Source organism: Gymnodraco acuticeps, unplaced genomic scaffold (assembly GCF_902827175.1).
Source record: "Gymnodraco acuticeps unplaced genomic scaffold, fGymAcu1.1, whole genome shotgun sequence".
Taxonomy (NCBI): domain Eukaryota; kingdom Metazoa; phylum Chordata; class Actinopteri; order Perciformes; family Bathydraconidae; genus Gymnodraco; species Gymnodraco acuticeps.
The window spans coordinates 353073-641430 of record NW_022990856.1 but is presented as its reverse complement, the minus strand read 5'-3'; the positions used below and the strand labels follow the sequence as shown (position 1 = coordinate 641430).

The window sequence follows — 288358 nt, the reverse complement described above, 5'->3', positions numbered from 1 at the left end:
ATGGAGTTGTGTGGGCAAAAAAAATAAAGCAATGAAAGGTCGCTAATGACAAAAAATGCAAGCGCTCGAATTGAGTGAAATTTAAAAGAGTGAACATTCCTCTTCAAATGAAAATATCTTGTTTTGATCTCAAAACAGAAATTAGAGAATGACCTGGAGGAATGTAATCACGGCGACATCCCAAAGTACACAAGCATGACCGCTCTGCACTCTGTGGATCGATAAATACATTGAAACTTCTAATGATTGTGCAGAAAGAAAAGGTTTTTGGGACAAATGTGGTAAACACATTATTCTGTTTGACACTGTCCACATTGTCTGCAACTCCCACGTCCAAGATAAAATGTTTTTTGTCCATAAGGAACTGCTGCTGTTATCTGCTCTACATTAAGAATAACAAATGATAGAAAAGAAAGCAAAAATATTAAGAGACATTATGCAAGGACATTAGAGTTGTTTTTTTCCATGAAATAGATAATATAAGGTTAAGACCAAGTTAGGCACATGGAAAGAAAATGAAAGGAGGGCAATAAAAGGACCAAGGATGGGTTTTGTCTGAAGCAATAAATGATGTTTTATGAATGCTTTTTTATTTCTTCTTCTTTTTAGCCGTTGTCATTCCTCTCCTGAACCAGGAGCGGGACAAGGCCATCACTGTCTTACTGGTGAGTCCTCGCATTCATGGGCATACAATGCAATAACTGAATAAACCAAAGTAACAAAAGCAATCGTTACTGCTTACGTCATCACCTCCTCCTTTACGAAAAGTGGATATTAACTTTTGCAGCACATACTGTAGATCAGGGACGTGCACAGGTACGGGCTAATGTTGCCCGGGCAAAGGCCCGTTTGGCATTTTTGGCTGACCTGCCCCTCTGGAGAGAGCGAGAGTTTGTTTTTCTTTTTTCTGTTGTGGCCGAATCAACATGATAAGCCCACAATTAGTATTGTAGCGTCTCGCTGCGGGAAACACACTTTGTCAGCGCTGCCATCTGCCGGTGCGTTAAGACCACCTCAGTGTCGGATTTTGGAAATTTGATTTTGAGTTGTCTCATCATGGCAGTTAGAGTATAGGCGAAAACCCAGGGGACTTTACTTCCTCTTGATACCGTCGGTTATTTACAAAAAAAAACACCTAAATATAGCGTAGGCCTACTTGTTATTGTGCTTCTGTCTTTCTGTGTCTTCTCATCTTTAAACTCCCTCAACGGGGCCGCTCGCTCTCTTTTCTTGATCGCCCTCTCACAGGTGAACAGTTCAATGTCCCGCTTCATTGTAGGATTTCTGCCATGTCTCTACCACTTTAGTTTGACCATCTCTGTTATTAAGTTATAGAATACTAAATAAATAAGTAATTAGATTAATTAGACCGTCACTGCGCTCATAAAGAATGAGAATCAACACTTCTCTAACTTCTGGTCACTTTCCAAACAGTCTCAAGGAGGCAAGAGTAAACCCTCTCCTAAAGAAACCCACTCTCAACCCGTCTGATGTTATAAACTACAGGCCTGTCTCTCTCCTCCCGTTCCCGTCTAAATCACTTGAACGCGCTGTCTTTAAACAACTCTCCTGTTATCTCAATCAGAACAACCTTCTGGATCCGCACCAGTCTGGTTTCAAGGCAGGTCACTCCACAGAAACTGCTCTCATTGCTGTCACGGAGGAACTGCACACTGCCAAAACTGCATCCCTCTCCTCTGTCATCATCCTTTTGGACCTGTCTGCTGCATTCGACACGGTGAATCATCAGATCCTCCTTCGCACTCTCCAAAAACTTGGAGTTTCAGGCTCTGCACTTTCCCTCCTCACCTCATACCTGAAAGACCGTACCTACAGGGTGACTTGGAGAGGGTCTGAGTCCGACCCTTGTCAATTAACTACGGGGGTCCCTCAGGGCTCTGTTCTTGGTCCCCTCCTCTTCTCCCTGTACACAAACTCGCTCGGATCAGTCATTAGCCCGCATGGTTTTTCTTACCACTGCTACGCTGACGACACCCAATTAATTCTGTCCTTTCCCCCGCTCAGAGACCCAGGTCGTCGCACGCATCTCTGCTTGTCTAGCTGACATCTCTCAGTGGATGTCTGCTCACCACCTGAAGCTCAACCTTGACAAGACTGAGCTGCTCTTCCTCCCGGGAAAAGATTGTCCCACTCTTGACCTAACAATCAACATCGGCACCTCAGTTGTTTCCCCGACTCAGACTGCAAGGAATCTGGGTGTGACCCTAGATAACAACCTGTCCTTCACTGCAAACATCGCTGCTACAAACCCGTTGCTGCAGATACACGCTTTACAACATCAGGAAGATACGTCCCCAGCTGACTCAGAAAGCGACTCAGGTTCTGGTCCAGGCTCTCGTCATCTCACGCCTAGACTACTGCAACTCCCTCCTGGCTGGTCTACCTGCATGTGCCATCCGACCTCTGCAGCTCATCCAGAATGCAGCGGCTCGTCTGGTCTTCAACCTTCCTAAATTCTCCCACACCACTCCGCTCCTCCACTCCCTTTACTGGCTTCCGGTAACTGCTAGAATCCACTTCAAGACACTGGTACTTGCTTACCATGCTGCGAATGGATCTGGCCCTTCCTACATCCAGGACATGGTTAAACCGTACACCCCAGCGCGTGCACTACGCTCTGCATCAGCCAAACGACTCGTTGCGCCCTCGCTGCGAGGGGGACCCAAGTTCCCATCGGCGAAAACACGTGGGTTTGCTGTCCTGGCTCCAAGATGGTGGAATGAACTCCCCATTGACATCAGGACGGCAGATAGCTTGCACATCTTCCGGCGCAAACTGAAAACTCATCTCTTTCGACTCCACTTCGAGCGTTAGAACTATTAACGAAGCACTTTTTGTTACGGTGTGTGTAGGAAGCAGGACCCAAATGCAGATTTAAGTGACAAAAATAGTTCCTTTATTTCAAGGCTATATATACGTACAGACAGAACAGGACACTCACCGAAGACCACGTCAATACATAAGACAACCCGACAAAGAGAGACAGAAAACCCAGAACTTAAATACACCCAGGACTAATCACATAAACACGAGACAGGTGAGGAGGGAGGAGAAAACACAGAGGTACCAGGTGAACACAATCGGGTAATCGGGGAGGGAAACAGACAGAAAGCAAACAGGCAGGAAACGGGGTTGAACACTTTACAAAATAAAACAGGAAACCCAAAGATAGAAAAAGACAAGAAAAACACCAACACAGACAGATCCTAACACTTTTATACTAATAAAGGACTGGCTTACCTAAAGCCAGTTGAGTAGCACTTGAAATGTTTGGCTCTATGAAACCTGATGTACTTATATGATTCTGTTTTCTTCAAGGTTGTGTCTTCCTGGTCGAATGTACTTATTGTAAGTCGCTTTGGATAAAAGCGTCAGCTAAATGCAATGTAATGTAATGTAATGAATGATAATAATAAGAATAATGCATATTGAACTGGTTTCATTCATTAGTGAGTTTATTTAAGGTAATTAGTTAGAGGCCCTATTTTATCAGTATGTCTGCTCAGCAGTTACAATGGTCAAACTACATTAGAACAGAATTGTCCCCATTTTGTCTTTAATAGTTCCTAACATTAGATATTTTAATGAGATATGGATCGCAACACATTTTTTAAATCAAGTCACCGAATGCAAGTAGTCGCCTTATCTTAATTTGTTATGAGATGTGAATTACTGTTCAATTTAGTTGATGTAAAAATCATTTGGTTTATTTTACATTAAAAACAAGTTACAATTTTCAAAAGGTCTTGTGTTTTTTTTCAGGGGGAGGCCCTTTTTCCAGTTTAGAGCAATAGCCCCTCCAAATGTCTGTGCACGTCCCTGCTGTAGATGTATTTTTTGTGGTCTTGATGAACTCAAATGAAGAGTCCTGCTCATACTGAAACGTCTGTGTTTTGCAGGTGGGCTGTAATCCACTATCTGATCAGGATGAACTGCATCTCAACATGCTGGAGAAACACGTAAGCTCTCTTTATTCCTCTCTGCGGTCACTAATGTGCAACAGCACCTTGGTAACAGTAGCTAACTTGATGTGTGTAATAAAGCCTTTATCAGGAGTTAACATACAGCCTATGACAAGGTGTAATCTCTGTTGATTATCCAATAAGTGTTGGACACATCCTTTAAAGGTTATATTAAAAGCAAGTCATGAAACCAAAGACATCATTTAGGAAGTGAACTGCTTACAGAATGTAAAAGCTGCAAAACTCTCTTTTAATAAATAACTATATAATTAGCCCCGATGCTATGAGTTTTGAGAAGTCCTTGTCCCTTTCTTAAAAGAGGTAATGTCAAAATAGACCTTATTTCATCAATGACAATCAATCGCATTCGGACTCAGTATTGATTTTGTTGTGGTTATCTTTACTTTAATGGCATTTCCATTCATGTTAGATGATCTGGATTACCAGATTTAACAATCAAACAGTATTAGTCCGATGATTTTCTCTCTGAAATGTTTCTTGACCTTTACTCACTTTTCTCCGTGTGTTCCTTTATTTGTGAATGATGTCACAGGCCTCAGTGGCGTGTGCGCGAGTCCAGGCCATTCAGAAGTCCCACCAGAAGCCTCCCCTCAGCCCCTCTCTCTTACAGTCCCACAATGCACTGCTGCACCTCAACGTCTCAGACCAAGACTACAGCGAACTGGACCGCAACATTCTCCAACTCTGTGGTACGCACACGCACACACACACAGGCACGCACACACACAAATTGTTAATAACATACATAAATGCCTATTAAATTACCTCCTTATTCACTTTCTCTCATGCATCTTACATTTCCTGCGCCTTGTATATTCAAACACTAATCTGTGAGGCACACAATTACACACACACACAGACACACACACTTGTACAGTATGTGTGAGGTGAAGTATGTTAATAGAGAAAGCCTGGATAGAAAGCTTTATGCATTTAGATGGATCCGTCATTGGCACGCAGCGTGTTTGACAGCTCCTGTGTGAAAACGGAACGCTTGGCAAAAACACTGTTTACAATCTCATGCATAATGGAAGTTGTTCCTGTGCACATACACAATGTTGTTTACTCCATGGTAATTGTCTACAAATATAAGTCGTCTTTACCTTCCTCAGCCCTCAGCCTCCCCTTCCTGCTTCCCTGTCTAGCTCTTTCTTTCTGAATTAATCTGCAGTCCGGGCAGCCCTCTATCTCCTGTCTTGTCTTCATTATTAGTCCCTCTGTTGGCTGGTTTCCTTTCACCCTTCCCCGACCTCCCCGTCTCAATGCATCCCTCCCCGGATTGCTTTCTGTCCACTCGCGTACATGCTCTGCATTCCCCCTGTCTTCCTTAACGCCTATCTGACCTTGTGTCTCTTTTTTTTTGTACTCCCATCCATCTCTCTCTTCTCCCTTTCCACTTTCAGGTGAGCTCTTTGACCTTGATGCAGCCTCGCTCCAGCTCAAAGTCATCAATTATGTAAGTGCTCAAGATCTTTCATATGCTCCCTCACGCACACACACTGACACACAGTTAGAGACGTACAGTACATGCAAAACATTAAACCTGTCCGAGTCACTTTTTCTCCTCATCTTGTCATTTACCTATACCATAAGATTTGTATTACACAATCGCTTCATCAGTACCCCAAAGTATTGCCCCATCTCCATAGAAAGGTGGAGAAGGAGCTATCAGCTACAGTGTGTGTAGGAACCTGGCAACAATTTAAATGTATGGAATTATTCACTCATAAAGAAAACATGAAATGGAGAAGGAATAGCAGAGAGGGATTTGAAAGTTATACTGCGCCAAAGGGACAAAGACTCTCTAACTGGGCTTCAAAGAGCCTTACTGGCTGTACTCATATTCTTGTGAACATTTGTGTACTACTTGTTTAGCATGGAGGACTTAAGAAAAATGTATGTCCACTTCAAATATCAAGCGCTTTATATTCATTTGTTTGAGTGAGAATTTGCTTCTTTTCTTTGTGTTGTGTGTTATAAAACTTAATATTTTTGGTTTTGGTCAAAATATGCAACTTGAAAAGGATATTTTTGACTACAGATTAATTGACCATATAAAGATGTTTTAAAGACCAAATGATTAATTGATTAGTCTGGAAGCAATCATCCCTTGCAGCCCTCGTTTATACGTTATGTCAAGAAGGTCTATTTCTTTAGATTTAGGTATTCAAAATATATGCACATCTAATTGCAACATTTGAACTGATTTTGGTTAAATGTGGGTAAATGGTCCGTGTGAAGAGCAAAAGAGCATCTCTGAACCCGTTGGCTATCGTCTCAGATCGTTTTAACTTGTTTTAAATAACAAATACTCTTAACTGAGTGTAAACTGGTGTCTTGTGATACAATCAGGTCGTAGACATTGTCTCTCAACTCCAACTTAATCTTGCGTCTGACGTTGCTTGCGGACTGTAAACAATGATATGGCCAAATTATAGTAATCTGAAGTATTTGCTCTGAGATTGCAGTTTTTGAATTATTGTTATTATGTTAGAACATTATGTTTATCAGAATGTATAAATACAATTAGCAACTTCAGCATTTTTTGAAGTTATTTTGTCAGCTTTTTTCTCATTATGTTGTCATTTTATATATATATATATATGAGGAACTCATTTGCTGTTTACTGCAGTGATCGTAACGTCAGAACTGTTGAGAAATGATTGAAATGGTTTTAAAGTAATGTGTTCCTTTAAAAGAAAATTGAAGGTATTTTTCTGTGGAAAGGTAAAGTCTAAACAGTTATCGCCTTCCTGACCTTCCCTGCTACCATGGCGCCGCAGGACTGGATTCATGGGACAGAAAAACACTGCAGCAGCCATGCCGCCTGCATTTAAAGTGTTAGTCTTTGATGCCTCTAAACCTGAATTTGTAGTATTTTTCCTGCATCTGAAGGAAGGGAGAGGGAGAGGTTCTGGTGGTGCAAAAGACTGCAGGGATTTTATAATGTATTTTGGATCTGACATGATTTGTTTCGCCTGTTTATTGTTACATTTGTAAAGGGGGGTAAAGGGAGAGGGAGGGAGGAAAGGAAGCGTGAGATTGTTGCCACTGAGGAATTGTCAGTTTGTTGGGAAGAGCTTGGGGCGACTCTCATGGGATTAACTGTATTTGGGAAGGAAGAGGGTGGAGGGGTTTATTATATGTGGGTGCAGCAACTTGCTTTTGTGTTTATGTTTGTGATTGTGTGTTAGTTCACATTAGTGTGTGTGCCGGGGGCGAGTGTGTTGGCAGTGACTGGCGTATATGTCTTTCTTGCTTGTTCTCTATCCCGCTCTGTGGATTACGGAGAAGAATGATAAGGAAACGCTGCTCTTGTGACTTTGGGTGTGTGTGTGGGTGTGATCATGTAGATGCTTATGTACCTGCATTATTTTGCGTCATCATGAGTGATTTTCAGTCTATGAATGAAATGTTTCTCATCACAGACAGCAGCAGGAAGTTTGTTTTAAATCTGCGGACATTACAGAGCACAGCAGCAGCAGAGATACTGAGCGCACACACACTTCTACATTTAGCCTCACAGACATCTATGACCGATATCCACCTCTTTTTATGCATGCATTCTGAAAAAGAAACACAGAAAAAGCTCGATGAATTGCCAAAAAGTTTCATAACATATATGCAACAAAATGCAGTGAAAACTGATTCAGCAAATGTATGATGACGTACGTTCCCCCTGTGACTTGCATAACATATAATAACGTGGACAAATGTGCAATATTTTTAATTTCCCAGTTGAATGCATTCTTTAAATAAAAGCTAAATGTATTCAAGGTTTTAATGTTTGAGATTTAAGATAAGATAATACACCCTTTCAGCACTCATGTTTGTGTTCTCCTTCAGCTCCAGGAGAAGACTCAGTCGCAGTGTTCTTGTTTGCTACTGGTGTCCGAGGACAACCACCAGCTTTTCTGCCAGGTACACACACACACACACACGCACACAAATAAATGCCCTCTGCCAAATTAATGATGACTCAGATAATTAAACCGTGACCTTTGACCTCTGTGACCTTTAGGTTGTTGGAGACAAAGTCCTGGAGGAGGAGATCAGCTTCCCGGTGAGAAAACAAACACAAGAATTACTCACATATATTAATTTCCTCTTTTCACATTACCTACATTTTTGCCTTTTTTGATCATTTTGTGTAATTAGTTCACTGTGTAGTAAATGAGGCCTGCATTAGTAAGTGGCATAATCATTCACTTGTGTTTCTAAACCATGGAGGCCATTAGATGGTGTCATAGGGAGTGTTGTTGCCATTGTGTTGTTACCTATGGTTGTTACCCTGGGTTGTTTGACTGACAACGAAAGACACCCCTAAAAAATATAATCTTTTATAATCCCTGGCAGGGGTTGTAATTAAGACATTTGCACAAGTAATCACTTCTTTGGTTGCTTACAGTCCCCTTTCCCTGGTTGTGGTGCAGACAAAGCATTTTGAACAGGGTTTTCCACTATGGTGCAGAAAAAAAGCATGTACTCCGGCTAAATGATGTGTGAAATCTCAACAGTCATTGGAGCAGAGAGATATCTGGACACGAGAAAACACACCCTTGTTGGGTTAATTATGCTATTTTAACAAGGGAGGTAATAGACTTCGCTCTGAATAAACAAGCTTTATTTATATCTCCAGGGACTCACTGAGCAATCCTGGTTTCTTTCTGTCTCCGGCTCTCATTACACACATTTCCTTTATCTCTCTCTCTCGTTTTCTCTCCTCTCTCCAGCTGATGTTTGGACGCTTTGGTCAGGTTGTCGAGAAGAAGAAGTCTATCACTCTTCAGGACATCAGTGCCGTAAGGAAGCATTTCCTTTCTGTCCTTCTTTCTTACTTATCCATTCACACATTTCGCCTTTGTATTAACCTTATTGTTCTCTCTCATTCTCTCAGGAGGAGCGGAGGCAGCTGTCCAGCATGTTGGGCTGTGATATCTCCTCCATGCTTTGTGTCCCTGTGGTCAGCAGGGCGACTGGTCAGGTGGTGGCGTTAGCGTGCGCCTTCAACAAGCAGAATGGGCAAAGGTATGCAAGACAAACTGTTCACACAGTAAGCTATGACCTCCTACACCAAGGAGGTTATGTCATCATTGGTTGATCTGAATTAATGGGGGATACAGTAATTGTCTTTCCCCTTTTGTTAAGACTATAAGAGGCATTTGTGCGGCATTCATGTGGTTTTGGAATAATTGGAGAAAAAAATGGTTCCCCACACGCCAATGCAACCTATCAAAGGATCTGAGTATTAAAATACAACACATCTTCGTTGTGTTCGTCCAAGTTACGCACTGAAAATTGAAAGAAGGATTGGCCTTGGCAGAAATCACCGCTCCCCGAGTGCCATCTTAATTACATTCTGTTATCATTGGATCAAATTGAACCATTTCATGCAGAGTGTGTTCAAATGTGTTTATTAGGATAATAGCGTAAAGCTCCTCCGGCTAACCTTTAAAACTACAGTACTTTATCAACTGATGCTTATTGCTGACGTATATTCAAAATGCTGGGATGTCAGGGAGAAGATTATTTGGATTTTCATAATTCCTGAAGCACTGATTCATAGTGGACACAAAGATTTATCTAACAGCAGCTTATAGTATGCCAATGTATTCTGTCCATCTATTCATGCATCCATACGTCACCATCTCCACGTCAAGCTGCATACATTTCTGCTTATCTAATTATAGAAATGTCTGCTGATTTCTGATTAATTCATATATTTTATCTTCTTTTTCCCACAATCATACACACACTCACACTGGGGCTTACTCACACCCGAATACAGGTCAATCCCTCCTATTTCCATGCTCTCTCTCTCTCTCTCTCTCTTTCTCTCTCTCTCTCGACTAAGACAGATGAGAGGGGATCATGTTCTATAATATCCCCCTCTGCCGGTGGCACTGATGACAGAGCTGGCATCTCATTACCATAGTAACAGCAGCAGGATTATGGTGGCAACTGTGCCTAAAATGTGATACATTTATCCTTCGCTGTGAACGCAGTCATACAGATTTTAGTCGAGACATTTATCTCAAACATACATCCCCTCATTATATAGATTGCATATTTATATGCAGAGTAACTTGTCTCAGCCTGGCAACCTAAATCAGCCTGGTGCCCTAGGAAACACACGTGAACTGTTATATAGGAATCAGACCCTTTTGCAATTTCAGAGTCACATGTTTTCATGATAACCCCGCACCCTGAGTGTAAAAATGTCAGGACATTCAGTATACTGGAACTTGCTATATAACAGAGAGACAACCAATGCTGCTTGGTGCTCAAATGTGAAAACTGATTGAAAATGAAAATGTTGACAATATAATATCATCCCAGAGAATTTAACATTTTTGGTGTTTCTGCTGTTTAAATGTCTTCTGAAGCTAATTCAAAAACTGCTCTACAGAGATGCACTACTGTATTTGTTTTCTTTTGTCATGTTTCTCTTTCATAACATAGATTAACAGGGTTAGAGGTGCATTCTGTTGTGCAACCCTGTGTTGCATAATGACAATAGAAAATACTTGAAAAAGGCCAACACCAGTTGAGGTAGATGTTGATATTTGGCAGAAATGTTCAGAAGGCCATGTCGATTGCCTGTTGGATTTGTTTCTGAGGCAGGGTTTTGTTTTGTTTGTGCCCTTTGAGAAACTGCAGCCAACCCCATGGCAGCTTCACACAAGAGCAAACAGGTCACACACATTTTCCTAAAAAAGTTGTAATATCCACTGGTACCACAGAAAATAATTTTCCAGCTTGATTTACGAGACTGATAAGTATTGAGAGTGTGACCCTAAATGCCCTTAGATTGAGCTTCCCAGGCCTTTTTTCCTTCTCGGGTTAAATCATGCCTCCCTCGCTAGGATTCCTGGGAAAGAGTAAAATAATAAACCCTCAAGCTACACACTGCTCGGCACATCCACACAATACTACTACTGCCCTCTGTAGGCAAAAGGAGATAACTGCAGGAAATTACCAACATCACTGCAGATCATTTCATTCATCAGTCTTCATTTGCCTGCATGTCATTTCATTTAAAGACTCACAGTCCCATTCAGCACTTACAGGAAACCAGAGTTTGCTTCTGCTAGTACTGAAACGTGTATTGTTTTTACCCCAAGATGACAAAACATCCAAAGATATCACATTTATATGATATATATAAATAGATAAAACTGAAAAGGCATCACAGCCTCATTTTAAAGAAGCCAGAACAAATTAAATATTAAAGTTTTTGCTTGAAAAACGCTCCATAATCACAATTTTTCTAGATTAAAAAAAGTAGTTTACCATTTCTGCTACACATGTTGAAAACCTTTAGATATGTATTAATAACAAGGTACCTTGCTAGCTGAGGGGTTACAACTCATGCAACATTATTGCAATGTTCGATTGCAGCCTCTTCTCTCCCATTTCCAGTCCGTCTCTACACTGTCAGATAAATTAATATTAATATAAACAAGGGATCATAAAAAGTATTTATATTAAGAAAATCAAATTTATTTTGCGTCCTGAAGTAAATATTCAAGCTAAGTGTGTGTGTGTGTTCCCTGCCGCAGACACACAGAGGCAGATGAGCATGCGATCCAGCACTGTTTCTGCTACACTTCAACGGTCCTCACTTCAACTTTGGCCTTCCAGAAAGAGCAGAAACTCAAAGTGGACTGCCAGGTACTGCACATGCCCACACACACACTCACCCATACACACATTATATATGCCTCCATAAATATGCATGAAGTTAAAGAGCGTTCCGTGTCCCCTGTTTCTTCACCCAGGCACTCTTACAAGTGGCCAAAAATCTCTTCACACACTTGGGTAAGTTCTGCCAGTCTCTGTATGTGAAGAAAGAACGTTGTAGCATAATTTGCTTTAATAGCCCATATTTAAGTGATCGCCCAGTGAAGCGAATGGGGCATGTAATTGTATGTGACACTACCGAAAAGGTGATTACACCCATTATCATAACCATAAAATCAAAAGGGCATTGAAAGTGATGGCTCCACCTCTCTATCCTGTAATTATACTTAGTCATTTCGATTTCTATCTAACGGTAAGCACCAACTGCACAATAAGTCATTGAGGATTCATCGTGATTGCAGGTGCAAATAATTGATCCACCGGTACAGCAAATTGCCCTCTCACTGTACCCAACCGCTGATTACAAAAGCTCTTATCATCTTGTACCGCTGCTCACTGTATGATCTCTGTTTGTGTCTATCTGGGCTTTGCTTTTATTCCTTTAATTTCCTCCACTTTCCTTTTGTTTCCTCTCTCACCCACTCTCTCCCTCTCTCTCCTTTCAGATGATGTGTCAGTGCTGTTACAGGAAATTGTAGCGGAGGCCAGGAACCTCAGTGATGCCGAAATGTAAGACCTCTGATTCATCTTCAAAGGGATGCTTCAATGTGTGTGTGTGTGTGTGTGTGTGTGTGTGTGTGTGTGTGTGTGTGTGTGTGTGTGTGTGTGTGTGTGTGTGTGTGTGTGTGTGTGTGTGTGTGTGTGTGTGTGTGTGTGTGTGTGTGTGTGTGTGTGTGTGTGTGTGTGTGTGAATGTCTTCATCTCCATTTAAAAAGACTATCTGTGCAATTTGTTCTTAAGCGTCTTGCTGCATTTAAATAAAGTACAAAATGACCTGAGATGAAACAAGATAGAACATTCTAATTTTCTCCACTTTGCTTCATTCTCTGTCCCACCTCTAACTGTCTGTTGTCTTTCTGTTTCTACAGCTGTTCTGTGTTCCTGCTGGACCGAGTCAGTCATGAGTTGGTGGCTAAGGTGTTTGACGGAGGCGTGGTCAGTGACGAGGAGGTGAGACACATGTGCACACACACAGAGAGGTGCATGTGTCTTTCCTGTGACCTTTTAGAGGAGAGATATAATGTCTTTATTAGTGAGATGGCAGTCAAGATAGACAGGATGCGATGGAACGGAGAAATAGGGAATGACATTCAACAAAGGTCCCCATCCAGACTGGAATGCAGGATGTCGTCAGGGTCTTTTGTTGAGCATTTCCTGTCTGGCTGTACTGTCAACAATCAATTAAAAGCAATCGTGTAAAAGAAGCAAAGTGTCTCCTGATGACATAAGCAGTATGTGTGTGTGTGTGTGTGTGTGTGTGTGTGTGTGTGTGTGTGTGTGTGTGTGTGTGTGTGTGTGTGTGTGTGTGTGTGTGTGTGTGTGTGTGTGTGTGTGTGTGTGTGTGTGTGTGTGTGTGTGTGTGTGTGTGTGTGTGTGTGTGTGTGTGTGTGTGTGTGTGTGTGTGTGTGTGTGTGTGTGTGTGTGTGCAGAATGAGTTTCGCATTCCAGCAGATCAGGGTATTGCCGGTCACGTGGCGACCACAGGTCAGATTTTGAACATTAAGGACGCATACTCCCATCCTCTCTTCTACCGCGGTGTGGACGACAGCACAGGCTTCAAGACTCGCAACATCCTCTGCTTCCCCATCAAAGATGAGAGCAATGGTAGCAACAATGACTTATACACACACACACACAAACAAACACACACACTCTTCTACCTAACATACAAAAAAGTCACGCATTATTTTTTTCTATCTAAACTTTGTCATCAAATTGGAGCTAATGAGAAGAAAACTAATTTAAACAATACCATTAATTGGGAACGCAAAATGTCAAGGAAAATAAGTGAAAACATGCAAACAAATCATAATTATCCAAATAATCAGAAAAGACATAAATATGTAGGTAGGTTGTAGTTAACATTTTGAATTGCCAAAATGTCATTATTCTAGGTTAAAAGTTCAATATAAAAAACATTCCGCTACTCTTGGACAGTCTTTTCAAGCAACTCGGTACATCATAACTAAATCTTTTTCTGCTGTTCTTTTACAACATCTGTTATCTTTAATTGGAGTTATCTGCCCAGTTACCCCTGAGGAGTCCAATTAAGCCCTAATAATGAAAGAGTGAGGCTGCTAAGTATCAGATTCAGTATTTGCTCCTCTACAATACATTCCTCCTTTTCCTTTTTCCCTTTTAAAAAACGATGCTACATTTCCACAAAGGCTCTCTCTCTCAGAATAGCACAAAGAGTTGTTTCATAACTTTCTTTGCTCCTAAATGTTAAAGTGCTGAAGAGGCAACTAACTAGAAAACTCTTTGATCACGCTCCAGACTTTCGTGCTCCCGACTTCTTGCTGTATCCAAGCAGATTGACTTTAGATGCTCTGTGATATGTCTCTGTATAGAAAACGTTCCGATTGAGAGGTACAATTCAGATTTTTATTTTGTGCAATTGGGTTCAGCTGCAGTGTCTAATCAATTTAAATTAGTGGCTCTATTTTATTCAACGTCTGTTCTGCACTTTTGACGTCCTTGCCTTATTCATCAACTCTCTCAATTCACAACCTCACTGTACGTCCCACCTTTATTTTCCTCTTCATCTGTACTTCTCTCTTCTTCTCTTTTCTTTGAATCCTCATCTTTTAGAGGTGATTGGAGTCGCTGAGTTGGTGAATAAAATGAACGGGCCATGGTTCAACCGCTTCGACGAGGACCTTGCCATGGCTTTCTCCATCTACTGTGGTATCAGCCTCGCTCATGTACGTCTCTTCTCCGGCTGAAAGAACTGACACTCTATTCATTTTACATTTACTGCTCCAGCTTGTTCAATAGGCAACGACATCAGGTCATGGACAAGGCATGAAATAGTTTGCATTAAAGTCATAAGCTGCCTTTCACTTGTTTTTTATATGAGGAAACAGATAGGTCATGCTGTTAAGCAAGCTTATTAAGCATTGAGTACATCTACTACACATTTACATATGAATTAACAACCTAAATGTCTGAGTTCATGGAAGACAGCTTCTATCACTTTTTTTTATCATCTCAGCAATTTAAAAGTGAATTAATGCAGCATTTCTAAGTTACACATTCTTCTTCATACTCATTGTAAACAATCCTAGCTCATTATCTCCGCTTGGTTTTGATGAATAGCTCACAAAAACAATGTAATGTATAATATTGTAATCCCAATAGTAACCATTAATTAAATGTGACTGTGCGAGAGGAATTAAGGAAAAGTTTCTATATATAAATAATAGGCTTTCACACTAGTGTACTAAGAGTCCCTTTCTCCTTAAAAGAGTGATAGGTCTTTTGTTAGTGCTGTCAGAGAGATCAATCCTGTATGGGAAAATGGGATCAGTTCAGTTGGAGCGAAACGCTCATTCAAGGCAGAGCAGAGCAAAGCCTCCAGGGAAATCTTAAGAGATTCAGTCTATGATGGAGCTGAGTGGCTTCTATGGCGTAGTTCAGAGGCACTGACTGCTGCAAACCCATTAACACACATTCAGACGCTGGTGTATGCAGCCCATGAAGACGATGATGAAGATGGGCTGTCATGATACGTTTTTTAAAGTTTGAATTGATTTCTTATCCTTTGCAAGTATCACAATAATCCAATATTTAGTATCTTGATTAAAACACATGCTTTCATTCGCTGTTAAGCGTGTTTGCCGATAAAACTTTTTCATCATATTTGTCATTACTGCATTTTTTACCAGAACATAGAGGAAATGTTGATTAAAAATGATTCAACTGGATTTATTTATCTTCCCTTTAAAGAATGCCGATAAGCAGTCACACTTGATTTGAGTAATTTAAAGGATTCACATCTGATTTCACATAATGTGCCAAAAGAAAGGCACTGCATTAAATATAGAGATAAAGAAGAGACCATAGATAGAGAAAGGAAGGAGGGAAGGAAGTCTGAAGGAAAGAAGGAAGGGGGAAAGGAAGTAAGGAAAGAAGGATGGTAGGAAAAGAAGAGCTGATAGTCATAGTACAGCAGTGATGAGCATTTCTGTTCCACCTTCATATTTAGCAGCTCTTGCAGTGTCCTCTGAATAACTGCAGATACTCAATGGTTTATCTATAAACTGTAAAGATATTTCATATGAAAGCGTATTGCCTTCAAGGCAGCTCGTTAATATATATATTATTAATCAATGGTGTGTACAGTATGCTGTGACCGGTATCTAAAGGTTCGGCTGGATGATCTGTAATAAGCAGGAGACAACGCTTTGACTGCTGATTTTCTGAAGATATTCTTACAAATATTTGAAAAACTAGTGACAAAGTATAAATCATGCTCTTATGAATGCCAAAGACCGAGTCTACCAAGTGCTATTTTTCAAAATTGAGAAAAATGAAGAGTTCTTGCTTGCTGTATCTGAACTGTGCATCGTACAGTAGCCTGTAATATGTGACATAACTGTTGGTTTATTATCAAATTGTTTGTTTCTTTAGTCTCTGCTCTACAAGAGAGTCCATGAAGCTCAGTTCAGGTCCCACCTGGCCAATGAGATGATGATGTACCATATGAAGGTAAAATCACTATTGTGCATCTCACTTACTCTCGCTCAGAGGCGTGTTTTATTTACTGACACTGTCCGTATTATTTACCCAATATGATTCAGTATGTGTATGTTGCAGGTTTCAGAGGAAGAGGTTACTAAGCTGCTGGTGACGGGGGTTGAACCCGTGCTGGAGTTCCACCCGTGCTTTGCCGAGTTCACGTACACACCTCGCTCACTCCCTGATGACACCACGCCGCTGGTAAGAGACAGAGGTTCAGAGAAGATGTGATAGAAAAAAGAGAGACAACGAGAGATTAGATACACAGAGTGGAGGAAGCTCAAAGAAACAGAAACATTTGACTGATCCTGTTGTGTGTGTGTCTGCAGGGCATCCTCAGCATGTTTGAAGACATGGGTTTCATCAACACATACAAGATTGACCTGAACACTCTGGCCAGGTCTGACAACTCCATCAATTCATTGACACAATTTAAGATGTTGTGTGTATGAGTGTGTCCTCCAGTTGCTTTCAAATGTTATCTTACCTCATTATTTATTAAGAATACTTCCAGTTTTTGTTTTGTAGGTCCTTATTTTTCCATCATTATATCACACAAACTTCTTTCTAGATTGTTAAAGTTAAGTGCTTTTAGGTTTGATGTATTCTAATTATCATTGGTGTAATCCTCCCGATTGCAGTGAAGCATACAAGATGTAAGAATTAGGAGTTCGTACTGAGTGATTACACGGAGTGTCTCATCACAGTGAAGCTCTACCTAATAAGTAATACTACTACTACTACTACTACTAGTAAGTACTACCCTTATAAATGGTTTACGAATAGTTTGTAATTCATTTATTAATTAGATTGTGAACACTTTAAAAATCATTACTAAGCTTTTATAAGACATGAGATAAACAGGGTGACTGTGACCGGTTGCTTGCCAAATAGTGAGCCCACATCTATCTGTACTGCTAAGCCTTATATTGGCTACTTAGCTTACTTCGTCTTCTTCATCAGCCAGCATCCTTGGTATCTGTTGCTCACTGAGTTGATTCTCGCTAAGTAGCTAATATAAGGCTTAGTCATCTTGCCAAATAGTGAGCCTGTGTTGACGTATGAAAACTATGTTAGAACTGGTTTATAAATGGATCTTAATGATTAATAAAGTGTTTACAACCTAATTCATAACCTAATTATAAACCCTTTATGAATCATTTATAAGGGTAGTCTTATTGTAAAGTGGTACCAATTATTTTAATATACTGTTAACTTCAAGTCAAAATCGCTCCTTGCGTTGGGAGGTAGGAACATTTCCTGGTGCTGCGATTCAGCATTTCAGCAAAGTTATACATTTGTTTAAATTGAAAGTATTAAATAGAACCAAAACAAACCTTGAAGCTGGAAAATAATGAGTTTACATGTGCTAGATGTGGCATGCTGTGTTGTATTTGATAATAAAACTCCTGCTTTGGTGTCAGGTTCTGTTTGATGGTGAAGAAAGGCTACAGGGACCCCCCCTACCACAACTGGATGCACGCCTTCTCTGTCTCACACTTCTGCTACCTGCTCTACAAAAACCTAGGGCTATCCAACTACCTCGAGTAGGTGTAAAACGCTTGGTTACAGAAGTAGCTAAACGCAGTTGTTTTGATCGTTAACCCTCCTTCTCTCTTCTCTTTCTTTTAGGGAAATAGAGATTCTTGCTCTCTTTGTGTCCTGTATGTGCCATGACTTGGATCACCGTGGCACCAACAATTCTTTCCAAGTCGCCTCAGTAAGAGCATAAATTATGTTTTAGCCTTTTTAGAGGGCTTACAATGAAGCGTTGAAAATTATGGAAAGGGGTAATGAACCTCCTTAATAGGAAGTGTAGCAGAGTATCACTTTACCTGCAACATAAAAAAGGGCGACTACAAATGTAAATGTTTTAAGCTCAGGCTTTTAATATCAACAAATGATCATCGTGACGTCAGCGTCTCTCAGTCTGTGAATTCGCCCCAGTGAGATACTAGATGTCATTGTGTTATAAAAACATTTCGCACTGCTCCTCTGTAATCATGTTTAACCCTCCAGCACCTAAATGACGCACATACCAGCTCTTATTATGCAACAAAGGTCATCGTTTCAGCAGCTTCTTTTATGATTTTTCTTTTTCAATCTTTCATATTCAAGCTGACAAGTAGAGTTAAAGGATGTTATCAAATGATGTTGTTTCATTTGAATCAATATAATGTGTATACTGAAAGGATAGTGTTTCATTTGTCTGTCTGTTTCCATTTTCAGCAATCGGTGCTGGCTGCTCTCTACAGCTCAGAGGGATCTGTGATGGAGGTAAACTCACAACCAGTTACATCACAGGGATGTGGGAGAGCTGACTGGAAACAGAGCTCAAACAACATGATGTACCTGTATACAAATGTATTGTGAAAGGTCATGAATATATTAAGTTGAGAGGTGTTTTTTTGGTCCTTCCTATTTACACAAATGAGGAAATCAGAATATGAGAATCACCTCTGAATACAATGCAGTCAACAATACACTTAATATGACCACACTTCTAATGAGCGCATTCAATTGTGCAATATGTAGAATTAACCTTTGTAGAATTGTCCTATATTTGTTTGTTGCTTCCATGTTGATGAACTTCAGTATGTGTGATCTACTAATATTGTTTTGTGCTGATACGACACCTAGTGGCCAAACTCAAACTTGATTTCCATGCAGCAGTGATGAGGCACTGGGAGGCATGTAAACTGGTTTTGCTTGTTGTATTGCAACCTGACTTAACATTCCTTCAGAAGCAGCGATTTGAAATGTACTTACTTTCCCCATCATGCTTTATGTGCCTCACAGAGACATCACTTTGCCCAGGCCATCGCCATCCTGAACACTCACGGCTGCAACATCTTTGAGAAGTTCAACAGGAAGGTAAACTATTCAAATCTGACATTCGCAATTAACAAATGTCTCTTAATTATAATGAACATGTTCTTAATTCTGCTATCCAGCTATGTTTAAGCTTAAGTACATGTTGATGTTTTTTTAGGATTATACACGAATGCTGGATTTGATCAGAGACATCATTCTGGCTACAGACCTGGCTCACCACCTACGCATTTTCAAGGACTTGCAGAAGATGGCTGATGGTACGCCTCAGTAGTTCAGTATGCACAGACACATCTCTACTTTTGCTTTAAACTCACAACCATGAAAAGCAAAGGGAGGCTTTGTTCACATTTTTGGTGACAACAAACCAAGATTTTTCAATTTCTCCTCAAAAAATATGGGCTGATTTCTTTAGTGAAAAAATGCCAATTAAATACATGTTAGCAAACAAGTAGAACAACAATTGTAATCGTTTTTGGATTAAACAAGTAAATCAATGTCAATTTTGACGCAAATAAAACAAGACGGACTGTGACATTATAAACCAATTTCCTCTGCTGGCTCCCTAGTCGACCCAACACAAAAGGCTCATAGTTTTTCAGTTGTATTTTTCCTGGATCTGAGGGTCAAACTTGCAGCATTCATCACTAACAGTCTTAGTAATCCTATATTTTTATTGGACTATTTACCCTTTTGAAAAGGCCCTGGCTTACTGCACTCTTACATAAAATAATTGGCTGTAACCTCCTGGCCAGCAGTTTGCTACGCCTGAATGCAAACAATTATAAGTTATCCTGAGTGAAAGTCTCTTCTGTTGAATTATCGTGTGCTGTTAAAGTAACTCAAGGACATTAAAAGCTTCTAAATGACTTACTGAATGCCTTGCACCACAGTGTGTCACTTGTCAATTATGGATGTAAAATAGTTTAACCCAACACAGAATGGAAATATACAGTATTAAGATACCATTGAAGTATAATTTCTCCCTACCAAATCCACAAATTGCCTTGACCTAACATTCAATGTGGTACATTTTTGAGTACATTAAAATGCAATGAGTTTTGAAAAAATAAATATGAATCAGTTAAATGTCTTAAATCCTACTGAGGTGTGATGAACTCTAGAGTTATTACCAGTGGCTTTCATACGTTCTTCCAAAAGCTTTCATGTTACTACAGTATGCCTTTTAGTCATGTATTCTGTACCTGCTGTGTTTATTTATTTATTTTAGTTCATTATCTTTGCTTTTTATGCCTGTTTTTAAATGTCATTTAATAATGTATTTATGCTATATTTGTTCTTAAATGTCTTTTGTTTTTATTTTGTAAAGCACTTTGAATCGCCACGTGCTGAAAAGTGCTATATAAATAAAATTGCCTCGCCTCGCCTCGCCTTGCCTAGTTAAAATGTATGTCTGTTAATGCCGATAAAATAGAGTAACTATTTTGCATGTGTGTGTTTCAGATGGATACGATCCAAAAAACCGCAACCACCGCTCCATGCTGCTGTGCCTCTTGATGACATCGTGTGACCTGTCAGACCAAACTAAGGGCTGGAAAACCACTCGCAAGATTGCTGTCAGTTTATAGTCTCTGTCTACACCAATGTCTATATTTTACATTATAATGTGACATATGTAACCGCACATATAGCTGAGTGTGTTGTTGATGAACTTTAACACAAACAGATTTTTTGCATACGTCCATCCGTCATAACTTTAGAGAGTCCTGTTTATGTAAAAGAAAACAATATATGAATCAGAAGGCAGAGTTTGGGTCCTATCCTGTGAACAGCCTTGTATGTGTTTTGTGCTAAACACTTTTACAAATATTCAGCCATTTGTACACTCATGTATATGTGTCTCAGTCCAGAGATTGTCATTGTTTTAGTTCAATCATCCTTTTAATGTGAACAATGATTAATATTTAGTAATCAATGTATCACAACTTGCAAATTGCCCTGTCATTTCAAACAGTTTGTTGCAAGTTCATACAAAAAAAGTTTTAATGAAGTGAAAGGACTGCTGTAATGCAGTTTCAGAGCATGTATATCCTGTCACTGTTACTCATGCTGTATATTACTCTATAATGTTATTGCATCTCCTATTTTCAGCAGTGCATTCCTTACATTCTCCATTTCCCAATTACTACACAGTAAATTGATGCATTTATGTGACAATAAGGATCAGATATTCTTAGCTGTATTTTTGGAAACAACCTCTCTGTCTATGTACCCTTTATTCTCGATTCTGTGAAACTCCATTTTAGGATTATGCTTAATCTTGGTCTGCCCCCTTTCCAGTAGCAAAACCCTCCTCACCCTTGTCCTAAATCCTACACCCTAAACCCTAAATCTCCAAACACCTACAGTACAGCAAATTCACTATAATCCTTTCTCCCAAAACGGAAGCACATTTCTGTTTAATACAAGCTCTGGTCTATTTTGGTCTCAATTGGTACTTTCTTTTCTCAATGGCCAGAAAATGCTTGGGGATTAACAAAAACGCAATTTCACAAAATAATTAAATGTGATGATGACAAATGACAAATGATTCAGCAAAGTCAAATTAAGGTTATATTTGGATCAAATATTGAATACTTGTGTTTATTTTTAAAAACAAACATGTAAACAGAAAATTGGTCTGTCCCTAAAATATATAATTATGGAGGATTCCAGTTGATATTTGCTACTTTATTCTGGGACAATTCATAACTATATTTAATTAAGCTTTACCAACGTCACCATGAATATGAAACCGTATTAACAATAACAGATGTCTCTCTGTTTGTGTTCACAGGAGCTGATTTACAAAGAGTTCTTCTCTCAAGGAGATCTGGTATGTGCCAGTGTACATGGCCTGTTGAATGTTAAATCATTTAATAAGTATCTTAAGTGTTTGGTGTTTTATACATTAGAGAGCTCATTACTCGTCTGTGTGTGCAGGAAAAAGCCATGGGGAACAGGCCCAGTGAGATGATGGACCGAGAGAAAGCATACATCCCCGAACTACAGATAAGCTTCATGGAACATATCGCCATGCCAATTTACAAGTACGTACTAAGTGCTATAACATCCCACCTCTTCCCCTGAACCCTTTTATCTCAAACTACTTTGTATCAGGGGAAGGACTGACCTTTGTCCCAACATTGAAATTATTGAACAAAGGGAGATAACTGAAAGTATGAATCTCATTTCAACACGAACATATATAACTTTAAACTGGATTTGGATTGTCTTCAGTGAAAATGTGTTTTTGATCATTTAAAGCTACTCTAATCAAAATAATGATAATGATTTACTGTACAACTGATCAATGAAAAACCCACTGATAAAAAGCACTATTCTCCCTGAGCTTCACAGACCATTCTAGCTTCCTTTAGCTCATTGTTGTGGTTTTATGACCCCACAGTTTTACAGCTCTCGAAAAAACAAACTCACTGTTTGCCACCCAGTCAGAATCAAACAGCTGACACACCGACGTGTTGATGAAGACAGATATTTCCCTGTGGAGCAAGAAAGACCTGAAAAGAGAATGAATATTGTTCTGACATTCAGCCAGGCAGGCGGCCAGAGACTCCAAATGAATGATAATTTCGCTCACTGTCTGCTTTGTTTTGTAACATGTTCGCCATATTGACTTGATAAGTGACATTGTTTTATGTGGGACCTAATGCACTTCCCCAAAGTAGCCACAAATTGGATAATGCAGATTTAACTTAATTCGTGCTGTACACTATAGATCACTGTTAGAAATAAGATATGCAAGACATTAGAGTAAGATCAGTCTTTGCCACTTGAAATAAGCAACCAAAGGCAGACTAGTCTACAGCCAGTGAGTCAAAAAAGGATAATACAAACTAGAAGGGCAGTCTGAGAGCATAGAGCTTTGAAAAGCCTACAAAATAACCCCGTCATTTGGATCCACTCCAAAATGTAAAGAGCTCCTTCATTGGCAAATGCTACAACCTTTCAGCAAAACCAAGAAACTAAACCAAAAACAAAACCTTCTTGCTGGATGTAATAAATTACATTTTTACCTTTTTCAGAATATGAATTGACGTTAAATGGACTGCGTTTATATAGTGCTCTTTCATGTCTCATGGCATATACAATTCAGCGTTCACTCATTCACACACTCGTACAGAGGCTGCAATACAAGGTGCCAGCTGCTCAGGAAGACCACAATAAATACTTAGTTTTCCCGAGGTACTTGGGTTTATGACCTGTGCTTGATTTTAATATGAAATAAAATAAGATACAAAAAATAGAATAAAACTTTTTGAATTCATTTTTTTTTTACAAATGTGCGATAAACGATCAAATAAAGTAAAGTTATTTGTTGTACAATCATTAAAAGTTCAAATTAAATGTGCAATAAAAGGCAAAATAAAGTAAAATAGATGTTTATATAAACATTAAAATATGAAGTAAAAGTGTGCACATTGCACTACAATATATACAGTGCTGTATTAGTAGGTATAAGTTGTTTAAATACATTTTATTTGGGACTGTAAGGGGCAAAAATTGGGAAAATAGTTAGCCCTGGCACGCTAAAGATGTTTAAAATATCCCGTGGACACCTAACTTCAGAAAGTAGACCAAAGCCTCCTATTTTAACTCACATGCCAACAATGCCCTCTGTCATTCAGGCTCCTCTCTGAACTGTTTCCTTGTTTTCCAATATATAACAGGTGTATCACAATACAGTGGTGTTTTAGTTTTAATAAAAGTATTAATCAATTGTATTGGGACTGTAAAGACATGGCCAAATTCTTAACACGGGTGTGATAAAGATATTTTCTTGTAAAGTAATTACGTTAAAACCACACTTCGTTGTATATCAATAATCATATTTTTACTCGCCAACACTGCCCTCTGTCCTCCAGGCTCCTCTCTGAACTGTTTCCTGAGGCCACTGAGCTGTACATGAGAGTGGCGGCAAATCGAGAGCAGTGGACCAAAGTGTCCCACAAGTTCTCCGTCCGTGGGTTGCCTAGCAACAACAGCCTAGACTTCCTGGACCAGGAGTACGAGCTGCTGCAGTCCCAGGGCGCTTTCGGGAGCGACGACCACTGCATCAATGGGTGCCTGGAAGAAGAAGAAGGAGGGAGCGGTCAGTGACGACAGCGGGAAGCTTGAAGTTCTCTGTGGTCCAGTAAGAGGCCGAGGATACCTTTGGAGTGACCCAAGAGGGAGGGACCTCTCTGCTGTCCATCACCTAGATGTTTAGCTGGTCATGCAGAATGGACAGAACAAGTTTCAAACTAATTAAATCAGATGAGTGATTTGAAACGAGCAGATCCGTCTGAGCCGGTTCAGTGATTAGACGCCACATGTTGCTTGTGTCTCTGGTTCAGGAAAGCAGAAGGTGTTGACTTTTGTCTTTTTCAGAAGTTCTACTGGAAAAATGAGTTTTTAAACACAGGTCACAAGTTCATTCATAGAGCACTGGTCCTGATTAAGATTGTAAAAACACACACACACTGACAAACATATGTACATGTGCATACTGTGTCGACACACAACAGACAAAAAACAGTTCTTATGGAAAAGACTGCTTCAACATGTATCAGTGAGATAAAGTGCTATACTTTCTGTAAACTGTTTCATAATGGCTTATTTTGATTTCAATGGCTCAGCGTTGTTCACACACAAGCAGCTGCCATAGTCCCTCACCTGATGCTTATGAATGCATGCTGTATGGACACCTCATGTATTATTCCTTTATTCTATGTCAGTGTTGATTTCTCCATGGCTAAGAAATTAATGCAGTCCATTTTTTATACCATCACACACGATTTTTGTATTCAGCTCTTCAAAATATATTTAATTAATTCATCACCATGTTGTACGACAGAGATTTAGTTAATTTACTCACAGAGCGTTATAACCCTCATGTGTCCTCAATTTTGGGAAAATGTAACGGACAAATTGACAATCACTGATCAATGACAGAGTCACAGATCCCTGGCCATAACACCAACTTCATGCATTAAACGTTAAACACACACTCCCTGTGCATTAATCTGCATGTCACTGCATCAAGGATGCATCTAAACCTCAAATAAAGGTCGATCATGACCTAAAACACTTAATTTTTCTCTGTCATCCTTCCCACCCTCTGCCATCCTTCCTATTTTCTCGCACCGATCTCACTTCATTTTACTTTTAGTTGACTGACTTCCTCATAAACCACTTTAGATAGTGAGCAACCGAAGCCCTTTAAAAGATCCATCTCATCTGTTAGTGTAAATGTGCCAGAGTAGAGCGTGTTATATGGAGTGTGTCATTCAGTGTGTCATATGGATCTGCCTTATTGCGCATCTCTGCTGCCTTTCTTAGAGCTTTTAATATATGAAAATTGAAATAAAGAGTCTGTTTAATATGTATGTTGTATATTTGTTATAGACATAGTTTGAGTATCAATGTGGGGAATGAATGATCACAATGCTCAAAAAGATGTATATTTGTGAAATACCTGTGTGAAGACCTCAGATGTCACGTTCACTTCTTTCTATTTAAAATTATATATACCACCACCAGTGAATTATTAGGCAGACACATCAGCATTTTCAGTTATGAATGCACCCAAAAAATAGTTAAGAAGAAGGAACTCGAGATGTAGCCATCACAGAAATGACTGTCCTGAAAGCATTAACAGTTCACTATTGCTGCATCCAGAAATACAAATAATGTTAAGTTCTCAGATTGTGCCTCATATAGAACGGGGGCCATGGGGTTTTGTGTTACAATATGCCATATTCAGTTTTACTTAACAATATTTAAAATATGAAATGCTGCAGAGTTGGGGTAAAACAACCACGCAATAGTTACACAAAGAGTAACGTCTGAAAACAGTACTGCATGTAGGCAGTGTGTGGAGGGATGAGAATGAGAGAGCAAAGAAGTGGACGGATGAGTGGGTGAGCAGATAAGAGAGAGGACTGGCGGTAATGGAGATCAAGAAGAAACGCTGGTATTGATGATGATGCAGATGCAAACCTCCAGTGTTCATAATGAAAGTGAGGGTAGATGAAAGCAAAAATATTGCTATCATAGGATTTTAATAAATATATTTTTTTCCTTCAAAGGGTCTCACGAGGTTGCATTTGGGATGATGGTTAATTGGTAAGCAAAGAGGTTTGATTTATGTGTTATACACTTACTTTGGGATATGCATCAGTGCGATTGAATGCAATGGTTTGATCTGCCTTGGTCTTTTTTTACGATACATTTCTCAAAGGGCGTACAGATGTGTTTGTAGACTCTCTCTTACTCACATGTGGTTATCCCACTTTTATTCTTTTTAAACCACTGTTTCATATGTACCTGCCTTTTTAATGTGCAATACAAAGTGTCTGCCTCTGTGACGTTGCATAGATTCCTATGTAAATACCTATGCCTCTTGTTAAATTATTTTTAGCTCTGAGTTTTCAAAGGCATTTAAGTGTTAGTTCATGATGTTTCCATAAGAAGAAATCCAAATGCCTGTGACAAATGTAATCCTAAAATGCTTTTGAGTGTCCGGACCAGAGACAGTTTTCTATACTGAGTGTGTATCCGTCCCCTCTTTGTTTGTCATAGAGAGTCAGGGCTAACTGTGCCAAGCAAACATTGTCTACTTCCTGGCCAAGCTGCAAAGATATAAACAGGCATACCTACAGTTATTTTTGTTCTCTAATGTTGGTGTGAAGTCGAGGGCTGTGTTTCTATAAAACTTTTCTTCTGATACATTATCAAGAAATTATGAACACAATCTTTCCCATCATGACAGAACAGCAGGACTCTAACCTGTGAAGTAATGTCATTGTAATACAAATCTGTGACATAATTGTTAAAAGTGGCAAAAATAGAATTGCTGTAAATATCAAAGTTTTAAAAGAAATGTTACTTGATTGTCTTTCATTATTACAATGGGAGAATTCAATTTTTTAATGTATTTGAAGTGGTCCTGTTCTCTTTTTTTTCATGCCATTTTGAACAACCCCAAACTTTGACTATTAGAAAGAGGAGAGAACCACATGTGTATTTAGATGATACATATGATAATCTACCACAAATAATATCCCAATTTAATCTGAAATGTATACATGATTATACGGACAGCTAAATCCAGTCATCTGTTAATTATTTGTTTTGTTCTGAGTGCTGGTGGTCTTATTTTTCTTCAGATGTAAAGATCAAGGACATTTTTGACAAGAAGACAAATGGATGACATTTTGAGATTTTTTTTTCTTCCTTGGAATAAATCTGGTGAAAGGCTTCTGGGTTGCTGTCTCTAAAAGTGCACACAACACAACATGAAATGTAGCTTTAACATACTCTGCAATATTGCTTCCCTATGAACGTGTACTGAAAACACTCACTCCCACATACTGATACTGTATAAACATGGCCGGATTAACACACTGGAGGCCCCCTCCCCCAGCAAACAGCAACATCTCTTCTCCACATTCTGCATATCGTATGAAAAACCTTATAATAACTTGTTTGTACAGTATCTAACGCTTTCCTTAGGATGAGGTCCAAGTGAGTACATGCGTTTTTGCCAAGAATATAATGTTTTGTGCTCTTCGAACAAAGCAACTGATGTCAAATTAAATCAAACATAAATTTGACATTGCATGAAGCATTCTGCATGGATATTACACTAATGACATCAAAACATGTGTATGAAAATCTGAATTATGTATGAAACATCGTAATCTGAATAAGTAATAGGTAGTTATTAATTCTAAATGCGGAGGGATTAAAGTATGATATTGATCTTTGATAGATTTGTAGTGTAGTATGAATAGTTTACTCAAAATTGAGTTCTCAAGAAAGATTCAAGATAATCAGAATTGAAGTGGATTACAGTTTATGTTATATACTTATACTTAGTGACTTTCCATCCCTGTTATTATTAATATGTTTGTCGGATATATTCTTATCATTAAATTAACCATATGAGTACTTTTTCCATCTCTGTCAGATAACAGTGTTGATTTGATAACTATTAAAAAGAATTTATATTAATATTTTGTGCTGAATATAATTGGCGATAATGTAAATTATTCTTAAACATTTTAAAATGTAAACACAATTATAACACCAATAAAATGCAATATAATAAATAAGTTATAGGGTCCCATCTAATAAATAAATACATAATAAAAGGCATAAATAGTGTTCATGTACTTTCTTCATTCTTTGTTGGAATTCACAGGCAATGCAACATTAGACCTACATAGAGAGTGTGTGGTGGTTAAAGGTGGGGTAGGTAATCTTGGAGAAACCAGCTCGAGTGCGCAAGAATTTGAAAATACATACACAACCGGAAAAAATCTGCTACTTCCTCACCTTTTATGTCCGATTTTTATGTTTTTATGTCCTTTTATACAGGGCCGCCCCTCCCTACAGGCCAATCACGCAGGCTGCATGGGGCCCCGCCTTGCGCAGGGGGCCCCGCCCAGAGGGCCTCAGCTGCTGTGCGCAGTTCTCCGCTCAGTTCTCCGCGCACCCCCGGCTGACACGGGAGAGTGAGAGGTGACAAGGGGAGCACGTCTGTAACCCGACACCGTTGCAATGAATCGACATCTGACCAATCACGGCTTTGATACGGCCACTAGTGCAGGTGAAGAGATGTCGGTGAAAAGACAGTTTCAGTCCGGCGCAAGCTAGAGGGAAAAAAAACAAAACTTGAAGAAACTAGAGCATCACTCGAAGGTGGGTTATTGTCAAATGTACAACTTGCGAATGTTGTATAAGTCAAATTGCCAATTGCCATATTAAAACATCAGCTGCAATTCACGACATGAAGAAGGCAGTCTCTGCATAGAATATAGGCTAATGGAGATGCAGTTATTTCCAGCATTCTTTATTTAACATTCTTCAAGTATGTTATGCCTTTTATCTGCTAATGTACAGGAGGAAGAGTGATAAACTGTCTGTCTAGTTGGCTTACATAACAGTTAAAGGTTACAGCCTAAAAAACATGGAGCATTTTTCCCCCTTATATTCATTTTTATCTCAATTTGCACATTTCATGGTGATGCTCAGCCTCTCCCCTTAACTCCTAACAGTCATCATCATGTCAACCACAACACAGAGAAATACTGATAGCAATGTGTGAGTAGTTGTTGATACATTGCTGACAGAGGGAACTACATTTGAATACAGATTTAAGAAATATCAGTTTTTGAGCATGTCATAAGCATGTTTTGTTTTGACTATATTACAACTATATTATAATAAAATAATATAGTATTTATATTATTGATTATGATTATGATTATTATTATTAGTAGAAGTAGTTTATTTGCATTAATTATATTTTAATCTTTTTGAGGCTAGTATTTGGCAGGAAATGCAGACGTATTTACCTGTAAACGCATACTGAACGACATACATGCACAACCATTTACCTCACTGCATAAAAAAGTGCTGATAATAATAATAAACAGGAATTATATTTGCAAAGTAGCCTACTTTGTTTCCAAAATGTTTTTTTTTCACTCCTGTCGGTTGGGGGGGGGCCTCATCTCACAATGTCGCTTGGGGCCCCAAGTTGGCCAGGGGCGGCCCTGCTTTTATATATACAGTCTCTGTTCCTTACAGAGCCCCTCCTCCAACACACACGAACGCGCACATGACCAGGGCACGAGATACATTTGTGGACCGGTTAAAATGATTGGTGCTTTTTACAGTACTACGGCTTCCACAGATGACATTTTTTGATGGATTTGTTGTCATAACACTTAAGATATTCATTGCTATCGGGATGTTAAGAGCATTCCATGGAATATAACAAAAAGTGTATCTCGAGCCGGTTTCTCAAATTTACCTATCCCGCCTACGTCCGCGGAGCTGTTACGTTAAGCCCCCGCTGATTGGTCCAAATTGACCAATCCACGACTTCCTCACACACACACTCAGTGCAGGCAGCTCTGCTGATTTCTCCTCCCTGGCTGCAGGCTGATAACAGATCGCGGCGAAATTCTCTCTGCAGACCAGGGGCGTTGCCTGGACTTGGAAACATTCGGGGCTTAGCCCACAGTGGTGGCGCTACAGTCACATTTTCTACTGCAAGACTCTCCACACACAGATACACAATTGCGCCATCTGGTGTCACAAACGTGTGCCTGCATTAGCTTTGTTACGGCAATGCATTGTGGGAGATTCTCATAGCACGTGAGGATTTCTTGAGGGTAAGGTGCCTGTATTATCTCGGTGGACAAAATGTATGTTTTTATTTTATAAGGACAATAACGTACTGTTGTGTTTGTTTAGTTTAATGTTAATTGTTTAATGCTCACAGTCACAGCAACATGTTTTTTGTGTGATTGGTTTTATATGATTTATCAACGTGATCATCAATAGCTAATCTGAGCACCAGAACCCAGCTCACGTGTCCTTTTATGCTGTCCATTGAAATGCAGGAAAGTAATCACCAGCTCTGAGTGATCTGTTGCCGAGGGGACACTACACCGGAGTTACATAAGCAGAGATAAAGTGCTATTTTGAGGGAACTCACCTCCTCTGGGGTCCCCCAGGAAGAATTTTTTTTAATGTTGAAGTTAAAAGCATCAATCTTGTGCACTTTGAGAGCAACGTTAAGAGATATGGATACATCTCTCAACACCCATATGTCAACAAAAATCAAAGAATCAGAATCAGAAACGGGTTTATTATTTAAAAACACTTCATTTTCCAATTAAATCATAAACTATGTCAAATGATTAGAAGTTGTTAGTAATCAGATTAAACAGAAAAAAGGGATGGAAGGAGGAAATAATAATCCCTCATCACTTGCTGTTTGCGGTTGAAATTATCTCTTTTGCTGGCCAAACATGCTGGATGGAAAGCAGTGATGTCTCACTTGCCTTGGCCCTGTATCTGCAGTCCCTAAATCAGTCATGTTACTCATTGACTCTTGTCTGTTCTGGTGTTCCTGTTCATTGTTGTCTCCATTGTTGTTCTTGTCTGTTGTATCTCCTTCTTGTGTGTCCCTTTCTCCTGTTCTCCTTTCTTCATCCTCTACTCTGTTTGGCTCATCTGTGATGACTGTGTAGGTAAACACAAACAAGTATGTAAGTCAATCAGTTTCCAGCTCTGTCAAATAAATGAATTTCAAGATACACAAATGTGTCTTCATTAAAATGAGTGTCACCACACTCTTACAAAATGTAATACTAACCAATTGAAAATAGTTAAATGTACATCTCTTGTAGATATCACTGTTAGAGTAGTTATCTGCCAATAGGACATAATCATTCCTATACAAATGCAGTTTGAGTAATTCACTTAATATATTCACTTCATACTTTAATATAGTCATTTTCACTTGATACTCTAATATAGTCCTCTTTCTGCATTCAAAACTAAGGAAAGCTGTACAATTTGACATGATAATGAGGAAAAAAGGCCTCCGACAATGCAGATCATTTTGTGATCATATCAATTTTAAGATGGGGGTCAAGGCTTAATATTTGGGAGCATAGTGTCCCTTGCCCCCTTTCAGGAGCCCCACTGGATTAGCTTTGATCTGAAAGCTTGTTAGCTGGCTGTCCATCTCATAATGTACACATAGAAACTAGCTGTCAATAGGAATATCAATCAGAAGAATTATAATTTCATGCAAAAATCTGTCACAAAAAGAGGTTGCACATTTAAATTCAGGTGTTGTTATGGCAACGTCAGTGGCCAAACAGCCACATTTACTGCTGCAAATACGTTCAAACATGCTGTTGACACGTAAAGCAGTGGCAACTATGCCACCATTTCAGCTGACTTTTCCTCAGAAATACCGTCACATAACATCCATATATTTCAGTGCTAGGTTGATGCTTAGCTAAGCTAACTATGAAACACTTTAACTGACAGGACTCAGGATCAACTGTGTAATGTAAGGTAGCTTCTACATGTAGCTTCATGTCGAACACTGACAGTAAGTCAACATTTCCCAGAGAGCTTTCTTTGAAATCACCAGGTAACGCTAAAAAACACAACATTTAGATTTTATGACAAAGTGTTTATTTAATATATCTGGCTAGCTATAGCTACTTGCTAACGGTTTAGCTTACCCCCGCGATTCAAAGTAACGTCAACGTAGCTATAATTTATGCTTTGCTTACATGTTGACATAACTTGTAAGTTTACTGACATTTACATACCTTGTTCACCTGGCTCAGGTGGTGGCTCTGGGGTTGTTGTGTAAAGCCACCACTTGAGAATTGCCGTATTTTTTATTTAAAAAATGTCTAATGTCCATCTTCAGAAACTCCGCGTCCGCGGCTGAAAGTTTAAAGTGTAAACACTGTCACAGAGGAGAGGTCAGCCAATAAAACACGTTTATTTCCATGCAACTCTCGGATTGGTCTGGTGGTTGCCTCTGTTGCATTCACTGAACACGGGAAATTACAATTCTGCCATCCTCTAGGTAAAGTACGGTTAATGTATTATATTATTGAGGGAGAATTTGTCCGGGGCTAAAGAAAAAACATCCGGGGCTAAAGCCCCGGATGCCTACCCCAGGCGACGCCCATGCTGCAGACCCATTCTCACAGCGTTTATCAACCTTTTTCTTACTCAATATCAAGCCACACTTATTGTTTTTACTTCGGCTGTGACTTTGTGTGCTCAGGATGAGTTTGGCTGTGTTTCGCTGTGTATCGCTAAACAAGGAAATCACACCTCCACGGAGCTCAGCGCGATTCACAACGTCCCGACTGGTCCCGACCAATCGGAGCGCACTGTGCTCACAGGGAGGGGAGGGGGGGGGGGGAGAGCTGCAGCGAGCCGTTTAGTGGAGAAAGTGAATACTGCTGAATACACATACTTTAAAGAGATGCTGTATGCGAAACTTTAAAGAGATGCTGTATGCGAAACCAATGTGAGTTTGGAAAATTGCACAGTATTTTTCTATTTTAGTATACCTCAACAATGGAATTATGATCAGTGGAAATGGCCATGACACCTCTCCTTTAACATGAGTTCCACCTTCAACAGCTGCAACATTTAAATGATGCAATCATTGCGTGAATAATCTTACTTCAATAATAGAATATTTGCTATTCTGAAAAAAGGGATATTCTGCGTAACTAGTGCTTTTACGTAGTTTAGGCCTACTTTGTATGTTGTTGTAGAGGCCTACATGAACATTATTGATGCCTACTTTAACTTATCCATCCAAATCCAGTGCTGGAATTGGGCCGGTACTCACCGGTACGCAGTACCGGCACTTCTGGTTCTGACCCATGGAGTACCGGCACTTCTTGCTCAGTACCGGCATGCTGGCGGTACTCCGGTACTCATGCACCGTGCCAGTACTCAACACTCTCCCGCCGTTCTTATTATACATCCATATATATATATATACAGCCGCCCGGTACTCAGTAGATGCGTCATGAGGTGCCGAACGGACATTCTCATCGCTCTAACCGCTGGAGTTTCACAGCGGCTGTCAGCTGTTTACTCCTGTCATTCAAACAGAACGTGCTGGAGAGGGGGCGGGGCTTATCTTCTCCATGTAAATACTGTGGTGGAAACGACTATGTCAAAATTAACCTATTTTACCGTGATTTAATAGTAATACACGTTTCAAATAATAATAATAATAATGCCGAAGTAACAACATACTGAAAACTGTTAGTAAAACCATGTTTTAATGCTTTACAATTTACATACCTAGATGCACGTGTGTTGTGTTTATGCAGTGCAACTCCCACCCAGTGGGTGGCTATGTAGAGTGATAGAACAGAGCAGGCACGCCCCCGAGAGAAGGAAAGCAAGTCACGTCACAAATTAGCATTTCTAAAATGTTAGCGTGGATTAATAAAAAAGTGCAAAAAGACAGCGGTTGTCGCCGGAAGAAACTTCAAATACAGAGAATGCTGTGCCTGTGTTGGAAATTGTGTCTGATGGGGAGCTTTCTTTGGTTGATCCTCCTGCTCCAAGTTCTAGTGCATTAGCATTAGCACTAGCTCCGCCGCCTCCTCCAGAGCCTCTAACGTTAGCTGCTGCTGGCGCAACTGCCACCACCAACACCGGGCAAAGCGATGCACCTGACTGCTGGACAACGGACCAGGTGCAATATTTTTGCAAGACCAATGCATGGCTCCTTCTTAAAGATAAGAAGCTAGGATGTCGGATATGCAGAGATGTCAAATCTTTGGGAATACACACTGGACAAGGACTGAAACTGTCAACTGAATGGGGTGAGTGTGCAGTGTCTCATTTCGGTGTTGACAAGGGCAAACAACAAGCTAGCCTGAGAAAAAAAATCAAAGAACATAAAGAATCACAAGCCCATGTAAAAGCTGCTGACATCCTTACATCTGCTTCACGTGAAACTATTCAACATCAAGTGCAGTCTATGCATAAATCTGAATTAGACACCACTATCAGAGTTTTTCGAACGGCATATACAATTGGCAAACATAGCCGGCCATTCACAGACATGCCAATTGATTTGAATGTACAGAAACTGAATGGGCTGAACGTGGGCAGGGTTTTGCACTCCAATAAAACCTGTGGCGAAATCATCGACCACATAGCTCATGAGCTGAAGAAAAAAATGGCAAAAGACATTACAGAAAACCAAAGAAAACTCTGTGTTTTGGTCGATGAATCTACCACTATTAGTGGTAAAACGGTGCTTGTTGTGTGTCTACGCTCAGCATTAGCTGATGCTGAGCCCGAAACGTTTTTTTGGGAGCTGATCGAGTTGGATGGAACAACGGCTGATGACATCACAAAGGCGTTAATGGAGTGTCTTGGAAGAGATTTTAACGAGGACTTTTTAGGTCAGTGTTTCGTTTCTTTTGCATGTGATGGGGCTTCAGTCATGCTAGGGAAGAGAACAGGCGTTGCTACCCAGTTGTGTAGTAAATTCCCAAGCCTGTTTGTGTGGCACTGCTCCAATCATCGTCTAGAGCTGGCAGTTGGGGATGTGGTCAAGGAGGTCTCAGGGCTCAATCATTTCCAGATCTTTTTTGACAAACTCTATTCCTTGTTCCATGCCTCCCCCAAAAATCAGAGGCAGTTAGCGCAGTGTGCGCACGCAGTCGGACAGCGTCTCCTGGTGATAGGGCGTGTTTTGTCCATCCGCTGGGTGGCTTCAAGTGAAAGGAGCGTCAGAGCAGTCTGGGAAAACTACCGAGTGCTTCATGATCACTTCACAAATGCTGCAAACGACACGAGCAGGGATTCCAGAGACAGAGCAAAGTACAAGGGCCTGGATGATGTGCTCACATCTGCAACGTTTGTCAGCAATCTGGGACTGATGTACGATGCGCTCACAGAGCTCAGCGACCTCTCTCGGCAACTCCAAAAAAGAGAGATGACACTGCCTACAGCAGATAGGCTCTTAACTCGAGAAATACGAGTTTTTGAATCCATGGTCACCATGCCTGGCCCACACATGACTACAGTTCATACAGCTCTAGGTGAGAAGTCCTTCAAGGGTGTTGCCCTGCGTGAGAATGGCAGGCTTGTACAGATTCATGCAGGTCAGTTTTTCCGCAGTATGGTAGAGAATCTGAGACACAGAATGACTTCCACAACCTCCTCTCATGTCAGCACAAGAGAAATCCCATTACATGGCCGGGAGGCCCGGGACAATCAGCTAATCCAGGACATGAAAGTTATCCATCCTGGAAGTTGGCCTGAAGAGGAGTTAGACGTACAGTATGGGGACGTAGAGGTGCTACGTTTGTGCGAAGTGCTGAAAGTGGACAGAAGAGAGACTGTTCAGGGCTTTCGCGAATACAAGGAAACCAGGGCATCCCGTACACCTGCTGCCATGGAGCCTCTACTGAAAGCAGTCCGAACCATCGCTGTCTCCGCTAGTGAGTGTGAGCGGGCATTCAGCTGCATGAACGATATCCTTACTGCAAAAAGGAATGCTCTCTCTGTCAGCCGACTGTCCAGCCTGGTTTTCATTAAATGTAATGGACCATCACTAGGACAGTTCAATCCGGAACAGTAGGAACAGTATGTGAGGTCCTGGCTGGCAAAGGGAAGGAGAAGTGCTGATGAAAGAGCCTGTCCAGCTCCAGCCCCTGATACTGATGTCCCCAAGGCCTTCTGGAGCCTTTTCTAACAATGTGAAGTATATTGCAAAGCAGCTCACCCAGTGAGAAGACTTTTGGCATAATGTGCCGATTTGTACAGATCCTGGAGATAGAAGGACTTCAGACCAACCAGGGAGTTATCTGATCAGCTTGGTGTTCAATGTAACTCTTTACCATGGCTCAGACTTTGTTACTTGCAGTTACAGTTTCTCATTTTAGATTGTGCAAATTTTGCATTTGTTTTTACATGTTCTTTGTTCATGCTCTTTATCATTTTTCTGAGTTGGAAAGTTAGATTGCATCATAGTTTACTTTATACATATTTGTATTCTTCAGTGGTGAAGTATATTGCAAAGCAGCTCAGCCATGTGAGAAGACTTTTGGCACTTTTTCGTTTTTCGTTTTCTGAGTTGGAAAGTTAGATTGCATTCAAAATGTACAGAAATACTTAATTTTGTTAAAGCTTTTTATAAAAAATGCTTCTGACCAGAGCTTTGTTTCCTTGTCATTAATGTTGAACACCACCAGAGGGGCTCTCACCTGAAAGGTCTCTGCTTCATGTGTCTTCAGCAGAAGATCTAGACTTTGATTGCTATATTTTCAGTTAATATTGACCTTACTGAGCTTTAGCCATATCCGCTGCCTATCATAAAAAATGTTAAGTACAGTGAACCTTTCTAAAATATACAGTAGTAAAGAGACAAACCCACCAGCATTATAGTAGCCAAATTCTTGTTTGTGGGCTGTATATATAAAATTGACTTGAAAAAGTTGCTGATTTTAGAGTACTGGCACCTTTTTCATTCCAATTCAAGCACTGTCCAAATCACAGGCAATGCACATGCACCGGTAGACCTAAACGCGACCAACAACCAATCACATGAATCTCCCGCCCCCGACATACAAAGCAAAAAAAAACGATGATTTTATGCGAGCAATATATATATATATATAAACTCCCCAAACAGGCGAAAACCTACCAGTTTCACCCACTGTCTCTGCCACCTCCCTCCATGACTGGTTCTTCTGGTTTGTATCCCGGTAGGTGAAGAGGGTCTGGTCATACAAAACCGGGTGATTTTCTACGGCGACAATTAGTTTCTCCTCCATCTTTTTTTGAAATATAGAAATGAACGGCGGGATATCTCTCCCAGTTTAGACGCGGTTTGATTGGCTAGGGCTTGAGCTGTCAGCTTTTCAGAAACGGGATTTGATTGGCTGGCGCTGGCTACTCCGGCAAGCCCCAGGAAGTGCGCCGGAGTCTGATAAGAATATTCGTTGTGGCCAAACGGCGGTACTACACTTCCTTTAGGTTGCTGGGCCCGGAAACACTTTTTCCCATTGACTTACATTGGGAAAGAGTGGTCTGTAACTCGTTGGATTTTTTTTTTTTAAACTAAATAAACAACCCAGTATGAACACTTGTATAGCCCTTATTAAAAACATTCGTTCCTCAAGTTGTAAAAATTTGCTAATAACGTTATTCTGAGAGTTATTTCCCTCGGCATTATGAACGCGCATCTAACCCACGGGACCGCGCCGCCCGGCGCGTTCATGTTACGTGTTCAGCACTACATGCGTTTATCTTTACCCATGGATGCACAATAACAACGGACCCATATCGCCTTACCGCCATCCCACGGAGCTGTAATAATGGATATATTGCACGTGTTTGCTGTAATTCATCATTTGTAAAATATTATACTACATGGGCTATATGATGTAAATCTTGTACCGTAAATGTTGTATTAAATAAAGTTAATATTACCGACGTTAGATTAACGTCCCTGAAGCCAGGGGCGGATCTAGACAAATATTCATGGGGTGGCAAGAGGGTGGCAGGAGATTTTGAGGGGTGGCATCCCCTGACAGAAGTATATGCTGATTTAAATCGCAATCATATCAATCAATTAGGGGTGTAACGGTACCCGTACTGAAATTATTCGGTACGGGCCCTTCGGTTCGGTACACGTGTGTTCGGTACACGTGTGTACCGAACGAATTAGCGTTAAACGTAAAAAATTTAGAACATGAACAACTTTCTGGAAGTAATCTCAGGTATATATCATAGAGCGACCAAGTCATTTCATTGGACGAGAGGCATACTATGAGAGCTGGTCACAGGGATGCATTCAAATGTAGTCAGTAATTTGAGGAACTGTCGAAATGGCGAACGCAGATAAAGTTGAGCTCGAAAATCCTCCAGCATCATTGAAGTCTCCGGTTTTGGAACATTGTGGTTTCGCAGTTACGTATGACGGACAAAGACAGGTGGACCGAACCAAAGCTGCTTGTCGGCATTGTTCAACTAACATTGGTTACGCGGCTGGCAATACATCAAACTCATTTGAAAAGGCATCACCCGAATGTGAATATCACCGGTACCAAAAGAAAAAAGACTGAAGTGCAAACCCAACTCCCACTAGCATTTAAGCCTCCACCACTCGCAGAGAGTTCAGACCGAGCCAAAGCTATTACAAACGCCAAGTATCCTTATGTTGCCATGTTAGCAAAGCGCTACCTGGCTGTATCTGCTGCCACTGTCCCTAGAGAGGGTGTTCTCCACAGCAGGAGGCATTGTTAGTGCCAGCAGATCTGCCATTTCAGCAAGCAATATGGACAAGTTCATCTTTCTTTAAACAACATGAAAATACAATGACAAGCAAGTCCTAATGTCAAGCTGGCTGCTTAGGTACTAGTACAGTTCAAATACAGATTATTTCAGTTCATCGAAATGCTGCACCTTAATGTTTATTTTACTATATTTTGTATTTATTTGAATACTTTAGTCACAGTTTAATAATAATTTAAAAAAAAATTGTAATGTTTTGTGATAATTTTTTCTGCTGTACCGAAAACGTAACGAACCGAACCGAACCGTGACCTAAAAACCGAGGTAGGCCTACGTACCGAACCGAAATGTTTGTGAACCGTTACACCCCTACAATCAATGTTAACTTGGAAAGCCACCAGGGCTCGACATTAAGGACTGCCCGATGGCCCGGGGCCATCTAGTATTTAGCTCGGGCAATGAAGCCTCACCTGCTGGTTGCCCGATCGGGCAATCTATTATGCCAGTATCATGCAGCTCACGGATCCAGTAATGAGAGACCCGACAGTAAAACTAAACTTATCTATAACTAGTTTAGGTAGTTTGAGAGGTAATTAAAATAGCTACGTGTGATATTCTAACCTAAAGTGTGTGTTTTGTCCGCTCACCGCTGCATGTGATCATGCAGAGCTGCGTGTCGACTCGTCAGCAGCAGCTGATCTCTCCCGTCAGATTAGACTTCACTCGCGTTTATGTCCATATCGATCAGATCCAGCTAGTTCTAGCTAATGATATGACTACAAAGACACCTAAACAATAAGTGTCGCTATGCAACCGGATGAGGCCACAAAGTATAGCGCAGCATTATGCATTTGTTTACATGTCCACCGGAACCCCGAGGCATTACCAACAGATCAACGCACAATCAACCCATACAGGACTTCTCTTTCTCCACATTAAATGTTAGACATTAGAATTGACTATTCTTGTCTGTCACATAAGTGGCGCAACTGAAGCGGTATTGCGCTAAAGGGAAATTATTTTGACCGAAGATATTTAGATTTGCCGGCTAAGGGGAACTCTGACGTCGCCATTTTGTGTGCTTCGCGGATGCGCTCGGCTCCTCTCGACTGCTGCTCGGGTCTGCTCGGGTCTGCTCGGTCAGCTTCCGGATGAGGAGGCATTCGTTCGACCAATTTAGATAACATTACAAACATTTTTAACAGGGGCCATAATAGTGTAAATAATGTTTGTTTTGGCAGTTATAACTGAATGTAATGTTTTCTACTTTTTTTACATCTGGGAAGGCATTTGCCTTCATCAGATGGAAAGTGTCTTGAAAGTGTCTTGACCAACAGTATTTCTTAAAGCTATGCAGGGCATGCAAGCGAGCAAACACAAACAAGAACAAACAAACAAGTGAAATTAAAAATAAAATTGAAATTGTACAATATAATATTGTGGTGGTTCATCTTATAATTCAGTCTAGAGAATGCACCAGACAGCATCTAAGACCTGCAATGTCAAGGAGAGACTCTGAGGCATGAACTCAATTGCACGACACAGATAGTGTTCTCAAAAAATAAAGACTTTACTGGAATTTTGCACAGTAATCAAAACAAGGAAAACAAATATACTCTTTCGAGGAAAAACTAGCAAGTGATCAATGAGGTAGATCCGTGGGAAGTCCGTGAGGTAATCAGGAACGTGGGTCATAGTAAGACAACGAACTGACAATGAACAGGAGGAAGCTACCACAATATATACACAGGTAAAGGGGACACAGGTGGAAACAATCAGGGCGGGGAAAACAATCAAGGACACAGGAGACAGAAGGGGGCGGGGAGCGTGGAGGCCTGAAATGAGAGGGATGATTAATTAAGGGAATAAACATAAAGCACAGGGCAAAGGGACATGACAAAACTAACATAAAGAATACACTTTCACTATTAGTTTCCTAGACATGACAGTACCCCCCCTTCTAGGGACGGCTCCTGACGGCCCAGGCTCCTCTGAGTTGAGGCGGTCAAAATCCTCAATGAGGCTTTTATCTATGACGAAGCGGGAAGGAATCCATATCCGCTCCTCAGGACCATAACCCTTCCAGTCAACCAGTAACTGTCGCCCTCTACCCCTTTTCCGACTAGCCAATATCTTCTTGACGGTGTAAACCGGACCTCCATCAATCATCCGGGGGGGCGGGGGGGGTTTGGCGGTGGGAACCATAGCGCTCTCCTTCAAGGGTTTTAGTTTCCCTACATGGAAGGTGGGATGTACCTTCATGGACCTGGGAAGCCGTAGTCTCACTGAAACCGGGTTGATAACCTTGGTGACGGGAAAAGGACCCACAAACCGGGGAGCCAATTTACGGGAGAGTACGTGGAGGGGAAGGTCTCGTGTAGAAAGCCAGACTTTTTGGCCTGGCTGGTATACAGGAGCTGGTCGGCGTTTTCGGTCTGCTGCTCTTTTCACCAGTTGTGAATTCCTGCAGAGGATCTTCCTAGCCGCAGCCCACACGCGCCGACAACGCCTGACCAGCGCGTGGGCAGACAGGACCGTGACCTCCCTCTCCGTGGCTGGGAACAGTGGCGGCTGGTAGCCATAAACACAGTGAAATGGGGACAGGCCCGTGGCAGAAGTAGGGAGGATGTTGTGCGCATACTCAACCCAAGAGAGGTGCTCGCTCCAGGAGGATGGATTCTGGGACACCAAGCAGTGCAAACAGGTCTCCAGTTCTTGATTTAGGCGCTCTGTCTGGCCGTTAGACTCCGGATGGTATCCTGACGAGAGACTGACCGTGGCACCGATGAGGCGGCAGAACTCCTTCCAGAAGCGTGACACAAACTGGGGGCCCCGGTCGGAGACAATATCCTTTGGGAAACCATGAAGCCGAAACACATTATGCATCATGACCTCAGCCGTTTCCTTCGCTGAGGGCATCTTGGGAAAAGCAATGAAATGTGTCATTTTAGAAAAACGGTCCACTACCGTAAGAACTGTGGTTTTACCTCTAGAGAGGGGCAGGCCAGTGACGAAGTCCATGGAGATCTCTGACCAGGGTCTGTTGGGAATAGGGAGTGGTTGTAATAGTCCTATTCGCGCCCTGGAAGAGGTCTTGTTTCGAGCGCAGACAGGGCACGCCTCCACATACTCCTTCACCTCCTTCTCCATGGATGTCCACCAGAAACGTTGTTTTATGATGAACATAGTTCTCTTGACTCCAGGGTGACAGGTGAGCAGCGAAGTGTGAGCCCAGTGGATCACCTGTGGTCGCTCGGCCTCCTGAACGAAAAGCCGGTTAGGCGGGCAACCCCTTGGTGCAGGAGCTCCAGCATTGGCTCGTATTACCTCCTTCTCTACTGACCAAGTCAGCGCTCCTACCACCCGGTTTAATGGGATGATGGGTTCCGGCTCCTTGACTGCAGGCACAGGGTCAAACAGACGGGACAGAGCGTCAGGCTTGACATTCTGAGACCCCGGCCTGAAGGAAAGAACAAAGTCAAAACGGTTGAAAAACAAGGTCCACCTAGCCTGGCGGGACTTCAGTCTTTTGGCCTTTCTTATATATTCCAAGTTTTTGTGATCGGTCCAAACCACGAAAGGATGCTCGGCTCCCTCCAACCAATGCCTCCACTCTTCCAGTGCCAGCTTCACGGCCAGCAACTCACGGTTTCCCACGTCGTAATTTCTCTCTGCTGGGGAGAGCTTCCTGGACAGGAAAGCTCAGGGGTGAAGTTTGTTGTCCTTCTGTAGTCGCTGGGAGAGGACCGCTCCCACCCCTTCGTTGGAGGCATCCACTTCTACCACAAACTGATGAGTGGTGTCCGGCAAGGTGAGTATGGGAGCCGAGGTGAACATTCCTTTAAGCCGAGAAAAAGCCTCCTCAGCCTGAGGAGACCACAAAAAAGGCACTTGAGGGGACGTGAGGACATGAAGAGGGGCTGCAATAGCACTGAACCTCCGCACAAAACATCTGTAAAAATTTGCAAAGCCAAAAAACTGCTGCACTTTCTTACGAGAGTCAGGGGTACGCCAACAAGCTACTGCGCTAACCTTCTCTGGGTCCATCCTAACCTGACCTGGCGAAATGATGAAGCCCAAGAAAGTGACTGTCTCTACATGGAATTCGCATTTTTCTGCTTTGACAAACAACCTATTCTTGAGCAGCTCTTGTAGAACCTGGCGGACATGTTGTTTATGGGTGTCAAGGTCAGGGGAGTAGATCAGAATGTCGTCCAGATATACAAAAACGAAACGGTTCAGAAACTCCCTCAACACATCGTTGATCATAGCCTGGAATACAGCAGGAGCGTTTGATAATCCAAATGGCATTACACGGTATTCATAGTGGCCTGAAGGGGTGTTGAAACCCGTCTTCCATTCATCACCCTCCCTGATCCTGACTAAATGATAAGCATTACGCAGGTCTAACTTGGTGAAAACCTTGGCTCCCTGAAGCTGCTCGAAGGCTGACGAGATGAGAGGAAGGGGGTACCGGTTTTTAACCGTAATGTCATTGAGATGCGAGTAGTCAATACAGGGCCTAAGAGACCCATCCTTTTTCCCAACAAAAAAAAAACCCCGCTCCTGCTGGTGATGAGGAAGGGCGAATAAGGCCTGTTTTGAGGGAGGCATCAATATAGTCCTTCATGGCCTCTTTCTCAGGTCCTGAAATAGCATATAGTCGACCCTTAGGAATTGTAGACCCAGCAATCAGGTCGATAGCACAGTCATAGGGGCGGTGAGGCGGAAGAGTCAGAGCCTTGGATTTACTGAATACTTCACTTAAATCGTGGTAGCAGGAAGGGACTGAAAGAGCATCAGGAAAATATATTTCTGGGATAGTTCCCTGCCTAACCCTCCCAGTGTTACCTCTTCTGTCAATCTCTGCTACCTGCTTAACACAGTGATCTCTGCAATTCTTTCCCCACCCCTCCACCCTCCCAGATTGCCAATCAATGTGAGGGTTATGAAGTTTCAACCAGGGAAACCCCAAAATGAGTGGATGTTGGGCTGAATTAAACAAGTGAAATGACATTGTCTCGTGATGGTTATCATCACATCTTATTTCTAAAGGCTCTGTTTGGTGAGTCACTTTAAACAACAGCCGCCCATCGAGAGCACTCGCTTCAAGAGGCTGGGGTAGAGGTTTAGTTTTTATGTCCAGTTTTTTAACTAAACCCCAATCCATCAGACTTTCGTCTGCCCCTGAGTCAATGAGTGCACCATGAGTAACCACATTGTCTCTGATGTTTACCTGGATGCGGGTCAGGGTGCGAGGAGGAAAGTCAGAGGAAGAGATCCGGCTCACCAACGTACTCCTCTTTATTGGTGAGCCTCCTCTTTTACCGGACAAGCCGCTTGTGGATGTCCGCGCTGCCCGCAGTAGAAGCACAGACCCTCCTTTAATCGACGCTGACGTTCTGCCATCGAAAGCTTGGTGCGGCCCAACTGCATTGGCTCCTCCACGGAGCCAGGGGGCGCTGTTGTCCGGAACGCCGGTGAGGGGTGACGGGGCCTCCAAGAAGAAGTAGTATCCAGCGGCGAGCTTCTCCTCTGGGGAGGCGGATCAACCGCATCCTTGGATTTATTCCTTCTCCTCTCCGTCAAACGATTGTCTATCCGTATTGCCATGGATATGACAGAGTCCAAGTCAGCGGGCAGATCAAGAGGCGCCAGCTGGTCTTGTAGGGAATCCGAGAGACCGCTGACGAAAGCGTCAAACAATGCAGCGGAGTTCCAGCCGCTATCGGCTGCCATAGTCCGGAACTCGATGGCGTAGTCAGCCACACTCCGCTGATGTTGTTTCAGCTTAATCAGAGCCCGAGCTGCTTCCCTGCCCGGCGTGGTTTGATTGAAGATCTTTCTCATAGTGTCTATGAAGTTTTCCAGAGACCCGCAGATGGGGGAGCCTCGGGACCACTCTGCCGTAGCCCACGCTGCTGCTCGGCCAGAGAGATGGGAGATCATGAAAGCCACTTTGGAATTGTCCGTGGGAAAAGCAGCCGGTTGGTGGTGATAGTGTAACTCACACTGCACAATGAACGTCCGGCAGCCCTCCGAGTCTCCGGAGTATTTTTCGGGTGGAGCCAGACGCATGGAAGTACTGTGCGGCTCAGTAGACCGGTTGGGATCAGAACCGGTCGCCGCCGGAACCGGGGGAGTCGTGGGAGGAGAAGCAGCCTTCAGGTGAGTGAGCACACGCTGGACCTCAGCTGCCAGCAGATTCACCTGGGTTGTCACCGATGATTGTAGTTCCCCGTGGCTGTTGGATAGGTGCTGCACTCCGTGCTGTATGGCGGCCATCTGCTCTTCTTGTTGCCCAAGACGTTGGCCCTGAGAGCGGATGGCGTTCTTTAGCTGGTCTGAGTCGGCTGAGTTCATTTTAATGGTCAGTTCGTACTGTCAAGGAGAGACTCTGAGGCATGAACTCAATTGCACGACACAGATAGTGTTCTCAAAAAATAAAGACTTTACTGGAATTTTGCACAGTAATCAAAACAAGGAAAACAAATATACTCTTTCGAGGAAAACTAGCAAGTGATCAATGAGGTAGATCCGTGGGAAGTCCGTGAGGTAATCAGGAACGTGGGTCATAGTAAGACAACGAACTGACAATGAACAGGAGGAAGCTACCACAATATATACACAGGTAAAGGGGACACAGGTGGAAACAATCAGGGCGGGGAAAACAATCAAGGACGCAGGAGACAGAAGGGGGCGGGGAGCGTGGAGGCCTGAAATGAGAGGGATGATTAATTAAGGGAATAAACATAAAGCACAGGGCAAAGGGACATGACAAAACTAACATAAAGAATACACTTTCACTATTAGTTTCCTAGACATGACATGCAACGATCTAAATGTTCTAGGGGGAGGTCCCCCAAACCCTTCGTGCGTCATTTTGTCCGCGCGCATTTTTCAGGGCAATCTCTATTGGGCTCAGGGCCATCTGTAAATTAGCTTAGATGGCCCATAGGGCCATCTCCCAAAATCCTTAATGTCATGCACTGGCCACAATATTAATATTTTAACTCAATCACATAGGTGATATTATTGTGGCACATCAGTAAAGCCTTACATATAAGGTGGCAAACGTAATTTAATTAATTTTAACTGAACAATAACTGAATGAGTTTGTCTCACTCTTAGACGAGCAGGGGTACCAAATCTATGCAGACTGCTGCAATAAGTACATTAATTAAATGTCTCATCGATGTTTGTCTGAATGAATATGATACTATTAACAATCATATTATTCCTATCAGCTGTCAATCACTGTTAATAAATAATAATAATTTAAATTTTTTGATTTAATTTGTTAGCGTTTTTACAGGTGCTCAAAGACGCTTTACAGATATAGTGAAGAACTGTTATGATTCACATATTCATTTATTATTGAATAAACTATATTTTTTGGAGGAGTTAATGATGAATGTTCATCAAGATGCTTGCTCGCCCTCCTTCAAATTTGAAAACAAGTAATTATATTAGGGATGCACCGAATATTCGGCCACCGAAAATTATCGGCCGAAAATGGTTAAAAAGGCCCTTTCGGCTTTCGGCCGAAAGGGTTTTAGCACCGAAAAAATATCACCGAATGTCAGAACAGGCTTACGTTGGTAACCTAACGTGTTGTTGTGATGACGTAATAAAGACGCGGCGACCATGCTCGCGGCTGGCTCACAGGGGAGGGGGAACATTGACCTTTGTCATCGAGATTGCCCTGAGCCTTTAACAAATCGTATTAAATAATCTGATGACAGAACTGTAAACAGAATAGCTGAAATTTTAACAAACTAAATCAAAGTGGTTACTTTCTGTTGGCTGGGCAGTGTAGTTTTACACACCGTCTTATTTTACTTTCTCAGTACTTAAAACTGTTTTTTGGGGGCAGACCCCCTCAAAGAAAAAAATATATACACGCATACAAGGTCATCATTTTAACAGTTTGTTATTCTCATCGAGTCATCCGTGAGCAGAGCATCAAGTTGGCATGTCTATTACAGCTGAATGCGGCGATTACTATTTTGTTCAGCAAAACGCCTCACAAACTTATTAAGATCAACAGCTGTAGTGCGTTTTGATTCAATGCTGAGTACAGCCAAACTGACAGTCTCTTCTCTGTCATTGTAGACCGCAAATACCTCATTCCTTCAGTGCTTGGGTCCGAATGCTTCTCGTTTTGCGCCGTCCCCCGGTTCAAGTGAATTCGCCACCAATCATATTTCCACTCTCGCGCCAGGACCGGGGTTACATGACGTGCATCTTGTGCTGCATTCACTTGCACTCGGACATTAGAGACTTTCTCTCATAAATGTTCGATGAGCCACAACTTTTCTTTCAAAACAAAGATGCCAACTGGGGTGGCAAGGCTATTGTTTAGGGTAGCAGTTGCCACCCCATGCCACCCCGGTAGATCCGCCCCTGCCTGTAGCTTATTATTGCACTAAGAAACTTATTGCACTATATATATATATATATACAGTGCAATAATTATTGCATGCTAAATGAAGCTCTGTTGCTTGGATATCACTAGATCCTGTTACAGCGTAATATAAGTACATAACGATTGATGAGTACATTAGCATAATTACTAGCTAGCTGCTAACTGCCACCTCGTTAATATCAAATCCATCATAATAACATCCATTACCATGCTGTCATGAACGCACGGTGCTGTTACGTGTACGCAAATTTACGTGCTTGATGTGAACGAGCATTTTGGTTAAAGTTGCGCATGCTCTATGAGTGCACATACGGGTACTTCTCAGGCATGCCGGGTAATCTGTGACGTTTCACTCTCTCAAAAGTTGGGCCATTTTATCATCATGCGCTAATGAGCAACTCCATGGATGTATAATAAGAACTGGATACAGCGTGGGAGGCGGGGCCTCATTCATTCCTATGAGAGTTGCTCATTAGCGCATGATGACAAAATGGCCCAACTTTTGAGAGAGCGAAACGTCACAGATTACCCGGCATGCCTGAGAAGTACCCGTATGTGTAGCGCATGTGCAACTTTAACCACGCCGCCCAAAAGGCTCGTTCACATTAAGCACGTGGATTTGCGTACACGTAACAGTACCGCGCGTTCATGACAGCATGGTACTGGATTTATATTAACGAGGCGGCAGTTAGCAGCTAGCGGCTAGCTAGTAAATGATGCTAACTTACACATCAATCGTTATGTACTTTTATATTACGCTGACATCAGGATCTAGTGATATCCAAGCAACAGAGCTTCATTTAGCATGATACTTGTGTGGGTTGTACATGAAACCACTTGGTAATATACAAATGTATATGTTGAAGCCTGTTATGATCAATTGTGAGTTAAAACGTTATCTAAAAAGTAAAGCTGATGATGGATTACTGTGGTGGAGTTAAAATAGCAATATCCTATTTCTTTTTTAAATGTGATGGAGTAAAAGGATAGTAACTGTGATTATTCATGTTAAGTAACCCACAAGTAACTAAAATGTATAATACTTGAAGGAAAGGTGTAAAATGTTCCCATAAATATCAATATCACAGTACAACACCCCTTGTTGTTAAATACCAACCATGTGTATATATATAAATATATATATAAATATGCCGCTAAAGCTGTGTAATATACCAGGCTGCTAAATCCTCCAAACTGTTGTTGCTGGATGTGTATTTTGTGAAATGTGTATTTGTTTTTAATTATAATTTCTTGTTTTGAATCTTTAATACTTTTTTTATGCATACTTTACATTAGGCTGTATTTGGCTCTTTTCTGCTGTAACAATGTAAATGTATTCTGATCTAATTGATGTTTTTGTCAGTTTGTTTCCCTATATTGCAACACTTATTTGGTTTAAGATTATTTCTCCTTTTTTTACAGACATCCCCAACCATAGTGGAATGCTGTTGTAAAGGATTGCATTGATCCGTGCATCAATACCTTCACCCAGCTTTGAGGCCTCCAATGAATTAACATCATCTTGTGGCTGGGAAAAATGTGAACAAATAAATCTCACAAAGAGTGACTTTCTGGTGTAATCATTATAATATCAAAGACAAGCACTTTAACAATATATAAAATCATTCAGCAGCAGAGGATGGGGTGGAAACAGCATTTCTAACTAAGATGATTACAATATTACAAGTTAAACATCAAGATGAACATACTATTATTAATTAAAAAAGTACATGGGAGACTTAAATATCTTGCAATATACCATTAGCAGAATAGGAACAAATGTGCCAAAACATTTCTAAAATAAACATAAACATAAACTAAGGGCTTTCTTCCTGAGCCGCTGGGAGTAAAGGTCCTCCATGGATGGCAGCTCCGCCCTGGTGATTTTCTGTGCAGTTTTCACCACCCTTTGGAAAGCCTTACGATTGAGGGCGGTGCAGCTGCCGTAACAGGCCGTGATGCAGCCGTGTCCATGATGGACACTGAGGAACCTGAAGCTGCTGACTCTCTCTACCGTAGTCCCATTGATGGCGATGGGGGGCGTGTCCCTCTCTTTGCTGCTTCCTGCAATCCACAATCAGCTCCTTGGTTTTGCTGACGTTGAGATGGAGGTTGTTATCCTGGCACCAAGATGTCAGGTTTTCGACCTCCTCTCTGTACGCCGTCTCGTTGTCTGGGTGAGGCTGGGGAGGCTGGGGAAGATGAGTGAGGGAAAGAGAGAAACAAAACAGGGGGACTAAAATGAGTGAGGGAAAGAGAGAAAAAGACAAGGGGACTAAGATGAGTGAGGGAAAGAGAGAAAAAGACAAGGGGACTAAGATGAGTGAGGGAAAGAGAGAAAAAGACAAGGGGACTAAGATGAGTGAGGGAAAGAGAGAAAAAGACAAGGGGACTAAAGTTTAAGAGAGAGGAAGAACACAGAATGTGAGTGAACAATTTAATTAAATTACACATTTAAAAAAAATAGTGTGAGTAAGTGAAGACATCCTTACAAGGAGGACTGCCCTGTCAAATTTAAAAGTTATTCTTGTTAAATATACATATCCTGTTGAGGCTAGAATCCAAAATGCAGAACCACTTTAGATTGTAGCCTCAAGGGACTGTTTAAGGTTACTTAAAAACATATCATTTCCCAAATTGGTGAAATGAACTCCATCTCTTAGAAATATGCCAGGGCAGTCAAACTTAATGCAAGGATGCCTTACACTCTACCCAAACCACTAACACATTTACCCATCTCTCTGTTCACCCACATTCTGGCCTTGTTCAGCTTTCCCGGATTGGCTTTCCTCCAGTGACATCTCTCATTGATAGAAGATAGAATTATCTTCATCTCTGAGAAGTTGTCACTGAGGGAAAGCAGGTCCTGCTTCATCGCTGTGACAAGCTCCACACCTTTGATGTTGCCAAGGTCGTTGCCGCCACAGTGGATGAGCAGGACATCCGGGACTGTTCTTCCTCTCAAGGACTAATAGAAAAAGGGAAGAAGGTTCCTCCACCTCAGACCACCCTTTCCAAACCACCACACACGGCAATTGAGACCCAGGTTGCTTCCCATGGTGTGTCTGGCTCTTTCTTCCCCACATCTAACGTAGCTGCTCCCTATTATCCACAAATTGGGACCTAGATAGAATAAAATATATTGAAAAAGGAAAAAGTGGTTACTGGTGATCATCTTTTAGAAAAAGGCGGTACATGTAGCCTGAGTTGTCATATCATTTTCATCATATTTTTAAGACTACACAAGTTTAATTTGTATATTATATTACATATAACTCTATACTTGTATATAGAATCATGATGAAACTTTATAAGGATTAAGATTATATATTAATATTACATTAAATAATGCATGACGATTTCATGCATTATTACGAAGCAGGATGTATCAAGTCACTGACTTTTTGTGATAAGGTCACAATCAACTGATTTCACTTATCAGATGTAAAAATAAGGTACAATATATTTGTTTTTGCCATATGAAAGTAAAGGGTATGCAATCAAAAAATTACTGAAACAAAATGAATAAAAATTCTTATAAAAACTATACAGCACCTTGTCCAAGTATGGCGGGAGGCCCACTTTCCTTCAGGATTTCCTCTCTGGATGACGATCCGGCTATTTCTGCCATCTATAAATAAAGTACAAATGATTAGCTCTTCACGCCTCTTTAAAATAATATGTGTTCTTGAAGATTCTGTATGCATCGTCGTTTACAATGGTAGGGACATTGCATTGGAAATTAGTTGTGAAAATATAATATAATATAATTATGTCATTTTTAGTTTTTTCATCTCACATTTATAGATTTTAAATAGAAATATATATATATAACGAATTATAAATGCAAAGTCTGGTTTCTAGAAAGTTAGCTAATGCATACAGAGTTAACATTGCAGAACTGCTGGCATGCATACATTTCTAGCATTTTGGTTAACTATGAAAAGTATGGAAAATTACTGTGCAAACACCCAACATTAGCTTAGCCACAGTAGCGGTTGCTGATGAGTGGTTTGGCTTATTTTACTCTTTTATATGAGAACATGTTACATTACATACAGACATTAAGGAGGCAGGTTAGAAAATAAATATGTTTTCGTCTCTTACCTTTTGGAGCAAACTGTTGTCGGTTGTTAGCATAGACTGTATATATAAAGCGTTGTCTCTTTAGCCTCAGTGACGTGACAGTGAACACTGAACGTGACCGCGTGTGAAGGGGGAGGTGCTGAACACGTCACATCACATTAACGTGTATGTAAATTGTAAATAAGCCATCTGTATGTCAAATATGTCTTATATGTCTTAAATGACATGATGAATTGGAAATGGGGGACCCTGATGTAAACAAGACGAAAGTCTTTCTCTGGTCTGCATCCCCTTAACAATTGTATGTTTTGAGCTGTACTGTACTGTACCCAATATACAAGCTGTTAATACACTTTTCAATCAATCAATCAACGTGCCGGGCAGCGCGGTCCCGTGGGTTAGATGCGCGTTCATAATGCCGAGGGAAATAACTCTCAGATTAACGTTATTAGCACATTTTTACAACTTGAGGAACGAATGTTTTTAATAAGGGCTATACAAGTCTTCATACTGGGTTGTTTATTTAGTTTAAAAAAAATTATCCAACGAGTTACAGACCACTCTTTCCCCATGTAAGTCAATGGGAAAAAGTGTTTCCGGGCCCAGCAACCAAACGGAAGTGTAGTACCGCCGTTTGGCCACTACGAATATTCTCATCAGACTCCGGCGCACTTCCTGGGGGCTTGAGCAACTCTCATAGGAATGAATGAGGCCCCGCCTCCCACGCTGTATCCAGGGTTGCGTTCCGATAATCCAAAAATCAGCTCCTAAATTCTAACCCTATCTCCTATTCCTTGATCTCTGAGTGAAACGTCACGGGGTTAAGGGATAGTGGATAGGAGAATTCAAAAGGACTTAGGAGAAGAGACCGCGGTACTTTAGAGAATCCGAATGCACTTTCACTATCCGACGTGTTTATGATGCGCCAGCGGACGTCATGAATGTGCGTCTGCTGCTGTGGGGAAACTATGGAAACTACAGTTTTCTATACAGCAGACTGATGAACGTTCAGAAAAAAGCACTTTGGCAACTTACCACATACGTTTTAAAATGCTTAATAAGCACCGTAACTTTCATGATATCATTTCTCGGTCATAATCGGTTGTTTCCGTGAACGGCCGACTGTTGTGATGGCAAATGCTGCGGCTGCAATGCATTGTGGGGCAGCATTTTCTCCTCTCCTTTCGGTTAGGGAGGTCCAGTGGTTCCTAAGCTAAAGGAGGTTATAAAGGAAGTTTGAAACCTCCTTTCCTTTCATTTGGAGAATTGGAACGGCACTTATCATGGCTGCCAGTGACGTACTTCCGGGTCATTTCACTCCGTTAGGAAGGTTCCTAAGCTAAATGGACTATTGGAATGCAACCCAGTTCTTATTATACATCCATGCGCCGGAGACGCAGGAGACGGACCGCTATGCTACCCACAATTCAGTTCGGCGGAAAGCGAGGCAACGTGACGTCACCCCATTCAAAGTGAATGGGCAGACGCGTTGGAAACAGTTTTTGAAGCTGTCGAAGCTGTAGTGTGGACGGGCCGTAGTATTTTGACAAAAAACCCATAAAAAAATGTCATCTGTGGAAGCCGTAGTACTGTAAAAAGCACGACCAATCATCTGAGCCGGCCCGGCTAAAATAACTGGATGGCCTACCTGCCTGTCAGCCTTCCATCGGGGCACAAATTTATCTCGTGCCCTCATTGGTCATGTGCGCGTTCGTGTGTGTTGGAGGAGGGGCTCTGTAAGGAAGTGGCAGATTTTTTCCGGCTGTGGGTCCTTCTCACTTCGGTTAAATGGATTCCTTACGTCCCTCACTTGCGTCGTTTCCCTGCGTCTAGTCCCTCCCACCAGGGAAGCATGGAGGGACGCAAGGAAACCACGAGAAGCAGGGAAATTAGTTTTAAGAGCAATGGGACGTCCTTTCCTCCGGAGCGTCACGTGAAGCGATGTCCGTTTGTGATGACGCCGCACAGCTGATCGTCTGACAGCAGCTCTGTTCTCGTTATTTTCACAAACACCCCGCCTCTGTTAGTACACATTTACTGACACAAACATTTGTATCATCTGTTGTAGACCCAAATAAATAAAATAAAATAAGAACTAATTCTCAAAAAAGATAAACGCCATTCTTAAAATGTATAAACGAACAATAGTTTGATTAATATTGATTAGAGTGCACAATAGAAATAAAAATAATTGAGAGAAGAAAAAGAGATATATTATCTATCAAAACCCAGTTAGATTAACATTCATTGGACTGCACACTTTGTTTGTTTGTTTGGATATGTAGCAAATTCACATTTTAAATTGCACTTAATGACTGATTGAATGGAAATGACAATAAATGAAAATGTAAAACGAAAAAAAGCGATCATGAAAATGTTTCCAAAAAATGAATAAAATGATTTTTGACCACTTTGTTGTTCAGATATATCAACATATTTGTAACTAAATGATACATGAATTGAAACAAAACACGGTATAAACTGAGGAGTGACTCCCGTGAGGTTCATGTATTTTCTTCACTCTGCTCTCATGTCAAGAAGCATCAGATCAGTGCATGCGCTGCATCGTCCAATCAGTGAGCGATACACAGTAAGGGGTTGGGCGAGTGTCTGAGGATTTAATCGGAGGATGGTCTGATGGTTCCTCGGTTATCGCTCCTCGCTCCTCGATCCTAGGCCATTGGGACGCTACTCAAGATGGCGCAGACAAATCAACTTCCGGTGAGACCGAGACCGAGGAGCGAGGAAATGAAAAATAAGAGAAGTGAGAAGGGCCCTGTGTATTTTCAAATTCTAGCGCACTCGAGCTGGTTTCTCCAAAATTACCTACCCCACCTTTAACATGAGTTCCACCTGCAACATTTAAATGATGCAATCAATGCGTATCTTAATAAAGTAATGGAATATTCTGAAAAGGCCTATCCTGCGTCAAGAGAACTTTTAGTACAACTTAAAGTAGCTTAGGGCTACTTTGTGTTGATGTAAGTATGTAGGCCTACCCACCCAAGTGGTCAATCAGGAATTAAGGCGTAAATAAACGTTTGTTTTTTGTATAGTTTCCTCCAGTATTTATTTTAGAAAACCAATACACACTGGAGAAATATTGAGGATGAAATATTTAGCTAAAATAACATAATTACTCATTCCAAATTCTGTTTTATGTTAGGACAGGAATGTTTTGCTCATTGTAGTTAACCAATACTGGAAACGAAAGCATCCCAAAATGTCTGAACTATATCAAAGAAAATATGTTCTATTGTTACAGTTACAATATATTTCAAATACAGGTGCAAGTAAAGTTGAGAACCCAAATGATTACTTTCTCGCGTGACTTTGAGTACGTGAGCTCTGCGCAATGAGAACTGCAGGTAGTCCGCCATTGCTGTGTGAACAACTATCGGATTTGGCATTTGGCTGTCAACAATAAACTTGCGGTGCCCGGGACGCGGAGCTACGAGGTCGAGTGAAAGCTCGTTGGCTTCTCCATAAACCAGTAGTCACCCCTGTCCCTCCCTGGAGAATACTTTCATGTGAATACAGAGCCCACGGACGAGGCAACCATGTCCAATCTCAGCAAAGGCGGCACCAAGAAGGACACCAAAATGAGGATACGGGCCTTTCCTGTAAGTGTTCCCCGCAGTAGGTGCTCTGCCCGCCCGCCAGTGGCTGACTCGATCACCGTGGTCTGGGCTGCCAGCTAAATGCTAACAGGCTAACCAGCTGAGCAGCAGTTATGACTTGCTTTCTGTAAACAAAGTGCCGACCACAAATCGTCAATTCTCCCCAACTCTTGTTTGTTTAGTTAGGTGATTACTCCGTGTTAATATTTAGTTTAATCAATTACTTTCATTGTATTTTAAGGTGTAACTGCCTCCTAACTCCCCAAACGTTAGCTTGCAGATTGGTTCTGTCGACATAGCCGATGCTAACGTTAGCCCTGACTCTTGACACTTGTTGTTTTGATTGTTTTGGCTTCCTCTATAAAATGCATGACGTCGTTATGTTCGAGCTTTACATTTGAATGTCTTTTGTGCAGTGAAGGGCCAGCTAGATTACCAACTGTGTACAAGAAACAAGCAGCAACGGTACTACAGTTGTAGCAGGATGCTAGAACAACCTGCATCAGTTAACCCAACGTTAGTTCTGGGGTTGCATTAATGTATATATTAATGCTAGTTGTAAACCTTGTTACTGTTATTATTCAACTGTTACATTTGTGATTTAAGGATTATTTTTCCTCGTCCACCTGGCACTTCCTTTGTCTACAAGTCACTGACATACCTCATTTATCAACTGACCTCATTTAGCTGAAATTGAAAATCAAGTCTGTCTGAGAGTGGGCTGTGTGAGACATACATCAACCAAATGATGGTTATCATCTATCGTCTATTAGTGATTGGGTTATTTCAGTTTGTGTGACAGTGACCACATAGTTATTTATGTAATATTTGGAGCCATGTGAGCCTGTTGAATGGGGCCCGGTCCTGACTGACCTACTGGTTGAGCAGCATCTTGATATGTGTGTGTTTGGACTTGTCTGCTGGACACACACTGTCCCTCCTCGCTAGCTGTGGAAGACCAACTAGCTATAGGGATGCCCCCAAAAAGTGTGAAGCTATCATGTCATTATAATGGAAAACAACTGTTGTACTGTGCAGAACCACATGTTTTTTTTACACACTCTTATATTGACTGGCAATTAAAAAATAACCTCCTCCTAAATGTCTAATTAAACAGCAACTACTAGTTTTAAATCCCCTTTTGAAAAGTACTGGGGAATACAGAAATGCAACTCCTGGTTGAGTCATCGCACAAATATGCAAATTCATATGATTTACATAACGGTTCCTTATATTTATAATACTTACTGACTGACCTATAAAATGAACGACCCTTCTCATAGTGTATAGATATAGGCATCCATTTAACAATTCTTCATATTATTACTCTGATCGTCCTAGTCAAGGATGTTGATCTGATAGATTCCTCTGGTTTGGGGTTTGTCACTTAATGATAGTTTGAAAAAAATGTATCAACTTTAAAGACTTAACTTCAAAATAGAGGTATAATTCCCCCCTTTTGCTATGTGAGTGTATGTAAAAGTAGCTATTATCTCCTTTTGATTAATTGAAGGTGAGAGCTGTCATTTTAACGGCAGTCCTTGGAGCTGTCATGTTGGGACTGTTTTGATGAAAGCTAGCTTTACTCTCCTCAGTGACCTGTCCTTCAGGCTTAGTACACTTGTTCGCTATAATCTGTTCTACACAGAGGCTTTATTCAGGATCCAAGTGTTGTTAGTCACAATAATAATCATAAGTGATTGTCATTTTATTCAACCCATTGTCTATCTTTTGTAGATGACGATGGATGAGAAGTACGTCAACAATATCTGGGACCTTCTGAAGAATGCCATCCAGGAGATTCAGAGGAAAAATAACAGCGGCCTGAGCTTTGAGGAACTGTATAGGAACGCCTACACAATGGTGCTACACAAACACGGAGAGAAGCTGTACACTGGCCTGAGAGAGGTCGTCACCGAACACCTTATCAACAAAGTAAGAATAAGACAGATTGCACGGTTATATTTAATATTTTTGGATTACAAGGACAAATAATTCCTCCCGTTGTAAACCCATTATGAATTCCTTTAATGCTCTTAAAGGTCACCTATTATGCAAAATCCATTTTTATACATAAACATGTGTCCCCTGTAAAGAGATTCTGAAAGTTTCAGGAAAAAAGATTTGCTCACTTTTTGTCCTGATCCATTTATATAAAAAACCTGTCTGAAAATGAGCTGATCAGATTTTGGCCACTTTATGATGTCATAACGATGTTTTGGCTTGTGTAACCATTAGCCAATCAGCAACCAAGGTAACCCCCCCACCTTATCACCTGAATCTCCTCCTAGAGCACCATTGTGTTCTTTTTAACCAAATATCTCTCAGAGGGTCGTGGGGAGGGGCTCCTTATTTTCATCTAAAGTAACAGACAGAGAATCAGCACTTTTGAAACAGAGGGGATTATGGGATGCTGCGATAATCTGTTTGGTGTTTGGATAATGGATAATATATTGATGAAAAACAGTATGATAGGGGACCTTGAAATCAATCCAATCCAATCCAATCCACTTTATTTATATAGCACAGTTTAAAAACAGAGGGTTTGCCAAAGTGCTTCACAATGAACATAACATTATAATAAAATATAATATTACACGAATAGATAAAAAGCACACATAAGAATAAATACAAGGCACATAAAGGCTATGGACAGACAGTAAAGGCATACACATATATGACATAGCTCAGACTGACTGGTAAGCAAGGGAAAAGAGGTGGGTCTTTAGGCGGGACTTAAAAGCTTCAAGGGTGGGCGACAATTTTACATGAGGGGGCAGGTCGTTCCAGAGCCTGGGGGCTACCTATGAGAACGCTCGGTCTCCCCTGGTCTTTTTGTTTGTTTTTGGGACTATCAGCAGCAGCTGATCAGCCGACCTCAAAGCCCTTGAGGGGGTGTACACCTGTAAGAGGTCGGAGATGTACTCTGGGGCCAGCCCATTAAGAGATTTAAAAACAAACAATAAAATCTTAAAATGGACAGGAAGCCAGTGGAGGGAAGCCAGAACTGGTGTGATGTGGTCAAACTTGCGGGTTCCTGTAAGCAGCCGCGCCGCAGCGTTTTGTACAAGCTGCAGGCGGGCCAGCGAAGTCTTATTTAGGCCGGCATAAAGTGCATTACAATAATCTAAACAAGTTGAAACAAAGGCATGAATTACACGCTTAAAGTTTAAAAAGGATAAAACCGGTTTAATTTTGGACAGGAGCCTCAAGTGATAAAAACTGGATTTAACCACAGAGTTTATCTGTTTATCTAATTTAAAAGCACTGTCGATTTTGACACCCAGATTTGTGACCATGGGTTTTGCAAACTGTTGCAGGGAACCCAGGTCAATGGAAGGGACATCACCATTTGGTCCAAACACAATTACCTCCGTTTTGCTCATTTATATTTAAAAAGTTTAGTGCCATCCAGGCCTTTATGTCATTAAGACAGTCAACCAGGGGCATCAGAGAGCTAGTGTTTTTTCTTAGGGGTAGATATAATTGGGAGTCGTCCGCATAAAGGTGGTAGGAGACGCCATATTTTCAAAAAATCAGTCCAAGGGGGAGAAGGTATAAGGAAAATAAAATAGGCCCCAAAATAGAACCTTGGGGAACTCTACAGGATAAGGGGGCAGAAGAGGATGTGAAGTCCCCAAGCCTAAAGGCCCTGACACACCAAGCAGTCACCAGAGGACTCGCCGACGCTGACGTCGGCTGTTGCCTGGCCGTGTTCTCCTGCGTCTTGGCCATGTGTCGCACGGGAACACACCGCAAAGACTTCAGTGCGTGAGTGGCAATAACTCTCCTTACCAGCAGGCAGCGGTAGTGTGTATTCGTCATTCAAAAGAGGCAACAACCGGAAGACAGAGACGAAGAACAGACCGTGATATAAACAACAACAATAGCTTGTGCGTTCCATTTTCCCCTCTCGTCCATCTAAAACATGTTTCGTGCGGCACTGGAGCTATCAGCCATTGCAGTGTTACTTGTGGAAGACATTCTCAAGCAACAGTCTCTCAAGAAGCGGAAGCGAAGAATTAGGAGAAACCGCACTAAATGGGTGAAGTCATGGATACTACAGCGAGAAGCTCACGATGCTTTCCCGAACCTGTGTCGAGAGCTGGAATTCAATGAAGTGCCAGATTTCAGAAATTTCGCTCGGCTTTTTCCTGTGCAGTTCCACATGTTGGAGGAACTCATCACTCCAATCACCCAGAGGGAAAACACCAACTACCAGGGATTGCATCTCCGTGGGGACACGTCTGATGGTTACGCTGCGATTTTTGGCAACAGGTATGCAAGCTAAAGATGTTGCTATATTTAAATATGAATAGCAGTCTGTGTGTGCCTTCTTCTTAAATCGTTTGTTTACGTCCCTCACTTCCGTATCGCTTCTCATGCACTGATTCGCTAGCTGAACAGCCAATCAGAGTGATTGTTTGGTCCGACTGCCAGACCCGATCCATGGCCGATTCAACATGTTGAATCGGCCATGGATCGGGTCAGGCAGTCCAAATAAGGCGTGTCACGGTCGACGGTTCGGGACACACCAAATTGAGTTTGGGCGACAGGACACGCTTCGTCTCCCGACTTACGAGAACAGCCGATATCGGCTTGGTGTGTCAGGGCCTTAACAGAGAAAGATCTCTGGGACAGATAGGACCTGAACCACTCTAAGGCAGCGCCCCTGATACCCACACAGTGCTCTAGACGAGAGCTAAGGATGGAGTGGTCAATCGTATCAAAGGCAGCTGTGAGGTCTAAGAGCATAAGGATGGCAGAGTCACCAGAGTCTGTAGTGACCAGGAGGTCATTGAATACTCTTAGAAGGGCAGACTCAGTACTGTGAAGTGCTCTAAAACCGGATTGAAAAATATTGTGTGCATGTATAAAAGACTGCAGCTGTAAGAGTACGGTTTTCTCCAATATTTTTGAAATAAAAGGAAGCTTCGAGATGGGTCTGTAATTTGAGAAGACAGAAGTGTCCAGATTAGTTTTCTTTATATGGGGTGCCACAACCGCTTGTTTGAAATAAACTGGCACAGAACCGGACTCTAGGCTGCTATTTATAATGTTATGGACATTAGGTCCAATAGTGTCCCATACCTCTTTAAAAAGTCGAGGAGGGACTGGGTCTGTGGGACAAGATGAGGGTTTTAATTTAGCAACAATGTCACTGAGAGATGACAACGACACAGGTCCAAACTGCTGGAAGACAGCAGTGCATGTGAAGTCAATGGAGGGGTCAAAAGAGGGCGGTGAGATACTGGCTCTAATAATGGAGATCTTGTCTATAAAATAGCAGAGGAATTTTTCACACATCTCAGTTGAAGCATCAATACAAGTGGATAAAGGAGAGTTTAACATAGCATCAATGATTTTAAAAAGAACACAAGGTTTGTTTAAATTACTAGAAATAATATCAGAAAAGTAACTCATCTTTTCAGCTTTTACAGTGCTCTGATACTTTCTCCAACTCTCTTTCAAAATGTCACGAGTTACATGAAGCTTGTCCTTCTTCCACCTGCGTTCAGCCTGGCAGCACGAGTGACGTCATTGAGCCAGGGTTCAGATTTAACTTTGGGGCGCATGAGTTTCAGGGGAGCAACAATGTCAAGAGCTCCAGTGCAGGAAGAGAGAAAGGCTGAGGTTAATAGCTCAGTGTCCATGGAGTCAGCGGACATATTATCAGACTGTGTTAATTTAACAAAGGCAGGGGAGAAACTAGCAGCAGTGGAAGGTTTCATCATACGACCGTGACGGACAGGAGCGCATGATTTAAGAGTATGACAGGGCAGAATAAAATCAAATAGCACAGGCAGGTGATCCGATAAAGCTGCCTCACACACATTGACATTTGAAATGGGCAGACCATGGGATAAGGCTAGGTCTAATGTGTGCCCATGCTCTTGCGTGGGGCCAGAGACATGTTGTATGAAGTCAAAAGCATATAAAACATCAAGAAAGTCTTTAGCTAGTGGTTTAGAGATACAACAAACATGCACATTAAAATCCCCGACAATTAAAACGCTGTCATAGTTTGTCACGATACCGGCCAATAGTTCAGAGAACTCCTTTATAAAGTATTTGTTGTACTTGGGCGGTCGGTAGATCACCGCACACAGTACAGGATTAATGCGTCCCAGCTCAAACAGACTCAGTTCAAAGGAGGAGAATGAGATAGACGGCGTGGGTTTGCAGTATAAACTGCTCCTAAAGACAGGTCGCTATACCTCCTCCACGACCCGTGGTCCCGTGGAGAATTAATGAAACTGCAGTCCGGAGGCAATAGCTCTGTAAAAAGCCAGCAGACTCCCCCTCAGACATCCAGGTTTTCCCGTTATAAAAAAGCACATCCACAGCATGTGACGTGAAGAAGTTCCTGGATGATGAAAGTTTTGTTTGCGATCGATCTCGCATTTAATCACAGCGAGCCTTTAGTTGGAACCAGGGCAACAGTCGCGTGAGTTTCACGACCCAGCGACCGAAGGTCGCGGTGGTTCACTCCATCAGGGGGGGAGAGGCGAGACCACTGGGGGCGCAGGATATGCAGATCTTGAGTCGGGTCAGCGACAGGTACTAGCCAGGTGCGACCATGGCAAGGGGGTGTTCGGGAGGCCAAGCGGCGAAAACAAGTCCATATTCCAGGGAAAAGGGGTGCTGGGCCAGCTCAGGAGACCACGCTAGCCACTCTTTCCACCCTAACCAGCCGGCCACTGCGTGTGCGTCTGCGTCTTCGGGGTAACGAGGGCCCGGCCCGCAGTTAGGTGTGCAGGTACAGTCCGATAGAAGGGGGGGAGGGGGGGTGTGTCCACCCTGGCCAAACTTCGCAAAAAAGCCCACATTTTCCTTGATCTTAAGCAGCTCGTGTCGGTCGGGAAGAACTTCAAATCAGAAGAACTTCAGCAAGAAAATGTTCTTCTTTACTTTTCAAAGGAAATTATAATATTAAGAGGTGGAATCTATTGTTAATTAGCGAGATTCTTAAAGTCCAGTAATTACACATTAATCGCAAAATGATTAAATTTGAATTATGTGTTGGTATTTAAGTGATATGACTATTCCACTCGTGTGTATTAGATTATCATTATATACTTGTCTTAATGATACTCGTATGAAAATCTAAAACTAGATCTGGATTAGAAAATTGTAAAATAATAGTAGAACAGTTTGAGGTACCAAGGAAATGTATTCATGTGGATAGCTACTTTAATAACAGGTAACTTAACATATATGTTAGTTTTAATTGAATTTGGAAGCCGGATTTAAGATGGATGTTCTCTTTCAGTAGCCTTCTTGGTGCTAAACTGAATCTTTCATAAGCTTCATATTTAGATTCATAAGGCTTAGGCTGTGTGGCCCTTTTGCAAAACAAAGGTTATACCAGGAAACTTGAGCTCTCTCTTCATGAGCGGCCTTTTGAGAGTAAAATGAAGTGAATGCAATTTCATGTGGTTTTTACTTTTGTCTTGTAAAACTCTTGAAGGATCACTCGGACCTCCTTAAGACACATTCCCCATTTCCGTGACATGCAAATTAGTGCCCAGATTTGTTTGTAGGGTCAATTTAGTTCTAGATTTTCAGCTTCACGTGGCTTTTCGTCGGTCTGGAAGTCTTTCATAAAACAGGTTTTGCTTTGTGTTTCACAAGTGCAACATGTCTTTCAATGGCTGTTTTATATTTTAAAAACGACAACATTTAAGATAAACCTTTATTAATCCCCGTAGGGAAATTCTGGTGTCTTGGCAACACAGCAACATAGTTGAAACACCAGATAGGACAGATACAAATTCACACAATAATAATTGAAATAAAGAAATGCTACAACATTTTGAGAATAATTTGTAAATAAAAGTGACAGTATAAGTTCAAATGAAAGTTTTTTTATATATATACAGATCAGGGTTTCCGTTAGCCGGTAATGACCGGTTTTTAGCTGGTACAATTTATTAAAAACCGGTAAATTCAAAACCTGCCGGTCAAAATGTCTGGTAATAATTAGGAAGGCCCCGATAGATCGGCCACCGGTCATTATCGGCCGATATTCACTCTTAATAGTTTGATCGGTGCTCTATATAAAGAACGATCAGGAGAGCTGGATCTGATCGATATGGACATACACGCGAGTGAAGTATAACCGGACACGCGAGAGAGATCAGATCAGCTGCTGAGTCAGACCGAGACACGCAGCTCTGCATAATCACCTGAAGCCCCGCCCACTGTTTAGCTGCATGAGAAACTGACGGGCTGTCAGAGAGAGAGGGAGGGAGAGGGGAAAAGAGAGCATCCGTTTCTCCCGTGTTATTATTCAAAGTTAATGTAAACTTTTGAATAATGTACGTTATCTACTACAAGTAGTTTGTTTGAATGTAATAATTATGTTGTTTGTTGTTTGTGGAATCATTTATTGAAAAATGGATCTGAATTTTTCGATCTGTTACGATTATAGACTGAAGCAATATAAAAATGAGCCCCGTGAACTGAGTTTTAAACTGAAGCATATCTGCTCATAGTCCGGTAATGACCTGCTAACGGAAACTCTGCTACACAACTCTTACTATTATTATTGAAATATAACCGGTAAGTTTTCAAATTTGTCCGGTAAAATAAATTCTGCCCGAACATTTGACCGGCGAGAAAAAATCCTAGCGGAAACCCTGATACAGATATGTATAATTATTGGGTGTATTTCATATATACACCTACCAATTATATAGTGAGAGTCCGACTATTTACATTAAGGTGAAGTCATAACCAGAGGTCGCGTTAACCGAATATTTTCCGTCAATGACGGATTTTTTCTAACAATGACGGAAAAATATGAAAGCAGTCCGTCATCTTGACAGATTATAACACAACTCGGAACAGCGCCAACATTATATGACATCCTTAGTGGCCAGGTCGACTGAGGTCTACTGTACTCTACTGTAGTCTGTAACTATTATGTAGTCATTCACACCCCTGTCCAGTTGGTGGCGAGTGTGTGTATATTAAGTAGCTATTGTCTTGTTTTTGACCTCGTTGATTACCTCGTTGTTTGACCGGCTTTAGCAATCACAAAATGTCAACGTTCAGCTGCAGCGGCAGAGGGGCAAGCAAGTGGCAAGGAGTTCAAGCGGGTGTACTGGGTTCAGTGGGAGCAAGAGTTTAAGTGGCTGAGGAGGGGAGATGGCAAAATGTTCTGCGACATCTGTACGAAGGGTGCACGAAGATGCAGAAATCAGCGTTCAGGCTACAGCAGGTCAATTGAGTTGTTTTTGTTCATTTTTTTTTTCATATTCTGATTGTAATTGTCTCATTTAAAACGATGGCATTGTTCATATTTGCCTGTTTAGGCACAATGGTCGCTGTGTTTTTAGCGGCCTCTGCCCCCCTCTGCTGTGCTGTCAGTGCAGGAAAAAATAAATCATTCCTGTTCGTGTTGACATGAAAAGTCCAGTTTTCTCCACCTCCTCCACGGTGGCAGCTACGCACGAGAGACGGCAATGCAATGTTGATCCTGTTGAAACTATGATATTTCAATTTTCTGCTGAGAAGTGGGAGACAAGTTTCCCCAAGCTGTAACTTGTTTTTGTTACATATAAATATGACCATTTTAACTTTGGCTTCTGTGCAGCTTTCAGCGCGCAGATAACAGCGAGCAATATTTCAACACTCAGCTGTTAAATAGCTCCCAGATGGTTTTAGAGCCCAATTAAATAGACATTCTCAACTTGGCAGCCTTAGTAAATTAGCAGTCAGAAAATGTCAACAAACAGCAGTTCAAAGAAGAGAGCCGACACCTGAGTGTTTTTTTATTTTCTAATAATTATCCAGATGTCACTTTCAAGAAGCAACTTGTTGGAAATTGTAAAATGATTTATTTCTATGCAACAGTAACTCTACTTCTGGGTTTGAAAAACATTATTAAGGTGGTATGGTTGCTGGAATGAAGAGAAATTGACATAAGTATTTGGAGAAAAAATATTTCTTTAAACACTGGCACTAGGACACTGGATTTTAAACTCTCGGTTCAATTTGTTGCTGAACAATGAGCATGCGGTCAGAACAGCAGGTGTATTTTGAAGCCAAAGAGGTGACTCATATAATTCATACAATAATTCATCTAAAGAGGAACTTAAAAATCAGTCTACCTGCGGCTCATCAACGGCCAAACTCTTCAAATTGTCAAGTCCCGTTGGTTCTAGCATAATATGGGTAATTTATCTCTCACTCTGTTCCCTCTGTGACATCAAAACATGGCAACAACCGTATGCACAGTTTTCTCTTGATAATATGTTATTCTAGAAGCCTGTGGATGGACTGTTACAGCACTTTGCCCATGTGCAATGTACAGAGATGATAATAGAAATATGTCTCTAAGTGTTGTGAATTATAACAGCTGTGAAGACTCTGGGCTGATGTGTGCATACATATAGCATTCTTTAAACAAAATATGTATTTGTATTTTGACCAGCGTCATTAGAAATTGGCAATAATTGAAACCTTTATCCTTACAGAACCAAAAATCAATAGTAACCTTTTCATTATAAGTAACACCTAATAAGACTTTAATTCAAAGGCATATTCAGATTTATGCATTTACTTCGATCTCACGCCTCAACGTTTGATCTTGCTGTGGATAATCCATTATGAGCAAACGTTTGTTAGCGCGTGAGGTTTGATCTTGTGTGTTTGTGAGAGCAGAGGGGATACTTCATCATCTCGGTCTAGAAGAAGAAATGGAGGAGTGCGGTGTGCCCTTAAGAAACGTACTCTACAGAGACGTGTACAATGCTGAGTCACACTGTAGTGTGATTATCATCAAGCTGCTTTTCCTTACTAGTAGAAATAATGTATAATGAAGTGTCTAAGAGGAGTCACACTACAAGGCTGCATTATCAAGGAATCACACTTAGAAATGTGTCAGCTTCCCACTCTCAAACAAGCTTTGGAGTTTCCTGTGAGGCGTTGTGTTTGTCTCTAACAGTACAGAACTTGTTGTGGAATGCCCGCCTCATGCATGTGTGTTTGTCTCCCTGAAGGTACGAGAAGATGTCCTCAACGCCCTAAACAATAACTTCCTTCAAACCTTAAATCAGGCCTGGAATGACCATCAAACAGCGATGGTGATGATCAGAGACATCCTGATGTATATGGTGAGTATCTGACACGGACACAGCTTAATAACAGCACACATCACTGAGGAGAACAACATATCATAGAAATAATATAACCGTGTAATTGGTCATTATTTTTGGAAAAGCTTCAGTGACACTTGAGGTGCTTTTCATTCACGTGTGCTCTCGCTTAAGAGAGAATGTCACAGTGGTGCAGCTTCAGGTAAACATGCACATTTGAAGAAGTAACAACATTCATGTAACACTATGTGTTTATTTAAAATATAATATAAAGTATTGGTTGTAACTACTGTGATTACCACAGTAACAAAGGATGTTTGTGATTGTGTCAACAACTGTAACATTGATCTAATGGATTCAGTGTCCATGACAAATTGACAGGCGGTAACTAAGACATGACTAACCTGTAGTCTGAAGACGCCCCCCTCCCCTTCAGGCTACAGGTCTCTGCAGGACTCAAGTATGTGTAGTGGGATTGGAAATTGTGCAGAAACAACATAGACTGTGTGTCATATTTGCAATTATATAAACACAGAAGCATGTATGTAATTAAAAATAGTGTGTCGTTCTAGATGAACTGTCACTCAAGAATGAATAACATCAGGTCTGCTTTAGATATTATTCCATTTGTTCTGTCAATACCTAAGTGAGAAATATGAAAGCTAAAGTAAGACTGCAATTCACTGAACCACACAAACATGCTGCACATGAGCAGCTGATCACAACCTTTAAGCTTAAACACACTTTAAGGGGTAAAAGATCAAAACAATGAACCACCTAAAAGCAGCATTTCCTTTAGAAAATAATCGTGCTGGTCAATGTGATCGATAAGATTGCAATTTACCGGACGAATGTGAAAATAGTTTTTTTATTGAGCGTGACACCAATCGATACAGAAGGCTTTATAACGAATGATAGTATCAAGGCATGCAGATTCATATTTGATAGACACTTACTATTCAGAAATGTAAACCCGTATAACCGCGGAGCACTCTCAGAGGTGTGCAGCTATAACGTGCACGGTCGGGGATAGTTTTGAAGGTAATGTAACCGCTGTCAATCAACGCTTTCTTTTTGTGATCTGTTCCTGCGCGTACTCGTGCCCTGAGTGTGTTGGTTTGAGGGATTAGATCTCAATGCTTCCTTAATGCCTTTTGGGTGTCTTCCTTTACATTTCCTCTCCGTGTGTTTGTCTCTCAGGATCGGGTGTACGTACAGCAGAACAATGTAGAGAACGTCTACAACCTGGGTCTTATCATCTTTAGGGATCAGGTGGTCCGGTATGGCTGCATCAGAGACCACCTCCGACAGACGCTGCTGGACATGATCGCACGCGAGAGGAAAGGGGAGGTGGTGGACAGGTAGCCAAACACACACTGGATTGATTGCTTGACAACTTATTTAATTTCAGTTGTTTATAAAGTGGGATGAAGATGTAACCCACATCCTTCTTATTTAATTAGAGAAGTTGTTGATTCATCAAAGGGTATACAAGGAAACAGCTGTAGGATACTGTGATATCCATAGGAAAAGCCCCTAGCTTTATAAGACATGTTCTGAGCCTGATGTGCTGCTGTGGGTTTGTCTGTGTGTGTTTTAATGAAACGGATGATCAAAAGTGCGTTGACAGCCATAATTAGTGTGAAATGAGCTTTCAGAATGTGTGTTTGTTTTTCTTCTCCCTTTTCGATTCTGATTGTGCCTTCAACACTCTCTCTGTGTCTCCTCTTCACCAGGGGGGCCATTAGAAACGCCTGCCAAATGTTAATGATCCTCGGCCTCGAGGGGAGATCTGTTTATGAAGAAGACTTTGAGGCACCGTTTTTAGAAATGTCTGCAGAATTCTTCCAGGTTTGTGGGCCAACGCCATTCCCCTGACTGTTCATTGTTTATCTTTTTATTTGGATGATGCCAATTATCCAAACAGTGAACATACAGATGATTCTCAAAACAGCCTTCCAGTGTTTACTGAATGACAAATAGCTACAATTGTGAAGCAGTGCAAAAAAGTTTGAGAGAAATGTGTTTGTTGTTTTTGTTTTAGATGGAGAGCCAAAAGTTCCTGGCAGAAAACAGTGCCAGTGTGTACATTAAGAAGGTGGAAGCCAGAATCAATGAGGAGATTGAGCGGGTGATGCACTGCCTGGATAAATCCACGGAAGAGCCCATTGTCAAGGTGGTGGAGCGGGAGCTCATCTCCAAACACATGAAGACAATCGTAGAGATGGAGAACTCTGGCCTGGTGCACATGCTCAAAAATGGCAAGACCGACGGTAAGAGAGCTGCTGCCCTGGTGTGCTCAAGCTTCATGTGTTAATCATTGGTGTTAGTCATTTATTTAAATTCAAATGTAGTTAATTACGCAGTTGTTTTATGTGTCACTCAAAAAACGGAAACGCAATGCTCTTTGATAAGATGTTGGTGTAAGAGATATAGATATAATTCACTAGATCAGTAATGAAGTTGCAATGTCTCTTTGCTCATGTCAGATTTGATAAGATATGATAAATGTAATTGTAATGTTCAAATTCAGAGGAAACTGGAAGTGAAGTGCTCTAGCTTCAGTGATGCCTTTTTTAGATAATATTTTGTCAGTACTCTCAGAGGTATTCTAATTCACTCTGCACGAATATACCTCCTTCTCAGCTCTTTTCCAGTTGGTAGGAATGGATTTCTGACATGTGTGCTTGTGTGTTCATTTGTGCATATCCACCACAGATTTGGCGTGCATGTACAAGCTGTTCAGCCGGGTCCCCAATGGGCTGAAGACCATGTGTGAGTGTATGAGCTCGTACCTGCGGGAGCAAGGAAAGGCTCTCGTGTCAGAGGAGGGAGAGGGAAAGAACCCCGTAGACTACATCCAGGTGAGGCATCACCACACTGCAGGGATGTTAGTGCTCAGTCGTGTGAATCTGCAGGCACATGTTTTAACATTTTTAATTAGGAGAAAACGAATGAGAAAGATCTAACCTAGTTAGACATCATGGAGTCATTTCCAGCTTTAGCACACTGTTCCGTGCCAAGCCTCGACCAAAATGTACTTCCCTCCCGGCAGAGGATAAATGCTTTGACCCCTTTTCCGATGTGGCCACAAGCCATGATGGTCTCTGCCCTCAACCACATGTCATTGCACTTTATTGAGTAACATGTGAGGTCATTCAGGCCGCTATAGAGAGGGAGGCATTTTTTATTTTAAGGTTTCGTTCATCTTTCAGTGCTTTTGAAGCTCCTGCGTGAAACTGCCTCTATGTTTTTTTTAGTTCCACTCATACATTCCTGTTTTTACTCTCATCTCACCGACACAGCCTGACCCTGTGTTGGTTATACCGGGGATCCTCTGCCATAGCTACTGTTAGAGATATAATTGATGTGTTTACCCTACACTCTTCCATAAGTGGGTCAAAAAGGACCCGTATTAGAATAACATGTCATTTTTGTCAATATTTAGTATTATATTTTGATTCACATTAGAAATATTTTATATTTCATTTGTCACTATTTATAATTTTAGACATTTGTTTTACATTTTGAAAAAGAAAAAGAAAATGCATGCGGGTCATTTTTGACCCCCACTTATGGAAGCTTGGGGTAGTAATACAAAAACTACAATTTCTTAAAATGTACATTTAAAATTTGAATGGCATGATATCCAAAACATGTTTTTTGAGGAATAGCTGGAATATGAAATGATAAAAAATGTCATTACAAAGATACTCTAAGAAAACCACCTCACCGGGTCAAAAAATACCCACTTATGCATCTAAGGCAGGGGTGCCCAACCTTTTTTGAACCAAGAGCTACTTTTAAAGTTGCCAGTCTGCCGAGATCTAACAGTCCAAATAGAGAGGCGTAGACATTACTGACAGCCTACTACCAGGTAAATACACACTTCTACTTGTATAAAACTGACCTTTGTACGATTAATACTTCATAAAATACTGCAGATCCTTTATCTTACCTCTTTCTAATCTACACACATACAAGTATTTAACTGAAGTTACACAACAGTGTTGTTGATACAGGGTTGGAGTTTATTCACACGTCACATACTATAGTGGGTAATGTTTTCAAGAAACATTGAACAGTGCTGCCACATATGACGCAGGACAAAAAGAAAATACTCTGAACCCTTTCTTTGCCATTATATAAAAATAAAGTGCAATAAAAAAGATAACATTAATAGAATCAAACCCTTTTTTTTGTTGCATTTTAGTAGATTATAAAAAGAAATGCCTTTTTTTTAAAAATAGTTTCTTAACCTGAATTGATGATAGACTATAATCAATTTAAACAGAACATATCTTAATGTTTGCATTCTTATACCATTTTGTACAATAATTATAATGAATAAGTTCAAACAAACTAAAACTTACAGCTGATTAATAACGGTATCTAACTTGAGTTTTTATTATATCAAAAACCTGTTGAAATGCTTCTGTTATTTTTACTGTCCCCCAAAAGCGCGTCGCAGCCTCCAGGAATGCTTCTTTCACAACTTCGCCGTCTTTGAAAGACTTCATGTGTTTCTCAAGAACGTGACTGACACGATAAGATGCTCTGGTTGCAGCCTTGCTCTTGTTGTTGGGCCTGGTGAAAATGGACTGCTGTGCATTTAGCTGTCCTTTCAGGCCCCTCCCCTTTTGGAGCGTAGGGCAGAATTAGGAGGGAATTCCGTCTCGTAGCGTTTGTGCACTGTTTTGAAATGCCGCTCCTAAATTACCCTTCTTCGATAAAGCCACGCTCGCATTGCAGATGAGAGACAGATGGACTTTGAATTGGAATAGATACAAAAATAATCATCCTTCCACTCGGAGTGAACATTATATATTTTGGGCTTTTTTGCTTCTGCCATAATTGCGGTCTTGTGTGTGTGCGGACTGTCACTCTTGTTGACACGGACAACGTCAGCGAAATAGTGCACTGCCCACCACCCACGCCCCGACACATGGGGTCACGCCGGCCAATCACAAATGCGTTCAAGTGCATTATTCGGGCACAGGAAGATTATGTTATAGGACATTAACGATAAAACAGAATATTGTTGTTCTATTTTTAGACACATCTCGCGATCTACTGGGAATGGTCGATCGCGATCGACTGGTTGGGCACTCCTGATCTAAGGGTTAAGCGACTGCTAATACAATCTGCTGCTGTTTTATCCCTAATCATCCCTTCTTCTTTCCTTCAGGGTTTGCTGGACCTGAAGTCACGCTTCGACCGCTTCCTCGTGGAGTCCTTCAATAATGACCGGCTCTTCAAACAAACCATCGCAGGCGACTTTGAGTACTTCCTTAACCTGAACTCTCGCTCGCCTGAGTACCTCTCACTCTTCATTGATGACAAACTGAAGAAAGGAGTAAAAGGGGTGAGCCCTTTAACTGATACATACTCTTATTTCATGAGTAAACACAGATGTTATTGGCCTGTATATTCAAGATGTTCCACCACACTGCTCGGGCTGGGCAATATATCTGTATAATATCGTTATCCTGATATGAGACTTGGCATCATCTTAGAATATGGATATCCTAATATCGCGTTTCTTTTCTTGGTTTTAAAGTGATGTTGTTTTCGAAATGTACCAGAATATTATAGCAGTTGTATTATTTCCATTTACCTACTTAGTCATTTATTTCACAATACCGATGAATATTTATCAAAATACTAGTCAACCATACAATATTGTCAAGTATCGTTATACATAATATCACAATATCATAACATTATACTGTTTTGATTTAATGCCAAACAAGCAATGCTGTAGCTTATTAAATGTATTTGATATAGGTAAGTCATTTCCTAATCATTTGTAATATATAGCTTGCTGAGTATCAAAAGCAACTTAGTCCATGGAGTTTATCCAAATATTGACTCTGTTTATGACCCCCCTATGTGTTTTTATGTCCCGTCCAGCTGACAGAGCAGGAGGTGGAGTCCATACTGGACAAGGCCATGGTGCTGTTCCGCTTCATGCAGGAGAAGGACGTGTTTGAGAGGTACTACAAGCAGCACCTCGCCCGCAGGCTGCTCACCAACAAGAGCGTCTCTGACGACTCGGAGAAGAACATGATCTCAAAGCTCAAGGTGAGCGGGAGTATGATATAAACATGTTCTGTAGAGTAAAATATATGTTGTTGGATAAAAAACATACAGACTTCAACCAACGATGAGAACCAGTTATCCAGCTCCAATGATTTAATACAATACGTTGTTTTCAGTTACATTTCCTGGGAGTCACCTGACACTAAAATGATCTTTTTCCATGTATATGTACACTACAAAAGAAGTTTCTAGAGAGGAAGCATGCAGCAAATGGGCTGTATCCTCTTTAACAAAGATTTGATGGCCACCATGTGAGTGTTGATTTACCTTAAACAGCTTTTGATTAACTAATCTTCCTTCTCTTCCTCATCGCTCAGACCGAGTGCGGCTGTCAGTTCACTTCTAAGCTGGAGGGAATGTTCCGGGATATGAGCATCTCCAACACCACCATGGATGAGTTCAGACAACATCTACTGACAACCGGGGTGAGGAGACACTGCACGCCATAACTCACTCTGTCAAAATAATGAGCCCATTTGCTATCTGTAATCAGTGCACGGCTGCTTAAGTGGCTGAACACTGCTGCGTTCCTCAGTTACATAACACCAATTATGCACTTAACTATCCATATCCTGGGAATACATGGTGCTCATTTCAGGATTGTGCTGTCGCATGGCTTTATGATCCTCGTTTCTGAGTGTCATTGTAGTTTGCAGGAGCTAGTGTGAGTTAAGTGAGAAATTAAATGATTGAACTTTAGATAATACAGTATTTATTTGTGTGTAACTGATCTGTTTCAGAGTCAAAAGCACATGTGATAATAGCCTGAAATTATTATATTTTCTCTAATAATGAAGTTATGTATTTTTTATGTTTTTATAATTGAACCAATTCAAATCTGTGTCATTCCATCGGAAAAGACTGAAACCTTTTTGAGCGTCCTGGGTTTGTTCTACCTGCAGGTGTCACTGGGAGGGGTCGACCTCACTGTAAGAGTCCTGACCACGGGATACTGGCCAACACAATCAGCAACACCCAAGTGCAACATCCCCCCTTCACCGAGACATGCATTTGAAGTCTTCAGAAGGTAAGACGGTGTTACACTCTGAATGTATTATATTGTAGATATGAAGTTTTCAGAACAGGTGATTTGGACATGTGTGATCCAAAAGGAAGAATCTTACTGAGCCACTTTATATTTTGTAACAATTTGAATCTCACCACCAACAACCTATATTGGTTTATTCTAGTTTCTTAATGATATAAGCTTGTTTATTTTAAATATATATATATTATGGAAGATGCTATGCTTTATTATCATGATCTTCTTCTTTATTTAACTTTAAACAGGTCAGGTTACTTACATTTCCTCCACGCAAAGGTTTTAACCTCAACACAAATACATTTCATCCAAACACAATGAACTTACATGTATCATTAGTGAACAACATGGAGCTGTTCTTAGTTTTAATAATGTTTATAGAAGAGAAAGGTAACTTACTGCCGTGAGTAAATCCCAACATGTGAGTTTTTCTTCTTTTTTAGATCAAGAAAACATTCTCCCACAGTCTGTAGGCAGGAAGTAGCTGGGTCAGCCGAATCATGCTGGCATCTCTTTATCTCACAGCTCCCTCACGCTTCTGTTCTCTCTAGCGACCATAAATGCATGGTAGACAATTGATTTGATTGGATCTGTTTATTTATATATATTTATATATCATATATACCATGACTAATATATACAGAAATGAGTCATGGGTTGGGATGGAACCGTTTCTATGTGTTGGGTCGGGACTGTGGTCCACCATGATGCCCATCACGGGGCCTGGTACAGAAAACCCTATCACTTCAGTTGGATTGATTTTGGTACGTTAACTATGTTTAGATGTTGACCTTGATTGACCCCCCCCCCCCCCCCCTCTGCTTGTAGGTTTTATCTTGGTAAGCACAGCGGCAGACAACTCACACTGCAGCACCACATGGGCTCTGCAGATCTAAACGCCACCTTCTACGGTGCCATCAAGAAGGTTTGTATCCCGTTTGAATGTTCAATAGTTCAAATATTGCAATTGTTCTGAAGAACAGTTAACCTGACAGTTTAACGTTTTACGTGTTGCATTGATTTACACACAGAAAAGTTCAAATCAAGTGTCATGTGAATAAAACATGTAAAATAACAAGGCAACTTACTTTGCCAAGAATTGTCAAGAGACAAAACATTGTTATTTCTCAGGTGCAAATAACACACCACAAGGAGAAATGGGCGCAACTAAATGCGGTTAATAATTTAGTAACAAGAAAAATGTAATTTTACTGAGAATGTGAAAATGTCATGTAATTGGTACTGGTAGATTTAGGTAGAAGTCATTTTGTTTAGTGGTAAATGTTATCTGGTGTAGATCGAAGATTGCATTACTTGAGCGACAAGGAAATGTACATTTTTCAGGAATTTGAATTGTCTAAAACATAATTTATTGTGCAATTCTGAATCGTCACCTAAGTTTTTGATCTTTTTCCCCGACTTTTCCAAAAGGAGGATGGCGCAGAGGTTGGAGTGGGCGGAGCCCAGGTTACAGGCTCCAACACCAGGAAGCACATCCTGCAGGTATCCACCTTCCAGATGACAATCCTCATGCTCTTCAACAACAGAGACAAGTCTGTCTTTGAGGTACACAACTTATTACGTTACTGCCCTCTCAAATGAAGCATTGTGTTACGGTTTCCATAGTTTGACAAAAAATGATTTGCTGCGCAGAGAAAGACAACCAACCTGTCGATTTAGGGTGGACAGTTTCAGCTGGAAATGTCACATTTAATACACCATTTTCAGCTTTTTTTTCCTGTGACGTTAGGGTTTTATCATGCTCCCTAATTTGGTCTTTCCACCCTGTAGGAGATCCAGCAGGAGACGGACATCCCAGAGAGGGAGCTTGTGCGAGCGCTGCAGTCTCTAGCCTGCGGGAAGCCCACTCAGAGAGTCCTCACCAAGGAGCCCAAGTCCAAGGAGATCGAGAACGGCCACGTGTTTACAGTCAACGACCAGTTTACCTCCAAACTTCACCGTGTCAAGATCCAGACAGGTACACAAAATCATGATGTGGTAAAAAAAAAAAAGAGACAAATTACTTTTTTCTAATGAGACAACTGTTGCTAAGTTACTCTCAACATTCTAAGTTTACATAGTAACACACTGACACTGTCTTACCTCAAGTTCTAAAGCAGACAATGAAATGCCAGATCCACTGTAGAAAAAACCCTGACTCAGATCATTTAAAGCACTTATTTTTTAATACATGTTTACTTTCAGTCACACTTCTTGTTCTTACTTTTTTTCCTCTTGTGCTCCACCTAGTGGCTGCTAAGCAAGGGGAGTCAGACCCGGAGAGGAAAGAGACGCGGCAGAAAGTGGACGATGACAGGAAGCATGAGATCGAAGCTGCTATTGTTCGCATCATGAAGTCCAGAAAGAAGATGCAGCACAACGTTCTAGTAGCAGAGGTCAGTCAGCTAAAATGTTTGCATTTGCTCCCACATTAGCACATTTCCCATTTGCATTGTATTTTGTTTTTAGTGAGCATTCTAGTGAGTACATGTTTTAGTATGATGTACTGATGTTGTGTTTTTGGTGTCTCCACAGGTCACGCAGCAGTTGCGAGCGCGGTTCCTCCCTAGCCCTGTAGTCATCAAGAAGCGCATTGAAGGACTCATTGAGAGGGAATATTTGGCACGAACACCAGAGGACCGCAAAGTGTACACTTACGTAGCATAAAAACACATGAATTCAATGAAAGCTTACATCCAGTTGAGAGAAACTGAGAGCCTTGTTTTTTGTGGACTGCTATGCGTTTGAATGAACTTGGAAGTGCTTTCATCATTGATTCTGGGAAACACTGGGAAGCTTAACTTTTCTTCCATAAAAATGTGTAAAAAGAAATAAATCATGCAAAAGATGGGGAAGTTTTCTAGCAATATTAGAATTCTTCTACTGAGAGAATTGAAAGGAAGGGATCTAGTTTTGTACAAAATCTTGTTCCTTGTGGCCTTTGGAGAGAATCGGGCGAGCCTGTTTGCCAATTAAGCACGGGCTGTGGAGGAACGAGCGTAAACATGTTAAAGCAAACATGCGGCTTCATGGAGACCAAGAAAACATTTGAATTCACTCCCCCCTGTTTTTAAATGTTGATGTCAATGTGTTCCGTTTGTTTTTTGTGGCACATTGGTGGCTGTACAGGTCGACCAACACTCTTGGCCTTCTTCCTCCCAGAGGATTTTAATTTTTAAGAAGAGGACAAAGTGTTACCTGGTACAGACCTGGTTTACAACAGCAAAGACATTTTGAGTACTGGAGAAAACATGAAGAGTGCTTAATTTATGTTGAAAATATGTCGTTTTTTTTGCGGTTGTTTTAATGTCCGGTTTGAATTGAGTGCACCTCACATAAATGAAATATTTAATGCAATTTTCAATATTTTGGCCAGGTCTGTACTAGTGGTTAGAGATCAAGAGCTGTAGCTTCACGGCATGCTTTTATCTAGTGGATCAACCAGGGGAATACGACACATAAAAGCTCCATAAATGGTGTGTGGTCTCTCATGGAACGTTTTTCACTTCAGGCCTGCTGTATGTTCGGGCAAAAATATTATCTCCTCTGTTTGAATGGAAGGTTCCTTGTGGTGCAGCTTTCAAAGAGAATTATTTTTTCTCATTCTCGACTGCATTTTCCTCAGATGGAACCAGTCTAGCACCATGTTTTAATGTGTACAAATTGTAAAATAATTATTGTACTCACTGCAAAGGTGGATTGTACAGGGCCTTGTTTTCATCATATTAAATGTAGATTAAAAAAATTACGGGATGGGTTTTTTCTTTTTTTAAACATCTTTCATGCGAAGGCCTTGGATAACATGAGAGGCACTTGCCTCTTTGACCATAATTAAAGCTTAGCTTAGTCTCCAAGGAGGAACTTTGTAGGCCTTTTCAAGTACATTGTTTACTACATTCTTTTAAGAAGTTAGTGAATAGTTTTCTTTTTCACTTAAAGTGTGTTTACACAAAGTGGATTCAACTCTATGGGCTTTCTCTTGGCTGCAGGTCCTCTTGCCGTTGATGCATATTGTATTATACTAAACAGTGTTTCTAATATTTACCCTCTGATATAAATAAGAAAACGTTTTAATAAACAACCCAAGCACCACGAACGTATGTCTTTCAAATTGTTCAATAAACATCTAAAACAGTTCCAACAAACTTTAGATTAGTGTTCGATGTTAACTGTATTGAACTGAAATAATTATATAAATGGACAACATATGTAATATAACCATTAAACGGTTAAAATATCCCTCTTTTAAAACAGAGCTTATTTTAACAATATATATCAAATGGCCTGCAATAAACTATAAAAATGTTACAGGATTAATTAAAATGTCATGAGCTGGGCTTTAAACATGAATTGGAATATTTCAGTGTCATGGTTTGTTTGAATATTAGGTTCCTATTTTATTTCCTAATTTGTCGTTTTATTTTACTAGGAAATCCCATTGAGATCAAATCTATTTTAGAAGACAGACATGGCCAATAAAGCAGCTGTACAAAAACAAAACACATTATAACATACATGTTGTAGATATTCACTATGAAACATACAGCTGTTTAACACACAAGAAAAACAACCACATGACATCCATCGCCACAAGCTTCATGATGCCCTTAAACTCTAAATATTTCCATCACTCTAAATATAAATGTTTCATGTTTTACATTTCCCCCTCAGATTATTCCATCTCAAAGTGCATAGTAGGACAATTAAACAGTTTTTTCAGACATTTACAAAAAAGCCACCACTGAGAGCAGGGTAGCTGGAAATCAATTTGCCTAGCTGTACAGATATAAAAAAAAGACTGAATAGGCTATAATAAGATACCCATGCACCATTGGTCACTTTGAGTCTCTCAACACTAAGTAGCCTAAGTAATTTGTAGGATGTATTTTTATTGAACTGGGTTAGTTTCTGCTGGTTATATAAACAGACTGAACGCATAATAAAAGAAACTGAGTGCTGTCTTGCAGATCCTGTCATAACCTGGTCAAAAAGAGGTGTGCTCTAAAAGCGAGTTTAATGCTCTTAACAAGGCATTAACAAACAATGTCTTTAATTTCCAGGGTTTAGAGCCCCCCCTCCACACGTCCCCTACACTTTTAAATCTGTCACTCCGTCTGGCCTGTGTCCTTTGTCTTCTCTTATTGTTAGACACATGCCATCTGCTCTCTGTTATTATGAGGCAGATGGCTTTGGATTGAAAGCAATTTGTGCTGCCCCCTTTCGCCCACACTTTAGCATAAAAGCCTCAGCGAGTAACTCCTCAAACACAGTCCAGCATGTATTTCTTCTGAGAGCTTCTTTAGTTTTAGGTATTTCTTTACAAAATATAAGATGTGTACGTATGATTTGTACGCATAACGGCGCCTGGTGACGTCATAGTCCCGGCAAAAAAAGAGTGCCTCTTTTTTTCTGGAGTAGCAGACTGCGGAGAGAAATCCGACGGGATGCTTTTCACTCTCAGCCCGCCGCACCGCTCCTCTGACTAACTTCTGTGCAGATGGCTCGACTTAATGTGGAAGAAAGTAAAGCTACCGGACGATGTTTGGAAGAGTGGCGCTGTTAAAGAGGAGATCCTACGATGAAAACGTGGACTCTGGAGCTGAAACTGCCGAGTGAGTATAACTGTTTATCGGCATTAGCTAATGTGGCTAACGTTAGCTATTCAACTTTTTTGTAGGCACAATGGAAATTAACGTTCACCAGGAGAATACATCTTGAATGGGCTAACTAATTAAAGTAGAAGCAACTATGTGTTATCCCTATTTGCACTTAATTATGGGTGTTTAAAGCTGTTTAATTATTTAAGGTGTTTTCTCATAAATTGACTTTTATGTTAGCTCACAACATATACTGTGTTGTCATGGTGACCAAGGGGCACGTTTCCAAGCCAACCACCACAAGATGGAGACAGATTTTGATCTGAACTCCAGACTAAAAAAAGTGTTTAAGAATGAACGTAATCACTCGTGTGTTTTTATTTTGTGTCTCAGATCTGACTGCAGCATGATGTCATCCTCTGACAGTAAGTACTCTTTCAGTCAGACAGAAGCTAAAGAGCACTCTGTAATTTAACCCTCATGACTCACATGGGACTTTTTTTATTATAGTCTTTGCAGCTTCATGCATATGGCATACATGTTGACTGTTATTTCATTTCATTTTGTAAACGGCCTCATCTCTACTGTGCAATTCTATTGTTATTTGACTATTCCCTGTTCATGTTCCTCAAACTTGACCCAGTTTCAGCCTGGATTGGTATATTATATAACACTTTCAATGGGGGTAAATATTACGCAGAACAAACACTGTACACAGATTAGTAGAGTGAGGCTCAGTTTATAGTATAGTAGTGGAGATTAGACATACTGGAATTGCCGTATTTCCAAACACAGTGCAGCATCAGTGTGTTTTTTGGCACTTAACTTAATACTAAAACACAAACCAAAATCTTGTATTGTCAGTTGTTTATGTTTATTAAGGATCCCCATTAGCTTTTGCTCTTGGCAAAAGATACTCTTCCTGGGGTCCGACACTTAAAACAATACAACAATAATACAACAATAATACAACAACATTCAAGACATAATTCCTGACATCATTAACAACATCACCATTAACATCAACAATTTCCAACATCATCAACAATCTCATCCACTTTTAATATCAATCTCAGCCAAGTGCACTAGACACCCACCAGTACAAAGCATGAGATCAAATTAAATTAGTTTGGCAATGAGTTCCATTCCTTTATAGCTCCATAAGTCACTGAAGATTTCAGAAGATGTGTCCTGGGTTTAGGTGCCGTAGATGGCCTGATGTAGCTTGTCTAGTCTTATGGTCATGCTCGTCTCTTGTGTAAACTATTAAAAATACAGTGTTTTATTGCTAAATTGGACATTTTTTAGAAAAATGATAACACGAGATTGCAGACGTTTCTCAACCGGAAGCCATGATAGGTTTCTATGCATAACTCCAATATGAGTGCGCTTCGAACAGTGGAGAGCTAGTCTGGCAGCCTTGTTTTGAGCTATTTGTAATTTCTGTATATGTGTTTTTGCTGCTGATGACCATATGACCGGACAGTACTCAAGATGTGACAAAACCAGAGACTGAATGACTTGTTTCAAAGTGGTTGGTGTTACATACTTTGTACATTTTCTCGTCACAGCTATGTTCCTTCCCATTTTAGTTACGATACTGTCTATTTGCTTTGTCCACTGTAACCAGAATCAAGAAAAGAAGACTTTAAACAACGGTTTTGACAAGCTGAGTCATATTACCCACTGCAAGGAAACTGATCTTGATGTGTATAATTTGTGTGCCAAGGAGCTTTAACTAAATAGACATTTGTTATTATGACTTCGGCTCTGTGCTGCCCTGTTTAAGCATTTGCAAGCTTGCACCTGTCCAAACTATCTTTGAGTACTTATTTGTGTGATTGAACCCTAGTTGAGCTTGTGACCAGTCGGGACAGGCAGCAGCGGCAGCCTCAGATCCTGCCGATGAACTTGCATCTGCTGGCCAACCCCGGGGACTCCCTGCTGCTGCAGCACAGCCTGGACCGCCTGCTCCGCTGGCTCTGCCCCAGCCTCCGCATCTTCCATGTGTCCGAGAGGGCCTCCCCATTCAGGAGCTACACACACCTCTGTCCTGTGGCAGGTACAGAGCTTCACTGTGTGCTGTTGTGTTGATTATACTTGTATACTATTTTTTTTTACTGTCAGGTTTTAGGCATTTAATTTGCAGGCATGCAAAATGTGGTTGTGCTAGTAAAACCTTAAGTATTTAAAAAGAATTATAATCATTTCCATATGTGAGACCTCAAAACATGATGGAAATGTCAACCATTTTCATGTCAACAACAAATGTCATTCTCTCAATGCATTTCCTTTCTGTATGAAGTAAACAATATCATCCCACAACAATTTCTCTTGCCAACTGCATCTGTTTTTATTCAGTTTGATTGAGAATAAATATCTTTCCAAAAAATGTTTCAGGCTACCCTTCTGTGGCCATCACCTTCTTCCTCCATGAGGCCTACGGAGAGGAGCGGATCCTCAAAGTGCTGGACTTCTTCCAGCACCCGCCCTGGCAGTACCACCACACTGAGACATGCGGCAGCCAGACCGGGGGGATCCACATCAGCTCCAACAGCTCGTCCTCCAATGCCATGCATTGCATGCCATGCATGCCCTACCTCCTGCCCAGCAGAGACTTCTACAGTTTGGGGGCAGGCATGCCTGTGTGGGGGGTGCGCCCAGTCCACTGTGGAGGAGAGATACTTCGTGTGACACTCTACAGTGGATACGACAACTACGAGGACGCCGTGCGGCTCTATGAGACGGTGCTGCAGCGGCAGGCGGAGGAGCAGAAGACCGGCTTCTGCTGGTTCACGCTCCACACAGGTACGGCTTAAGAGGGTTACTCTTTGATTTTTTACAAGTGTTTATATTCTATACTGCAGTTCAGAGTATACGGCCTTCTTGGAGACCCTGGAAAGAGTCCTGTTTGTTTGTAGCCTTTATTTAACCAGGTGAAAGCCCCTTGAGATCAAAAGATCTCTTTTTCAAGGGTGACCTGCATGGGGCTCCTGAAGGGGACTCTTTAATCTTGCTGGGAGACTTCAACGCACATGTGGGCAATGATGGAGACACTTGGAGGGGCGTGATTGGGAGGAACGGCCCCCCTGATCTGAACCGGAGTGGTGGTTTGTTACTGGACTTCTGTGCTAGTCACGGATTGGCCATAACAAACACCATGTTCGAACATAAGGATGCTCATAAGTGTACGTGGTACCAGAGCACCCTAGGCAGAAGGTCCATGATCGATTTCGTTATCGTATCATCGGACCTGAGGCCGTATGTTTTGGACATTCGGGTAAAGAGAGGGGCGGAGTTGTCAACTGATCACCATCTGGTGGTGAGTTGGGTCGAGTGGCGGGGGAAGCCTCTGGATAGACCTGGTAAGCCCAAACGTGTAGTTCGGGTGAACTGGGAACGTCTGGAGGAGGCCCAAGTTCAGGAGGCCTTCAACTCACACCTCCGGCGGAGCTTTTCGGGCATTCCTGTGGAGGTTGGGGACATTGAACCAGAGTGGTCGGTGTTCAAAGCCTCTATTGCCGAAGCCGCGGCGGGGAGCTGTGGTCTCAAGGTCCTAGGTGCCTCAAGGGGCGGTAACCCTCGAACCTCCTGGTGGACACCGGTGGTCAGGGAAGCCGTCCGACCTGAAGAAGGAGGCCTTCAGGGATTTGTTATCCCGGGGGACTCCCGAGGCAGTTGCAAGGTACCGACAGGCCCGAAGGGCAGCAGCCTCATCCGTGGCTGAGGCAAAGCAGCGGGTGTGGGAGAAGTTCGGAGAAGAAGACATGGAGAAGGACTTTCGGGCGGCACCAAAGTTGTTCTGGAAAACTGTCCGACACCTCAGGAGGGGGAAGCAGGGAACCATCCAAGCTGTGTACAGTAAGGATGGGACGTTGTTGACCTCAACTGATGGAGTGTTAGGGCGTTGGAAGGAACACTTTGAGGAACTCCTGAACCCGACAACTCCGCACTCTATGTTAGAGGCAGAGCTGGAGTATGACGGGGGATCAACATTAATCTCCTGGGGGGAGGTCACTGAGGTCGTCAAACAACTCCACAGTGGCAAAGCCCCGGGGGTGGATGAGATCCGCCCAGAAATGCTGAAGGCTCTGGGTGTTGAGGGACTGTCATGGTTGACACGTCTCATCAACATTGCGTGGAAGTCGGAAACAGTACCGAAGGAGTGGCAGACCGGGGTGGTGGTTCCCCTTTTTAAAAAGGGGGATCAGGGTGTGTGCCAATTACAGAGGCATCACACTACTCAGCCTCCCCGGGAAAGTTTACTCTAAGGTACTCGAAAGGAGGGTCAGGCCGATTGTTGAACCTCAGATTGAGGAGGAACAATGCGGATTCCGTCCTGGTCGTGGAACGACGGATCAGCTTTTTACTCTCGCAAGGATCCTGGAGGGGTCCTGGGAGTACGCTTATCCGGTCTACATGTGTTTTGTAGACTTGGAGAAGGCGTATGACCGAGTTCCCAGGGAGTTACTGTGGGAGGTGCTGCGGGAGTATGGGGTGAGGGGGTCTCTACTCAGGGCCATCCAATCTCTGTACTCCCAAAGCGAGAGCTGTGTCCGGGTCCTCGGCAGTAAGTCGGACCCATTTCCGGTGAGGGTTGGCCTCCGCCAGGGCTGCGCTTTGTCACCAATCCTGTTTGTAATATACATGGATCGGATTTCGAGGCGTAGTCATGGGGGAGGGGGTCTGCAGTTCGGTGGACTAAGGATTGCACCACTGCTTTTGCAGATGATGTGGTTCTAATGGCTTCATCGGTCTGCGACCTTCAGCACTCACTGGATCGGTTCGCAACCGAGTGTGAAGCGGCTGGGATGAGGATCAGCACCTCCAAATCTGAGGCCATGGTTCTCAGCAGGAAACCGATGGACTGTCCACTCCAAGTAGGGAATGAGTCCTTACCCCAAGTGAAGGAGTTCAAGTATCTCAGGGTCTTGTTCTCGAGTGAGGGAACAATGGAGCGTGAAATGGGCCGGAGAATCGGAGCAGCAGGAGCGGTACTGCAGTCGCTTTACCGCACCGTTGTGACGAAAAGGGAGCTGAGCCAGAAGGCAAAGCTTCTCTGTCTACCGGGCCATTTTCGTTCCTACCTCACCTATGGTCATGAAGGATGGGTCATGACCGAAAGAACGAGATCGCGGATATAAGCGGCCGAGTTGGGTTTTCTCCGCAGGGTGGCTGGTGTCTCCCTTAGGGATAAGGTGAGAAGTTCGGTCATCCGGGAGGGACTCGGAGTTGAGCCGCTCCTCCTTCGCGTCGAAAGGAGCCAGTTGAGGTGGTTCGGGCACCTAGTTAGGATGCCACCTGGGCGCCTCCCTAGGGAGGTGTTCCAGGCACGTCCAGCTGGGAAGAGACCAAGGGGTAGACCTAGGACCAGGTGGAGGGATTATATCTCTTCGCTGGCCTGGGAGCGCCTTGGGATCCCCCAGTCAGAGCCGGTTGATGTGGCCAGGGAAAAGAAAGTTTGGGGCTCTGGGGCTGGAACTGCTACCCCCGCGACCCCGACCACGGATAAGCGGGAGAAGATGGATGGATGGATATTCTCTACTAAAAATAGAACATATTTATCTCAACAAGTCCAACTTTAAGGATGAGCTTTTTTTGACAAATATATTGAATGCTATTTTGTTTTTCCTGCAAAATAACTATACAAATGTAAAAAAAAGTACAATAAAACGGATAAAATAAATAATCAAGATGATGCAAACAGATATTACTATAAAAAAGTAAATACATAACTATCCTAAAAATAAAATATATACAAATATGAGTAGTACATTATTTATATATATATACATATCCATTTAAACAACCTACTTAAATAAATCAGAAATACGTAAATGGACATGGTGAAATTATCAATAGGTTGTAACAGCGACTGAGTGTTATATGTCCATGGTGGTGGTAAGCCTTGGAATCTCAGTAAATAGAAGAAAAAGAGTTTTCAATGTCCGGTACTTTGGTTGAAACAATTTCTGATAATGTGCCTGACTTAGATTTTCTTTTATAAATAGAAGGAAAGAAAATCCTCAGCAAGTTCTAAAATCACTTTTCCCACACAGAGCCGGGGCTGTGCATGCAGCTGGCGTTAAAACAGCTGTCCCCAGGGGTCCAGGTGGAGCCCTGCAGCTCTGCCGTGCTGCAGTTTAGTGTGGAGGAAATAGGCCAGCTAGTCCCTCTGCTGCCCAACCCCTGCACCCCCATCAGCGGCTCCCGCTGGCAGACAGAGGACCTGGATGGAAACAAAGTTCTCTTCCAGGTAAGGGAATGTTTAAATGCCACAGCAAATGTGTCAAAATGTGCACATGTATGCTTCATGCTGCCTGACGCTTAATGAATGTTTTACATGAGGCTTAATGACTGATTGGTATGAATTTAATATCTTCACTTAAATGATGTCATACTCATTCTCTCAGTGAGATTAAATCAGATGGACATGTGGTTGCATTCTCTCACAGAACCAGCTCCGAGCTGTCAGTAGCCATATGTAAGATGCGTGTATGTTAATTCCGTCAAAGTGACTTAACTTGTCTAATTCTCTGTGGTCTTGGTGTAAATCATAATCCCCCCCCCCTTCTGTCCCTCCGTGCTGCAGGTGAAAACCCCGGCTCAGCCTCAGCGACCTCTGACCTGTGCTTTCCCCCTGACCTGCCCCAGCGTGCCCCCCCGAGCGGTGCAGCTCAGGAGCCCGGCCCAGGGCCCCAGCCTGTCGCCCTGCAGCCTCACAACGCCCCGGCACACACACAGGCAGGGTCAGTACACACACACTGAGTCCACCCCCCAAAACCTGTCCCCAGAGACACCAACAGGGAAAGGCCGCATCAGAGCCAAAGTTTTATCGGCAATTTGATCAAAAAAAAGGCCGATACCGATAATCGGTCAAATGCGGAATATCAGCCCCGATAATCGGCCAGGCGGTCGACCCCTACCTCATACACAAGATTAGTTACCAGAAACATTGTTAAATGAATATATATGCATGTAATACATATGCATATACATGCATGCAACAAATACATATACTCATACACACTACATACACACCAGCGACGTGCAGTCAGGGGAGGCAGGGGAGGCAGAGCCTCACCTGTCATACTCCAATGTAACGGAAAAACAACTAAAGAAAAACTAAATAGTAATAATAATACAATGTCTCCACTGATCTGTGTTGTACTGTAAGTGTGATTTCTGTATGATTACAATCGCTTCTTATAGTCAAAATCAGCACATTTACCGAGCTCCGCTACAACTACGGGTAGCGATGAGAAGTGAGGCAGGGACGAGCTCTGCCTCTCGTAAGCCCACAGTAACTGGCTGGAGCGCGGGCACTAATTTAGCGCGGCCACTTATTTTGTGAGCGCGCTCAAGCCAGTTACTGTGGGGTGAGGTGAGGCACAGATGAGCTCTGCCTCACCTCAGAATGCGTCACCCCACAGAAACTGTCTGGAAAGCGGGCCCTAAGCGCATGCATGCCTGCACCATCTCACTGTCACCAATGTAATGTTTGTAGATCCCTTTATTACATTTATCCTCGCCATCCATAGTCTCTAAATAACTTATTTCACGTATATATGATATTTAGGCTCGCTGGTCTCATCGTACAACGGCAATGAAAAAAGCACCAGGGGAGGCAGCCATAACCTCTGCCGCACTGAAGGGGGCGCAAGTGAGCCCACAGGTTCTTGTTGCTACTGTTATTCTACGCAGAGACGGTGCACAAACAACAAACTAGACTTTTGAAACTTGAGGAAGATAAGGAGGACTTTTACAAAAAAGTAATAGAGATTGTTGTCCAGAAGGATAGCATGGACTTCATCTTCAAGTCAAGGTAAGACCACATTGGTAATGAAAATAGGATCTTACTAAGAAAGAACAATCCAATATTTAGATTTTGGGTATCCTTTTGTTGAACGGTCTGTTTAAAATGAATCGAAGCATCAGACTAAAAAAGCTTTTGAAAATAACCGAATATTTCGATTAAGGTCTAAATATAATATTTGTAAATCTGACTCTGAAAGAGTCAGTGCCTCACCAGCCATGAACCTCACCGCACGTCACTGATACACACATACATATGCTGCAGATAAGCTATACAGATAGATAGATCGTTTTACCGAGTGTGGAATGCTTTACTTTGACCATTTGTTGACTTTTTGATGCACATCGTTTTGATTTTTGTTATTGAATATTATGCTACTAGACAGTTTTTAGGACATACTTTCAATTGCTCAATACTTTTCCTTTTTTACACACTTTGATGAATTTAAATAAACCTTACATTAAATGTACAAAAAGTTTAGACAATGAAATTGCATTTGAATACCATTTGAGCATAGTTCAATAGCCAACGTTTCTCAGTGCCCTCTTTTGTGTCCCAGCAGGCCTCAGACCGCGCAGTGACCCCGCCCTGGAGAAGCTTTATGGAGGGGGGGTAGCAGAGAGCCAGGGGTCAGGGAGCTGCTGCAGCACCCCTCCAGGCAGCTCCTGTTACTCCTCCCAGCGCAGCAGCCCTGCACCCCCCTCCACCCCCCATCACCCCGACTCCCCCCTGCGCTCCTCCATCACCCATCACCCTGACTCCCCCCTGTGTCCCTCCATCACCCATCATCCCAACTCCCCCCTGCGCCCCTCCACCCCCCATCATCCCAACTCCCCCCTGCGCCCCTCCATCACCCATCACCCCGACTCCCCCCTGCGCCCCTCCATCACCCTCTCTCTGTCCCATCTCCTCCTGGAAGAGGATGAGGAGGAGCCAGAGACCAACGTAGACACCGGAGTCTCACTGCTCTCAGACTCGGCAGTCAAAATACTCACTCGCTCTTCCTCCGTGGAGCTGTTGATGACTCCTCACCCTGAGAGACCTGCAGCTGTGGGGGCTTCAGCTGTCCATGGTCTGGCCAAGGAGCTGATTGAGTGTCTGCCACGGACACACAAACACCCTCAGGTCTCCTCCGGGACTTGGGGCTCCGCGGGATGTACGCACGCAGCCAGGAAGGCCTGTAGCAGCAGGACTGTGACGGCAAGACAAAGCCCCCCCAGAGGACCCTTCATAGAGAGCAGGACTACTGCTGAGCTGCTGTCAGCACACACACACAAGACGGATGATGAGTTCTTCATCTGAATCCCTGCTACTACACCTCAAGTCTTGAAATAGATTATAATCATACAATATTGTAGATTTATTTGTGTGGATTGTTCAAAGCCTAGCAGAGTGATATTTGCGGGTATTAATATCCTCAATGTCTTTTATATTTAGATCTAACTAATGATTTGTGCAGCTAAAATGGAGCCCTGTAACAAACCCTGGAGGAAATGCTCTTTACAAAATGTTCCTGTCAGGGTGCGAATGCCAGTGTCTGTCTCAAATTGCCTTTTGAATAATGCTGATCTCAGCAGTCTTCCGTGTCGCTGTTGATCGTGATGAGAGATCTGATTCAGTGTGAGTGCTCTCCACAGCGCTGCAGGTCTAACACAGTACAAGTAACGGCTCTAGTATTTGTGTGTTTAAATGTTTATCTGATTGACTACACCAGATACAATGTATTGCATAGGATTTAACTTTCTTACAGTTAACAGGATGTTCTAACTAGCTACTGAAAGAGATCATTTAAACTACAAAAAGTCGTCTAATATATATTTAATAAATCTAACCATTAGTATAAAAAAACTGCCCAAATGTGTCCTGGGACTAAGACATGTTGATTACTGTAAGGCAGTAAGCTGAGGGATCAGCAGACGGATTAACTTAAGTGAAAACTTAACAAGTATTGGACTGATCAGGTACAGATGGCTGCAATCACTACATCACACATTATAGTCGTAAGAGCTGTAAAGAGACCTGATAAAAGATATTGTTGTATTGTAAAGAGAGAAAATACTATGCATCTAATTCATTGATGAGTTAGGTCAAAATGTTGTCTTCTACAACACAGATTGCGTCTTTCCTGTCAGTCAAGCTTTCAATCACAGCTAAACCTGAATGTGGTTTTCATTTGAGCATCATGGACAGTGTTTACAAAATGCACATCATTTAGGGTTGTACAGTTTGAGCTGCTCGCCGGTCAACTCGACGCTGAAGGAGTTGTGAATGTTTACTATAAATGTATAAAAGTCAGGAAGCATCAGCTGGGAGTGTCCTTAGTGTTTCAAATGTCCAGTGAAGCTTAACATGAAGACATGGTATTAAAAGATAAAAAAACATTTGTTGTGTTTTCTGGTTATAAAGTGTGTGTGTCCTTTCAACAGATGACATTAGTGTACTCTATAGCAGTGTTTCTCAAACTTTTTCATACCAAGGACCACTTAACCAATAAAAAAACACTCGAGGACCACCTAACTCCACAAATATCCAAAAACACATCGTTTTTTACAAATCGCCTGAAAATGGTACCAACAAGTGGCAACATGTGTGATGAAGGTGTTTATCTGGGCTATATCATGCAATCGAAAGTTAAACTTAAGCTTGCTCCATTGCGGAGATATTCCCGCGAGAGTGCGAAAAACTTAAATTACTTAATTAATTTCAAATGTGAAATGTTACCAATATACTCACGGACCACTAGGGGGCTCTCACGGACCACCAGTGGTCCGCGGACCACACTTTGAGAAGCACTGCTCTATAGTGAGCTGAGTGATCAATGATCTGTTTCAGACGGAGACTAAATGACCACCTGCAGGGATGATCACATGACAAGTGAAAAAAGCGAGTCACCGATTAACAACTACTGATGGGTTTGGCCTTCATCGGAACATTTCACCGTTGGCTCCATTTTGAAACATTCACGGTGACAGAAGAATCATTGATGCTTAAAATGCATCACAAACAAAACCGCTGTAAACTGTGTGATAACAGCTGCCACTTGTCTTTACCATGAACTGTACTTTAGGTCGGAAACTGAATCAGAATGTCCCATGATGCTGCGCTTCCTGGAAACTCAGTTCAGTTTTTATGACTTTACTGGGAGGCCCAGGTCTAAGGCTCTTTGCTGAAGCAAGCAACAAACAATCACAGACCAAAGTAAGTAACAGTCATTTATCATATGTGCTTGTGACATTGCAGAATAAATGATAACAAACACACATATTTTAATATTTCTGTCAGTGTGCAAATACTACAAGATAAAGAAGATGGTTTTAAAAGCACACTTACAACCAAACACATTTTTTGTATTATTTTACCTTTATGCACAAGGCTATGGTTAACATCTAGTATTTCTCTGCAGTGTAAATACTCTGTGCTTCAACATGTATAAACCAATGGGAATACGTTTTGTTTAATCCCTTCATGACATGATGTTGCTGAGCTTGGCTTCAATATATTAAAACTCAATGTTGGTTTGTGGTGAAAATGAATAGCACATCATAGTGTTCTCAACAAATGTATCTTACAGCGCCCTCTGCTGGTCAAAGGATGCTGTTGCTCTGAGGAGCGTTGCTGCAGCCAGTCCAGCTCAGGTCCTTGGCCCACTGGCCCTCTTTGGTGACGCGCACCTTCCCCGGGTCAAACCTCCAGAAGCGCTGCTCTCTGAACAGGTAGAGGCGTCCGTCGGGTCGGGTCAGCGCTCCGTTGGTCCCCTGGGGGACCCCCGTCCAGTCTGTCAGCCTGCGGGGGTAGTAAGGCTCCTGGTGCAGAGTTTTTAGGTTGAGCACTGAGTACCGGGAGCCCTTAAAGAGGACCATGTGACCCAGAGGGGCGTAGTAGAAGGCGCAGTCAGGGTGGCGAGGCAGCCCCAAATCACTGCTCCTCCTGGGGAAGCCTGGGTCCAGAACACTGCCGGAGTAGCGCCACATCCGCTTCCCTGCACACCACGAGAGAAGGAGGGAAAGCATGAAGTTACATATCCTATACGTCAACTATAAGGCACTCTAAACGTAAAGGTTTTTTATGATAGAAAACATTTGGAAAGCATCGTCTTTTATATTTGGACATAGTAGCTCCACATATTTCAGTACTTCACATACCATCATGCCATTCACAAGACAAACTCAGTTGAAATGCAATAAGCTCTGTTCTTTTAAACTAAGTATAACCATTGTAAAAAAGTAGCCAAGATTTCTATTGTGCATTCTTCTTCAGAGACACTAAGACTAGCCAAGTGTTTTAGGGTTCAATGTTTTGTGGAATGCTTCTTGTAAGAGCAAAGTGTTTGAAAGTGCCTCTTTTAGATCACAGATAAAAGAAGAAAATGTTTGAAGATGATAAAGATACGTACATTATAAATTATGTTTTAATAGAGCGTCTATATTTTGCATAAAGCTCTTCTGCATTTGGCAGGTAAGTAAATCTAGATAACACTGCCATATTGTTGGCCCTTAGCAGGAGTGTTAAGCTTGGCCATAACTTCAAACAACTTTTTAGCCTTTAGCCAAAAGGTAACACTACTTTAAATCTCCAGCTGAGCTTTAGTGAAGAAAAGCCTTTAAATAGCACTTTCCTCCTTAAAGGGCACTTCACAGTCTATTTTAGGGGCTGGATTTGTGAAGTAAGGCAATAGGTTAGGGAATGGCTTTAAAAGGAAGTGTGAGAGTCACATTATGAGGTCCAGTGAAGCAGTACCTTTGAAGAAATACCACTTGGAGTCCAGGGGGGAGAAGGCAGCCGCCTCGATGGCCGGGGGGAGGTCGGCCCAGCGCTGACGGAGAGGCAGGGGACCGCTGACACCACCCTCAGACGAGACCGTCCAATACACACCCCCCCGAAACACCAGCACCGTCCCATTGTGGTCTGGAGACACAAACAGAGAGATAAATAAAACATCTCAATATTTTTAATATCCATATTACTATGGCATGTTTTTCTGATGTACTTTACTGTGACTTTCATGGCACACAATGACATATTTCTGATATTTTGTAATATAATTGTATATTTTGGGCTGTAAATGTTATGGCTATGCTGTACCTGTTTTATGTCAATCTGTATTATGACTTTTTAGGGCTGACTATGATAATTTTGTACTATGACTTTTTGCTGTGAAATTCTATACAATAACATTTTTATGACATTTCTGGGACTTTTTTATGGCAAGCTGTACTAAAACCTTTTATGATATACTATACTTTGACATTTGTATGGCAATTTTATGGCTTTATTGTACATTTTAATGATGTGCTGTGCAATTATTTTTTATTGTTTTTGAAATATGACATTTCAACACAAACAATTCTATGACTTTTTGAGAAGGTTACATGAAAACTGCTCTTTGGGGTTTTATTTCATTTCAATCTTTGTAATATCACTTTGTCTTGTTTTAGAAAGATATATAAAATAACAGAACGTTTATTTCAGTTTGCTGATGATAATATATTTTAGGTTTAGAGTAAAAAGTCATGAAATGCTGAATGTCATTTTCTAATACTATTTCCGTCCAAGCTCACCCATAGTGATGGCATCAAAGACCCCCTGGCAGTAGAGAGGCTGCCCTGCGCTCTGAGGCCCGTCGTGAAGCTCCGTGAACTCCCACTCCTGCAGAGCGGCGTGCAAAACCTGGCCGGGCAGCCTGACAGGGCGATCACCGGAGGGTTTACCTGAGAGCGAAGACAAAGCAACAACACAGTGAACCTAAAAGGCATCAGAGATCAGGAAAGATGAATCCACGTGCTGTAATATAATCTCTCTGAGTAATAGTTGTCTTTCCACCTGTACTTACATTTCCCACAAATAATTCAAACGGACAGTGACAAAACAAAGCTGTGAGGACAGACATTATGTCACAGACAGTCTCATTTCTTATGCGCGCCAAAAGCACTTAATTGGACAGCATGGACAAACAGACAAACAGTAGAGACTTCATCTTTGAAACCACTTGGATAATGTTAACATTTAAATTGTCCTTGACAGAATGTGGCTGAGTTGATGTAAACTGATGGATGACATTGTAGTGCCCAGGAAATGAACAAGAGCATTCTAGATAGAGCGCCGCACACTGGAACCTTAAACCCAGTGAATTGCTCGCAGGAATACAAAATTGTTGTTATCGTTCTGAACAGATTCTGCAGATTCCTGGCACATGAGAACAAAAGAATGAAGGAAGAGTCAAAGCAGGACAAAAACATACCGGAGCACAAGAGTAAACGACGGTGCTTCAGACATGATTACAGACATTTTGTTTGCAAAGAGCTGAACAAACATTTGTGTAGGAGGTGGATAACATCAGCACACCCAAGAAAAGGAGGAACACGGCAGGGAAAACATGTATACACACACACCACAGTGGAAAACACATGAACAGCTGTGCGTGCGTGCGAGAAGTGTTGTGAGATAAGGGCTGGATGTCTGAGTTCACTCAAACATAACTTCTGCTGTTTACATTCATCAGCGGTAGAAGACTATGGTTTATGTTTTCTATACTACGATGGATTCATTTGTTGCATTAACATGTAACAAAGTACATTTTTGCCACTGTCATTCAGGAGAATATATGCATGTCATCCTATACAGTGTTTTACTGTTCATGATACTACATCACAACATTACGCTCCCAAACTGTGGAACACCCTACCAGTATACATTAGAGAGGCAAGCTCAGTGGACATTTTTAAACTAAGCTTTAGACACATCTTTTTAGATTTTTACAAGAGGCTTCTTTTTATTATCATACCTTTTACCTCCTTGTGTTCCTGAATTGTTATATTGTGCTTGTTTTATGTGCAAAAAGGTTCTTATTTTGAACCCAACATTTGCTGTTTTCTGTCTTAATCTGTGATGTTAGCCGTGTTGTAAAAGCACTTTGAGCTGCACCTATTGTATGAAAAGTGCTATACAAATAAAGCTTTATTATTATGATTACAATCTGTGCAGAACTGTGTTAGTTTATATCAGCACAGTCATTACAAGACGTTTCATTATATTCAGTATTGTACCTGAAGGGACCTTCTAAATAATAATAATAATAATAATAGAAAGATATAGTTTACATTTTACTTGAGTAAAATATCTGAATACCACTGCTGTTGATTAGACCTACTGGAAATTAATTGTCTTATGAAGGAAAAACCACAAGGAGCTCTGGAGACGAACATAATTCAGGCTGCCTCACATCTGCTCCTTATCAGATCATAATACCAACATCAGGAATGGTTCAACACACACACACACACACACACACACACACACACACACACACACACACACACACACTGCCTCCAGCTCATCATTCCTGTCAGTTACGCTTCTCTTTCAGGTCTGTTTCTGGAGCTGCTTGACATTTACGTGGGAGCAGCTGCAGTCTGAAGAAATGACTGCCACAGGGTGGAAATCAACTGATAAGCAAACATGATAAACTCCACCTGTGCGCTTCCCTAATCTAAATAATCCGGCAAAACTTTTTGAAAACAATCGAAAAAATGTCAGAGTCAGCTGTTATGGAATCTTTCTTTTAATACTACTGTATATGCAAAGATTGCCCAGCTAGCTTTTATTTAAAATCATCTACTAATTGTTTTATGATAGTATCTCTTCTTACCAAATATATCAGTGTGTCATGTCATATGTAGGTATTGAGTGTAACGAAGCTGAAAATGTGTGTCTGTGTTAGCAGAGTGTTCAGTTGCTAAAAGGTCCAGAGTGAGTAAGGGAGGCCCCTGGGGAGAAAAGGCTGGCAAAAAACATGTTGGGAAGCTGATGCAAGAATATCTCCAGAGGCAGAGCAGATGGGACCCATCAGATATTAAACACAAGACGAAGAGTCTGGATGCAGGCTTTTTAGTTCAACCTCAAGTTCAGAGTTGAGTTATCCAAATGATTGTGTGTCATGCATACATTCCTGCAGCGTGCTGGGACGTCACGGGCCTTTAGCAGCCGCTCTAAACCCCAATTTAGAGTCAAAGCAGGGAAAGCACTTAATGTACTATTTGCATTTCATACATTAAGAGTATCAGAGGAGGTCGGGTATTTGAAGAATCTATTTAAAAGACTGTGCCCTTGTGCAAATGCTGCGGTTGAATCAATATCTTAGCAGCAAAGAAAAAATAAACGGGAGGAACTCCACGTGTGGAAACCTGCCTCACACATGCCAGAAGGGACGACACACTCACGTTACACAGAAACTATTATATTTGTCATGCAAACAGACGTGTCTTATGCTCCCACACAACACTAGCAATCTATCAAAACAGAGCGGACAAAACTCAAAGGTAAACACCTGTGATGGATAGGATGGATGATGATAATAATTGGTGTGTTTTTGTGTGTGTGTGTGTGTGTGTGTGTGTGTGTGTGTGTGTGTGTGTGTGTGTGTGTTTGAGGGCACTGTGAATGTTATCTTGATGTTCACACCACCTCTGCTGCCCTCAGTTTAAACCTACTTTTCCCAGCAGCTGAAAGGCCTAGAACTAGACCTGATAGAAAAGACTCCTCATGCTGTTAAAGAGAATGAGTAGGTTGTATCAACTCCTTGTATTCAAGATTTCATGTTTCACTACTTTTGCCTCAAACACAATTAAAAGTGCCTGAAAAGTGAGTTTTCTGGTGCTTCTCTATCTGTGTTGTTTTTCATAAACAATGCTGCCATGCACTTTTAACACCATTCATAGCAGGGAGCTTTGTTTCACGATAACTTTCTGTTGCCTCTTCAGAAAACAATCTTAAAGTTTCTGAGAGCCTAAGGACGGGCCTGCTAGATCAAAAATATCTTCTTCAAGGTTATTGAAGATTAAGCAACTTAAAAAATACAGCGAACCACTCACCCATACAGGTCAACAGATGAGTGCGATCTATGTGACCAAACTAAATGTTTCCATTGCCATTGCACAATAACAATGACAAATAATACTATAAAAATAAACCAATACCAGAGTATAAACCATCACAAACTTTGTTAATGTTAAAAAGATCACTAATTTGTGAGTGTTCCAAAAATAGCTAACTATATCCAAAATCCATCTTTAACAAACTCTCAGCAGCTTGGCCTTTCTACTTATTCTCACTCTATGTTTGCAGCTGGTGGCCTTCAGGCTGCCTCTCTGCCCTTTTCACAGCTCAGTGCCACAACTTCCAATTATATGTGCAGCAGAGTAGAAATGACTCTAATTCTGCGTTTTCCTCAAAGGCAACTCTTGGATCAAAAGAAGCAATCAATGAATGTGAGTGGCTTTGTCTATTACAGTCTTAGTTCATTTTAAACTGCAACCGTATTTCCCCATCTTTAACTCAGCTGCCCTGAGGCCAGACAGTGAGACATTTGTCAACCGTCCGTAAAATACATTTTTCTCTCAACCCTTCAGCTTTTAAACCTGAGAAAAAAGTGGTCAAAATGCCTAAGTGGAGGTGCTACCTTTAACACTCCTCCTGACCTTGTGTTGGGGCCACACACTTATCTGTAAATCCTCTTTGGTATCTTGGAAATGTTTGAATCTGGACAAGAACTTTAAGTAAAAATGTTTTTGAACAAAGCTTATTCAACATTTAACCCACAAAAATGAATGGTGGGCTGCAAAAGGTAACCACAAGAAGGCCCTTCCTCTCACCGTACAGCTGCTGCACAGCGATGATGTCGTCCCAGCTCAGCACCAGGCTGCGGCCCAGCTTCCTGTAGTACGGCGACATTAAGGCGTGGCGGATCGGGGAATGCTCCAGTCCCAGCGTGTGTCCGATCTCGTGGGCGGTCACCATGAACAGGTTGTGTCCTTTGTGTCCGTTCAGCGTCCATCTCTCCGCCATGTCAAAATGGGCTTCCCCCCGGCGAGGGAAGAAGGCGTGAGCCAGAGTTCCTCCTGAAAGACAACAAGGAGAGCAACAGTTAGAGACAGTTTACATTCACAAATGCTGAGAGGTGGCTTGATAAGTTTCTCTTCAGTTGTTGATTTAGTTGGTCTATTTTCAGCATTTAGTATTGGTTAAGCTTATTGTTTGGTCTATCAGTAAATCAGTTGGATAGCTGGAACTACAACTAACACTGTAGGGAAAAGAAAACACTTCTTCTTCTTTCGTGTAACGTCAGAGGTCCAACTCGGTGTCGTGTAGCCATGCCCGCATCTCTGGTCCCACGTCGAAGAGGCTGGCTTCCGAGGGTGGTCTATATAAAGGGCAGGTGGTTATTATATGTTCGGCAGTCTGTTCAGGGTCACCGCACTCGCATGCATCACTGTCTGCCAGGCCCCACTTCTTCATTGATGTTTTGAAGCGACCGACCCCAGTTCGTAGACGGTTTAGTGTGGTCCATTGCCGGCGTTGTAGGTCGTCTCCTCCTATGGCGCCATCTCCTGGGTCCCAGATGTAGCGATGGATGCGGGAGGGCCTGGCTAGCTCCCACTCCTGCCTCCAAGCAGCCGCCAACCATGCATCTCTGGAGAGGTCCTCAGAGGTGGAATTGAGAATCTCTTGTGCTGCCTTGTTGAAGGGGAGGCGGGACTTGAGCCTACTTAGGGGCGCTGCTCTCGTTGTCGTGTTATGCAGGATGTGCCAGTCATGCTTTTGGGCTTTCCTGGCCAGGGCGAGGGTGGCAGCCGTCAGAGGCCGGCCGGAGCTATTCCCGCGAGGACTGACAAGAGGGACACAGGGATAGGCTTCAAGCATCCAGTTATAATCCAGAGGGCGTTGTTGATGACCACGTCAACCTTACTTGTGTGAGGGCTTCTGCTCCAGGCTGGGGCGCAGTATTCCGCTGCAGAGAAGACCAGGGCTTGGGTCGATAATCGCAGCGTTTTAGCGCAGGCTCCCCAGGTTGTTCCAGCGAGGCGGTGGATCAGCGCGACCCTTGATGTTACCTTGGCCTTGACTTCTTCAAGGTGTTGTTTGAAGGACAGTGTCCGATCCAGACGCACACCGAGGTACTTCGGGGCTTGATGGACCTCCAGACGTTTATTGTTGACACGCACCTCAAGTTCCCTCCTAGCTTCTCTGGTGCTAAAATGGTATGCCGCTGCTACTGTCTTTCCGATGTTGAGCTGTAGACGCCACCTTTGAAAACACTTGTTTTCTCATCTTTGCTTTTCTATTTGAAAAATCTTGTAATTTGTTCTCGAACTGTATTTTCTAAAGTAACGATTCAAATAATGACAGCTTAATTCACTTAATTAAGTTATTATATATGTGTCTTTTTGTATAACATTGAATTTCTTTTACATCTGGTTGTATTCCCTTTTTCTGTGTTGTGTAAAAAAAACTTGCTATTAAATTAGTTTGAGAAATGTGAAAAAGTGCTAAAAACTCAAACATGCGAACTGATGTGGAGATCAGATCACTGCTCTAACCATATTATAATACCATACTTGTGGCACTAACAGTGCTTCCTGCAGGTGACCTCCCATCCTTAAATTATTTAGTCAACACAATGTTTACCAATCATGTAAACTCTTGCTATTGTGTAATTCTGTTTGGAGCAGTGTGTAATCAAACTATTATCCTAATCTGTAATCCGGTTATTGTGACCGCACAACAGGTCTTGTTCAGCTTTGTTTATTCAGGAAGCGTTGCAAGAAGACTGAGAACAAATTATACACACAAGTTCATGACCCAAAACAATCATCACACACACACTTGTAAAAAGTATGGGTGACTTGAATCAGAGTGTGGTTTCCCTGACCTGGTCCGTCGAAGGCGTTGCTGGCCCCGTCGTTGTGGTCTCCTTCGTAAAACGCCAGCCGGATGTCTACGGTGCCTTCAGGTACCTCCTGGAACACCAGGCCCGACACGTTGCTCCACAGCTGGAAGGCAGCGCGCACCGCCAGCCGCACAGAACCCAGAGACAGGTGGCGAGGCCAGTTCCCGATCTGGTAGGTCAAGTGACGTTTGTACCACTTTTCACCTGAAGAAAACACAGAGAGAGAACATTTAGGTATGAGACATGCAGGTATGAAACACACTATTTTACAGCCATTGCAGATAATCAAATAAAATCCTGGTAGTGTTTTACTGTGCAAGAATATTCCAACTTTTTGTTGGAAAAACACAATTTACTGTAATATAACTAAAGAGTTAATGCCAAAAAAAGTCTTAGAATAAACCAGAATGACAATGATCATAGTAAAGTGTTATGTGTGAACCAAAATCTTGATATTGCTATTTTTTGTCCATAAATGATATTGTAAAAACATCAATCAGCCACACAGTTTCACTGAGCCACATGTTTGGTGACTGTGGTAAGTTTGTGCAATCTAAATACCTTGTTCAGTTTCCATAAATACTCACTAATGCACAAAATCCCTGGTTGAAAATAGTAATTTGAGGGATATTTGCTGAAAACTGCAACACCCAGCTGTTTCAGGAAATTACTTCTTTTATGTGTGACCGGTTTTTTAAAATGTACTTCTGCAGGAGGAATAAATGGGCTTCTGGCTGTTTTTCATTCTGTAACTGAGTATACATCTGACAAAGTCTTTTCAAACAAATATGCACAGTGAGACCATGTTCTTTGTCTTCATCAAACTAATATGTCCGTTTCCTTTTTGTTTGCATGGTGATTTCATGCCTGGTATTTTTACTGGTTTTAATAATGACATGTAAAGTAGTTCTTGAGAAGGTTTCATAAACAATTCATATTATTACCCACTGGAGTAGCTATGTATTTACATAATCTCTGTAGTATTATTAATTCGGATGCCAGATATCCCATGTTCAGCTGTGATGTTTTGAAGCAGAGCCTCTCCAAATCCAAAATGATAGCATATTAACACATCAGCTCACAGCTGGGTAAACTAACAAGCACTCTGTGTACACGCTCGAATAAACAATTTACTTCAACACGTGTCTGGGGGTTTATCAGCTTAGAAATAATTACAAGTGTCGCAAAATTCAGAATATGACATTCGTGACTTTGTATATACGTAGGATTACTAAACCTAGCAATCTAGAGACAAAGCAAACACACACAGACCCTCAGCCGTGCAGCACACAGTCACAACAAGCAGAGGTCGCCTCGCAGGAAACACTCATCAGATAATATGAACCTTTAGGGAGAGCAGCTGAGAGGCTGGAGTCTGAGTATAGACTGCAGTGGTGAACGAGTTGATTTCAAACGTAGAGTTAGCTGTAATAATATATATATCATATAAATCAATTTTAAATAATGTGGCCCTCTAATTATTTATATTGCTTATTATAAAATTGCAGGAGGAATATCTCTTCAAAACTATTTTTTTTTTAAAGAAAATCCATCAAATACTTCAAGTGAGATGCAAACCAATACTCCATTTCATTATTCTATTCAAGACAATTAGACTGCATTTATCTTATGATTATGTTAAGAAATGTTATCAATATAAAAAATGTCATATATCTTACCAAAATGTATCATACACAATACTAGCAGAAGAACAAGGTTTATCAATATGCACATTTTATAGGCACTATTTTCTTTCCCTTTTACACATTGTTTATATCAAGCTCATGGTTTTGAGTAAGACCAACAGACAAACATAGACAGACCACCATGGAAAATGAGCACACTGCAAAGGTACAATGGTCAAACTCAGGTCCTGCCATTTAAAAGTATTTGTACTTGGTAAGAAGGCTTGAGAGGGGGAGACACAAAGTGTGAAATCAAATCACATGGCAGTATTCTGTGTAATGCACTTAAGCCACGAAGGCTTTACAAATGTACACATACTTTCACATTTGAGGCTAAACTAGAGAGTGGCGACATACATCAAGCTCACTTAGAGTTGTCCAAATATTTAGAGATGTGGTCAACGTATGTTTGCCTCGATGTGAAGACTAAATGTGAGTGGGAGGTCTGCACATTCGCCTGCATCGCATCACACAGACGCAGTCAGGTTTGAGTATTTTGATTAAGTTATTTCAATGCAGTTTGTGCAAATTAGATAATATATAGAGTCAAAGAGAGAGTGATTAACAATAGCTTTGCACGACATACTCTAAACTGCCATGAGATCTCAATCGCACCCTGGAGAAAGAAAATATCTGGAGCCATTAAGACATGCGTCTGGCAAAACATCGGTGTGTGTAAATACACAAACAGAATTTGTGCTTCAGCCTTAACTAAACACAAATCTCGGGGTCAACATGAGAGCAGTGTAAACTTGATCCTGAGCATTTATGTTGCAAGGCTTCACAGAAATATTACATGATAAAAGTGAAAGCAGCGGGACCTCGAACACTACAAGTCTTTCCGTTAACGGAATAAAAAAGAAACAAGTAGGTAGGTTTCAACCCAAAGAGAAATGTAAGTGAAAGTCAGATTTGTATACACAATTCAATATCTGGAACAGTGGAGTTATTTGACACTCGATACTCCCCTACTTTCCCAACCCTGTTTCTCTCCCAGATGAACGATACGCATTAGGCTTCTTGCCACGTGATGTGTGCAGATCTGTGTTCTCAGCAGAGCTCAGGGGCCAGACCGCCGCAGAGTCAGAGTCCCCGAGGATGGCAGAGAATTCAGGAAGTCAGATACACAAGACATTCCCCGACTTCCCTTATGGAAGCAATTATCATGATGCCCTCTATAGCAACAGTGTGGGGAGGGCCGATTATCACAGACATTAGGAAGTGACTGAGATCATCTGATAGCCAAAGTTATTGTTTGTGGGGGGGCAGAAAGATTTTGTTTGTAACTGGTGTCAACTTTGAGGTTGTTCGAGACAGCTACATGCTAAGGTAAGCGAGCCAACATACTCACAATGACAATGCTCACCTGCTAAAATAAAAGATGTGAATGTTGTTGCAATTTATCCTCAGGGGGACATGTGTACCAAATTCCACGAGAAAGTATCCAATAGCTGGCAAAACAATTAATTAAATACACAGAATATCCACATCCTTGTTTATTCAGGGGGAAAAGTAGGGACACAAACAAATAAGAAGTTATAGCCCGATCAACAACTGATGTTAACGTCTTTCAGGCTACGTTGTTAGCAATTTCTGTCAATATTCGAATGGACTTTTTACTAAGTCTGAATTGCGGCAGACTGCGGTTCAAGTCCGACCCAGGAAACGTTGCTGCATTTCTTCCCCTCTAAATCCCCCTTTTCAGTCTTTCTGTCTCTCTATAGAATAAAACACTTATGGTGCTTATCTTGGACCAGGGAGGTGGAATGTCAGCTCTGTAAATATCAGTGGGAATGACCATCAGATCCCACCACAAGCCAAGGTTTGTTTTCAGTTTCTAGGAAGCTCAGAGACAGCCATGTTCACACAAAACCAATCAGGTCACAGCACAGCTGAGAGCGAATAAACACGCAGCACACCTGACTGTGCATATCAATTGACGTAGTCCATCGAGTAGCTGTCAAGAACAACCAGCCTAAAAGAGTCATAAAAGACTTGTAAACTAAATTCAAATATCAATACTACTGATTACAACAAACAAACAACAAACGCTTTACATTTGCCGGGATCCTTATTTTTCAAATGGGTTCACATTATATGTAACATGTTGTCATATTTATTGTTGGTATTTAAATGTCATAATGGTTGTTTTTCCTGTAAACAAACAGGTATTGGGTATCTGTCAGTCCTGGAAGCGGGATCCTTCCTCTGTCTTTATATTTCATCAAAAATCAAGGCAGCCTTTTAGACAAAGTGATTACAATTCATCCTAAGCATTCTTCAAATCAAGCATCTCCTGCCACTATGAGACAAATAAAACTAATATTTGAGTTTAAGGTGGTGGATGCACGGGCGCATTATACACACAATTTCGTCATTACATTGCTGAACTACACCAGTGGATATGTGAAGCCAGATCAGAAAGAGGTCTGACCTCAGGGTGTAAAAGTATCTGCTACTTAACTCTTTGTGTAATAATACTACCACCTGTCGTATGAGTCACGTCTGGGTGTAAAATAATGACAGAGTTTTTTCTTAATCAAGGACAGGCTGTAATCCAATCAAACAGTCCGCCACTCAGGAGAATATCTACTCATTGAGGAACGATGGCAAACAACATAATCCAGGCAGTCAGTTATGGATATGTTTACCAGAAGGAACATGTCAGGTACGGACAAGAAGAGGCCGCGGCAAACATCAGCCTCCGCTGCATTCCCTGAACATTAGCCAACCTCGTCAGTGAGAGGAAGGAATGCAAGGGCTTCACACATCATGAGGCTGGAGGCTCAAGGAGAGAGAGGAGGAGGAGGAGGAGGGAGAAACCTCCTGCTGTTGTCACCAGGCTGTTGCTTTGCATTCACAATGCATGTGAGGAATGACAGCACCAACAAAAGACAATGAGAAAAAAAGTGTACACAACTTGTGTGTTTTCATGCGGTCTATGAGTCAAACACATGGTGCAAATGGATTCAGATCCATAACAAATACAAATGATTTACTCTTAGTACTTTCCTTAACATTTCATTGAGTTCATTTATGAGTTCATTTATTAACCCTAACCCTAGTGTCACCAATTCCACAGATCTCTTAAGTCATATGGCCTCATCCACCCAATTTAAACCCCAGGCATGAGGGGAAATAAAACACATATAGCGAAAAAATATATATTATAATTTAAAGTTTTGGCCCCAGCTCCATTTGATTGCTCCCACACATGTCTATATAAGAGCGGAACAATTCCACCTCAAAGATTTTCTCTAAAGTACTCATAGGAGGGAGGATCTAAATTACCTCATGGAGTTTGTAAGAAACTTGCAGTGCCCAGCTGCACTCGTAACTACCGTTAAACACTTTAAATCCTGAGGCCTTTAGCCAGTTCAAATTGCAGTGATTGATCACCAATGGATGCTTTATTACTGTGTTTATAGCGGATAATCTCAAACAAGAGCCTCAATTATTCTTTAAAAGGCATTTAGGGAAGGAATCTAACAACAAAATTCCTACAGCATTACTTTAGGGGACACATCTTGGAATAATAGAGGAGATTGCTTAAACCCAAGGGCTCAAAGACAAACTGGAACTGAATCTGCATCTGCAAACTATGGGAGTGTTGTTCTTGACTAAAGGGATCTTCAAACTTTCTCAACTTACAGAGGAGCTCCTAAATAAATGTTGTTGTGCCGGTTTTTCGCCCATTAAAGATGACGTACTAGATACATGGACTTATGGACTTGTGTAATTGCAGTTAAAAGCAGGAATCATCCAGGCTGACTCTTGCAACATCAGACACTCCTCCAGCTTTAATTACACCCCTCAGCTCCATTTAGTGCTTCAGTTTACGCAGGGGGACCCTCCCAGGTAACCGTTGTCTTTATGGCCGCTCCAAAACACAATAGTTCCACTTACAATAAAGGTTGAGAATGGTCAAGAAAAGTCCATAAAATGTACAAAGGGAAGTTAAGCTCAGGAATTATGGACATTTCATAGTTATAATATAAAATCCATGTTTTACTTCCAGCTACTCTAGTTATTACGTCATGTTAAGATATTTAATTAAATGTAACACCACGCACTGTATTCAGCAGTCATTATCCTCCAGGTCCCACCAACAGCAGCCGCACATGAACAATGCTGGAAAGTGAAGATGGTTGATGGATAAGTGCATTCATCTACAGTTTTTTTTGGAACCACTCGAAGTGCGTTTACAAAACAAGTCAGCACTTATCCATTCACACACACATTCAAACAGGGTTACCATACAAGAGGTAACCTGCTTATAATGAGTGTTAACATTCACACACACATCATTGGTTATGCAATTTGGTGGAATTTAGGGATCAGTATATTGCCCAAGTCACATGGGTATGTTGACCGCAGGGTTAGGGATCGAAGTACCATCAACAATGATTGACAGACAATCTCTCTACCTGAAGTCCCAGACAAATATTTTTGTTGCTGTTAAATGAAGGTTATATCAAATTGAAGTTCAACTGTAAAATGGATGATTCTTTTTCATTTGAATGAAATACAGTCCAAGCAAATACTTAAATCCTGTTTGTTCCCATTTACTCCTTTTTATTCTCATGGAAAATGTCCACTTTGAATACTGCAACCTTATAGGGCATCACAGCTTGTAAGTGTTAGATGATGTCTTCGCTACAAATAAACATACATGCTTTCTCATACGGTAAACATACTCAAAAACAAATAATAAAATACACATGGTGACTCACACATGTCCACTCTACAAACAGTACCTTGTCCTGCAGACCTCCTGCGGCGCTGCGCTCCTCTGATGGCGCCGCTCTTCCCAGTGAACACGGCGTTTACTCTCTGAGCCCAGATCTTCTGGCTGCCCTCGTCCGACACGCCACAGCGCGGCTCCGCCATCTGCCTCAGGGTGGCCCCGTCCAGCTGGCCTGTCACAGGAAGCCGAGACAACCACTGGAAGTCACTGCAGGGGGGGAATGTTTGCATGATAATCAAGTTTAAAAGGGTATAACACACTCCTCAAAATGCTGATGGAAATATACATATATATATATATATATATATATATATAAATATACATATATATATATAATGTAATTGTTTAAATGGGCTTTGAAGCTTTTTAGCATTGTCACTGTGTGAGATAGTGGCTCAGGTGGTTCATCGACCTAAACATTTACAAACACTTCTCATTGTTATTTTTCAGGCAATCTAGAAGCTAAGAACAGGATGACATTTGACATGTTTCTCAACTAACACAGTTCACCAATCAGAAAGATGCACATGTTATAAATGCAAATTCAATTGTAAATGTTTACACAAGGAATAATGCATAATATGTTTTCCCATGTTGTTTTAACGTTTTGTGTTCTCAAAGAAGTGATATGGATTGCTCTAAATCCCACTTTATTTGTAGAACTACTTTATAAGTAGTTTATTTTCTAATTCATTTAGGAGGGAATAAATCACAGGCCACTCATCCGGGCAGATGAGTTTATGGTGATTTGTTTTCTCAGTGATTCATTATTATATAGACATATTGTATGTGTTCAAAGGCTCAGGTTGTTGTTAGTTGGTTGTTGTGTCCCCTAATGGTTGTGTTATATATTGTTTCCTATTATGAGTATGAAGGTTACCGACGTGTTTGTTATGGAAGTTTTGGTCAAAATACAAATAGGGACCCCAGGGAGATTAGCTACTGCATCAATACTTTAGCTAAAGGGAATATAAAAATAGTTTCAGCCCAACATTTCAGTTAAAGCAAGCTTTTCCATCAGTTTGCCTTGCAGTACAGTCAGTGTAACAGTTGTAGAAATGCCTGGGTGGTTCAGAGAGGGTTCAGGGGAGGTTTCCCGGAGCAGAGGTGAGGGCGTGTTTACTGCCCTGCACTGATGCTCAGGCCGGGGGGCTTGTCCCAGACCAAGCTCACCCCTCCCCCTGATTACTCTGATAATGTAGAACAAAATACTGTATCTGCCACTTTGTTCTCATATCATATTCATATAAGGGCATTGAACGTCCACATTGATATTGGAACAAATGCTACCTATTTTTCTGAAAACAAAAATTAAGAAGAAACAAAGACCACATTTACCACCTACCTGATAGCTGACTGCATCTCTACTGCATTGTGGATATGGTGGTCCGGATGGAGATAGCCGTACTTTTCAAGAAAAACCTGCAATTAAGGTAGAATGTGTTAATAGTACTCTAAACTAAACACAACCTTTATTGTCTGCCCCTCTGTAAAAATGTGATAATCTCAATGGAACACTTTGCTTCTCATAAAACTCTCTGGTAAATTCCCAGAGACACATACCTTCCCATGAGAGAAAATAATAAATCATAAAAGTGTAAACACCATTTTCCATTTGTACTATAGCTGCTGTAGGTTGCCAAGGAGGTGTATAGATATGGATCACCCGTAAGAGAGAGAAACCCCCGGGGTGTCCCTGAAAATTCATAGTCATTATTTCTCAAGCATTCAATGCAAACATCTGAGAATACTTCCATGACTATAAAATACACTACCAAAAAAGCAGCCAACTGGATACATGACAACAGATGTTGTGCATTGTGGTTTAAGATTAGCCCTAGATGGTTTAATATGACGATCTCTCATGTGGATGTAGGTTTCGTGTTCAGACAACAGTAGATGCAGCTATGATTACAGATCTGGTGAAAGTGGCATGGAAATTAACATTGAGGCGATGATGGATTTGATTTTGCAAACAGGAATGTGCAACATAAATTTCCCTTTGTCCAATTAGAGACACAAAAAATGCCAGCAGGCTTTAAATGTAAGAACAAGAGTATGGTTGTGGAAACATATGTAAAATCCTAACACTATATTATGCTCCTGCAGCTTATGGATGGACAGGAAAGACAGATGTCAAATTAAACGAGTAATGTCCAAACCACAGGGAGGCAATTATATTGTAAAATCCCAAAACACCCTGAGACACAAATAGTTGTATTGGGCTCGGTCTCCCTGTATGTCACCATGCAGACACAAGTGTATGGGTGAATAAACTAAACTCACAGCACTTCTCAAGACAGATTTGGTTATATTTAACTTTTACTTAATACATGTAGTTTCCCAATAGCCTTAAGGAAACTTTCAGTACATCATAATCTAAAGTGACTTGTCATTTTCTTTTTTTAAAGGCACCTAAACCCTGAATTGTACCCTTTTATTAAATTGAAGTAATCTTATTTTAAACAATTGAATCTGCATTTTAATACCACCCCCGTTGTATTGAAAATGAAGTTATTGTAACAACGTTATAGTCTAAATTGACTACTTTAATACAATTAATATTGGATTGACTTCAGACGTAATTAATTGTTGTTTGGCATTCAAAGTTGAAGAAATATGTAAAATGTGTTTTTTTACACAAAGGCTTATGTTTGGAGTAAAATTCAAACAATAGAAATCCAAAATGTGTTCATTAAAAAGGTTAGAATAACTTAATCACAGATACTAAACAGGACAATACTGTTTAGGTCTAAAACCAAACTAATGTTTATATGTTTCATAATATTAGTAAAAGTCATAGATTATTAAGGAGATACAGAGTAAAGTATATTTGTTGATGGAGCCCAACATGATTGTGGTTAACAGCAGTATGACAGCAGGCAGAGCTGGGAACACTACCGGTACTTCTACTGCACCACAACTTGCCTAAATAATGTAACTATAATATGCAAGAAATAACATGGCAAATGATACAGAAAACGGAACCGCCGAGCGTCATTACGAATACGTGAATAATGTTCTGCAACCAGCTACACTATTTCAAATGCAGTATTAAAAGCTTTTAGCATCAACAACAAATCTAATATACCTATGTATCAACTAGAGACAGAGAGGCTGCATAGTGAGTAGTTTTATCATTTTTACTTCAATTATTTTCTTCAATATTCTTAGATATCAGGTTAAATAAACCCAATGCGACTTTTCTTTATAAAAACGTGACAGGCTACTTCAAGTCAAGATAACAATACGCAGTAAATGGTTTGACTGTTGACCATTATAAATAGGCTACTTTTAAGTCATACATCTACCAAACACTGTTGATCTAAAGCAAGGCGTACCTCCGGGTCGGAGAGCAGTGGGTCCCCCCCGGCAGTCTGCGCGGTGATGAGGCTCAGGGTGAGGACCCAGGCCCTCAGGTCCCGGGCCGGAGGTCGGCGGCTCATCGCGGGTCAGCCTCACTACCGAGACCCTGCTCCTCGCATGGCGCATGTCTGTAGAGCTCCGAATATTTCTCTCATTGTTGGTTTCCCCCGCTGTCAGTAAGTGAGAGCATGCTGCTGCTCGCCTTACATCTCCATCCCCGCGAGGAGTGACGGAGCCTCCTCACCCACCGGGAGTCACAGGGGAGGCGGGCCGGTCCCTCCCCTCTGCAGGCAGCTACACGGCCCAATGCAAAGAGCATGGCAGCCTTTACTTCTTTAACTAGTTCAACTTTAAAGATGCAGTTTTAATATTATGCCGGATACAAGTGTCTGTAATAATGCGAATAAATGGTACAAACTCACACGAGCACATGGAAAAGATCACAGTTTTATTTTTAATATTTTGAAAAAAAAAGAACCCAAGTAAAACATTTAATCGGTTCATACAAAACATGGTACGAAGTCTACCTCACAAAAACGCCTGCGACTAGAATCTGAGAGGAAATTAAAAAGATGTACAAGGAAATAAAACAAAAAAGCAGAGGGGGGAAAAAAACAAAAAATACATTTGACCACATGCCAACAGTGCCAATCCGCCCCAAAGTCCCTTTACAGTAGATCAACATCTCCGTCCTGCGCTCAGATGAGCAGTAATAGTTGGGATAGTCTGGCTTTGAAAAAGGAACATAAATCGGTGATAAGACGTTCGGATAGATGTTCCTTTTCTCCAGGTTCTCCCGAACTAAACCCTCCCTCCATGGCGAACTCAAGGGCTGGAGTGGTTTCTATCTGCTCAACTCCTAGTATGGCCGCTCTCTTCTGTCATCTCGACGGTCACCTCTGCAAGGGAAAGACAGATGTGCGTTACCAGCTGAATATTTTTTCTGAAGAACATCGACTTCTGTCATTGAATTAACCGCTATCATAGACAGACAAAGATGAGTGAAATAGTGTCAATTTCCCCTCATTCACCTTCCTTTCAGTAAAAGAAGAAGCAGGCAACAGCACTTCACCTTCAGTGAGCAGCAATATATCAACAATTGCAAATACTAATGACCCTCCAAAGGACAAAAACAAAGTGCCCCCCCCCCCCCCGTGACTCCCGGTGTAGTGGATTATTTAGACTCTAGACAAATTAATTAGCAGGGAGTGTCTGTAAGAACCTTGGTGAGAAGACAGACCCAATCAGATATTGGTAGATTGTTTACACCAAGAGGGTAAGGGGCAAGAATAGTTCTACTCAAATCAGTGAGTATGCACCATACAAACATATCAAACAGCCGTCTATTGACACTACTCCTCCACAAAGAAAACAATCAAATGTAAAGGCCTTTGCCATCTCTTGAATTTTAAAAGGCAGTGGCGATTCATTGGTCAATGTCTTAATTATTACATATTAAAGAATACTATAAAGATTGATAGAGAACATTTTAACCATGTTCCAGATTCATGTGCAACTATTCATAGCGATTGCGCCCTACAGTGGTTATACAACCAAACTACATCAGCAGAGACCCACAGATCAAACGAGTGTCCTTTGCATGTGATCAACAAAGAAAATGTACACACTGCCAAAAACAAAATGTGATTCAACCCACCTTCCTCCCATCTTGTAACCTCCTCCTCCATATCCTCCGCCACCTCCGAAGCCTCCACGGTCTCCCCCACGGTCTCCCCCACGATCTCCACCACGATCTCCACCACGGAAACCTCCTCCACGACCTCTGAAGCCACCGCCTCTGTCTCCGCCAAACCCTCCTCTGCCTCCACGGTCTGCGGACACAGCCAGAGGGATTATTCCAGTGAAACAAGGGGATCTTTTTCAACAAGACCAACAGATGGTAGGAACGCTTTGGAACTAAAAGGATTGAAATAAAGAAGCACTCACCTCCACCAAATCCGGCATCTCCTGGTTTGGGAGCGCCACACTTGTTACACTCCTGCCGCCGGGCGAAGTTCATGTTGCCACAAGAGCTGAGGACAAAAACAAAATGCATTTAAGACAACATCACAAATGGGGCAAATCGGGGTATGATGGTAACAAATAAATAAAAGTGTGTGAACAGTAATACATATTTTTCTAGACAAATAAAAACCAGATGCTTTGAACAGACTTGACATTTCAGGAGATAGGGTGAACTCCTTTTACAAATAAATGGCCATCATTTTTTTGTCTTTTACATGCCGTCTAGTCTGGTTTAATTTAACAACAAGAACATGATTTAAATATTGTAAATAATTCAATGCAATTCAGCCGAGGTCTACTGTTAACAAACTTATGTCAGAATGTAATCGTTTACTTCCAAGCAATGACAGCAATTGAGAAGTCTTAACCAACGCTGGGTAAATTCACATTTTCTAATCATACCTAGACTTTTCAGATTTTAGTTAACTTCTTAACCCCCGAGCCTGTTCTCCAGGTCTCAGGCTCGAAAATGACATTCCCAGAACAAATGACCATAACTTCACTTCTAAAAAAAGGTTAAATTAATAAAACAAATTCTCAAAGCAATGATAAACCTGTGAGTTGGATGTAGAAAAGTCAGAATCAATATATATTTTTATATTTTAAAGTAAATTCAGATTGAACACAGTAAAAAAGTTTAAATTATTGTGTCCGTCCAAAAAAAACAAAAAACATTACTTATAGTGAAAACCACCCTTGAATGATGGGATGGTAGACTAAAAGCTTTAGGATTCCAAACTATAACATAATAAGTACCCTGTATCAAGATTGATGCAAAACAAGTTAAATTTCACCTTTTTAGAGAGAATTAGCAAAAAAAAACCACTTCTGGGGTCATTTGACCTATCTCTGGCCCCCCATGGTTGATTTTGATGATTGACATCGATCTTTAACCGTTAGAGCCAATAGAATCGAGGGGAAGTTCAACATACTAAACCAAATAAGAGTGAGAGTGACGGGTAGCCAGAATACCCAAAACAGGAAGCTGTCATACACTCTAGTAGCTATCATTAGCAGCTAATATGAAAACTCAATTTTTGACATAAAAATTGAATTATGGATTATTAAAAACCTTTTCAAAGTCACAGACACATTTGATTAACCTATGGATTAACCTTCAGCAGCGTTTTTATCGTTTTAATACCATTGAACAGAATAACAGCTAAAGGTGAGCATATCTCCGTTTTTTGCTACCTAAAGCTACGTGTTGTGATGTCTGTTTGTTTCCCCTGTTCTGGTCGCTCAGTGATGATACTGATATTTCTGGAATCTCAACTTGCTAATCGATATATTGTATGTGCAGTTACGATAAGTAATAAGGGTATTTATTAGGGGTGTTGAAAATAATCGTTTCTACGATGCATTGCGATGCGGACGATTCGGTCTCGATGCAGTGACGGAAGATAATCGGTTATAGCGTAGTAACGTTGCTTCCTGATTTTCCGGCCGCGGCTTTTACTATAACGTTTTTTTCTTCCTGTCACTTTAATATCAAATCGGTCGGTGACGCAGAGATCAGGGAACAGACGTGACAGCGGCACAGCAACACCAAACACGGAGCAGTCTGCTTTATCCACCAACACAAGAACACCAGTCCAGAACCAACAGCAGAAGGACCCGCTCTGAATCACTCCGTGTCGCTGCGGCTCAGAGACACAGGGATTTATGTTTTTCAAAAATAATCGCGTTACAATCATGTCAGGTTTTTGGTGGATTTAATTAAGTCTTGGATTGCAGAGTATGAATGTCCTCTAGCAATTTGCAGACGATATATACGTGTGTAAAGTTTGTGAAGGCAGGAGGAAAAAAGCTTCCGCGATCACCGTCTCCTCTGTTCCTCTAAGCCCCGCCCCCTCCCTGAAAATAATGAGTGACAGGCTGATAGTGACCCGATAGAAACTTTATTAATCACTGAGATATAATGAAGCTAACTTAATCTCATACATTCATGGGATTTATGCAACAGTAAGACAGAGAATGTAAGTGTGCACCCACATGCAGTATTTTTGTTTGTATATGCTATTGTAAATACTCCTGTTGTCTGCTGTGTTCAGACTCAAGTCCTGTGTGTGATGCCACATTCAGGACATTCAGTGGCCTTTTTTTTAACAGAAGGCCGTTGCTAGAAGCTGCAGCTAAACTGCAGAAGCAATATTTTTTTGTTTTTGAGGATGGAACAACTTCACACACGGAGGCTAGACCTATACAATTCATTTATTTTGGTTTATAAATTAATGTCAAGACATTTATGTTATTGATTTCTGAAGCACTTTCTAAATAATAAAAAGAGAGTTCATATGTATTTACTGCATGTATGCATTGATGAAAAATAAGTCATGTGCAGTAATCTAGAAAATTGAGGATGCAACGCATTGGTATGAATCGTGATGCATCGTGATATCGAATTGAAGACAGGATAATCGTAATCGAATCGAACCGAATCGTGAGACCAGTGAATATGCACAGCCCTAGTATTTATACCCTGAGTTCTGTGCTAAGTGCTTTAGCATTTTTTCACTCAGGGCTCATTTAGACGCTTCTTTTGAGACTTGTGTTTTGTTTCGGTAAAAATGGTTCATATCGTCAGTTAGCTGAGTTTCTTCCCGTTAAGTGAGTATGACACATTAATAGTTAATTAAATGTTAAGAAGCCCTGTGACACGGTTTCGTGAAAAAAAGCCTGTTAAGGCTTAAATTAAACAAAGTATTGGTTCTTGTGAAATTGAGTTTGGAAATGAATGAGGACTGGGGTTCATTCCCAAATAAAAAATGTTTACCATATAGTTATCAACAGTTCCTCCACCACGTAATTAGCCAGGTGTTAAATGCGCCCCCGCTGCTGCAGCCCCCATCAACATACTTTAAACATTAGCATCAGAAGCAAACTAACCTGTTGGGACAGGGCCAGTCTCCTCCCTTGATGTCAAAGTTAGGTCCGCCTCCTCCACCTCCTCCGCCTCCTCCACCACTGCTGCGGCCTCTGAAACCTGAAAGCAGAAAGCGATTGGTCAACACATTCTGGAGGGGAAATATTCACATGAGCACTTTTCAAAATATAGATATTTGACGCTTGGGGCAGCTCGATTTTTTACACACCCCCACCTCCTCCACGTCCTCCTCCTCCTCCTCTTCCTGCGCCTCCACCTCCTGCTGCTCCTCCTCTCTGTGTGAACTCCGCTCTGCGGGTGGCAAACGATACTTTGAGAGTTTTCCCGTTTAAACTCCTTGCCTGTGATGAAAAGACAAAATATCCGTGAGAAGGATCCTGAACGTTTAGCAGGATTGATTTGAAAAATGTCAACTCACAACACTGGTCTTACCATCAAACCAGCTGATAGCAGCTTTGGCAGAGGGCGGGTCATCGAAGGACACGGTACATTCACCCTTTGGCTGACCGGTGGCTTTATCCGTGTAGATGTTGATCATAAGCAGGCCAGTCTTTTTGTTCAACTAAAATCACAAAATGAGGACAGGAGTCTCAGTGGATATTCTGCTCAACACGATGAAAGAATATATTTGTTCAGGTTTCTTCCATACCTTGATGATTCCTATTTGCTTGAAGTAGTCACCAATTTCCTGAACTGTGGCGTCTTCTGCCAGTCCCTGGACAAAAATGGTGTTGTTGTCAGAGTTGTCCTGATCATCTGTGGAAGAGATAGACAGAGAAGACAGCAGCAGTGATTAGATATGAGATCGACTGTGTCCATCGAAAGGCGGAAATAAAGAGCAACGACTTCACAAATGATCATATCTGGATGCGATGCCATGGCAACTCTTGGTAAAAACTTGGAAGGCTGCACTACCATCTAAATGCATAAGAGCCAAAGTAAGCAACCCTTATAACAGGGTATATGCAGGAATCCTGAAGTCAAATGTAAAACCTTTTAAGACCTTTTTTAAGACCTCATCTCCACTTGGAGTTTTAACACTTTACCTCACAATTACTATATACAGCAGGGCTATTCAATTAGTTTGGAATGGGGGCCGGTTGATGAAAATGATTCAAAGCAAGGGGCCGGGAAAAAGATGGCTTGAAATATGAGCAATCATATTAACAGCTTCAGATACAGTAAATACTACAACAGCATAGTGGAGTGCATACAGTATATTGTGTTTAATTCAATCAAACAACATAGCCCCAAGGCCTTTAGAGATCTAAATGGCAAGTTCAGAACTCAGTAGGCCTACATGTGAAGCTAATTTAACCATCAACATCATTTCATTTGGGTGAAATTATCTAATCATTCACGCAGACATGCAATAAAGGACAGGAGTTGTCACTACAGTAGCTAGTAGGTGGGTTCGAAACCCGAGCCCGCCGAAGTTTTCAGGCAATGTCTTCCCCTCTATCTCTCAATGTAACTCTCTCTCTGGAATAAAGGCACTCTGGCCCAAAAAAAAAAAGTTGATTACTTTTTAACATTATACTCAAAGGGCCAGTAAATATCACCCCGGGGCCGGATCTGGCCCGCGGGCCGCCAATTGAATAGCCCTGATATACAGTATTGATTTTCCTTCCAACTATTTGGACGCAGACTTGCATTTCCCCATAACGATGTTGTTTAACAACAGGCGTAAACGGCCCTTCGCGTGCTATCAAGCCTTGAGCGTGTGATGTCCTGTTCAGATTACGTCAAATCCAACAGGATGCCATAAATAAACTACACACCTACGCAATGATTACATTCAGGCAGACTGTAGAACACAACCTCTTTGGACAATTTATATACTTATTGAAAACAAGCTACAAAATGTAATACCTTGGAAAATGCCGTTTAATACTTTTTGATAGCATTGATTGATCCACTTTTAATACTATTGAAGACCCGGCGGACACCCTGTATAAGTCATTGCTGTTTGTACTTCTTATTTGCAGAAACACAACAATTATATTGGATTAACTTCAAGTTAAGATTCTTACCGTGTTCATCCCTTGAGTCCAAGTCTCGAGAGCCTGTAAAAACAGAGAAAAGGTGGAAGAACTTGAGCAAATAAATGTAAGAAACTGTCGCACTGTTTCACAGAAACAATTATTAACTTCATCCCTACCAATGCATACTGATAAAGGAAATTAAAGAATGTCCATGTTTACAGCTTTCTGATGGGTGTTTTCATACCGTTGCATCACATACCAACACCGTGCAACAAGAACAGAATCGTTCTGGTTTTGTTTTTTTTGAGCTTACACCAGAAATGAAAACCACCAAAACCTTCTTCGTCCTGGGAACTGCTGTCAGTTACTATCAGCCCTCGTTTTCATGCAACAAATACCATTATTTTACAACTCAGGCTCCTGTTCTTTACCGTATGTGAAGTACTTTAAGAGAAACCCTGCTAAGACTAATAGGTGGAGTCCCATGAGGTCTGGACATGAAAATGGTGGCATTCACTGAGGTTTTCTTTTTTTTAATCCCCCCTTTTTCTTTTTTGCTAACTCAAGTTCTTTCCTCCCCCACCGACACAGTTCTGATGCTCGTCACTTACCACCGTAATTTTTGTAGCCACCACGGTCACCACCTCTGCAGAGGAAAAATTGGAGATATGATGGCTTTTCCTTTGTCCCAACTGAGAGCTCAAAGCTCCACTACATCCCCATCAGTATGCACTCCCGCCAGGGTGTGCGACTATGGTGGAAATGTCTCAAACGAGGAATGAGTTAGTCTTTGACATTAGAGATCAGATCATTGAACAGACGACTAGTAAAGCTCTGACTGAATAATCGGGTATACGGTTGAAGACAATACTCACATCGGTGTCACCGTTTACAATAAATGTTTTTTTTTCATTTACATGACCAAATTGGATACCAAGAGCCGGAAAACCAGCTGAATTTTCTTTCTTTTTTTAACACGAGAAGCCAAATTGGTGTGAAGGGGTGTAGCGACTGATAAGCAATCTTCCACATAGAGCATTTATGAGATCCTTTAACTGAGGTCCAAGTTTTAGTTCAATGAACACCTGTAGTATAAAATGTAGATCCATGTTAACACAACACACATGTTCGCCATCGTCAAATACACAACACTTGTATGAAACCTGTTGAATGTGAAGCAGCTGAAGATGTAGCTCCAGGTCTAATAGCATCGTTTCAGTGGCGTTTCCATGGTTCAAAAACTAACATGTGGTCCTTGAGCACAACAAACACCAACATTGATAATTTGGCATTTCATAAAAGTATGGCTCCTGGAGATTTAATGTAAAAAATATGAAAAAAAAAAAATGTCTTCCCTCTAGGTCAATTGATAACATTTAGTTAAACAATTTAAAAAATGGCTTTCACTGGTTTCACGACCAATAAGAGGCAAATAACCGCCAGTAGTGTGGAGCAACATTTGGAGTTCTTGGATAGTAACAAAGTCTGCACCCCCAGAAGTAAATAAATGCTATACTTGTACGCAAGGGCAACACAAATATCTGTTAAACTGTGAAGGTTAAAAAGGACCCTTTCATGGTAATGTGCCCCATTGTTCTCCTTGCAGAATATTTCACAGCCTCTCAAAATGGCTCTCTTCCCGTTTGAAAGACTGTTCTGTTGAAGGATGGACAAAACCTGTATGCAATTCTGGGATAATACGTCTGTATAAACTGGTCTCAGGTGTCTAAGAGCTGCAAATTGGGGGGGAATATTCAAGGTGGAAACTTTCCATGGGAATTAAATCAGCATAAAGTTAAAAAAAAGATAGGGGTCATTTGCCATGACATGTGAAGATAAAGTCCACACTTTGTAACCACACCATTTTGCCAAACAACTACCTAGTTTATTTTAAATAGAGCGTGAAATTGTCTAAAAAAGGTTATTTTGGTTGAAGGTTAGCAAATGTTTTATATTAAGAATGAAAGAAAAATTGATTAATTAAAAACACTGTAGTTAGCATGCTCATTCAAGCTATATTCAACATGTTAACGGCTAGCTAGCAAACACTAGCATAATATGACACCAACGTATAAACTGTACTTCGTTTTAGGTTCTCATGATTATATATATGATAATATAATGCATTCACTTTAGTAATATAATTAAAACTTACATGAACACATGGAGTCCTTTGGCTGTGAGCTACATGTTTGACAGGAGCATGCACTGAGCATGCAGCACCAGCTGCTGGTCAACAATCAGTTCATGTTATATAAGAGTGTGCTGTTGAATGTAGTCCTGGTTACTATTTAATAAGAATGTATCTACTATAAAACCTGGTGTTGCTTTTTAAGTGCATTACCCCCTTAAATAGCATTCAAATAAAATTCTGATTAATGGAAATATGCAAAATTCTCAAACTTAACTTCCCGACCCTTTGCAACCCTAGTTGTGCTTTCCAAGCTCCTTTCCTTAAGCCTAAAGAGAACAGGTAGATCCTCCTAACCTCTCAATAACCACCATTTATGCGATTAGCGATCATTGGACCTTAACAGCAATGTTGATTAAATACATCCATGTGTTTCATTTAAATTAAATCAACCTAAAAAAAAAAGTCTGAAGGGTGAGGCACCTGGAGCGCAGACAAGGTTTACCCATGTGATCTGTCACATTGGAGGAATCCAGTTTGAGAAAGAAAGAAAAAAAGATTTACATTTTTCTTTTTACCAGAGTTTTGGGATCTGGAGCACTAAGCAGATGACTGGGGAAATCTATGTGGGTCTAAGTAGTTGATGAGTGACGATGTGTGGACAGGGCATGTCTCATTTCACAGTGTATAGGAGGTACCTTGGGGGCAGTGGCAGTATGCAACTTACCCCATACCAGGAGGTCCTCCTCTTCCTCCGCGGTCGTATCCACTACCGCGGTCGAATCCACCACCACTGCCACGGTCGTATCCACCGCTGCTGCCACGGTCATAGCCACCACCGCTGCCACCACCCCCACGGCCTCTGTAGCCCCCTTCTCCATCTGCACGGTCTCCCTGGTCTCGTCCAAACCTCGAACCCTGACCCCCTCCTTCACCTGGTGTGCAAAAAGCCTTATTGAGCCACTACCCAACTTCACTTATGAGTAAAGGTGCACTGTTAGGGGACTGCAATTTTATTTTTAGCTCAGATTCTGTCAATATTTTTTCAAAGCAAATGTGTTTCATGGCTGTTCATGGCACACTGTTGCCTGGCAAATTACCAGGTATTGTCGCAGCCACACCGTGTTCAAGTTAGATTAGGCACATTTCTGACCCTCTGGAGAAAATGGTACTATTCTGACAATATGGAACAAGTCATTAAATGGAATTGGCGCTCAGAGAAATCCCAGAGAATAACTAATTAAAAAAGATATTTACACCTTTACATTCGTGTGAATAATTGCTGCTCCATAAAGAGCAACTTATAAACAATTGGATACACACATCTTATATTCATACCAAATGGTTGAATTTAGTAGCTCTAGATTTGAAGTATAAAAATGTTTTTGCAGAATTAAATGTTCATAAGAAGAGTAACAATGACATAGTTCCTTGAAAGAAAAGTAATTGTCTATGTACACGTGGGCACATTTGTGAATGCTTCCAGACAACAGATGTAGTTCTAACATGAACACAAGTTATTTGTACCTTCGCTCCATCTACCATAGCTGCTGCCACCTCCTGGTGCTGCGGGTGCTGCTGCTGCTGCTGGTGGTGCTGGTGGTGGTCCTCCTCGGCTCTGGCCTCCGTAGGAACTCTGTCCATAGCTGTCTCCACCTGGAGCCTGGCTACCATAGGAGCTTTGCTGCCCGTAAGACGACGATTTGTTGCCATACCTTGAAGTGGTTTGAGCAAAAAATGATTACAGTTAGCAAACAACTAAGATGTAAATATTGGTCTCAATTGGTCGTTTTCATCTTTGATCAGAACGGTAAGACAGGAAGTTGTCATTAATTAGTCGTTTCTGGTATTGTTCAATAATGCTACATCAATTATAGGTGAGAATGCATGTTACTAAGCTATTGTGACGTAGATAAGGTCTTACCCAGAGGAATCTTGTCCGTACGTATCAAAGCTCTGTTCCGGAGGAGGTTGGCCATAGCCTCCTGACAAAGACAATTCACAAGTGAGAAAGATACTTCTTTGAGATCAAATGCATTGTGTAATTCTATTTATTGTACTTTTCTATTTGTATACCTTCACATTAACAAATATCATCTGAACACGACTTTTGAAAACACCATGAATATACAACTTTCCATTTAACTGAACCAATTCCATCAGAGATATTCTCTCAGTTTGGACTAAAAAAGGTTTACATTTTGAGCAAGAATTTAATGACTTAAGATGCATTATCGCAATGTATTATTTAGTGATGCACGATAATTATCGGCCCGATATTAGGAATTATGACGTCATCCCGATACAAGTATTAATAGCCCCGATAATATACAATATATTTTTTGGGTAAAAAAAAAGAAAAGATACTGCGGTGTGGGTGGATTGGGATGAGGGGCGCTTGTTTTTCACTCGGCTCCTCCCGTTTTGCCAGCACTGTGGTTAGTGGTTTAGGAAGAGGGGAGTTCTTCACAAATCCAGCGCTCCCTAACTCATGCCTGGCTGTGACGTAAATGGTGTGCGGCCGTGAAGCCAGGACAGTAAACAAACATGTCGTCGGTAGTATGGGACTATTTCAAAGTTTCAGAGTTAGATAGTTCGCTTGCTATTTGTATTAACAAATGCAGAAGTTCCACGAGGAGGGAAAAAGGCAACGAGCTATAATACTTCCAACCTGATTAGTCACCTGAAACATCGCCATCGCTACGATGGTGTGTTAAAAGCGTACGAAGACGTAATACTGTAATAAATATGGTCACTTTGAAGAGTGAAAACTGTTCTTGGCTTTGTTTTGTTCATAGTAGTAATGCTCATGTCATTTGCTCACTACTAGTCTTTTTTTTACCACCAGGTGTGCAAAAACTACAGGTACATTTAATATATATATATATTATTATCGGTTATCGGTATTGAGAAGCAGGAAGTTATCGTATCGGTTTCAAAAACCCAATATCGTGCATCCCTAGTATTATTCAAAGCTGTTCAGCAAATTGACAGAGTAGACATGACCGTACCTTGTGTTGCAGCGCCTTGTGTTGCAGCGCCTGGTGCAGCGCCTGGTGCAGCACCTGGCTGTCCATAGCCAGGGTAACTCTGTCCATTTCCTTGTCCATAACCCTGTCAATCAGAACGCTTGGGTTTTCAGATTATGATTTTAAAAGACAACAATTTGAATGATAAAGATTACAGCAAACAGGCTGGTGGTAAATTGGGGAAGGGTCTTACCTGTCCACTCTGCTGACCGCCGTATGACCCATAGCTTCAAAACAGAAGACAAACGCAGTTAGCTTGTGGTTTGAGATGCATTGAAACACTCTATTGAGTCGTTGGTATAAATGTTCAGGGGAAATTTGCCAAATGCTAACATTTATTTGAATAAACAATACATTACTCAGTGCATGCTGCGTTGACAGCCTAAGCATTGGCCTCTCTGCTGCATTTAATCCATGTTTCATAGTTTAGATGCTATTTACTCAGGAAAGGAACATCATCTTAACACTTCACTTACAAAGAGACTAGAAGGCTAAAATAGCCGGTGGGTACCTCATACCACTAACTAGGTCAGTGTCACGTGACAACACAATTTGTAGCCTATTTCTATTTCTGCTTGAAATGATTAAATATGCCACCAACACTCCTTGGACATCATAAAAAGTCTTGAGTACATCATTTATTTGAACCCTGATGTCCTGTGTTCATACTAGATGCAACTTCATTAGCAGATCATTCAAAATAACCAATTTAATAATGAATTTCTCCTTGTCACAATTGTATGTTAGAGTAAACTACAATATTAAGGTGTTAAACTGACAAAACACGACATTTAACACATCGGGCTTAGAAAAAGTGTCTCTCAAGTATCTCAGACCTTTTATAGAGCAAACCATTACCTTTAGATAATCAGGAGTTCAATATATACCAAACATATCCCATTTAAACACTTAATCACTACCATAATTGATCTCCAATTGCTCCTGCATAACTTGTATTCACTTTGGTTTATGGGCCTACTATGATTTATTTATATTACTATATATAGTTATCTGAAGCTCATGTATAATTATTGATATTGTTGTGCTGCTGCAACACCAACATACAAATAATCAGAAATGGTTTAATGACCAAAAAGGTTTAAACATACAAGGAATTTGCTTTGGAGTAAAATGGTGCATACAAAAACACAGAAAGAAAATCATGTTGATGAAGAAAGGAGCTAACTATAGTAGGCTACTGTTATAAAAAGCTATCCAAAAAACTATTGTAACACAACATATAGGTAAGGAACAGGGTATAGTGAAATAAAATAATATATTGTCATTACCTCTGTGAGCCACCGTAGCCTGAATCTGAAAGAGAAACAAAACAGGGTTGAATCTTCCAAAATAACAAAGCGACTGCACCGCGAGCTTGAAGGCAGAACAGAGCAAACGAAGGCCCGAGCCAATCCACCAAAAATGGCGGTCAATTCGCTTTAGGCTAACTCTTGAACCGAGACAAACTACGACATGTGTATACATGCTGTCCATACCCGGCATGATTATCTTTACATCAACCCATATTAAATGCAAATATTGCCAAATTATCTTTAAACTAGATGTGTGTACGTTTCGTGTCTCGTTTGGCAGGAAAACATAAGCATCGATATAAACAAAGACGCGTTCATGCTAGCACCTCAAGCTAACTACGACTAGGCCCTTTTCACTCTGCGGTACACACATATTATAGATTGTTGGCACATTCATGGGGTCTTAAAGGAGTACAGCTAAGTGTCATATGGGAGTTAACTCCCTTGTGGAAACAAATGTAGTCAAACACACGGCAAAGCTAACTTTGTTCTGTTATTGAGAGATGTTCCAGGAGATAGACGGAGCCCTCCATGGCCTCGAGGTTAACTGCTAATGTAGCTCCGATGCTATTCGTTTCACTTTTTATTAGCCTAGTTTATACAAAAAAACCAATGCAAACAATGATAAACAGACAAAGTACATGTTGGCTTACCAGTGGCCATTCTGTGACGTTGTATATATAGTTAAAATACAATGAAGTGTGTTTCTTCTGATTAGCTGATAAAAACGCTGGTTGAATGTACGCAGCGCCACAGAATTGAGCCGATCACTCTGCGACAGTTCCCTTAATGCTGCCCTTCTTCTTCCTGTTGGAAACACTGCTCCTATTCAACGAGAAGTCACAAGGCCGCCACCTACTGTCTTACAGCGGGAATAAGGAGGTAGCTACAATACAATAGACCAGTAGTTCATAAGATATCAGTTCAACATGTGTCACAGAAAATAGTTGGATTTTTCTTATTGTCCCTTTTTTATAACAATATAATATTCTACTTTATTTCCCTTTTTTATTTGTATTGTTTTCCTTTAGCCTTTCATTGATTTCATATTGTATTTCCTTTTTGCCCTGGAAATTACCTTTTTAATCCTTCCTTGAAACCTGAAGTATGTGTGTACACATATACGTGTGTATATAAGAATATGCTGAATTGATATTCACTCTTTTCTATCCCTAAAAACTAAAGGATCATCTTGTTTATGCAAGTCTAGCCCACTATTAACATTGTTAAATAATGAATGCATTAATATTATGTACTGTATCTTAAAGGCAGATGATCAGATAATTGTACTTGATGTGTACTTATGTCTAGAAAAAGTCATATCACAATCTAAAAAACATTACATTTGTTTTAGTTAACTTGAAATATCATTCAATTATTTATTATTTCTTCGTTTCAATGTATGATTAACAATGTCTAACTTTCTTCTGTACCCTGACTGCAAGACTCTCAACCTCTTTTGTTGGGGTTCAATTCCGTTTTACTTTTGTGGGTTTGAAAAAGTTTAAAAAGTGTGTTGACATCTTTAAAATTCAGGAATTCTTGTTTTTCTTTAATCCATTGGGATGCACAGTCATTTGATTGAGTTTTGTTTTTAATTTGTAACTGACATGGTTTGCCCTTTTCATGTGCTTCATTAAATAAACTATTTTTAAAAAATCTAAAAGATTAAAGCTTTATGAAAACGATTTGATCTAACAACCGGCTTTATCATGTCAGTCATCATAACAGATTTAGTTCAGATCACATGCACTCATACGTCATTACGCTGGCTTCTGGGAACAGGCTGCTGACGGTAAGGTCACTCATGATTACAACACAATTAAAACAAACACTGCAGCTCTGTGTGATTCAATCTCTCAACATTACCGCCTCATGAGTATTAGAGCGATGGATCTGAAACCTCATGTCTTATAATATGGCGGACAGATGGTTGAGATAAAATGTCAAAGTAAATAAGATTGTAGAAGAATTATGCAATCATAAAGTTCAACCTTATTTAATCACAAAAAAGCCAATAAATTATTCCAATTTTATTCATTAAAAAAATGCATGCCTTGAAAATATCAAATATTTACATCATAAAGTAGAATGACAAATAAGTCACAGTACTGGCTAAAGTGACTTTCTACCACACTGAAAGCATAGACGAAGACACGTTATCAAGTTAGTAGAGCGTCATGGGTTTTATATGCTAACTTATAATAAGGCATAATAAGGCAGTGTAAAAAAGGCACAGGCTGCACTTCAAATGGTCTGCTGACATCTTCAAACTCCTTTTATTCACACAAAAAGATTGAGATGAGCACCGGCTGACAGAATCTGGGAGATGCATGAACTGTCCTGATATTTCTCGGTCATTTTCCCCATGTAGTGGTGCATAATGTGATAAGACAAAATTAACATTTCATACTTTGCAAACAACCACCATTTGGGAGGCCAGATATGATTTCCAAGACAACATTTCAAATGAACATTTTACATATATTACAGGGAACCTAGAGTTGATTTTTCATGACTTTTAAAGACCTGCTTTTATGGAAAATAAGTTGCACATGCTGACGTGCATTTTTCTATAAATTATCTTTTCATTTGCATCACTTTTTGTACCTCTCCAAAGTTTACTGTCACTGATTAAAATCAACAGCAATGTTTGCATATCAGGCACAATCTCTTCCAAAGATAATGGCATATAATTGTACCAAATTTTCATATATGTTCTAAAACATTTATTATATTTAAAGTTATTTCCGAAGTACTACAGGAAGAGCTCTGAGAGAAACTGAAGTTAGCACCCTATCATGTATAAAGCGTCCCTTTTCTCTCTTTGCAACAGGAACAAACAACGCTCCAAATGTTCACATATAATCCAATATTACCAGTTGAGGAGTTATAACAGTTAGATTAAAGTTAAAATATGGCAATCTGAAGGACCTTCTATGTTTCCGATTTAAATACTTCCATGTTCACAATGGACTTATATCATGTACATTCAGAGCTGCATGTCCACAATGTTTGATAACAGCCAATCACACAAATCGATTCATGTATATGAGAGGATCTTAAATCAGACCATAGTTTTGTCTCCTAAAACAGGCTGCGTCCCAGATACATAATGTAGTATACTTATGAAATACAGATCAAACTGCTGAATGTGTTTATCAACAAAACCTGCTGAGGTAGTGTTTGCCTCACAATCATGTGCTACCTGTTGCTCCCTTGACTAGGGAGATGAACAATTCTTGAATGGTTTTATATTTAGTCATGATAAAACGAGACACACAATAAAAATAGAACATTTAAAACCACTCGAGCAGTGAGTCTGAAGCTCTTTAAGTCCAGACATCCTGTGAGTAGCGTCCCTTGGTCATCAGTTTCTTGACGTAATCTGTGGCCTGTGTGCGCGTCATGCCTCCCAGCTCCTCCGCAATGTCCTGGAGGGCCGTCTGCACATCCTTAGCCATGTTCTTTGCGTCCCTAGATCAGGAGAAAGATCACGTCAGATTAAAGTCCTCTTTAGGGGTGTTCTGGTGTTATTTTTTCATATTGCTTATCCATCTATTGTAGGATTTTTCCCTTTAGTTGTATTGAAATCATACTGTTTCCATTTATTGGAGTATTTAGCACTTGAATCAAAAAAGTAATTATCAGCCGGCAACAGTGCATCTACAACTTGGTGGACGTCTTTTTCTTTTGATTCCTAAATGCTGGCAATTAAAAACAATTCTTATTATTCCACTAGGCGGTGCCAAAGCACCAAAGATAAAGCAGGTTTCCATTATCAAGCAAGCATTTCCTCCCCAGTGTACGTTCCCAATTCCTGTTAATCAAATGATCACAAATAATCATCCACATCACTTCAAGTGTTCCAATATCCAACAACTAAATGCAGTATGTGAAAGTTCAATCTTTTAGAATACATTAAATGCAAATGTTTTGCTGTTCAAATGTGTTAATTACCCGCAGACGTAGATATGAGCGTTGTCTGAGTGAATCAGCTTCCAGAGATGCTCCTTACTATTCTTCAGGAGATGCTGCACGTACACCTTTATTTTGGAAAATGGAAAGAGGAAACATTGTTCAAAATGTGCATTTCCAAAAGATTCTGACACATCACATTCAAAGAATTGTCAATGACTTTCCAGGCCCAATTCCCTCAAATGCAAGGACCTTACACAACGTAATTGAGTTACAGATCAAGGTCTTATCAATTTGCTGCAGGCTTTGCATTGGGCTATGCATGTCCCATAGATATTTAACTAATGTTAAGTAAACAATTACCAATATTATTGAATAACAACATGAAGTTGCGTTCGGCTCTAAAGACACTAAGAGCAGTCCTACCTTCTGCTCCTGGTCTCTGGAGAAGGCGATGTTGAGCTGCGTTAGAACTCCTTTCTTCTCCGCTTCCTCCAGCTCCTCCTGGTAGATATAATCCTCGTTCTTATATCTGCAGCCGAAATACAACAAAGTTTCTCCAACCTCCTTTCCTAAAAGGAAACAAAAAAACAATGGTTATTTTTCAGCTATTTCATTCAGCTCTTCTAATGAGTTTTTTAACTGATCAAGTTTGTTTTACAATTTACAATTCCTACTCAACGAACAAAAAGTTCTGTCTTCAGAGTAACAGGAAGTAGGCTAATAACTGAACTAAGTTAATTAAAGCACTGACTGCCCATACCCATTAACCCTTCAATGCTTTAAAAAATGTGTTTTGCTGTGGGCAGTGTGGTGTACACACATATTTTATTAAATCTGTGTAATTTATTGTGTTCCTTCTTTGTCGAAAGTATCTATAAACACCTTGTTCTTTGAGCCAGCCTCTCTCCTGGATGAATCCCATGAAGGGAGCGATGCCTGTCCCAGGGCCGATCATGATCACGGGGTTGGTGGTTTTGAAGGGAAGGCGGAACTGAGACTTGCGGATGAACATGGGAACAGTGGACTTGTGTCCGTTGTCAGTGACCAGTTTGTTCTTCAGCCAGTTGGTGGCGACTCCCTTGTTAGTGCGGCCCGTCGGGGTCTCGTACTCCACCACCACCGCACAGATGCTGATGCGGTCAGGGTGAACCTGCAGAACAGGAGAGAGTTACCAATATACTTTAAAGCACTGAATGGTTCAGGGCGAAAAAACAGTTCTGATATTCTGCTACATCATTCTTCGTAATGCTCACGTCATCTTGAATCAGTATGCCATCTCTCCCCAGAGTCAAAACTAAACAAGTTGAAGCAGCGTTCAGTTATTGTGCTCCATTTATCTGGAACAAACTACCAGAAACCTGCAGGTCTGCTGCAACTCTCACTACTTTTATATTTAAGACTGAAGACTTTGCTATTTGCCACTGCCTTCTATTCATATTTGACACTGCACTGTAACATGTCTTCTGTTTTTTTATTTCTGTCTTATTCTAGTTTAGCTTGTCTAGTTTCGTATTGTCCAGGCTTCTTTAATGACTGTTGTATGTCACCTCTTTCATTATATCTTAATGCATATAACGCACACCGAATTACTTTGCTTTTGAAATATGCTATATAAAGAAACTTGCATTGCCTAGTAATTCTCTGATATGAACAGCATTGTTGCTGCAGGTAACCATATTATTATTACATTGCATTTGGCTGACGCTTTTATCCAAAGCGACTTACAATAAGTACATTCGACCAGGAAGACACAACCTTGAAGAAAACAGAATCATATAAGTACATCAGGTTTCATAGAGCCAAACATTTCAAGTGCTACTCAACTGGCTTTAGATAAGCCAGTCCTTTATTAGTATATAAGTGCTTCGTTAATAGTTCTAACGCTCGAAGTGGAGTCGAAAGAGATGAGTTTTCAGTTTGCGCCGGAAGATGTGCAAGCTATCTGCCGTCCTGATGTCAATGGGGAGCTCATTCCACCATCTTGGAGCCAGGACAGCAAACCCACGTGTTTTAGCCGATGGGAACTTGGGTCCCCCTCGCAGCGAGGGCGCAACGAGTCGTTTGGCTGATGCAGAGCGTAGTGCACGCGCTGGCGTGTACGGTTTAACCATGTCCTGGATGTAGGAAGGGCCAGATCCATTCGCAGCATGGTAAGCAAGTACCAGTGTCTTGAAGTGGATTCTAGCAGTTACCGGAAGCCAGTGAAGGAAGCGGAGGAGCGGAGTGGTGTGGGAACATTTAGGAAGGTTGAAGACCAGACGAGCCGCTGCATTCTGGATGAGCTGCAGAGGTCGGATGGCACATGCAGGTAGACCAGCCAGGAGGGAGTTGCAGTAGTCTAGGCGTGAGATGACGAGAGCCTGGACCAGAACCTGAGTCGCTTTCTGAGTCAGCTGGGGATGTATCTTCCTGATGTTGTAAAGCGTGTATCTGCAGCAACGGGTTGTAGCAGCGATGTTTGCAGTGAAGGACAGGTTGTTATCTAGGGTCACACCCAGATTCCTTGCAGTCTGAGTCGGGGAAACAACTGAGGTGCCGATGTTGATTGTTAGGTCAAGAGTGGGACAATCTTTTCCCGGGAGGAAGAGCAGCTCAGTCTTGTCAAGGTTGAGCTTGAGGTGGTGAGCAGACATCCACTGAGAGATGTCAGCTAGACAAGCAGAGATGCGTGCGACGACCTGGGTCTCTGAGCGGGGAAAGGACAGAATTAATTGGGTGTCATCAGCGTAGCAGTGGTAAGAATCACCATGCGGGCTAATGACTGATCCGAGCGAGTTTGTGTACAGGGAGAAGAGGAGGGGACCAAGAACAGAGCCCTGAGGGACCCCCGTAGTTAATTGACAAGGGTCGGACTCAGACCCTCTCCAAGTCACCCTGTAGGTACGGTCTTTCAGGTATGAGGTGAGGAGGGAAAGTGCAGAGCCTGAAACTCCAAGTTTTTGGAGAGTGCGAAGGAGGATCTGATGATTCACCGTGTCGAATGCAGCAGACAGGTCCAAAAGGATGATGACAGAGGAGAGGGAGGCTGCTTTAGCAGTGTGCAGTTCCTCCGTGACAGCAATGAGAGCAGTTTCTGTGGAGTGACCTGCCTTGAAACCAGACTGGTGCGGATCCAGAAGGTTGTTCTGATTGAGATAACAGGAGAGTTGTTTAAAGACAGCGCGTTCAAGTGATTTAGACAGGAACGGGAGGAGAGAGACAGGCCTGTAGTTTATAACATCAGACGGGTTGAGAGTGGGTTTCTTTAGGAGAGGGTTTACTCTTGCCTCCTTGAGACTGTTTGGAAAGTGACCAGAAGTTAGAGAAGTGTTGATGAAATGGGTGAGAAACGGTAGAATATCAGGAGCGATAGTCTGAAGGAGGTTTGAAGGGATAGGGTCCAGAGGACAGGTGGTAGGGCGGGCAGAGGTAATGAGGGTAAGAACCTCACTTGGAGAGAGAGGGGAAAAGGAGGTAAGTGTGTTGGTGGAAGGAGGGTCTGGTGACCCAGCGGTGAGTAAAGGTGAGTCAGAAAAAGAAGAGCGAATATCATCAACCTTTTTTTCAAAGTGGGTAACAAAGTCGCTTGACAGAAGTGAGGAGGGGGGAGGGGCTTTTGGAGGGTCCAAGAGGGTGGAGAAGATGGAAAATAGTTTTTTAGGATTGGAATAGGAAGATTGGATCTTATCTTGAAAGAAAGTGCTTTTTGCCTGAGAGATCGAAGCAGAGAAAGAGGAGAGGAGAGCCTGATAGGTTAGGAGGTCGTCACGGTGTTTGGATTTCCACCATTTCCGCTCTGCTGCCCTAAGGACGGTTCTATTAGCACGCAGTGCATCATTTAGCCAGGGAGCAGGAGGGGACTGACGAGCCTGCCGAGATGTGAGAGGACAGAGCGAGTCCAGAGTGGATGAGAGAGTAGAGAGGAGAGTTTCTGCAGCAGAGTTTGGAGGCAGGAGATGGAACGAATCAGAGGAAGGGAGGGCTGAGAGCACCGACAAGGCAAAGGTAGAGGGGGAGAGGGAGCGAAGGTTACGGCGGACAAGTGCAGGATGGGAAGAGATTAGTTTGTTATGTTTGGAAAGGGATAGAGAGAATGAAATGAAGAAGTGATCGGATGTGTGGAGCGGGTTTACAGAGAGGTTAGAAGTAGCGCAGTTCCTTGAGAATATGAGATCAAGGACATTGCCAGCTTTATGAGTCGGTGGGGACGGAGACAGTGAGAAAGAAAAGGCGGTTAACAGAGATGTTAGTTCGTCTATCTTCCCCGTCTGGAGGTTGAAGTCTCCGAGAAGTACAGCGGGAGGGCCAGTTTCAGGGATGAGTGAGAGGAGATTATCTAATTCCTCCAAGAAGTCCCCCAAGGCGCCTGGTGGACGGTAGAGAACAACAATGGTTAACTGTATAGGATGGGTTACTGTGACGGCATGGAATTCAAAGGTAGAAGGAGTGAAGTTAGGTAGCTTGAAGAGGGAAAAGCTCCATTTGGGAGAGAGCAGGAGACCAGTGCCACCTCCTCTGCCAGTGGGTCTGGGTGTATGGGAGAAGGAATATGCAGTGGAGAGAGCTGCTGGGGTGGATGTGTTGGATGGAGTAATCCAGGTCTCAGTGAGAGCAAGGAAATCCAGAGACTGCAGGGAGGCGTAGCCAGAGATGAAGTCAGCCTTGGGAACAGCTGACTGGCAGTTCCACAGGCCACCAGAAACTAGATGTTGGATCTCAGTGGAGCACGTGGGATAGACGAGAGCAGGCCGGTTATATCGATTAGGAGATACACGGGGCCAGTGATAATTGCGAGAAGACACATGAACAGGAATGGAGAAAATACACATGATTATAGCATGAGGGGCTAGAAAACTAAAGAAAAGATAAATAAGACACCAGCTCAATCAGAGTAGGATTTGCCTCCTCTTTGCCTCCCTCGTGACTCCCGCAGGACTCCAATGTCTTTGTCAGTCTTACTCCCGCAGGACTCCAATGTCTTTGTCAGTCTTACTCCTGCAGGACTCCAATGTCTTTGTCAGTCTTCGGCTGTCTGACGCTGAAGCTGACGCTCCAGGAAAGAGCTACCCAAAAATGGACGCCTGATTGCTCAGTTCACACAGCTGTAGGGCCACGGCCCTCTAATTAGTTAACTATCTACAGCTGATGGGCGACAATAGACTGGCCGTGCCTATATTAATGCAGGCTTGAGTGCTGAGACCTGTAAAGCAGGTTTCGCCTGAGCAGATCTGAGATTTAAAATCTCTCAAACGCGATTTAGCCGTTTAAGCTACAATAACAATTTATACAGAGTCGAATAAATGAAACAGAGAAGTCTAATTAAACAAGAATATAACTTACAGTGGTTGCTGCGTCAATAGGTAATGTCGTCACCGGGTCCAGATGCACACTGAGTTCATCAGATTTTAAATGCGGTATTTAAATGCTTTTTAAGGTACAAAATGACTGAGTCACGCGGTTCTACTTCACGCAATCAATAGACTGGCCCTGCCTATATTAATGCAGGCTTGAGTGCTGAGACCTGTAAAGCAGGTTTCGCCTGAGCAGATCTGAGATTTAAAATCTCTCAAACGCGATTTAGCCGTTTAAGCTACAATAACAATTTATACAGAGTCGAATAAATGAAACAGAGAAGTCTAATTAAACAAGAATATAACTTACAGTGGTTGCTGCGTCAATAGGTAATGTCGTCACCGGGTCCAGATGCACACTGAGTTCATCAGATTTTAAATGCGGTATTTAAATGCTTTTTAAGGTACAAAATGACTGAGTCACGCGGTTGTACTTCACGCTATCAATAGACTGGCCGTGCCTATATTAATGCAGGCTTGAGTGCTGAGAGCTGTAAAGCAGGTTTCGCCTGAGCAGATCTGAGATTTAAAATCTCTCAAACGCGATTTAGCCATTTAAGCTACAATAACAATTTATACAGAGTCGAATAAATGAAACAGAGAAGTCTAATTAAACAAGAATATAACTTACAGTGGTTGCTGCGTCAATAGGTAATGTCGTCACCGGGTCCAGATGCACACTGTATCAGTAATTAAGTGTTAAACAGTTCTGAAACCGCGATCCAAACAGGAAAGTACCTTTGAAGAAGATGCGATGGAATAGTAGCGAGCCTGGAGACGAGGCAGCAGCTCACACAGGTGGTCAACGGGAGGCCTCAAAGACGGCATGTCCTCCAGGATGGCCAGGATGTTCCTACAGGCTCCCTGCACCCAACTGTGGTAAAGGGCCTGGAGAGGGGAAGCATCAAAAACACAATAGGATGAAGAATCAGAGGTGGAGAGGGTTGACAAACTCACAGACATGGATGAGATGCAACAGAGTTTCTCTTAGGGCCTGTGTTCACATAGAGCCTGTTTATGGCAAGGCGGTGTGAAGAATCTCCTCCCAGCATTTAATACAAAAAATATTAAACAATTTCCCAGGTTTTTTATTGTTTATATTCACATATGTCAACCACATATCACTGCTGTTGACAGACGTACTTCACCCCCTTGAATTTTATTATCCATTTGTGCTGCTATTTGTTTGACCAACCGGATACACACTCACCGGTGCTTGAATTTTGACTTGAGCCGTCCCTTATAGATACTGTCTTTTTACGTTAGTGAGCTGGATCATTTGGCTCGGCTCTCTTAAAGCGCCGGCTGTTTCGGCTCCCAAACGGCTCTTCATGTTACCACAGTTTACCACGGAGCCTCAGTTTCGCCGCTGCGAGGCTCTGGTGCTCGCAGCTCAAGCGCGTGCTCCACTAAAACCCCCCCGCTCATCGCGTCCAAATCTCGCACGTTGTAGCAGGCACCGCCGATGTCGGGGAAACGATCTTCAATACTCCAAAAATAATCCCACCAGACTCCTTTGCCCCTCCAACAGAGGGATGTCCTTGTCCTTTGTCCTTTTCGTCATTTCAAGCGATAGAAACTCTCGATCTTCTCTCGAAATTATTAATATTTTTGAGCTGAATAAGGGTGTCAAATGACGGCAAGACGCCCCCCTGGTAGAAACTCTGGTCACCGGCCTTTCCTTAAAAGTTGAACACCTCTTATATTCAAAGTGCTCGGAGCAGCCGCACAAAAAATACAGCACGCTCGATAAAGGGGCTAGATGCTGGCGCTCAGAAGAATGTTGACATGAACCACATACTGACACCAACAACTCTTCACCACCTGGCACTGACCTTGCCCTCAGGCGAGGAGGAGGACATCCTGCGCATATTCTCCTGGTCTTTGGGGTCCGAGGCGTACTGGGCCAGCTCGTAGAGGACGTTGGTGCGGGGGGGCTGCGAGATGTCCAGGTAGTGAGTGAGGGCGGTGCGGTAGGTGGTGGGGCAGGGGAAGGGGTGCTTCTTGTTGGACTCCTCTGGAAAATAAATAAAAAGATGCATTTTTTTGTATCTAGAATTGTGTCAAGATGTTTTTTATAGCCAACACTTGAATTTGAACATAACACCAACAACTTACTGCTCTATCTGTGATGAGAATGCTTTCTACTTTAATAGACCTTGTAATGTATTTAATTACCATTACATTCAGTTTACCTAGTTATTTATTGCAATAAATGTTTATTAAAAGCAGGCTTTAAATAGTCTCGTATTTCATGGGAGGTCAAAAAATACACATATGTTCACAAAGTTAACCTTAGTGTTCGAGTCACATAAGCACATCTCTATGTTTTGTAAATGACATTTTTTTTATGTTGCCATGACAGATTACAGAGCTGTCATGACAGGTGATAGTGCCCTAACTCATTATTATGATTACTGCATGACTCTACTATTGACTCATCAAATTGGAAATCGTCCGGGCAGGAGTAGATTTGGTCAAACAAAAGATTTGCGATGTTATGAAATATGAGTCAGAACTAATATATCCTTGCAGACTGAGGAACTTAAAACATTGCTTGAATGGCAACATTACTTATATTGTGTAATAACTTTTCATTATTCAGTAATGTTGTTTCAAACTGAACAGGAGCTGCTTCTTCACTTATGCCACACAAAGCGAATCTGATGACCTTCATGAGGGCTAGAATCTTATAATTGGTAACAAAAGGCAGCACCTTATATTACAGCAATTACATTCACTAGCAGTAATATAACAATATAAAATTCATCAGCATTAAGTGTGGTGATACTGTAGGTCTAGATATCAAGGGAGGTTTTTGTGACAGTGTTTCAGGGACGAGCTAGTAAAGTCAAGGTGCTTCGGGCTTTCAATGCCATACCATCAAGGTTGTTGAGAGAGATAACCACATCAAGGTCCACTCCAAGGATTTGTCCCAACTTGTTCACCATTGCAGAGTCATTTGTGGGGAAAACAGCAACGTGGTCTCCAGAGTCGTATCTGAAAGCACATATGGTGATTCAATTAGACTTTGACCTGTAATCATAAAGCCTCAAAACACAAAATGAATCATCTCATCATCATAGGGATATGAAAAAGTATTTTCAAGCATTTCATTATAGATACATCTAACCAGTCTCACCTGATCTTGGATCCCGTTATGTCCAGTTCCACATGCATAAGATGTCTATCTCCGGCTTTGTTGAGTTTGCGGTTGACAGTAACTGGGGCCAGGAAAGGGTTTTTCGAGTCATAGGGCCTGTAAATAAAACAGCAAGACTTAAAATATCACAAAAGAGATATAAAATCTATTAATAAAATACTAAAAAGATCCATTACTCTATGAATTAAATATTGTTTAAGGTCCCATGTCATGCTTTTCTGGTTATTACCCGTCCCCTTGTGTATTATGTAGCTTTTTCTGCATGTAAACGGTCTGCAGAGTCACAAACCCTCAAAGTACACCCTGTAGCGAGTAAAACTCTAACACAGAAAAGACCTGTCTATGCTGCCCCAGAACGCCTCGTTGGAGATTTCTAATTTTCCATTGTTTACTTCTTGGGTATTAGTGACGTATTTCGGGTATAGTGACGTAACGTTTGGACCAATCCGCGGATTTCCTCACACACACACACACACACTCGGTGGGACGTTGCGAGGCTCGCTGCTGCGAGGAGCGGGACACTGAGCTGGCTCACTGGTGCGGGGTCGGTGAGACAGCGAGACACCGCGGAACTCAGCCTGGGCACACACACAAACTCCCAGCCAGGCTGCGGGTGTGTGTGTGTGTGTGTGTGTGTGTGTGTGTGTGTGTGTGTGTGTGTGTGTGTGTGTGTGTGTGTGTGTGTGTGTGTGTGTGTGTGTGCCCAGGCTGAGTTCCGTGGTGTCTCGCTATCTGGGCCACTGGGCTCACAGGGGGGTGGGGGGCAGGAGCTCCAACAAGCGGTTTAGGACAGAGAGTGAATACACATACTATCAGAGATGCTGTATGAGAAACCAATGTGAGTTTGGAACATTGAACAATGTAAATCTATTTTAGTAGACCTCAACAATGGAATTATGATCAGTAGAAATGGCCATGACATGGGACCTTTAAAGGCTGTGAAAATAGGTTTTCAAATGTCCCACTAGGGGGCAGAAAGCGTCATTTTTTGAAAGTGACCTTTGGTAAACTTTGCAATAGGTAATGTAAGTGGGTGAAATGTGAGTAATGGTATTAGTACATTCATGAAGGACTTCAGATAGTGAGCAGAGTCTCGGCTGAAGTACTCACGGCTTTTGGACCTCGAAGCTCTTAAGGCGGCCCATCTCTCCTGAGTAGACTTTGTTCATGTTGAGGTCCGTGTGCTCCTTCAGCTCGTACTGCCGTATGCTGTGGGGGGAATCAGAAGTTAGCCTCCTCAGACGCTGTATACACACATATAGTAAAAGCAGAGTTTAATTCATAGTGAAAACTATATAAAAAATAATGTAAAAATTATACTTTTGTTTTTGGGATGATGCATAGATCCAATCATTTAATTATGATTATCATAAATAAGATATAACCTGTTTTAGCATTACATAACAAGTCTTATTCAAGATATGAACTTAAACAAGGTAATGAACAAACAAGACTTTGGGTGGAGTATTGTTTTAAATTCAGCCTATGTGCAAAAGTTTACATTTGGTTATCACTCTGTGGTGATCGCCTTGTGTCATTAATCTGAGATTAGATTTGTGTGAAAGTTCTTGATAAGGAAGCGCAGCCAACCTGAAATATATCAGTCTTATATTACTAGAGTTAAAAGGATGTGGAAACTACCTTTCACCTGAAGAGACAATATATGAATTATCACTAACCTAAGAACAATGTGAATGCAAGCTTTCCCATGTCTTTATTTGTTTAATGTTAGCGGCTTTCAGATGCTGAAGAGTGGGTAAAGAGTGAGTATGGGAAATTAAGGGTTTAGGTGGAGATGAGGCAAATATAAAACGATGGGGACAAACAATGTAAATAATAAATAATAAAAAGGGTGAAATTGTCTGTGAAATAACCTTGAGTCGTCTCCTGAAGCTTCGACTCCAAAGTGTTCGCAGACAGACGGCCAGAACTGCTCTCTCCAGGAGACAAAGTCCTCTTCCAGACTGAAAGATAAAAAACAAGGTTACTCAACAGAAAAACACATTTAAATCCAACCTTGTTCAACCAGTTAGATTACAATAATAACCATATACATTTGCATGAATTTGCAAAAGTAAACGTTCTAATTTTTAGGGTAAATTCAAATCTATTAAATAATGAAATCTATTTTATTTGTTTTAAAGTTGATAGTTTGGCCTCTGGGTGGCTTCACACAGTTATGAATATGAAAGAAGTTAATTCTTCAGAGAATACATTTGTTAAGTTGATTTGAAACTTTGTAAAATAAGGTGTAAACTGCGTATCATGTACTGTACAGGAAAACTGATAGTGGTCCACACAAGCTTTTTGTGCTGACTTAGCATCTCAATGCTGAGAGAAATGTCGAGTCATCATTTCCTTTTTGGCTCAGAGGATTAACGGGTCACTTACTTGCCATCATCGTCCCCTAAACCGAGGTCAAAGATCCGCTTTGCCCCGAGTTCTTCCAGCCTTTTGTCAACGTATTTTCCCATTGCGTTGTAGTGTTCATATGTCTTGTTGCCCAAAGCAAATACCTGAAGATTTAACAAGGCACAGAGAGAGAGATCATTACTAAGTGGCTTTCGATTAATCGTGACAGAAACCGGGTACATTTAAGATGTTCTTCACAATTTAAACAATGTCATAGTTAAACAATTAACCAATGTAGATGTTTGACTGCTGTTTGGTTTAAGTGTGACATCCAGTTTAATTGTAGGGCAATTTATTCTACTAGAATACAAAATCAAAATAACATGCCATACTGTAAAATGTCTTAGAAGACACGGATGCATCTCGATTATTATAAACAATTCTACAAACATAAGTATTATTAATGATAACAGTGATATCAGAAAAATGTTTTAATATTGATATTATGTTAATTATAAATGTGATAATAATCCAGCATTCTCTACATTCTCACAAAACATGAATTTGACTTAGAATGCTTTTTACTAGATATCTCGATAATATCAAAATAACTGTACAAATGTTTAACCGTGGAGGGAAAGTATGACATTGTGACGGCGCTACCAGAGACAATAGATGAAAAACAGGCGGAAGGACGCAACTGTGCCTAATAATTTGGCTGCATTTCCCACAGTCAAGTTTTCACTCAAATGGGGTCAGAGGCTCTGCACCCCAACATTGACACAATGACACACACGCACACACTGACTAGACTGGGGCCAGGAAAGGGTTTTTCGAGTCATAGGGCCTGTAAATAAAACAGCATGACTTAAAATATCACAAAAGAGATATAAAATCTATTAATAAAATACTAAAAAGATCCATTACTCTATGAATTAAATATTGTTTAAGGTCCCATGTCATGCTTTTCTGGTTATTACCCGTCCCCTTGTGTATTATGTAGCTTTTTCTGCATGTAAACGGTCTGCAGAGTCACAAACCCTCAAAGTACACCCTGTAGCGAGTAAAACTCTAACACAGAAAATACCTGTCTATGCTGCCCCAGAACGCCTCGTTGGAGATTTCTAATTTTCCATTGTTTACTTCTTGGGTATAGTGACGTATTTCGGGTATAGTGACGTAACGTTTGGACCAATCCGCGGACTTCCTCACACACACACACACACACTCGGCGGGACGTTGCGAGGCTCGCTGCTGCGAGGAGCGGGACACTGTGAGAAGTTTTCACTCAAATGGGGTCAGAGGCTCTGCACCCCAACATTGACACAATGACACACACGCACACACTGACTAGACAACACAAAGGCCTTTCTTTCATGGTGCACACAAAGACGGACGCAGCTCATGCTAGGGAAGCCTGTGTGCGGTACATCAGACCCAGGGGCGGCGGGTGCTGTAGGCTAGGGAAGGCTAAGTCTTCCCAAATATTTGTGTAACTGCATCCTGGTAAAATAAAAATATAATGTCTTTGACATTAGCGCTGCTATGCAGCCACCTGTGCCCTGTACCACGAAGCCAGTTCAACAGACCCTGGATATGCTTGAGTTATCTTAACTAACCCTAACAAACGCGATCTCGCTAAACGGTCCTACAGCGCTGGTTATGAACTCGGTAAATCAAGCCAGGGTTTCTCTCTCCAGCTGAGAACGCGTTCACGTGAAAGGGGCGGGGTTAGCTACATTTGACCAATCACAAACAGGGACAAGTGTACTGACAGCGCAACATCATACTTAATTAATGAAAAGTAAACTAATATTAGACAAATATTAACTTTAAACATCCATGATGACTTAAACATATCATCCAGGATACAAGCCACATAGTTGCACCTGCAAGGAGAATACAGAACAACTCGTTAAAAAATAAACTACCGAGTGTTTGAAAGCGTACAACAGTTTTATGATACCGCCCCATCTAAAACACGAGGGGATCTGACTTTATTACATTTGAGTTGAGTGTTTCGTCAACTTAATGTGTTGCTTAAAATAATACGTCTGCATACAGTATATGTGACAATGTAACTAAGTGTTGCACGGCCAGATACGGCTCGAGAAGCTGACTCAGATAAGGAAATATTGTGATATCGATGTGAGATCGATGATCTGATTGATGATGTGATGTCAGTGTGATATGAATGATAAGTGCGACACGTCGGCGTCTTCTCTGCATACGGCAGTTTAAACTGCATTTCCTTTTTCCTGGAATATGACTTGATAGATTTAAACTCCGCACACTGAGCTCTGATCGGTCAGCAGGCGGTGCTTTCACTGAGTTGATCTCTTTTCTATAGACGCCGGAGGCGGGCAGCGTAAGATGAAAAAAAAAGTGATTTAGCCTTCCCAAACCTGAGCCTCACGCGCCGCCTATGATCAGACCGCAAGGCAAAATGACATGGCGTGAAAAAAAAAAGAATTGGGTTTGTGAAGCAGCAATAGCGAAAAAAAAATCTATTTATATTAATTTTGTTCCTCTTCGGACTGATGCACATCCATGAGCGAGTCGTTCAAACTTCAAGTAACTTTATCTCCAAAAATATCATTAGGGAAATTATTTGAACACATTTTGTAAAGAGCAAAACAGAAATGATACATTTAATATACACATTGAAAATGGTGTTGTTTGGGTACATCACATACATTTAGCTCACATGATTACACAGCTGCAACAATCAGCTAGTAGATCAATAAAACCATTAATCAGCAACAATTTTGTTAAACTATGAATGTGTAACAGTCCCTCAAATGTGATGTGAGAATGAATTGTTTCTCTTGCTCTTTCATTTCTGTTCATTCGTATTTTTTATTTGGATGTTTGTTTTGAGGTTGGCACATTCGGTTCTAGGACTTTTTCATCGTTTCTCAATATTGTATTAACAAAAATGTCCATGTAGTTCCAAAAAACTCACATGCAAAACAGAGAATATGGCACACAGTTTGTATGGTTATTGCTCCCTTTCCAAACAAAAAAAAAGAGCTGAATTTCACTCAGTTACAGTCAAGATGGCGATAAGATAACAATAACATAGATTTATGAAGCCTGTCGCAGAAGGTTTAGACCTTTCATGACAATTAAGCCAGCAGTCAGTTCTAGTAAGCTTAATATATACAAGATTTAATCATTAACGACTCACTGTGTAGTTTAGTCCGGAGAGGTCTTCATCATCAATTTCCTGCAGCCAGTCGTAGAAGTCCTGGGCGTTATCTGTTGGGTCTCCTTCGCCGTAGGTGGCCATGCAAAATATGGCGAGGGAGTTTTCAATCTGAGAGAGACGGGCCAGCTCCGCCTGGAATAAGAGACATCACAATCAGAAACAGAGAGCACTGAAGGGCTCAGCATTTTAGGGACATTTGTTTCTATTTGAAATGTGTGTGATGTGTTCTGTTATAATGTCTGTTCCTTTTAGGACTCCACATGGTCCGTGTTTTGTTTTTATGTTGACCTTAAATTATGCCTCATGTGGTTATTGTATTCATGTTCCTGTGGTCTTCATTTGAACTTTTGTTCTTACTTGTGAAATCTATTTCTGTGAAAGGTGCCATAATAAATAAACGTATTATTATTATTGCATTACATTTCTGAAAGGCTATGTCAAGAGTTGTACTGTAAGTAAACTTGCAAGTTATTTAAAATAGTTCACGTATTACGATCTGAGTACGTGCTTGAGTCTGTTTGGACTCGCCTGGACACGTTATATTTCAGCAGAGTTCATTTATAGTTAGAAGAGATCATATTATCTGGCACATACTATAAAACGTTATGTGGCTCTGTTGAGATCTATCTGCAACTGGATGTGTAACATATCATCATCTAAATGAATAAAATCTCCTGTCAGGACAATTCAGAGAATGAGTTTATAACCAATTAGGCTTTTACGGACTTCTTCAGAATTGCAGTGACAATTAAACATAATGATCTTGCAGATTTAATGATCAAGTAAGATTTTGGTAATTTTAGGTTTGTATGTTGTTTCTCTGATTACCATTTCATACTCCTCTGGATCGGCAGCCATTCCTTTCATGCCGTAGCGCTGAGCGTCTTTCGACAGTCTGTTTGCAAATTCCTCTCCTGTGCCCGTCTGGGAGCCGTAGAACACGATGATGTTCTTTCCCTGGTTACACATTGACAGAAAAGCATAAACTCGGGGCATAAATGAGCTTTCCCCCACAACTATTGTATAAAGCCGACACATCTTTCATGTCTGTCATCTTAGCTGTATACATTTTGGGATTTACCTAAAATATATTCTAAAAAGCATTTCCCCACAAATCCTGAAGTGCTGCTTTGCTAACTAGAGTACTTCTATATGTGAGAGGAAGATAAAAGTGCAACATATGAATAAATAACTTCACATAACTTCATTTTCAGTCCAAACTAAACAAGAATAACTTCTCTAAAATGAAGCTTATGTGAACACAGACAGCTCCATCGGCACGCATTGTTGAAATCTGACATATTGTATCCCTGCCGACAGCGTTGCCATGATGATTCATAACAAAAGAGAAACAGAGACTAAATTAAATGACACTCTGAACCAAAATAATTTTCTGCCACCATTATGGTATTTAAACTACTTGCAGCAAACCACATGATTCAAAACCAAAGTATTTTCTCAAGGCTGGCTTGAAAACAGAGGGAAGTCAAAGCAGTGTTTTTAAATGAAAAGCCATTATCCTCATCATATTATTCAGCCCATCAATCCATCGAAGAAAAGGAGGAAAAATGTAGTGATACACTACAATTCAGAATACAAACACAAACACTGTTCAACATTGAACATCTCCAGGTCCTAAGGGCTTCTTTTAAAGCAGAAATGATGGGAAACATTCAGGAAAATCACTCACGGTTTTCTTCATTTTCTCGATGAAACTTGTCTCTCTTGCGGCGGGTGCTCTGGGAAGAAATACGTTTGAATTGTCATAATGTTATATAATTAAACACAAAGACACAACCTGTTTTTAACCATGATACTGTGATAAAAAAGTAAGTATTAACCAATGACCATGTTTACCAAAAATCAGTCTTTCCTCATACAACACTTAAGATCATCCTCCTTTTGGCCAGAACAGCAATACAGTACTCTATAATATTAATCAATTGAATCTGAATTTAGAAAACACTGAAGAATGTAACTTTTTAATTATCTCACAAGATCACAAGTGTAAATATAGGCCCGTCTTTGTTTACTAACATCATTCGTGTAAACAAACAGCAATACAAGTCATTTAACTGTTACCTAGTGTCAGTCTGTTAATGAATGACCATCAGTCAATACATTTGAGGGACAACAGGTTCTGTGTTGTGGTCGTGCTCTTTTTCTTCTTCACGGAGTATACTTTTAAACAAATAGTAAACATTGGAGCACTTTAGGTTCAGAGAGGAAAGTAAGGATAATACAAAGGGTACTCCATCAATGATTACGCATGCATTCGTTCATTCCTTTCCCACATTGACATATGTAATTATTTGGCCATACTGGCAAGTTAGGCAAGTAGCGATTTAAATAATTGGCAGTAAATTCGTAGCCCCAGCTCTTAGGCAATGTGGGTAATTTATCTGGTCATTATTCATGTTATTCTTACAATAACATGGAATAATAGAGCAGTGACTCAGCAGCCATACGAGCATTAGTCACACTAAATGTATGAATATCATGCACTAAGCATACAGCTTACAAAGTGGTTGACGTATATTAACTACAGATAACACCTCATGGTAATTCAAAATCTTGAATAAGATTCATTCAGGTAATTAATAGCCGAGAACAGATCAAAACAACATCTGCAAACACGGTGCAAATAAGAGAGGGAGAGGAAGCAACATCTATTATCAAGCCAAATAAAAGAGGAACGCTGCTTCATTCAGCATCAAAGGTTTAAGGAGACAGCTGCAATTCTGCCCGCACTTTAAAAAGAATAAAGCAGCTACACATACCTACAAGTATGCCAGATGATTTTGTTTTCAGATTTACCATCTCCAAAAGCAACAAAGCAGTAGGATAGCCATAGAAGCGGTTTCATTTGCTACATTTGACCTTTAACACACATTAAGTCAATTTACAGAAGCTATCCACTGAACAGCAGTGTGCAGAGGGCAGGCATGTTGGACAGATGCCCGACATGCCATAAAAATGGGCCCCTGTGGTTAAAACTGATTGAACCCTGAAGCAAAGTGTAAATTCCTGATCAAATTTGAAACAAGCCTTTGACCGTCTCCAGCCTCACAGGCACTCAGCGGGGGAGGATTTTCTGTGCATCATTATAAAATCAAGAGATGAGATTACAGAATCTTTAGTTCTGTATGCTGTGGCAACAACCACAAAAGTATCCTAAGCAGGTTGTAAACATAAAACAGATGTATCCTGTTGATTTATTCTGTATACAATTGCTATTCATTTAATTAGCTCAAAGTCATTTCGTGATGATGGATCAATAAAATCATGAAATAGTTCCTGTTCAGAAATTGTGTTTCTTCCCCACCCCATTCAATAAAAAAGCTGGATAGCATTAGTTGTTTTGTTTTTTGGGAGACTACAAAGTCTTAAAAAACCAAAATGAAACAAATCATTGTTGACAACAGATCATTACATTTGTGCAACTACTAGCTGAGCCTGAAATTGAGTAAACATCTTTCAAGTGAACAATAATGTCAGAGAACTAACTTTCCATTCAATCAGAAATGAAACCTTTTAAACAGGCACACTGAATCATTTCAGTCTTAATCTGCAACACGTTAAAACTTGGAGGTAAGGCTGTAATGACATGGTTTTCATTTTGTAATCTGACCTATAGCTAAAAACCAAAAGAAAACATTTTTTAAATGTGCAACACAATGGTCGCTAAGATGGTAACATACTTAATAGTGTTGTGAAAAGGGGGGAGGGGTCATAATCAAATTAAATTAATCAAATTGTATTTGCAGTCAAACATTTCACCAGCTCGTACATACAGTACTACTGGAACAAGGGAGTTACACTCTGTGTAGAGCAACATTTGGAAACATGTACAGCTTAACGGTTATTTTCATCATCTGCTGATAATATTTTAGATGAATCTATTAAATAACCGAAAATAGTGAAAAATGTCCAACTCAGTTTCATAGATGTCGAAGTTGATGTCACTACATGCCTTGTTTTTTCTGTTTTAAAACCACAAATTCAGTTTATTGGTAACAAAACAGAGGTAAAGCAGGGAGTCTCCATATTTAAAGAACTGAAAACATAATGTGTGCCATCTACATGAAATCTTCAAAGTTCTTTTGGTTGTGATTCAACTAATTGAGGAATCAAGTAACTGTTGAAGCTCTAGAAAATGGCCAAAATTGGAACTATTACAAGATGCTTACAAGTCTTCAATGAAAAACATACCAGCCCACGTGTGAACTGTCCTGTCAAACTAAACAGTAAAATGAAACAGTAGCTAATGTCAAATCATTAGGAGAAATTCAAGCAAGTATTGTAAAAACAAAACAACTCCAAATGTGCCTTAGAAGGTGCAATAAATCAAACACTTTACTGACCTCTCAGCAGCATCTCTCCTGTCCTCTGGCAGGGAGAAGACACAGCCCATGGCATGCAGCCACTGCCAATAGCAGCTCTGGCTAGACCACGCTGGGAACCGCCACGCTCAAAATCAAAAGAAGGACGTCAACACTCCACAACCACAGAATGGAAAAATAAAACCAGGTCAGAAAGGCAGTCGAACAGTTCTGGAAGAGCTGCCTTCCTTCACCTCCACCACGATCTGAACTCTGCCTCTTCCTGTGCTGCTCTCTGAAACCAGCAGCGTCTGTTCTCCACTAACACACACACACACAGCCTACCAGCCCTGTCAGTGTCTGGCAACCGCTGAGGACACAATGGTGGGAAACGGACTTTCCCATAAAATGAAGCAGAGCTGCGGACCCACACTTTTGACTCACACAAACACACACTGAAGCATTCTCAGGCTGAAAATGCCTTCCTTCTCATCCCCGCCCCTTTTCCTCTGCGGTCTGAAAGGTGTTGGGAACGAAGAGGTCTACAAGATCCATTCTGAGCTTGAGCTAGTTATCGAAGCAACTCCTCAGTAGATCACTGAAGGAGGTGGGAAAGAGCTGTGAATGGTAGTTTTTTAAGTATCCCCCGCCCCCATCTCACTGGAGGAGAGAGGGAAATGTCATTGCTATAGTAACCTCATTTATCATAAAAGGATTCCATTTGTGACATGGCCTTTCTCCAATGGTAGAGCAGCTCAGCCCACACACACACTAAAAAGAAAAATAGGGGAGTGGGGAAAGAATGAAAAAAAGTAACCGAGGGTAAAGAAAGGGTTGCTTGTCTTTTGCCTCAACTTTCCACCTTTGGAGAGGACTCACAAAAGCAGCTTGGCTTGCCTTCCCATTTTGCTCTCCAGGGAACTTTCAAAATGGTTTCAGGGCCAAAAACAAAAGCACAGGAAGACATGGAAGACTACGCCCCCTTCATAACAGTTAGGTAATCACTGCTCCCTTTAAGGGGAGGGGAGAACTGCTCTTATGTTCCCTTCCTGTATTCTAGCCCTCCACAGATGCACACTCTTTCCAAAGCAAAACGTGCGCTACAGGGGTCTTTCCCACTTTCAAGCCAATCTCCTGCTATCATACAAATGGTCAGGATCTCCCCCGCTCAACCTCCAACACTGTCTCCATTCACATAACCACGCACCATCTCAGCTACATATATGTGAGGCTGCTGCTGCGGCTGGCTTCACTATGGTTAACAAAGATATTGTGTTGTGGGTGGGGAGGAACTTAAAGAGTGGCCAGTGGAAGGGGAGTCCTCTGAAATGTTGCCAAGCCTCCATCACTCAACTGATAAGAAATGACTCAAAGGCCTGTCGCAATATTCAAGCAGTTTGCAATCATCTTGCATAATCGTTATATTTCACTCTCTTGGAACACATATAAAACCAATGTTAACAAGTGTTGAAAAGAAAAAAGAAAGAAAGGTAATCACATTTGCTTCCATCAGATCGGTTGAGGTAAATACGCCATCGGTTGAGGTAAATACGCCTTCTCACTAAAGCCCCTTTTTCCCTTCGTAAGGCACTCGTGAGGGCATCTTGTCAAATTGTGTCATCTTCGTCTGATCATCGGTGCCATCGGGCATTTTTTGCCTCACGAAGACAATACGAAGGAAACAAGAAGCTGCCCGATTGTCTTAGGAAGGCAACACGACTACGTGAAGCCCTTGCAATGCCGTCGTGTAGCCATCGTATTATAGTACGATGACATCGAGATTGCATTTATTTCACAACAAAATCATGTAAACATATAATGTAAATAACCCAATTTGTGTTCTGTGAAACCGAAAAGAATATTACATTGTTTTTGTTACTTTCGTTGCAGTTGTATGTCTTAACCCTCCGGTATCACTGTGGACGTTTTTGTCCATATGGGTCATTTTTCACTTTTCATTTTCGCTTTGGTTGTGTTGGTGCAAATGGCCTGATTTTTTGTAACAAGGCTATTTTCTCGATCTATTTTGGAATTCCAATTTTTCAAACTGGTCTTTAATTCACTGTGAAACAAATCGACTACGCAAATTAGTCATTCGAGACAAAAATGTCCACTGCAAAAGACTTTGATAAAAACATTATATTAAAAGGTTTTTTCACAACTTGTTTGGGTTCAATCTTTAAAGCAACTTCCGCCCTAATAGAAAATACGAAAAATGTAATCATTTTCAGGATTTTAACCCTTTAAATGCCATTTTGAATACATGAAACCGCTGTTTTTTTTCATGATGAAAACAGAGAAAATGAGTTATTTTCCCAAAAATACATATCTGGGGACTGGCTCTTTTTTTTTATAACAGTTTTGGATATGTCAAATATTAGCAACAAAATGGATTTTTTTGCATTATTAGTTTTTACACAAAATCAGATTGAACAAAAAAAGTTACAAATTAGTGATTCGGGACAAAAATGTCCACTTCCAAAAACTGCTCTAAAATGACAACAGATTAATATTTTTTTAAACTTTTTGTGGTTAAATATTTCACTCAACTTCAGTCCTGATCAAAAATACTAAATGTTAAATTATGTTCAGGATTTTAACCCTTGAACTGCCAGTTTGAAAACATGAATTTGCGTTTTCTATGAAAAACATGCACAAAAAGGCAGTTATTTTCCATATAATAAATGTTGGGGGGGTCGGCTTTTTTATTTTTTATCACAGTCTTGGATATGTCAAAGATTAGCAACAACATTGATTTTGGTTGATTATTAGTTTTTGCACAAAATCAGATTAAACAAAAAACTCACATTAGTCATTCGGGACAAAAATGTCCACTTCCAAAAACTGCTCTAAAATGACAACAGATTAATATTTTAAAAAACCTTTTGGGGTTCAATCTTTCAATCAACTTCAGTCCTGATCAAAAATACCAAATGTTATCTTATGTTCAGGATTTTAACCCTTTCACTGCCAGTTTGAAAACATGAAATTGCATTTTCTATGAAAAACATGCACAAAAAGGCAGTTATTTTCCATATAATGAATGTTGGGGGGGTTGGCTTTTTTTTATCACAGTCTTGGATATGTCAAAGATTAGCAACAACATTGATTTTGGTGGATAATTAGTTTTTGCACAGAATCAGATTAAACAAAAAAACTCACATTAGCCACTCGCGGACAAAAATGTCCCATCCACTCCCATTATAGGGATGTAACGATATACCGAATATCGCGGTAAATAAATGTCCCAATACCGTCGTGAGACTGACAAAATCTTTTTTAAACCTTTATTTAACCAGGTGGTCCCATTGAGATCATCGATCTCTTTTTCAAGAGAGACCTGTCCAACATGGCAGCAAGTAGGTTACAACATGAACATAAAACAACAGAACACAAAAGGACATCGTATTTACAGGGCTACATTTACACACCTAGAGACATTGACAAGTACCAACAGTATATTTATATCTCGCCCTGTCAATAAGCCTCACCTTCTTGGCAAAAACTGTATTGTATTTGAAGTGGTGGAGAGACAATGCACAGTTTGACCCACTGCTGTCACCCATGGCCAAAGCATATCTCTCCGTCCCACTGAGGTGGCGTTAGACTTTTTCGCTGTCCGTCATTTTGAGGGGGGGGGGGGGGGGGCGGTGTTATGCCGTGTGTGCATGCACCTCGCGGGAGCGCACACAGCGTAAAGCAAAACCTCCCAGACATGTGATGATCTGTACGGCAAAGTAGGCTACGGTTTGGAAACTATATCATTTCCTTTTGGAGGGCATGCATAACACGGCATAACACCAGAGCCTCGCTGCGGGGAAACGTTGGCGCTGTTCCGAGTTTGTTCTAATCTGTCAAAATGACAGACTGCTTTCAGATTTTTCCGTCATTAATAAATAAAATATTCGGTTAACGCGACCACTGCTGTCCCAGCAACATCAGTACCAAGCGAGAGAGTTTTTTCCAGAGCAGGGGATATTGTAAATGCCCAAACATCCCAGTTTACAAATACCTGGAAATGTGGACATTCTCATATTCCTAAAAACCTGTCTGATGATGCTGAGTGAGTGACTAGTGAGTTTGAGTTGAGTTACGTGAAAAACTAAAGTGAAACTTGATTTATTTTATTACAGGGTCTGATTATTAAATGTCCTTGTTTATTTGTGAGATGCAGTGGCACAAAGAAAATGCCTACTTTGTTTGGTAGTACTAGTAGGTACAAAAACACTGGTTTTCTTGTTCCAGTCTGTTACTGTCACTTTGTTTTTGACACTTTAAAATACTGCTATCCTACTAAAATGCTGTACAAATCAGATTTATTATGTAATAAAGAAACATTTTCCGAGTAAAAAAAATATGAATTTTTTTTTTCTTTATTATTCAATATTGCGATAAATACCGTACCGTGGACTTGTTATCACGATATTATCGTACCGTGAGTTTTTGGTATCGTTACATCCCTATTATAAGCACATCTTTTGATCTCTCCGCCATACCGGTATAAAATCATGCATTTTGTAATGTCAGGGTTTTATTTTGGAGAAAAATAGTTCAATTTGTCCTTTTTACTGTATATCACCAGATGTGACATTTTACCATTGAATTACATGCTTGTCATTTCTTGGTTTCTTTGCCTGTTGTATAATGGGGCCCTGAGAGTCATTGGAATACATGTATGCAACTAATATGATGTAGGTGTGTTGGTATGGATGTGGAAGAGTGGTATCAGCTGAGAAATGTGTGTGTGTGTGTGTGTGTGTGTGTGTGTGTGTGTGTGTGTGTGGTGTGTGTGTGTGTGTGTGTGTGTGTGTGTGTGTGTGTGTGTGTGTGTCTGGATGTACAGTGTGTGTACAGAGACAACAATATACAGTAGATTTGGTTTACAGCAAGTCGCAGTTTTCACCTCATATCTTTCTTTCTTTCTCTCTCTTTTTCTCTCACTCCCTCATTCCCAAACTCATTCTTACATATTAAACCTCCTTATACCTTGTATGTGTGTGAGTGATTGTGTGTGAGAATGAGACAGGAGTAAGTGTGCTCTCATGAAGTTTTGTTTTTCATTTGTGCTGTTTCATGTATCTTTGAGGTAAACAGATGTATGATCTTGACCCAGCTTGACCTCGATATTTTGAATTGTTTGGAACTTCAAAGTCCTTTGATAATGTCAAACAGACGTACACAGCGATATATACACTCCTTGAAGTAAATAAAAACACCTGGCTGCAAAGCCAAAGCTTCAAATATGTGTAGTTTGGCTGGATGGTCATTTCATTCCTGTGATACGCAACAAGCAGTAAGATGAAGAGGAGCTTCTCTGTGGGACAAGAGGTCTCATGCAGCCCGTAACTTCAGCTGCAGGTTTCATCCTCTGAAACAGAAACACCCTGAGAAGGAGAATCTGGTGTGGATCTGCCTGAACTGTGCTTAAAAGGAGTCAGCACAAGGATAAAACACTTTTTTGCTAAACAGTTTGCCTAACAGTTCATTTATCGGATGGGGGTACTTATACTTATTTTTATTTTGAATACATCATTGTATTTTTCAAAGTTCAGGATAAATACTTGAACTTTCAAATAAATTGTATTTTTTTTGAATGATCAAAACTTATGACCCTGAAATAGCTCCATAGAGTTCTAGATTATGCAAAGTGCATCCATGCAAATTATTAACATCATAGTTTCTTAAAAGATGGAAAAAGACAGTGTAGAATTGCTATCAGAGGATTCAGAAGGTCATAGTAAGGAGATGAAAAAGTGGAAGTGAGTCAACCTTAATTTAAACAGGCAGGTTGCCAGGTAGAGAAGCTACCTGGCAACATATTTTGTTTAAATAATATTCTATGAAATGAAACTAGGATTTGATCAATTCTGAACCATTACACAGAACAGCTATACGAAAAAGAATATTTAATTTAACACTAGAACCGCCAGAGGTTGCTGTATACCTAAAACCGCCAACGGGTCAAATTGACCCGCTATTGATTTTCAAGGTACAATGTTCTTTTATTTATCATGTAGAACAGTGAGTTTTGATCGCACAGAGATTAAATTTATACCAATATAATCTGTGGACTCTCCACTTTTCATATGATATAGTTTGTGCAGATAGCATGAAGTATAAAATATCGCTACCAGTGCTGATTTAAACGCTTGGTGTTTGACTTGTGTTTTGTTTAGGTACAAATCTCTCTATCTATCTATCTATCTATCTATCTATCTCTATAAGGAACCGCAGTAGACAAAAGGCGTTGCTATAGCAACACGTCATGTTTACGCTGCATTTTCTATGAGGTAAATATTACCCACTGGCGGATATAGGTATAAATGGAAAACATGTTGGCGATTTTTTCAATCTGACTTCATATTGACAATTTTTAACAACAGAGGGTGCTACATAACACACTTTCAGGAAAAGTCACGGACTGGGAGACTTAAATATTTTATTGAAAAAAAGTTACATACAATCAAAAAACAGCTGCGGGTAAAATGGACCCGTTGGCGGTTCTAGTGTTAAACAATACCCAACACTACTTGAGATCATTTTTTTAACGAATATAGAGTTTCAATTTGTTTCTTTACTCTGAAGCATCCTTATTTATTTATCTTAAAGATGTAATCAGATCCAAATACAAATAAAGAAACACTCATACCACAAACTCTTTAAGAAAATAAATAAATCTGTTATATATATTGTGATGGGTACTCACGCTGTGTCGAGCTTCTTGAATTCGGGGATGGGCTCAGGCTTCTTGCGGGACATGTACCAATAAACAACAAGACCAACAATCAGGGAGAAGAGGAGGAGGTCCAGGTTGCTGAAAAAAGGCTCCTCTTCCTCCACCGAAGGCTCGGTGTGAGCAGCAGTATCAGCGTCCATGTCTGCCATGTTGACACGCTGCATATACTGTAGGCAAAGAACAAACTGTGTTTGAACAAGTATAGTCAATATAAAAAGTAAATAGTACCAAACAGTTATCGTAGAAAAATAATGCGTATCATTAACCATCATTTCTTTAATTAAATAAGCAGCTTGAAGGCCTTTTTTTTTAAAATGGACCTTTTATTTAATCTGCATTTTATAATGAGTGTCAATTCTGTAGCCTAAAACATTCCAACTGAACAAAACTAGAGTCTGGCAATAATTGGGTTAAAATGCTGCACAGAACAACATGATTGCAAACACATGTGAGCGAGCAGTATTACACATGTCATGCCATACAATGATGGCTTTTTTGCAAGCATTATTAGACAATTGGCTTCAACTGGTACAACATAAAGACCCACTGATTCAGAAAAATGAGGAATGTCTTATTGTACTTTAACAACGGCAGCTTTTTTCACACTGAGTGAGCACGGAAGAACAATGTGTCCTGAGCTCTCAAGTTTCCATGTGGTTCAAGGAGTGAAAACAATGAGATCTGAATGGCTTTTCCCCAACTAGTAACCATTTGAATGAAACAGCACACACACTCAACAGGAGCCTTAACTTCTCACAATTGGACTTCTGACTCACTGACATAAATAGAAAACCACTTCAAGGTCGGGCTGAGCGATTAACCGATTTTAAATAGAAATCGCGATTTGAAATTATGCAATTATCAAATCGCAAAGCCTGCGATTCTTTATTTTTATTTTTTTATTTTCTTCTTGTGTGTCAGTCATCCACACCAATCAGAAGTGCTGTGCTCCACATGTACCAGCCATTGTTAACCAATCAGAAGTGGCCCATGATAGAAGGTGATTGACAGATTGATCCAATCACCTGCCAAGTATTTTTGAAAGTACCTGCCCTTTTCCAAATGGCTTCCAATGGAGCTTTCCTAGATGGTTCGGTGAAACAAACCATCTGAGTCAGGTTTGTAATGCTCCATCACATGTTTTACATCTATTACAGGGTGAATCTTAAACTGAAGCTTGACTTTAAAGCAACCCAACGGAAGTTTCATGTTTAGTTCTTTCACTCATAGCTCTGGCTACGGGGGTGCTAGAGACGGGAGCATGTTGATGCAACCTTCCTAATCGCAAATCGCAATCGCAAAATCTGTCAGAAAAATTGTAATTAGATGACTTCCCCAAATCGTGCAGCCCTACTTCAAGGTACAGAGGTTCCTGTGTGCCAGTCACGGTGACTTCAGTGCTTGTGAAGCTATTATCAGATAGAAACATAACATAGTCAAAACCTCTCCCCTGTCATTTCTAAATGTAATATTCAAATGGTATTTCCGCAAATTAGCAAAGTGCAAGGGAATGCAAGTGTGTGTAATTCTCTCTTATTTTAGCCTGTTGTGAAACATTTTTTACTGAAACTTTCTCTATAATAAAATAAGTCTATCATAGCCAGACATATCTGCAGAGCCGACTATCAGCACTGCATAAAGGTCTTGCTTCACCCCGTTATCATTAGAAATGGGGAAAAAACGCTCTGGCTTGTTTGAATTTCTTTGAAACCAATGTCTGTGGCAATGCTTAGCAAAGGAAGCGTTCCCAGCTGCTATTAAAACATTGACAGTACCGTAAATATTTATCAATGAGGATAGAACAAGTATTGTTGCAATATTAATAGTTTAAGTCTGGTCATTCAAAAGATAACGTAATGACCTCAAACAGAAATCACACAGTATCAGTGTGCCCTAACTGTTGCACAATTGTGTCCATGCCAACTAACCTTTTCAGTGAACTCCCAGCTGGGTTCATTAGCAGACAAAACCGAAAAACAACAGAGCTCCTGCTTTCAACTTTATCCTGTGTCATTAGGGCTATGCAATATGGTTAAAACATCTAATCCCAGTTTTTTTTTAGCTAAATGCATACACAATATATGTTGGTTAAAAGACTGACCAAAGTACAACGATTTCAGCTGTTCTTCTCCTGCTTTACAGCAGGTGCTGCAAGACAGAGTTTGGACCACACCTAACTTTGTAATCAATCCGTTAAAAAAGGGATTATTCTAGATGAGGAAAACTAGTTTCCCTATTCAAACAGGGAAAGCCACAATCTAGACAAACACACACATTACTGTATATAAGGGGCTTTAAAAACGTATGTCTCGATGCAGGAAAGTCAAATCTACGACTTTAAAACACAATTCCTAACATTATGATGTAGCGATATTGTAAGACCCGATGTAAACATCTGCATGATGTGCAAGAACTGAGCTGTCATGCAAGGTAACTCTTTCAGTTAAAAACAAGATGCAGTGCACTAAGGGTGGCTGTTACATTTATAAAATGTGATTAATTGACCACTCGAAAGAGCGCTGCCCTAAATACTATAAAACTATCTTTGTGCTGGTGCCCCTGTATTTCTTTAGCCATGGCCCCTCGGGAAGAATCACTCACTATACAGTATGACAGATACAAGATATGCTGTGGTCAAAATCATGTGAGACTTTGGTTAGTCACCAATAAATCCAAGTGAAAGAAGCTTTAATAGTTTTCCACCAGGGGCGTTGAATGATCAATGAAATCAGACATGGACAGAGGTGGAAAAGTACTCAGATCCTGTACTTAAGTAAAAGTAGAAATACAAAAAGTGTAAAAATACTCTGTTACAAGTAAACGTCCTGCAATCAAAAGGTTATTTAAGTTAAAGTATTAGCATCAATATATACTTAGAGTACCAAAAGTAAAAGTAATCATTATGCAGATTGCCCCACTTCATAATAATTATATGTTTTAATTATAATTATTGATGCATCAAGCTGGTAAAGGTGCAGCTAGTTGTAATTACTTTGTTGTGAATTGGAGTGGGGCAGTAGTAGTAAGACATTGAAATAGTAAAGTAAAGTATCTCAAATTGTACTTAAGTATAGTACTTGGGTAAATCTACTTATTTACTTCACAGCACTACTTTACACCACTGAATATGTACCAGGTTGACGAGAGTTCATTCTGACAGTTCACCTCTTCTGATTAAAGCAACAAAGTTAAGTAACTCTCAAAGTTGTGGCACCGGTTTCCGTCAGGGTGTTTTTAAACTTACAAGTGTAACGTTAGAAACAGGTTTGATGTATGTTAATGGAGCAAAATCTCCATTTAGCAAATACCGGTAACGCTAGCGGTTAAATAATACGAGAAGTAACCAAGAAGACAGACAGTAGGAGAGGTCTCGGCCCCGGCTATTCACTGGATCGCGAATAGAAACACATACTGTACATAATAAAATACAGACAAAACACAGCTTCATTTAAGGACAGAACCTTTGTGTTTGATATGTGAAGCCCTCGTATTGTAAACTATACATGCCAAAGAAACGACATGCTCCACAGAAGTTAGCCACAGTTTGCCTATCACACCGAAGTCATCGCTACATTTTAGCCAATGTTTAACTGACAAATATTAGCTATTTTCAGTACCAATCTATTATCGCTGACGTGTACTTCTCGTAGACTGCCACATACTACAGGTCGATGTAAAACAGTGTAAAATGTGCATTTGGTGATGTGCTTACCTTCGCTCCCCTCTTTGTGTCAGGCTCACGGAAGGAAACTTTACGCGATGTAGGATCAAACCAACTCCATGCTGGCAGCGGGGGTGGACTCTTGCACTTTAAACTCCATATACATATAATTACGAAATAATTTGATGTGTTGAAAAGATATACTCATTTATATTATTAATATATGTTTCTGTATAAACTATCTGTTGTAAATTAGCTTGTTTATTTATTTTTATTTCAGCGAACACGTGTTTCAATTTGGGTCGGTCCACCTCGACATTACCTAACATCGAACATGTAACGTGCTAAAATAAATAGCAGTCGATGTGCAGCAGAGTAAGGGTCAGGGTTATAAAATCCAACCAGGCACCTCAGACTGGAGTAGGAGTAGTATCCTCCTCAATTTAAAGGGTGTTGTTGTTGTTGTTAACAATGCCAAGGACACTGGTTCCGCCTGCATACATGCGCAAAGTATTAACTAGCCTATTCATATTATTTCCTTAAATAAAAGTACAATACATTTTATATTAAAGTCATGCATTTAAAAGTGCATGCAAATGTTGTGAACACGAACCCCAAAATCAGAATCTGAATAAGGTTTATTGTAGGTTTCCACACATTTGCTTTGGTAGACAATACACTGTGCAGGGCTACTTACATTTACAAAATTATTTAAATATTTTTCAAACCACTGCCAGTCAGTTAGTGTTATATTTATCATTGGTGATTTTATTATATATATTTTTTTAAGTTGTAGCAGGCGAAGATGGAGTTTATTTTAATTACTTTATCAAGAAATATGTTGTATTACAACACAGGGAGAAGAAAAGGCAAATGAAACCTAATGAGATAGAATAAGATGTACTTTTTTAAAAACCCTCCACGGTAACTCATCTTTAACACGCCCAATTTTAAATGAACCATATATAGGCAGGAAAAGAACAAAAAGCTGCAATCAAACATATTCAGACACATGTCAAAGTACATAAAGTACAAAGAAGTAGTACAAAACTGCTTCACAGAGGGTGGAATAAATGCTTTATTGGTTTAGCTTTTGCTATGAGAGTGATTTGACTAACTATGCAAAGTAAAGGACATTGTGGAGCATCATTTACCTTTAATAAGTATTGATAATACACAACGTATTCGCAGATAATGTTAATGAAAGCAATAATGACAATGTGAGCTTCACATTCGGAGATCAGCAATTTAGACTGCATTTGTAGACATGTTTTTCCTATTACAGCATGTATCACAGACTCTTAGTTTTCTGATTCCTGCTCTTGACCTTGTGACGGACCACAGCAACAGTGGTGAAGAAGTTTCCCATGAACAGAATGAGGAAGCAGAGACCACACACCATGACCTGGCATTAAGACATGAATACATGAGTAAGCACAAAATATTTAATTCATCATCCTTTTTCTTATTTTATGAATGGAGAACAGGTGAAGAAGAAGCTCATTTATAGTAGGCATCTTTGACTAAATTATAACATGCCATGTCGATAATAACATAACATTAGTTCATGCAGTTTAGATGATGGATGAATGCATTGCAAATCTGCTTTTATAAGCACTTATAAAAGCAGGTATAAAGTGAGAATAGGTACTGACCTGCCATTCTTTACAGTCTGGGAGCCGCGCCATTCGGAAGAGAGAGAGGCTATTGAAGAGCTGCCAGAACTACAAGACAAAACACGAGGACTTCAGGATTTATCTTGTAAAAAGTAAATGAATTGATTTTCAGCTGTACAAACACAGACACGCTAAAGCTTAAGCTGTTATTCAGATAACCATCATCCTAAACGTTGTCCCAAATTGTGCCTAAGTCTAGAATGACATCAGCATTTTCCATCAGATTTTTTTATCTAGCCATGACAAAGCATAATTGTTTAAGCTTAAGCTCAGTTGTGAATCATCTCAGTGTCCAAGACTGTACTCACATGACCAAAAAAGAGGAAGGGCAACAGAAACGTCAGCCCTTTCCACATCCAAGATTGAAATCCCTCTGAAAACAGAAAGCAGAAGAGTTTAAATTGCTAATGCATTTTATTTCTACATCTGTTTATTACAGCAGTGACAATAAGCAGCCCCGGATATGCCTGGGGAACATCAATATTAAAGTATGATGTGCTTCGCTGAGTGTATTGTGTCCTTGGCCTGTTACAGTGTCCCTCACCGACGGTCAGATCCATGTTGTGTCTTTCTCCCAGAGCTCTTAGCCTATAGAGACATCCGCTCTGATAGTAGCACTGTAGACACTGGACAAAACCTGTAAGTTACAAATGAAATGAGTCAGTCTTTTATTTATTTATTTTTTAATTATAAATGTATTTCAAGTAGGTAGACCTTACTTTGATACAAGGAGTAGGCAAGGAACTGGTTCCTGAATGTCTTGTACAAGTCCCCTTCTGGCCTTGGTGAAAAATAGAAAAATAAGTAATTACGTAGAAAAAAACAACAGTAATACAATACAAAAAGCGTGGGGGGCATTTTCACAATGTGGTAATTAGGCTTTTTCTCTTTTTTTATTAAATGTACCTACAAAAGGCATGGTAAGTTTATTTATAACACATTTCAACAACCAGGCAATACGGCTATACATAAAACATCAAAAGCATTTAGACAACGTGTAAATTCATGCGATGGAAACCGAGTATAAAGGTTTTTGCAATATACACACAACAAAAGGATGTCCAACATTGAATAAGAAAGGTATGAAATACTCACCATGTTAGCATTACACCCGAAAAAAAAGCTGAGATGTAGTGGTGAAAAACCCACCAGCCTTTAATTCTGTGATGCAAGATGCATTGTATTATATATTTTGTTGTTTACATTTTTACTTAATCACTACAAATATGATGAGTTGCTATAATTAAAGTTAAAAGGTCAATATGTTTTATTCATGAAAAATTAGTAATTATTTTTTGAAGATGGTTGTAGGGGTGCTAGGACTCACCTGGAGCCGTTGGTGATGAGGATACTTTCCCTGATGGTTAATGTACAATAGTACCAAACCAGCATGAAATTGAGGATTGCATCAAGGAATCTAAAGTCGGGGACAACAGACAACGGATTGATTTAGATATGAGGTACATGCATTGTCCGTATAATAAACTCATGGTTACTGACAAGGTAGCAGAACATGCTAATATTTACCTGTAGCTCACAAAGAAATAGCATACAAAGGAGAACAGCAGCAGGATGACTGTGAGGTACAGCTTGAACTTCTCGTATTCATCTTTGTAGGCAAATCTGACGAAGATAGGACAAATTCAGACCTCAACATATAATATAACTAATGAAATGTGTCATGGATTTTGGGAAATAAGGAATCTTTCGGCTTAGAAATGTGTTTCTTACTTTGACTGCTTGCTGAGAAGAGTGACATTCACATTTCCAAGAACCAGACTGAGGTACAATCTGAAATATGAAAATGTATCATATTATTTTTCTAGTGTAAATGTACATTACGATAATAAATGCAATTGATATGTTTTTACAGTTATGAATATCAATCATAGCAATGAGTTCAACTTGTGTTTTAAAAAAGAAATCCACCCGTTTTTATTGGGAAGGAATGCTTCCATTTCAGAGAAAGCATTTGGTCGCGTCTTTATCTTCTCATTTATTTCGTTCAAGGGCTTTGCATCTTCTTCTGATGGTCCTTTGCTGCATCTGATGGATGATATAAGTGATATATGATTGCCAGGTCTGTTACATTGACACGACGCATTTGTGTATGTGTGTGTGTTCGAGCGGTTGTACTTATCTGTATACGTCACCATAAATCTGTGACCATACAGATGTGTTTGTGTGTGTGTAAACTTACCTTTTCACCAGGGAGGATACCTCCTTCAGCCTTCTGCGCTGACTGGAAATGGAGGACGAGCAGTTTTTTTGTAGTTTGGAAACTTCTTCCAGTTTTTGTAAGTACATTCTGTGTGTCTCCTGGAAAAGAAGAACATGGGGACATCAATAACCACTCATATTTACATCACAAGGCATTTATCTTTGTTAACTTTAGGGATTTTAGAAACATTACTCATGTGGTTTGAGTAACACAACAGGAGGCAAACATATGTAAATCATATGATTTAAACGGCGGCTCTGTGTGAATAATCTGATACTTTAAACTTATATTTGTAATTTTCTTACCTGAAGTTGCTTATGGTCTTCTTCCAGGCGTTCCCACTCTTCCAGACAGACTTTTAAAGACATTTTGTGGACACTTTTTCTTTCAAACTACACTAAGAGCAAACCCAGACACACTGAACACACTGAACTGCTTTGACCACCAAGAAATTCCTTGCACATAATGCTATGTTGAAGTGATTCTCTCCATAGACCGTTTATTGCATAAAGTGAACTTTGACTAGTGCGGATGTGCAAGATTTTGTCTTGGACATTGCTCTGTGGAAATTCTCTGGTTATCACATTGTTCGGTTATCACTCACAGTGCTAAAGGTGAAGCGTTATTATTGGCTATACCGTATAAATTGCAAAGACAGGAGGTTCTATATTTCTTTTTTTATAAGATTATATTTCAGCATTGTTGTTTGTTACCTAAAGAGGTGCACATTAGCAGCATCTAGTGGATGCAAGGACTAACTGGTGAGAAACTAATTGTTCTCTCTCTCTCTATATTTCAATTAAATTACAATTCAATATGCTTTATTGGCATGAATGTCAGGTGAACATTATTGCCAAAGCGATTATTCTCTCTCTCTCTCTCTCTCTCTCTCTCTCTCTCTCTCTCTCTCTCTCTCTCTCTCTCTCTCTCAACCAAGAGTCCTTTTTAGTCCCTGTTTTCACATCACACCATCTTGACAGCAGTCAAAAAGAGGTCTCATAGATGTGTATATGTACATATGTTTCTCTTCGTCTCTCCCTCCACGCCTGTTTCAGTGCTGCACTCTAGTGCCGCTTTTATTCTGAAATATCTTTACGGAAGTTCCAGTTTTGTTTTGTTGGTACGCGCATGCGTAAACAGCTGACGGTGGTCGGTGAGTTTTGTGTCAGCTGTGAGGTGTAGATGAGTCAGTTTATCTTCCTACTAAGTAGCTTGCTGCTCATATTCGTGGACATCGATTAGCTCGTACTGGGACTACATAGGTTAGTCTATAAGAAAAAAGAACGGACACCAAAACTATTTGATGAAAAAGGTAAGATTTCATAATGTGAGTTATACCAAAGCCCTGCTAAAGTTAGCCTAATTTAGCTACTACGTTGTAGTCAGTGAACTGGTTAACATTATTGTCAGTTAACGGTATTACAATTAATGGATACATCATGTCATTAATTAATTATGTCATAATCAATTTAATAAATAAATGTAAACAATTTATCCAATGAAAAAGCTGATCACTTGACACCTTTACCTTTAGCCTATTTTACTTCCTGTTTTACAAACTGCTCTGTATATAAAACAAGGCTGTATGTTGGAATTTACACAAATATATGTTGCTGTTCACATTCAGTTCCAACATTTATGTTTTTATTTTTATTTTGCAAGTTGTCATCATCTTTCAGAATTCACTTTGGCCATTAGGCTTGTTTGAGACGAGCTGCGGCTCGCCTCGAAAGTAGACGAGAATAGCCGATCGCAGCCGGGGGAGGTCTCAAAAAGCTCGCCTGAAGTCGGACAGCGAGGAGTCGGCTTGTTCTTCTAATTCTTTCGGTTTTTTGGCGGATTGCAAACAACTTTAAGGTGCATACCGCCACCTCCGGAGTCGGCTTGACTCGGTTTGCATTTATAAAGAATGCACAAATGTGTTTAATCATTAATGTCAGATATGTACTAAGTAAATACATTTGTTCCTGCTCAAGATTAGATTCAACTTTATTGTTATAGCACATATTACAGGTACTGAGACAACGAAATGCAGTTTAGCTTCTAACCAGGTGCAACAAGCAGTAAAGTGAAAAGTAATATACACAATCTACAGAATAAAATATAGAATGAATTGAATGATGAATAAACAGTGAGGGGTATGAATACACTAGATATACACAGCAGCCTGTGAGCAGTATGAACAGTGTGTATGAATATGCTAAGATATATAAAGTATGAAAACGGTAAGCAGTGCAAGTATAGTATAAAATATATAGATATTAATTTCATGATGATAAACATTGTGGAACAATGATGAAAAATGTGAATGGAAGTGGCGAAGTAAAACTGACACAAAACAACAACAAACTTTTGCCGAGCCAATTGGAGAGTTTCATCAGCAGCACGGGGTAAAAACATAGGGTAAAAACCACCAATGAGCGCTCAGCTCGAGATACCAGCGAGTCGTTTCCCCATCAAGCATTTCGCTTCCGCAGCCCGTGGAGAGAAACTGCGCCGCCTCGTCGCGCCTCGCTCAAGTCTGCGGGCGTCTTTGTCCCGCGAGATTTCAACGTCTCATGTAGGCGAGCCTCCAGAGCAAGTCGGACAAAATGACTAACCATCATGCAACGCACTAGCAAGACGTTGATCGTAATTGCGCAGGTCTGCGTCGGTCTCGCTTGTCTCAAACAAGCCTATTTTCTTTTTATAGAGAGGCGAAGTCCCGCCCTTGTACTTCCGCCCTCGGAAAAATTAAGTATTGAAGTCAATGGGGAGAGAACACTTATCTTTCGATCCCGTTTGAATTGTGCCATGGATTACACATGATGTTTGTCAATCTTAAAAAATCATTTCCATGTAAAAAAAGTCAGTTTGTCGTAAAACTGTTGAAATATAAAACTATGAAAAATATGCAACTAGAAAGACTACAAATCCCAGAGTAAGTGTATGTTGTGGTGACAGTTACGGGACATAATTCACTGTGGCTTATAGTGTGTGTTGCAACCCGGACCCGTTAGTGAGGGTACCGGGGTGAGAGTTCATTCTTGCTAGCTGGTTACACAGAGCAGCTCAGCTGGGACCTTATTTCGGAAAAGTTATGCATTGAAATCAATGGAGAGAAAGATTATCTTTCGATCCCGTTTGAATTGCGCCACAAATTACACATATGATGTTTGTCAATTTAAAAGATAATTTAAGTCAAAAAAATAAAAATGTGTCGTAAAACTGTGAAGTAACACTTTTTTGTGTGAAACCGCTCAATGAACTACATCTCCCGTCTCGCACCACACACCAAGACGGCCGTCACGTTGGCAAATTTCACTTCTTTCTTTCAGAATGAGGCGGAAAGTATTAAAAGAGGTGAACATCACTACAAGTCTGGGCATGTTGAGAGCTGTACATACAAAAAAGGGGAGTTAGTCGGGACCGGGATTCTGGGATTTGTGTCTTTCTAGTTGCATATTTTTCATAGTCTTATATTTCAACAGTTTTACGACAAACTGTGACTTTTTTGACATGGAAATGATTATTTAAGATTGACAAACATCATATGTGTAATTCGTGGCACAATTCAAACGGGATCGAAAGATAATCTTTCTCTCCCCATTGACTTCAATACAAACTTTTTCCGAAATAAGGTCCCATGAGTCCCACCGGAAGGGGAGGGACTTCGCCACTCAGGTCCCATGCAGGTCCACCGGAAGTGTATTGAAGTCAATGGAGAGAGAAAGATTATCTTTCGATCCCGTTTGGATTGTGCCACGAATTACACATATGATGTTTGTCAATTTAAAAGATAATTTTGCCAGTCAAATAAAAAAAAAAGTGTCGTAAAACTGTGAAGTAACACATTTTTTGTGTGAAACGGTCAATGAACTACATCTCTGGTCTTGCACAACAACACACGTCACCAAGATGGCCGTCACTACTGTCTTGCTAAACAAGGGATTGACTACCCTCACTATCACCACAATGAAACACGTCCCGAAGAATGTCATGGAAAGCTGCCTGCCTGCCTTCCTTTGGTTCCCTCTGAACTTCCTGTTCTTTTTAATGTTTAATGTCAACCATTTGTGCAAATAGCATGAAGTACAAAAGATCGCCGATGCTAATGTAGCGTTAGCATTTCTCCCCCGGGCTTAAATGGTGTATTATAGAATGATCACACCGGAGATGTGAGGTACCCCACATGTCATATTTGTCAACTACTCTTCAAAGGGTTCACGAAATATGACTACTACTCTTACTGTTTCACATTTTGGGTTACTTCATGTTACTTCATGTTAAGGCTAATAAAAATAACAAGGCTAAGGCTGTAATGCTAACTAACATGCTTGCTACTAGCTAGGTAGCTAACTTGATCCAGCCACTCCTGGTCCTTTCATCAGACGGGAAGCGAGAACGAGCAAGACCCATTGCTGGTATGATAACAACCTGGTATTAAGCACACAGGCATCTTGTTAAAGTTATCTTCTTATCTTAGCTATCTCTTATATTTAGCGGAGGAAAGCAATTGTGTTATGACATCACTTACGCGACTCTGGGATTTGTAGTTTTTCTAGTTGCGTATTTTTCATAGTCTTATATTTCAACAGTTTTACGACAAACTGTGACTTTTTTTTACATGGAAATGATTTTTTAAGATTGACAAACATCATATGTGTAATTCGTGGCACAATTCAAACGGGATCGAAAGATACGTTTTCTCTCTCCATTGACTTCAATACATAATTTTTCCGAAATAAGGTCACATGGACCAGAAGTAGATGGGCGTGACTTCGCCACTCTATAGGGATGTTGTTTATTGAATCATTCAACATGCCACTCAAAGTCAATAGGATTGTGTTGTTTGTTTTTGCAGCGTGCTGACAGGAGATGTGTGCTGCTGTGTATGTCCTGTCGACGGTAACGGGCTATGTGCTCACCTCTGCCCTGCTGATGAAATGCCCAAATATTTTGCACCGTAGGAAACGAGAGCCTTTTCTCAGCAAACACATTTCCCATCGAGGAGGTGAGTCTGTGATGAACATTATCAGTTTATTTGTATCTTTTACTAAAAACTCCTGACGAATAAAAAGGTTGCAAAAAGATTCCATGACAAATTATCCACAGATCCTCACAAAATGTGCAAATTAATAGATAGCGTACGAATACTTCGGGAAATGATTTTGTTTACAAAGATGAGTGTCATTTCGATCTTGAGTCTCATGATCATGATTTGGGCCTATGCCTGTCAATTTCATAACTTCTCTCGTCTGAGTGCAGTATATCATAAACAGTTTTTACTCGTACACAGTAAAACTATGTCCAAAGTTCATTGTTTGGCTACTTCCCCAACCTATGCGTATGCTGTTGCCAGTTTGTTGCCATGTATGTGTATGGTTTGGGTTATGTATGTATTACTCTGCTTTCATAAGACAGTATTTGTGTGTATGGTATGCTGAAGTAGGCAGAAGGCAATATTTAACTGTGGGTATGCAAATGTAAAGAGTCAAGACAACAATAGACCATGCTTAGTATTTACTTTTTCATTGCAGGCGCTGGTGAAAACCTGGAAAACACGATGGCAGCTTTCAAGCAGTGAGTAGAAACAAAAGTCACTATGACAAAGCTCTTTTTGACTTTTGACCTGGTGACTTTTTCATGTGATTGTGGGAAGTTTGTGTCATCTGAGTTTGATTGTGACCACAATCTGATGTCTGTCTGTCTTCACCACACTCCAGCATACAGGCAGTGGTGCCTTAGATAACCGTTTGAGACATAAAGCCCAAAGGTTACTAACGGCTGCGATTAGGAACTGAACTGCTTGAATTTTATGTGATAAAAGTCAATGTAGTTTTTAAGTGTGTGTGTTTGTCCATGCAGCGCTGTAGATCTTGGCACAGACATGCTGGAGTTGGACTGCCACCTGACCAAAGATGAACAGGTAGTGGTGTCACATGACGCCAGCTTGCTGAGGGCCTCTGGCATCAACGCCCACATCTCAGACATGACCTACGCTGTGAGTTACTGCTCTATAATATCATCGCTTTCCTTCACAAAAGAAAATCTTAATGATAATTGAATTGAATAATGGACATTTTGGAAAAAAGTTGAAAATGTTAATAGTAGCATTTGTAAGCCGTTTTTCTATGTGCTCCTTTTAACATGTACCATACAGAAGAGGCCATGAGGCCCACACATATTTAAGGAATTTGTCTTCTATCGGATACAATTGAAAGGGAAATTGCTGTATTAAGACATCCCAATAAGACACAATGATTAAGAACACATGCGCAAACATAATTCTGACATAAAAAAAAATTAATCACAATTCTTTTCACAACTAAAATTCTGACATTATTCTAGGAATATATTTAAAAAACATACCAACTTTAGTATACAAAGTGTACGCCAAAAAACACATGTACTCTATCAATTTTCTTTTTAAATGTGTGTAACTGAAGGTTCACAGTCTCTCTGCTCTTCGGCCTTATTGGACAGATTTGGGCTTTTTACATTAATCTTGCTTTGACGTGTCCTTGCCTTCCTGCCTATTTTTTATATTGACATTCATTTGAACGCAATCAGTCACATCCATCACGCCCCCCTGTCTATAGGGTATATTTCTTGTTTGTTCATCACTGACTGTGTGCTCTTTGCAGGAGCTCCCTCCGTACCTCTGCAAGCTTGGTGTGACTTTTCAGAGAGGTGAGCATCACAAACTGATGGCTGGTGTAATTAATACAGAGTTATCCCTGCCTACATACAGAGGAATATCAGCAACTTCTGTCATTACTTTGTTACTCAGAGTTGTGCAGTCTGTTCTCATCCACTGTTCCTACTTATACCTAAGAGAAGATATTTATTATAATTTGCATATAACATAATCTAGTGCCAGGAAATGCATGGCTACCTGGACACAGTGCTTACTGTATTTTTCCCAAAACACCATCTACTCTTAAACCTATCCAAGTTGTTGTTTGGCCAAAACAGCTTCTGCACTAATAAATAATAACCAGAATTTGTTTTACAAGACATCATGCTAACTGGTGTAATAGAATACGTTGATGTGTCCATGTAACCAAATATACGTATATTGTGTTTATCCCCTGCAGAAGCATTTATAATTACAGGTCATTTGACTTTTTACAGATAATGCAGATTGATTTTAGACGTTACACTGTCAGTGTGTACACATTTACCAATATGTAGCCCCAGCCGCTGTCTGGAGTATATACTGAGGCAGCTTGTGTTTTTGACTTGTCCTTGTCTGGCAGAGTGTTTCTGCGAGGGGGGAGAGGACAAACGCATCCCTCTACTCAAGGACGTTTTTGAAGCATTTCCCCATACCCCTGTCAACATAGACATCAAGGTCAACGACGACAGGCTCATCAAGAAGGTCTGTGTGTGATAAGACTCAAACCTTCCTATACAACAACTTTAGTTTTTTTCTCTCTTTTTTTTGTTTGTCAATTTCCCATTCTATTTTTCATCGAACTGAATGAGCTATTTACAGATTTTATGTAGTCATATTTGTCCTTAAAATGGAATGAGTAGTTTCCTCATTGTAAATAAAAAGGTGAACATAAACAGGCTGATTATAACACTAACTTCAAAGACTATGCACCTTAAAAGTACATTATGGGATGGCAACAAAACTTTTCTTCATCCTGTTTCACACCTGTCTGCTATGTGTTTCTGTAGCTACAACTTTTCTAATTCTTGCAGGTCTCTGAGATGGTTGTTAACTACGACAGAGAGAATCTGACGGTCTGGGGCAACGCTAGCAACAAGATTGTAAATAAATGCTACACAGAGGTACATTTACATGAGATATAAAGTGTACATTACCCTCAGTGTAGTCAATTCATGGAATAGATCTCCTTTAAAAAAATTAAAAAAACACTATTATTTTGTATCTACTGTATTAGGCCGTATATTGGCATGGATAAGAGAGAATGAAATCTACACTTTACAATACAAGAAAAATACTAAATCTGCTGTAAACTGTAGAGCTCTGTATTTGATATTATATCAACCAGTAGTGAATGAATTAAGGGATTGAACATGAATCCTGGTTGTGTGTTTGTGTTTTGCAGAACCCGCGTATCCCAGTTTTGTTCAGCCTATTCAGAGTATTGCAGCTGTTAGGCCTCTTCTACACCGGCCTCCTGCCTTTTGTTCCCCTCAAGGAGCAGTTTCTGGAGATCCCCATGCCTTCTATTATTACCAAGTAGGTATACACACATCAAAACAAGTTATTTCAGCTTTTGGCTGTATTTGACCTAAAATAACCCGTAATGCAAAGCGCATTAATCAGATATAAAAATGTATTACCATTTGAAACTTTTGTTGTTTTCTTGATTCTGACTGTGGCAAGTACATCAGAGTGTTTAACTTTCTGACACTTTTTTATGTGATTTTGCAGAATAAAGGGTCCCGACAGATTAACGAGGAGTCAGAGATTAATTGCCTGGCTTGCAGACACGTAAGTCTCTCATTTGTCCTATCATTTGAAATCCATCTGTCTTCTCAATTCTATCCTCAGAGTTGCAAAATCTTTGGGTATTTGTATCACACTACATTACATCTGTAAACTTGTGTATCCTCACTTTTTCTTTATGTATCATTGTATTTATTTCTCCCTCGTTGAACAGTATAGTTTTTTTTTAGAAATGCTGGTACTGGGAAGAATTAAGACGCCTCATTACACAATAATACACATATACATTACTGTGACCATGATTAATGCAAGACATTTACAACTGCAAAACTAAACCTATCTTTAGCTTTGCTATATTTGCAGTTTCTATTTTTTCTCTTGCAGTTTGCTGATGAGAAAGACTCTGTTTCAGCATCTTACTGCCAGGGGAATACAGGTAAAACCACTGTTACGTAGCTTCTCTAGTAGTTCTTATAACAGAAAAACCTCTGAACACAAATTATTGAATTTTTTGTGGATGCAAATTGTGTAGGGGTAATGATAAGGAGTAGCTGATGCCTATTAAGTCAATTTACCTTTATCTTATTATTATTTACTCCAAACCCTTCTGCTTACATTAAAGGTCACCTATTATGCAAAATGCACTTTTTCACGTATTTTATACATCAACATTTGTCCCCTCTGTGTAAAGACATTCTGAAAGTTTCAGGAAAAAAGATTCTCTCACTTTTTGTCCTGATCCATTTATATAAACACCTGTCTAAAAATGACCTGATCAGATTTTGGCCACTTTATGATGTCATAACGATTTTTTGGCTTGTGTAATTAGCCATTAGCCAATCACCAACCAAGGTAACACCTTATCACCTGAATCTCCTCCTAGAGCACCATTGTGTTCTTTTTAACCAAATATCTCTCAGAGGGGCGCCTTATTTTGCATCTGAAGTAACAGACAGAGAATCAGCACTTTTGGAACAGGGCTGAAACAGAGGGGTTTATGGGATGCTACAATGCATGATCTGTTTGGTGTTTGGAGCCAAACACTTCTGAGACATGTTTTGTATATATCTGAGACCTATAATATAATGATGAACAACAGTATAATAGGGGACCTTTGAAGGAGGCTGTGTATCCAGTGTTTACATACAATGTCAAGAGCAACCAGGGACATTGACAGGATTCTGCCAAGATTCAGTCACTTTCCCTGTATTGTTTTTACTTCCAGGAATGATTACAAATCTTTCCATAGCATAAAAAGAGCCTGTCTGCATTCTGAGAGCTTTTTGTTGTTGCAGTGGTATGTTTAGAGTTGAGAGCAGTTACTGGGAAACGTCTCTGGTTTCTACAAGTTCAAAAATAGAATTGAGTGGCCGCTAACAAAGCTGATTATTATTTGTCCTTGTGTGACACCCTTCACTGTGTGTGTGTGTGTGTGTGTGTGTGTGTGTGTGTGTGTGTGTGTGTGTGTGTGTGTGTGTGTGGGTGTGTGTGTGTGTGGGTGTGTGTGTGTGTGTGTGTGTGTGTGTGTGTGTGTGTGTGTGTGTGTGTGTGTGTGTGTGTGTGGTGTGTGTGTGTGGTGTGTGTGTGTGTGTGTGTGTGTGTGGTGTGTGTGTGTGTGTGTGTGGTGTGTGTGGTGTGTTGTGTGTGTGTGTGTGTGTGTGTGTGGTGTGTGTGTGTGTGTGTGTGTGGTGTGTGTGTGTGTGGGTTTGTGTGTGTGTGTGTGTGTGTGTGTTGTGTGTGTTTGTGTGTGTTGTGTGTGTGTGTGTGTGTGTGTGTGTGTGGTGTGTGTGTGTGTGTGTGTGTGTAACTCCTGCCTGTGGTTTCAGGTGTACATTTGGGTGCTCAATGATGAGGAGGACTTCCAGAGGGCATTTGACTTGGGAGCCACAGGAGTTATGACAGATTTTCCCACCAGGCTTAAAGAATTCCTGGACCTGAATGGCATTTCTAAGCCCCGGTGACCTGCCAACATCTACCTTACCTCCCCCCCCCTCATATGTGATTAACCTACAATCTGAGTCCTTGCTAACCAGCCCCCTCCTCAGTGTTTCGCAGTCAGGCTCTGCATACTGCACTGATCTGAGGAACCAGCTGTTATACTGGTGACACAAACATTTAATTTCAAACTTATAAAACACTCTGCTTAATATTATTATCTACCTAGAGTTTGTTCTTTGCATATTTTGTGCAATTTACAAACAACACAATCTAAAGTTTATTTTAAATGGGACAAAATGCACATCAAACTTCAGTTTTTGCAAGTCTTATCACCCTTGAATTTCAACAATTGTATGCGTTACTAATGTCAAGATATAATTTCGCCTTTTTCCAGTCTTTCAAGTAAATGACAGTTTGCAGTCATATTTAATGTTAATTTACCAGCAGCTTTAGAATGTTTTTAGGTACAATGTCTTTCTCCATGTTCCTATCAGACTGTTGATTACATGCAATATCCAAATTGTAAGTATTTGTTAGATAATCTTTATATGTGACCTGATGCAATAAAAAATGTGCTACTAGTCAAATAAAGAGTATGACTAATGAGTTGGGTCATGCCGCTGACCCTTATTTAAAATTCAAAGGCACAATCATTTTATCAGCGGACTGCTCTTTAAATAAAACTTTATATGTTGTTTTTTGTAATTGTGTTGTGTTTTAAGTGTAGTTTTTTAGTCTCCAGATTTTTCTCTGAACCATATGAATTGACTGATTTTGCACAAAAACGATTATCTCGTTTTGTAACTTTAATTAATGAGGATTGCCTTTTTCACCTGTGTTATTAAGATCGTAAACAGAATTGAACTTAATATATACATTTTTTATGTATGGGCTTTAAAGCATATTGTAAATATGGTAGACGTGATAAGTGTTGATTGATTTTTCTTTTTACACTTAATATTTTAAATGTATTTAAGACAGCAGCTATTTACTGTGTGTCACAGTCAGAAAATCAAAGATGATTTGGGATTATTATAGCATTTAAGATTTCTAGTCCAAATGTGTGACCTCAGAGAGTGACGATCACTAAAGAATGTGGTTTTGGTTGAAAGTACTGTATATTGTTCTGTATTTAAAGTAAAAACATTATTGCTGCTTTATTTTCTATATTGTTGGGTATTTTATCAGTGCTGTCTGAGTGGTGGAAGTGAAATCTGCACAGTGGTTTGTCTGATAGGGAAGATGTGTGATCTACCAATCAACAGATCTTACATTAATGAACATTTTTGATATATTTGTCCTGTGCTGTAGCCTACTGAGGGAAAATTTGTTGTGCAAGCCTAAATGATTATTTGTTAATCTGCGTTGTGTTTGATTGTGTTTGTGGGACCTGGCTGCGTATCAATATGCCTTATACGCCATTTGATTTAAAAAGTGATTATTGAACATGTACATTTCTACCATGGTCAATAAAAACAAAAAATGATGTCATAAACTGAGTGGTGCGTGTAGTATAACATTGTTTCCCGCACTTATTTGGCTAAAATGTTATGTTTGGTAACTACCTGCAGACTGACAGCAGGTGGCGCTGTAGACTAGAGTGATTTGAGAACTTTTCCCAGTAGAAAGAAAGTGAATGATGCGGGACATGAATTGTTATATAAAATAGTTTCCTTTCATTTTTCTACACACTGCTGTTTCCATGCTTGGTCTTCTTTCTTAAAAACTGCACTCACATGGGGCTATTAGTGTTTTACATTACGAAGAAGAACAATGTAAAACTGTAATATTCCTGTCAGATAACTGGTCACAGGCTTCTACCCTCAACCAATGAGCTCAGTGTTGCTATGCCTTATCCGTTCGCTGATTGGCTGTTACAGATGTCATTCATCGAGGAAACGGCCCGTGTCCTCTTTGCCAAAGATTGCCAACCTGGCCACCAAGATGGTGCACGTCCTTCAGAGCTTTAAAATATCTTTGCCATGGTTTATTGTGATTCTGCATCAGTGACAAAACAGGAGAAATACATCTGAAACTATTGCACAAAATGTATCAAACAAATACATACAGGAAAATACCATTCATATTTAGTCTATTTTGTATTATGCAGCAGTAGTAAACAGTGAAAGTAACAAATACCTTCAATTACTTTGAATGTGTTATTAATGTTTAAGTACTACTGTTAATAACCTTTTTTTTTTTAATTCAATCTGACGTTTAAGTTGTGTTACTTGAAATGAAAGACTCTTAAATTTGAAATAAGAAATCAAATGTAGGCCTACACAGTGGTGTCTGTCACCAAATATATAAAATGTTTCCAATTATTATCCTCATCATTATTATTTATAGTTCTTTGTGGTGTAGCTATTGTTTTTCTCTTGATTGCTTAAAATGATGTGTATTTTTGTATGCATAATGTTATATCTACATACATTTAAGCTTTTGTACCTTGAACACCATTTTTTTGGAATGAAAAAGCTTTGTTTTGATGGTCGAAATGTAAAACAACAAAAACAGATACATTTGAGCTCACCATCAAAACACTAGTCTTTACACACAAAAAACACAATGACAAAAGCATACCTACATCATCTAACACTCAAATGTGTGACAGTATATGTAACAGAAGACACGGGTTACACTGCTAAACGACTAAATGAAACAAAACAATGAGACAATGGACAGAAACCGGAGAGAAATAACAGTCCTGACTGTGTAACGGTTTCTATACGAACACGGAAGTGAGTTGGAGGGAACCCTCTCGCTCCGGCTGGTTGCTTCAGCACTCTTTACCTCTGCTCTTCTAAACTCTGCTGGGCATCATTGCGCGTCAAAACATTGCGTCTCTGCAGGACTTGTCAGGGCCGGAGAGAGAAGAGGAAATTTGCCTAGGAAGGAATGCGAAAGGGGGTTTAGGATTGGCAGTGCCACGAGAAAAAACGAGGAGGTGCGACATCTTCTAAGCTACGTGGAGATCCGTGTTTTCTTCCCTTCAAAGGTAAAATGATTTCCTCTGCGTTATTTTTCACTGTGGTGCATTTGTTGTTACGCACTGTTTTCCTATCGCTGTAAGAAGCTTATTCCAGCGTCGATTAGTGATGGACAGCCCTTACAGTACTTTTTAACCGAGGCAACTTTAACATTCAGGCACAAGTGCAGTGATATTACAATAAAAAACAAGTGTATTGCTTGTAGATTATGTCCTGCCAAGAACAACATGACATGACATGACATTGAAATGTATTTATCATGCCAGGACTTGTCCTTTCCTCGAAGATTGGATACAGAGTTATAAACTGCAGTGGATCTAAAGTGTCTAGCCTACATGTTGTTATTATTAGGACGCATGGTGTTTGTGTGGTGGCAGTCCAGCACGTATGCGCCATCCCCCTCGTGTGCGCGGTTGGTCGTGATAGTGCACGTCAGGGGTGATCAATACGGGGGACCATGTATACGCACATTGTGATGATAAGCTCTGACGACAATCACATTGTTCTCATCGATATGGCAAAGTCATTACAGATGTTAAAGCTTTTTAGAGTGTGTGTTGCGTCAGTTGCGTGTGTGGTGTGGTGTGTGTGTGTTGAGAATTGCTGAGCTGAGGCATCCCCGCCATCTGTGCTGCGTGTGGTGGCCGAAGTTGTGCCCAGATGAAGTGCGCCACTGCTTGTGACCTGATTCAATAATCACACTGTAAACCTTAAGCCTTCATGTTTTTGTGTATTTATTGATGTGTTTGTCCACGTGACATCTACCCTTCCCAACAAGTCAATGACAGACCTTTCAAGTAAGGCCATGCAGAGAGGAGTTGGAAATGCTGCACCCCCTCCTCCTCCCAAAGCATTTACTAAATAAAGTCCATGTGAGACAGTTTAGTCACAACCTTTGCACTGATCTATTTTCATTACAGAGTGTGAATGCAGATAGTTATTGATCATGTGAGGAGTCGATACACAGGGATCGATGTTGGGGGTCAGCGTGTTGCAGGCCTCTGAAAGGTGATCCTTTGCACATAGGACTACACAAACAAAAGTTATCTATAATGTATTTGTGTGCCGAGGGTTTCACAGGTCAGCCACTGTTTTTTTGGTCAATTTTTATGACACTTTCACTGTTTATCATCTGATGGCCAGATTGAAATGCAACAGAGATGTACGAACAAGCTAGATAATGAGCATTTTAAGAATGTGTAAGTAAGAGTTTATAAAGCACCTGAAAACAAGCTGCATCATTCTCCACAGAGGACAGAGTAGAGACAGACAGAAGGATATTGGTAGTGAGTTCAGATCAAACATCGCAACAGTAACCAGACACACACACCTGGGATGCAGAAACATCTCTCCATCAGTGACATTTGATATGTTCGGGGGGGTAGAGCCCAGTTCTCTCCTCCTTTACTCAGTGATGTCATGCTGCTGTATGCTGTCTCTCTCAGAGCAGCATGAAAATACATGAAGTACAGAAATCATGTCGGTGCAGCATGTGGGCAGTGGTGGACACACTCAGCTCATCCACCGCTGAAAGGGACACACACTGTTTCTTCCCTTTCTCTTTCTGTGTTCAATTTAACTCCCTCTCTGTCCCTGTCTGACTCTCATCTTCCCCTCCCACTTTGAATCTCTTCCTCCTGCCCTCGATCATTGTCAGAAGCAGCATCAGCAGCGGCAGCATCAGTGCGTTACATAACAAAGGTTTTTTTGTTGGGATACAAGGGCCCTTTTGGCTGTTGAAACTCATGGCATGTAGCCCTTTGTGATGACACCCAGAAATGACCAGAATGGACAGCGCTGTGACCTCAAGCGACTCGCGGCAGAACTGATGAATAGACAAGAGTGACAGCAGGGAAAACAAATACACAAACAGGCTGAGAGAAATGGGGACAGACGGAAAGACGACACAGGCAGACTAAGAACTAAACAGACACAAGATGGACAAACATTAAAGACACACTGAAGCTATGCAGACGTCAGTCGGACTAAAACTTCCTGCTGCTGGCGCCCCTCTGAATCACAGCCACCAGATCTTCTAGTCATCTGATCATTTATGCAATTTGTTATTCTATCAATGTAGCTTTTTTTAAAAGTGAGAAGCACTATGATTATCCATCACCATTTTACAGTGCGTCATCATCTTTGTTCCCACAAACAATTTTACCTTTTGCAGAATGAGTTTCAAGCATGTCCACCCACCAAGATGAGTGTTGTCCTGTTCTTGGAAACTAATTGTGTTAAAATGTCAAATAGCCGCATTGAGCAGCTGTCATAATAATTCCTTATGGAACGACTCAGGACTTCAGGCTATATATAAGAATAAAGCATTGCCAAATCAGTCGATTTAATCCATGTCAAATCAAAGCCAGAACATTTTTAGGGCTGCAATTTGATATTATTTTCATTATCAGTTCATCTGCAATTATTCTCTTGGTTAATTGGGTATTTCTGTTTAAATGTCAGAAAATATGGAATAAATGCTTGTCACGAGTTCACAGAGTCCAAGTTGAATCCTAAAATATCTTGTTTTGTCTGACCAACAGCGAAACCCCAAACATATTCACTTATACCTCATTCACACCAACGGTGTTTCAGGGCCGGTTCGGAGCTGGAGCTTGAAAAGCACCGGGTTTTCCTCTTCACACCGCAGCGGAACAGCCTCTTAGCTCCAGAATCCGGTTTGTTTCAAGCACCAAAAAATTGTCCGGCCAGAGCAAAAGCACCACACGTCACGCTTACGTCGAGGCGGGGGCAGAGACAGATCAACTCCTGAACAACAACAAAAAGCCCGCGTTTTATCCAGTTTGTACACAACGATGGAGAAACTTAACAAGAGTTTCAGTGTTTCTGCCATAGACTGTAAAGGTTTCTGCTCATGGTGAAGCAACGTTTGGCTGATGTGGGGGATGTAGAGACAATTATTATTGGAGACTGGAACACGGATATGCAACGTAAAGACACGTCCGTCTTCAAGTCCTTCAGTAGGATTTGTGATCTGCACGGCTTCAGCCAGCTAATCACCCAACCCACCCGGGTATGTGAAACAACACAAACTACCATTGATCTCATTCTGACCTCTGACAAGTCCAGGATCTCCAGTAAAGGGGTTATAGCATGCGGTTTAAGTGATCATTATATGATATTCTGTACCAGCAAAAAGCTAAAACAAAGGGCCGGCTGTCACAAAACAGTCATATCTAGAGACCTCAAAAACGACTCTAGCGAGGCCTTTAACCTAGAACTGGAGAGCCTGGACTGGTCAGATGAGCTCAGTGGTACACAAGTTGAAGAAACATGGCTTGGTTTCAAAAACAAATTCACTGCAATACTCAATGATTTGGCCCTCCTAAGAACAACCAGGGTAAAAAATCGCGCTGAGCCGTGGATGCACTCCGGCATACTGACCGCCATGAAAACCAGAGACAAAAAATGCTCTGAGTTTCATAAAAGTCAGTCAATGCTTTCCAAAAGCACGAGCAGTGAACTCCAGGCCCACGTGACTGAACTCAAAATTGAAAGAAACAGACTAAGAAATGACGTAAGCTCCATGATCAAAACTGCCAAAAAGAATTTCATCAATGTCAAAACTGAGGAAAACAAAAATAAACCCTGTGAACTTTGGAAATTACTCAATAACCAGCTTGGCTGCAGTAAAAAACTCAAAACGAGATTTTCGAACTTAAACATAAAGACAGATAACAGGCTCATCACAGACAAACTGGATGTGGCCAAGTACTTGAACATTTTTTTTCACAAACATAGCCACAACTCTTGTAAATAAATTACCCTCCCACTCAGGGCTTTTTGGAGTAGATCACATCATGACCTACTACAAAAACCTAGGGGTACGCAAAGATGATTTCAGTCTAGCAAGGGTAACAACAGCAGAGGTACTCATTAAACTGAGCGCCCTCCAACCTAACAAGGCCACTGGCCACGACAATATCCCCTCCAAATTCCTCAGAGACACAGCAACCGCCATCTCACCAGTCATAGCTCACATAATTAACCTCTCCATAAAACAGGGAAAAGTACCCAAAGACTTCAAAATTGCAATAGTAACCCCCCTGCACAAAAAGGGCAGCAAATTGGACCCAGCCAACTACCGCCCTGTTTCTATACTTACCTCCATCTCGAAAGTCATGGAAAAAATAGTATATGAACAGGTCGAAAAGTACCTCGCGGAAAATAAACTAATCTATGAATTTCAATTTGGCTTTAAAACATCCCACTCCACTGACACATGCCTTCTTTATTTGAGCGACCACATCAAACAAGAGGTGGACGAGGGCAAGTACTGCGGCATGGTGATGCTGGACCTACAAAAGGCTTTCGACACTGTCAATCACCCCATTCTGATTGACAAGCTAAAAGCAATTGGTTTTGATAAACTATCGGTGAGCTGGATGCGGTCCTACCTGGAGGGGAGAGAACAGATGGTGGAGGTAAACGGTACTCTGTCCCCCCCCCTCCCGGTGAGCTGTGGTGTTCCACAAGGAAGCATATTAGGTCCGTTACTGTTCCTAATTTATGCAAATGACATGTCATCAGCATGTGACTGCAACTTGTTCCTGTTCGCGGACGACTCAGCCCTGCTGGTCTCTGACAGGAGCAGATTGTAAGTTGAAAAAACCCTCAGCTCCGAGCTCGGCAGAATCTGCACCTGGCTCGCCGATAGTAAATTATCATTACACCTGGGTAAAACAGAGTCCATTCTCTTCGGTTCGAAACATAATCTCAGCAAATCCGACGACTTCTCAGTTGCAGTGGGTGCAGGGGCGGATCTAGACAAATATTCATGGGGTGGCAAGAGGGTGGCAGGAGATTTTGAGGGGTGGCATCCCCTGACAGAAGTATATGCTGATTTAAATCGCAATCATATCAATCAATTAGGGGTGTAACGGTACTGAAATTATTCGGTACGGGCCCTTCGGTTCGGTACACCAAAAGAAAAAAGACTGAAGTGCAAACCCAACTCCCACTAGCATGTAAGCCTCCACCACTCGCAGAGAGTTCAGACCGAGCCAAAGCTATTACAAACGCCAAGTATCCTTATGTTGCCATGTTAGCAAAGCGCTACCTGGCTGTGCTACCTCTGTCCCTAGAGAGGGTGTTCTCCACAGCAGGAGGCATTGTTAGTGCCAGCAGATCTGCCATTTCAGCAAGCAATGTGGACAAGTTCATCTTTCTTTAAACAACATGAAAATACAATGACAAGCAAGTCCTAATGTCAAGCCGGCTGCTTAGGTACAGTACAGTTCAAATACAGATTATTTCAGTTCATCGAAATGCTGCACCTTAATGTTTATTTTACTATATTTTGTATTTATTTGAATACATTAGTCAGTTTAATAATAATAAAAAAAAATATTTAATGTTTTGTGATAATTTTTTCTGCTGTACCGAAAACGTAACGAACCGAACCGTGACCTAAAAACCGAGGTAGGCCTACGTACCGAACCGAAATGTTTGTGAACCGTTACACCCCTACAATCAATGTTAAATTGGAAAGCCACAATATTAATATTTTAACTCAATCACATAGGTGATATTATTGTGGCACATCAGTAAAGCCTTACATATTAGGTGGCAGACGTAATTTAATGAATTTTAACTGAACAATAACTGAATGAGTTTATCTCACTCTTAGACCAGCAGGGGTACCAAATCTATGAAGACTGCTGCAATAAGTACATTAATTAACTGTCTCATCGATGTTTGTCTGAATGAATATGATACTATTAACAATCATATTATTCCTATCAGCTGTCAATCACTGTTAATAAATAATAATAATAATAATAATAGATTGAATTTGTTAGCGTTTTTACAGGTGCTCAAAGACGCTTTACAGATATAGTGAAGAACTGTTATGATTCACATATTCATTTATTATTGAATAAACTATATTTTTTGGAGGAGTTAATGATGAATGTTCATCAAGATGCTTGCTCACCCTCCTTCAAATTTGAAAACAAGTAATTATATCATTATTGATATACAGTTACAACCTTGACTTTACATCAGAAAGAACAAATATTAAAGAAGTGACTAACTGCATCAGTTAGGGTTAAAAAACGTGTATTCAGCTAAAACATCGCTGCAGTTATGATCCAGTGGAAGGTCCTTACCTACTGGCCTAGTTAAATCAAAGTGGTTACTTTCTGTTGGCTGGGCAGTGTAGTTTTACACACCGTCTTATTTTACTTTCTCAGGACTTAAAACTGTTTTTTGGGGGCAGACCCCCTCAAAGTAAAACATATATACACGCATACAAGGTCATCATCTTAACAGTTTGTTATTCTCATCGAGTCATCCGTGAGCAGAGCATCAAGTTGGCATGTCTATTACAGCTGAATGCGGCGATTACTATTTTGTTCAGCAAAACGCCTCACAAACTTATTAAGATCAACAGCTGTAGTGCGTTTTGATTCAATGCTGAGTACAGCCAAACTGACAGTCTCTTCTCTGTCATTGTAGACCGCAACTACCTCATTCCTTCAGTGCTTGGGTCCGAATGCTTCTCGTTTTGCGCCGTCCCCCGGTTCAAGTGAATTCGCCACCAATCATATTTCCACTCTCGTGCCAGGACCCGGGGAGGGGTTACATGACGTGCATCTTGTGCTGCATTCACTTGCACTCGGACATTAGAGACTTTCTCTCATAAATGTCCGATGAGCCACAACTTTTCTTTCAAAACAAAGATGCCAACTGGGGTGGCAGCTGGGGTGGCAAGGCTATTGTTTAGGGTGGCAGTTGCCACCCCATGCCACCCCGGTAGATCCGCCCCTGAGTGGGTGACATTATTGTCACAAGTAAGAAGGAAATTACATACCTAGGATCTATTCTTGAGGCAAACCTCTCCTGTGACAAAATGGCATCCAATGTAATAAAAAAAGTCAATCAAAGAACTAGATTCCTATACCGGATCTCCTCTCTGGTAAACAAAAACACCCTGAAAACTCTGGCAGGAGCACTCATTCAAGGGTACTATGACTATGCTTGCACGTCATGGTACCATAGCACCTCCAAGGCGCTAAAAATAAAAATTCAAACATCGCAAAATAAACTGGTCAGACTACTGCTTGACCTTTCATCTAGAACCCACCTCACCTCTGCCCACTTTGACAACCTAGGATGGCTTAGAGTAGACGACAGAGTAATGCAATGGGCCTGGTCTACAAGATCCACTACACCTCTATGGTACCCATGTACATGTCAAAATTCTTCCCAAAGGTCAAGGAATACCATGATCATAACACCAGAGGGAGCTCCACAAATCATGTGAAACCCAGATTTGGCACAAAAAAGGGGGAATACACGTTTCGCAATTATGCCACATCAAGGTGGAACGCTCTTCCCACAACTGTAAAGGAAAGTAAAACTATACTTACCTTCAAAACCTCTCTTAAAGAGCACCTTCGGGGGAGAGCATTGCAAAACTGGCCCCGGTAATGGTACAAATCTCAACCTGTCGTACAATGGACAGCTTCCCCCCCCCCCCCCCCCCCCCCCCATCTATGTATATACTCGCGTTTTAGACTCTGTTACTAACTGTATATCTGTAGACTTGGTATGTCTTAAATGTCCGGTTAGGATGTATTAGAACGAAATCTAAAATGAAAATTGTAAATAAGCAATCTGTATGTAAAAAACCACCTGTATGTAAATTGTAAATAAGCCATCTGTATGTCAAATATGTCTTATATGTCTTAAATGATATGATGAATTGGAAATGGGGGACCCTGATGTAAACAAGACGAAAGTCTTTCTCTGGTCTGCATCCCCTTAACAATTGTATGTTTTGAGCTGTACTGTACTGTACCCAATATACAAGCTGTTAATAAACTTTTCAATCAATCAATCAATCAATCAATCAATCAATCAATCAAACAAACGTGTCTGCGTGTTAAGGTGGAACCTGAGCATTCACGTTGACCACCTCTCAACAGCTGTTACATACCTGGGTGAAGGTTACAGTTCATTTAAATGAAAGATACAACATTACTCCACACTCATGGTTCAGTCCACCTTAAGAAATAAGACCGACCTCGGAAGTTGTGTTTTAAAAAAACCTTTATTGACACGAGTACACTTTTTTATAAGAATATAACTAAACCACAGAAATGACCACGGAAAAGCTGCAGATAGAGCCATAAGAAATGAATGCAACTGATTTCATCCGCGCGGTTTGGCTTTATGAAGCAGGCACGCAAACGGTTACGTCATGACGCAAACGATGACGCAACGACGCATTACCAGTCGGACTCTGGGCGGTGTGAAAAGAGCCAGAGCTAAACCGAATAACTGGTTCTGAACCTTAAAAGCTCTAGCACGGAGCTTGAACCGGAGTTGCGTTGGTGTGAATGAGGTATTAATGATAACGGAGAATGTATTGATGGCCGTTATAGCTTAAAAAATGAAAAACAACAATTAGTTGACTGTCAATATTTTTCATCAGACAGCATATGATGACAATGTATTGTAATCACTTGAATAATGTGTATCTGGAAGTATTCAAAGCCACTGACATGCACTCTGATTCTCCAGTGACTGCAGATATTACACAGAGAGAACTCCACATGGATTATATGACATCTATATCACATGCAATACTATAATCCAGCACTACTGTTCAATGTCTGTGCGTCATGATGCACTGTCAAGACGCTAAAAGTGAACAGCTTCCCAGAGAGCTTTTCTTTGGAAGATATTTAAAGTAAACATTTCTCCTGTCAGTTGTGAATGACATGTCTATATATTATAGACTGATAGGGTTATCCTGAGTGACTTGTAGCAAATGCAGCGGGAGCTAGAGGCTTGGAAGAAGAAGAAGCTTGAATTTTATGTAATTACATTTGAAGTTACAGTTTGATTTTACCTGCAATACCTGATACTTATAACCGAGCTATAATCAGCAGGCTATGTGTAGATTTTGATTTTTTCTTGATTAATTGCAATTCAAATAGCTTGTTTGCTAATCAACTGCAACAGTCTAATTCTCATACTCAGTTTACTATTATAAAATAATTAAATGTTATGATAAAAATAGAACAGACTGTTGTCATTTTTGCTTAAGTATGAATTCAGCTCTAAGTTATACAGCAGCCAAATATAAAAATCTTCAACATCTTTAATTATGTAATAAATTGTCAATTAGGTAACACAGTTCTAAATATTTCGATCAGATCTCAGAGGACTGGATCCAACATAAACTTTTCCTTGTCCCCAGCCCTGAAATAACCGAGAGGATAAAACAGGCTTTGGGTCTGTGTGTCTGTGTGTGTGTGTGTGTGTGTGTGTGTGTGTGTGTGTGTGTGTGTGTGTGTGTGTGTGTGTGTGGTGTGTGTGTGTGTGGTCAGGGGGTTTCAACTCAGACGACTGTTACTGAGTGTGTCTTGTGCCCCAATCCCACGCGGCTGGCACCAAGTCAGAGAAGGGAAAACAAGGCAATGTCTGACTGCCTTATTTCTTATATCCACGCTCCTTCCCAAAGGCACTGAAGCCTCTATCAGCCTCTGACTCTAAAAACAATCATATTGCAGAGAAGTGAAGTGAAGAGGCCTCTCTCTCTCTCTCTCTCTCTCTCTCTCCTCTCTCTCTCTCCTCATCTCTCTCTCTCTCTCTCTCTCTCTCTCTCTCTCTCTCTCTCTCGCTGTCTCGCTCTACTCTCTCGTCTCTCTCTCTCTCTCTCTCTCTCTCTGAAGAGAACTGAACTCACAGAGGCCTCCTGCTTCCATTCAGTTTTTTATTAGTTTTTCCAGATGGTTCAGTAAAGACAGACAGGAAGGAGAGGAGACAGAATGGGACGATGTGTTGTGAAGGGGATATGTGAAACAACAAGTTATAACATCATTGTATAGAGTCACAGCCCTTAGTTAGAAAATGTTGTTTTGTAAATTGACAATTCAAAGGAGAAAGAATAGTATTTGAAAATATGCAGGTAGACAATAAAAAGGAGAATACAATGTTTTAGTGAGGCTCTTCAACAGCTTTATGAGAAGTAGCACTGGGGAATAAAACCAGATTAAATCTAGCGATTGATGGTTTGTGTTTAGCACCAGAGCTACAGGGCTGAACTCTCAATTAAAGTTGCATTAAGCAATAAAAACACAAAGATTGTATCTGCAGCTCAAGGTAGAGAGCACAGGCTCCTAACCTATCTCATGCACAGTTAGTCAAAACACTCTCCCGTCCTCTGAGCCTGTGGGACGAGTTCCCAGGCCGGCTCACTAATCTTCTCAGTCACCAGGGCACACCAGCAGGAGTATTTTAAGGGCTCGGTCTATTTGGATATCATGGAGTGAGCAGAGCACGATCCTCACAGTTGTGCTACACTAAGCAGATTATCTTTACAGCCTCATAGACTTAAACACATAATGAGAGCTAGCTTTGCTGTCTGTGTGTCCTGCATTGAACTGGTTAATGTAAAATGGTTTGAGCACGGGTGAATGGATGCCACTGATTATTATTTTCAATATACCATTTTATGCAATAACAATCAAGTTGTTCTTGTTCTTTATTTGGAACCCCATTAGCACTAGCATGAGCATTGGCTGGCTATTCTTCCCGGGGTCTTCACACACACACACACACACACACACACACACACACACACACACACACACACACACACACACACACACACACACACACACACACACACACACACACACACACACACACACACACACATACACACACACACACACACACACACACACACACACACACACACACACACACACACACACACACACTGTCATTTTAGGCAGGAAGACCCTTGTGACATAGTTCATTATGTCACAAAGTCTGAAGACTCTGTTTACTGATTGGCTGCAGCCTGTTACTCTCTGTCTGCAATTCTCTGGTTAAAGTTAAACTATCCCCAAGTTGTAGTTTATCATGAATTTTTCCAATAGACAGCTCGCCACGGGCTTTGCTTTTTCTCTCCTCTGAGTCATGTACAATTAACTTTTGCCTCTTGGCAGAAGTACCTGTGCGGTGGAAGCTTGCACCTGTACAATGTTTAAATCTCATCTGTTAAAGTAGCAGAGGTGTGGACTCGAGTCACATGACTTGGACTCGAGTCAGACTCGAGTCACAAATTTGATGACTTGAGACTCGACAACATCACAAAACACTTGCGACTCGACTTGGACTTGAACACCAATGACTCGGGACTTGACTTGGACTTGAGCCTTCTGACTTGAGGTGACTTGATACTTTAATTCAGAGGTCTCCAACACGCCGATCGCGAGCTGCCGTTAGAAGAGCAGACTCCCGTCGGGGAAAGCAGAATCTTCAGCCGCTCCTACTCTTGCTGAGAATCCTTGCAGGCAGGGGCGGGTCTTTATTTAGCTGGGCCACCATGCGGCCAATCATATGCGAGGACACACTAGGATCATACCATTATGTGAAAGAAGGGTGGGGGGCACAGCATGTGTAGTGGTACAGGCCAGCTGCACAGAGCGACGGGGGAGACGCGGAGCTGGATTTAAATGCAAGCGCGTTGGAAAAAGTCAAGAAATGAGCGAAAACCGGAAAAATAAGCAGCATCTGGCTGCTTTTCAGTGATATTGGAGAAAGCAAAGCTGAGTGCAGGATTTTTTTTGGTAACCACTCAGGATTTATTGTCAGAGGTGGGAGAAGTTCAGACAATTAAAAAAGTTACAATCAGGGTTCCCGCGGGGTCTTAACAAGTCTTAAAAAGCCTTAAATGTGATAATCTGAATTTAAGGCCTTAAAAAAGGTCTTAAATATGATTTAGAAGGTCTTAAAAATTATCGGATTTGAAAGGTACTTCTGTGTTGCGATAGCGTCTAAATGTGTTTTGGGGAAATGTCCGGGCTGCAAAGTAACCAGTACGGTAATAGCCTTTCAGTTCCCCCCAACAATTTGTATTGAATTAAATCAACATGGAACCAGTAATCACTAACTTTGTTTCCCCTTGCCCCTTATTGGAGAACACCCAGCTAGTAACCTAGCAAACAAGCTTCAGCTCATGTAGCCAATCTTCGAATCTACTTACAAATGAATATGGGGAAGTGTAAGTTCAACCGTATTTGGTTGGAAAACATCTAATTTAGTGCTTGGTTGAAACCAGTGGAGGGGAACGTGTTTGAAGCCCGCTGCACCTTTTGCAAAATAAATTAGCGTTTGTTTTGCTAATGTAGCGTTAGCTAGTGGAGTGTTAGCTAGTGCAGCAGCTCCCGCAACAACACCGGGGGACCTCCGGGCGAAGTTTGGGTCAACGTCAACCCTAAAAGCGGAGGTGCTGTAGACGCTAAATACCGTAGCTAAACACCAATCATACAACAGCAACGATGAAATAGTGTAGCCAAGGCAGCAGAGCTCTGAATATAGCTCTGGTCACTCTCTCTCAGACACACACACACACACACACACACACACACACACACACACACACACACACACACACACACACACACACACACACACACACACACACACACACACACACACACACACACACACACACACACACACTAGAAAGTATAATTCAACTGAAAACCAATACAAACTATTAAATAAATGATACATTACTAACAAATGAATTAGATCAAATATGTTGCAGTGCACTGTCACAACCTAGCAAAGCAAAATAATCGTTTTTTTCGATTATGTTGTTTTCGTAATTGTGGCAGGCCAAAATCGTAATTGCGATTAAAATATGATTAATTGCACAGCCCTAACACACACACACACACACACACACACACACACACACACACACACACACACACACACTCAAGCACACACACGTTTTGTCTAACACGCTAACACAGTTCTGTACTGTTATGCTGTTATGTTCAGTCATTGTTCTTATGTTGAACATGAATACATTTACTTTGTAAGTGATTATGGGACGTATTTCTTCTTTCATATACATTTTCCTTCAATAAAAAGTCCTGCATTCAAAATGTTACAAGTAAAAGTAGAAAAGTATTAGCATCAAAATATAGTTAAAGTACCACCTGCAGAGGGATCTAGATTCAGGTGTTCTTTTCCCCATAGCCGCACTGCACATTATCCCTTGCATAAAGATAGATTGTGGGTCCCTTACAACATGTTGTACACAGTGGAAATAAACATTCTGGTCACCTTAACATCAGGGATCTTATACATTAAACTCCTTCTGAATCAAACCGTCACGGTACCCTTACCTTACTGATCCCTCTTAAATTAGAAAAAAAAACATGTTACTTTACCAACAGATAGAAAATGGATTATTAAATTATTATGACTAATAAAGACTATTGATTATTAAGAATTATTCTGTTGATCGATGTCATTACATTTGGTGAAAAGCACATAATGACTTGTTTAAGACTCGTGTTGTGAAAGTTTAGGACTTGGACTTGACTTGAACTTGCCCATCCTGACTTAGGACTGGACTTGAGCGCAAAGACTTGAGACTTGACTCGGACTTGAGCGCAAAGACTTGAGACTTGACTCGGACTTGCAAAACAATGACTTGGTCCCACCTCTGTAAAGTAGTACTTCCGTGTTTTCACAGGTAACCTAAATGTGAATTTAAGTGACTGTTACCAGGCTAATAATGCATGACGTCTCATTACATTATACTTCCTTGAGGCTTTAAGAGTTTCAAAGATGCGAGCAGGCTGGAGAATTCTCTGAGCACACAGAGCAGGTGGTAATCCCATCAGCAATTATACAAACCAGTTTAAGGAAGCAGTTGTTACAGAACCATGTAACCATTAGCCGCTATATTATGCCCCCTGTGCTCAGGTGTTTGCCTCCCAACCCGACGCCCACCACGGCCCTCACCTGTGTGTTGCGGTGCTTCCCTTGTGAGCCGACCTGGGCTGGCAGTCCCTTCTTGCACCGCCCGCCAACTCCGCCCATGGTCAGAATGACGCGCTCCAAGACCTTCCAGGCGTACCTGCCCAGCTGCCACCGGACCTACAGCTGCATCCACTGCCGAGCTCACCTGGCCAACCACGACGAGCTCATCTCCAAGGTAACCGGCACCCTGCTCCGGTGACTTGTCTCCCTGGAAAACACGAAGGCAGTACTTACATCCAGGAGGCTAATTATTACAGATTGAAAAAGTACTTTTTCTTTTGCTTTTACTTTTCAATCTCACATGAAGTTGTTTTAATTTAGAAACAAGCATTGACTGTATAGTTTTTGTCTCTCATTTATTCTTACATTTCTTAATTGACAAGGATTAACAGTCATTAAAAGGACAAGCGTTGAAGATTAATAAAGAGGGAGAACGGATGAGGAATTAAGAGAACAAACAACAGGCTGAACACCTGCATGTCTGTGTCAGCTGCCGCCACACTATTGCCTGTGGATGGATTATGTTATAAACTGGTTAGTAAATTGGATTATGAATGCACTATCACCTTTTCCACATGCGAATATGAAAACATTGCACACCTGTGCACAAAGGCCTTCGGCCGGTCGTAACACAGGTGGACGACACAAATCTGTTCATTGTTTCTCTTCAATAGAAGCTTTAATGTTGTGGAAAAAAAGGCAGTGGTAAAGTTACTTATGCATTTGCCAACTGTGATCTGATCAGTAGCATATGGACTGTTACTGGGAGACTGCGCACCATTTTAAAGTAGACATGAAAATAGATTTTCTCCATAGGTTTTTAAAATAAGAGCTCCTATTTCAAGGCCTGTCTCAAATCACACGTGGGTGTTTTATAGAAAACTAAGACTCTCTCTTTTATTTGACTAAAGCATTAATGCAATATATAACAGCGTGCTCTTATCATTTTATAGAGTTACTTCACTGTATGATCAGACCGAATCATGTTTCAGTCTTCTCATCTTTGTCTCGTCTCGTCTCTGCAGTCGTTTCAAGGCAGCCAAGGCAGGGCCTACCTGTTCAACTCAGTGTGAGTATTCCTCTGTTGCTGCATTTCATGTTGACGATATGTCAACAAGGTGGGTTGGAGACGAGTTATCTAACATGCTCAGGTGTTTTAAATTAGGTAATAATGCATGTAGTGTTGATGACAGAACCAGCCTGTGCCTTATAGTCATTATCTGTTGAATTGAGTGTGAAAACGAGGCTGTTTAAATCTATTCTCCATGGCCTAGCGTCCTATCAGTATGCGCTGTGTGGGTGGGTGTGAGGCAGTGACTCACTCTGAGCACATCATACAGTACATGCAACTTGTGCCACTTGCACAATATTAATTTGTAACTTTTGTCTCTGCTTGTCTCTCCTGCCTCTCTACTTTCCTCTCAACAAACCCAATCTCTGTCTCTCAGGGTGAACGTTGGGTGTGGCCCTGCAGAGGAGAGGGTCCTGCTCACAGGCCTGCATGCTGTAGCAGATATCTACTGTGAGAACTGCAAGACCACCCTGGGCTGGAAATACGTAAGTGTCCTTGACTAATTTGATGCACAAGCTCACCGCAAACTGCACCCCAGGTTAGAGGGGGATAAACTGAAAGGTGGTTATTAGGCGCTTTCACACTGCGGTACTTTTCCCACAAAGGTTCATGTGAACTTAGTTCATGTGAACTCTTTTATCGCGTTCACACCAAAAGAGCCGGTACTAAAATTAGTTCATGTGAACCTTTTTACCCCCTCGAAAGTCCCTGCTAGAGAGCAGGGACTTTCGAGCGGCTCTTTTGTGAGAAAAGAGCTATATTTCTGATTGGCTGGAAGGATTGCAAACCACGCCCCGTAAAACTCCCAAAAAGTTTTGTGAAGCCGCCATTTTATTATCCTCGCATTAGCATTATTAGCATTAGCATTAGCCCAGCGCAGAAACGCAGAGAGACTAACTTATGGCAACACAAAATAAAACATGGGAGCGGTGGAGATGAGGAGGTGTCGGCGTTCTGGCGATTTACTCGGAAGGCTTCAGTAAAAGCTGCTGGGACTCCCAGCAGCTTCTACTGAAGCCAGTCCCTAACTCCGGGGACTTCCGGCCGGGGACTTTGGGCGGCAGTATACGCCGTGAAGTGGTTTGCGGCCTGCCAGTAAACCCAAAGCAGAAGAAGAAGAAGTGACGTCAGCGGCTTCATTTGCCTAATCCACCCCCAGGGACTTTTTCCAGTGTGAACGCGATCTGTACTTAGTTCATGCGAACTAAAGAGTTCACATGAACTAAGTTCACATGAACCTTTGTGGGAAAAGTACCGCAGTGTGAAACCTAATTTTATTTGCCCGGTTCTTATATTTGGACCTCTTCTCAATGCCGTGGTACAGCTGTGGGCTGAATTAATGATGAGATAGATTTCTCAGAACAGATGGAGACACGAAGGAGAAATCTTTATTTATCTAGTGTTGATCGAACATTTACAAAATGACAGTTTGCCTCACTATGGCTTGAGTTAATATTAGAGGGATATTAACAAAGTCTTTGTAAAGCTGTGATATAGCATTTAAACATTTAATAGATTGTATTTAAGAGTTAGTGTTAGTCACCATGACATCATTAGTTTGTGGACGACGGCTTTGAACTTTTTTTAGTTTGCTGAACAAGCATCAACAGGAGGGGATAGAGCTAGTACAACTGAACGCTAAACAAGAGCACGCCCTAAAGCACACCTTGCTTTGTCATCTAATTAACTGTAAGTGGGACAATCATTTACTAAATGAACCTCATCATGTATTCAACAATACTTTAAACTAGCAAATGAGACCATTAAGTCATTAGTAACATTTTCACTGAGGTAATGTGAAAAGTTGGGTCATTTTCTTGTAGACTTCTATACAATCTGATTTATTTTTGCAACCAGTGAGGTCGCCCCCTGATGGAAAGTAGAAAGAATGCACGTATAAGGCTATTCAGTTTTGTCTTCACTTTTCAGACCCAGTTGTTGCCACTTGCAAGACACAGGATGTATTTACTGCAGGTGATATTTTAGGTGCGATGACAGGGTGAACCAAACAACATCAACACATGTTAGCTGTCTTCATATATCAACAGAGACGAGCATGTGCAGCTGTCACTGGTGAACCCTGCCTGCATGGAGGTGACACACACACACACACACACACACACACACAAACACACACACACACACACACACACACACACACACACACACACACACACCACACACACACCACACACACACACACACACACACACACACCTAACCATAGCGTTCACTGCTACGTGTTTAACCTTAAACCTGATTCTATAACCTTCGAACCTAAAAATAAATATTTTCCTTATGCAAGTGGTATAAACACCTGGTGGACCAGCTTTAAAAGTGGATACTTTTCTGGGTAGTTTCTATTCCCGTCAGGACCCCACAAGGCAGAGAAAACAGAAGTCACATGCATGCACACGATAAGCACACAGACACTAGATAGGACTTAATGGAGGGTTTCCATTAATATCACTTGCAGCAGCAGCATTGATTTTCCGCAGTCCTCAAAGTTCTTTTGAGAGGCTTGACCTACTGCACTTCTAAACCAAGAAATATGATAGCGTGCCTCTGCAGCTCTGAACCAAAATAACCAAAGACAAAACAAAGTAAAGACGCAGTGAATCGCTGAAAGAACATTTATATATATCAGCACACTCTAAGACTCTTCTTTCTAGAGACTGTAAAAAAGGCTTCAAGCAAAAGCTGTGTCAAAATTATCCCCCCACATATCCCTAAATAGTGTTTTTTATAGGACGTGTCAACTAAAAAAAGCAAGCATATCTAATTTAAACTCAACATTTACCACAAAGACCTTTTTAAGCACGGAGCTAAGGTTCTCTGCTATCATTGTCAGTTACTGGGGCCAGAAATATCCTCATTTGGGGATATGTGAGGTGGAACTGGAACAAGCTGAGGTGATAAAATGTTCCTTCATTTTCAGGGATTTACTGTTTGTAAGAACTACACTGATGTTAAGCAGTTATAGTTTAGCGATTTAGCATGCTAATGTTTGCTAATTAGCACCAAACTTAAAGTAAACACAAATGAGGCTGAGAGGAACGTCTATAGTTTTGGAGGTATTAAGTCACAACGTTTTCATAAACTGCTACTGGATTCTCTTACTGGATTTTTCACTAGCTGAGTCAGCGAGGCTAATGCAATCCTGCTTTTTACATGATTTTTGCAATCAACATATTTTATGAAGGAAAACCAATAAATACATTATGAGAAATAGTGATTAGGGTGTTAGTCGATTTGTTTCATTCAATAGAAAAACACGTAGGGGAACTGATCATCTTCTGTGTAGTTCTCCCTTTCTTATAAATCCCATTCACACTTTCCAGAGGAATTTTGGATAACACACCTAACAGTAGGAATGCATTTTACAGCCTGCAAAAATAAAGCAGATTCTACATCTGGGTAGGCCATTGCAAGGATTAACCCTTTGGCCTTTTTTTTTTTTTTTTCTGTTTCCCAATGAGAAACTCTCCTGCTAGCTTATGACAATACAGTCTGGTCAGAGATTTGGTCCTGCAGGCCCCTCTGCAGCGTTTAGTGACTGACGGTTATATAACCAGCTCCCAAAGAGCAAGCAGCAGTGATAGGCCCTGACTGAGTCAACATACACAGCTGTAAGCACTGTCATGAGCAGAGTTTTTGTATGCACCTCTTGTGTTTTTTCACAACGCTTCGGTCCGTCAAAGATATAAACATGTTATTACTCTGCGTCTATCTGTCATTTTAACTAAATGCTGTCTCTCCTGTCCTCTGTCCCACCCTCCAGGAACATGCCTTTGAGAGCAGTCAGAAGTACAAAGAAGGCAAGTTCATCATTGAGCTGGCCCACATGATCAAGGACAACGGCTGGGACTGAGGGATGAGCAGCCGGGACACAAATGCAGCCGAGGAAAGGGGGGGGGGGGGGTTGACGGGATGGATGGGAGGGAGGGAGGGAAGGGGGTTGTGTGTGATGGGTGAGTGTGTGACTTTGGTTTGGCTGATTTACCATTAACCTCTGTAACTCTGCCCATCCCTCCCTACCACGCCCCTTGATGTACACACACAGAAACACACACATACACATCAAGGTCCCAGACATCCCAGCTTGACAGAGAGACAGACTAGGCGGGCTTGTACGCAGCTAGCAGGACTAGGCGGTTGGCCAGCAAGATGTCATGTTTTCCCGTTGTTGTTTTTAATGAAACACAAGTCGATAGCTTTTAAGAAAGGTGGCAACACTCCCTCTATACCTCTTCATTGCTTGAAGTATTCCACCTTGCCTAACATTTATGTTAAAACGAGTCTTTAACAGGTTGCTCAGTGTATATTTTAGCCAAAAAGAGTCTGGTCTGGCGGGGTTCATTGGCCCTGTTTGACCAGCTGACGGGCATTCACTCCGTCCCCAGCTTAAATCAGATGACCTGAGATGATTATAGCAAATCTGGCTGTACGGGGCCGTTCCAGCTGGGCCAGTGATGAGGCCTGGCGCTGAGGCTTGGCATGGAGGCCCGAGCACATGGGGGTGGGGCGGGTCGGGTGCAGGGATTGCTGCCCACCAGGCCGATCTCTAGCTTGTGGCCGGGATTCACTCCATGTAATGCCAGTGATGCAGCTCAGGACGGCCCGAGTGAAAGAGATACAGACAGACAGCCACCGGCTTGTCCTAATACCTCACAGGAATTTTCCCTCTCAGCAGCAAAGCGGCTCCCCTGGGTTTGATTCATCCTTTAATACAACGAGTCGTGTAAAGTGATCTGCTGATCCTTCCCGTGTATGTCTGGTGTTCCCAGATGCATCGTTGCATCCACCTTTGTTACTTGGCTGGATAGAATAACACAACATAAGTGTGTCTCAGGTGAACAACTTTGGCCGGGATTTCCAAAGGTTTGCGAGAACTGAGAGCATTTTTTGCTTTCAGAGGATAAATTGAGTTAAGGTGATTGCTGGTGACTCAATGCCTGCTTTAATGGAAATAACAGTGTGATTTCAGATAACTGAAACAAATGGCCAATACATGACTGGTTTCATGGGCCAAGGAAAATTGCAAAAGAAATGACCACATAAAGGATTAATGTTACTGAAGTTACGAGGTATATACGTGACCACAGAGGAGTGCACTGTAGATGCATATGTATAAAAAGGTTTCACTCTTAGGCTCTCTTTCAGTCTGGGATGACTGCTGTTTAACTGCTGTTACACTGATCTTCACTAACTGGCCCTAACTAAACAAAATAACGAACCAACTGGGCAACATTGTGAAGCAATGCATATGATGGACTATTCTATTCGTCCTAAATGCACCAGCTTCTTAGCTTCTATCCCAGTTTTAGATGTGTTTTGTTTCAATATTCCTCATGCATCATGGGCCTCTGAGTTATAACCCCTGGGTAATATTTGAAGTAACATTAATGGGAAGCATTGCTCAGGTACCTTTGTGCTAACTTTTTTTATTGCAGGGCAAGGATCCAACTTAATGTGCTGGGTGTGTAATTGTCTCAAATGGGAATGTGTTATTTTCAAATGAGAGAATCCATCTTGTGGAAATGCAACGTTAATGCATGCTTGAAGTAATACAAGTGATCTGACCAGTTGTGTGCTCGGTCCTCGTCACATTTTTGTGAAAAGAACATTTTGTGTTGCAATGAAACATCTTATCTGTTTTTCCACAGTCCATTGAAGCTACCAGGTCCTTCTTTGACAGATTAAATGTGACCCTGGTTTAGAAAAATAAAATGAGTTGCCCTGTCGTCACATAGTTTCCCACTGTTGCAAACATTGCTCTAGAAGTTGCCCTGTATATGGACTCTAACCAGTTACAACCAAACCTAAAACAGATACGTTTAACTCAGCAGTCGGAGGCTGCGACATTAAACCCAGCACAACCAAAGAATCCACCCTTCAACAATAAATTAACCAAACAAAAGATCCCATTTTGCTTTGTCAAAGTTTTGCAAAACAAGGGGGTGTGTACAGCTGAAAGCCAAGGTTGTGGGTAGCCTTTCTCTGTGATATATATATATATATATATATATATATATAATGCATTATGATTTTGTAAACAAAAAATCCTAATATATGAATATATTCTATTTAGTGTATTCACCACGAGGATTACCATTCATGTCGACCTCCGTGTTACAGACTGTAAATAGTGTTAATGTATTGTGTTTTATCTATGATCCATACGATGATGAATGAATATGATTTAGGTCATGTCATGCTTTCTCTCTGGTACCCCACATTGGCTGTACGATACTACTTTTTTACTGAAAATGTTTCAATTTTAATGTATTTTGTAAAGGAGGATGCTGATGTTGACTATATATCATTGGATCTTCATCTAATAAAATGCACCTTGATATCTGTATGGGCTAAGTGTTTGTTTCTAATCAGGTAAACTTCAATCTCTAAGTAGCCTTTACTTTAAAGGGGCACTTCAATCATTTGGTAATGTACCTTAACTAAGTTTGGCCAATCACTCAAAAGGCTCAGGGTTTTTGTTATGAATTTAAAGTGGACCTATCATGCTATATTTGAAACATATATTGTAGGGCCATACCTATAAAACATGTCTGTGAAGTTTTTGTTCAAAATACCAAACAGATCATGCATTTTAGCCATGCCTCATTTCGCTCTATTTGCTCTTTTCCAGCCCTGTTTTTGTAAGGGCTGATTCTGATTTGTGGCAGACTACAGCACCACTTACAGGCCTGGCATATGTACTACAGCGTCTCCAGCGCTTTCGAGCGGTCTCTCATTCCCCTGATAGGTGGAGAGTTGCCCATATAGGCGGAGCACCCCTTTTCTGACGTCAGAAAAATTCAAATCTGTATCAAATCCGTTGCAGCCCCGTTTTTAGAGATTTGGGTATGGAGGAAAAGAGAGAGGGTTGTGTTTTCTGACACTTGGTGAGTTCCCTGACACACCGGGGACACATATTCATAAAAGACGTACAAAATTGCATTTTGCATGATAGGTCCCCTTTAAATTCAAGTCATGAATGTCCTGTTGGCCATATCATTATTTCCCAAGCAAGGCTGTATCTTCTTAACGCTTAACTACTTGTGCCAAAATGTGTGACAGTTATAAAATATAAAAACGCTATTCTTTTCATTTTTAGAGCAATTAATAATGTTTACATAAAATCTTTAGGAAAGGCATACTGCAGTCTACTGTATGTCTGGACCACCTTAAGGAAACAGGGAAAATGCACTAATTAGTCAGTTAAATACATTGACATTTAAATATGTGGTTAAAAGATCACACATTGAATCAAAAATACCTCTGGAGTCAGAGGCTGCAGAAATGAATTATACTGCTAAGCCAGGCTAGTGGCCAGGATTGTTATCTGGTGTTACTTTCGTTCTTTATTAAAACTAAAGATTTAGTCATTTCTTAATTTGAGATGTGGCATTGCAAACTTTTTCGGTGAGATGTTGGAGCATCAAATTAAATTAACCTACGAGAAGAGCTGTAGCATCAAAGCCAAGTATATTGACTTGAAAGTATTTGTTATTGCTTATGATTTAAAATGTTGATCCGACATGAAATGAATGTCACATTCAACAGTTCTGTCCTGATTCAAAAATGAAGAATCCCTTTGAGAGTATCTTTGCATACTTCTCTGTGACTGAAGATAACTCCTACAGCCCCTGCACACTAATGGCAACAGCAAAGAGGAGAGGAGTGAGTCATTCACACTAAATATGAGGTGGATGTTTGTGTGAATTGACCAGGCGTCGGGGGTGGATGAGATCCGCCCAGAAATGCTGAAGGCTCTGGGTGTTGAGGGACTGTCATGGTTGACACGTCTCATCAACATTGCGTGGAAGTCAGACACAGTACCGAAGGAGTGGCAGACCGGGGTGGTGGTTCAGAGGGTGTGTGCCAATTACAGAGGCATCACACTACTCAGCCTCCCCGGGAAAGTTTACTCTAAGGTACTCGAAAGGAGGGTCAGGCCGATTGTCGAACCTCAGATTGAGGAGGAACAATGCGGATTCCGTCCTGGTCGTGGAACGACGGATCAGCTTTTTACTCTCGCAAGGATCCTGGAGGGGTCCTGGGAGTACGCTTATCCGGTCTACATGTGTTTTGTAGACTTGGAGAAGGCGTATGACCGAGTTCCCAGGGAGTTACTGTGGGAGGTGCTGCGGGAGTATGGGGTGAGGGGGTCTCTACTCAGGGCCATCCAATCTCTGTACTCCCAAAGCGAGAGCTGTGTCCGGGTCCTCGGCAGTAAGTCGGACCCATTTCCGGTGAGGGTTGACCTCCGCCAGGGCTGCGCTTTGTCACCAATCCTGTTTGTAATATACATGGATCGGATTTCGAGGCGTAGTCATGGGGGAGGGGGTCTGCAGTTTGGTGGACTAAGGATTGCACCACTGCTTTTTGCAGATGATGTGGTTCTAATGGCTTCATCGGTCTGCGACCTTCAGCACTCACTGGATCGGTTCGCAACCGAGTGTGAAGCGGCTGGGATGAGGATCAGCACCTCCAAATCTGAGGCCATGGTTCTCAGCAGGAAACCGATGGACTGTCCACTCCAAGTAGGGAATGAGTCCTTACCCCAAGTGAAGGAGTTCAAGTATCTCGGGGTCTTGTTCTCGAGTGAGGGAATAATGGAGCGTGAGATGGGCCGGAGAATCGAAGCAGCGGGAGCGGTACTGCAGTCGCTTTACCGCACCGTTGTGACGAAAAGGGAGCTGAGCCAGAAGGCAAAGCTCTCTGTCTACCGGGCCATTTTCGTTCCTACCCTCACCTATGGTCATGAAGGATGGGTCATGACCGAAAGAACGAGATTGCGGATATAAGCGGCCGAGATGGGTTTTCTCCGCAGGGTGGCTGGTGTCTCCCTTAGGGATAAGGTGAGAAGTTCGGTCATCCGGGAGGGACTCGGAGTTGAGCCGCTCCTCCTTCGCGTCGAAAGGAGCCAGTTGAGGTGGTTCGGGCACCTAGTTAGGATGCCACCTGGGCGCCTCCCTAGGGAGGTGTTCCAGGCACGTCCAGCTGGGAAGAGACCAAGGGGTAGACCTAGGACCAGGTGGAGGGATTATATCTCTTCGCTGGCCTGGGAGCGCTTTGGGATCCCCCAGTCAGAGCTGGTTGATGTCGCCAGGGAAAAGAAAGTTTGGGGCTCTCTGCTGGAACTGCTACCCCCGCGACCCGACCACGGATAAGCGGGAGAAGATGGATGGATGGATGGACCAGGCGTCATCATATAACGAGGGCACAAAGCCTGCTGCAACTCAACTGTGATATCTCATTTTGTTGTCCCCATGGTAACAAGGGCATCGTACTAATGACTTGGAAAAATCAACATCAGCAGAGACTTGGTTCTGCCTCCACCAGCGTTTGTTATAAATGGTGTGATTAGAGTAGATGAAAGCAATCTAATACAGAGAGTGATGTGTTCATGGTGATTTTGTGAAGATGGATTTGAAGATGTGTGTGTAAGTGTGTGTGCCTGAGGAGGGTTATGAGTGGGAGTCAGACTTTTTAGTCATTCATTAATCAAGCTTCCCGTCATGCTTACTTTTCTCCCATCCCTCCTCTAAATTCCTACTCCCCTTCACTCTCATATCTTGATTTCATATCCCTTTCATGTCTCATTATCACCCTTTATCCCTCCCTCCCTCCTCTCTCTATACTCCCCTGTCTCAGCTCGTTTCCAATGATCCTCCTGGGCTGATTTCCCTCTCTCTGTCCGACTTGGCTAACCCACTCCAAATCTCGCTGCAGCAGATGGGGCTTTATTTGCTTTGGGTAAGGTCTCCTAGCAACCCCCGTCTCACCCTCGTTATTTTCCCAAAGCGGTCGAGTTAGTTGGTGCCATGCACTGTCTGGGTCTGCCATGCATGCCCCCCCCTCCTGTGTCTCTTTAAACTGACCTGACCGACCCTCTGTGCTGATGTCTATGTTTACGTCTGTGTCTCCTGTGCCAAAATAGGGCAGCTCTGACTGTCTGGATTACTATACATGTGTAATGATTACATTTGATGTGCAAAATAGGCAAAGCCAATGTGTTCTGTAACCCTGTGTGACCTAAATTATTTTTGCAGATATTCACATAATGTTGTGACTGCTGGGAGAAATGTCATCTGGGTCATGTAGAGTTTAGAGCTAACATTTATGGTATTTGTAGCTGCTGAATATATGTTAAGGTATTTTATTACCCATCCAAGGAGGGATATACCATCCTGACAGACATCTGGTCTGCATGTAGAGACAGGCACTGCTGTAGATTCAGTCCTGCTGGAGTCTGCTCTACCCAGACACACACACACACGCACGCACACACACACACACACACACACACACACACACACACACACGCACGCACGCACGCACGCACGCACGCACGCACGCACGCACGCACGCACGCACGCACGCACGCACGCACGCACGCACGCACGCACGCACGCACGCACGCACACACACACACACACACACACACACACACACACACAGTTGTATCTGCATATATGAGGACCTACATATAGCTATAATCCACTTCATTCGTTCATGTTTTTCTTTTCTTCACACAGGGTATGGGAGCTTTAGCAGATGAAAGCACAGAAAAAAGGAAAAAGGAATAAACAGGAAAACAATGCTAGTTTTTGCAGTTAATCAAGCAAATGCCTTTGTACAAAAGTTTACTTTTTATTGCAATAAAACAAGTGGATGCTAGGGTTGCACATATTGTATTTTAAACTCCTCCTTTCAATTGAGTTTTCATTTTAATAAACGTGAACCCAAGGACAAATCTTAAAGGGCAAGTTAGGTTAAGAGAAGATCAAAAATCGCATGTGTACTGTCAGTGAAACAAACTAACCATAACCACCGGCAGCCTTTTTACCACATACTCTTTTAAAGCAAAATGTGTACAATTTGGCCCAGTGGTGTGCCATACTTCTTTTTCGGCCAGTCACTTCCTGTGTTCTTAATATTATGTCGCCTTGTAGCTGGCAAATTAAACCTTTTACCTGAGTTTTCGTGAACTTTACAGATGCTGGAAGGATTCAGGTTTTCTCACCTTTAGACAAACCAGGCTAGCAGTTTCCCCCTGTTTCCAGTCTTTGTTCTAAGCTAACCGTCTGCTTGCTCCAGCTTCATATCTACTCAGGAAGTAGCATAACCCTTTTCTTTAAACAGTTTTTGACAACATGTTGTATTGGTGTAGCACATTTTGGTCCTCACTAATATAGAAGCTCTGAAGCTCGCTCACACAGCCTCTGTAAAGTCTCTAATGGCTCCCAGAGTGTTCATCCATCATGCACAGACAAACTTATTACCACTGCGACACTTCAGTGTTGCTGAGGGAAAACACACGATACAAATGGCAGCCACATGCCATGTTATGATGCCGCTGCTCCTGATTAATTGCTTTAATTTAGTTTTCCAGCTGCATTACACCGACAACACAAATGCTTGATCATTCCCTTTAGTCTGTTGACTTGTAGCACAAAGAGCTGCTTCATGAGCGGGCTATATCACTTTTGGTTTCTGCCTCCTACAAGCTCCTGTTATAAACGTAAGTGGTATCAGATATTGATTATTTATATAAAGCGCACATTGTTGTCTGCAGCAGTATCTACAACGCTGCCTTTCTGGCTTTTCCTTCTTCTAAAAGAGGAATCATTGGCCTCTCAGGGAAGCAGAGTGCCGGCTGCTTGTTTGTTTACCCGGGGAGAAGAAGGACCCACAGGCCTCAGTGGAGAGGGGAAGGCTTTTTTTGCCTCATCCCGTGACCTCATATCTGTATCAGGCACTCAAAGCGGGCCGAGGCCTAGCTGGAGAGCAATGTGCAAGGCAAGCACAAAACAATGCTTTCAAAGGCCGTCAGTGAGGGCTGAGTGATGACAATCCTATTCAGATAAACCCTTCCATAAACAGTAAGGGCATTCAGACACCTTTACAATACTCACATTGTTCCTTTCAGGTGGATTCCTCTGCAGCCGGGCTCCGGATCCACCAGGTGACTTGTGGAAAGTCACCAAATTAAATATGAAGTGTGAACAGAATATAGGTCACATTTTGACGACTTGATCATGTTTTTAATTTTTTTAATTTCTGGTGCAGCCTTATTCCTAAAAAGCAGTGAGGACAGATGCTGCTTTTGTTGAGGAAGTTGTGGTTTTTGTGAGGAAGCTCTGGTAAAAGCAAAGCTTGTGCACACCTGGGATACATTAAAGATACAGAACATATTTCCTGTAGTCCAAGAAACAAGGAATAACAACCGTCCTCAAGGTTACACTCCACCCACTCAAAAATATGTTTTGCTTATTCATAGATATCTGAGTTTCTCTGTGCAGAAAGATCGTGTTTCTTTATTTTATTAAAACAAACTGTTATCAATTCATTTACAAAACATGCTGACAACAATACATGCCTGAACACATTCCTTCAGCAGAAGGCATCTTTTATTTGACTAACAACTCTTTAAAAAAGCAATATTCTATTCTACTAGCCTTGAGTGAGTGTTTTTTTTGTCCCACATCCGTTGTAAATCCAAGTTATTTCATTCAGATGGATGGATGTTTTGATCTATTGATCTCTGCCCAGAGGTCAGCAGTACTATTTGCCACTTCAAATACGTTGAAATAGCAGGAATTACAATAACCCATTAACAGCTTTTCTTGGTAAATTATACAAACTATTTTTGGTGTGTCATACATAAACAAAAATTGCGGCCATGTTCAGTGAAGTGAAGTGTTTTGCTTTAGTCTCAGAAACCTTGTGAGTCTCGTGGGCTGCACCTTCACCTCATCTTCACAACATCATCAGATGTTTCCAGGAGTATATTGTAGTAGTTCATTATAAAGAAAATACCAGCTCGATCCGGTCTAATTGTGTATTAGTAGAATGTTTCTTTTTACAATTCAGATGATTCCATTGGGATCAAAGTCCAACTTAATCCAAACATATGAACTTTCAGAGATATTTAAAGAAAAAAGAGAAAAACAAACATATTTTCAAGGGTTGTTTCCTGTTGCTCTTCTTTTAGATTTCCGTTGAGATCATGTCAGATATTCTTTTTTTGTGACCAACTTTTTATTGTTGCCCTCACAGAGTAGTATATACACACAGATACAAATTATAAAGACAATAATACAAAAAGAAAAAGACATCATGTCAGATTATTTATATATATTTCTTTCTCATGAGTTCTGTTATGGATCACCCATTTTACACATTATTACAGCAGCTTTCCACAGTACAGAACGAACAGATCAGCTGTTTCTCACAAAGGTTCATAATGTACCTCCTCTGCAGTTTCCATTGAAGTGACCTAAAATCAGCCTTTACCTGTCAGTGTACCTGCTGATTTAAGGCAGATATACTGTACAGTGTGAGAGTGGTTGGTCCCTGAGAGTGTTGGAGAGCAGAGGGGAGACAAACACTGTGCTGCTGCCAGGAGACCTGCTGTAAGGCAGCTCAGCTCAGGACTGCAGAGACTATAAATAGCTCAGCTCAGTCTTCCACAGGCACCACCCACCACATTAGCCCATGTGGCAAAACAGCAGCACAGAGAAAACAACACCAATGCACACTGTAGGCCTACTCCATTTAACCTGTTAAGCCCTGAGCCTGTTTTTCAGGTCTCAGGCTCGAAAATGACATTCCCAGAACAAATGACCATACGTGACGAAGGTAACTTCGACTGACGGCTTCAGGCCGGGTAATATTTATTAGCGTGATTGCACAGTACAGTTGACATTAGATATTTGCACATAATTTATACTAATTATTGAGGTAGTATTTTTTAACTGATTAAACCGTATTTATTGGAATGTCGTCTGGCAGGTGCTGGTCGGGTCCTCGGCTCCGCTGGAAAAGATAGGGGAGTTTGCGAGAGCGCCGAGAGTAGTTATGCTGGTGTAAAGATGACAGCGGTTGAGAGTAATCTAATCAGGGTGCAAACAATATGTTGATGTCTGTGGCTGATGATTGTGTGCACCTGGTGTCCTGTGTTGTCTCCTCCCGCCTAACCTGTGTCTTGTTAGTATGTGTGTATTTAGGTGCTGTTGTAACTGGGTGTGTGTGTGAGATCCTTGTGGCTGCAGGATGTGTGCAAGGAGAACAACAGGATTGAGGCTGTGAACTTTGTGCACATGATTTTAATAAATGCCCACGTCGGGTTATATTTTTGGACGTTCTGCCTCTGCTTCCAGTCCTTGCTTGGTCTGGGCCGCTCAACGGTCAGTCCTCACATCTTCCCTTCTAAAAGGGTTAAATTAATAATATTTTTTCTCAAAGCAAGGTTACACCTGTGAGTTGGTTGTAGAAGTGTCAGAATCAATATAGATGTTTTTATTTTAAAGTAAATTCAGATTGAACACAGTAAAAAAATGTAAATGATTGTGTCCGTCCAAAGAAAAAGTACTTATAGTGAAAAAACCACCCTTGAATGATGGGATGGTAGACTAAAAGCTTTAGGAATCCAAACTACAACATATAATAAGTACCCTGTATCAAGATTGATGCAAAACAAGTGAAATGTGACCTTTTTAGAGAGATTTAGCAACAAAAAAACACTTCTGGGGTCATACTCCTTATTTGGTAATGTGTGTGTGTGAGACTGACGCATAGCCAATACCGGAAGCTGCGATAACTCTGGTGGCTACCATTAGCAGCTAACTTTTACTCTCCGATTTTTACATAAAAATTGAATTATGGATAATAAATTAAAAAAAGTATTCCACAGAAACATTATCAACCTATGGATTAACCGATTCAGCCACGTTTTTTCTCGTTTTAATGCCATTGAACAAGTATTTTGATCAGATTGACAGCTAAGGTGAGACGATCTCCCGTAAAAGCTACGTAAAGGTACGTGCTGTGATGTCTGTGTTTGCTTCCCCTGTCGCGAGTTCGGATCACTCAGTGATGATATATATATACCTAAATAATCTGTATGTGCAGCTACGATAAGTAATAAGGGTATCTTTTATCTTGAGTTCTGTGCCAAAGTACGTTAGCATTTTTCGCTCAGGGGTCATTTAGATGCTTCTTATGAGACTTGTGTTTTGTTTTGGTAAAAATGGTTTGTATCGTCAATTAGCTGAGATTATTCCCGTTAATCTGGTATAACACATTAATAGGTTCTTAAATATTAAGATCCCCTGAGACACGGTGTCGTGAAAAAGTACCCGCCGAGGGGGACCTTGGGGCTTAACAGGTTGAGCAGAGTCAGCATGATCACTGCTGAATGTGGACATGGAGAAAAACGAAGAAACTGTCAGAAATATAAACAATTAGAGAAGGGGGTTAACCGGGTCTCTGGAGATATAGGCCAGTATTTTTGCTCTTTGTCTAGTGCAGGGGTGCCCAACCAGTCGATCGCGATCGACCGGTTGATCGCGGGGAGATTCCCAGTCGATCGCGAGATGTGTCTAAAAATAGAACAACAATATTCTGTTTTATCGTTAATGTCCTGTAACATAATCTTCCTGTGGCAGAATAATGCACTTGAACGCATCAACGCTTTGTGATTGGCCGGCGTGACCCCATGTGTCGGGGCGTGGCTGGTGAGCAGTGGGCAGTGCACTAGTTCGCTAACGTTGTCCGTATGAGTGACAGTCCGCACACACACAAGACCGCAATTATGGCAGAAGCAAAACATATATAATTTTCACTCCGAGTGGGAGGATGATTATTTTTTTATCTATTCCAATTCAAAGTCCATCTGTCTCATCTGCAATGTGAGCGTGGCTTTATCGAAGAAGGGTAATTTAGGAGCGGCATTTCAAAACAGTGCACAAACGCTGCGAGACGGAACTCCCTCCTCATTCTGCCCTACGCTCTAAAAGGGGAGGGGCCTGAAAGGACAGCTAAATGCACAGCAGTCCATTTCCACCAGGCCCAACAACAAGAGCAAGGCTGCTGCCATAGCATCTTATCGTGTCAGTCACGTTCTTGCGAAACACATGAAGTCTTTCAAAGACGGCGAAGTTGTGAAAGAAGCTTTCCTGGAGGCTGCCGATGCGTAATAAAAATAACAGTAGCATTTCAACAGGTTTTTGATATGATAAAAACTCAAGTTAGATACCGTTATTAATCAGCTGTAAGTTTTAGTTTGTTTGAACTTAGTCATTATAATTATTGTACAAAATGGTATAATAATGCAAACTTAAATTGATTATAGTCTATCATCAATTCAGGTTAAGAAACTAGTGTTGCTTGCATCCTATTTTAAAGGCATTTCTTTTTATAATCTACTAAAATGCAACAAAAAAAGGGTTTGATTCTATTAATTTTGTCTTTTTTATTGAAATTTGACAGCAGATTCCTGTGTAGCTTCAGATTAGTAAGCCTAATTTATACTTTTGTAGCAACACTATTTTTTATATAATGGCAAAGAAAGGGTTCAGAGTCTTTTCTTTTATCCCTGTCTCATATGTGGCAGCACTGTTCAATGTTTTTTGAAAACATTACCCACTGTAGTGACGTGTGAATAAACTCCAACTCTGTATCAACAACACTGTTGTGTAGCTTCAGTTAAATACTTGTATGTGTGTAGATTAGAAAGAGGTAAGATAAAGGATCTGCAGTATTTTATGAAGTATTAATCGTACAAAGGTCAGTTTTATACAAGTAGAAGTGTGTATTTACCTGGTAGTAGGCTGTCAGTAATGGCTACGCCCGTCTATTTGGACTGGTAGATCTCGGCAGACTGGCAACTTTAAAAGTAGCTCTCGGTTCAAAAAAGGTTGGGCACCCCTGGTCTAGTGTCATTTCAGCAACAACACGTATTCCTTATAAGACCAGGAAGTCCAAGAAAAACATGATGTTAAGTTTTAATGAAAAACACAATTTAAATTAAATGTGTATACTGTATTTTCTGTTGAGTTTTACCCTGCATTTACATTTTCTCAGAAAAATGTTAGTTTTAAGGATAAACACCTCATGCAACCCCTGATAAAATGAAATCAGACATTTATAAATACATACAACCAAATACACTGATTAATTTAGGTAGGTCATTGATAAAAATAGACTAAAAATAAATAGGAAAATAGAAAAGATAAATTATTCAATTTAAAGAGTTGAAATAAGTTTCAATTTCATTAACTTTCCAAGAACGGATAAAAGCTTTAAAGAAGAGTATTGCACCCGCTTAAAATTAATTGCTTTATGTAAACAAAGTGGCTTTCGAAGAGAATGAAATAATGAATATTTGGTTTATTAGAACTGCAGTTGGTTTAAAGATTAAACTAGGTGAAAGTAAAATTAATGTTATGCACCAGAGCAACGTTTCTAAAGGCAGAAGAGTTAATAACATCCAGAATCAATACAATGTTCTGTACCTAAATAAATATTGAATTTCTGTGCAAACAACCCACTATTAAAAAAATAGTTCTGCCAGTGTCTCAGTGGGAGTCTTTTGCGCTGCAGAAACAAGAAGATAAGACTCTTATCAGAAAATGTAGTCGATCCTGGGAACCCAGATTAGGGATTTCTTTAATCTCAGCACAGTGGTTTTAGATTACATTGCTTCATTTACTCAATAAACATGTCAGTGTGTGTGGGCTATTTCGAGTCTTAATTTATTTCTACTGTGGAAAGAGCATCCACACACTTTCTATAAAGTTCAGTTTTTCTCTTATTTGACAATATTGTACTTTAAATTGAATGCCAACAAAGCACTTAAAATGGTCAATGCTTTTACTGGAAAAGAGTCTTAACCTCCCATAAAATCAATGAAGTGCATTAGTATTGTAGCTTTGATGTATATGTAAGGTTATTATACAGTGGAGCCACTTCTAGTGCTCACACAAACCCTTATTGTATCATTTTTATTAAACATAACCTATTATCTCCTATCAGATTCAGGAATTAACTAAAATGTGTTTTCCTTTTCTTGGATTTCCTCAAGGTTGTTCCCTGAATGTTGTATCAGCAGTTAAGAGGATTAATAAAACAATGGCTGGAGCAATTTATCAATCAGCGATTATGTAACATCCAAGAATAACAGTGTAGACTATAGAAGATAAACAGTAAACACAGGGGAAAAGGGCGCAACTGTTTCTCTGCTAGCTGCATTCTGTACAAATATCTCGTTTCAGTATCTCAGCCGCTTTAAGATTACAAAAACCACAGTCACATCTGGTTCTGTATTAACGAGTTGAAATATTTATTTTAAAAACTGAAAAAATAAAAACAAACCCACCAACATAGTTTTAGTATATCATACAAAGACATATTTCAATGTTGCTATGTGAGTATTTGTTTCTCTTTGACTACAGTGTGAGGCAGTTTGAAAGGCTGGCTGAGCTGGAGCACTACAGACACCAGAGAGGAGACACAGAGAGGTTAGCAACCAATATCTGGGCCAAAACACAACCAAACATCACTTTAGGTGCGTTCAATTCACCTTTTGATACACTTTAAATACTGTAAAGAAAGTGATCTCCTTCTTTAATGGTATCTTTTTTGTTTTGTATTCCAAATGTTTACAAAATCAGCTAACCAGGTGTGGACGAAGTGACAAAAAAACATTTAAAATCATTATTAAATAGATGTGAACCCAGGAGTACCGCCAATAATACTTGTTTGTTTTAACCTGCTTAGAGAAATAGTATTATCTAAATGGGGGAACAAAATAAAGTTGGCTAATAAAACACTTCTGATTCATTAATCTGCTCCCGCAAGTAACTTTAAAAAAAAAAGTTAGACAGCTGAAGCAGAGTGCCGTAACAAAGTAAGTTAAGACACACAGAGACAAACTCCAAGAGAATCATCATGGCTGTCATTAAACGGAACAAAGAAAATAAGGTTAAAACAGATGCCAACTCATCTCATGGTTTACACAAAGGCATGATCACAGTCCATTCAGTCCATCAGTCTCTGGAAAATCTGTGAAATAACAACCTCTCTCTCTCTCTCTCTCTCCCCCGGTGGCCTTCGTGTGCACCATCTTTGTATCCTTAATTAAATTAATCTGAATCCTTACTTGGAGCGATGCAAAACAGTAATGCTTTTAGATTGAAAGTAAGCAAAAGATTATTCCCAACCTTAGAAGGCCTGTAGTTTATATACACAGCTACTTGGTAATTAGGAGGCGATTGAAAACACTGCAGTCACTGTGCCGCACACTTTGAGTCCATTGTGACAGTTAGATAATGAAGGATCGTTGAAAACTGCACTTAACCATCAGTCCTACAGGGCATGTGAAGAGGCATGATCATATGATTAGCCGGATAAAACATTTCATAGATTTGTGCAGCCTCTACTGTCCCAAAACATTCAAGTTCACCAATCCAACTTCTGAGGATTTCCTTTTGGGGCTCCTGCTGATTTCCTCTCTCGGTTTAACATCCTCTCTGGGAGAACGCTCGCTCGACTGCAATGTCCATGGATGTAACCAAGCGAACGTCCTGGTTAGCAAACTGTCAGAAAACCCCCTCCAGAACTGCTGCTTCTGTGACTGATTTCTTATAATAATAATAATAATAATAATAATTCCTTACATTTATTATAGCGCTTTTTCCAGATGCTCAAAGTGCTTTACAAATACACATTACACACATATCATATATGTAACGGTCATGTACTGTGGACAATACCCACAGGAGCAAATTCACTGTTTCATCGAGGATATTTGTAAAAATATGCATCAATATGGATCTTAAACTGTATAATACATTGTTTGCTTTTGCTGACAGACTTGAGCTGTTGTTGCTTTTTCTCGATATATAAAAATGGGTTTTTCCTCTCACTATCCACTGGAACCGGTAAAAAATGGGAAATGAAAAAAACGACCCCATTGTTTTTAGTGTTTGACAGATTCTCTCATTGTTACACCTCTGACGCTGAAGAGGTTGTTGGCAGTCTCAGCGCTCATAAGGAAAAGAAGAAAAATATATTTTCCTTTTCTGAAACCTTTCCCAGTTTAGAGCATTTTTTAAAGAGTTTCCATGCAAGCGTCTGTGAGAAGAAGAATAAAAAACCAGAGGTCTGCTCGGGTAAACAGTCACGGTCGTTACAATGGTGGAGAGGTGAAAGGCAGAAAGTCCAGTAAACCAGCCAGTGAAGTGGTATGGACTTAATACGGTGATAACTCACAGTGTGAAAAGAATAGGAAGAAACTAGGGAGGAAGATAAAGACATGTAAAGAGCAGCTCAGGCTCCCACAGCTTTAAAACACGTGTTTTAGTACGAGAGCATGCATGCCATCTATGTAGCACAGAGACATGATTTGGGGGCTGGTGCAGAACAGTCACTGATGTCCACTCTCACTGCTGAAAGGTTGTGCAGAGCATCCTGGGATGTCTTGAGTGGGAACTTGTGCTCGTAGCTTCTCCTCCTTTTGTTGGAGCGCCGTTATTTAGAACCGGCGAAGAAAAAGACAATAAATACTGGGATCCACTTCACTTCCAACGCTTTGCACCAACACAGTCCTGGGGGAGAGGCAACAGTAACATCCTCTTGTTCCTCCCTTTGACACCGCCCATCGCTGCACCCTTGGTTCCGTCCCTTATGGAAGCTTTTGGACATGGGTGGAGAAGTAGGTTTAGAAAAAAGAAGCACCTTTTAATTTGGCTTAGAGATAAACAAACAAAAAAGAGAGAATAAAACAAGGGAGAAAGAGAGTGAAGGGTGTATAAATAGAAAGGCAGGCAGAAGCCGGTCTTCTGGTGGTGGAGGGAGTTCGACCCTGGTCTCAACCTGTCACTGTGGAGAAGAAGCAGAAAGACGCATTTTAGTTGTTTTTATTTTTAGGGTATATTCAGAGTACTGTAGTTGTCCTCTGTCCTCACCTTCCTCTCCATCGCCCCAGCCCTCTGCTACCCCCGCCAGCTCGTAATGTTTCTTCCTCAGCTCGCCGAGTCGCTCGCGCTCCTTCTGCAGACGGGTCTCCAGCTCCAGAACCAGAACCTGAGGAAACAGACCGACACTTATCATCTTCCTGAAGCCGTTTACTTCGCCTCACAAACCACAGAAAGCCTCAAATCTTAAACAGATCATTGCTTTTGAGTGACATACAGAAAATAGATGGATGAAGAACAGGCTAAGTGGGAACAAATAGTGCTTTATGTGGGGGAATCATGCAGGATTCTTGATGAAAATACTCCTCGTTATTTTTATAATTTCCCTATGATCAACTGACCGTTATAGGAGGCCACTTTAATATACAGTTAATAATTCAGATTACTTTAATGTCCATCAGATTGAAATGTGTCGGGCACTGGCATTTAAGACACATAAAAACTATTTCAAAGCAAAGGAAACAATTATTATCTTTTCCAATTATCTATGTCTGTGAATGCGTTCTAAACAATCAGCATTGGCATATGTTAGGATTTATTTGAATATACAAGATTGTCTATAGAACAACAACACAATGAGAGTTGAGATCAGTTCCCGACAATCCTTGCTTTCCAGGGAAAATGAAGTCTTGACCAACGGCACAGAGGAGGTGCGTCAACTAATGCTCAATCAAAACAGGAAGAGGATAGCTCATTTGTTTTCCTTTTAGCCATCATTAGCTACCTTCAGTTACCAAAGAATGTCATGTAATTACTTTACAGTAACTATTCCCAGTAGTGGAAATGGGGGACAATAAGACAATTAAAGCAACTATGGAAAATAAGATGCAGTTTGCATCCTGTGTTGTGGGTGGTTGCTAGGCTCTGAAATAAACCAAAAAGCGATCCGGTTCCCTTTGAGACAGAAAGGATAATTCTACTTGGAAATGCTAGGGAGGGAAAAGTTGAAAAGTTGTGTGGTTCTACATTAGGACTTCATTAAATTCACATCAAATAGAGGCACTGTGTGCATTTAAAACAATGGACCGTGTGTGTGAGCAGGTCCAGACCTTTCTGTGTTTTTCTTTCAGTGTCGGGGGCAGCAGAGCCAAAGCACAGAGAGAAGTGTTCACACGGGTCTGACATGCGACTTCTCAATGGACAAAGAACAATACATCTACTGAGTGGAAACTTTATTGGCCCTAATAAAGTATTAAAGGTCCCATGTTATGCTTTTCCAGTTATTACCCGTCCCCTTGTGTGTTATGTAGCTTTTTCTGCATGTAAACGGTCTGCAGAGTCACAAACCCTCAAAGTACACCCTGTAGCGAGTAAAACTCTAACACAGAAAAGACCTGTCTATGCTGCCCCAGAACGCCTCGTTGGAGATTTAAATTTTTCCATTATTTTTTTCCTGAGTATGGTGACGTAACCATGCCCAGGTCCAAATGGACCAATCCGTGGAGCTCCTCACACACACACACACTCACTCACTCAGCCTTATATTTTCTCAGCTGCGGCTCCGCGGATTTCTCAGCCTGAGACAGCCAGGCTGTGAGTGTGTGCGTGTGTGTGCTCAGGCTGAGTTCAGGTGAGTTTCGCAGTGTCTCGCAGCAACCAGGAAACGACCTAAGTAATCTAGCTTACACTGTCCGCAGCAGCGAGCCCCGCAAAGTCCCACGGCACCCAGACCCCACGCAGCATTCTCATCTGTTTGTCATTACTGGTGTCATTTTCTGGTTGCCAATGCCATTGTAACACATAATCACTGATGTTCCGCTGTAACGGTCGTGGACCAATCAGAGTGGGCTCATAGGGAGGGGGGGCAGGAGCTCCAACAAGCCGTTTAGGACAGAGAGTGAATACATACTATACAGAGATGCTGTATGAGAAACCAATGTGAGTTTGGAACATTGAACAATGTAAATATATTCTAGTAGACCTCAACAATGGAATTATGATCAGTAGAAATGGCCATGTCATGGGACCTTTAAATAACTCTTTCCTAAATTGTTTTGCTTCTCTACTTAATTTTAAACACGTTTGAAGCTATGTGGCTTATTGAAATGGTTATATGTTTGCTGTGTTTTGATTCTTACCTGCGCATCCATCTCTTGTCTTTTGATCTGTGTGAGAGTCATGCTGGAGAAGTCCATCGTATCTGAGCACCAAAAACAATTCATGATTATTTTCAAGAACTACTACGTTTTTCTTCCTTTTAACTTAACTAATAAGAAATGAACTGGACATTTTGTCTTATGATAAAAAAAAAACCCCTCAAACAAACAAAGTAAATCAATGACACTGTTAACCAAATGATCTAACTTAATGTGATTGTCTCACCTTTCTCTTCGATCTGGGACTTCCCAGACTTGGTGGAGGCCACGACGGCTGCAGTCGCCTGTGTGACGCCGCGGGACGCCTGCTGGAGGCGCTGCAGGTTAACGCTGTCTTTGTCTGCTTTCACCTACAGGAAAAATACAATAGACATGACATCTACAGCATGGAATCGGTGCTAAGAAATGATTTACTTTAACTCCATTAGCAAAGCAAATACCACACAATTTAGACAATTCCTCCCCCCAAGAGAACGAAAATGATGTACTCTTTGCTCACCTTGGATGCAGCCACTAGCTGTGCTGTGCTGGCAGCTATTTCATGTGAACACACCATCAGCTCCTCAAACTTCCCTTTGCCCTGCACCACCAGATCAGCAGCATCTCTGGAACAACACAATGATGAGGTGAGGATCACTTTGATGACAACACAGTGAAAAACGCCTGATGTATGATTGACCCTCCATGTTAATTAAGGCCTGATTTACTGCTTTGTTTGTCTGTTATCTATTTCCTTGTAATTCTGTAGGACAATAAGACTTAAAACATTGTTATCCTCTGCAGTGAGTTGGAGTAACTCAGAGGGGACGAGTGATACTTACACCATGACAGTGGCGCCCCATCCCACTGCTTTGGAGGCAGAGATCAGGCCCTCAGTCCAGCGGGAGTTCTTGGCATAAAATTCCTTCATGGAGGCTGCCCCCTGGTGGACAAAAGAGATATATAAAGAAATGTTATAAAACATGTTTCATGACACTTCCTAAACTCTTGGGCAAGAGTGCAGGGCTTCAACTTATGCTTCTTTAAAAATATCTATTAATATAACAATTGTTTTGTTGAATCATCTTTTAATTGTTTAATCTATAACCTGTCAAAAAATTGTGAAAAATGCTCCAAAATCACAACTAACCAGAGTCCAAGACGATATATTTGTATTGTCTATTAAAAGTACAAAACTGTACCAATTTAATTTACTCTAATGTGATACGAGGAAAAGGTAATTTCTTGACTTATGGTTACAGCTCTAGTCTGGACACAGTATGATGAAGATCTGTGCAACATAGTGCAATCAAATATTACACGCTGCAATAAATGCACTTTAAAATATGTTGGGAGTGTGAGAAGAGACTGCATTATACTGTAAGAAGTTTTAATAAAAACAATTATTGGTAACAAGTTATTTTATCATAGTAAAAAAAGCCAAAATCACACATTTCTTGAACCACATATTTACATAAAACCGACCTCATTTCCTCCAAACTTTGCATATTTGAATATATAGTCTACCCATCAGGATTAAAAGACTGCACAGCAGCAAATACTCAGCTAGTAAGGAGAAAGTAGATGTTGGAACTAGTGAAATGATGCTGAAGATCTTGTGAATTTATTTTAAATAATTTGACCCACATCTCTTTTTTAATGTTAAAAGCTGTATTTTACAGTCTATGGTCAACACACAGAAGAAGAACCTGCAGTGTAACTCACCCTGCCGCTTTCCACGATGTCCCTTTGCAGATTTTTGGAAGAGACAACGAGCTGCTTGATCGCCTGCATCAGCTCCGTGCAGGACGCCAGAATCCTGCAGAGGGCGACAGAGCAGAGGACAAACACTGTCACTGGAAATCTACAGCTGCAAGCATCTGTATTTCAACCATCCTGGAACATTTTAGATATGCAGCATAAAACAGAAAGAAATAAGCTTCTACGTTATTTGGAAATAGCAGTTAAGTAAGTCTTATATTCTAGTGTTTGTAGCTGCAATAATTGTTTGTTTTGTTTCTAAATGTCTCTCAATGGTGCTGCAGTTACTTGGAAAAATACCCCTTAATTATCAAGTCAGAGAGAACAGAGGAGCACAGAAAATCTAATTGGCTTAATTTAGACACAAAGAGCATTAGTGCACAGATTGGATTCACATCTAAACCCTACAAATGAACTGATACTTCTCTAGCTTCGTATGATTTAGAGAAGATGCATGCAGCAACATCAATACAGCAGGGAAGTTTAGATCAGTGTCTCATCAAAGATTTGTGAACTTCCTGGATGTTTGAGTTGAACCTTATATGTTGAAAGAACTAACGATAAGACATCTTTGCAGCTCCAGATAAATGTGACAGACATTACCAGCATTACAACTACAGAATGCCCACTAAAGAAACTCATTTCAGGCTTGCTTGGATGAAGAACTGCAGAACAACATGATGTGCTCAGACTTCACAGTTTGCATAGGCTGAGTGGCTGAACTCAGGCATTCTCTGCACGTCTCTCCTCAGTGTGTGACCGTCTGAAATATCATGTGACTGTTGTGCATCTCTATTTCCTCTCTGCAGATCATTGCCTTCGTTGGAATCCATTACATCTTGTGGTCAGCTCTTTCAAAAACAAACAATTCGAGGCCTGGCTCAATAACAGATGAATTGGTTCCTCCTCCTATCGCTGAGCAACTCCATTTGTCTTTAAACTGAACTATCAGCAGTTGTTGATTTGCAAGTGTATGGTTAAGTTATGGATCCTTCTTTAATCTTAGTACAAACAAAGATAAAGTCATAAAGAAATCAGTTTGAGGCTCAACTGAAGCACAATTCAGTCAAATGTGATGTTACTGTAAAGCCTAATGAGATTGAGATGAGTTCGAGACTCTTTAAGTACTTCTTTAATTAACGTTAAAACGTATTTTTGATATCATTATTGTGATTGTTCAAATGCATCTTATTTTGTATCTGTGCTTTACCTCTCATTGACTTCCATGTGGATTCCCGTATCACTTGCTCGAGACTTGTTGAGCATTTCCTGTTAGGAGGCAAAGGAGAGACAAAAAAACCCACTTTGAAGTTAATACTGTTGGAAAGTTAAACCCAGGGGCTATGTTTTTTACACTGCTTGCAAAGAGCTTTACAGAAACACACACATACACAGCTAATAGCAAGTGCATTTACAAACACATCTCTCACCAGATGACCACAGCTTAACACACGCTTTACACACACTCTTCACACACCTCTATCCTGGCAGCAGCAGACTCCACAGCAGCAGAGGTGGCAGACATTTCCTGCTCCACCATATCTCCCAGCTCCCCCTGCTGCAGCTCCAACCCCCGAGGACGCAGTTTCTGAACAAAGACACATGAAGAGTTACTGATGTCAGTAAAACAAATATCTACACTTTCTCCCTGGCTAGATTCTGTGAAAGGAGGGATGATAACATATTGATCCAGTTTTGAGCGATGTAATGTATCACATTGGGGCAAAATGGTCATCTTTCCCACTGTCAAAATCAGCTAAATATGTATTTAATGACATTAAAGAGTCTTAGATCACACTAATCTACATTGCAAACCCCAGCACGTCGCTTTACAACTTTAACAGATTGAGACTTTGTGTAACCGACTGGATCATGCATACTGCTAATGCATAATATCATCAATCCTGGCCAACCAGTGGCAACAAAAAAGGCACTTTAAATTCGAATTCTCCTGATGGATTTCATTGCAGCCCAGTTTGCAGCAGACGGCTGCAGTGCTGAATACTGGACCAATTGTTTTAAATACTTGCTCCCATTAGTCATTTAAGGCACAAAAATCCAGGTTAAAAATAAGAAAGGCTCCTTTTAAGCTAATCACTGTTCTCATAATACAGCACATTTTATGATTAGGGAGTGCAAATGTTGTATGTGTATAGTATAGTAGTGAGCATGGACCTCTGCAGCGGCCAGGATGGCCTCCAGAGCGGCCTTCAGCCTGCTGCTGTCTGCTGCCGTCAGGCTGTCCCTCTGCTTCATCAGGCCCAGCAGGTCCAGAGCTTCAGCGCCGCACAACTTCACACTCTCTGACAGGGCTGAGACAAGGACACACAGGGCATTCAAGTGTGTAAAACATATACACAAAGGAAAGCACCACTGATAATATTAAATATAAATACACTTACAAGAGTTAAAGCTAACAAATGTGATGCTGCAAAATCATTCACACTTAATTGTCTGTTAAATGACCATATCATTTCTTCTGTTAACTCTGATATGCATCAGCGCCACTAGCGGCTGCAGCTGCAGTGTTAATTATACTGATGACCTCCCCTCAGGCAAAGTGTCACCTAACAGCTGAAACAGCCGCTATGGTCTGATAGGAGGAAGAGGGGAAACCAAAACTACAGCAGCTGCCCGCCTGTTTTTATAGCTGCAGGACAGACAGCTAATGTGATCAGATTGAAGAAAAGCTTTTGAATGCTGCATTCAAATGTTTCGACAAAGTAAAACCTACTGTTATATACGGTTTATGGATCAAACATAGGGTCAGCATTTATTTTCAGGGTCAAGCTTCAATTGCCGCTTCAGTTCGACCCAGTTTGGATTCTATGTTATGAAACTTGATTGTAGTGAAAGGACTGCAGGCCAGAGCTCCATTATATTTAGGCATGCTTAGACTGGCCCAGGTTGCTCACATCTCCCAGGGGAGCAAAACCCTGCAAACATCACACTGAAGGAAGTCAGCTACTTTATTTTAATCGCGCATGTTTTGGCTGAAAAAATTATTTTTATTTCTAACTGCAGGACATTGATATAAACACTAAAACAAGATCTAAAACACTAACAGCAGAGATAGAGACGACAGTTTTGGCTTAAAATGCCAAACCTTACAGTACACGTATAACACATGAGGAGATATAAATTACCTAATGACATGTCACAACATGTTTCAGAAACTGACTTACCCACAGATTAATATCAGGAGATAATGATCTCTGACACACACACACACACACACACACACACACACACACACACACACACACACACACACACACACACACACACACACACACACACACACACACACACCACACACACACACACACACACACACACACACACACACATACCATCAGCTTGCTCCACAGGCACCATGTGGGAGGTGGCGCTGCCCTGAACGATGGTGTCTCCCACCAGGTGGCCACACTGGGTCACCACTCGAACCAGCTCAGATACACCTAGAGGAAACAAGAGATTTTTTAGACTTTAAGGATTCCCATTATTAACAAATACTAAAACTATATATTTATGCTTCCTGCCCTCTCGCTTCAATTCATTTTGTTCTTTGATATTACTCCCAAATTTAAATTACACACTAGCTCCGCCATCACCTTTGTTTTATCAGCGGTTCTTACTCTTCTTTATCATTTATGTGTCAAAGCCAGCACACACCGGTTCTTCCTCCTCACACGTGTTTCCACTTAGTTTGACTGATTAGACCTCTTCTCTGGTTGGATCTGCACAGACATGCTTTTTATGATATTTCCCTCACTAGCTTCTCAGTTAGGTTGCACCTGCTCACTTTTTGAAATAGTGCATAATTCTCTGCATAGTTTCCCAAAGACCCATCTTCAGTTAATCACTGGAAACACTTGTGTGGATATAATGGGATTTCAAAATGATAATTATTTTAAAAGTCTGTGGTTTCAACTACGTTATTCATGAACATTTTGAGTAGATAAACAGTTATCGAATGGCACTAAAGCATCAGTTAAAATGTCTGATTATATTTCATAATGTTGATACATACAGAATCTACATCCACCTTTTTGTTTGCCGCTTTAATAAATGAAATAATCTGTTATTTCTAACACAGTACTTTTACTTTTATTCTTGTATTTTATACCAGTCTTATTCGATGTTGACCATATTTTTATTTTATTAATGACTGTTTTTTCATTCTATAGTGTTATTATGTTGCATGACGTCCAAGGGCATCTAATGTTTCTCATTAAGTACTTTGAGAAATGTGTGACACAAATAAACTGGCCTTGCCTAAAAAACGCTCTCACCTGTGTTGTCAGCCAGGAAGGCCTCTCTGGCAGAGTGGAGTCTGTCCATACAAACTAAAGAGGCCTGACATCTGGATGCTAGGTAGTCTGCACAGATACACAAAAACAAAGAGCTTAGAAACCAACACGTAGGCATGCACACTACACAGTGCTAACTAGCATCAGCAGCTCTGACCTGCGGAGCTGGTGCAGCTGATGTGTGCCGGGTCGTTGATCTGAGCCAGTGAGTCTGTGATGATCCTCTCTGCCTCCTCCAGAGCTCCCTGCAGGCCGGACCAGCGCGCCGCCACCAGCTGGCTCTCCAACGCCTGCTCCCTGCTCTCCTGGGGACGCAAACACACACACATAAAAGCCTTTAATAGAAAGTGACATTAATTATTTTTGGGCAGCACCTGGAAGCTTTTTGACATTCTCCTAAATCCTTCAGGTTCATATGAGTTCACATTATCATTAGATAGAATAGATAGAATCGGAGGATGAAACCCTCTTTAATGGTCACACATACATGCAAACAGCACACACAGTGACATTTGACCTCTTTAACCCATCCTAGTACCAGGAGCAGTGGGCAGCTATTATAATATTTTATATTCCATTTACTTGTATATAGACTCTCCTTGCACTATTTCTATTATATTTGTATTTACTTGCACTATTTTATCCGTTTTATTTGTTCTAGGTCCTATATATATATGTTGCACTTTTGGAGGAGGCTGTGACCTAAGTTGTTCATCTACACTGTAATTAATGTGCAAATGACAATAAAGCCTTGAATTGAAAATGAATTGAATTGAACAGTGCCCGGGGAATTATTGTCATTTGGATGGTCTATGTTGTAAGTGTATTAAGTTATTCTGCAACACAACATACAGTATATTGCATGTATGTCTGTCCTGTCCTCTATTGCCCCCCCCTGGCGTGTAGTTTTTCACCCATTAATCGTACAGTAAGTTTGTTTGTGGAGTTTTGCCTTGTGTATTGCAAGAGTCTAGGGACAGAGAGTGTCATATACTGTGTGTAAAGCCAACTGAGACAAATGTGTATTTTGTGATATTGGGCTAAAGCTCCAAATGTTAGAATTAAGAGGCTCATTGGGCATGCTGGGTCCAGCTCTTGCTACAGCAACATCTAATGATTTATTCAGCTCATTCAGAAAGTGGATTAGGAAAGATGTTTGATAAAGTTATCAGGTACCTTCTCATTGAGCTGATTCTGCAGCGTTTCGGCTGCCTTCACCCCGCTCTCCCTCTCAGTCCCCAGCGAGCTCTGGACTTTCTCCAGCTCCTCCCCCTGCACAGCTAGCTCTGCCTCCACCTTCGACAAAGACTGCACAAGCTCCGCCTTCTCAGACTCCAGGGCGACCAGCTGGGTGCCGAGAACTTCACTCGACTGTGTGGACAAAATAAAAGATGGAGGGATAAAAGGAAAATGTGAATTTGAGGAACAATGAACCCACAAGAAGGCATGGTTAGGATAATAGGTAGCCGTCATGACATGTCAGGATGTGGTGTAATGCGACTGCTCTGACCTCACAATAAAAAACACTCTTTATCTCCAGAACTTTGATTACAACAATATGTTCTTCATTTCAGTTTGTGGAGAGGCGTAGAGTCTTCAGGAGTTTGGGTTGGGGTCAAGTTTACAATCAAACAAAGACCGGGAAGATGTGGTTATGAAACTTGGCTTCAACAAACATGAGGAGTTACATCAGATCCTGTGTACTTTACAAAATAACATCTTTAAACTGTTAACTACTGAGGTGAGTGCTTTTGAAGGTAAGAAGTGTGAGACTTACAGCCTGAGTCCCAGCAGGTCCGACAGAGAGGGAGAAATGTTGAGAAATGAAGAGAAACAGTATTAAGAATCTGGATGTAAACTGTGCGGCAGGAGCAAGTGAGAGCTGGAGGAGTGTGACAGGAGCGATGGAGCGTGGGCTGTGTGTGAAAAGAACTATGGAAATTGTAAAGATGGAGGAGGCGGAGAAAGAGGAGGACAGAAGAAGTGACAGAGGGGACAAGTAGTGGCTACAAAAGTAGCTCGTCATGAGGGGGAGGCAGAGATGGAATAAAACATGTGGAATTGGGCCAGAGGGAATCGAGAGCATCAGTGGGGTTATGTTGTTTAAAGGCATAACTTCATGGATTATTAAACTGGCACTTTTTATGGCCTTCAGATTGAAGCTAGCTGCTCAAAGAAACAAACTAACATGAGTATACTGACCCATTTACACAAGCAGATGTTTGGACAAGATTTGACTGCCTCTGTGTTTTCATTTTGGTCTCTTCTTTTAAAGAAATGCCTGCAGTCGCCTGTTACAAACATCATCTTTATGCAGAGATGACAAACGATGACAAACGCAGGCCGAGAGAGGATCAACAGGAAGACAAGCAAACTTTTGTACTACCGTTTAAGCAATGTGCCCCATGATGTGAGAGAAATGTGTTAGCATATCTCTTGTGTCAGATATTTGGTTGATATTTGGTTGTGCAAAGGACAGTCAGTGACTAAGAGGGGATATTGCATAACAAATGACAAAGAACATGAAATGAAGGGAGGGACAGATGTGTTATAGAGGACAAGACATGAAGTGCGAACACTAGGAAAATGAGAAAATGGTATTGATAATTATACTGCATCATACAAGCTCAACTTCCACATTACAGTCAGGATTCACAGTCTGTTCTCCAAACTGTAGTCAGGATGTAGTTTTCATAATGTGAACATTGCCTTATTGTTCCTGGTTAAAGGTCCCATGTCATGGCCATTTCTACTGATCATAATTCCATTGTTGAGGTATACTAAAATAGATTTATATTGTGCAATTTTCCAAAATCTCATTGGTTTCTCATACAGCATCTCTGTATAGTATGTGTATTCACTCTCTGTCCTAAACAGCTTGTTGGAGCTCTTTCCCCCCCCCTCCCTATGAGCCCAGTGGCCGTCTGCGAGACACAGCGAAACCCAGCCCGAACACACACACACACGCAGCCTGGCTGGGAGTTTGTGTGTATGCTCACACACCGACTGACAGCCTCGCCACGTCCCGCCGTCTCAGGGAGGAGAAATCGGCGGAGCTGCAGCTGAGAAAAGATTGTGTGTGTGCGTGTGAGGAAGTCACATTTGGACCAATCCACGGACGTAACGTAACGGCTCCACGGATTGGTCCATTTGGGCATGGGCACGTCACTGTACCCAGGAAGAAAACAATGGAAAAAGAGAAATCTCCAACGAGGCGTTCTGGGGCAGCATAGACAGGTCTTTTCTGTGTTAGAGTTTTACTCGCTACAGGGTGTATTTTGAGGGTTTGTGACTCTGCAGACCGTTTACATGCATAAAAAGCTTCATAACACACAAGGGGACGGGTAATAACCGGAAAAGCATGACATGGGACCTTTAATGTCAGTTTGACTTTCCACAAATACGGGAATGAGCGTCTAAGATGTAATCAACACTACGAAAATACTACAAAATGGTGTAAAAGTGAGATAAGCAAATAATTGATGACTATAATAAGGTTGCATGACGCAGGCAGCCCATTTTTAGATTTCCTCCAGACTGTGCTCCATTAGGATCACCCCGGTCTGTTAGTCATGGTGAAAAATGTCACATCATCAATTACTTTACCCTATCCTGTAGCAGCCACTATAATCTCTTTAAATTGGGACTGTTATAAATGAGTTTAGAAACTTATTTTACAGCAACTTCAGAGGTCTAGTGAGAAAGCTGCTGTTAAGCCAGGACTGGGCTGTATGTGAATTTGTGTTATTTCGTTACTAACACACAATATACCCCCTATATGTACATATATACTGTATATAGTGCCTTTGTGGATTTATTCATGTTGTCATTCCTTCTTCTCATTACATTCGTGCAATATATGTTAGAGCGTCTTAAGCATGTGTCTCTTTAGTGATGTTATGTTAAATGTCTGTTTCCTTGTATCTTGTCTTAAATATTTGTTGATGTTGCAAATGGAGCTGCTATGATGCAAGAAATAATGTGGACTTGATCTGCCAATAAAGTTTGATCGTATCATATCAACTTGCCAATTGCAATCACGCCTGATTGTATATTTGATGTTATATTTTTTATTATTTATGTCTTCCCATCAGATATCCCTATATCATTTTCATCTTCCTTTATCTTTTGTTGCTGGGCCGTTCTTTCTCGTCCAACACATTTCTATAATAGCGTTGACCCTGATTTAAAGTGCAAACAGCTATAAAGTAAAAACTGAAACTGTAAGTATCTGACCTGTTGTGTTGAGCCCACGGTCGTCTTCAGGGAGTCCAGCTCCGTCCGGCTGGAAAGCAGCTCTCTCTGCAGATCCTGAAGCTGCTCCAGCTGCTCCTTCTCCTGAAAAACAGAGTACAAATCTCACTTTAGAAATCTCTTATCAGCTCAGTTTGTAAAGCTTAATAATAACTTTTTACACAGACACAAATATACACTTTTATTAAAGGGGAATTTCAGAGAGCACAGTTTACAATGGAGTTTGTTGGACCTTTTTAATGGAATGTGAATCCCGAAAAAACTAATCTAAAAAGGTCATTATTTGTTCTCCTGCACCCTGAGGTTCAGCACTGTTGGACCCAGAGCCAATCATTTGACAGATAAACGCTGAGTTGGAGAACGGGGCTGGGCGTGTTTTTGCAGTGATAACAAAATTCATTTCGTACACACCTGTTTTTCTGCGATGTCCTGAGCGGCCTTCACTTTCTCTTGCATCTCTCTCCTCACTTCATCCACTTCATCCTGAGCCGCCTGAGCCACCGTCATCTGCCGGGTCACCTCCGCGTTCTGCAGACACACACACACACACACACACACACACACACACACACACACACACACACACACACACACACAGAAAAGGACATGGGGCACAGATGCCGACACGCAGAGAAAAACACCAAAAATAGTCAGGACAGAGGCTGGATTTTTAGCTTGGGGGATATTTAAAAAGGATAGCAGAAGGACAGGACTAAATATAACTTGGATGGGTTTTTTTTGAAGAGGGATTTATTGGACATGAAGAAGTCAGACTTTTCTCTCACCTTCCTCAGCAGGTCTGCATGACTCTGAACCAGCTCTGAGTACTTCTCCTTCAGTTTGGTGTAGCGCTGCTCATTGGCCTGAGCTTTTTCTGTTTAAAAACACACAACGGAATGACAGGCATTAACAGATTATAAGCAGGTAAATCATTGCTCCAACAATTCAGTTCCCAAAAGGGGTGGGGATTTGTCAGACAAAAAAGAAATGAGGGCAAGAACGCTTTAATGATTACAAACTACTATGATGGATTGATATATTTATCAGAATCATATCTTTACACCCATAATAATGTGACCAAGAAGCTTCCTGCTGCAGAGACAGATGTCCCGCCTTACTCTCTATCTCCGTCAGGCTCCGCTGCTCCTTCTCCGTGTCCTCTCGGACCCTCCGCAGGTCGTCCAGCTCTGCCTTCAGGAACTCGCTCTCTCCTGCCGCCTGCAGCCTCAGGTGGCTCTGCTCCGCAAGTTCCGCCTCCAGCTCACTGACACGTCCCCTCAGCGCCTGGCACAAGCGACCACTCTGGGGAGGGAAAGATATAGACAAAGAGATGGGAGAGTGAGCTAAAATACGTTGTTTTTGTGAGAGAAATTATATTTGTAAGATAACTATGCAGGCTAATTAGGAAATCGATGATGATAATTACATTACATAATTAGATTCTTTACCTCCAGTCGGAAAGACTCAAGCTCTTCTTTTAGGGCCTGGATCTCTCTCGTCAGCTGTTCAATCAGACGATCTCTGGAGGTTGCAGACAAAATATCAATCATGAAATCAATTACATTTTCAAGGTAACAGATGTATTGAAATTCAGGTTGATTCTGCTCCAGATATTTGTATTATATGTCCATGTTTACGTAATGAAATCAAAGATCTACTGTGTATCTCTGTTGTTTTTCAGTCCTTACTTGTCATCTTTGCGCATGCCGTTCTGACTGAAGTTGAAAGGGTCGACTGCAGCCGTGGTGCCAAAAAGGTCATCAAACTTCGTCTCCAAAGGAGCCTTTTAGAAAAGGTTAAAGAAAAAAAATCGAAATTATCAAAAAAAAAAAAAAAATTGCATCATTTTATTATTTCATTTGTTGTTAGTTATTATGAAACATAATACATTACTGCCTCTATAACTGCATGTATTCGAATATATATATATATACACTCAAGATACTAATCATCCATCAATTGTTTCCATATGCCCATATACGGTCAATGCTCCAGCTGTTTTGCAGCTAGATTTTGGGTCTAAAATGCCATTAATAACCTTTTTATTATCCATGTGAAAAATAAGACAGATACATTTTCAACAAACGGCTATGGGAAAGGCAATATGTTTAACACCATGACAGTAAAGTTTGACTAACTATCTGTATATAAATGTGTTTTTACAAGTCTAATAGGGAGTCTATTCACATCTACACTGCTGGCAAGTTACATCCTGCTTTGATCTCCTTCAGTTCAAAACGATCTCATGACTACTCCCAAAAACACAACGATCCCCTTGTTTGTTTGGATCGCTGACTTCAACAGCACATTACATTTACAGAAGGCACCGTTCAGTGATACTTGTCATGTTTAGTTACCGGCATTACAGGGACGTCCATGTCCACCAGGTCATCTGTCTCCACCACGTGCTCCGACTCGGGGGACGATGACTCGGCGGGGATCACCACCACGGGGCTGATGTGCTCCGACAGAGCCGACGCACGCAGGAAGTTGGGAGGGTTCTGCAGGAGCCAACAATTGTAATGTTTAATAACTATGGTTTTGGGTTATTATTTTTCTATAATACAATTATCCCAAAATATCTTAACCCTCCGGAAATCTGATATGTGTTACAACAAAAGAGTAAGTATAATATGAATATCTGGTGCCTACATTCAACACAAGTTGACTCACATCAATTCAATCTTCATTAAAGTGGTCATTTGCTTTGTGTCAGAATTCGTGTAATAGTAACTTGTCAGAGCAAGACTTAGCTCACACTGTATGACGGGATGTAGCTAAAAAGATAAAAGCGTTAAAGTGCCAATAGAAATGTTGTTTGTTTATCTCACCAGGAAGCAAATGTTGATTGCACAATGTAAAGGCCAGAGAATAATGATACCATCTGACTTTAGCTTGGTTCCCTATAAGCCTTGCTTGTTTACAGTTGAAAATAAATGTTTTCTTTGGTTTCCTTAAAATGAAGAGAAACAGATAGCCGCTCAATAATTTGCAGGGCATGTTTTTTTCACGTCATGTGCGTATGTGTTACATCCTCAAGTAGATATGAGTACATTAAAGACTGAGTGTGAACCAAAAGTACACAATGTGAAGACAGCGTACATGTCTCTTTTATCATTTCCGTTTATATCACATGTAGCAGCAAACATGCATAGCCTTTTGTAAATGAAGGGGGGTAGATAAAAGCTGAGCAGTTGATGTGAAAATAAAGAAGTTTAATATATAGAAATACAGTGGGGCAAAAAAGTATTTAGTCAGCCACCAATTGTGCAAGTTCTCCCACTTAAAAAGATGAGAGAGGCCTGTAATTTTCATCCTAGGTATACCTCAACTATGAGAGACAGAATGGGGTGAAATAATCCAGGAAATCACATTGTAGGATTTTTAATGAATTCATTGGTAAATTCCTCTGTAAAATAAGTATTTGGTCACCTACAAACTCCACTATGGCCAAGACCAAAGAGCTGTCAAAGGACACCAGAAACAAAATTGTAGACCTGCACCAGGCTGGGAAGACTGAATCTGCAATAGGTAAGCAGCTTGGTGTGAAGAAATCAACTGTGGGAGCAATTATTAGAAAATGGAAGACATACAAGACCACTGATAATCTCCCTCGATCTGGGGCTCCACGCAAGATCTCACCCCGTGGGGTCAAAATGATCACAAGAACGGTGAGCAAAAATCCCAGAACCACACGGGGGGACCTAGTCAATGACCTGCAGAGAGCTGGGACTAAAGTAACAAAGGTTACCATCAGTAACACACTACGCCGCCAGGGACTCAAATCCTGCAGTGCCAGACGTGTCCCCCTGCTTAAGCCAGTACATGTCCAGGCCCGTCTGAAGTTTGCTAGAGAGCATTCAGATGATCCAGAAGAGGATTGGGAGAATGTCATATGGTCAGATGAAACCAAAATAGAACTTTTTGGTAAAAACTCAACTAGACGTGTTTGGAGGAGAAAGAATGCTGAGTTACATCCAAAGAACACCATAGCTACTGTGAAACATGGGGGTGGAAACATCATGCTTTGGGGCTGTTTTTCTGCAAAGGGACCAGGACGACTGATCCGTGTAAAGGAAAGAATGAATGGGGCCATGTATCGTGATATTTTGAGTGACAACCTCCTTTCATCAGCAAGGGCATTGAAGATGAAACGTGGCTGGGTCTTTCAGCATGACAATGATCCCAAACACACCGCCCGGGCAACGAAGGAGTGGCTTCGTAAGAAGCATTTCAAGGTCCTGGAGTGGCCTAGCCAGTCTCCAGATCTCAACCCCATAGAAAATCTTTGGAGGGAGTTGAAAGTCCGTGTTGCCCAGCGACAGCCCCAAAACATCACTGCTCTAGAGGAGATCTGCATGGAGGAATGGGCCAAAATACCAGCAACAGTGTGTGAAAACCTTGTGAAGCCTTACAGAAAACGTTTGACCTCTGTCATTGCCAACAAAGGGTATATAACAAAGTATTGAGATGAACTTTTGTTATTGACCAAATACTTATTTTCCACCATAATTTGCAAATAAATTCTTTAAAAATCAGACAATGTGATTTTCTGGATTTTTTTTCTCATTCTGTCTCTCATAGTTGAGGTATACCTAGGTTGAAAATTACAGGCCTCTCTCATCTTTTTAAGTGGGAGAACTTGCACAATTGGTGGCTGACTAAATACTTTTTTGCCCCACTGTACATCTCATCAAGACTTACTTTTGAGCCTACAAACAACCCATAATTATAGATGAACTATCAGAAGGCAGAGCTTTAAGATTTGAAATCAATAGACACATGTGTGAACAGAAACCTGAAACAACCGTCACGGGGTCAAATGAGGCTTAGCTGTGTTTATAATTTGGAAAATTAAAGACTAAGCGAGGGGCGGTCCTCACCTCAGGCAACTGTGGGATCTGAATCAGCCTCTTGAAGAACTGCAGATTACTGGAGCGGTAGAAGAGACTCTTTAACCTGAAGCAGAGAGACGGAGAGATCAGGACAGAGGAAGGGAGGGCAGGAGAGTTGGACATTGAAAATGAATTCAGCACGATACTAAAAGCTCAGTCCTGGGGTTCACACTTAATGAATGAGCAGAGAGAAACCGTGACAGGCTGAGTTTCTGAGACTGAAAGTGAACTTCATACTTCTTAAACTGTTCCTGGAAGCGATCTCTGTGTCCCTGGAGAGTGTCTGCTGGAAGGCCTGCAAGCACACATCAAACACAAGCACGTCTGTTCAGGTATTCTGTGTGTTTATATAGTGTTGGAGTGCACACTTGGATTGTGGGGTTCTGAGTATGAATGTATTAAAGCGGGCAGGTGAAAGCCTTCAAAAATCTCCCTAAACACTTTTCTTTCCAGAAACTGAGAAAGACTTTTTGAAAGTGAATTCATGCATTTTTGAGGTAATCCAGCTAAGCTTTGAGAGGTTTCAGAAGCAAATGGGTCTAGAAAATTCTTTAACTCTGAGTTGAGCATGTCATCTTCAAATCTTTGAAGAAAAATTGCCATGCCTTTGAAGTATCCACACACATTATTTCTGCTATGCGAGACGTTCAAGAACTAAAGGTAAAGCTGGGAACTCAACAGCTGAATCCAATGCATTAAAGTTAGACTTTCTTATCTTAGTATTATACCAAAAGAACCACCTATATATAATCCAACTAAAGTATACTTCAAACTAAAATGTAGATTTTCTTCACCATCTTCATCATCATTATGGCTTTGATTTTGTTACTATTGTCTATCTGTCTTAGAAAGCTGCATCATTTGAGCTTTTATTATTATTATTTTCTTAAGTATGTTTTTCAGGTCCAATACTACGAAATACTTTGATTTTGAGATGAGCGAAAACAAGTATTTTGATAAATCAATCCATCATTAAAATAGTATAATAGCGTTATTTCATAAGCCAAGAGGCCCACTATTTGGTAGTTGTAGCTTCTCAGATATCAGGACTTTCTCATATTTTTACCATACACAATTGAATATTAGTAGAATAAGTATTGTATGTTTTGTGGACTATAAGTCAGATAACAGAAACAATTCAAGGACAATACTTGAGGAATCTATACTGACTAATTGAATTCCCATTTATTTTTTTTAAAGGTTGGAACTCTAATTCACAACTATTAACAAGTCCATGTTGGAGTGACAACTGAATTTACAACCACTGATTACATACATTACACAAACAATGACTAACTGCTCTGTGTTGTATGTGGATCTGTATCTATGTGGCATTTCCCTCTAAATGTAGGCTACAAGGTATTCCATTTCATTATTTAATAAAAAGCACAATACTGGTTTCTTGACCAACATTGAGCAACCTTTACTGTGTACGGTTTCCACTGAGCACGTAGTACAGTTTGACTCACAGGAGTGCAGCTTGAACAGCAGCTTGACGGTGTAGTCGTACAGGTGGCTGCTATCCAGGATCACCTGGATGAGGGGGGCCAGGCGACACTGCCCCGCCGCCGTCACCGACACCGAGCGAGACATGTCCAGAGAGCTGAACACTGGGAGGGGAGAGAGAAACACGCACCAGATCAACATTCATCGGTACAAACACACAACAACCACACACGAGTGATTATCAACACTAACACAGCGAGACAGGTGTGCACAAGGATCATCCGTCATGCATTTTTATGAATCAATTAAGTTCTGCTGTGCTCTCCGCCACAATAATTGAATAATAAAATGTTTGAGAGCAGATTATTGGGAGGAAAAAAGGCAGGAAAAAAGGTTTAAAGTGGAGCAGCAACCTGAACACTAACAGGACTGTCTGACTCCATCTTTACGCCTCTCTTTCATTTGCCAGCCACCGTATTTACACCACCCCTAAAGCATGGAGAGCCTCTGTTCACTGCAGAGGTGTGGTTTCACACACACACACACACACACACACACACACACACACACACACACACACACACACACACACACACACACACACACACACACACACACACACACACACACACACACACACACACACACACACACACACACACACACACACACACACACACACACACACACACACACACACACACACACACACACACACACACCACACACACACACACACACACACACACACACACACACACACACACACACACACACACACACACACACACACACACACACACACACACACACACACACACACACACACACACACACACACTTCTGGCCTGGCCTCTCTACCCTCAGATGACGTTATGCTTTTAAAATACACCAGTCCAGAAGAGGAAGCTGACGAGGGCTTTGAGATTTGGGTGTGAGGTGACAGACTATAATGTGATATTTTAATATTCTAGATATAGAAGGAGGACTGGGAGATAACATCAACCTCAGGACGCTAAATTACAGGCTTCATACATAGAACAAATCATTTCCCATGGGAGTGCACAGCTTTCCCACATTTTCTTCTGAGCTCCTGGTTACATCCTAACTGTCTATTTTTAGCCCCGTCCCATACTTTAAGAGACATAAATCCAGGATGACTCAGACAGAAAACAGCAGAGCAACAGTCTATTATCTGTAACCACTAATAGCTGTCAGCGTCTATTTCTGTGCCCAGTACACCTATCAGTCAGACGGTCTTCCTGTGTGTCATCAGTCTGTGTGTTTGTGTGTGCTCAGATAAGCACAGCTGGTAGCAGAGAGCACACAGCCAGACCAGAATAGCTTACCGCCCAGGAAGAGATTGAGCTGGCACTCCAGGTAGTCAAGCATCTCCACCGTCAACTGGAAGCTGGACGAGGGGAGACATGGAAAAAAGAGAGATGAGTGCTTTTACACGATTTCAGCAAACAAACATGTTTTATGTGTCCAAGTGAGTCCGATCAAGGAGTGTAAAAAGGTGCTTTCAGATTGATTTATATCCCGTCTCACACAACTGATGGTCAAAGAAAGGCTGCACAATGACGATTTCAACTAAACGTATAGCTAAGGACTACGTTATTTACCTATATTACTGCACTTAAAAAATCTTTTATTCATCAAGCAATATGCAAGTATTCTATAATCAGCAGAACATTTGATCAGAGAACAGTTTAATATCTGTTTATTTCTTGCAGGTTTTATCCTAATTGCTATGTTCAAAAAGCTAATTGCATATTTTCTATATTGTGCAGCCCCAGTCACGAGCATGACAAAACAAACAACAACAACAGATTGTGTTTCTTTGGATTTTTGTGAGTGTTCTCCTCCAGAGCTGAGTACAATCGCCAAAACAATGCATAATGCACACCTGAAAATGTATAGTACTGACATTATGGCTAAGCATTATATACTTTTTTTTAAGCGTCTGAACCTTTTAGAATATAGCAACTACAGAAGGTAAAACTATTTCTTGTTTGAACCGCTCACATCTCTAATAACTAACCTATGAGCGGTTGCTGGGGGACATTAGCTTTTTTTTAAAGAGTGAGAAGCCATAAAGTTCAGGGACCATGGCATGGGCGATATGAAAGCAGGGAGCAGCCAAATAACCACACTTCTTGTAGGGAGACTAACAAATGCAGAACCAATTAAGAAAATAATTAAATTAAGCTTTTCCTTGCCATTTCTTTAATTTAATCTCCTTATTCTAAGCCTTGTGATGATTAAAACTAATTACAAATCAAAACTTTGTTGACCACTTGAATTTCTAAACAGTTTTTCTTCTAACTTCTGCTCAACAACACCTACAAATATCGCGATGAATTAGTTATTGTGGCTGTGTGGTGCATTATGATTCATTTATTCAATCAATTACATTTCCTTTCAGACTTTGGTCAACAGTGAAACTTATTCATATCTGGATGTTGTGGTCTGGCCTGCAATAATAATAACAACAACAACAACAACAACAACGCCAGGCGAAGCAGCAGCAGGCCACACTCACAAGTTGTTAACGTCGTTTTCTCCCGCCTCGTCCAGCTGTCTGTTCGACATCTGCAGGTTGCCAGGGAAACGAGGGTTCTGAAAGAGAAGACAACAGGAGGAGGTTTAGACGCCCATCTTTACAAACACATGAAAATGTACAGGCAGAATACATGTTTAAAGAGGCCCTATTATGCTCTCCCACACTACCCTCCCCTTTCATAATCATTAAAACATTTCTTTATTTAAATATTTCCTTTACATCTGATATGTATCAAAGGAACTTTCTTTTTACTATAGTTTTGGTCTCTACTACTCAGAAAATAATATGGCTCTTCAGCTGCCCAGCAGGGAGTGTACAGTGTGTGTTTTTAGATGAGTGGCGAGAAAAAGAAAAAAACAAATCAGTAAAGTTGTAGGCCAGAAAATCAAAAGAAATAGCTCAAAAGTAAAGCTGTAGAGTCAGGTGATGATTCTGTGTGGCTTCATCACTCGTGTTATGTGACATACATAATCATGTGATCCATTTTTCGTATAACAAGATATTTGTTGCTTTATGTAAATTATCTGAATAGTTCCTTTCCACTGTTTGGTAAGTTTCCAGAATGAAACGCTGTGAAAATCTGAGGTAAATGTTTTGTTTGGACTTTGGATTTTAACTCACTAGTTGAAGCCAATCAAAACAAGAAACCTGGCTCTGATTCAAAAAGGTTTTGATGCTGGATCAAACAGCAGCACTGAAATCAGTGAAAACCGTTCTGGTTACTCTTTATCTGAAATATATTATGTTTAATGTGAGGACTCAAAAGAGACAACAAATCCTCATCGCTTCACATAACACACTTTTCAGATTAGAAAATAGTGCTAGATGCACCATATGTTTTGCAATACACATTTTATATTGTAGAAAGTGATTATCTAGCAAATAAAAATGATTTAAGTACGGTAGATATTATTCTACCAGCTCTTTGCTTTATAAAGTTAATAAAAGACTGCGCTTACAGGAGCTGATTGTTGATTAATTGACCTTTATCTAGTGCAGGGGTGTCAAACTCAAGGCCCGGGGGCCAAATCCGGCCCGCGACTTCATTTTATGTGGCCCCACAACAGCTTGCAAAACATATGATATGTTTATTATACGGCTACATGCCGCTTTACAGAAGCTTGTTGCCCATACATGGAGCACAATGCATCTCAAATTTTACTTTTTTCTCAGAATTTGCCTTTTTCCCCAGAATTTGGCTTTTCTTTTAAATCATTGTGACATTCTTACTGAAAAGACTTGCAATTATTTGCTAGACTTCTGCTTTCAGACGTAGTTAATTATGAAGTTATTACCCTATCCGATAATAATCCAATGCAGAGGCAATAATGTAATATAATACATTATTTTATATATATATTAAATTTTTATATATGTATTTTTATATAGTCTTAAAGTTACAACCGGCCCTTTGAGTGCAACCATAATGCGAATGTGGCCCGTGATGAAATTGAGTTTGAAACCCCTGATCTAGTGTGTGACTAGAGAATTAGCATTTCCTTCTCTGTGAGCTCAGCAGAGTGAGGCTTACAGATCTGCAGGCTGACGCATGTGTTTCTCCTTTGACTGCCATGTTACTTCATGTCAAATTGCCCTCTAAGACAACCCTCAAAGATTAGCCATATCTTCCTGATATAGCACTGACTCTGCCTTCCAGCACCGCTCTCCTCTGATGTCTCATAAAAAGGCTTCATTACAGATTCTTGAGACGCCATTAGTGTTAAAGACAGAATTTGCTGTAAAAGGCTTTCCCACCCGCAGAGACACGCTGGCACTAAAAAGAGAGTCTGAGACAAAGATAATGAGTGATGAGGGAGACTGGCGCTGGATTTTTATAGGCCAGGCCGACTCACTTTGATGTGGAACTCCATTTTGGTGATGAGCAGTTTGAGGTAGATGCTGCACAGCTTCCCATAGCCTTCACTCAGGTGACCCTGGGGGGAGAGAGAGGGGGGGAGATAAGGGACATGAAGATAAAGAGAGACATGATCAAAGGTATAACAACAAATGTTCTCCTCCAGGAGGATTTGCAGGATTGCTGGTTAAAGGAAACTTAAAGAGCGTTCATTTTTAGTTTTGAAAAAACCCGTTGTGGCACACAAAATACATATGTGGGCAAAGACTGTGGAGCTGAGTTACACCACAACAGCCAACATATTCTCCCTTCCTGCTGCCAAACCGATTTAAAATCTCTGTTTAGTTCACCATGTGTGAAAATGTGCCTGGTCACAGAGTGTGGACAAAGTTGATACGAGCAGCCATTTGGCCAATTGCTTTTTCACTTCCTTTTTCCTTGAGCCTGAGAGTGTGGGTGGTGATGACACAAGAGGAAAAGAGAGGCCACAACCCCGATCACAGCGGCCAAACTTCCTGTATCCTCCTGCCTAGTGACTTCAGCAAAAAATGAGTAATAGAAAAACACCCAGGAATGCAGAGCAGGCCCTCACATAACGTCCGGTGAAGGTTATATCGAAACCAAGTTCAATTTGTAGCTCATGTGTAGGTACAGACGGTTACACACACAGTATTTATATTATTTTCTTGGCCTAAAGATTGTATACTTGTAAATGAATGCACTCATTAGCTCAAGCTAGGCTACTTTATTTTCTCAATGATACATGAAATCAACATTATAGTATTGCTAGTATAACACAAGTTACACAAGTAAGCAAATCGTAATATATGTTAACCCCTTCACATAACTATATACTGTTATGTAATTAACAACAGGTGGTATAAGAGATTTCCCACAGAGAAGCTAACAGTCTATCTCATACTACTACTGTCTATTAGTCAAATCATGTAGCTGGCAGGCATTGTGTTGTGAGCTCTGACTGTCACACTTGGCATGTTTTTACATGGCTTTGTTCATCAGAGGCTACAATGTCTGTCACTCAGACAGCATTAGGCTGATGAGAAACACATCATGTAATCTGATGGCTGTAACACGGACAGTGGAGGGTTGTAGAGTAATTCTGCTCTGTACAAGCTTCTTTTAACAATTATCCTTATGTCTACACTCCAATCCCCCGACACGGAGAGGATCAAGTTGACATTCATTTTAGTCGCTGATTCATTACAGGGGCTGGTTTAGAAACAACAATGATATGCTGCCTATATAGCACTGGTGGCCTTAGCATTATTAATGATATTGATGTAATGTGTTTCTAAATATCGACATCCTTTGACAAGACACAATCAGTTTCAGAGTCCACAGAAGAGAAGATCAACTATAGCATAAGATCCTCCTCAGTGTGACTGCGTGATGTGATTTGTATAATGTTCTCTGTGTCCTTACCCACATCCGGCTCATATCAGTTAGATCAGCCTTGTTCCTCATGGAGTCCTTTATCACCTGCAGGGACAGCAGAGGAGACCGGAACATTTGTTAAAAAAACAGGACTCGTTATCAGTTATAATGAACTGAATGTACATGTGGTGTGATTTTAACTAAATGATGAATCATGAGGAAAATGATCTGTAGTTAACACAAGAGACAGAGAGGAGATCAGATCTGTTAGGAGTGTACGAGTGGAAATGGTAAAGCTTTGTCATCTGTACGTACGCTGGGATGGCCGTCTCGCAGCAGCTTGTGGAAGACGTGGCAGAACTTCCAGCAGAGCACGGCATTGCTGGAGAGGGGCAGCCGGTTGACCGCTGCCCAGAAAGTGTGGGCCCCTTTCTCATGATGGGTCCCCAAGATGCAGGGTGCCGGGGCCGGTCAAGGATCACAGTGAATTATTTTGTGGGCCATTAATTTGGCTGGTGAGCCGTGAAATTAAACGTTACATTTTATCATCTTGTCATTTTGTATTTCTCTGCCTCCTTCAGAATCTGAATCAGAATATGTTTATTAGTCCCACAGAGGGGACATTTACATTGGCTAGGAATGTCACTCTGATAAACTGAAATATCTATATCATTATTACTTTTTAAAAATCTTGACCAACCCATATACATAAAATACATGTTTTAACAATAAGTATTACATTATTTTTACTGGAATTTCTTGTTTAAAAGTGGTTGCTTCTCTAAGACACCAATCACCAGTTTAAACAAAGTTTCTATGTTGACAGCTCAGACAATGCTTTTGAAGGGTAAAAATAAAGTGCATAATGGTCTACTTTCCTCATTAAAAATATGATTAAAAGGGTTTGCACTGCAGAGTGTGTCTTATAAAAGCCAAATTGCATGTTTTAATTATGAAAATACACACTTAATTTTTTACTGAATCTATTTTTTGAAGTCATAAAACTAAAATAATGAACCTCTGTATTAGGTTTCTCCTCTCCCTGGGGCTCTGCAGCCTCTAAACAGAACTCCCCTCTGTCTGAGAGCTCAAAATTAGCTCTGCATCAGGGCCACATGCAGATGACGAGGCTACACCAAGTTTGTTGTTTTGATCTTGCACAAACGTTACCCTCAAAGCAACAGCTCCACACACAGACAAACACACACAAGGAAATCAGAGTAAACACACTTCTTCTCCTCAAAAACCCACACATTGACAATGTAAGGATATTCCTGGCATGCTTCTCTTTGACAGCGACCTCCTGTGTGTTGATGGCCTTATTGATGCTGACAGCCTGGGAAGAGGAGAAGGAAAGGAAGGGCAGAGGAGAACAGAGGAGAGAAATGGAGAACACAAATCAGTCAGCAGATATTTCCACAGCAAATACAGGAAAATATTCGTAGAGAGTTTCACTTAAAACCACCCTTCCTCTTTTTAGAAAGTAGCTCTTTCCTTTAATAACCACCTGGGGAACTAGAAGAGCAACGTCTTTTGGATAAGGGTGTTTGACCTATTTTCTGCAGAGTTAGTATTCAAGGCATCAGCTGAGAGGCTCGAGCTCCTCTCTGCTTTTGAGGATGAAGCAAACATCTGTCTCTTTACCTGCAGAACACACTCACTACCTTAAATTAGCCTAACATGTTAAGTGTATGTTAGAGGAAGGGGGGGGTCGCATTTTGACTTTATTTTTGGATTTGGTGTCATAAAACAGAAGAATATAATGAATCATGTAAATTGTGTCTATGGAATCACAACCAGAGCCATGTCCAATTCAGAAGCCTACATTTACATTTAAGAGGAACGGGTTAAGACTGTATGCAGGCCGACTAAACGGCAGATACCCACGTGTGGATGATCAGGGGAGTATCTGTCTCTGCTGTGAAATCTACTGAGGAATGTTGGCCAGGCTAAAAATGAACTTCTTCCAACTTTAGCTCAAATTAAAGTAGCATCCAACTCGGCTTACAGAAATACTCAACACTCTTGAGTTATACGAATCCCATAGTTAAGGAGTCATGAGATTAGAAAGCAGTGGTAGTAGTGTTTGATATCTACAGGATGAAATACAACATCAGTAGTTCTGATGGATGTGTTTACCTGCTGCAGAGTTGGAAGATATGACAAGGATTACCATCATTGAGCATTAGTGATTAGTGTTTTAGTTACAACTAAGGTCTTTTTATTAAAAGGTGGAGTTTATTTTGATAGAGAAAACTGTCTGGTATGCCATTAAAAAAAGGCTTAAGCTAGCAGATTTTTGAGAATGTACTATTTGTTCCCTATGGCAATGTCATTTGGCAGGCATTTGGTCATAAATCAAAGTTCTGATGCAATGATGGCACTAGATAACAAGTATAAAACAGTACTGAACTTATTTAACCTTTTAAGGCAGAGATATGTTTTTTTCTTTTTATTCTACACATTATTGCCTTGCTAAAACCTTTAGGCCACTGACTGCATGACCCATAATGCAATTCTACTACCATTTTTTTTGGAGATTCAGGTGTGTTATACTTTTAGCGGCTAATTGAGCCCAGAGCTAATGTGAGTTCACTCCTTTATAACTCCACACTTCCAGATTTTTAAAGACCAAATTGTAGTCTACAGCCCCAACAAACACTGACTCAAGTGACACCAAATCAAGGCAATTTACTAGGCTTCACTCAGCTTCCAATGGAGACTCAAATGGCTTCATAGAACTTAATTTCACACGTAAAATAACTCCCCAAGAGGATACATCCACTAATGTAATGGTAATCTATCAAATAGTTGTCAAGTCATTTTGATATCAAACACAACTTCCAAACCTATGCAAGTACTGGATTAAAAGTTATTTCATTAATCCCATTAATTATTCCATGCCAATTAATCCAATAGCGGTTGAGTTATTTTACTCTGGACCCGAGTGGTGCGTTGTCCGGCAGACTACCACTGCCACCCATAGAGCAGTAAAGCTTGCTGTACTTGGTCTTGTTGTTTTTTTTAAGTCCAATAGAAGTTGTGCTAGGCAGCAGAACAGAAAAGCTCAGGGATGAAATACATGTGAAAAATATTCCAGGCCAACATTGTTTAAGCCGTTTCAGATGCTTTTCAAAACAAGGTGTTCTGAAGCGGCATCTGGATGACATATCACGTTGCACATGAGAGGAAACTCAGTCAAAGAACACCATACATCTAAAAAATGCTGAAGTCAAGAAAGAAAAAAGAGTCAAACATGCATTTTTTTCACTATGCTTTGCATGGTAATCATGGACCCCTGAGTGCGGTGACCGGGGTCAACAGAGGACCGGAGGCCTGTTTCATAATCTCACATCCCACAGATGTCCTGCGTATGCTCCTTCTCTTCCAGTATGTGAGCTGTCAGGGGAGGAGGAGGAGGAGGAGGAGGAGGAGGAGGAGGAGGAGGAGGAGGAGGAGGAGGAGCAACCAGGATCATTGGGAAGGGAAGGAGGCACAGATTAAGGAAAGAAGAGGAGGAATGTAACAGCAGACAATAGACTGCATCCTCCACACAAACAAGTTTCATGTCCTCAGAAATCTAATATATGAATGAGAAGAATTCTAAGTCACAGCAGTGGTTCACTAAAGCAAAGTGAGAGAGGGCAGGATGACATTATTAAACATCATGCACACGCCTGTAATCGGCTTGCAGGCCTGCTGATGAAGAGGAGACACCGCAGTGTGTGCTGTAAACACGGCTGACTGACCACGCTTCCCCTCCGTCATTAAACATGCATGATGTTGATTAAACATGAGCACCGGAGCTACAAGTGTAGCACCTGTCCTGTTGCACACGACCAAGAGCCGTGTGTGTGTGAGTGTGTGTGTGTGTGTGTGAGTAATGTAAAGGTCAAACCCAGCAGGGGTTTCACTGTCCAGGCTGTGCAGAAGAAAGACTGCGGTCAAACCTACAGTCTGTTTCCCCTGATCAACACCACAAGGGGAAGGTCACAGTGGTCAATTTGAGCATCTGCTTTTTAAGACGTTACATCCTGTTTAAGAGTTCGAAGTTTGTCAGCAGAAATCATACATTTGCATTTCCTTTCTTATCTCGTCTTCCCAGCTGATGAACCAATTACACGTAAGGGCTAGGGGCTTCTGTTCTCGCATAAGCAAAATAGTAATTATTGTGTAATTTCCTGTCACAGCCCTGGTTAAACTGTCAACAAAAATGACATCGCGTATTTCATCAAGGGTTACGATAGGTTTCAAAGTATTTGATTGTTAATGTAATAACTTTCACATAACATTTTATTTTCTTACAGTTTCCTCTCACGCAAAATTCAAGGGATGGTAAATGGACCACACTTATATAGCGCTTTATCGGGTCTTTTCGACCCCTTAAAGCTCGTACATACTACGAGTCATTCACCCGTTCACAAGTCATTCATACAAAGCAGTGCTCTAGGATTCACACCATCACACACACACATTCAGAGTTAAGTATATTGCCCAAGGTTACATTGACATGTTGACTGCACATTATGGGATCGAAGCCACAACCTTCTGGTTCGAAGACGACCACACTCCCTCGCAGCCACAGTCGCCCGATCCCAAGGGATGATGGAAAAATCTCCCAGTGCAACTAGTTCCCACATGAGGATGACCCAATTAGCCCACAGTGAGACTTTGTACTTTGTGGGTTGAATGAGAGTGCCAGCTGCCTGGGACTCCTGGCGTTCGCTGCTGGCATCGATGCATCAACGACCTGCTAGCTCCTCGCAGTGCGGCCACAAAGAACAGCTGACAGAGTGATAGAGGATGAAGAGCAAACATTTGCCCTGATGGAGTCCTCCTTAAATAGGTCAATGTGGACAGAAACCTCAACTCCTTTCCTCCTTAACATCCACCCTCATCCATAACTTCCCTTGCTTGAAGTACAATCCCCAAGAGATATAATAAGGATTCAATCTATAAATCCCCATCTGGACACAAATCTCCTAATTGCATCTTTGTTTCTAGAGAAACATTTCTTTGTTGCCACAGCTTTGATTACAAACAAAGTGTTATTGATACAGCGTTGAAAGTTTGTTAAATTAAGCCTGGCAAGCCCCAATCGGCCCTTGTGTAGAAGGCAGGGCATTGATATGCTGATGGTAGCCTGGCTGTGTCCGCTGAAGGGTCAGTGCACAGAGCCCAGGGAGAGGAAGCATCTTCTGCCTGCTAAATCAAACAGCGCTCGCTCATCGACTCACTTGCCCTCCCAGAATCTTCTGACAGGTTTGCGAGAGCTTTGGATTAATGAAGGCCACGGCAGTTGTGTCCTGGGGATATGTCATTGAGTCATTGGACAGTCACTCCATGACGGTAGCAGAGAAAAGACCGTCTCCTGGTTATTTTTGTCTTTACTGTGGCACATTTCATATCAACATTAATGATGAGACAACCCCGCGGCCAGTAGTGTGCAATCATAGGAAATAACTATGGAAAACCACTAAAGGGCTAAATTAAAGAGGGGTACATTTGGAAACACTTGTTCTCAGATTTAAATTCTCATGGTCAGAGAGGCCTTGTATGACCCTGATCTGAGTTACAGTACTATGATTATATGACCCCAGTTATTTCGATTCGGAGGGAGGAGGACACAAAGAAGGGAGCACCCATGATAGAATTTGCTGTAGTTTTAGCTTCACATGTTAGTCATATTTCTGACTGACTTGTTTCAATGCTCTTATAAAGAAAGACAAAACTCTATGTCCTATGCACCTATTTAACAGTCATGGGTTAGGTACTACTCTTAATACATGTTTCTCCAAAGTTCTTTGCAGTATTTCCTTCCCTTGATTTATATTCAGGTTTTCTGATTCAGACTTTCAGACCTGAAATGATTAGTCCATCCATCGATTAAACAGTTTACAGAAAATGAATGAGCAACTACTTTGGTAAACATTCACTAGTACCAGCATCGCAATTGCGAGAAGCTGCTGTTTTTGTCTAATTAAGATGCATGTCAATTCAATATGTTTTTGGTTAAAAGCTATTTTTTTCGGGTTGGCCATTGACAAATGGTGATGGTCACTTTTTAACAAGTTGATTTATGGTTTTACCCACACTGCCCAAAAAGATGGGACAAAACAGGTACCATTTGTACCTAAGTCTGCAGAGTCCTCCATCGTCAATATTTGTCTCAAAACCATCAATTATCTTAGAAAACTCACTCAACCTAACAGAGACAAGTACTTCATATTGTTTTCTGACTTTCTATCACTATCTGTTGGTAAATGATTCCCCTTTCCACGGAACAGAGAACTTTTTTTCTTGCGACTTAAGCTTAAAAGAACGGTTGTTAAGATGGCCCGTCATGGCGGTACGTGGCAACACTGCTGAGACTTTTCCGGCGACTTTACCGTACATGGGGACAAGTATACAGTGAGGGGAGGGAGGCAGGAATGAAAACAGGAAACATGCATGGCTGTCTGTGAATGCAGCAGCCCTGTAATGCTGAGGTGGGGCGGTGGAGGCTTGGTCATTGTGGCTGACGCACTGGGGGTGGTGGTAGTGGTGGATCGGTGGTAGGGAGGAGGGATTCAGGCGCTCAGTCAGGCTTCCTGTCTTGGCACACCCTGCACTGCCCATTTCCTGCCTGCCTGCTGAAAAATGCCCTGTCCCTCAACTCCCCCCCTTAGCTAGGAACCTTGCTCAGTAGACCCAGACAGCGCCTGAGTCAGTCAAGCCGAACACTTCATTCCTTCTACCCTCTCACATTCCCTGCCAGACTCTTCCAGGTGTCGTTTTTAAGGAAAACCACCACACATAACAACTTGGGTCTTACATTTGTAGCTCTGGCTATCAGTTATGGGTAAAAATATACCTGCCAAAGTAATCGCTGAGATCTGGGAACAAGTTGACATCATTTAAAAACAGGGGAGACAAACACAACTCCTCTAAGTTCATTTGATTAACCTATTGACTTTAAATTATCAAAATACAGGATTCGGGCTACAACAACTTATAACATAGGTTATATAACGTCAATATAGGTGCATTTACTAACAGTGTCCTACTTACAGATGCAGAAGATATGGAGCAACTTCAGCTTACGTGTTTCTGGTCACTTGATGAATTCAAGTCCATATCCTATCTTTTTAAAGACATCAGTCGTTGGGGAAACTCCTTGCTCTTTAGCTGCTAAATGCTCCACTATGTTCTCCATGAAGTCTCTAATATGTGTATGTCGTTGATAATTGACTGTGGGTTCATCATTGCAGAAATCCCTTTTAGAATAACCTAGTTATATGATCCAGTTCATGATACATTTAGATTTTGTGTGTAATTGAACCTGTATTTTATTTGATCAAACAAGTACTGCTTAAAGCTAACATTGTTTGTGCACTTTAAAGGTGGGGTAGGTAATTTTGGAGAAAGCAGCTCGAGTGCGCTAGAATTTGAAAATACACAGCCGGAAAAGATCTGCCACTTCCTTACAGAGCCCCTCCTCCAACACACACGAACGCGCACATGACCAATGAGGGCACGAGATAAGTTTGTGCACAGATGGAAGGCTGACAGGCAGGTAGGCCATCCAGTTATTTTTGCCGGGCCGGCTAAAATGATTGGTCGTGCTTTTTACAGTACTACGGCTTCCACAGATGAAATTTTTGTATGGATTTTTTGTCAAAGCACTTTGAAGATATTCAGAATTCAGAAAAGATATTCATTGCTATCGGGATGTTAAGAGCATTCCATGGAATATAACAAAAAGTGTATCTCGAGCCGGTTTATCAAACTGTTTACTTGAAGTTAATACAACTCTCCTTACGACTCAAGATGCATAACCAAAAAGAAATGCTTGAAACCAAAAGCTAGCCTCGCCAGTGTGTTTTACTTAAACACACATGCAATGGCACTTTTTCTTACAAAAAACACATTAAGAAAATTCGATGATAAATGGCAAAGTGTTTTGGGCCCAAACATTGTTCCAAAAGTAACTCCACCCGACTCCAAAGGTCATTCCTAAGAACAGAGCCTTCTGTGTTGCTTGTTTAAAGACCATTTTCTGTTTTGCTTTTGACGTGAACTTCCGCTCCCATACAACATTCACTCGACACCTCTTGAAAAGGAGCCCGGTGGCACTGAGGAGAGGAGGGTGGTGGAAAAGGTGGTATTTTTTAGAGCAGTTATTTTTCCTGTGTACATGAATGCACGCAGGGAAAAACACAGTGAGAAGAGAAATTAGAAATCACTGGGGTCATTTTATACAGGCATCATTGGAAGAGGAAGTGAAGCAGTCTGCATATTGACATAGCGAACAGATTCTGCTTTGCAATGAATAATTCTGCTGGTAAGCGATAATGAAACCTGCCCATCTATGGTGCCTCAGCATCTATCAGCCTTATTACAATCATAAGGGCTGACGGGCCAATGGTGACTCTCAGACAGTAAGAAGCAGCTTATTTTCCACAGAATTCACAGAGGATCTTCCATCCCATGAATAACAGGACACTTGGTGATAAAGATAAGCCCAGCGGGATGAGTCCGTCCCTAAAGAGCCCATTAAAAGGCATGAAAACATAGAGCTTCAGGATATGTGACCTCAGAGCACCGGGCTTCTGTTCCTGAGGGCAGCAGTGCAGGGCAGCAGCTGGTTAAAGACACACACACACTAGGGCTGTTCAATTAATCGTATTTTAATCGCAATTACGATGTTGGCTTGCAACGATTATGAAAACAACATAATCGAAATAAAACGATTTTTCTTTTTATTATTATTTCTTTTTAATTATTTTAATAATTTGTTTTTGGTTTTTCAGTTGAATTATACTTAATGTTCAGGGTAATCAACTGTTAAAAACCTACTGTTCAAATTTTTTTAATTCAATAAATTGATGTTTTCAAAGTAAATGGACAATTGTTTTTAATAATCGAGATATCAATTATTGACCCAAATAATCGAGATTATGATTTTTGCCATCACACACACACACACACACACACACACACACACACACACACACACACACACACACACACACACACACACCACAACACACACACACCACACACACACACACACACACACACACACACACACACACCACACACACACACACCACACACACACACACACACACACACACACACACCACACACCACACACACACACACACACACACACACACACACACACACACACACACACACACCACACACACACACACACACACACACACACACACACACACACACACACACACACACACACACACACAAGGCCGGGCTCCAGCATAATTAAACTCTCAGGCCCACACCCCTGTGGCAGGTTTATGGGCCTCTCCTAATAGGAAGGCTTTTTGCAGCCTCGTGTGAAGGAGCTTTGGCTCCAAAGCTCAACTTCCTGCAGGACCGGTGATGTCATGAGGACACGTTATAAAAGGAACATCTGTGCAGCTCAGCGAGGCTCCTCAGCCCACTTGCTCATTACTCCCCAGCATCGAACACGCTTCCACATCACAGAGTTTGTTTGTTTTGCTAAAGACTTGATGATGGCTTATGTTGTGATCTGGCACCAATTAAACCACAACAGGAAAACTTGTGCAGCCAACAAACTGTTTACAGTGTTTGTAAGTCCTGCAGTCTGACTGACAACTGCCAGCTCAATTTGGTGAATTTGTTTAAAAAAAAAACCTCTTTGGATGTTTATAATTAAAGACTATACTGAAGGTATGAGGCAAAAGAAAGGAGGTCTATCGTGGATAAGACAGCTCTCTCTTCTGTACATGTGCTTATGCAAAATGTAAAGGTTTCAATATAACAATACAAAAGTCTGATATTGCAATGTTTTAATAATTGCATTTATTATAAATAAACCTTTTTTCTTCATTGTAGCCAAACCTATGCATTTCTGTTTACTTCTACATTAAAGGCTCAGATTAACTATTCATTTTATGATATATTGTCTAACAGCTCAAGTTAAGCAAATTCTATATGAATTATGTTCAAATGTATTCTCTGTCGGTTTATAAAACTTAGAAAAAGTATTTTACATGTATAGCTTAAAGTAGCAATGTGACAATCAGTATCAACAGCATAAAAAGGCAAGAAGTGCCAAAGCAGACTGTGCTGCTTATCTCTCTTCTGACACTTAAGAGATTGTTGAAACTTGGAAGTGTTTTGTAAGAAATCTGGACTGCTACATTTTCAGATAACTCCATCTCCAAATGCGACAGGTGCAGTACACCTAAGGTCTTAATACAGCAGGTTAACTCAACTATTGTGGCTACTGTGGTACAATACAAAAAAACTCACAATTCACAGCCATTACAAGGAAAAGGATTGTTAATATGTTTGCCACTCAGCAAGCAACTCTGGACTTACAGTATACACAACGTGGGAATGTAGAGTCTGCATCTATTTGGACTTTGTTTTCATACCAGCCTGTCTCACTACATGCCAAACAGCCAAAACATAGCGACGGAAAGAAGTCAGAAACCAACCAAGGATAACAGCTTTGAAGAACTGTGTTAGATTCTCTGATACGGTTTCCCAAATAACATCAAGAGATTCGTCTCAAATAACCAGTGAAGTGCAACTGAATGAAGATCCGCAGGAAGATATTTTCCAACACTCCACCTACACCATGTCTGCACTACATGCCCCCACTGACTTCATGTGGGCAGCTAAGCTTTATTTCATAGATCAGAGTGAGTTTGCTGTTCTAGTTATCAAAATAAATGGATTGGCTTCCGTACCTCTATAACAATGAGCTAATCTGAATGTTTCTACTTAGCATTTTCTTCCAAACCAACTTTCAGAGTTTTCTTTAGCTTAGGAGAATTGGAGAGAGAACTCTTGGTGTGCTTTTATCAAACACCCTCCCCCACACCTACTATACAAGGACTTAAAGTACACCCATCCATCCATGTTGGCAGTGAAAGGCCAGTCTTGTTGCTTTGGTTGACGTGCACCTGCTCCAGTACACTTTAGCCTCTATCGCATCATTCACATCACTCTGAGTCAAAAGGAAGATAAATGCACGCAAGATTCGAGCTTGTTTAGCATTGACACAACTCTACGTATTCTTTTTACTGTCAAACTTGTGATTTACACAATATACCATCTTGTTCGACCTTAAATGCATAGCTAGTGTCTCTTTAATATGTGTAACACGCTGATAGTAACACAAAGACACACTCTGTCTTTAAGGTTGGACATCAATACAACCTGTAATTGAGATTCATGGCACATATAAGCTTTGCTGAACTTTTTTCCAATGAACCTGCAGCTGGACACTGAGCCATGAAAAGAAGAAAGCTCTGGGCAACAGAGGAGCACATCTCAGACATTTTCACTTCTTGGACCCAAAAATAGACCCAGAAGCTGCAAACCTTAATGTATTAATGCCCCATCCACAACATAAGATAAAGTAATGATTGTTACACCAGCTCTGTTTACCAGTCTTTGTACAGTGTAAGTAAAGAGAAGCCTGGGATCTCAGTGTCTTATTCTGGCTATTTCCACTACATTTAAGTGGACTCAATCTGTTCTCACATTAAGCGAGGACCCTGTGGACACACTTCAAGGATAGCTTTTTAAAACATTCATGTCTTCTTCGTCACAATACAATTCAAACTTCCCACAGACCAATTTAGCTGCAATAACCGTCAAACAAGTCCCTGCGTGCGTAGAGCATAACTTGCATGTAATCGGCCCATGTGTGTGTGTGTGCGCAACAGGACTTCTCGGACACCACCCCCACTTCCAAAAAACATGCAAAGCCTCGGTGTATCTGTTGCTGTCGGTGAAGATAACAAAACAAATCAGTTCTTAAGCACTTACAATTTTACTGAGATCCATGATCGAGATCGTCCCGGAGTGAAGATCCGTGGATCCGGAGAGCAGATATCCTAACGATTTAGTAACGGGAACGCGATTGAGGCAACAAATGCATTTGGGAGGAGAAGGGGGAGGTGGAGCGGGCTGTTAGCTCAACATGTGTCCCGATTTGGTATTAAAATGCTCCCCTGTCTCTCCTTCCTTCCGCGTCCCAGTTTTCTTTTTCTCTGCGAGCCCTACGTGCTCTCTTATCGGGGAGGACTTCCAGCATCCGACCGCCGAGAAGCAGAAGCTGTCCGCGGGGAAAACACAACAGGAGTACCGCTGATAAACCCCGCTCCTTCCCGCTGCACGGTGAAACCCAGCCTGCCTCTATGCATCAGCCCACATAGAGGCTAAGACGTGGGGTAGTAGAGGACCTTTATTTTGCAAATAGCCCGCTCTCTTGTCAGACAATAGTAGCATGGAGCCTGCAGAGAGGGATGGCTTAAAACCGGTGGTTCCAAAACTGGGGTCCGGGGACTGGTGGGGGTCCTATAGGAGGGGAGGTGAAGTCCAGGAAATGAGAAAACAGCTGGATTTCCTCTGTTGCTCCCTTTATCAGGGGGTGGTGTGATCTATCTGTTGATTGGGTCACCTGACCTCCAGCAGAAGACACATTATTACAACTACTTCACCAATAAAAACACTGATGCAAATATGACGCCAATATTGTCATTGATTAAAGGGTCATTTGCAAGACAAGGTGTTTAGACCCCTTTGCATCCTCTTCTGGAGACACCTCACAAACACAATATGTGAAACAAGTGGCTATTGTTGTAACACTACACAAACATATTGGTTAAAGAAAAAAATATGACAACCTATTACCTGTTTAAAGTAAGGCAATCCCTTTTTCAAAGCAAGAAGGCCTGTTTCAAATGTGAATTACCTTTGAGCAGAGGTGGGAGTGACTAAGTAGATTTACTCAAGTAGGCGACTGTACTAAAGTAAAATGTTGAGATACCTGTACTTTACTTGAGTATTTAAATGTTATGCTACTTTGTACTTCTCCTCCACTACAATTCAGAGGTAAATCGTGTACTTTTACACCACTACATTTATTTGTTACCTTTAGTTACTTTGCATATATGGATTAATGATGTGAAATATTATCAACTCTTTAATAAGACTTTAGTTACAACTGGAGTAAATTGACAAGCTACCTGGCCTGCAGTATACAAAGTCATTAAAACTAGCTTCACCTTTACCAGCTTCGATAACACTTTGATGCATCAATGACTATAATAAAAACATATAATAAATATGATTCCGAAATTGACCAATTTGTATAATAAGTACTTTTACTTTTGGTACTTTAAGTATATTTTGATATCAAAACTGTGGTACTTTTACTTGAGTAACCTTTTGAATGCAGGACTTTTACTTGTAACAGAGTATTCCTACACTCTGGTACTTCTACTTTTACTCAAGTACAAGTTCTGAGTACCTCTCCCACCTCTGCCTTTGAGTCATATTTTGTGTGTGTGTGTGTGTGTGTGTGTGTGTGTGTGTGTGTGTGTGTGTGTGTGTGTGTGTGTGTGTGTGTGTGTGTGTGTGTGTGTGTGTGTGTGCGTGTAGTAATATTATGCTTATGGGAACACATGAAGCTTTGAAATGAGCATGCTTTAAAGGTGCAAAGGAGGGAAAGCTCATCTTCCATCATGAGAGCAATTCTAGGTAACTGATGCCCCCATCTGGTTTCTCTGAGACTGTCAACCTTCAATTTAATGTGAACCATAGGCATCACGCAAGTACATGTTTTACTAAAGTTAACATAAAGGCCTTTGTCACAGAAGACACTTGGACATGTAGGAAAATGTGTAGATTAAAAATGAAAATAGTTGACAGCAGAATAAAAATGTAGCGGCTTCAGTTTCAACATTGTTGTAAATAATGAATGCACTAATCCAATTTATGTACCTTTATAGCTAGAGTGCTATCAGACCTTTTTGTAACCAATTGTATTATAATCGTTGAACAGAAGACACTTATGTATTCACTGATATAGTTTAAAAAGACATTTAGCAAATGTGGAATCCAGCCACAGACAAACAAGTGCCTTACACTTTTCCTCCCACTTCTTCAACCCCTAGAGACCATTGTATTCCTCATGGGGGTGGTAAGTTTATAACTATCACCCACATCATTTGTTGTTTACCCTGCATGCTGGATGCCTTCACACACACAGTATTATGCTGACGATTGTCTGGGACATTTCCTGGAGTTACTGTGAGAAAGGATATGACATGAGATGTGGACGGACAGATGCTTACAAGAGCTCAGGGTTGACAATCATTGCTATAATATATTAGATCTAAGTTAAGGTAAGATGTGATTTGTTGATCCCAAATTGGATAATTGTATATACTACATTCTGTATACCTCTTTTGATAAAAAAATGATAAAAACACATTTCAATTAAATGCTGTCCAGTTCGAAACCACCACTAGTTACATTGACACCTCTAAGCGTGTGTATACGAAAAGGGACCATTACAGGTTTTCTAAAGGTAAATTCAACTGTAAAGGTTTAGCTAATAAAGTGTTCAAAGAGTGTTTATTTAAATAACCAGAACAAAATTGATGTGTATTACACTGCACATGTGAAAATTGACATTCAAATAGCAGCAATTTGATACATAATGTGTTATATTTTGGGGGTTTTAAGTGAAGGATAAAGCTTGAAAGATTAAATATTTGTATTATTATAAGGAGTAATAGCTGTATAAGGTTTTGTAATCCAAAGTAGTTGTTTTACATTTGTTATGTAGCCCTCACCAAGTTTAAATTCAGTCCAAAGCTTCTCTATACAATCACAGGACATCAGCTGATCGACCGAGGCCAGGCCAGCCACAATAATCAATATGCTACTCATTATACCATCGGGGCTGCGCATTAAAACTCCAGGCTGCTCAACATAAACTGTCTGTCTCCAGACAATACTGGCTCTTTTCCACAGAGTCTCTTCCCTTCCTGGTACGGCGTGGGCCCATCGTTGTGAGGGCAGCAGCCTCACAGAGCATTTCTCACATACAGCGGTCCCACTCTGTCTCTGCCTGGCTTCTCAGTCAAACACTCAAAACCCCTTCCCCTTTTTAATAAAAGTTTAAAATATGTCATTTTAAATTATGGTTAAAATCTTCATCTTCACATTCCAATTAGGTTCTCAAAAATCTGATGAAGCATTAATGACACATCTTCACTGAGACAAATGAAAATTAGGTTTGTGGATTAAGTTTAAATGAACTTGCCCATTTAGGCTGGAAACAACTAATGATCATATAATTTCTTCAGGTAAAAAGGTTGACGTCTCACACTCTTTTATGTTGGATGATTTTCAGTGTTTAACAGCAACAGAGAGATTTGATTGTGAAAGTCCAGGTAGAATTAAAGTGTCAATACCGAACACAGTTGTTATAAGAGAAAAATATTGCTGTCTAAAGGAAATGTGCAAATTCCTAACTGTGGTACGACAGATGTATTTGGGATATTCAGCTGATACCCCTTATACCATTATTTTCTCTATTAGGTATAACTTTAAAAAGGTAATTGCAGTAATAAAAGTGATCCACATTAATGTCCTTTGAACCCAAACATGGTATCTGTGGAGCACAGGGGTTAAAGTCCATAGATGTCTCTTCCCCAAACACTAGACAGACTGACTAAGGTTGTGTAGTGCCTTAGGCAGACTGTGTGTATAAAAAAACGCAAAACCTCAATAAAAAGCTGATCCAGCATTTTGTACACGTTTCTACCATCTGTACATGCTATAGGATTCTTTGGCTCAGACGTCTGACACATTTCTGCTTGTGTCCTCTGTCCTTATTTCAGGGGATTCACCCTCTCAATCAATAAATGTACTAGTTTTGGTCTTTTTTGACTAAAATGTCTGTAGTCGAGGACAGCCCTACCTATTTTGGCCATAAAAAAGCGATCCCTTCAAATGTCATTACAAAGTGTTTTGACACAACTTATAATTGTAAAATATACACATTAGCAGAGGTGGGACCAAGTCATTGTTTTGCAAGTCCGAGTCAAGTCTCAAGTCTTTGCGCTCAAGTCCGAGTCAAGTCTTAAGTCTTTGCGCTCAAGTCAAGTCAAGCCCAAGTCAAGTCTCAAGTCAGGATGGGCAAATTCAAGTCAAGTCCAAGTCCTAAACTTTGACAAAACGAGTCTTAAACAAGTCATTATGTGCTTTTCACCAAATGTAATGACATCGATCAACAGAATAATACTTAATAATCAAACTGCTCTTTATTAGTCACATTAATAATTTAATAATCCATTTTTTCTATGCTGGTAAAGTGTTTTTTTCTATTTTAAGAGGGATCAGTAAGGTAAGGGTACCGTGACGGTTTGATTCAGAAGGAGTTTAATGTATAAGATCCCTGATATTGAGGTAACCAGAATGTTTATTTCCACTGTGTGCAACATGTTATAAAGGACCCACAATCTATCTTTATGCAAGGGATAATGTGCAGTGAGGCTATGGGGAAAAGAACACCTGAATCTAGATCCCTCTGCAGCAGGGGCGGATCTACCGGGGTGGCATGGGGTGGCAACTGCCACCCTAAACAATAGCCTTGCCACCCCAGTTGGCATCTTTGTTTTGAAAGAAAAGTTGTGGCTCATCGGACATTTATGAGAGAAAATCTCTAATGTCCGAGTGCAAGTGAATGCAGCACAAGACGCGAGTCTTGTAACCCCTCCCCCGGCCCTGACGCGAGAGTGGAAATATGATTGGTGGCGAATTCACTTGAACGGGGGGGACGGCGCAAAACGAGAAGCATTCGGACCCAAGCACTGAAGGAATGAGGTATTTGCGGTCTACAATGACAGAGAAGAGACTGTCAGTTTGGCTGTACTCAGCATTGAATCAAAACGCACTACAGCTGTTGATCTTAATACGTTTGTGAGGCGTTTTGCTGAACAAGAGGGTAATCGCCGCATTCAGCTGTAATAGACATGCCAACTTGATGCTCTGCTCACGGATGACTCGATGAGCATAATAAACTGTTAAGATGATGACCTTGTATGCGTGTATATATATTTTTTCTTTGAGGAGGTCTGCCCCCAAAAAACTGTTTTAAGTCCTGAGAAAGTAAAATAAGACGGTGTGTAAAACTACACTGCCCAGCCAACAGAAAGTAACCACTTTGATTTAACTAGGCCAGTAGGTAAGGACCTTCCACTGGATAATAACTGCAGCGATGTTTTAGCTGAATACACGTTTTTTAACCCTAACTGATGCAGTTAGTCACTTCTTTAATGTTTGTTCTTTCTGATGTAAAGTCAAGGTTGTAACTGTATATCAATAATGATATAATTACTTGTTTTTCAAATTTGAAGGAGGGTGAGCAAGCATCTTGATGAACATTCATCATTAACTCCTCCAAAAAATATAGTTTATTCAATACTAAATGAATATGTGAATCATAACAGTTCTTCACTATATCTGTAAAGCGTCTTTGAGCACCTGTAAAAGCGCTAACAAATTAAATCTATTATTATTATTATTTATTAACAGTGATTGACAGCTGATAGGAATAATATGATTGTTAATAGTATCATATTCATTCAGACAAACATCGATGAGACAGTTAATTAATGTACTTATTGCAGCAGTCTTCATAGATTTGGTACCCCTGCTGGTCTAAGAGTGAGATAAACTCATTCAGTTATTGTTCAGTTAAAATTCATTAAATTACGTTTGCCACCTTATATATGTATATGTAAGGCTTTACTGATGTGCCACAATAATATCACCTATGTCATTGAGTTAAAATATTAATATTGTGGCTTTCCAAGTTAACATTGATTGTAGGGGTGTAACGGTTCACAAACATTTCGGTTCGGTACGTACCTCGGTTTTTAGGTCACGGTTCGGTTCGGTACGTTTTCGGTACAGCAGAAAAAATTATCACAAAACATTAAATATATATATATATTTTTTTAATTATTATTAAACTGTGAATAATGTATTCAAATAAATACAAAATATAATAAAATAAACATTAAGGTGCAGCATTTCGATGAACTGAAATAATCTGTATTTGTACTAGTACCTAAGCAGCCAGTTTGACATTATGACTTGCTTGTCATTGTATTTTCATGTTTTTTTAAAGAAAAATTAACTTGTCCACATTGCTTGCTGAAAGGGCAGATCTGCTGGCACTAACAATGTCTCCTGCTGTGGAGAACACCCTCTCTAGGGACAGAGGTAGCAGATACAGCCAGATAGCGCTTTGCTAACACGGCAACATAAGGATATTTGGCGTTTGTAATAGCTTTGGCTCGGTCTGAACTCTCTGCGAGTGGTGGAGGCTTAAATGCGAGTGGGAGTTGGGTTTGCACTTCAGTCTTTTTTCTTTGGTACCGGTGATATTCACGTTCGGGTGATGCCTTTTCAAATTAGTGTGCAAGTTTTATGTATTGCCAGCCGCGTAACCAATTTTAGTTGAACAATGCCGACAAACAGCTTTGGTTCGGTCCACCTGTCTTTGTCCGTCATCCTTGTACGTAACTGCGAAACCAAAATGTTCCCAAACCGGAGACTTCAATGATGCTGGAGGATTTTCGAGCTCAACTATATCTGCGTTCGCCATTTCGACAGTTCCTCAAATGACTGACTAAATTTGAACGCATCCCTCTGACCAGCTCTCATAGTATGCCTCTCGTCCAATGAAATGACTTGCTCGCTCTATGATATATACCTGAGATTACTTCCAGAAAGTTGTTCATGTTCTCAATTTTTTACGTTTAACGCTATATTCGTTCGGTACACACGTGTACCGAACCAAAGAGCCCGTACCGAATAATTTCAGTATGGGTACGTGTAACATTACACCCCTAATTGATTGATATGATTGCGATTTAAATCAGCATATACTTCTGGCAGGGGATGCCACCCCTCAAAATCTCCTGCCACCCTCTTGCCACACCATGAATATTTGTCTAGATCCGCCCCTGCTCTGCAGGTGTACTTTTGTACTTTTACTTATAACATTTTGAATGCAGGACTTTTTATTGTAACCGAGTATTCCTACACTCTGGTACTTTTGTACTCAAGTACAAGATCTGAACTTCTCCCACCTCTGACAGTAAATCCTGAGTGGTTACCAAAATAAAGCTAACCAAAAAAGGTTATTTTCATTTTACAAATCCTGCACACAGCTTTGCTTTCTCCAATATCATTGAAAAGCAGCCAGACGCTGCTTATTTTTCTCACTGACGGGAGTCTTCTCTTCTAGCGGCAGCTCGCGATCAGCGTGTTGGAGACCTCTGAATTAAATGATCAAGTCACCTCAAGTCAGAAGGCTCAAGTCCAAGTCAAGTCCCGAGTTTGGTGTTCAAGTCCAAGTCGAGTCGCAAGTCTTTTGTGATTTTGTCAAGTCGAGTCTCAAGTCATCAAATTGGTGACTCGAGTCCAAGTCATGTGACTCGAGTCCACACCTCTGCACATGAGTATAGTGATATATTTCTTTCTGCCATATCGTTCAGCCATAGTCCCTGCAGATTGTACATGACTGAGGAATGTATTGTATTCAAATGATTATTTGAAATGAGGCCACTCATGTTGCAGCAGGCTAATTTATATACCACGTGCTCACATCCACGATGTAGGTTTCAGTCTGACTTTTGACCTTTGCTGCATGTGAAACAAAAAGCAACACTCCATCTCTGTCTCGCTCCCTTTCCGTTTTACTGTCCTGTAAAACAGACGAGAACTCCAAAACAATCTGTATATCAAAGCCATTGTTAATGCCGCCAGGAACTCATCGGTGCACTTTGTTCCACTTACTGACCTGTCACTCATGTCCAGCTCTATTATTCCACAGCCAGTCAGTGCAATGAGGCCACAAACCACCGCCTGCTGTTTCTGCTGCCTCAGTGCTTTTAATGGTCTCGCTTTCATGCTTGCATGCTCGTCTGTGAGTGTACTGCATGTATGCGGATATCCCTTCATAACTTCCCTGCATTTTTAATTACAGGATGTAAAAGAAGCAAAGGAACACTCAAGACAATGAGCAATGGAGGGGAGGACAACAAGGCAAGGAGAAAGACAAAGACAGTGGAGAAAGAGAGGCAGAGAGACGGGGTGGTTAAAAGATTATTGTCTATGTCCGCCCTGCTGAGCCCTGCTTGTGCCCGAGGGCCAGGCCCTACTCCTCCCCTGAATTCCACAGCTGCCAGGCCACCAAAGAGCACTAAAAGAGGGTGCAGAGCGAGGGGACGAGGGGTGTCCATCACATACTGTACACCAATCAAGATTGGGGGTACATGTCCAACAATGGTTACTTCTGCAGTTGCTAAGCGGTAATACGTTTTGGAGTGATCTATTCATTTGATAAGATGGAAATGATCATTTACATTTTCTAAAGTATTCCGATTGAGCACACATTATGTCAGCTCTCACACCTAACCATCATGTGTTGCAATATAGAGTGCGTAAAAAAGCACACAGGCAAAGTTGAAAAGGTTTGCTAAAAAGTATTGAATAAACAGATTAAATCGTTAGCTAAGGGATGCACAATATTGGATTTGACCAATATCTGATATTCACAACTCCATTTGGCGATACTGCTATATAAGGGTATTTATTTTGAATAGCAGAGCACATCAAGTCTGTACTGTTTTGGAATTAACATGATATTACTCCTACTCTAAATTAGTACAAATGCTTTACATATTTCAGCTTGAACTCAATAAGACATTGACTGAATTAATAAATAAAAAATAGCAGCATTATGTAGCTATTTAAAAAGAAATTAATGAATGAAAACTACGCTTAATCTGAGCTGCAACCCTGTTACAGCCAGGTGATGTACAAACAAACGCACTATTCCTACGGGCAAAAAATATAAGAAGCTTCAGTCCGAATGTTGCCTCTTTTTAAGACCAATGAACGAGGCTGAAAGACTGACAGGCCTATATCCTAAAAGACAGACTAAAATATGAGAAATAGATTTCTTTATGCTAAATGGAACCTCCCCACTGCATACATACTTGTTGCACATCCTTAGTCAACAGTTTGTGTTGCATGCAGAAATGGTTAATGTTTATATTCAACCCTTTATGGGCAGCTGACATGCCTTGATTGTGCATATCTATTAAATAATGTCTATATTAATTTATGTAATTAATGTCTGAACACACTCTATCTATCAATGGTTCAAATGGTTAGATAAACCTGAATAGTTTGAGAGTTTCTGCTACTCTAATATAGCAGAATTGCTATCTCGACCAACCATAATGACAGTTTAATGAGTGACTATACTATACTGTTCATTCACATCAACTGCCAAAAGTGCATCTTGTCAAATAAAGATACAAATAGGAAGAGTTGCATCCGTGGGGACAAATAAATGAGAAGGAGGCGGCAGCTGGCAGCTGTTCTTATTTTAAGGCCTTCAGTAAGTAACATACAATGTGGTGTGGCTGATGGGCTCATGCTGCATATGTCCCAGCTGAGAGACTGGTGCCCCTGAAGTTTTCCACAAGTACTAATTATGGTTCGTATGGGTCCAGAGATTACTACCTACACCAGCTTCAAAATGAAAAACCTCCCATGGCCTGTGACAGCTTGGAAATAGTTCCACAATCTATGATGGAGTTGGCATGTCTGACATTTTAGAGCCTTAAGATAAAGATTACAACATACTGTACGCAATGTTTAGTCCTAGCTTGTTATTTACTTGTTTGTTTTTACTTCTTTGAGAACACAATAGAAGACTAAAACAAGTTTGAGACAAACAGACCACAGATTAAATCCCCTAAACTCTAAATTAAAGAGTCAGCTGCTATTATGAGTCCAAACATGTCATTAAAAGCAAGAGTTGTGTGCTATCCGGCTGCTATGGTTCGTTCTTTTTATAACCCCGTGTGGACACTATGACAGACAGGATTTTGAACACACCCTGGTTGTTTACCCAACTCAACAGAGGGATAGGCGAGCACTTCCCAGAATCAGCGTTTTACATAACTAGGGATTTAAAGTAGGCGACCCTGCTGTCTGCAGTGCACACTGCTTACTGTGTATTCATATGCTTGTAACTGTAGAACATTGAATTCAGGTTGCATGTTGAAGGACAGACTGTATGATCTACTCACCCTTTGTACTGTCATACTGCTAAGTGATTTCTACACACATGCAAAGAGCTGCCCTCAATTAAAGAAACTTTTAGTGGATGAACAATCATACTATTTTAGCAACTAATCAAAAACTTACATTTTAGAAAGATCATGAAGACTGTGTCCTATAAAACCACTTTAACAGATTACCATACCATGTTCACAAGTTTCTTATGTCATTCAGCTTTAAAAAAAATATGACATATCTAATAAATAAATCTCAGTTCACTAAAACCAAAACGATCAATTACTCCACAAGTCGAATTTATATATATAAATAAAGGTTATTCCGCTACTATTTGGTTATCACACTCACATAATAGCTCCCAACTTCGATATCTCTAAAAGTTGATTTTCTAAGTGTTCTGTCAGTAAAAATATGGAAAAACCAAAAAAACGGTACATTATTGCTGAAAAGAGAAGGCTGGAGACATGCAGACAGGCAGATATGCAGGCAGACAGGAGGTGAAAGCCAGCCAGCCACCCAGCAGATTTAGGCAGCTTTACAGCACAACAGATCAGATGCGATTATCTCTCGCTGATCCCTGTAAAGTAGACAGCAGATTCATTGATTCCAACACCGCCTGCTCTGGATCCCCCATGTCAAAAATCAACTGCACCTGAAAAAAGGAAACTAACAGTAAAAAGCTACAGAAGCACTCTCCTCAATCACGGCATTACAGAAGAGAAAGCTTTTGTCATTGGAATCAGGAACAAAACGCTCATGCTTTTGGAACATAAATATCAGCGATTCAAACTTGGATTTTTTTTTCATGAATATTTTCACCCTCGTTTGAAAGAGCCATTGCCACAACATATGTTATCAGACCTTAAAAAACTAATGTGAATCTATAAGGAATTAATCCGTTTTTTTGTTATGCAATTGCAATATGATTCAAGACACTGAAGGGAAGGGTAATATTTGCATCATTATTCACATTTCATTGAAACACATAGTTGCTCAGCCCTAAAATGTGTTGTAACCTGGACAGCTTTGACACACTTCCAGAGGATGTGTGATATCAGGAGCCTTTCAGTGACCTAGTGACCAGACTTGGCTCACATAAAGCCATGCATTCTCCCAGCAACTAATCCATGCTGCTACTGTCACGGATGAGAGAGACGTGGGGTACTGAGAGTAGGGGGGGGGGGGGGGGGGGGACCCAGAAATGCCAAATACATACTGTTCAATTTAGCAAGGAGAAGCACGTTGCCACACTACCACAACAGTTGGTGCTGCCTTGATTCATCTGACCTACTTTCGCCTGCCCCCTCTTCCCTCCCCTGTTCCTGTTGTGGGGAGAGGGGAGGGAAGACCACCAGGCAGGAAGCAGCAGGATCACAGCACAGCAGCAGCCTACATAATGTACATACATATGCTCACTGGGAGAGCACTTCATGCAAAGTCAGATGTAGCTCTGGAAGATACACAGCATTCATTATTCATCAGCAGTCATGGTGGAAAACTAAGCACAACAAACCAAAAAAAAGAAAAAGTCCATAGCCTATCTCCTTTTTAGATCTCATCTTGGTCATACCATCATCCCATGACTGAAGGCCTACAGAAGGCACTGACAGCCTGTCATACATGACATAGCTCCACAAAGCTTCAGCTCTCCTCCCTCTTGTCTGGTTTATTCTGCAGATAGCAGTTATAATTCAAAAGGCCATTGACCTACATTTCAACAGCTCTTTTGTTGTACAGTGGACTCATTGGTATCTCTGCTGATCCCAGACACACTCAGGGAGAACAACACTGGAACAAATCATTACCTGGATCAAATGTAAAAACAGTAAAGTATCAAAAACGAAGGAATTCCTGCAAAATGTGTGTGTTTTTTTTAGGATCCTTAGCTGCAATCTGGACTAGAGACAACATCTCGAAACGCATAGTGCGATTAAGAGCAGACAGAAAACATCCCGACATGACTACTATCCCCCACCCACCTTAAAAGTGGCTCAAAGCCAGGGTCTTCATCCAACGCTTTAAAGAAAATCAAGCTATCATTACTTTAATGTGACAACTGTGCTCCATACCTGGCCTCTCTCAAAGTTTTCCTTCTCCAGCTCCAGGCTGTTTGCCCCAGTCCGGCGGATCACTTTGGGGATAGCGTTGGGTACTTGCTGCATGGAGCTTTTCACTCGATCCATTGTCGTATTTTTTCCACAACGGCGAGACAAAACTAAAACGTTCACCCGATAATCACGCTAAACTGTAAAAAATAAAATAAAATAAAAGCTGAACTAACTATGGCGGGCAGCAGTCCATGCTGTGCTGGACTCGTCGCCCCGTTCCCTGGATCATTTGGTCTCTCCGTCCAACACCCAGTCAATGACAGCATTCTGAACCTAACCAGCGTAAAGCCCACCAGGCTTACTGGAAGTGGACCATTCAGCTTTTCAAAATAAAGTTCCTAATGGCCTCCTTATGGCCTCCTTATGGCTCTCCTTATGGCAGAGGTGAAGGAAGTAGTCAGATCGTGTAGGCCTACTTAGTATTATTTATTTACTTTACACAATTATGTAATCCAATGCCATTGTGTCTGTAGTATGTTTCTATATATTTGTGTAGCTGAGTGAGATTGCATATTGTATTCAATATAATCATTATTTGTGTTATATTGTGTATTAATTAAATACTCTAGTGAGTCCTCTCTATTGTGAATTTGTATACTTGCTGCTAATGTTTATTTTTATTATAATTTTATATTAGGCCTATTGTATATTTTAAATATGTTTAATTCGTGTAAAGCTTGACAACAATGCTGCCCTGACAAAATAAGTTCCAAATGTGGGATAAATTAAGTATCTATCTATCTATCTATCTATCTATCTATCTATCAAAGTACCAACAGTAAAAGTAGGCTACTCATTATGCATATTGGTCCATTTCAGAATAATATATTATATGTTTTGATTATAATTATTCATGCACTAATGTTTTTATCAAAGCTTGTACAGCTGATGAATTGCAACTCTCAGGGAATATATTATACAAACACTTCAACTCTTAATGAGGACCTCAAGAAAACCAGAAGTGATGTGTGCAATACATTGCAGGAACTTGACAGAACTTGTTAAATGTCTTTAAAACTCTCCTTTTTAAATGAAGCTGCACAAAACACACGCCTTTCATTCAAAGCTTGTAGGCATTAGATATTAGACATATCTAGTAAAAATAACCGTACATTTTTATATCGTATTTTCAGACTGTATTGGAATGTTCTTCCTCTACCAAAAATGGTCACTACCGAAACAAATTGGCGGGCGCACTTCGCACGCGTACACACTAACGGTACGTCCACACAGCAGCTTTAAACAAATCTTCCAACGCTTCCAACGCTTCTCTGCCCATTGACTTTGAATGGGGATGACGTCACTTTGCCTCGCTTTTCGCCGAACTGCATTGTGGGGGAGCAAAGCGAAGATTTCCAGGTGCTCTTCTCGAGTTCCCCCTCTAGTCCCTTCCCAAGTCCCTTCTCTAGTCCCTTCCCTAGTCTCTCCTCTGGTCACTTCTCTAGTCCCTTCTCTAGTCCCTTCTCCAGTCCCACCTCTAGTCCCTTCTCAAGTCCCTCCTCTAGTCCCTCCTCTCTCCTCTAGTCCCTCTTCACTCCTCTAGTCCCTCCTTTAGTCACTTCTCTAGTCCCTTCTCAAATCCCAACTCTAGTCCCATCTCAAGTTCCCTCTCGAGTCCCCTCTCGAGTCCCCTCTCCAGTTTCTTCTCAAGACCCCTCTCCAGTTCCCTCTCGAGTCCCCTCTCCAGTTTCCTCTCAAGTCCCCTCTCAAGTCATCCCTCGAGTTCCCTCTCAAGTCACCTCTCGAGTTCCCTCTCAAATCCCCTCTCGAGTCCTCTCTCGAGCCCCCTCTCGAGTCCCCTCTCGAGTTCCCTCTCAAATCCCCTCTCGAGTCCTCTCTCTCGAGCCCCCTCTCTCGAGTCCCCTCTCGAGTCCCCTCTCCAGTTCCCTCTCCAGTCCCAACTCAAGTTCCTACTCAAGTCCCAATTCAAGTCCCTACTGAAGTGCCGTTGGAGGTTCCGCTGGGGGTCCTGCCAACTCCATGTTCTGTCCCGTTGGGGGTCCCGCCGACTACTCTCCTGCCGGGGGTCCTGCCAACCCTATGTCCAGTCCCGTTGGAGGTCCCGCCGACTACACTCCTGCCGGGGGTCCTGCCAACCCTATGTCCTGTCCCGTTGGGGGTCCCGCCGACTAATCTCCTGCCGGGGTTCCTGCCAACCCTATGTCCTGTGCCGATGGAGGTTCCGCTTGGGGTCCTGCCGGCTCCATGTCCAGTCCCGTTGGAGGTCCCGTCGACTACTCTCCTGCCGGGGGTCCTGCCAACCCTATGTCCTGTCCCGTTGGGGGTCCCGCCGACTGCGCTTCTGCCGGGGGTCCTGCCAATCCCGTGTCCTGTCCCGTTGGGGGTCCCACCGACTGCTCTCCTGCCGGGGGTCCTGCCAACTCCTGGTCCTCTTCCGTGGGGGATCCTGCCGAGGCCTGTCCCACCAGCTCCGGTTCTTGTCCGGCCGACACCGGGTCCTGCCCGGCCTCCGGTGCTGTCCCGTCAGCGCCTTCCTGCCCGGCCTCCGGAGCTGTCTGGTCTTCGCCCTCGAGCCCGGCCCCCTGAGTGCCGCGGTCCTCGCCCTCGGGCCCGGCCCCCTGACTCTTCCTGCCGCTGCCTTCGCCCTCGGGGCCGGCTCCCTGACTCTTCCTGCCACTGCCTTCGCCCTCATGTTCGGCCCCCTGAGTTTGCCCGCTGTGGCCTTCGCCACACCTTGGACTCTGCCTTGCCCCCGGGCCGTCCGCCCGAGTTCCCCTTTTTGAACTCTGCCTTGCCCCCGGGCCGTCCGCCCGAGACCCCATCCTTGAACTCCGCTGTGCCCCTGGGCTGTCAGCCCAAGCCCGTCCTCCAGACCCCCTCCACCGACCCTGTTGGCCCTAGTTTTGAAATGGCCATGACATGGGGGACCTTTAAGGTTACACGCCGATTTTCAAATTTTTGAACAGATTTATATCAAAAGTATGGGATATAGCTACTTGCCATTCAGCCATGAGGGACAGGGATGCAGTGTCACTGCATAGTCAAAAATGCAGGGGTGTGGCTAAAAACCAGGCCCAGACATTGGACTAAAACCCCTTGTGTTTCGGTAGTCACATGAAAACTGGGGACATGATTTTTTGATTATAGTTTTTTTAATAAAAAATAATACCCACAATAAATCTAAATATTCCAACTTCTGTTTGAATATAATCATAAATATCTTCTAAATACACCATTGAACAACATTTAAAAAAAAATTCTAAGTGTTATTTACAGAAATTGAAATGTAGATGCCAGGGTTGGGGACAGCTACTTCCCAATAGAAAGTACCCTATAAATTATGTTTTTGTATATATTAAGCTTATCACTATCTAATTGAATGCCTTGTGTTTGAATAGACCATAACATGTAAAGTTTTTGTTTTCGAATCACAATAAATGTATTACACAATTGGAACAGATGGAAAATGCAATATAAATAAAATAAGATTTGAGAATGAACTAAGAAAAAATCTGAATTAAACAGCTTCAATGTAAGGAGCATGTTACATACAAGCCAAATCCTTGAATGTTTTAATAAACATCACATTTTGCCATTAACCCACACAATGCAGAAAATCAACAAATGTGATCCCTTATGGCGTCCCGATTAGTGTTATTACAACTTGTCCAAGCAACAATACTGTTGATTCACTGTGTCACAATTCCCTGATAATTTTCAGTGAATTGTGACACAATAAGCCCTATCTGAACAGTGATACTGTACAGTATGTTCTAATGTATTGATTGTTAAGCTTATCATTCTACACATACACTCTATTGTCACTGATCCTTTTTTTACAAGGGCTTTACCCTGAAGCTATACCACTGTCAACCACACTCCAGTCTGATCAGTTTATGTAAAGTACATCCTTCTCTTGTATTACCTGGAAGATATGCAAGCTATAAATAAATTATTGTCATTGATTTTTCCTATAACTAAACTAATTAATCAAAACTGCAACAGACTCAACCTTTGTTCAGTCTCAGATTATGGAGGAGCCTGTTTGCCATGCACAGCTCAAGGCTGCCCTCTGTTGGTCAAACATGGGAACCAGGAGTAAAAACGTACATTTAATAAAAGCTTTTGTCTCAGGAGTAAAAGGAGGGCCAGCTGGAAATGTGTGTAGCAATGCATGATACCCATCACAATAAAACAAATTGTTGAGGCATTGTAAAATAACTAAAAATAACTAAAGGGAAGCAGATTTCTAGAGATGTGATGATTGATCGAAGACAACTATATTTTTAATGCAAAACAAATTACAGAAAATTATGTTTTAAGCATGTGGCAAATGGAGACTTCCTGCTTCTCTCTTGGACTTTAGACTTTGTATTGGTAAAACAAGACACTGAAAACACCCTCTTCGACCTAGTTGTCATAAACGTTATATTTTTGACATTATATTTGACATTTTATTGACCACAATTATTGTTGAATCTCTAAAAAATAATGTAATATTAATTAAGGTAGCAAGTACTCAAGTACGCACCCAGTATTGTTGTGCACTGGAAGTATCACTATGCAATATCACAATGTAAATACATACATACTTTATTTGAATGCAGTGATTTTACTAAAGGTAAAAATATATAATAACAAATTATATATTACTGATTTATTATTATTATTATTATTAATATTATTTTCATTATTAATATCGATGCAATAAAGTGATCATTACCTGAATGTCGAGCTGGAAAAGGTGGGCTAATTTAAATTACTTTATATAGTAGTAAGCAGCCTACACTACTTGATTAAATGAAATGTGATGTAAAAATGTATTTGGTAACATTCCACCACTTTAGATGAGTGCATGTAATGAACTGTAAATAATTAAAATATATATATAATTTTAAAAAAACTCTGACTGCCCATCCAATAATTACAGCAAATACAGTATGAGCGTACTGACGAGGATGAAGCCCAAAAAATAACCCTAAAAATGAGAGGTTGTAATCTCGCGAGACTACCAGTGTAACGGAGGACTGGGGCTTGGTCTTGAAGTTTTCAGATGCATCTGTAGATGAATCATAACAGCATCAAGATGTCGGGACGATCAGGCCGTGCAGAGACCCGAAGTCGGGCTAAAGATGACATTAAAAAGGTCCTGGCAGCCATCGAGAAGGTGCGCAAATGGTATGTAGGCTGTCCGGGGGACAATATGGAGGGGAATGTATTAGTAGACTCACTAGACTGTAGCCTGATTATCTGCTGCGTCGCTCAACAAACTTCAGTCGGAAAAGTTGGATGATTGACGGGGCTGCTGACCAATCATTGCCCCCGTTTGACAGCAGGGGCGGAGCTAGCTGAGTTTTTTCCGCCGATAGCTGTCAATATGGCCACAGCCTCACACGCTGCGCGCCGTAATGTAGACGACTGTCCCGTAGTCACAGACATAACAGTGACATTAATGAACACCATGATACCAATCCTCATTATATTTTCACGCCCATGCAAAGTAAGCGAGGGCTGTTAGTTAGCATAATAAGATATTTGATTAGATGTCATTTTTTGCTGTAGACAGAGAAGACACGAGCATGTAAAGCCTGTTATGTCATGTTACAAATGAATGGTTTTCTAAAGCAGATGGTGCTGACCTAAAAAAAGCTCCTTGCGAAAATAAGCAAAACTAATTTCATCTACAGGGAGAAGAAATGGGTGACAGTCGGAGACACATCTTTACGTATATTCAAGTGGGTGCCAGTAACAGAAACAAAGCAGGTGGGTGTCTGCCACGTAAAAAAAAAAAATGGCATAGCTTTTAAGGATTCACTTTTATATATCTAGTCAAAAGACTGATTTTTACAATCCCCTCCTTGTTATCAGATATATAGGACCAAATCTACAGGTGGAGATGCTCGAGGACTGAAAGATGTGGTCCTGGAAAATACCAACTCTTTACTGGATTTCACTGGTGAGTTTGTGTGTGTATTTAAAAAATAAATAAATGATGGAGCAATCCCATGCATAATGACCTGTCAAAAAGCCTAAATACTTTACAACCAAACAAAAATCCAACAAAAACATAATAAAACCATGTCACCTGATCTTAAGCACTGTGCTCTCATTCCCAGATGAAAACAGCAACCAGAGCTTTTTGTCGGACGTTTACCAGCCTAAAATGGATAACAGCAGCAGCACTTCCAGCTCGCAGCAGGTCAGCCCTCCACACACCTCCAGCCTCCGAACTGAAGACTCTCAGCCACCCATGCTGGGCCAGGAGAGTGTAGATGGTATGTGGATGGCGCTCAGACATATTTTCACTGAATTGAACACAGTATTCTGTTATTTTAAAAAGGCACAAGTGTACAAAGGTATCAGTCCTAGCGGTAATAGTAGTAGAACTGTGGAAATACTTATTGAAATAACACTAGTTGGGTCCTGTGCTGTCTCTGGATTCCTTTACTGTCAAAGCTTTCATGAGGATATATTTCCACCCTTTCTTGTTAATGCAGAGCCAGTACATTCAGGACAGGAGGGGGCTGATGAGCCTCCCACTCTCATCAAGGAAGACCTTCTTTCATCAGGAGCCATCAGACGGAAGACCCCAGACACACAGGTATATTTTTTTAAAAGGGCATCAAGGAAGACTTAAAAATGTTTTAAGAATACAATTTCAAGCATTGGGGTCTGTTGCATAGTGTTAACAATTAAGTTTTGTTTTTTTAACTTGTATTGCTTCTAACCTTCTGGACATTTTACTAACATCTTTTTATTTTAATTCAACAGGAGGAATTGGATGAAACAGGAGCACCCCCTTTAAAGAAGATATGCACAGGAGAAAATACTGTTCTGAGATAGCTCATTTAGAATAATGTTGTCAAAATGCACATGATACCTTTCCTCTGTCAGATTAGCCACGCCTTCTAAATGATTCTAAAATTCTCTTGACATATTTTCCGCAAATATTACATTCAATCAAATGAAAAAAAAGATTTCCTGCGAAATCCTTGTTTACTTTTAAAGGTCTCTAAAGTATGCCGTTTTCAATAATTTCAGAAATGAATGGAGACGATTTTCCGAACTTTGTGTGGCAAGTGACTGCCACTGAAAGCATATGTTTTAAAATTCTTAATTCACATGCTTTTGTGGCAACTAACTCTTTTCTCAGTTTCTCTTTATGCAGCTGAACCTCACTTTTGCATGTTTCAAATTCATATTGCTTTGTTGTTTAGGTTTACATGCCATTTTGAAAATGTATTAAATGTGTAGCTTTAGATTGATGTTTAGATGTGCCATTTTGTATTAAATACAACATCCTTTCTTAAACGGATATTTGTTGGCTTAAAACATGCAAGAAAAATGCTTTCTTAATATTTATGATATAATTTGCCCATGTTTATAACTGAAGCAGTTGTAAACCATAATAAATGCTACTTTCCAATGAATTTCCAATCAATCCGTTCATTGTTACTACAAAGTCGCTATGCATTCACCATAATATCGTGTGGTTACTGTGCTGTTTAATAAAGGCAGGGCCTATTGTTTAAACAGACATTTTCAAAATGGAACCCAGACAAAGGGTTTAGAAAATGATTTCGATAATTGAACAAGGAATATATGTCTGATCAGTTTTCAGCCAATACATTATCAACATATTGAAATGGATTTATGTATAAATTAGTCAAAAAGATCATAATCTATTGTCATCAGCTGACCTCTAGTCTGATTTATATTCGATGCGGGCGTGGTTTGATTCGAGGGCTAGTGTAGTTTGACAGCCAGGCCAAACCAGCCAATGACAGGCCACGAGAGCAATTCGATGAAGGCGCTCTACTGAGGGAGCCAATGAGCGTCAAGTGGGGGCGGGACGTTCTCACGACGCTGCCTGCTGCCGGGGAAACGGAGTTCTGAGAGTGTACGGAATTGTACCGGTGGACTAGAAACTCCCGCCATTTCAACAAGGAATTAACCTCTTGATCGATCCACGTTACTTTTTCGCACCACTTGCTTATTATTTTCTGATAACAAGACGTTCCGACCGTACGAACATCCAGCAAATACAGTTGTTTTGACGAGTTCAGGGCTAGTTAGTTGCAAAGACTTGGGATTGTACAGCGCGCCAGACCTACTGCTGAACTGAGCTCTAGCTGTTGCCGCGAGTTTGATATCGGTGCGGCTTGCATCTTTTCATGTTCATCCGGAGGAACTAAAAGTTTACTAACTCTAGAGAGAGACAGGTCTGGCCACCTGTTTTACATCTTTGCTTGAAACCAGCATGGCACCGCTACTTGAGGAGAGAAGAAGGATGCGATGAGGCGGATGGCAAGACGCGCACTGTTATTGTTTTGCAACCAGATAGCAATCCAGCCTGCTAGCTAGTCAGCTAGCTGCTACACGCTGAGTGCCGGGCCTGCCGGCGGTAACCCGACAAGACAAGACACTTGCATACATGCTAAGGTCATAGTATTGTATATCATTGTACTAGTTTATTGCTAGAAGATTTAATTGTACCGTTGGCACCCGTGCCATCTGTGGATTTGAAATGGCACCGCTTTTAGGCCGAAAACCTTACCCACTGGCTAAGCCGCTAGCCGAGCCACCAGGCCCGGGAGAGGAGGTCTACATCATCGAGCACACCAAGGAGGCCTTCAGGAACAAAGAGTATCCTTTAACATGATGCTCCTATTGAGCCAACCAGCATGCTTTAAATATGTGGCTTTGTCTATCTGGCTTAATTTATGATTACATAATGTTAGTCATTTGCACAGGACTGAAGAGCTGGCTAGCGTGATTTATTTGATGGTACCTGACATTTCCCCTCTTTAAACGCTGATTTCCTCCGCATGTACACAGTGTACAGCTAATGTTCAGCCCGCTTTGCTAATCAAGCCATTGTAGCTAGCTAACTGGCTATAACTCATTATAGCACACTTGTTGTATTTTGTATAACACATTTAACAATTCCCATCTCTTAGTTATTTATAACTAATTGCTAAAATGCTTCCTTTAAACTTTTACCACCCCGCTGTCAGCTACTAATGCTATACGGGTTAGCTAGCACGCTGCTAACGTTAGGTCCCATTATGTCACAATAGCCCGTCGTCTGAGGATGTTGCTCGGCTGCTTTCAGTTAGCTTTAGCTAGCCTTAGCTGTCGGTACATTTGCGGTTTCAAGTTTGACAAGAGAGGACAACAGCCGACATACAACTGTTTATTGATTTTAAGCAGCGCTCTTATGTATTTATCTTGGTTTTGGCAACATATTTGGGTACCTTTACCCACTTATTTTGGTGTTTGTGTGAACTTCAGAACGTCAGAGGTCCTTAACTGTAAGCAAAAATGATGACAGTTTGACGTGACACGCAGTACTTAAAGTGGACTTTAGGCCTTTTTATGGCAACCTGAGTTGTTTTAGTTTCTGGTATGTTTAGATTCCTGCAGTGACATGACTATATTATCTACTTTCTAAAGTATGTATGTACCTGTAACATCTCAATCTATCATCACTTCTTAAACAACAGCTATGAGAAGCATAGGCCTCATATCTAGGCTGTCCCATCTTATAGTAACACAAGGTTCACTTTTTTAGTTGAATAACGATAGGTAGCACAGTCAAACCTTTCGCTCCAATCAAAAGCCAATATCAGTGTACACTCTTTTTACACTGCTAAGTAGGGATGCTCCGATCGCCAATTTCGGGGCCGATCGCCGGAATCAGTATCGGCCGATCCGATCGAGTGGGCGGGGCCTAAATGGAAGATTTAAACATCACTTTAAATCTTCCATTTAAAGTGATGTTTAAAACTCAGTTAATGGGGCTCATTCACTGGAGCTTCCACAAACAACAATCAACTTAATTATTACATTCAAATGATGTACATTATTCAAGTTTTTATCAGTCAGTATCTCATGCAGCTCACTGATCCAGTAATGAGTGACCCGACAATGAAGAATACATATATTTATAATAACTAGTGTAGCTTGTTCCAGAGGTAGATAAAATAGCTAAGTGTGTTAGGTCTAACTCTTACGGTACGTCCACACAGCAGCTTTTCAAAAATCTTGGAGCTGGGCGAGCAACGCGACCAACAACATGAATCTCCCGCCCCCGACATACAAAGCAAAAAAACCCGGGGATTTTATGCGAGCAATATATATATATATATAAACTCCCCAAACAGGCGAAAACCTACCAGTTTCACCCACTGTCTCTGCCACCTCCCTCCATGCCTGGTTCCTCCGGTTTGTATCCCGTTAATAGTTCTGGTCGTAAAGAACCGGGTGATTTGCTCCCGTAATTTCTCGTTTGGAATATGAGGAAATGAACTGCGGTCTGGTTCTCCCTGTGTGTGTGTTTTGCTGCGCTTACCTGTCCGGCGGGCGGAGCTGCAGGATTTCTGCTTCACACACGTTGCATACCGCTATTTTACTGTCTTTTTCGGACACCTTAAAATAATGCCAGACCGGTGAAGCCATTTTGGCGAGCTTGTTTTGCCGCACACAGAGAAAAGTGTCATGTATTTTACGTCATGCGATCGGCTCTCGCGATCAGCATGTTTAGAGAGCACCGATCGATCGGTAGAGAGTGAGTATCGGCCGATCTCGATCGGTGACCGATCGATCGGAGCATCCCTACTGCTAAGGTAGCAAGGACTCTTCCAGCATCTGTCACCATCATTATTCCTTCCCAGCCCCCCTTACAATTTTCCAGCTTCGCCTTGTTATTGTACAATTCTTCAACTTTTTCGTTTCATCTCTTTTTTTGTTATGATATAGTTATGTCTGTGACGGTGCCCACCTCAATATTTTTATATTTCTATCATCAGTGACACTAAATTGTCAACCTTGCCCCTTGTTTGTTAGTCTTGCTTGTAATTAGTGGGCAAATAGCCAAAAAGGCAGAACTGTTTTCACGTGACTATTGTAGTTTCCTTAACGAAATGCCTACAGAGAGTATGAGGCACGCTTGAAGAGGTATGATGAGCGCATCTGGACATGCAAGAGCACCGGAAGCAGTCAGCTCACACACAATGAGGCATGGGAGGAAGAACAAGAAGTCACCGAACTGTTAGTATTTCATCCAAATTTTGATTCTGCTTGTACAAGATTTTCGCCACCTTGTGAATTTAAGGACCAATAGTCTGCTCTCTGCTGATTAGTCTACAGCCTCTACATATAACCTGAATAATATGCAGGTACAGTTCAGTAAAGGGCATTGCTATGCATTCAGATATCCAGTAAAGGTCTGTTTCACATTAATTTCTAAATAGATATACCACCACTTGTAAATAATGCAGATTAGCCGCTATAACAGCGGCTCAGTAGAGTCAAGAAAGCACTGTAAGTTCCCAATGAAGGTCACAAGGCTTGATGCTTTGCTCTGATTGGATACATCTTGTGCTCCTCCTTTCATTCTATTTAGAGGGTGTGTGTGTGATTGAGTCATCATTGAATCTGCAATGGCCTGACGGAAGTTCCTTTGTCCTGATCGGCAAATGTGAAAAACATACCATTATAAAAAGTAGTTCAGCTGACCTTTCTTAGTACAATTATCAACATACAGGTCTACAAATACTGTATGTGTATGTGCTTTCAGCAAGAGGAAGGTGAACAAACCCTTCATGTGGCCCAAGCAGATGTCACAGTAAAGGCAAAGCATTGCTCAGCTGCCCAAAGCTCAAGTCACCTAGGATCATGGGCTGTATTTAAGCCATGCTAATTATATCAGTCAAGAGATTTTACTCCCCCTACTGGTCACTCTCAACCCTTTGTTGCCCTGTTATGTAATGCTCCTGTCCTGGTGTTAAACTGTGGGTAATTATCACTGGAGAAAAAAAGTGGAGCATTATGACACAAACTTTATTACACTTTTTATTCATATGCTAGCTTCTAAAAAAACATCTGCTGACCATTTTTCTGTGTACAGGCTTGACGAGGAATATCCCAAGTGGTTTGAGAAGCCGGTCCTGGAGATGATTCACCACAACACAGTGTCTTTAGACAAACTGGTTGAAATGGCCTGGCTGGAAATCCTCACCAAGTATGCTCTGGATGAAGAGTGTGACTTTCTGGTTAGTTTTACTTCTAAATGTTTTGTTATTTAACCTTGCATTTGGATTCAGGTACACATTATCACTATACAAAGGAACCTGGAAATTATTTTAATTTCAAAGCCGATAAACACATTTACATTTATTTTATTCAACTCTTAGGTTCTGGTCACTGGTGTTAACTTACAATACCTGCTAAGTCTAATATGACTTTGCATTAATTTCACACAATACTTACACATTCATTTACTTAAGTACCAATCCTCAGGGGTAGGCATGTGTGAAATAGAAGCCTTCCTCTTGGTGTGTTCTGAGATGCTCACTAGTAGGGATGCCAGCGATTTTTCGAATATTTGTTACAGTCTCAATAATCGGAAATTATTTTTAAAATTCGATTTTATTTATATATATTTTTATTATTATTTATGTTTTTCTTTTAATCGATTAATATTCGCCAGGGCTGTCCGATTTTCGAATTTGATCATGGTCAGTTCCTGGCATCCCTACTCACTAGACCTTGTTCTCTTCAGGTGGGGAAGGACAAAAGTTTGCAAGTGAAGGTGGTGAAGATTCATCCTCTAGATAACCCAGAGGGGGAGACGGCGGAGAAGAAGCTCGAAGGTGCCTGCGACTCTCCATCCAGCGACAAGGAGAATGCAAGTCAGGAGAACCAAGGGAAGGAACCTCCTCCCCGAGAGGAGGAGAACAGGAGGGAGAGTCTCAGTGAGTAACGTTTTTGCATCCGAGCAAATAGATATTTTAAACATGCAGGTCAATATTAACTTAAAAACGTTCTTTTGCATAAATAAAATATTTTCACGTGAGTACATTTGACTGAAAGTATTAAACACCTTTGTTCTGTTTATTTGGATAAAACCAGTCTTATTCATATGATATTGTTTCACTTCCTATCAGGTGACCGAGCACGACGTTCACCAAGGAAACTTCCCACTGCCATGAAGGAAGAGAGGAAGAGATGGGTGATGCCCAAATTCCTTCCCCACAAATATGACGTAAAGCTCATCAATGAGGATAAGGTCAGTATCCTGTTTTTCAAATGAAACCATATGTTTCTGCTCTTCCTTTCCCCTCTATGGTCTTTTCTTACAACCCATGGTGGTATATTAGGCATTGTCTTTTTCTGTGGTACAATTGATTATATTTAGGAGCTTGGTTTCAAACCTTCTCCAGCATTGTGTGGTTCATGATCTTTGCGATATTCACAGTTTGAATTAGAAATTGATGTTGTATCCCACCGACTTGTCTTATAGGTGATCAGTGATGTCCCAACAGACAGTCTTTTCAGAACGGAGCGCCCTCCAACAAAGGAGATCATGCGCTACTACATCAGGCACTATGCTCTGAGGCTGGGCATGGGAGAGAGTGCACCCTGGGTGGTTGAAGACGAACTGGTTAAAAAATTCAACCTGCCAAGCAAATTCAGTGACTTTCTTCTTGATCCACACAAGGTACACTTACTCATGACAGTTTTTCTTCATCATATAACCTAGGGCTGCTCGATTATGGCAAAAATCATAATCTCGATTATTTGGGTCAATAATTGTAATTGCGATTATTCATTGACTTTGAAAATATCCATTTATCGGAGAAAAATGTTGAACAGTATGTTTTTAACAGTTGATTACCCTGAACTTTAAGTATAATTCAACTGAAAACCCCCAAAAAAACAAATAGTTTTATTTAGATTACGTTGTTTTCGTAATCGTTGCAAGCTATAATCGTAATCGCGATTTAAAATACGATTAATTGAGCAGCCCTAATATAACCTACATTTAAAAATGTTCCTGACTCACACTTGTTGTTGTTTTTGGTCTAAAGTTTTTAGCAGAGAATCCCTCTGCAAAGCGTAAGAGCCTGTCGTCTCCAGAGGGTAAACCTAGCAAGAGGCTCAAGAGCCCTGACGCACCTGGAGAGGATTCAGGGAATGAGAAAGGAGAGAAGAAAAGAAGAAGACGGAAGAAGAACGACTCTTTAGGCATGCCCCTCAGTCCGACCATTTGGGGCCACATGCAGGTTAGCTGGCTTGTAAACACAATATAATGTCTCAGATATGTTGCTACTTGATGCTGATGTGGTAGCTTTTTGAACTTTACTTAAAGTGCTCATGTTGTCTGTATTTCAGAAAATACAAATGAATGGCTCCCCACTCAAGGTGAAGAACTCGGGAACCCCAAAGAAAGGAGAAGGCAAAGGCTCGGCTCCCTCAACTCCAAAATCAGGCAGAAACCCCGGGGACAAGAAAGAAGCAAAGAAAACGGGAAAGAGCGGTGTCCTCAAAGCTTTTAAAAAGGACGGCAAAGCTGGTCCTAAAACCCCAAAGATGAAGCAGATGACTCTGCTGCATCTAGCTAAGAGCACTCCAGCTGGGAGCCCCAAGAAGAGAGCCCGTAGTAGTGGCATGGGTACCGCGAAACTGGGGAAGCCTCTGCACCCGATGGCTCTCCACCTCCTTCGTTACTATAAGGAGCACAAAGGCAAGGAGGACAAAAAGACCTCCCTTTCCTCCCTCCTCTCCAAAGCCGCAAAAACCTTGTCCCCAGACGATCAGAGCCAGCTGCCAGAGGAGCTCAGGGAGCTGGTGCAGAAACGCTGGGTGCTGCTGGAGCAAAAGAAGCGATGGGCAGCCATGAGCGAAGAGGAAAGGAATGAAGAGATGAAGAAAAAGCGAGAGGAAGTCAAAGAGAAATTGCGAGAAAAGGCCAAGGAGAGAAGAGGGAAGGAGATGTTGGTCCGACGGGAACAATCACGCAGATACGAGGATCAGGAGATCGAAGGTGGCAAGACACTGCCGACGTTCAAGCTTGTTGACATGCCTGAAGGATTGCCCAACACCCTGTTCGGAAGTGTGGCTATGGTTGTGGACTTCCTCCAGTGCTATGCTGGGCTACTGATGCCAGAAGACCAGTATCCCATCACAGCAGTGGCTCTGATGGAAGCACTGGCCGGGGAACGCTCAGGCTTCCTGTACCTGAACAGAGTGCTGGTGGTACTGCTCCAGACGCTGCTGCAGGACGAGCTGGCAGAGGGCTACAGCGAGCTCGACATGCCCTTATCTGAGATCCCCCTCACCATGCACTCGGTGTCTGAGTTGGCGCGGTTGTGCCTGCGACCATGTGACGCCCAGGGCGAGGGGAGCCACCAGGGCTCTGTGGACTCTGGGGCTTTGGGGGGCTTTGATGACGTGGTCACCAGCGAGTTCTTGGAGAAGCTCGAGACAATCGAGGTGTTTGAGCTGAGCTCCGACGAGAAGGTCAGCCTGCTGGTGGCTTTGTGCCATCGCATACTCATGACGTACTCGGTCGAAGACCATGTCGACGCAATGCAGCAACGATCGGCTGAGGTGTGGAAGGAGCGCCTGGCCATGCTCAAGGAGGCTAATGACCGCAAAAGGGCGGAGAAGCAGATGCAAAAGGAGATGGAGGGCAGAGGTAGGCAGGATCACAGAGAGCTCTACCTACAGTTTTTAATGCCGGACTGAATATAGAGTGATTTCATATCGTGATTCTTGCTTCTCACCCCACTAATTTGAACTGAAAAATATCTACATTTAAGTTATACATTTATCATGAGTATGTTTTGATAATAATCCATTGTCTACATGGGAGAGTTTAAAATATTAGAGCGATAACAATTTTAAGTGTTTTATTTATTACACCAACATTTTAATGCTAAATTGATAACATTTTTTCAATTAAATTCCTCAAATTTTTTTCCTCAAAGGTGAGAAAAAGAAAGAGGGGAGTGTTAAGAAGGAGACCAAAAAAGAAGTAATGGTGGAGCCAAAGGTGGAGCCAAACCCGGAGCCCGAGGACATGATCAGCTCACTGAAGAGCCGGCGGCTGATGTCCGTGCAGGCCAAGAAGAACAAGGAGGAGATGGACAGACAGAACAAAGGTACATCTAAAGCAGACAGCACATTTATAATGTAGGTTAGTCATGCTTAACAGCACAAGTGCCATTGTTCTCCACCTCTGAAATCTAATATGTCATATAGAGCAAAGCCAGTTTATTATTATTACATTTTAGGAATTTGTCAACCTTAAAACCTAAATTTGGTTTGCTTCTTTTTTTATTTTCCCGTAGAGCGCATGGAGAAGGAGGCTGAAGAGGAGCGGATGCGCAAACAGCGGGCTGCTGTAGAACGGGCCTTCCAGGACGGTATCACCAAAGCCAAACTGGTGATGCGCAGGAGCCCTTTGGGTACCGACAGAAATCACAACAGGTGAGCTTTGAATACAAATGCTGAGAGATTATACACTGATACATGTAAATGATTTAATAATAAATTACATTTATAAAGCGCTTTTCCTGGTGCTCAAAGAGCTTACAAGCAAGTAAAACAAAATAACAACAAAAGTAAAAAGTGCTAAGCTAGGTGGAATAAGGGCAAGGGGTTAGTTGAGGAGGAGTTTTGAGGGATTGTTTGAATGATGTGAGAGTGTTGGCGGATCTGACGTGGCTGGGGAGGGAGTTCCAGTGAGGGGGGGCGCTGCAGCGAAGGCCCTGTCACCCCAGGTCCGGAGCTTTGTCTTGATGGGCTGCAGTAGGTTAGCTTCAGCAGACCTGAGGCGACGAGTGGGGTTGTGTCGTTGGATGAGGTCACAGAGGTAGGGGGGGGGGGGCTTTGAAAGTGACAAGTAATATTTTAAAGTCCATGCGGTGCGGGGAGCCAGTGGAGGTCATGGAGGATAGGGGTGATGTGGTCGGGTGGAGGTGAGCAAGCGGGCAGCTGAGTTTAAGTATGAATGCAGGTGATCCAAAAAAGTATGCTGTTGCAGTAATCCAGTCGTCCATTTTAAATAACCTAAGTATACTTTAACCATGGTTGCTTTCTGTCTTCGTTCAGGTACTGGCTTTTCTCTGACGTTGTTCCCGGTCTGTACATTGAGAAGGGCTGGGTGCACGAAAGCATCGACTACAGCTTCACCCCCCCACTCGAGGACAAACCGGTTGAAGCTGCTGAGCCGGCAGAAGCTGCGGAGGTAGAAGAGGAGGAGGACGGAGAGACGGCTTCCAATCAAGATTCACAAGGTACAGTGTCACTATGTTTGAGAAATAAATGAATACTTACTAAAATATTGGTATTGGTAAAATATTCCTCTGCAACTGCTTTTTTTTTATTTTAATCTTTGATGATGAATGACTGTTTATGTTGTAGGAGCTGAAAAGGATGATGGCAGCATTGATGGTGCTATTAGTGAGGGAGCCCAGCAGGGGGCAACAGCAGACGTCTGCATAGAAACTACTATTCCCAACCAGGGGCAGAACCTCTGGTAAGAGCTTGGTCTTTGCCGATCCTTTTCTCTTTCATTTAATTATTTAAATCTGTTCCTTTTTTACACAACCGTTCCTTCAATTCTTCTCTGCCTCTGCATTCAGGTTTGTGTGTGAGAACCCAGCCGAGTTGGAGGAACTGGTGGAAAGTCTTCATCCTCAGGGTGTTCGAGAGAGCGGACTGAAGGCGAAGATACAAAACAGGTGCGTGCACTCATTATAAGAGATAACTACTTTAACAAACATCCAGTCCCAATGCTCTGCTAACGCATTAGCTTGTTTTATCAGCGTTTAGGGATGTACTGGAGTGATCCAACCGGTGCTGATCCAAGCTTTTGCTTTCTAGTTACTGCTATAAAGAAAAGCCTTTCTTTTGAAATAAGCCTTTTTTGTAGTATCTTTTGGCAGAAATTGAATATATTATTTGTAATAATAAGTGATGATGTAAATATGGAGCTGTATCAGAGTTCCCGTTAGAATATCTTTTTGCCGGTCAACATGTCCGTTAAAGTTTAAATCTTCCGGACAAAATGAGAAAAGTGCCGTTCAAAGGTCTTTGTTATTTATTGAGCTTTCAAACAAAATGATATTAAACAAACTAATTATAGTAGATTAACTACATTATTCAAAAGTGTTCAGTAACTTACAATAACACGGGAATAATAAACGGAGCGCTCTCCCTCTCCTGACAGCCCGTGAGTATCATGCAGCTCACGGATCAGTAATGAGTGACCCGACAGTAAAACTAAACATATCTATAACTAGTTCAGGTAGCCTAGTTTGAGAGGTAATTAAAATAGCTACGTGTGATATTCTAACCTGAAGTGTGTTTTGTCCGCTCACCGCTGCAGGTGATCATGCAGAGCTGCGTGTCGACTCGTCAGCAGCAGCTGATCTCTCTCTCCCGTCAGATTAGACTTCACTCGCGTTTATGTCCATATCGATCAGATCTAGCTAGTTCTAGCTAATGATAGGACTACCTGCTTATTAAAAGACACCTAAACAATAACCGTCGCTATGCAACCGGGTCAGGCCACAAAGTGTAGCGCAGCATTATGCATTTGTTTACATGCCCACCGGAACCCCGAGGCATTACCAACAGATCAACGCACAATCAACCCATACAGGACATCTCTTTCTCCACATTAAGTGTTAGACATTAGAATTGACTCTTCTTGTCTGTCACATAAGTGGCGCAACTGATGCGGTATTGCGCTAAGGGGAAATTATTTTGACCGGAGAGATTTAGAATTCCCGGTCTTCAACATATTTTACCGGTCATAGTCCGGTAATTACCGGCTAACGGGAACTCTGAGCTGAATACTAATCTGTCATTCCCCTTTCAGGTACCAGGACATCCTCCACTCGGTCCATCTGACACGTAAGAGCAAGCCGGGCCTCAGGACCTGCGATGGCTTCACCGAGCTGCTCAACTACCTGCGCAGTGACATCAAGGAAATCGCCTCACGACTCCAGAAGGGAGGCCTGGGATACCTGGAGGACAACGTAGACATCGAAGAACAGGTGATTGGTTTATCTGGCTTCATAGAGTATGTGTAGACCGGGCTAAGTGATTGTTTATAACTGTTTCTCAAAACCTGTTGTATACTCTATGTATCCAATTTAGGCCGCAGGGTTGAAAGATTAATATGTAAAAAAGAGAAGTGTGTTGTTTACAAGCCTTGTTGTACATAAACCATCATAAACTTTTAAATGGGTTTGATTAAATCAAGGTTGTTTTTATTAAACAGTGAAGTGTTATGGATTTTTCTAGCTCATGGTTTATGTGCGTGTTGTCCAAATATCCTCATAATGTACGTCTGTTTGATCCTCTATTCACAGATGAAAGACATGGAGAAGTTGAAAGACTTTGGTGAGATTGTCATCACCATCCAGGCCTGTGTGATCAAAAAGTTCCTGCAGGGATTCATGGCCCCCAAGCAGAAGAAGAAGAAAAAGACTGCAGGAGAGGAAAGCAGCAAGGCAGAGGAGGTGGACGATGAGAAGAAGCTGGCAGAAGAGGCCAGGGTAAGAGAATATGCTCGTCTTGTTTTTTTTCAATTGTGTCACCAGATGTTGATGAAATAGGGATTTCTGCACGGATGTTTAAGTCAAAATTCTAGATAAGGCATATTAGTGATAAAGCAACAGTAATGATTTGTATGTTTTCCAAATATCTATATAAAAAAAAGCAGAATTTATAAGAACAACTAGGGCTGTGCAATTAATCGTATTTGAATCGCAATTACCACAATTACGAAAACAACATAATCGGAAAAAAACGATTATTTTGCTTTGCGAGGTTGTGACAGTGCACTGCAGCATATTTGATCTAATTTATTTATCATATTTATATATGTTTAGTAGCTTGTTGAAGTGCGCTCCCAAATATTTGTTGATCTTGTTTATTGGTATTTATTATTTATTTTATTTATTGGTTTTTCAGTTGAACTATACGTTCAGGGTAATCAACAGTTAAAAAGATACTGTTCAAATTATTATTTTAATTTGTTTTAAAGTTCAATAAATGGATGTTTTATGAATAATCGTATTTAATAATCGTGATATCAATTATTGACCAAAATAATCGTGATCATGATTTTTGCCATAATCGAGCAGCCCTACTAACAACACATATTAAGCTGAAGTCTTCTTCACAAGACTTGTTTACAGAGTCTTGAAGAAGTCTTTCTTCATGTAAACGGATTCTGAGTTTAATCAAGTCTGAACTCTTCCTCCTAGGTGGCAACAGCGGTGGAAAAGTGGAAGACTGCTATCCGAGAGGCCCAGACCTTCTCCCGCATGCACGTCCTGCTGGGAATGTTGGACGCCTGCATAAAATGGGACATGTCCGCCGAGAACGCTCGCTGCAAAGTCTGTCGCAAGAAAGGTAAAGAACTGCTTTTTAGCTGCTGGCTCAAAAAAAGTAAATGGCTGTAATTTAAATGTGCAATCTCAAGTTATTGAGAGTAGCTGAGAGTATGATGCCTCTTTAGGCACTTACATTTTTGGTTGGAAAAACCAATAGGGATGAAATAACACCTCAGAACACCAAAACAGCACCATTACTGGCTCCATAAGGCAGTTCCTAATAAAAGGTGTGATTAGGAGGTTATTGCTCCACTTCTACGCTTCTGCTTCCTGTTTAGCGGTCAGGCAGAGCCCGTCTGTGCTGCAGCTGATGGAGAGTAGACCCCGGTCCAAACAGGGCCTCAGGGACAGGCTCAGAGCAGAACCCTCTGTTAGTGTCAGGCAGGTCTACATACACAGCCTGCAGCTCCACTGGCCCTCAGGTGAACCTGTAGTGATAAGATGCAGATAAGAAAGTTGCTTAGACAAGATGTTTTGGGCCTTTTCAAGGGAGTGGAAGATCGGGACAAAAATGTGGGAATACATTTTCGGTAAAACAAGGAAATTCATTATTAAAAATATCTTCTTTAGCTCAGTCCTAAGATTTATTATATTTTTCAGGGGACGATGAGAAACTGATCCTCTGTGACGAGTGCAACAAGGCCTTCCATCTGTTCTGTCTGCGGCCGGCTCTGTACCGCATCCCAGACGGAGAGTGGCTGTGCCCGGCCTGCCAGCCCACTGTGGCCCGGAGGGGGTCCCGCTCCAGGTAACCGTCACACTTTGACCATGTCCTGCATCATGAATTTAAAGTCTTGTACAACATCGTGGTAACCTTCTATATAGCGGTCAGGAGAATATTAAGATGTAGTATTTAAATGTTCTTATGTACCTTGTCCAGACAAATACATAATAATGTAATTATTACATAAGTGTTGCGCATACAATAACAATCTCACTATAGATGTGAACACCTGCATCCACCATTTCATGCATCTACCCACACAGCCTAAAAAAAAACTGATGCCTTTTATGGCAAACCATTTGACATATAAAAGCTTATTAGATGCGTGCATACACAGACATCTCTCCAATTAAAGTGACATAAATGAAGCTTGATAATTTTCTATAACCTATGCAGGTTTTTAATTAAAAAATGTCCGCACTCGTTCTTAAAAGGACTGTATTATTACATTTTAATTGAAGGAAAATGGCAGGGCAGTTGCTCGACTAGAAGTCAGCGTGACACAATATTGTGAACCCGTTATATGATCATTTGTCTAAATCTACCAAAAGCTCTACAGACACGGAGCTAGAAAGGAAATAAGAACCGTTCTAGCTCCGTGCTGGTGCTAGAACGGAAATAATAACCGTTCTAGCTCCGTGCTGGTGCTAGAACGGTTCGCAACTTTGAACCAGTTTGCTTTTCCACTGACCAGAGCCCTGTAGGAGCTACGTCATGACTTCACCGTTTAATAATAATAATCCTTATATTTATTATAGCGCTTTATCAATGACTCTCAAAGCGCTTTACAAATACACATTACACATACAGATCATACATACATGTAATGGTCATCTACTGCCGCTACGTATATTGCAGTGTTGTAGTCAAGTCACCAATTCGCGAGTCCAAGTCACTCTCGAGTCACCACTCTTCGAGTCCGAGTCACCCAAGGAGTGTCCGAGTCGAGTCAGTCATCATTACCTGTGTTCGAGTCCAAGTTTGAGTCACCCAAGGAGAGTCCAAGTCCGAGTCACAAGTCTTCATGTATTAGTCTTCGTGGATATATGTGTTGAAATGTAGCTGCTCCTCTCCATTGCTTTTATCCTGTCATGTTATACTAATCTGTCTATTGAACTGCTGTGAAGCGAGTTTGGCTACAATTCTTGTAATAGGGGCTATACAAATATAAAGCCTCTTACTAATATTATTATTATATATAAATAAACTATATTTAAATTGAGTTAACTTTTAGAAAAGTGATTATATCTATGATAAAGTTTTCGTTTTGCACTTTTATTTTGATAGTAATAAGATCGGGACTCTTATTGTGAAGGAACTTTTACCAGTTAAATCAGTTTACTGATAAAGATTTAGCCCCAGAAAGCACATGGCTACTTAGCATGCAAAATGACATTCTGCATGTTAAGTAGCCATGTGCTTTCGTGTTATCGGCTGAATCTTTATTTATTGATTAGATCACTTTACTCTGATCATAGTGTTCAAGACAGCCTATATGTCTGAACTCGATCCTGAGAGGAATGTGTTACGGAGCTTTCTCTTCAAGATTGTTTCCACATAACGAGCATTTTGCGCTGCTCTTTTCCAATGTGTAAGCAGAATGTGTGAAAGCATACAGCACGATGCGGGGTGTGTCTCTAGACATCTTTAGACTGGAATAGCGGGGCCCAGTCCGTGAACTCGCCTCGCAGGTGCACATGCCAGGATAGAGGACATCAGACTCCAGAGAAAATTTGCTCGAGTCCAAGTCGGAGCGTCAATGTACAAGTCGAGTCCGAGTCATCGTGGGGGGGATATTCACGAGTCCGAGTCAGCGTACGCGATAATTCACGAGTCCGAGTCCAAGTCAGCGTGCGCGAGAATTCACGAGTCCGAGTCGCGTCAATCAGTGCTCGAGTCACGAGTCCCGAAACTCGGCACTCGAGTACTCCATCTCTGGTATATTGTACATATCATCAACAATGGCGGCCTACTAGGAGCTGACGGAGCCGTACTTAATGTTGCTCCTATACTTACGAAGCCAAATTGAATTGAAGAACCACCTATGCACTGTTATACACAACGTTTATGGCTTATTACTGTTATCCAGATTGACATAGTAAACTTTTAGCCACAGTTTTAGCAGCATTTGCCGAAAACGGCAGTGGTACGCCGCTCGTGTCACAGCAGCGTTTTAGCGTACCGTTTACTCGCGGGAGCAGCCGCTGGAAATAATAATCTTTTCCAACTGGACACACAATGTGATTTCTTTGTAACTCATGTTGAGATGTTTGATGATCGGCAACCTCTCCATTGCAGGAACTACAACCAAGACACTGATGAAGAGGAGGATGAGGAGGAGTCAGAAGAGGAGGAATCTGAGGAAGAAGAAGAAGAGAATGACTACAAAGCCATGGGCCACAGCTGTGAGTATCAGCGAGAGAAAATGAAGATGCTCTTAGCTTGTTGAGTGATGACCTCACTATCAGGATAAGTGGACACAGTTCCAGTCTCTTCTGACTTCTATGCACCCGCTCATCAATGCATCATATTTTGTATTAAAAACATCGGTAGAATATTGTCTTGAACATAGGGTCTCCTTTCAAGTCTAAGTGGGATGTATTTAAATGAGCATTGCCATGTATTAAACAAATGCATTTTGATTTTGCACCAAACCTACAGTGTAATTTGTCCTCTTAATGGTATAAATACATGTAGTTGTCCAAAATGAAATATCACAGATTAAATGTGGGATGTCCTAGTTTCAGCAGGTTGGGAATGAGAGGAATGCCGACGGGGGGTTTTAGTCTCTATTGTCCGGGGGTCGTCATGTAGCTCAGCTCAGGTCTGGATCTGCTTTGAAGCCACGCGTCACTCTGGCTTCACTCTCAGTATGTGGCAGGATGATCCTCTCTGTCAGGTCCAGCCTGCATGTCAAGAATAAAGATTAGGAAGTTATATGCATCGATGAAGAACGGTTCAAGAGAGGATCGCAAAGCAGCGGAATATTTTAGATAGTCCAAAGCAGTGCACACTGGGATATGTTTGATTACAACATAACAAACATTTAAGCTGTTGTTGTTATTTGAACACCTCTCTGAAGAACCAGCACCTTACCGTGGTAGAGAGGTTTGTGTGCCCTGATGAACCTGGGGGCTGTGTTGTCTGGAACCTTGTGTTCCTGGTAGGGTTTCCCATGGCAAATTGGTCTCAGGCAAGGGGCCAGACTAAGATTGGTTCAAAAGACCTCATGAAAGACGATACAAGAAGTGAGGATACCCGGCCCGGAGGAAGCCCGGGGTCCCCTTCTGGAGCCAGGCCCAGAAGGAGGACTCGTCGGCGAGCGTCTGGTGGCCGGGCTTGCCACGGAGCCCGGCCGGGCCCAGCCCGAAAAGGCAACGTGGGCAACACCTCCGCTTCTCCGTCCCGCGGGCCCACCACCTACGGGAAACATCAATGGGGTCGGGTGCGCTGCCAGAAGGGTGGCAGTGAAAGCGGAGGGTCTCGACGGACCAGACCCGGGCGACAGAAGCTGGCTTTGGGGACGTGGAACGTCACCTCTCTGGGGGGGAAGGAGCCGGAGCTTGTGCGGGAGGTGGAGCGTTACCAGTTGGATCTGGTTGGGCTCACCTCTACGCACAGCGTCGGCTCTGGAACCTTACTTCTGGATAGGGGTTGGACTCTATTCTTCTCCGGAGTTGCTCAAGGTGTGAGGCGCCGGGCGGGTGTGGGGATACTCACAAGTCCCCGGTTAGGTGCTTCTTTGTTGGAGTTTACCCCAGTGGACGAGAGGGTCGCCTCCCTACGCCTGCGGGTTATGGGGGGGAAAACTCTGACTGTTGTGTGTGCTTATGCACCCAACAGCAGTTCAGAGTATACGGCCTTCTTGGAGACCCTGGAAAGAGTCCTGTATGGGGCTCCTGAAGGGGACTCTTTAATCTTGCTGGGAGACTTCAACGCACATGTGGGCAATGATGGAGACACTTGGAGGGGCGTGATTGGGAGGAACGGCCCCCCTGATCTGAACCGGAGTGGTGGTTTGTTACTGGACTTCTGTGCTAGTCATGGATTGGCCATAACAAACACCATGTTCGAACATAAGGATGCTCATAAGTGTACGTGGTACCAGAGCACCCTAGGCAGAAGGTCCATGATCGATTTCGTTATCGTATCATCGGACCTGAGGCCGTATGTTTTGGACACTCGGGTAAAGAGAGGGGCGGAGTTGTCAACTGATCACCATCTGGTGGTGAGTTGGGTCGAGTGGCGGGGGAAGCCTCTGGATAGACCTGGTAAGCCCAAACGTGTAGTTCGGGTGAACTGGGAACGTCTGGAGGAGGCCCAAGTTCAGGAGGCCTTCAACTCACACCTCCGGCGGAGCTTTTCGCGCATTCCTGTGGAGGTTGGGGACATTGAACCAGAGTGGTCGGTGTTCAAAGCCTCTATTGCCGAAGCCGCGGCGGGGAGCTGTGGTCTCAAGGTCCTAGGTGCCTCAAGGGGCGGTAACCTTCGAACCTCCTGGTGGACACCGGTGGTCAGGGAAGCCGTCCGACTGAAGAAGGAGGCCTTCAGGGATTTGTTATCCCGGGGGACTCCCGAGGCAGTTGCAAGGTACCGACAGGCCCGAAGGGCAGCAGCCTCATCCGTGGCCAAGGCAAAGCAGCGGGTGTGGGAGAAGTTCGGAGAAGACATGGAGAAGGACTTTCGGGCGGCAGACACCTCAGGAGGGGGAAGCAGGGAACCATCCAAGCTGTGTACAGTAAGGATGGGACGTTGTTGACCTCAACTGATGGAGTGTTAGGGCGTTGGAAGGAACACTTTGAGGAACTCCTGAACCCGACAACTCCGCCCTCTATGTTAGAGGCAGAGCTGGAGTATGACGGGGGATCAACACCAATCTCCCGGGGGGAGGTCACTGAGGTCGTCAAACAACTCCACAGTGGCAAAGCCCCGGGGGTGGATGAGATCCGCCCGGAAATGCTGAAGGCTCTGGGTGTTGAGGGACTGTCATGGTTGACACGTCTCATCAACGTTGCGTGGAAGTCGGAAACAGTACCGAAGGAGTGGCAGACCGGGGTGGTGTTTCCCCTATTTAAAAAGGGGGATCAGAGGGTGTGTGCCAATTACAGAGGCATCACACTACTCAGCCTCCCCGGGAAAGTTTACTCTAAGGTACTCGAAAGGAGGGTCAGGCCGATTGTCGAACCTCAGATTGAGGAGGAACAATGCGGATTCCGTCCTGGTCGTGGAACGACGGATCAGCTTTTTACTCTCGCAAGGATCCTGGAGGGGGCCTGGGAGTACGCTTATCCGGTCTACATGTGTTTTGTAGACTTGGAGAAGGCGTATGACCGAGTTCCCAGGGAGTTACTGTGGGAGGTGCTGCGGGAGTATGGGGTGAGGGGGTCTCTACTCAGGGCCATCCAATCTCTGTACTCCCAAAGCGAGAGCTGTGTCCGGGTCCTCGGCAGTAAGTCGGACCCATTTCCGGTGAGGGTTGGCCTCCGCCAGGGCTGCGCTTTGTCACCAATCCTGTTTGTAATATACATGGATCGGATTTCGAGGCGTAGTCATGGGGGAGGGGGTCTGCAGTTCGGTGGACTAAGGATTGCACCACTGCTTTTTGCAGATGATGTGGTTCTAATGGCTTCATTGGTCTGCGACCTTCAGCACTCACTGGATCGGTTCGCAACCGAGTGTGAAGCGGCTGGGATGAGGATCAGCACCTCCAAATCTGAGGCCATGGTTCTCAGCAGGAAACCGATGGACTGTCCACTCCAGGTAGGGAATGAGTCCTTACCCCAAGTGAAGGAGTTCAAGTATCTCGGGGTCTTGTTCTCGAGTGAGGGAACAATGGAGCGTGAGATGGGCCGGAGAATCGGAGCAGCGGGAGCGGTACTGCAGTCGCTTTACCGCACCGTTGTGACGAAAAGGGAGCTGAGCCAGAAGGCAAAGCTCTCGGTCTTCCGGGCCATTTTCGTTCCTACCCTCACCTATGGTCATGAAGGATGGGTCATGACCGAAAGAACGAGATCGCGGATACAAGCGGCCGAGATGGGTTTTCTCCGCAGGGTGGCTGGTGTCTCCCTTAGGGATAAGGTGAGAAGTTCGGTCATCAGGGAGGGACTCGGAGTTGAGCCGCTCCTCCTTCGCGTCGAAAGGAGCCAGTTGAGGTGGTTCGGGCACCTAGTTAGGATGCCACCTGGGCGCCTCCCTAGGGAGGTGTTCCAGGCACGTCCAGCTGGGAAGAGACCAAGGGGTAGACCTAGGACCAGGTGGAGGGATTATATCTCTTCGCTGGCCTGGGAGCGCCTTGGGATCCCCCAGTCAGAGCTGGTTGATGTCGCCAGGGAAAAGAAAGTTTGGGGCTCTCTGCTGGAACTGCTACCCCCGCGACCCGACCACGGATAAGCGGGAGAAGATGGATGGATGGATGTTATTTGAACATCAGTTTCAAAGAAAATCCTTATTACAATATGTCCCTATTTGCAAGATGTTTGTTATGACTAATTAACTGTTCATTTTGGTTACAAATAGGGAAGTTGTCAGATTTTTTTCTAAAATGATCTTTTCCCCAGCTGCCCGTTTTAGTGCTTGAAGAAATCTCCCTAACTCTTGCCTCTCTCGTTTTACTGATAACCTCCTTGTATTCCTTACAGTGAGACCAAGGAAGAAAAATAAGCAGTCTTCGTCTCGGCCGAAAAGTTCCAAAAGCAAACCCAAGAAGCAGTCGTCTTCAAGTACTACGACCAGCAAACCAAAGTCGGGCCCAACCAGCCCCGCAGACATCGATGAACTGGTAAGAAACCACTAGAAGAATTAAAGAGTACACATGTAATGGGATGAGTTAATCAGTTTGTTCTAATTGCTCTGTGTGTGTGTGTGTGTGTGTGTGTGCAGGTGCGACAGAGTTCCCAGACAGGAGTGCGCAAGCAGGCGCTGGAGCTGGAGAGGTGCGAGGAAATCCTCAAGAAACTCATGAAATTCCGCTACAGCTGGCCGTTCAGGTGAGCAAAACACCCTCTCTTTATGTTTGGATGGACGGTCAGGTTATTCAGAATAAGTTCTGTAGCAGCACGGAAAGTCTTTACGGCCAGGACGCATGTTTAGATATTTTATTTTATAATACGATTTCTTGTGTTTAGTAGAAACCCAAAATGTTCTTTTGGGGAGATGACATTTCTTAACATCATGACACCCCATCCCCAGTACATTCAACATGTATAATGATGTCATTCAGGGTTCTTACGGTCATTAAAAACCTGGAAAAGTTATGGAAATTGAAAATGCAAATTCCAGGCCCTGGAAAAGTTATGGAAAACAATATTTTCCCCAAGGTTTTGGAAAAGTCATGGAAATGTAACTAAAGTTGCATCAAATATAATTTATATTTGATCTAATCGCCGAAATAGTAATACTATAACGATAATAAATACTGTATAGTAATGAAACGTAAAATGGTATTTAACTGACGAGGTATTTTGCTGGTGAGAGATTTTAGTTGCTTTAGCCTGAAGAAGCTAGTAAGCCAACTATTTGATTTGTTTTAGAGGCACAACATGTTTCAGACCTTATTTTCCTGTTCCGTGTTAAAATAAACCATTTTCAGTGGTACTGCTGAGAGAGTAATTTCTTTGGTCATGGAAAATTAGCTAAAGGTCATGGAAAAGTCATTGAAAATCATTGGTGAAAAAGTGTATGAACCCTGATGTTTAGCTATTTTATTTTATAATACGATTTCTTGTGTTTAGTAGAAACCCAAAATGTTCTTTTGGGGAGACGACATTTCTTAACATCATGACACCCCATCCCCAGTACATTCAACATGTATAATGATATCATTAAGAAAGGACTTTCTGAAAAGAAAAAAAACTTTAATTCTAGCTTTATTGAGTCAATATTAGTCTGAACTAGGGCTGTGCAATTAATCGTATTTTAATCTCGATTTTGGCTTGCAACGATTACGAAAACAACGTAATCGAAATAAAACGATTATTTTTATTTAAAAAGAAAAAAATATTATTTTTGTATTGGTTTTTCAGTTGAATTATACTTAAAGTTCACGGTAATCAACTGTTGAAATCATACTGTTCACATTTTTTTTTTCAATAAATGGATGTTTTCAAAGTAAATGGATAATCGTTTTTAATAATCGTGATATCAATTATTGACCAAAATAATCGTGATTATGATTTTTGCCGTAATCGCACAGCCCTAGTCTGAACCAATATTACCAGATCCCTGATGAGAGGTCAAATGTTGCAGGTTGTTTCTTTCCACCCATGAATACATCATAATGAACTCATGCTTTGCACTCTGAGTTTGTTGTTGTTAAATAACGAAGCCTATTCCCTGAACGACTTTAGAGATCATTCATTATTATGTATTCTTAACGGCACTCTTCTCCTCTCACAGGGAGCCGGTGTCCCAAGAGGAGGCGGAGGACTACCTGGACATCATCACCCAGCCCATGGACTTCCAGACCATGCTGGGGAAGTTCAGCCAGAGTTCGTATCGGAACGCCCAGGAGTTCATGGAAGACCTGAAGCTGGTGTTCTCCAACGCCGAGGAGTACAACCAGCAGGGCAGCAGCGTGCTCTCCGCCATGGTGAAGACGGAGCAGTCGTTCACCGAGCTGCTCCAGAGGCTGCTGCCCGGCCTCAGCTACCTCCGCCGCCGCTCACGCAAACGCGTCAGCCGGGCTCCCGCAACCTCTGAGGATGAAGAGGAGGAGGAGGAGGGAGAAGAGGAGGAGAAACAACAACCGAAGAAGAAGATGCAGAATGGCAAATCGAACACGAAGAAAAGCAAAAGTGTTCGGGGACGGCGGGTGGAGAGCGAGAGCGAGGGGGACGATGATGATGGCAGGAGGAGGAGCAAGCGGACCTCCAGCGCCTCGGGGAAGAAGGATTACAGGGAGCAGGATAGCGATGGCGAGCGGGACACACGTAGAAATCGTCAGCGGGGGGGCCGGGGCGACGCGGCCGGGGCGAGCAGCGACGAGGAGCGGTCCAGCCGGCAGCGACATTCCAAGAGACAGAAACGCTCCTGAAGTCCAGGCTTTTTATTTCCCACTGTCTCGCTTTGCTTTAAAAATTCTGTTCCGCTCTTCTAAAAAATGATCAAGAGCCCTCCTCCTCCTCTTCCTCACAGCCAGCGGGACTTAAACCTTAGAAGGACTTTTTTGTGTTATTGAATTTGTTCATATTTTGAAAAACAAAAGAAAACCGATTTATATTTGTAACATGTTTAATATTGGAGATCTTTTGTTTATTTCCAACTGATAAAAAGGAGACACTTGAGATAATGGATGGGTCCTCGTTGCTCTTAAGACTCTTTTTGATTTAAATTTCATTTCCAAGTTGAAACCTCACACACAAGTGTAATTTGACCTAAATGTTGTCCGTGTAATAGATGGAGTCCCTGTAGCGGAAACCCTCTGGGAAATCCTTCTTGTTTCAAAACAGCGCTGATGTCTAAATGTGTTCTGAAATGCATTTGTCCTGTCATCTGTAAATCGCTCTGACTACTAAGCATCTTGACACCAAGGTTATCTTCGGTCAAATGCCAGTCTATAGATAAACATGGTAGTTTTTTTTTTTAATACTAGTTTTAGAATTTGTTTTCCCAGTCCAGGTGCAGGTTTATTGTAAAAAGCCGGGTCGAGACTGCAGATCGCGTGCGGTCGCATCACGTAAGAGCTAAACGTTGAAATCTCTTGTTGCCAAGATATTTTTAAAAACAGGGATCTGACTTTTGTTGTGGTGTAGAGCTGCCCAGCCTTTCTTCTGTAGTGCCCTGCCACTTTAAAAGAACCGGTACCTCAATGCTCTGTCAGTTTGCACTCCTCCTGTGTACGTGCACCTATTATGCCAGCAGCTGCAGGACCAGACTTTATTAAAAAATAGTGTGCATAAACATTTGTAAACAGTGTTTAAAAACGACAATTGTGACGTTTGTTAAGAAAATGGGCATTTTTTAATATTTGATATTTTTTGCACATTTGATTTGGTATTGTAAATCACAACTTCTTAAATGCATTCAATAAAATACAAGGTTAAATCACAGCTCTCCTAGCCAATGCAGAGAACGGCAGAGTTTTATTTTTCATTGTCTCAGCAGAAATAGTCACTTGGACATTTTGCCACAAACTCAAGTCACTCATTTGAATAAATGTAGGGAATTCAAAGAGGCGAATGAAGGTTTCCCTGCATGTCCAGGCTCAGCCACCAGGTGGTGCTCCACTCCTGCTCTCTGAATACTCTGATACTTTGTATTTCAGTGACAGTGCTGTTGGCCCACTGCTGATACTCACTTCTCTGTGTGCGCACTGGTCATCAAAGGACAGGGGGGCTTTATACTGCTGGTGTATTTGGCTCTACAACTCGTTCAGTAATAACCTCTTAACGAAAACACTTTGATGTGCAGAGGTTTCTGTAGTTAGGGACGAGGACACCAGCAGTGTATACGTATTCATATGTGTACTGATAAGGCAGGGATGGCTTGCCCTCTTCTCTCTGTACCGTGCTGTTCTCCTGTGTTTTACTCATTTCATTTGTTCCCCAGCCCTTTTTGTTTTTTTCAATTCGGATTTGTTTTGTCGTTAACAATTGTAAACATCACTGTTGTTATTGTGTCATTTCAACAAACAAACTGCCCCTCTCAAGTGGAGACCTGACTGTAAATGCTTTCTTTGTTCTTGGAGGAACTGCAAAAGGGTCTTTTACACTTCCTTTTTATATATATATATATTTATAGTCTTTAAAGCTGGGTTTGGGCAGGTTCAAAGGATTGACATGTAAAGATTTTTCAATAAAGGCTATGGATGACGACTGTAGTTCTCCCTGTTGTATTTGTGTTGAGCTGATAACACACACATCACTGCCATCTGTAAAACCTTGTGATATACGACCAGGGAGGAAAGCGGGTTAGCCGTGACCACCGACCGACGTCTAATTTTACTTTTTAATAAAAAATCAAACATTGTCTAATTCTCTGGTGTGATCTCTTTTCTCAGAAACATTTGCACCTTCAAACAGGTGGTGTGGACTCAAAGTGACATTAAAGAGGATAAAGGGTTCCTTATTCACAGCAGAGGATGACTAACTAAAACTGTTTCATGACTTTTTGTGGAAAAGGCGAGGTTTATTAGAGTTGAGTAGCATGGCCTTAAAATCAACTCTGGCTCTGTAATTCATTTTTTATTGTATTTTTTTGTAAGCAGTGTGGAAGAAGAATACTTACATCTTATCCTTAAATAGAAGTAATAATACAGTGTAGAGATACTGTTACAAGTTGAACTGCATTGGAAATATTAAAAGTACCAAAGTATTAGCAGTAAAATGTAGTTAAAATACAAAAAGTAAATACTCATTCTTAACAACGGCCCAATTTTAATCTGACTTCTGGCAACGTTGGAGATACTTTTAATAACCTGTTATGCTTCCAGGTACCATAAATCAAAAATAGTGCATCTTAATGTATTAGTTGATGTGTTTTTGTATTAATAATAATAACCTGCAGTAACTAATCTTGATAAATAAATGTAGTGGCGTAAAAAGTACAATGTTTACTTCCAAAGCAATGAAGTATGCATACAACGGAAAAAATCATGTAAAGTACAAGTACCTCAAAATGTACTCAACTTGAGTAAATGTACTTTCCACTGCTGGTGTATCTTCATTTAATTCAGTTGATAGGTAGAAAGAAAATCTCATGAAGCCAGTAGTAATCTTTGGACT

At 41.2% G+C, this 288358-nt stretch overlaps 12 protein-coding genes across 27 annotated transcripts in view; 7 read left to right on the top strand and 5 right to left on the bottom strand.

Annotated features, from left to right (window-relative positions):
- The window catches only part of LOC117557401 (cGMP-dependent 3',5'-cyclic phosphodiesterase), a 157987-nt gene extending 130505 nt beyond the window's left edge, over positions 1 to 27482 (top strand). For both annotated transcript variants that reach the window (XM_034233237.1, XM_034233238.1), the window contains exons 6-31: positions 610 to 665; positions 3921 to 3980; positions 4537 to 4693; positions 5408 to 5460; positions 7851 to 7925; positions 8026 to 8067; positions 8738 to 8806; positions 8902 to 9032; positions 11567 to 11678; positions 11786 to 11825; positions 12314 to 12377; positions 12737 to 12818; positions 13298 to 13472; positions 14460 to 14572; positions 16281 to 16358; positions 16467 to 16589; positions 16718 to 16788; positions 17813 to 17935; positions 18021 to 18108; positions 18618 to 18665; positions 19188 to 19262; positions 19381 to 19480; positions 20685 to 20797; positions 22018 to 22056; positions 22164 to 22270; positions 24107 to 27482. In XM_034233237.1, the coding sequence (XP_034089128.1) occupies positions 610 to 665; positions 3921 to 3980; positions 4537 to 4693; positions 5408 to 5460; positions 7851 to 7925; positions 8026 to 8067; positions 8738 to 8806; positions 8902 to 9032; positions 11567 to 11678; positions 11786 to 11825; positions 12314 to 12377; positions 12737 to 12818; positions 13298 to 13472; positions 14460 to 14572; positions 16281 to 16358; positions 16467 to 16589; positions 16718 to 16788; positions 17813 to 17935; positions 18021 to 18108; positions 18618 to 18665; positions 19188 to 19262; positions 19381 to 19480; positions 20685 to 20797; positions 22018 to 22056; positions 22164 to 22270; positions 24107 to 24341 (2429 nt within the window). In that variant the 3' untranslated portion in view covers positions 24342 to 27482. The remainder of the gene's footprint in view (positions 1 to 609; positions 666 to 3920; positions 3981 to 4536; positions 4694 to 5407; positions 5461 to 7850; positions 7926 to 8025; positions 8068 to 8737; positions 8807 to 8901; positions 9033 to 11566; positions 11679 to 11785; positions 11826 to 12313; positions 12378 to 12736; positions 12819 to 13297; positions 13473 to 14459; positions 14573 to 16280; positions 16359 to 16466; positions 16590 to 16717; positions 16789 to 17812; positions 17936 to 18020; positions 18109 to 18617; positions 18666 to 19187; positions 19263 to 19380; positions 19481 to 20684; positions 20798 to 22017; positions 22057 to 22163; positions 22271 to 24106) is intronic.
- A 27216-nt stretch (positions 27483 to 54698) lies between these two features.
- cul3b (cullin 3b) lies at positions 54699 to 77325 on the top strand. Of its 2 annotated transcripts, none has more exons than XM_034233210.1 (16): positions 54699 to 54983; positions 56718 to 56915; positions 65990 to 66103; positions 67286 to 67446; positions 67822 to 67936; positions 68130 to 68358; positions 68804 to 68949; positions 71274 to 71450; positions 71999 to 72169; positions 72505 to 72612; positions 73090 to 73214; positions 74058 to 74154; positions 74664 to 74795; positions 75021 to 75207; positions 75480 to 75625; positions 75765 to 77325. In XM_034233210.1, exons 1-16 carry the CDS (start codon positions 54921 to 54923, stop codon positions 75894 to 75896), a joined length of 2301 nt encoding a protein of 766 aa, XP_034089101.1. In that variant the 5' UTR covers positions 54699 to 54920; the 3' UTR covers positions 75897 to 77325. The 2 variants fall into 2 exon arrangements, with proteins under 2 accessions (XP_034089101.1, XP_034089100.1); XM_034233209.1 differs by having other exon boundaries at positions 74661 to 74795.
- Positions 77326 to 78464: 1139 nt separating this feature from the next.
- Positions 78465 to 88306, top strand: LOC117557370 (protein FAM124B). Of its 4 annotated transcripts, none has more exons than XM_034233186.1 (7): positions 78465 to 78841; positions 79220 to 79251; positions 80679 to 80888; positions 81227 to 81634; positions 84886 to 85082; positions 85419 to 85575; positions 87205 to 88306. In XM_034233186.1, exons 1-7 carry the CDS (start codon positions 78768 to 78770, stop codon positions 87942 to 87944), a joined length of 1818 nt encoding a protein of 605 aa, XP_034089077.1. In that variant the 5' UTR covers positions 78465 to 78767; the 3' UTR covers positions 87945 to 88306. The 4 variants fall into 4 exon arrangements, with proteins under 4 accessions (XP_034089077.1, XP_034089076.1, XP_034089075.1 ...); XM_034233185.1 differs by having other exon boundaries at positions 87202 to 88306; XM_034233184.1 differs by having other exon boundaries at positions 78665 to 79251.
- A 1534-nt stretch (positions 88307 to 89840) lies between these two features.
- Positions 89841 to 108458, bottom strand: mmp28 (matrix metallopeptidase 28). The gene is made up of 8 exons (XM_034233204.1): positions 108138 to 108458; positions 106142 to 106218; positions 104807 to 105003; positions 98347 to 98568; positions 96290 to 96535; positions 92201 to 92350; positions 91380 to 91547; positions 89841 to 90621 (listed from the first exon to the last, which is right to left on the bottom strand). Exons 1-8 carry the CDS (start codon positions 108240 to 108242, stop codon positions 90227 to 90229), a joined length of 1560 nt encoding a protein of 519 aa, XP_034089095.1. The 5' UTR covers positions 108243 to 108458; the 3' UTR covers positions 89841 to 90226.
- A 139-nt stretch (positions 108459 to 108597) lies between these two features.
- Positions 108598 to 122406, bottom strand: taf15 (TAF15 RNA polymerase II, TATA box binding protein (TBP)-associated factor). Its single transcript, XM_034233205.1, has 16 exons — positions 122186 to 122406; positions 121509 to 121533; positions 120413 to 120446; positions 120202 to 120304; positions 119115 to 119175; positions 118718 to 118905; positions 117918 to 118125; positions 115671 to 115705; positions 115108 to 115140; positions 113724 to 113830; positions 113496 to 113636; positions 113283 to 113415; positions 113077 to 113173; positions 110110 to 110195; positions 109820 to 109994; positions 108598 to 109061 (listed from the first exon to the last, which is right to left on the bottom strand). The coding sequence occupies exons 1-16, from the start codon at positions 122193 to 122195 to the stop codon at positions 109022 to 109024; spliced, it is 1476 nt and encodes a 491-aa protein (XP_034089096.1). The 5' UTR covers positions 122196 to 122406; the 3' UTR covers positions 108598 to 109021.
- A 1144-nt stretch (positions 122407 to 123550) lies between these two features.
- Positions 123551 to 154348, bottom strand: porb (P450 (cytochrome) oxidoreductase b). 2 transcript variants are annotated; one of them, XM_034233207.1, is made up of 16 exons: positions 154280 to 154348; positions 150538 to 150734; positions 141200 to 141248; positions 140338 to 140466; positions 139489 to 139641; positions 136338 to 136462; positions 135821 to 135910; positions 135057 to 135155; positions 133926 to 134042; positions 133665 to 133783; positions 132619 to 132800; positions 131522 to 131671; positions 126336 to 126603; positions 125877 to 126022; positions 125493 to 125578; positions 123551 to 125009 (listed from the first exon to the last, which is right to left on the bottom strand). In XM_034233207.1, exons 2-16 carry the CDS (start codon positions 150729 to 150731, stop codon positions 124865 to 124867), a joined length of 2052 nt encoding a protein of 683 aa, XP_034089098.1. In that variant the 5' UTR covers positions 150732 to 150734; positions 154280 to 154348; the 3' UTR covers positions 123551 to 124864. The 2 variants fall into 2 exon arrangements, with proteins under 2 accessions (XP_034089098.1, XP_034089099.1); XM_034233208.1 differs by lacking the exons at positions 150538 to 150734; positions 154280 to 154348 and adding an exon at positions 143874 to 144410.
- A 940-nt stretch (positions 154349 to 155288) lies between these two features.
- Positions 155289 to 158678, bottom strand: LOC117557391 (transmembrane protein 120A-like). The gene is made up of 12 exons (XM_034233219.1): positions 158431 to 158678; positions 158105 to 158223; positions 157834 to 157950; positions 157636 to 157695; positions 157432 to 157527; positions 157232 to 157321; positions 157000 to 157065; positions 156624 to 156685; positions 156449 to 156541; positions 156213 to 156277; positions 155884 to 155952; positions 155289 to 155633 (listed from the first exon to the last, which is right to left on the bottom strand). The coding sequence occupies exons 1-12, from the start codon at positions 158491 to 158493 to the stop codon at positions 155520 to 155522; spliced, it is 1014 nt and encodes a 337-aa protein (XP_034089110.1). The 5' UTR covers positions 158494 to 158678; the 3' UTR covers positions 155289 to 155519.
- A 587-nt stretch (positions 158679 to 159265) lies between these two features.
- On the top strand, positions 159266 to 169965 carry gdpd1 (glycerophosphodiester phosphodiesterase domain containing 1). 3 transcript variants are annotated; one of them, XM_034233239.1, is made up of 11 exons: positions 159266 to 159437; positions 162969 to 163118; positions 163645 to 163687; positions 163973 to 164108; positions 164752 to 164797; positions 165367 to 165488; positions 165818 to 165907; positions 166189 to 166322; positions 166518 to 166577; positions 166917 to 166968; positions 168359 to 169965. In XM_034233239.1, the coding sequence occupies exons 2-11, from the start codon at positions 162983 to 162985 to the stop codon at positions 168491 to 168493; spliced, it is 954 nt and encodes a 317-aa protein (XP_034089130.1). In that variant the 5' UTR covers positions 159266 to 159437; positions 162969 to 162982; the 3' UTR covers positions 168494 to 169965. The 3 variants fall into 3 exon arrangements, with proteins under 3 accessions (XP_034089130.1, XP_034089131.1, XP_034089132.1); XM_034233240.1 differs by having other exon boundaries at positions 162946 to 163118; XM_034233241.1 differs by lacking the exon at positions 162969 to 163118.
- Positions 169966 to 171274: 1309 nt separating this feature from the next.
- On the top strand, positions 171275 to 192724 carry LOC117557394 (protein yippee-like 2). Of its 6 annotated transcripts, none has more exons than XM_034233227.1 (6): positions 171275 to 171468; positions 185234 to 185465; positions 185683 to 185824; positions 186316 to 186359; positions 186739 to 186847; positions 190144 to 192724. In XM_034233227.1, the coding sequence occupies exons 3-6, from the start codon at positions 185768 to 185770 to the stop codon at positions 190231 to 190233; spliced, it is 300 nt and encodes a 99-aa protein (XP_034089118.1). In that variant the 5' UTR covers positions 171275 to 171468; positions 185234 to 185465; positions 185683 to 185767; the 3' UTR covers positions 190234 to 192724. The 6 variants fall into 6 exon arrangements, with proteins under 6 accessions (XP_034089118.1, XP_034089115.1, XP_034089114.1 ...); XM_034233224.1 differs by lacking the exon at positions 185683 to 185824 and adding an exon at positions 188411 to 188456 and having other exon boundaries at positions 190144 to 190266; XM_034233223.1 differs by lacking the exon at positions 185683 to 185824.
- An 11747-nt stretch (positions 192725 to 204471) lies between these two features.
- Positions 204472 to 256013, bottom strand: hip1 (huntingtin interacting protein 1). Of its 3 annotated transcripts, none has more exons than XM_034233194.1 (32): positions 255714 to 256013; positions 232963 to 233026; positions 232006 to 232148; positions 231739 to 231795; positions 230294 to 230374; positions 228420 to 228496; positions 227224 to 227285; positions 225898 to 226038; positions 224666 to 224723; positions 224417 to 224492; positions 221891 to 222034; positions 221222 to 221316; positions 220982 to 221054; positions 220652 to 220835; positions 220319 to 220407; positions 219945 to 220061; positions 219516 to 219617; positions 218291 to 218293; positions 216456 to 216650; positions 215437 to 215584; positions 215262 to 215348; positions 214320 to 214427; positions 213142 to 213278; positions 212444 to 212554; positions 212177 to 212235; positions 210931 to 211024; positions 210048 to 210148; positions 209726 to 209831; positions 209453 to 209576; positions 209209 to 209270; positions 207122 to 207239; positions 204472 to 207035 (listed from the first exon to the last, which is right to left on the bottom strand). In XM_034233194.1, the coding sequence occupies exons 1-32, from the start codon at positions 255825 to 255827 to the stop codon at positions 207025 to 207027; spliced, it is 3141 nt and encodes a 1046-aa protein (XP_034089085.1). In that variant the 5' UTR covers positions 255828 to 256013; the 3' UTR covers positions 204472 to 207024. The 3 variants fall into 3 exon arrangements, with proteins under 3 accessions (XP_034089085.1, XP_034089087.1, XP_034089086.1); XM_034233196.1 differs by lacking the exon at positions 255714 to 256013 and adding an exon at positions 243508 to 244040; XM_034233195.1 differs by lacking the exon at positions 218291 to 218293.
- A 4727-nt stretch (positions 256014 to 260740) lies between these two features.
- bcl7bb (BAF chromatin remodeling complex subunit BCL7B b) lies at positions 260741 to 263143 on the top strand. The gene is made up of 6 exons (XM_034233221.1): positions 260741 to 260891; positions 261401 to 261476; positions 261582 to 261669; positions 261830 to 261988; positions 262211 to 262314; positions 262485 to 263143. The coding sequence occupies exons 1-6, from the start codon at positions 260779 to 260781 to the stop codon at positions 262554 to 262556; spliced, it is 612 nt and encodes a 203-aa protein (XP_034089112.1). The 5' UTR covers positions 260741 to 260778; the 3' UTR covers positions 262557 to 263143.
- A 447-nt stretch (positions 263144 to 263590) lies between these two features.
- Positions 263591 to 287603, top strand: baz1b (bromodomain adjacent to zinc finger domain, 1B). The gene is made up of 21 exons (XM_034233206.1): positions 263591 to 264359; positions 266649 to 266765; positions 267625 to 267769; positions 268279 to 268471; positions 268664 to 268785; positions 269020 to 269217; positions 269588 to 269782; positions 269892 to 271197; positions 271490 to 271663; positions 271853 to 271991; positions 272616 to 272800; positions 272928 to 273042; positions 273149 to 273247; positions 274390 to 274567; positions 274886 to 275071; positions 275786 to 275933; positions 276515 to 276662; positions 278937 to 279043; positions 283277 to 283416; positions 283518 to 283624; positions 285033 to 287603. Exons 1-21 carry the CDS (start codon positions 264241 to 264243, stop codon positions 285667 to 285669), a joined length of 4758 nt encoding a protein of 1585 aa, XP_034089097.1. The 5' UTR covers positions 263591 to 264240; the 3' UTR covers positions 285670 to 287603.
- Positions 287604 to 288358: the final 755 nt, after the last annotated feature.

Excerpts from the sequence above, each read along its gene's own strand:
- cul3b (XM_034233209.1), top strand. The coding sequence starts at position 54,921 with ATGTCCAATCTCAGCAAAGGCGGCACCAAGAAGGACACCAAAATGAGG. Across the intron at positions 67,447-67,821 it reads AAAGGGGAGGTGGTGGACAG|GGGGGCCATTAGAAACGCCT; the intron begins GTAGCCAAACAC and ends CCTCTTCACCAG. Across the intron at positions 74,796-75,020 it reads GAGACAAGTCTGTCTTTGAG|GAGATCCAGCAGGAGACGGA; the intron begins GTACACAACTTA and ends TCCACCCTGTAG.
- LOC117557370 (XM_034233183.1), top strand. The coding sequence starts at position 79,131 with ATGGAGACAGATTTTGATCTGAACTCCAGACTAAAAAAAGTGTTTAAG. Across the intron at positions 79,252-80,678 it reads CATGATGTCATCCTCTGACA|TTGAGCTTGTGACCAGTCGG; the intron begins GTAAGTACTCTT and ends ATTGAACCCTAG. Across the intron at positions 81,635-84,885 it reads CTGGTTCACGCTCCACACAG|AGCCGGGGCTGTGCATGCAG; the intron begins GTACGGCTTAAG and ends TTTCCCACACAG.
- mmp28 (XM_034233204.1), bottom strand. The coding sequence starts at position 108,242 with ATGAGCCGCCGACCTCCGGCCCGGGACCTGAGGGCCTGGGTCCTCACC. Across the intron at positions 96,536-98,346 it reads CAACGCCTTCGACGGACCAG|GAGGAACTCTGGCTCACGCC; the intron begins GTCAGGGAAACC and ends GTTGTCTTTCAG. Across the intron at positions 91,548-92,200 it reads CTTTGATGCCATCACTATGG|ACCACAATGGGACGGTGCTG; the intron begins GTGAGCTTGGAC and ends TTGTGTCTCCAG.
- taf15 (XM_034233205.1), bottom strand. Across the intron at positions 113,831-115,107 it reads GGACTCAAGGGATGAACACG|ATGATCAGGACAACTCTGAC; the intron begins GTAAGAATCTTA and ends TCTCTTCCACAG. Across the intron at positions 109,062-109,819 it reads GGTTACAAGATGGGAGGAAG|AGGTGACCGTCGAGATGACA; the intron begins GTGGGTTGAATC and ends TTTCCCTTGCAG.
- porb (XM_034233207.1), bottom strand. The coding sequence starts at position 150,731 with ATGCAGCGTGTCAACATGGCAGACATGGACGCTGATACTGCTGCTCAC. Across the intron at positions 133,784-133,925 it reads ATAACGGGATCCAAGATCAG|ATACGACTCTGGAGACCACG; the intron begins GTGAGACTGGTT and ends ATGTGCTTTCAG. Across the intron at positions 132,801-133,664 it reads CTCTCTCAACAACCTTGATG|AGGAGTCCAACAAGAAGCAC; the intron begins GTATGGCATTGA and ends TTTATTTTCCAG.
- LOC117557391 (XM_034233219.1), bottom strand. The coding sequence starts at position 158,493 with ATGTCTTTAAAAGTCTGTCTGGAAGAGTGGGAACGCCTGGAAGAAGAC. Across the intron at positions 158,224-158,430 it reads AAGACCATAAGCAACTTCAG|GAGACACACAGAATGTACTT; the intron begins GTAAGAAAATTA and ends CTTCTTTTCCAG. Across the intron at positions 155,634-155,883 it reads CAGACTGTAAAGAATGGCAG|GTCATGGTGTGTGGTCTCTG; the intron begins GTCAGTACCTAT and ends TCTTAATGCCAG.
- gdpd1 (XM_034233239.1), top strand. The coding sequence starts at position 162,983 with ATGTGTGCTGCTGTGTATGTCCTGTCGACGGTAACGGGCTATGTGCTC. Across the intron at positions 163,119-163,644 it reads ACACATTTCCCATCGAGGAG|GCGCTGGTGAAAACCTGGAA; the intron begins GTGAGTCTGTGA and ends TTTTCATTGCAG. Across the intron at positions 163,688-163,972 it reads ACGATGGCAGCTTTCAAGCA|CGCTGTAGATCTTGGCACAG; the intron begins GTGAGTAGAAAC and ends TTGTCCATGCAG.
- LOC117557394 (XM_034233223.1), top strand. The coding sequence starts at position 185,349 with ATGGTCAGAATGACGCGCTCCAAGACCTTCCAGGCGTACCTGCCCAGC. Across the intron at positions 185,466-186,315 it reads ACGACGAGCTCATCTCCAAG|TCGTTTCAAGGCAGCCAAGG; the intron begins GTAACCGGCACC and ends TCGTCTCTGCAG. Across the intron at positions 186,360-186,738 it reads GCCTACCTGTTCAACTCAGT|GGTGAACGTTGGGTGTGGCC; the intron begins GTGAGTATTCCT and ends TCTGTCTCTCAG.
- hip1 (XM_034233194.1), bottom strand. The coding sequence starts at position 255,827 with ATGGATCGAGTGAAAAGCTCCATGCAGCAAGTACCCAACGCTATCCCC. Across the intron at positions 212,236-212,443 it reads CTGCTGCTGCCAGGATAGAG|GAAATGCTCAACAAGTCTCG; the intron begins GTGTGTGAAGAG and ends GCCTCCTAACAG. Across the intron at positions 209,271-209,452 it reads GTCCCAGATCGAAGAGAAAG|ATACGATGGACTTCTCCAGC; the intron begins GTGAGACAATCA and ends TTTGGTGCTCAG.
- bcl7bb (XM_034233221.1), top strand. The coding sequence starts at position 260,779 with ATGAATCATAACAGCATCAAGATGTCGGGACGATCAGGCCGTGCAGAG. Across the intron at positions 261,670-261,829 it reads CTCTTTACTGGATTTCACTG|ATGAAAACAGCAACCAGAGC; the intron begins GTGAGTTTGTGT and ends TCTCATTCCCAG. Across the intron at positions 262,315-262,484 it reads GGAAGACCCCAGACACACAG|GAGGAATTGGATGAAACAGG; the intron begins GTATATTTTTTT and ends TTAATTCAACAG.
- baz1b (XM_034233206.1), top strand. The coding sequence starts at position 264,241 with ATGGCACCGCTTTTAGGCCGAAAACCTTACCCACTGGCTAAGCCGCTA. Across the intron at positions 271,664-271,852 it reads GATGGACAGACAGAACAAAG|AGCGCATGGAGAAGGAGGCT; the intron begins GTACATCTAAAG and ends ATTTTCCCGTAG. Across the intron at positions 273,248-274,389 it reads AAGGCGAAGATACAAAACAG|GTACCAGGACATCCTCCACT; the intron begins GTGCGTGCACTC and ends TTCCCCTTTCAG.